This window comes from Barbatula barbatula (assembly GCF_947034865.1).
Source record: "Barbatula barbatula genome assembly, chromosome: 3".
NCBI lineage: Eukaryota > Metazoa > Chordata > Actinopteri > Cypriniformes > Nemacheilidae > Barbatula > Barbatula barbatula.
The window spans coordinates 14,438,355-14,723,967 of record NC_136764.1 but is presented as its reverse complement, the minus strand read 5'-3'; the positions used below and the strand labels follow the sequence as shown (position 1 = coordinate 14,723,967).

The following is a 285,613-nucleotide window of genomic DNA, read 5'->3' as shown; positions in this document are numbered from 1 at the left end:
CCTAAAAACTGCTTGAGTGCCAGGTAAAGTTTGCGAATGCACACAGTCTGTGGTGTTGTTAAAGCCCGACTCCTCCGTGTTAAACACGTAATGTGTGGTTCCAACAAATGAATGATGTAAATAACACCCTTACGAGAAAAACGGTATCTCTCAACAATGACGCTATCGCGCTGCGCTAAATGATCCTGTCTATTCATTCGAAAAGCTCTGCGAATTATACTTGCACCTTCCGCAACAGGTTGCTGTCGTACAAATGGACAAGACATGGCTGCGACAGACTTACCTATCTCCTCCGCTTATAAAGCCGCAATCTAATCCTGTTTACATGAAGTTAGCCTGCTCCCGAGCAGGTTCAAGCTTACGGACCTGTTGCTATGACAGCAAGTCCAGGATGAGCGTCCAAGAACCGAACAATCCAAGATCATGCCAAATCATCAACAATCAAATCCAGCTAACCGAGTTAGCGACGTACGAAGAACGGGCCCCTGGTTGTTTTAGCAGAAATAAGCGCGCAACCGTGTGATCAGGACTAGATGTGACCTTGTTTGCTAAACCCAGGCTGAAGTCTCAAAAACGTATTACAAAATCAAGATCATCAAAGTAGCAATAAGCCATAACACTGTGTCTATACAATTTTAAATTATAATGTTTTGTAATGCGTTATATTGTCTCTTGTCTTATCGCACGGCATTCGTTGTAGACACCTGTGTTAGAAACATGTCTATATAAATAGGCAATTCATGTTTATCACATTAAATAAAGATTTTCTGTTTTAAGGATTCAAATATAAATAGCATTCAAATGTTTATTTATAATACTAAAAAAATGGTTTTATATATTGCAATGATTTTCAATATCTTATTATATTTTCTGTAAACAAATACCAGACGTTGGCTTCCAAAACGTATTTAGATTTTTGACATGGCCCAACTCGATATGAAAGATGTCAAGGTTAAATTTTCATTTAAATTTAAGTCACAAAATAACTTATTTTATAATTAGCATGTTTCCACCATGTGATTGGACATTGCAGAAGTTTCTAAACGAAATTAGGTAAAGGTCTTGAAAAAGAACTTAATAATTAAACAAATCTTTTTTACCTATAGAGTAGTTTTCAATGAACACTAATAATAAACATCACTGCATTGCATGACATAGCATGTTACCCCATTTTTAAGCTAGCAGAGTTGTAGTACTACTCGAACTATGGAAATGTGATTTATTCTGTCTCTTGGCTAAAAGAAAGAGATGATAGAAAGCCCACAGCAATCTCTCAAGAGTAAACCTGTTGCAGATACTGAATTAGAATAGGATAAATATTATGTTCCAATGTGACAATGCACAACACCTCCAGTTTTTCTCCGACAGCTGCTGTTTTCTCTATCCTGCGATTGTCTGACTGTTCCCCAAACATCTGCAATATTAGTTCAATTTGAAGTGTTCCTCGAAACATATTGAACTTTAATGTATCACACTGTCAATCATTTTCTCATTATTTATGTATTTTATTTGTATGTACGAGCAATGGAAGTCAGATATATAAGTTGAATAACATCATACCAAGCCTTTTATTCTTGTATAGTGTGTGGTATGCTCATTGTTTTGTGATGCCAAAAATTATTTCCCTTTGATTTCGCTGTCATCTAAGGCCAGGCTGTTCATCTCATCCATCACTTGTGTAACAGATAATGATGGTGTCATCAGTAAATGTGATGATGCGGTTGTTGTAGTGTGTGGAGATGCATTCATGAGTGAACAGTGAGTATAATTTAGGGCTGAGGCAGCAGCCGTGTGTAATGCTGGATGTTGTGAAAAATTTACCAGCCACTCAGGATGTGCCCATATCGTGTTTACTTGTGCAGAATGTTTTCAGGCTCAAAATGAATTGCACGGCTTACAGGACATATATTTTGCCTGTTTTATTTGTTGAAGGTATTTTGTTCAGTCAAGCAGGTGAAAATAATATTTTACAGACATGTCATTTTGAGCAAGTAATTGCAGTTACAGTAGATTTACTCTGCTCCACGCTTAAACTTAAAGCATTTATGGAGTTAAAGGCAGAACTGTGGGCAATAAATCAATAAATGGATCCCGGTATGTATTACAATGAATGTGTTCAAGGCCGTTTTGCAAGGCTGGTAGAGTGACGTCATGCACGGATTTATTTACACACCTGAGGAGGGTCCAGTGATTCATGGATGATGTCAATACAGGACATAACCAGTTTTTCAAAGCACCTACACACTACAGATGTTACAGAAGTAAGTGTCACTGATCAGGAATCATTTAGCCGTGTTCTCTGTTCTTCTGGAGTGGTATAACACCGGTCCATTTGAAGCTGAAAGATACTCTTTTCAAATGACTGTATCCAGCTGTTTTTTCACAGGTTTTGAGGACACACTTTGGTGAGATACTTTCAGAACTGACTGCAATACCTGCTGAGAACCTTGTAGACCTGCTCAGTGAATTGCAGAAAATTCTCCAATTTCATAAAGAAACATTGAGTAGATGTTGACTGTTGCCCTATGTTGTCAAAGTGAGTTTCTGCTTTTTATACCATTCAACGGGGTGCTCTGCAGTAACAAATTAACACAAGCAGCATTATGTTATAAATAAATAATAATCTAAAACCGTCTATTTCAAGTGTCTGTGCTGTACACCCTTGTGCCTTTGCATCAACTTGAAAATTAAAGCACAGTTTCAATACAGTTTTTCTCCATTGGTTTGGCTCATTTCTTGAAACAGAAATTACATTCTCAAAATTCTAAGATCATTTGGCAAAACAGTCTTACAGTTCAGCACAACACTATAGCTCACTTGCAAAAGCTAACATCTCTCCCAAAACTGTTCACTCATGCTTCAAAACTAAATTCCTTTCCCATATAAACAGTCAGTGCCACGAAAATGGCAAAGATCCTTCTCAATTGCTTTGGCTCATTTCTTGAAACAGACCAGACGTTCTCAAAACTCTTAATGCGTTTGCCAAAATAGTGTGGATGGTTCAGCACAACACCATGGTTTACCTGCAAAAGCTCATATCTCTCCCAAAACAGTTCACTCATGTGTCAAAACTAAATTTCTTTCTCAATTAAACAGCCAGTGCCCCCAAAATGCTTCGTCCCTTTGGCATTGTGTAAGCACTGCAAGTCAGAATGTTTAGATGTTTTGTCACTATGGCAGAGGACCATTGAAACATCCCACATGTCCACCTTTCAGTCTTAGCCCCGTCCTTCATTGACAATGGTTACTGTACTCATATTGTAGGTGAGGCCCTCCAAGACCTCTCTCATTTTCAGGGATCAAATCAAAAAATGAAGACGGTCCAAGAAAAGAAAGAGCTTCTGTGTATTGTATGGGCCAGGACTGGGGATGTGAGTGGCCACACCATTCTCAGACATGGCAGCACACATAGTTGTATTGCCCCACTCGCTAGCCTGGGACATCCGCCGTGGCCCGGTGGCCAATAATATTACGGCCACGTCTTCGCCCTTGGCACTGAGATTCGAACCGGCAACCTTCTGATCACAAGCCCAACGCTCTGACCACCAGTCTGACCTTCGAATCTAAAAAAACTACTTGTAAGTCGATTTGGATAAAAGCGTCAGCCAAGTGAGTAAATGTAATTATTCTCTACAATAGCGTAAAAAAAGAAAACATCAAATCAGTCATACACTACAGTTACAGACAATTACATAGGAATGTTCTATGTTCTCCACTAGATCAATTTACTACTGGCCACTACTCCTGTGGTTCCAAACCTGGGGTACATGTACCCCTATGCAGAGGTACTACAGGGGGTATTTGACAGAAAGGGGAGGGGGGAAATCATCAATGACTAGGCTTACTGAAATGTAAATCAAATATTTTCATACCTGGATACACAAATCACGTAATACTGAAGCGAAAAAAGTTTGGGAACCACTGCTTTGGATCACCAGTAACTGACTTACATGTACATACTGGTACCGCAGCTCTTTCTCTCTATCAGAGTTCCTCTCAAATGGTACCCTGTAAATTTGCTTCATTGTCATCTGATGCTTCTTCAATGTACGGTCTATTGTGGAGATGCTTATAAAGTTGACATTTTGGAATATGGCATTGTCTTGTAGGATTGCAGTGTCTCATTGTGATGGCATTATTTGCCATCACCATGTTACAGATCTCTTGTTCATTGAGAAGTTTTTCTCTGCCACCTGTGCAAGGTTGTCTTGGAAAACTGTGTTTTTCCAATGTTTTTCTTGTCATTTTTAGTATCATAACATACCATTGAGGTAAGATATTACTGTAGGCCTATCACACACAAACACACACACAAACACACACACACACACACACTGTAGAGTGAGGCACATTAGGCTGAACTCGGCGACTAAGGCCATGGTTGATGACATGGTCTATAATTGTGGCCCGAATTTCATCTGGGACAGCATGGTTTCTTCGTGCTCCTCTGCCTCTTCCCCCTATTCCACCACCATGCACCCTTACTACTCCTCTTCCTCCTCTTCTTCCTCCTCCTCTTCCTCAAGCAGGCAGTTGCCCTTGTTCATTTACTTGGCCAGGTGCCTCCATGTTCAGAAATTGTATTGGTTCTGCATGTCAAGCTCTTTATATACATGTTTGGCAGCATTTACAGTCATGGACAGCCCCTGTCAGGTAACTAAACATACATAATTGGTCATCTGAGATGTGTGAATCTCCTCCTTCGTTAGTCAAGTTCTAGTTTCACCTGACTGTCAATTGCTGTAATAAATTTATAAAATGTTCCAAGGGATTCATATATGGTATTCATGGTATTATGGTCTTGACTAATTTTGACAATTGAACAGACTATTTTGCATATGATGACTTATACAATGAAATGACGCTGAAACGTTTTGGAGCGAACAACCATTAGACTGAGAATCGACAATCAGTTTAGATCAACAAGATCAATTCACTTGGAAATTGTCCTAAATGTAGGCTACCTGTACTTAATCATTTGCAAAGATGTAGCGAGACATTGACACATGTATTTAGACATTTGCAATTTGATCAAATGAATGAGAAATTCCATTCTGTTGTAAACAATTGCCAAGTTGTTTGGAGGTTTGTCCATGTTGTTTTGAGAATGTAATTTCTGTTTCAAGAAATGAGCCAAACCAATGGAGAAAAACTGTAATACGTTTTTCCGAAAAAGTGAGATAATCTGTGTTTACATATAAAAACATGAACTGCGTGTTTATAAACATACACTAGATGTCACCAAAATCCAAATCGAAGAGTTTCATCTGTATTTTTTTTTTAAATGTTAAATACTTTAATATTTAATAATTTATAACAAAATTTAACACAAATACATTTATATATATAAATGGATTTTGTATCATTTGAAAATGAAAATATTGAAATATGTATTGAAATATGTACGTCTGTTTACCTGAATAACAAAGTGAAAACACTATTACTAAATATCCTAGTACAATATTGATATTAGAAAATATGTATTTTTAAATAACAGCTGACTATGTGTTTTACACCTGTTGAGATGTCTAACATCAGTTTCATCAGTAATCTCTCTTAGATTGAGGTCTCTAGTGTAGTGGCTCTCAAACTGGGGCTACAGATTTTGTGGTATTTTATGAATTATTGAATTGGATCATACATTTTTCCAACCAGAGAACTGATGTTCCAGCATTATATAACTGAGTATGATTTTTTGGTATAATTAATAGTCTAAGTTTAAGATCATAAGTCTTTATTTGGGCGGCCGCAAAGTGATGCACTCTACACAAAGGGGGCTTTACAACATAAAAATAAAGAACTACTGCTCTAGAGTATATAGCTAGGCCAAGTAATAAATGTAAAATATTAGTATAATATATTCATAAACTGCCAGCAGGAATCAGTGCACTGCTAGGCTTTAAAGAAATTGTGTGTGCTCATTTAACTCTATAACCCATTGGCTACGATAATGCCTTTTGTTATGTTAAATTATGATAATAAGGTCCATTGAACAAAAACCTGAATGCTTGTTATACTAGACCTTGGTCTTGGATCACATGTTTTAAACGGTCCTGGAATGGGAAAATATAATATTGCTGAACATATATGAGATAAAGTTCAGGAGCAAATGTAAAATGGCCATAAAGGAGTATAAATGACCAATATGCAAACACTGTGTTCTTGTAAACTTGTAAACTGGATATCAGTGGTTGACTTTCTCTCATCTACAGTCTGATCTGCAAGATGGCTTTTTTCAGGGCTTGCCTGAGGCCTGGATCCGTTCATTATTCCTCTTTTTGTCCCCTTCACGCTTTAGGATACCAGGAGATAAGTCCACATAGGCTACAGCCAAGAATCAATTTGATTTCCCTTGAACCCAAAGCTTACTTCTATAAGTCTTCTATAAAGATTTTTCAGTGATATGACTCTTTCTTGGCTTGTGGGCTAGTCTTCATCAAATATTATTTATAACACCAGAAACACCCAGTAATTAAACTGTTGTTCGAAAAAGGGGCAAGTCTGTAAGCATGATCTTTTTTTGTCAGAGAAAGCAATAAAAAGATTTGTCCTTTTGACAGTTCTGTCACACAAGAATGTCCACTCCTCGTGTATGTTGCTTGCGTCTTTTTTTTGCTAATCCAAATCTTCAAACTGAAACTATAAGCAATGCTGAGCATTATTTAGTTATAAAGGGTTTGAAAACTTCAGAGAGGGAACTTTCTCTGGCACAGCTGCATTGTTTGAGTCTGTCAGCAGTCAGAGAATTACAGAGCCCAAGAGAGCTCATCATTCAGAATCCATCTCCCAGAACCACACAGTGCCTGAATCAACTCAGAGCCAGAGTTGCATTGTGTTCTGGACTTCAAGACCTTGAATGCTGGGTAACCATGTAGAATCAACCACAATTCTTACTGTTTCATGTTACTGTGACCTAGTTCAGCTTGAGTTAACATTTGCACCTCTCACAAAGACTTCCTTGAAAGAACAATCACACGTGAAATCTCTTTCAATTTGTCAAAAACACATGATCTAAATTATTTTCACCTAAATTTGAACCATTTAGCTTTTTCAGATAAACGCAGATAACATATTCAAAAAATGGATCTTGTGATCATATTAACATGTTGGTGAATATGAAAACAACTTTACTCACTTAGACTACTAACATTCGAATGAATAATGTAATAAATAATAAGAGTAATACATTCATGCATATTTATGTACTTCTGTGTCCAGAAATGTATTCATGAGCATCTGGTTCATCTTTTTGTTTGAAGATGTTTGTACTTATCTGTGTGGCTTCATTGGTGCTGCCAACTGCATACATATTGCAATTTCATAGAACTAGAACATTTCTGTAATTTTTGGACACAATATTTTGTGACGCAATATTTCTTCACAGTTTGTTATTTGTGATAGCTGAGGTATCTCATGTCCCTTCCTCAGATTTTGTCTTCACTTTAGAGAGAGGAACAAGAAAATCTATTATATTCATACAGGCCTACACGCTTTAAATTAAAGGTGCTACACAATGCCAAGAAATAACTGTCTTTAAAAAGAGCCTTTCACATAGGCTATAAAAAGATAAGAAGATTTGTTTTTTTAATGACTAAAGTGTTCTGGGGAACCAAATATAGCTCTGTGCATAACATTTTGTGGCACCTTTATTTTTAAAGAGTGAATACTGTCTGACCGTAATCTTACGTAATAATAATTTAAGCATTAACTTTTAGAACAGTTGTGACATTTCTGCTTAGCCTGACAATTGAACAATGAGGTTAGATCAATATAATATGGTTTAAACTTGTAATCATAGACGTTGAAATTTTAATTAAATATTTGGTCTGGTGTAAAAAGTCTTATTCTGAAAAATAATCAGTAATGAATATTATTTCTGAATCACTAAATCGCTTTTAAAACTTAAAATGAAAAGAAACAATAATCTGAAGTAGGCCCACACTACAGTGCCAACTATTAATAAACAGAATAGGAGACTTGACTCTTTACAAAACACCAAGACTTTAATTTACAAAATATAAAATTCCAGGCCAGCCTTTTTATCTTATTATATAACTTTTGAGTAACCCGTATTTTACAGACTATCAAAGAATAGCCTATAAATATAGTTAAAACAACAATGTATCCTATATGAAGAATATCAAACTATAGTATTTAAAATATTGAAACTTTAATCAAACTGCTGCTATAATTGCTACTAGTACAACAGGATTTCTTTCATGTGGATACTTCAAAAGTAGCCTACATTTCAAAACTAGAATCTCCCAACTACACACATCTCTTTTTAATAAATAGCCTACACAATGAAAGTATCATTTAGCATTTATACTTTATATAATAATGGATAATGATGAAAAAGCTTGATCACAACGGGAAAGTAAATAAGTTAGACTTCATAAAACAGTCCACGCAGAAATGAAAACCACTGCCACGTGATGAAGGGGCGGGGCCGTCGTAGCTCCTCACCAATAGAAGCGGACGTCAACCCGAGCTCTTGAGTCTTTAGACCAGGGACCAGAGCTTGAATAACGGTACTCTACAATATATAACATCACGTTTCACCGACACACTAACGTCGAACATATATGGCGTTTATAAATAAATCAGTAAACAACCAATACTGGCCTTTTCTGTCTGTGCATTGAGACGAGCAGTCCATCATTGCAAGCTTTTATTCAGCCTTTAAAATGGCCTGGGTCTGGAAGGTAAGTCGAGCAGCTGAGTGTTTTTTTCCGCTTTATTCGTAAGCACTGTACGGATGCGCATCAATATGCTGTGTGGATTGAATAAGCAGTAGTATTGTTTTATCTGAAGTGTCGATGAAACGACTCATGAAGGTTTATGCAAATATTTCGACGCTACAATGAATCGCGTGATCTTGCATTGTAACATTGCTCAAGTGCCACACGTGTGTTCAACCAGTTTGCTAACACTTTCCAGTCAGATGTATACGCTTCTCGATATTGGACACGGCTAATATGAGGCTTTCGATATCAAAACTGAAAAAGATGTCTGATTCTGAAAACAACGTTCTTGTTTATTTCATTGCGTTTATTGTATGTTAAGTTATTCTGTGGTAGAACCACTTTATCACAATCAGAGATGTAAACGGGCTGTTATCTTGCCCCTTTTAAGCTTCTCGAGACCACCACTCGTAATCTTTGAGAGACACGTCCTTCTCTGTGGTTTAAGGGGGTCGTTTTGGTTGTTGTCATGATTCGTTTTGTCCATTGGGACGTGAAAAGGGCAGTAAAGACATCCAGACAGATTGCACAAACAAATCAGTCCTCATTATGTTTTTATATAAGAAACCTTAGTGGTGTTGGCTATGTAAATTAGATTATTGATCCGTTGTATTAAGTTGTAGTCTTATTTGTGAGTTTTTTAACCTGAGACTTAAAAGGTAACACTCATTACGTTGATTAGCCAGTGGGTAAGTTGATCCAACATATCTACTGTATCTCAGCTACTGAGCACTTTTGTTGTCACTTGACCACACGATTTGGAATCCCCTGTTATTTTTGCCAGAATGTGAAGCACATGGGAAAGTCGGACAGCATAAATTGACTTTAAAAGGTGTTTTTGGCTTGTCAAAGTAAAACCAGCTGTAAAGGCTGGTTCATAAAAGCAAATGTATCCAGGTTTAAAAACATTTATGATGCATGTTGGTAATTTACCAATATATTTAACCAAAATAATTTGGCTAAATAGTAGCCTGAATTAGCCAGTTTTTTCCAAAGTGGAGAAAAGTGAGCCAAATGCTGTGGGTTAAATTGAGCCAGTGTCATCACTTAAGTTAACTTAAATTTCTAATTTGTAAACCTGTGTAATTTCAAAGAAACTTAAAGGGGTCATATGGCATAAATACGTGCTTTTCTGTGTCTTTGGTGTGTTATAAGTTGCCCATGCATGTATTAGACACGTAAATTTGCAAAAAAAGGTGCCGGCACAAAAGATGCATTCTATCTAAAAAGCGAATGCTCACCAGACCTCCCTGAAACGCCTCTTGTAGCCACACACCCACAAATCTACGTCAGTTCGTGGTATGATTCGACTACGGGGCCATTTACACGAGACAGTTTTCAAGTGAAAGCGCAAAACAATTTATGCGATTTGGCTGTCCGTTTACACGGAAACGGCGTTTTAGGGGACTGATAACGCAAACTTTCGGGTTTCAAAGTGCAAGTTTTTGAAAACCACGGTGTTCTCATTTCCGTGTAAACCCCGAAGGACGCAAAAATGAGAAAACGATATCGTGCGCATGTGTATTAGGTGTGGGGGGTTTGGTATGCGCGTGTACATCCAAACACAACGAAGGAGAAATAAATACATAAATGGCGGATTACATGTTTTTTTTGCACTGCGCAATAGTTTGTTAACGCTTCTCCAACAAAGTGTACATTTACTACACTAATGCTATAACCACCAGCAGAGACAACATTTTATCTACAGCAAAATCTTAACACTCGTTCACGGCGACGAAGGGTTTTTAAACAGCGCTTTTGGATCAGACCCGGGAGGACGAGTAGATGGTGGTACAACTTTGTCGATGGCGTTGTTGACGAGCTTCAATGAAAGGAAACCTTTCACACTTCTCTTCACTATGAATGAGGAGAAATGCAGCGCTCAGTATTGTATGGTCTCTTTAGCGACGGAGGTCCGCCTTTCAATAAACCGTCAATCAATCGTCACGGACTCTGTTATTTTTTCTTTACAAAGTGATGTCGTAATAAAGCGTTTTAGTCATTTTTGCGGATCTGTGTAAACGTGGATTGTTTTAATAGCGTTGTCGCGTGTACGTGAAACTTTTCAAAACCGCTTTTCATAAACGTGTTTGTCATGTTAACGTGGCCTAAGACCGCCCAAATGTATAGGCAAGCAATCACTACGCACTGGTTAACTGGCCAATCATTGAACACCTCGCGGGGCAAAGAGAAGATACAAACATGCACGGTATGTGACAAATACAGTGTTTTTGAACCTTAAATCGTCTATACACATTGCATTACATATAAAACAAATGATAATATTGTCATATTGACCCCCTTAAGTCACTAATGGCCTACAAAATTGTCGAATCAACAAAATCTCTGTTTTTGAAAGGTTACAACTTTGGTGTTTCACAAGACAAGTTATTCAGATATGCTGATATTCAGATAAGCGAAAGATATTAAAGATATTGATATGTTAAGTTTTATTTGGTTATTTGTTGTTTAAGGTAGCTTTTATAAAAAATTACTATTAGTATTTGTAAGGGAAAATGAAGATTTAATTACTTTTTTAGAAGGTACATCTTTTAAAACACGTTCTTTATTCAAATTCAGTTGCATGCTGCGTATATCTCCATATGGTTCAACTCACCCCCTGACTCGGTTCAATTTACCCACAGGAGCACTTTTTTATAAGAAGCCATATTTTTAAAACCATATGTCATAGATGTGTTCTTTGAATTTAGATTGATAGGAAACATCCTGAAATTAGATGAAATACTTTTATTGCATTTATGCCTCATTTTCTTTAATTTTGAGGGCCACATAACTAAAATATGGCTCATCTTACCCCACTCTCCCCCTATGTTTTACGTGTTACAAATTAAAATATTTCACAAACACGCAAGGACATATTTACGAAACTCACTATTTGATCTGTTATACTTCTATTTTAATTTGAATACATCAGAAATAGTTATTATTTAACACCCTCGCAAAATATGTATTCTGTAATTCATTACGGACCATCCATGAGTCACTTTAACCCACAGCATTTGTCTCACTTTTCTCCACTTTGGAAACAACAAGCTAGATTACAAATTCAGGCTACTATTTAGCCAAATTATTTTGGTTAAAGATATTGGTAAATCACCAACATGCATCATAAATCAGTCACTCTTGTCACTAGTGTGTTTAAAGTCTTCAGAGCAAACTGGTTCTCATGAATGGAAATCTGACATTAAAGTGGTACTAGCAAGAGCAAAGCAACAAAACCAGCTGTATGGAAAGAATGAGGTGTTTTATAACCCAGGGGCCCGTTCATACGTTTTGTTAGTCATATTACAAGTCTGTGACCGACCCATGGCCACATCTTCAACAAGTAACAATTGGTGTTTTAAATTACAATGCTTGTGTGCAATTCATTGAAACTGAAGACGTATAATCAGGGGCTTCTTGTAGCTATTAATATCTTCAGCTGGCTGTACTGTGTGATAAAGAGGGACCTATGTCATTACCCTTAATCTACAGTATATGTCTGCATCAGACAGAAATCAGACAGATGACCTACTCGTCTAAAATCTATGGGCCTTTATCGTGTTACTCCTGGACAGTAGTGACGGTTTTGTGATAATGCAACCTTCAGCTGGTCAGATTGTATAGTTTGATTGAAAGCTTTTTTGTAGTCGCTGAGTATTACACCGTGTCCTAACCAAACTGCAGCTGCAGCGTGAGAGGGTGTGTGGACGGACAAAAACTGTTCTGCTTGGCTGTGTTTTGTGATTGATTGACACGTCCCGTGTATGTATACAGAAATGTATACAGGTCTGGATCAACTTATGGGTGAGCAATTCATATTTGGAAGAAGGTTAGCAACTGACATGAAAAAATTAGACTGCAATTTTTTAAAAACTTTTTTAAGTGAAACCTGCCGATTCCGATTTTCTATCCACAAACTATCATTGACCGTAGGTATAAAACTATATTTACTGGGGGCTTCTGGTTTGGGCAAAAACAAGATGGCAGTGACAAAGACAAAAAGGGCCTAAGTGAACATTAATACTGATGGAAGAAGACACTGATGGAGAAATTTCCGTCAAAGAGTGATCGAAGAGGAAGAAGCAAAAAAAGGATGTAACCTTGCGCAACAAGGTATCTTTTCCTTTTTTCTCTCCTCTCTGGTTTTAATGACTTTGACAGATTCAGTGACTGAACTTTTGTAAGATGAATGTGAACTTTAAAAAACTTTAATTATAAAAATACATATTTACTTTTCTTCAATTCACATTGTTTCATAGTAACACATTTTATTTTCATAAGGAAATTATTGAACATTAAAATTTCCCTAAATACAGTTCTCAACGCTTCATTAAATAACAGGATCTTCTTTTACCTAAACAACTCTTATATAGAAGAACTCTGTGTGTGAAAAGAATTAGAGATAATAAATCTAACTAAACAAATGTCACTTAATTGACACATTTCTCTATTGTACTCATCTCACAAAAGTCTTAAGATTTCAAGCCTATGAATGAAATAGTACTTTAACTTTATTCTTTTCGATTCCTGTTCCTGAAATTAACATGGCTTTATTTTCTGAAATGTAAAATAAATTGTCTGGTCTGTAGAATTAAAATAATTGGGTTGGTTCATTTTAGCTGCAACCTGAATAAAATGTAAAAAATCTTATATATTTTTATTTTTTTAATCTTATTATTTATTTTTATTTGAAGTTAAATATTATTTTAAAGTTAGAAAGTTTAGTTTTCTGTATGGTGAAAGAAAAATATACTAAAAATTTTTTAACTGACAGCAGATTTGTGTAACTTGGTGTAATGCCCTCCGAAACGTTTTCAAGACCGATTAAAATCTGATCACACAAGTCACTTGACGAAAATGGACAAGTGTAATTCATCTGATTTGTGTGGCCACATTTGTCAGGGTTTTACTCCTCCAATCAGAGTGCACTGGCAGTCTTGCTCAAGTTCTTTGTTTTAAATGTAGACGCGGGATAATCGTGATCACAATGCGCTGTGACATTCTCTGTCTTCCCGGCGTGTAGGCTCAGCAAAGCTAATAGCGGAGCTACTGCAAGGGAATTTCGGTGCTAGCTATTAATTTATCCTTAACACAAATTCATCTCATGGATGCTTACCATCGGCAGCCCGTTGGAAAGAAGAAAATGGCGCGACTTGTGGTTTCCCTGCCTTCTTTTAGACGTGACATCAAAATACGAATGTGAAATATGAATAAGTAAAATATTTTATTTTTATTTTGGGTGGGTATAGCAGATCGGATTTATATCTGTTTAGCTATGACACATTAATGCCCTCTTTGATATTAATCCTGGCTAGGGGAAAGCAAATTAAACGTGCTTCCCGAGATGTTACCTCTACGTTCCTGGAACATCCGTGCCATCTGAAAGGGATAACGACTGTCAGTTCTCGGTTAGGGAAATTAACCGAAATGAGCATCCCTACTCTAAAGATTTATATGTACCATCACATTTCTTGTGTTAGTCAACCGAATCAGATAATCATAGATACATATAGGTTGATTTGTTCATTTTTTTACAGTTTAGATTTTAAAAACAAGCAGAAGTTTAAATTTAGGTTAAACAGCAAACCCTTTAAACAGCACTGGTGTGCTACGGTCAAACATCAGAGCACACATTTTGCTGTTTAATGAAGTCAAGCTTAAACTGTTGCAGTTAAGAAGGACTAGCAAGTACTTTACACTTAACCCAACAAGATGATGTCTCATTTAATGAGTCCAGTCTGCTTCCCTTTACATCCAGATATCCAGTGGGACCTGATTTCTAGTGTTCGTTTAGATTTTTGTGATGTCAGCTTAGCCTTGTTTGTCCCTAGCCTTGCAATGGAGAAAGATAGATAGGTCTGGATGCGAACGGTATTTATTTCGAATGGTAATCTGGCTTGGAATGGAAGCAGTTTGGCTGTGGGTAAATAGCTTAGCAGGAATGTGAGGAGGCCAGGAAAGATATTGTAGGCATCTGCTTATGTGGCTTTTTGAGGATTTAAGCTGGTGATCCCTGTGTGCTTGAACTTCCACAAGAGATCCAACATAGATTTTAGTTACCTCTTTCTAAAATGTGTTATTTACCATACATTTTGCTGCCCTTATTTTTCTTTTTAACTTGATGCCAACTAAAGATTAATTCAATATCAGTATGCTGATCTCTATCTCTGCTCTCTATATTTTCTATATTGGAGGTCCAGACAATACTTTTTTTAATAAATCATATTTAATCAACTGAGCCCAGGTTGAATATGTATATAAAAAGTTATAAGACCATTTATTTTATTTTCTGATACCCACAGTATATATGAAACATAGAAGGCCTGGTAACTGAGAAAATGTGTTGTTGGCTCTGGTGCTAAAGGGAGGTCCCAGTGGCCTATTTTAATATAAAAAATAAATAAAAAATGTAACAACTGGAATTAATTTATCATGAGCAGAAGTACTTGTAAAGTTACTAAAAAGTAGCCTTTCCATGCCATTCATACTAAATCTGATTCTAACTATTCTTTCAGATTAAAACATGGTTAATTATGAAATGCGCTTAACATTCTGATTATTAATGCTGTCAGGGGCAGGTCGAGCGTCTTTTTTGTACTTCGACTAGAAGCAGGAAAGCAAATGTTGCCATTTCCACCTCCCTTGGCCTGTATCACAAAGCCGGTTTGGGTTTCTACCCAGGTAAGTTCGTGTTTAGTTTGAGCATACAGAGTTTTCGGGGTCAAGAAAGTGGATTGGTTTTGAGCCGGTTTCGTCGTCATGGTTACTAAGGCTACAGGGCAGGTTTTATTCTGGGTCAGAGATCGCAAACCAAAACTGGACCAATCAGCTGTGAAAAAGTGACGTATATCTGACACAGTGAAGCCCCTCCCCGTTTATCTCTAGCTCCAGATTAAAAAAACTTTAAAGTGAAAAGATGTTAGAGAGAAAATCTTTTGCTTCAAAGTGTTCGAGTTTATATGTATATTTATTGATTATAATTCAAAATACATTCATATATTTTTTATACGAGTTGATAATGTCATGATTCTCGAGTGGTGAGACAGCGGGTAAGGGGTTAACATATATTTAATAAATAATAAAACAAAGACCCACGTGGGGGTAACATAACAAAACATGGCAATATAATGACAAGACAGAACAGGACTAAAACTAACTACACATAAACAAGACTTGAATAAACTCTTGACATACAACATCAACTACAAATAACTAACACAACACAGGAACTCACCACACAACCACAATGAACCAGCACAAGACAGAAGACACAAGGGCATTAAATAAGGGCGCAAATCAAGAGGGAAACAGGTGAAGGGCATTATTCAATAACGAGGGTAACGAGAGGATGGGAACAAAGACGAGACAGGAGAGAGAGTATGGAAGGCCATAAGAACAATAATTGCCTCTCTCCACATTGAACATGAGGTTCTGTCATGATCCTGCCACTATACTAAGAGAAACATGACATGATGCAGCAGAATCATGACAGATAATTATTCTAAAACATCTTAAACATAGCATTTAAATTAATAAAACTATATTCCTATAAAAACAAACCTTAATATATAAAGCATTTTAAAGTAATGAAGTATACATATTATCTTTTTATCTTGTGGTAAACCAATATAAATCCTTTAAATTCAGTTGATTCTGTATTGATATAGTCAGTGTCTGCCTTTTCAAACTTTCACTGTAGCAGTGTTTATTCCTACCTTGTTAATGTGTTTGAATTAATTAGATTTTTTTCGTAATGATCTCATCATCTTCAACCGAAAAGTGGGTTGCGCTGATACCTGCGAGAAGTCAATCTAACTGATGACGCTTTCCATGTTCCATGTGATTAGCTGTTTGCCGCACGTGTCACACTTTAAGGTGCATGCACCTCACAAACTCCTGAACAAACCGGAGTTGACAGAGAAAGTTTATACCAGCGTTGTGATCTAAACTGATTGAACTGTAGTCTGATCTAAACCAGGTTGGGTTTGTCTGGTTTTGTCGACTCAAAACTTACTCTGCAACTCGGTGTTTGTTCACCTTGCTTCGTGATGTCACCTGTGTATGTGCGCGCTCGTGTCTGTGTGTGCGCGCATCGGAACTTGACACGGAGCAGAGGAGAATTGTAAACGCGCGACCGTGTAGAGACAGAATTGTCATGCCGCCGTGTAAATAAGATTCTATTTAATTAGTTTAATAAAAAACAAGGTATAGACATGTTCTATAGGAAATGTAACCTTAAATTACTTCTTTGGTGATATGGCGCAATATTGAAAATACAATTATCTTGACCTTTAGGAAGGGGGGGTTATGGGGGCCCCTGGAGGGGCGGGGCGCCCCCTTAATGTAATGGAGGGGAACACTGGTATATCAGCACACTGTGATGACAGTCTTGTGCCTACCACCAAATTTTAGCCACCTGCATGCCTTGTTGTATATGTATGTAATATAAAAATAAATAATAGTGTAAAAAGTGCTTTAATTATAGAATGTTTCAGTCAATGTGAAAATATTTGGTAAATGTGACATTTGTACTCAATTCAAGTAAAATAAATTAAAGCTCTTATTAGTCCCTGTTCAACAATGCAGAACTTTTTTTAACTTCTGTTCATATCCACCTGTACATTAATGTTCATAGTGTTAATGTTCATAGTATATAGTCATCTGTATATATTGTTCATAGTACATACCTACTGTCATATTTTCATAGAACATACCTACTGTAAAATATTTTCATAGTCCATGCCCACTGTTTAATATTTTCTCAATATTGTATCCTGTATTTATTTTAACTGTATATCCTGCACTTGCTAACTGCACTTCTGGTTAGACCTAAACTACATTTCGTTACACTGTACTTGTATATGTGTAATGACAATAAAGTTGAATCTAATCTAAAGGTGAGATTTATTTTATGCTGGCGATGTCATTGAACTAGATCCCATTATATAATGCATAAGGCTATCTTAGTCTTTGTACTACTGTGAGTACTATATAGTGTTACGAATTGAAAGTTTTTCTCAACTTTCTAACCTGACCGGATTTTCTTATCACATGCCTTCTTGTTCCCTAGAATTTTGTGTTTTTGTAATAAGCAGAACCTGTAGTGTCTGGTGCGGAGATCATTGCAGAGAACATATTGCCAGTTCTGGATTAGGATTTATGTGTCACTGTTGCCATTTCCTGAACCAGATGGCCAATGCACGGGTGCCTACCACGAGTACATAACGTCCCAGATCTAAAAATGCCACGATAATTTCACAAGACAGCGACTGAGCTGCTCCACACGGCCGGGCAGTGTTCCAGATCACTGTATAATATGACAAATCTTATGTTAAACAATCAAAGATCATATATAGTGATCCTTTGTGAAAGACAAAAAGTGTTTAATTAGATTTTTACTTAAATAGTGTGTTGTATCACCATTTTCCATTAATACAGCTTCAATTGCTCACAACAATCTATTTTATTGTCATTCAAGGATATTTTTACTCCTTCATAAATGGCTAAAACTGCGTTTGTACTAAGAATTTCTACCTTTTAATAGCGTTTTCATTGATATGAATGTTTAGCGGGTCTGGGTGGACGAGATACATGGTTGTGTTGTAACTGGGATTACATTTTCAGTGACCTGATTTTAAGGAGCTTTTTAAATGCTTTATAGAGAAACTGAATAGACATTAAACATTGAACTAGCTTTAGGAGAAAATGATAACATTTCAGCATTGCTAGTGAATAAAAAATAGTAGCTCAAAAGTCTTGTTAAAGTTGTTTTGTTACTTTCAAACTTTGCTATATTTGTGGAACAAATCAGGCTGAACATGTTAACATTTAATTGTGTTGACAACTTTTTCTTCAACAGCAGACACTTTTTCTTTTTGTTATATGAAGTTCACATTAAAATGCATTTGTTTGTTATACTTTTCAAATGTTGTTCTAGACCCAGATTCCCAATCTTCAAATATAGATATCCATCATAAAACATAAAGCACTTAAATATTTATTGTGCAAAATGTATTGTACTTGTTTACCAAGACAACAAAGACACCGAAGAGTGTGCTCGGTGTAAAATGTAAGACCCTGTGGAGAAAATCATTCGTGTGTCATTTTCTGCAAGATCAAATTTTTCTTATAATATAAGTGTACTATATGAAAATATTATTTAAGGTTTTAGAGATAAAGAGCCACAAATGAAATTGAAACCGAGATATGCATACTAGTTTACCAAAAATGTGTAATTTATATTTTCAATAATCAATATAATTTCAGCTAGAAGGGTATAAGGCAAAAAAAAATGTGTGATGCGATCTGGGAAAACCCATCGCATGTCGCGCTGGGACGTTTTTCAGTAATATCAAAAACTAGATTGAAAGTAAATTTTTTGGTCAAAATAGTTTTTTCATTAAAATATTATTCTATAACGTCTAGTCAATCATCTCTGAAAATAAGGTGGCAAAATGTTTTCCCAGTGTGTTAAATGTTTAAAATTATTCCCAGATTATATCACATATGAGACATGGCATATCATAATGTTTATGGACATATTGAATAATCTAGGAAAAATGTCTAAAAGTATGTCAATTGTATGCACACAAGCCAAATATATGTCCACTAGGTTACATTTCTGTGAAGCTAGTTGCTTAACACAACACTTTGTGTGTTGATGCCTTTTAAATTGCTTGTTCCGTTTAATTGTATTTAACCCCTCTTGATGCTCAACAAAATGATGCAGAAGCAGCCTCCAACATTCCTGACTGTTATGTCGGGTAGAATTAAAAGCAAATGTGTTCACATGGTCTGACAAGAGCCCACAAGTGTCTTTGAGCACGGCTGGTGTTCCAGAACAGGAGATATAGAGAGAAGGGATCCATCTGCTGGTCACTGTTAGTATAGCATTAGGACCTATTGTGTACACATTTTTGGCTACCTAATGAACCCCTGTTGAACATGCATACAAGAACCAAAATGCATTTCTTCACCTTTAATAGTCTAAAGAAGGATTTTAGGATCTGCATCTGTGGCATTTAAGATCCTTAATGCTCTGCTTCTTTTGTATTTTGCTTGTCCACTTACAGATGAACCGGAGTCCGTGTAAACCCACAGTTTAGATGCCTGTCAGGGTCTGTGTTATTGATAGAATATTAACAATATTTGAACGACCTGAGGTTACATTTACAAGTGAGACACTGGCTCTGTTTGAACATCGCCGACCTATTCTTCATCTTCACCTTCCAATCAGCTTAACCTGACAAATGCCCCAAAGAAGATGTAACAAAGTTCTCATTTTGAACCTGACAAATCCATCATATTCAACACATCACTCATTCACACTAATACCCATTCCTTAGATGTCATGGCTTCAACTAGACCCTAGAAGATCAGTTTGGTCGTCTTATTTCTTTTAGGAGCTAATAAAGATCTTTCGGACTAAAGAAGGGGAAAGAGTCAATATTTCTGCAATCCTTTATAAATTAGCATAGGACTTTAATGCCTACCATCGGTGTGGAAACTCTTGGTCATCAGAGCATCGTTGCATTGCAAATGTAACTTCCAAGCCTGCTACTGATGTGAAGAGTATTGAAAATAGATTCTGCGTGAGCTTTCAGCAAATGTGTTATCTAGACATCTTGTGTCAACATTTTAAACCCAGAAATTTAAATTAATTTGCTTATTTGTTTGTCAAAGCCTGTGTGTAGAATTGCACATCCAAGATTGGCACGTATAAATATAGTCCTTTTTCTCACATTCATGATAGAAGTGCATGCACCTCAGCACTGCTCATTGTGTTCCCACATCTGGGAAAAATCCAATTTCTCTCTCTTCACACCAAAACACATACATACTCATCTGACAGGATGATTCTAGTCAGTATGCGGGGTTGCTGTGACGCCTAGTGCTCAGTCTGTGAACAGAGATCAATACTTGGTGAAATTAGTCTGGTTGTGTCTCTAGAAATAGCCCTCAGCAGAGAGACGTTCCACAGAGAAAGCTTTGTTAGCCACAGTGTCCGCTGCAATCTCCAACACTGTAAAACCATCTGTCAGAGCGAGCCGTGAAGAAGATTCATAAAAAGAAACAGAGTTTAGCCAACTGAGTGTCCAACCCTGCGGAGGAACCTTGAATTTGATGTTGTCTTTTTGTACCCTGGGAAGAGATTAGAGATCTGTCGACTCGGAGAATGGATTCTCACAGAGTGTACTGCGCTATACTACTGTAGGTCAGTTCAAGGCCTGCTGTAAATTGAACTCAAGCAACATACAATCATTTTCTCCAAGATCTTAGTCTTTTAACTTTGTAATATACTGCAGAGAAACCTGAATAGAGGAACATTGTGCAAGTGCCACCTGTATACAGTATCTCAATGAAGTGATTACACCCCTCACATTTTTGTACAGTGTTTTGTTAACGGTCCCCTCAAAATAACTCAAAATTATTAATAACTCAAAGTAACTCAATAACTCAAAATAACTGATCTAAAATGAATCAGTTGATCTGTGCAAAAAACTGAACGCTATTATCGCAATAGCACTCATGTTCCCCTATGCACTTAAAAGGGCAGATCCTTAGTAGTGCAAGTTCTGGAGGGTGATAAATAGCTGTTTTCATAAATTTAGCCGTTTAAATCATACATAGATAAAGGGTGTTTTATTACCCGAGACAACCGTCCACGTGGTGCACCCTTCCTGAAGTTACTTTCAAGGGCACAAGACTTGTTGTGGAACGCGACCTATCGCGTGCGCAAACCGACTGCCCGTGGCTGTGGATTACGTTTTCTGCACAGACCAATCAAATCGCTTTATAAGACGTCAGTATTGTTATGAATGTTACTTTTGTATTGAATGTAGCAGTGTTTTGGAGTTCTAATATGTGGCGTCTCAGGGCGTGCATTTCTTAGAGCACACCGCTCTTAAAGTCTCTCCACTTATTTGAAATGTGAAGATGATTAGCGGGCCGCATGTAGCTGACTAGCTCTGACCTAGGCCATAAGAAGATTGCCATGAAACTCAGCTGCAGCACGGTAACAAAGACCATACAGAGGTTTAACAGGACATGTTCCAATCATAACTGGCTCACCATGGTCAACCAAAAATGTTGAGTGCACGTGGGCTGCATGAGTGCTGGTGGCACTGTGGAGCTACAGGTCATTGAGGGAACCATGAATGCCAACATGTACTGTGACATACTGAAGCAGAGCATGATCCCCTCCCTTCGGAGATAACGACCCCAGACAATCCTCCGAGAGGACCACTGCCTTGCTAAAGAAGCTGAGGGTAAAGTTGATGGACTGGTCAAGCATGTCTCCAGACCTAAACCCTATTTGGCATCTGTGGGGCATCCTCAAACAGAAGGTGGAGGAGCGCAAGGTCTCTTACGTCCACCAGCTCTGTGATGTCGTCATGGAAGAGGACTCCGGTGGCAACCTGTGAAGCTCTGGTGAACTCCAACTCCAAGAGGGTTAAGGCGGTGCTGGAAAATAATGGTGGCCACACAAAATTGGGCCCAATTTGAACATTTTCACTCAGGGGTGTACTCACTTTTGTTGCAAATGGTTTAGACATGAATGGCTGTGTGTTGAGTTATTTTGAGGGGACAGCAAATTTACACTGTTATATAAGCTGTACAATCACTACTTTACATTGTAGAAAAGTGTCATTTCCTCAGTGTTGTCATGTGAAAAGATATAATACAATATTTACAAAAATGTGAGGTGTGTACTCACTTCAGTGAGATAATGTATAATAAAATATACAAACCTATAAAACAGACCATGTGCTTCAGAGTTGATATTCAATAGTACTTAATATGCTTCTAAGTATTCTGTTAAGTATATTTGTATATATTGTAATATGATGTCCTATGATGGCGCTGTTGTCCTCTCTCTCTTTCTCCCTAGCACTCTCTCTCTCACCTCTGGCTCTCTCTCTTTGTTTCCAGGCATCTGAATAATTCCTCTCTACTAAAATGGGTGAAATTGTGCAGAACACAAGGCCTGTGCAATGATTATCCTGATGGATGGTACAATGATGAGATGAGTCATATGTTGTTGCTAATAGAAGTCCTTTGACTTCCTCTCTCTCTCCCTCGAGATTTTACTTCACCCCCAAATGTGACACATCACTTTGCCAAGATTTGTGACCACAGACGGAAATCAAGGTGGAGGGATATTTTCTTGTTATTTCTCTTTGCCATGAGAACAGATGAGGCGAACGGTCAAGCAGATGGATGTTTTTACTGCTTTCTATCTCTTGGCTGGGTATTTAAGAGCATTGGGGCTAAATCGAAGTCTCACAGTAGTTACTGTATAACTCAGATACTTGGATGCCTGTCAAAGCAAATTAAATTGTAGTATGTAATCTTATTGGAGTCTTTTTACAAATGCATTCTAGAATATTTTAAAGATATAGCAAAGATTTGGGCCAAATATATAAAACAGTGTTTTCAGTCACTTTAGTAACAGATCGGGTAACATGCTGTTTCATGCATTCTGACTTATTTACTATGTTAAACGCACTGGCTTCTCATGCTTAACATAGTAATCTTGTTAAAAACCAAGTTGGACGCATGACGTAGTATTTCTGTGCTTGATACATTCCACCAGCACTCCAACTTGTTTCTAAAAGTCTTTTGTAAGTCCACGAAACAGGGATCCTATTCCCTTTATTGGGCAATTCTCCCAGAAAGGCAAGGGGAAATAAATAGCCCACCCCTTGTGCCAACCGACGAGCGATTGTTAGACTCGCCTACCATCAAGATCGGCTGTGGGGCTGCAGCACGTTACTCTTGCGATTCTGAGAGAAGTCAGTAGTAGTTTGTTTGTGCCGGGCATTTCAGTGATGGATGTTATATACAGTGGCGGCTGGTGAAAAATATTCTCGGTGGGGCTGTGCCATACTTTTTTGTTTCCGTAACCATCGCAATAAAATTTAACACAAACTGCAGGACAGCAGTGCTCAGTGAAATAGTCAGTAATTATTTAATGCCAATATTAAAAAGTTGAGGCATTCGTACACAAAAACATAAACATCATGATGCACAAACACAAGCCTTTTATTTGCATTTAAACTGAACTTGTAAACAATTGACTATTTCTACATATAAGTAACATCTTTTGGAAAGGCTGTTGGTGCCATTGGTAGTAAATAGGCAACACAATATGCATGCTGTCAGAACAGAGTGGAAAGTGGACAATAACATTAAATTATTATAAAGTTTATAGGAATTCTTACACTGTATAAAGGATGTATAATATAGAAATGGATATCAAGTGGCTGAACTCAAACCTTTGACTGGAAGAATAGCATAAAGTATTTTATGATCAAACTAAATGTAACTAATTGTTAATGTGCTCCAGAACTGCAACAATTAATTGATACAAAACATATATACAGTAATATTAGCAAACACACTATTAACATTTTTTAGAGTACCATATATAACTGAATGATTTTTATGCTAAGGTCAACTATATACAAAGAAACGTGTGTGTGTGTGTGTGTGAAGCTACGGGAGAAGCCGCGCATATACTGCTTCCCTTTTTCGCTAGCCTGCTGTTTGATTGAGAGGTCAGGTTGATCTGGGCCCAGCTCTTTCACCCGAACTTTCTCCGACAAAGTCCTCCTCTCAAACGGATCTTGGAGGAGAGATTTCACCGAGTTAGGGTTGGGTCTTGGAGGAGTAACGTCCGCGATCGCCATTGTCGTTTAGTAAAAATGGCGCCCCTAGAGCCCAGTCCTTATTTTATCAGGGCTTGGGGCGATAAAATGATCGCCCTTCTTGGATTCTATTTAAGAACGCTGATTGGCTAAATTTTATGTCATACATTCATATCTTAAATTAGCAATTGGCTTAACTGCTACATAGACCCGCCTCCTTGGGGCGCTTTCTCTATCGCCCCAGAGCTGATGAAGCGGTCAGACAGGCAGAGGAAAGGTTGCAAATATGATTTTGTATCATATTTTACATGTATTACTGGGTGCATTCCATATTTAAAACACACAAATATTGACATACTGATGTTTTTCTCATTATTATTACTATTTTTGTTTTAATTGTTTTAATTTTTTTTTTTGTGGCTTAAGGGGGGCGGCGCCCTAGCGCCCTCTATTGGCCGGCCGCCACTGGTTATATATGGTGGATGTAACGCTGGATTTGGAGATCGTTTGAAACTGATAGATGATGCGTCACATTGCTAAAAGATGCCGGCCATGCTTTGTTAGCAATTGGCACGTACGTGCATAATGTAAAAAATACGGAAGGGATTAATGGATTGATGTAATGCTCTGTATATGTAATGCTTGTACTATAGTTCCGTCCCCCCTGCTTGCCTCCAGCAGCTCATGTTTTTCCGGAAATAATCGTATAGCTATTTCTCTCTTATAAATGTGATTAAACGAAATACTCTTAGAAGATACAACGTATGCAATACTACTGTATAAATACTCAATATTAATATGAAAATTGGCAGAAAATGCGTGTATTACCCGATCTATAAAAAAAGAAACCTGCCAGAATCATATATCTAAATGCTTAGACTTCATGCATGGTGTATACATTTCTTTAAATCTTCAAAGTTCGTCTCAATGAAATGAAATGCATGTGACACCACCATTCCTACAATAATGATGCAACACAGCTGTAAAATGTGAAATCAAGCCTGAGCTTAAATGGTCACTTATGATATGAACTTCTCATGTTTGATCTCTGTGAAATGTAAACCCAAACCTCCTCTCTGAGATGTTTGATGTGCCAGATTTGAGCTGCACTGGTTCAGACAGATTCGCTGACAGCCCCCTATTATTCCAGACACGATTCCATTTGAGATGGCAAATTTCGGGTCATCAAACTACATCAAAGAACAGAGACATTCACATCTTAGGGGGACGCTGGCTTTTATACTTTACAGTTACGCTAAAATGTGCCTGTAATGTGTTACATTGCTGTGCCCAGAAAGTCTGTTTTCGGCATGATGCATTTACATAAAGCATTTGAGATTTAAATAATCTGATTTAGGTTTTAAAGTGTTAATATCAAACGACATATGAAGCAATTTCTATTCTTATTTTAAAGTTTCTTTGTTTTGAGTTGAATTTCTTGATCTTATATTTTGAGGTTTCAGTGAAAAACAATATACGTATATATTGAAAAAGAAAATGAATGTCCTATAATTTCATTGTGGATTTATATAGACAGATTAAATACAGTACAGACTAAAATATGATTTAGATTTTATAGATGTTGTCGAAGTTGAATTGTTAATCAAAGCCTACTGTGGATGAAACTCAATGGCATTCTGAAGAAAGCATTTATTATTACATTACATTAATGTCTAATTTAGAATGCCCATAACGTTTAAAGTTCTTGTCCATAAACTGTCTGAAACTAATTTGAACACATTTGGTCTTTAATCAAGATGGACATTGATGGAGTCTCATTCTCTTCCTTTCAAACATTTTTATGAATTTGTTGAGTTTTATGAATAAACACATCACTATACAGATATAGCTTTGACAGTCCTCCTATCTTTCACTGTGAAAAAAGAACGGAGACAGTAACAAAGTCCAATTTTAAGTGCATTATTTGTAGACTCAATGGAAAACGTGTCACATCTGATAAATGTGAAGAAGGGGAAGATTCAATTTTAATGAAAAGATGAACTATTCATTGGCTTGAAATGTCCTCTGTGATCAGTTCGGTGCAAAACAGAGCAGAGAGACTCAGTGTCTGTCAGGTTTAATCCTCTGCAAGAGAAGCACAATGACTTGTGCTCCGCTGTGATGTTGAAGGGCTCTTTGACTGCTGACATCATTAGAACAAGTGTTGCTTTTTGTTATTATGATATTATTGTTTCGGTTGATGTATGTGTTTTTATGTTGTTGGCACTTTTAAAATAGGATACACATTGATGTCCTGTTTTTTAAGCATTACAGACATCACTTTTATGCTTTTTGAGATATATACTGTATATATGTTAGATTAACATAGAATTTCTAACATGAAATTAGGCTGATTGGAAATTAAATATGTAAAGACGTCTCTTTTGGCTGTTTCAACACAATAACGTAAAATACATAAATCAATGTCATCATTTTGACATGATATTTAAATCATTGGAATTTCTCAAAAACATGTTTAATGGGCTCCCCCATTGCAACCCTATTACGTACTGCATAATTTTCCCCGTTAAAAATAAATAAATATAACATTTATTTATATTAGCTGGTATTTATTTGAAAATGTCAAATAAATGGCCTCACTTTAATGTAAGATTCATGTTAACCGACGTAGCATCAGTAGTTCAGTGATCAAACTTTCAGTTTCGCTTATGTTCTGGCAGCATTTTGTTGCTGATTCAATGCAAAATTGAGTATAATGAGAAAAGCGAAATGACAGCAAGTTTTGTGTAATTTTTTTCCCGCTCACAGAAGAAGTCGGTGATAGTGAGCAGTCTGATCGTGGTGCTGTGTCTGTTTCTGGTGGTGATGAATTACTCCGAGAAGCCGTACTTCCTGCTGCAGCCGATGTTGGGCCAGAGTTTCAGCAGAACTTGGATGTTCTCCCGGGCACCACACAAAGCCTTCAGACCTCACTACGGATACCTCAGCGTCCCCTCACAGGAGGTGAGACACTTAAAGCACATGCAGTATGCCACTCGGTCATCTCAATGCCAGTAGTAATTTTAAGCATTGCATTTCAAAGATTAACAAATACTTTTACAGAGTGTATAAAGTAGATTGTTTCAAAGCAACAACAAAAAACAAACGTTGTGGTCCAAACTTAACTTCCGGTACACACCTGCAAAGAATAGAGTCCCTGTAGAGTATGAAAACGATCAAAAGAAATAAAAAGTAAATTACATTAGCGAGCTAGTTAAAAGTATTTCTAGGCAGTTTTAACTTGGGGTTACCAGTAGAAGAACCATTACTTGGCTAAACCAGGTGTGCCTCACAGGTCCTGAAAAGTGAAGCTGCCGGCTCTTTGATCATCCCCTGAAGATCTGTACTGCTGTGCAGATCATAAACCCTGTTTGGAGCCAAACTATACAATCCAATTACACTTTAATAAAATTAATGTACAATGAAAATCAACTAATTGTTTAATACAATTATTATACAATAAAATATTAAATAGTTATATTATTAGCCACTAGCCAGATATAAAACATCCTGTAAAGCATATTTTCAGAGCTCAAACTTCCTCACCAGTAGAAAAAGAGAATTTAACGAAACTAAACTGTGCTGTTTAAAGGACGTGATGAATAAGTCATGGCAATATATGTTTTAATATGACTTAAATTCAGTCAAATAATTTAAGCAGCTTTAATTTGTAATGTATGTTATTCAAAATTCAACTAGTTTCAACGAAGTTGTTTTATAATAATAATTACAGCTTTTATTTTCACTTTGTAATTACTTGTAAAGCCAATTAAATTATTCTTAAAAAGTCAAGGCAGCAACTTTTTTACAGTGTGAAAAAATGCTCTGTGCTGCAAATTCAGCAGGTTATGAGATATTTACCTTAGAGATAAGTAGATTATTAAAATGACCCTTTAAAGGGATACATGGAAATTCTGTCATCATTTATGCAAACCTGTATTACTGACTTTCTTCTGCAAAACACAAAAGAAATGTCTCAAAATAGGGGTCGTTGGGGGTGTTGTTGTAGGCTCACCAACATTTGTCAAAATATCTTAGCTTGTGTTCTGCACAAGAAAGTCAAATATGCAGGCTTGGAATGACATGAGGGTGAATAAATGATGAAAATTTCCCCTTTTCCGATAACTAAGAAGTGTTAAGCACATTTAAACAACGTTTTTTATTTAACTCAGTATTAATGAGTTTGTTGTTCATACTGAATTCTAATAGCATAAATAATGTATGAGGGTGTTAACAATAGTTTTTAGCCTATTGTGCCTTCAGATGTTGTGAAAGATGTGAGAATCATGAAAGAATTTGCAGCCCAAATGTTGAAGTGGAGTTTGCCAAGACATTGCTCTCTCATTCAAGGTCATTGGAGAGGCTTCTACATTCAGACGGGGCTTTGACTCATAACTGCCAAGTTAATGCAGTTCAAGCGCTCGGGTGATTTATCTCTACAATTAGTCCAAGGGTGTGCTTGTTTCCCTTCTCACAACGGAACAGAATATTAAAGATTGACCGAAAAAGTTATTAAAATCAGAAGCCTAAACAGATTAAGTATAAATCCTGCAGTTTAACTGCTGTGCTTGAAATGATTCAGGTCAGATGTATTATTTGTTGGTAAGTGTATGTGTGTGTGATATGTTTTGTACAAGTTTGTACATGTTTTTACAAAGAAAAAGTCTTAGTAGTTAAGTAGAGTTGAAAACCTTTGTCAAGGTTACAGCTGTTGTCACAACAGTCATGCTTCAGTTGAAGGTCTTTAAATTGCTGGGCAGCCTATCTAACCTCCAAATAATTTAGTTCTTTCAAAGTCACAAAGCTTCCCTAACCAACAACAGTTTATATTATAGACCAGGGGTATTCAATTAAAATTCCAAAATGTTTTTTTAAATAAAAAAATATACTAATAAATACATTTTGCCCAGTTGGACATACGGTTTAAAAGATATGATCTTTTATCAGGCCAATATTTGTTTATTTTGAAACCCACAGTATGTATGTATTGTAGGCTCTGTGGCTTTAGGGGTATGTCCTCTTAATAGAAGTCTGATAACTAATATTTGTGAATAAAAACATACAAACAGCAAATGTTATGTAACAATTAAAATGCTCTCATCATAAACAGAAAACAAAGTTACTTACTAAATTAGCCTTTCCGTGCCATTCATACCAGAACTACTACTTTCTTTATATAAATTCCCAATTAGAGCGTTCTTCATTACAAAATGTGACCCAGCTTGTGAAAACCCAGCAAAAGTATTTTTACTGTTTTCTGCATAACATCATCCTACAGAATATTCAGTGAAAATATAACAGCAATATCTTCAATATTGACTAAATAATGACATTTTAAAGTTTACAAATTTAGTGAAATTAATAACTGAAATCCATCTTTGATTATCGAATAATTCATTTGATTATGAGACTTCAGCCTGGGTTTTCACAGGGTCATAAATGTTAAAATGCTGATCATTAATGCTAATGCTAATGCTAAATGTAGATAAAAAAAGTTTTGCTTCCTAAAATATCACAAATCTGGTTGAAAGATTGGAGACATATAGCAAACAGTAAACAGACTAACAGATACTTGTTTAGTGTTCTGTGTCCATTTATCTTCTCTGCTGGTTGCGCCACAACCTTTGGCGAGAGAGAAGGGCGTGTGGAGCAGAAACGGTTAAAACGAAGCTCGATTGGCACTAAATAATGATTAGAGGATATAGCGCCAAAAGATCAATTATATAAATGTTCCTTCCTGAGAGCACGTGTGATGTGATTCTTCGTTGTGTAGACGCACGCGCGGCTCAATTTAAACAACCCAAATAGTTAAATGGTTAATTAGACCATAGCCCTGTTTGCACAGGATTGGTATTATCTGAGGACCTCATCTGATTTAGAAATTACCTCCCCACATCTGTATTTCACGTGGTGCATTCTCACGGGATAAGTGAAGCCTGTGATTTTACTCAAATTTACTGATTGATTTACCGGATATGATGGCAAGGCTTTGTGTATAGTTTATATAGTTGTATGGTGTAAAATGGTATATGACCGTACCAGTCAGCATTTGAGATCTGCGATCGCGAACCAGACAGAAGATCACGGAACGCGATCGCAGGTCTCAAATGTTACAACTTTCCATGAGAAATAACACAACGGGAGACTCCTGGCCAAAGCGACAGCGTTGAAAGGTTTGGATATGACCCAGCATCCGAAATAATATCAAAACACTTCAACACAGACTCCATTGTTCGCAAACGGTGGATAAAACCTTGAAAAAGGATATATGAGCCCACCAAATCACAGAGATGCCGTTTCACACGGGACTAATATTATCACAGGACCTCAGTGCTTATCAAAATATGCTAGGTAATTTGCGGGGGGATTTTTACTTTACAAATTACAGACATGGCCGATTCGCATGGGATTAAGATCAATCTCTGCAATTATTTATTACAAAGGAGAATAGAGGTCCCTAGGTAATACTTATCCTGTGTGAGTATGTCTCGTGGTCCGGATGGATGAAGTAAAGGTGCTGATCCGGACTGCGGTCCGCCTATTGAGGATGACTGTTATAGACTATAAACCAGTGGTCTCCAACGTGGTGCCCGTGGGCACCTGGTAGCCCGCATGAACTCTGTAAGGTGCCCGCTTAACACAGGGCTCACCAATAATGCTCAAGACAGTTGACAAATCTGTGACTATACCGATGCTACATCGTCATGAAAGGTTATTATTAGCAAGTGTTATAAGCTTTAATATCTGAAAGAAAACTGAATTTGGTTCTGTGAGCGTAAAAATAAGGCATCGCATGTTTAAAGTTTGAATGTATGTTATCAACAAGTAGCCCTCTAGAGGATTTTAGATATTTTGGTAGCCCTCGCTTACAAAAAGGTTGGAGACCCCTGGACTAAACTGTTTCAACATTTGCATTAAAACCTCTAGTTTAATGGCAATGAATAGGCATAAAATCTGAAATTAATTGGATATGACCTGAAATGTGTTTGAAACTATAACTCTTATTTCACAGTAATACAGTTTCTCAAAAATGGTTCTGAAATGTTGATGTTAAAAAAATTTGATTTCAAAACAACATTTGTAAATTTTTCATATTGGCTTTAGCGGGCCGTTTAAGGAGATATTTTTTAAATTTCACGTTTTTGCTTTGCAAATATCTTATTTTTTCATGTCCTTTCCATTCTTTGCTACATTAAACTACATAAAACCAGCGATTATGATGCTGTATAAACCATCTGATGGGCATGTTTGGCATGCAAAGCTTTACCGTGCCATTACTGTGCGGCTGTTTTGAACAGCTCTAAACACATAGTTATATATATATATAATATATATATTATATTAAATTTCTGTCAATAGATGCTCCAAAAAATTACACATTGTACTTTGAGGTTGTTATACAATGACAGTTATACCTTTTGTAACTTGTGAAGATTGTCAACACTTAATATTGGCTTTATTTTGGACACCAAGCAACTTGGCGCACTCTCCACTTTTTATTTAACTTCAAAATTACAATATCAACGCACACAGATTCAAGGAAAATATATTCATGGTATATGGAAATGAGAATTGAACTAGCATGTCTTTTGTACAGACAAGAAATAATGAATGTTGTCTCAACCCTTCCTTGTTTTGCCCTGTCGGTCAAAGAAATATGGCACAGTCACACATACACAAAAAAGATTTCTGAAATATTGCTTGTTTACATGCTTATTCAGTGCTATTGTGGCTTGACGCAGCGCAAAAGTGGATGCAGCGTACTCTCCCTGTTTTTCTCATCTCAACTTTATTGGAAAAATGCTATGTTATTTTCTCCAGGCTGCTGGACTAATGTGGTGTATCATTTACTTTCTTTCTTGGGTTCCACAATAGCAGTGCCGATGAGTATTAATGTATTCCAACATTCTAACCTTCCAGCTGCCCAAAGCCCAACCATATAATTTGCATTTGAAGCAACTTTACTTTTCTAGCCCTTGAAAACATACATAGATCACAAGTAAATGATCTGAATAGAGACCTTCTACACAATGCCCCGTGTGCCACACAAACAACAAAATCAGTGTTCTAAAAGCAACTCAGACTTTTTTCCACCTGTCACAAAGCCTTTGGGAGTTTACCGAAGGCTTTTAGCTCTGCAGAAAAACATCCAACATCAATAGGTCTCCTGTCGACCTGCAGGTAACATAAGGCAGAGTGTCAGCGAAATTCGTGCAGTGTGTGCCATGAATCATTCAGGGCGTCCCACGAGTTGTGGTCGGAAAGGTTAAGGTTATGGCCTCCTGTCAGGTGACATGTCAGGTGTTTGAGACGGGTTGCTGTGTAAGCTGCCAGTAAAACGTATTGACAAGTTTGGGATTTCTTGTTTATGTGCCTTTACACAAATAACCTCTGAATTTTTATTTTTGGAGGGACTTTTCATTAAAGACCAGCTGAAGTATTTTAAAATGTGCACTTTTGTTCGATGGGTGGATGTGGTTTCACTGGAACAGGAAGTTAGGGTGGCACATGCATTTGTCTCTATTGTCAGAAGTGAAAAAGTTTTGAATGCTTATATCTTCCAAATTTAAATAGTGTAAATGTTTTGGATCACAGTAGATATTAAAAGGAGAGTTCCCCCAAAAATGAAAATCTGTATAAATATCTTTGTTCTGATGCACAGAGAGAAATATATTTGAAAGAATACTTGTAACCAAACAGTTCTTGGCCAACATTGACTGTACCATAGTAGCAACTCAGTCTAAACAATTTCTAGTATTGTTGATTGAATGAACTCCCAAGTTCCATATCAATAATTCCCTCGTACTGCGTAGCGTGCCGCCGCCAGTGATATGGTCTCGTTTGGCGGAAGCGAATTCGGGGTTAACGACAACATGTCGTTAGCGGCTTCAGACACGGAGGAGCTGTCATGCTCATCATTGACCCCGCCCCTCTGCTGTCTACAGCACACAGCGAAGCCAAAATCAAGTATAGATGCCGAGCTCTTTCGGGTACCCACCTGTGGAGGATGTGGGCGTCGAGTGGTCTTCTCTGGAAGAACCCGCTTATGGCCACCTGGATGATTGGTTCCTGCCGGGGCAATGTCAAGCCTTTCGTCAGCGGACTTCACCATTCTTCCTGAAAGTTCATGCTGAACTCACCAGGTCATGGCGCGCCTCCTACTCTGCCCATCTACGAACCTCTTCATCCTCCGCTCTCACGGCGGAGTTGACGGCGGAGAGGATAAAGGCTACAAGAAGCTGCCTCCCCTAGATGAGTCGGTGGGCGCACATCTGTGTCCGCCCACGACCATCGGATGGACGGTGAAAGCGCCTCATCCCTCTAAGCCGTGCAGAACCACCTCGGCAGTAAAAGCCCCTGCTGCTCAGAAGGCTACGGGAGCTGAGACAGGTCAATGCTCCCTCTCAGGGAGACGCATGTGTTTTGGGGCCATGTTGTGAATGCCGGGTCTTTTCTAACACCCACACAACCTACCCCTGTTATAGCGAAAAATTCAATAAAACATAAAGATTGTCAGGAAAAGAGCACCCTTCCTCTTCCACTCTCCATGGGAGTCAAGCCCCCAAAGGCAGCTTACCACCTCATTGCAATTAAACCCTTGTTGCATTTAACCCCTGGCGAGCCATCCCCGGGGTATCGGACTGGGTTCTGAGATGATATCTCTAGGATATTCACTCCAGTTTGCTCTCAGACACCCTCGATTCCGCGGGGTGATCCCTTGGCCGCCCCCAGTGATATCGTCTTGTTTGGTGGAAGCAAATTCGGGGTTAACGACAGCATTTCGTTAGCGGCTTCAGACACGGAGGAGCTGTGAGTTGGGGAGCCATAGAAGTGCATGGACGCAGCTCTATCCCCTCTAGGGCAGACGGGAATCCGCATTCAGAACTACCTCGATGACTGGCTCGTTCTAGCACAGTCGGAGGACAAGCTAAGCACCCACAGGTCCTTCCTCCTCAGCCATCTGGAATGCCTGGGGCTCAGGATCAACCTTGCCAAGAGTGCACTGTCCCCCAGCCAACATATTACGTTCCTGGGGCGGTTTTCGATTCGACTCATATTAAGGCCAGAATCACGCCAGACCGTGCTCTGGCTATTTGGCAGCTCACAGCCTCTTTCAAACCGGGAGTTTCACGCCCCCTCAAGGCGTTTCAGAGAATGCTTGGTCTCATGGCCTCCACATCTCAAGAAGTGAAGTTGGGCGTCCTTCGGAAGCGTCCTCTTCAGAACTGGCTGAAACAAGAGTTCCACCACACGCTTGGCGTCTCGGACGCCTACACGTTTGGGTGGGCCAAGTCTGCATACCCGCCCTAGCCACTTGGAAGGTTCCATTTGACTGGAGCAAGGTGTGCCCCTGGGCATCACATGCAGACGGAAGGTGGTCAACACAGGTTGGGGGGCACTGTGCGATGGAAAGCCGACCTTTGGCCACTGGTCGAATCAGGAAAGAAGCCTTCAAATCAACTGCCTGGATATGTAGGCAGTATGGCTGGCCCTTCGCTACTTCCTGCCGGGCTTACGGGATCGCCACATCTTAGTCTGATCAGACAGCATGACAGTGGTATCCTACATAAATCACCAGGGAGGCCTCTCCTCAAGACACATTTATTTTTTCCCTGGTACTACGCCCAGTGCAATCTGCGGTCACTGAGGGCAATGTTTAGGGCATGTTTAGGGCAGACTGAAACAGGGGCAGATATATTATCTCTGAGAAGTGTCTTTTCAGAGGAATGGATGCCCCAGGTCGGTTCAGCAAATCTTGGAAATCTTCAGCAAGGCAGAGCTCGACGTTTTTTGCCTCAGACGACAATAATCATTGCCCAACCTATTTTTCAAATGGCAGGGACGCCTTGAACATGATATCTCAGCCTAGAGCTCTGTCTACTAGACGGCTCTCTACCCTCAAATGGTCCGTCTTCTCCGCCTGGTGTACAGCCCGTGGCGCAGACCTGTTATCCTGCGACATATCGTTAATAGTGTCCTTCTTACTAGAGTTGCTGGATAAGGGCCGTTTCCCTTCCACGCTCAAGGTCTATGTGGAAGCCATTTCAGCTTCCCATGCCCCCTTTGCGAGCCAAGAAGTTCTCACATGGGATCTGCCCACGGTCTTGAGAGCTCTGTAGAGTTCTTCCTTCAAGCCTCTGCAGGCTGTGGACCTCCGTTCCTTAACACTTAAAACCGCTCTGCTTCCAGCTCTAGCATCAGTAAAGCATGTGGGCGACCTACATACGCTCTCTGTGAGTCCCTCCTGTCTTGAATTTGGGCCTAACACCTCCAAGGCAGTCCTCAAACCAAGGCATTGCTATGTACCTAAGGCGCTCTCTACTCCGTTCAGAGCACAGGTAGTGATGCTCTCTGCGCTCCCCTCCTCCGAGCAGGACCTGGAGCTGAACCTGCTCTTTCCAGTCAGAGTGCTAAAGATCTACATTGAGCGTTCTGCCCCCTGTCAGAACAGCTTTTTGTTTGTTTCGGTGAACGCACCAGAGGGTCCCAGGCCTTCAATGCCCCACGGGAATTAGAACCCATTCTTTTAGAGGTGTCGCCTCTTCATGGGCATGGTCTAGCGGTGTCTCCATAGCGGATATCTGTGCGGCGGCCTGCTGGGCTTCACATTCCACATTTACCAGATTCTACAGTCTGAACATTCCGGCCTTGCAGGCCCGGGTCCTTTCTGCTTAAGACTAGGCTTCTGGACTGCGGTTTCTCTAAACCGCACCGGCACCTAGCATATGTTGGGACAATCAACCGGATTAAGCCACCTATTAGCTTGGCTTTTCTGCCTTCCGCAGGGATTCCCTGTGCCATACCCTATCCCCGAGCCACGGCTTTCCAGACTAACTGGTTTTTTTTTTTGTTCCACTTGTAGCACGGTGCGATTATACGCAGGATGAGTGAAGTATCGATAGGGTATGTACTCGGTTACTAACGTAACCTTGGTTCCCTGAGATACAGGAACGAGTACTGCGTTCCTGGCCGTGCTTACAAGCTGCATATGGTCGTCACTTCAGTTGAAGTAACCTGAGGACCCTACGGCGATTTGTCTGCTTATATAGCTATAAGCCCTGCCCCTTTTGGCGGGTGCCATCACCATAGATCCGTGCAGCTCCATGGCCTCTTCGCTGCCATTGGTTTAAAGTTGTACTCTTCACAAACCAATGGCCGTGCAGTTTTTACTGCGCTATTGAAAGAAGCTTCAGTCATCCGAGAAAAATGAGTTTTCCCCATACCATAGCGTCCTGCTATGCAGTACTCGTTCCCGTATCTCAGGGAACCGAGGTTACGTTAGTAACCGAGTACGTTCATTTATTCAGGCTTTGGAATATTCTGTGTGGAAGCTGCTTTAGTTTGACTCAAAATGTTACCCTTTATTCTGGAGTATTTTTGTCCTTCCTGATGTGTTTGATAGAGTATATCATTAGTATATATTATCAGCACAGGATTATGCTCCAACATGACTTCATTTTATTAGAGACCATAAATGTGCCTTCACTGACATTTATTTTGACAGAAATATGTGACTTGCCCTTTAACAGAGAGTTATGTTTAGACTGATAGTCGTGCCAAGGATACAGCACTATAGGCCTACCTTAACAATGGTTACTTCTCAAAGGAATGCATAATGCTACCCTTCACAAAGTAACATGTATATTAAAGAAATACCTATAAATAAAAAATGTTCCAAACTCTTTTTTTTCATACAAGGTTCTAACAAACTTTGCTTTCACAGACTAAAGATTAGTTATGCACAGACGATTCCCCATTTGCTTCAACTGCCAAATCCTATCCTCTTCGACATGTTTGAACTGATATGTGACATTCACTTACAGTTAACTCAAGCATCAACTTTGTGTGAATGGGTTTGGCCTCTTTGGTGTCAAACCAGGCAAAACATAAGTAGTAGTACAGGGCAAGTGAAGGCACAAAATGCCAAAATAGGTACACTTTATAAAATGTAATATTAATAAATATATAATTCAATAATGTGCTATTTTAGCATTCTCTGTGTATGTATCTTGTCCTGTGTGCTGATTTTTTTATGTTTTCTTCAAGGATTTCATTTCATTTATAAATAAATAAATGAAGTTAAAAATGAAATGAAGGATGTAAAATTACGTTATACCATATGACGGTACTTTCATAAGGTCATTTGTAAAAATACAATCACCAACAGGGTCTACATTTACATTTAGCAGACGCTTTTATCCAAGGCGATACATTGCATTATCCTATACATTTTACATAGGTATCTGCAATCCCCTGCGATTGAACCCACAACCTTGCGATGTTAACACAATGCTCTTACCACTGAGCTACAGGAAAGCTAGACATAGTTTAATAGATACAAAATGGATGAGCACACCCTCATAAAACTAATAAGGAAGATCAGGTTAGAATTCTCTTGAATGACTGCAAGCAGTTATGAGATCAATATGCTTTTGTGAAGTGAGGCTGAAAATCTATCCTAGATTGAAATCATTTTTCCTTAACATTTCTTGTCTCTAGTTTTCAGATGAAATATTTTTGTGCACAATCCTTTTCACAATGCAGTCAAAATTGCACAACAATTATTTTGATTTACATTTTAAAGGTCCAGTGTATAACATTTTGTAGCATTTAGTTGTGAGGTCGCAAAATGCAACCAACAGTTTCTTTGCCAAAGGAGATAACATATTTACAAAACGAAATCTGAAGAGCAGTTTTCCTGTTTAGGGCTACTTTAGAAACAACATGGCCAATTCCATGCAAGGGGACCCACGGTGTATCTTGATAGAAATAGCTTATTCTAAGGTAATAAAAACATAACACTTTTGTAGCGAGTTAGGCGGGACGAGAGCCGGGATTCGGGGCCGGTGCGTGAGTGATAACGAGCGTCAGCTGTACGCGCTGCGGTCTCGTATCGCGGAGGAGATTGTGGAGCATAAAATGGACGAGCGATCGGACTGTCAATGAGAGAGGACAGGGCCCGAATTAGTGTTTATGTTTGGGGCCGGCAGTCAACCGTGAGGTGGCTGCCGGTCTTTTACTTACGTGTTTATTGTTTGTTTTATTTGATTAAAGTTTGTTAAATGTTTGCCGGTTCCCGCCTCCTTCCCTATGTCTACGAACTTTATTACAACTTTATTATGTAACGTTTTTTTTTAGTTAAGTAGGCCTATATTATATTGCATTTCTGTCAAGATCTTCCAAAAATTACAGTACACATTGAACCTATAAACGTGTATGTATACAAGATGTACACATTAATACGGCATCAAAGCAATTTGAAATTAAATGAGCTTTTCCAAGCAGATTAAACGAAAATAATGTATCCCCATATGGCCTTTCGAACATTTTTTATGCAACTGCAGTTTAGGCAAATAAAGTTTTAGCCTGATTTTTAAATCTATGTTTAATCTTTTCAGCACGCTGCCAAAAAGAACCACAGGGTTTGTTTTGACAGTTGAATCAGGAATTATTTTTAGTTTTATGTTTGACTGCTGATTGTTGACTGTAGGGCACATCAGGTTGTTGAAGAAGCTGAAGAAGCAGGCAGCATTAATTCTGTGCTCATCTGTGTGTGCATTAAAAGAAGCTGAAAATTATCGTTTTTTTAGGGGCTACTGCAGTGGTCTGAGCTATTGTATTACATCTATGATTTGAATACCAAATGAATTCTGTCTCTCTCATGCTCTCATCTTTTGTTTGTCAGTGTTTTATGCACTATGAGGGAATTAAATAGTAAGGTAATTATAGTACGTGCCATTTTATTTCAAGCCAAATTAAATAAAAATGTATTTGATTCAAATCCCAAGCTTACACAAAGTGTCCTTTTAAAAAGCCCTTCATTTATTCACAGAATATATTTGTCTATACATCACCAACTGATTAGAATTCTGTAATGCAAAACATTTGTTTATGCAATCACTATTATCTAACACCGTGTCTACACCGGACGCGACCGGCTCGATGCGACATTACGAAAGACAGTAGAAATGCATTAGAACTGTGTATAATTTTACATTTTGTCCACACTGGATGCGGCACGACAAACCCATTAGAACAAGCAGGTTGTCATGTCAAGTCACGCCTGTCTAGTGTAGACACGGTGTAACATGGCACTGAACAAAAAACTAGGACAACTGTGCTTGTTTCTTAAATCACCCGCACCATTAATTTTAATAAATGCATTGGTCTGCTTTGTAACTGGAGTTACCGTAGTCGGTGCTGTTTGTGTTTGGTTCTTTTCTGTCTGTTATGACCTTCTTTCAGTCTGTTTTTACATATCCAAAGGTGGTGAACTCTGCATGGGGCTTTGCATCAAATTAATGCATGAAGCCCAGGCACCATTAAACCGACCCATGAACCGTTAGCATAAACATTAGGCACAAGCTGTGCTGTCTTTTTGTGCTTTTTTATGTTTTACTTCATCCTTTTACAGAGAGAAAATACAAACCTATACAAAAATACAAACCCACTACATTAGTGGTCTTTTTATATATTTTAGTTAATATAATAGTAGTGTCGCATACTTCTGTAAAACAGATCTAGTGTAATGTCTGTTACACTCCCCAAACAGCCCAAAATTTTGTTCGTTTTATGGTCATGTGGACAAGTTGTCTTTGTTATTATGTCAGTATTGGCATGTGAAAACCAGACATAGTCCAGATGCTCCCAAATGCTTTAATAGCTACCGACTCGATAACAGTGTGTTACTTGTCCTGCCAGCCAATCGATTTGTGAAGAATCAGTGTGAAGGCTGCACTGATATGTCTCTCAATCTGAAACTAAAAGATTTGTTGCTGTGCAGGTAGGAAGAATCAGACATTTGAATAATAATGTAGTGTGGTGCACCCGTCAGAATAAAATGAAGGGTATTATTTAAATTCAATTCCAAAAGGAAGTAGAATTAAAATGTAAAGTTTTAGAATTATTAATTTGGTTTTGTATTGATTGTTTCAGCGTCCGGTCTGTGTTTGGCTATCACTCTGGCTAGTGGCTACTACTAATAGTTTTGCAAACCATTTCAATGTAGTCTGTTCCAGTATGCGTTTTGCATCCTCATAGAAGTCAATGGAGGCCTGTGTTGTTTGGTTATCAGCATTCTTCATAAAGGCTTAGTTTGTGTTCTGCAGAAGACAAAAAGTAATATTTAGTTCAACCCCTACAACCACTTCACTTCCATAGAGAAATATCAATATCAACAATCTTCAAGAAGTCAGTGCTCTAGAAATCACTTGCCATCTAGTTGACTTCCAGGTGTCTCTCTCACATCACTGACAATTGTAGCAATGACTCAACAGCTATTCGTGCCCAAAACGAATGTGACTACTGTAACATTTAAAGAGGCGTAACTCAAATTGTTTCCTAATTGTTACTGATCAGCTTGTCAGTCATAAGCTATTGATCGGTTCCCTCTGCCATTATCCAGCCTGGAGCAGGAGTAATTTGTGCTCAGATTTGCAGATCGGCCAAGCAGGGCAAACATGCTTTAATTTGTTAGAGCAATCTCAGCATCCCTTGGTATTCTATGTGAATAAATAGATAGAGCAGGGTGATAGATTTAATGCCAAGGGGCTGATGATTAGTCATTACATTGCCGGTTAGTTGAGGGAAGTGTTTAAGGGTTCTGTGTCTCAGCTCACAGCAACAGCATATATTTCACTCTTATTCTCACAGGTTTGTCACGTTATTTTGTAGGTATAGCTTTGAAGCAGATGAACGGACATGGTGTCTTTTTAAAGATTTAACGAAGGGGCATTTTAAAGGGATCAAATCAAGAGGAGAGAACAGGTGCAGGGTCGGGGACAAAGACAAGACCAGAGAGAGTGCATAACATGTAAAAACAGGCATTGCCATGTCTCTCTACACAAAACACGAGGTTCTTCTATGGCATCGAAGCACCTTTTTCTTTAAGAGGGTAGCTGAGTTTTCATAGGCAGGGCCACAAATTAGCGGTGATACAATAAAATCTCTTTATCCCCGTTGTACATTTCTTACGCAGAAGTTATTATGGATTATTTAAATGCTCTTCTGATGCTCATCAGGAAAAATTATCTTCTCTCCTCCAGCCATTGAAGCTCCATTGTGAGGTTTGCAGTATAGTGTCCAGCTCTGGCCAGATGTTGGGCCGTGAAGCTGGGCCTGACGTTGACCAGTCTTCTTGCATATGGAGGATGAACAACGCACCCACACGTGGCTTCGAGAGGGACGTGGGCCGCAGGACCGACCTCAGGGTGGTGTCGCACACCAGTGTTCCTCTGCTAATCCAAAAGCCCCAGCACTTCTTCGGTCAGGGGAATGAGACCGTCTATGTGGTGTGGGGACCCTTACGCAACATGCGTCAGGATGGCAAGGGAATTGTGTACAACATGCTGAAGCAGGCAGTGGAAAACTACCCGCATGCTCGCATTTATGTCACCACGGAGGAGCGCATGAATTACTGCGACACTGTATTTAAAAAGGAGACTGGGAAAGACAGGTAAGCGCATGTTGGTTATCCTGTAGCATGTTTGTAATGTTATATACTGTAAATATAGAGTCAGAAGTTAATCTGGCTTGGTTTCCGAATGTTATGATGTTATGTGTATGTGTATGTTACTGCATAACATTTAAGCACACACATTTATAGAGAGTGGAAAGCATCTGCCTATATATACGGTGCATTTACGTAAATTCAGACTGTTGATAAATATTACTTACATCGGCAGCTTTGTTTCGTTTAGTTGGTCTCAATCACTCTTGAGGAACAACTTTGAAGCTCATCCTGTTTGTACTGTCCCATGTTGATAAAGCACTCCGGCTTGAATTGATTCACGCAAATAAGCAGGTTTTTACTCATAGTTTCTGATGGATTTCAAATTAAAATAAAATACATCCACTGTCGGAGGTTGAGACTCTGTGCAGTGACTACATTGCATGTTGTATGTTGTCCACGAACTTTAGCCATGGCATCACGTACACCGCTGTCGCTTGGGAAAACAACAATGGCGGCAGCGTGGTGAGTGGAGTAGTGTAGATTAAGGGGCGGTAACTAAATAATAAGATCCTCTTTTTAAGTCACAACAAGAGCAAAAATCTGAACGGCTCGATTGCTCACATGCTTGCAGGGAAAGGCACACCAAAAAAAACTTACTGGGTTCTTTTCACGTTTTCTGGGTTGCTAGATGCACCAGGGACCCTTTAAACACAGAAACATTTGGGGTTTCATCCGATAACTCCTTTAACTATTGATATGTAAGTATTAAGTTAAGTATTGATATGCCATGTTAACTTTATAAGGGAATCAACCTATGAATCAACTCTTTTCATTCCCATAAAAAAGAAAAATCATAAATCTAATCAAATTAAACCAAATCCAGATTATTTTACCAGATTATTATTTTATACATTTCATTTTAAAGACCACTTCGAAGATGTAAACACTGGTCCAGAAGCACCCCTTACGAAAATGTTTTTTTGTGGTAAAAGTATAGTTACCGGGTTTTTTTTGTTAATTTATTACTGCTAGCAAAACCATGGATTTACTATAGAATGTTATATGTCATGGTTTTCGAAAACCATGTTTTTTTTTGTTTTAACTGTAGTAAATCCATGTTTTTGTTTTAAACCATGGTCAATTTGGGGTTTCAGATTTTAATTTAGTTTTTTAATTTAAGATATATCATTAAATCTTAAAGATATTTGTTCATTTTAATTTGTTTAGAAATGTTCTGTTGGTCACTTTTTGTATAAACATTAGGGATGCAATAATACAGCTCACCCACGGTTCAAAACGAACCACGGTTCAATACATTCTCTACCGATACTTCGGACACTATTGGGAAAACGTCTTGGTTACGTCTGTAACCTTCGTTCCCTGATGGAGTAGGGGGACAAATCCAGGTGGGATTACCACCGGCGGGGAGGTCACAGATTCACCAATCGGGAAATCAGGAGTGAGGAATTCAACACACGGGACGACCCAGAGGGGAGTCACTACGTATGGGGCACTAGAGTAGGGATGACTCTACCTATACTGGACCTGGTTCCAACAGACGGCTCCGCTCAGTCTGTTACCAAGTGCCAATGCTTAGTGATGGATAGAATGCCTATACTTCGCTGCGAGAGGGGAAAGTAGGGAGGTTAAAATAGCGCACTAGTCTCACTTGATGAGGGAAGAAGGCGCTTTCGCAGGCGTACGCCCAAACCAGGAGTCTGCCCTAAACGCCGGGGGCATTAAGGACATGGGCTGCAACTGGTTCCACGTGGGGATTTTAAAACTTTCACCTGAAAAACCTGGAGGACCGCCATGGCATGAAGAGCGGAGGCGGCTCGTCCAGCAGCACCCTAAGCGAGTGTCGAAGAAGCTTACATGCTCTGGACGGGAGTCTAGGTCGACCCCTCCAAGTGGCAGCCGTCTGCGGGCAGAAGTGGCCCGCGACTGCACGCTCTACCTGGGGGACGTCAACATAGCCTCTCAACCGCCCCACCATCCAGGGAAGTCACAGCCACCGAGCCCTCCGGCCTGAAACGCGCTGAAAAGGGCGCATTCCAGGACTTTGTGAGCTTGTCATGCACCTCCGGGAAGAATGGTACTGGATCTAGCCGCAAGCGTTTCGGGGAGGGTGGTGCCTCCATGAAACTGCGAGACATGCTCGTAGCCGCTGGAACTTACCTCATAAGGTCTGTAGCTTTCTGCCGAAACGCCCAGGGGAAGTCCACCGAGAAGGAGAAGTCCACTACTCCGCGTCATAAGTCCAGCAGATTCCAGCAAAATTCTCGAAGTCGAGTAGAGTATTTGACAGCATGCCAAACACAGGTTCCGAAGAACAAAGGATGAGTGAATGACCGCCGCCATCTTCCTTTATACCCGTATGTACGGGGCGGAGACTGGCGTGCGCGTGCCATTCGCCAAGCCCATTGGCGTTTTAGAATGAATTATCTCGGAGAAGGTAGGTTCTCAAGATCAAACCCCAGTCAGTCTCTCTACACAACGTCGAGAGACCAACTGAAGGGGAACTTCTTTTTCTCTGATGATTGAAGCTTTTTTCAATAGAGCAGTGAAAACTGCATGGCCATTGGTTTGTGAAAAGTAAAACTTTAAACCAATGGCAGTGAAACTGTTTTTAGATTGATTTATATTTTAAATTAGCTTTGATATTTAGATATTTGTTTTTTATGTGAATTAAGTTTCAGCAATTTTGGTATGCTTTTGTCATTTTATCATTTGTTTATTTTTATGTTGCTATATAAGATATTAATGCATTTTAGTTTGGTTTATTATTATAATTGTAGAGCTTTAAACTTATTTCAGTTTATTTCTAAGATATTAAAATTCTTCATTTAGTCCGTTTTTCCAAAGATTTTTAGGTCAATATTTTATTTGATTTCAATCAACAGAATCATTTTCAAAGTTTCAAAGGTTACGAAAATAACCTTTAGGACTGCACCATATCGCAAGAGCTATGACAGAGCAATCTCTGAGCACTAACATTTCCCTCTAGGTTTGATAATAAAATGTATAACACTTTACAATAAGGTGCTAATTAGTTAATGGATAAGCAAACTTCAACTAAAAATAAACAATACTTCTACAGCATTTATTATTATAAATCCACTTTAACTTCAGCATATACTAAAACATTATTAAAATCAAACATTGTCACTGTAAGCACTGTCAACATTAGTGATTAGTGAACATGAATCACTGTATTGACATTGACTAACATTAACAAGTATTATTAAATACCGAAACACTATGCGTTTACTCATGTTAACTAATAGCACAAAAATTTAACATATCTAACTTTGTATCCACTTATCACAGTACCTTTTAGATGATGCTTCTGTGAATATATAACTCATTAATCATGATCTATTGCGTTAAAGGAACAAAGTGCACACTGGTTTTAGAAGTATAAAAGTATCATTTTTACTTTGATACAGTAGCTCAGAATTCTAAGGAAGGAAGATCAGCCGAAATCGTCTTCGTGTTGTCGTCAACATCCCATCAGTAGCAAAGGTGAGATTTCATCATAGGAAATCAATGGACTCTCAAGGTTATTTGAGTTCTGAAGAGCACTCACTGTGTGCTAATGAGTCTGGCGCAGTGTGCAGTCATAGTGCGGGAATTAATCAGCTGTTGATATTACTCATTACACTCATCAGACCATAACATAAAACCCTCATGAATGTTTCATTTGAAGATGAGCGCTCACCGAGACAGCAGGTTCACTGTTGCTCTCCGAAAATTATCCCCAAAATCTCTTTCATGAAGAGGCTTAGATTACATTAGATCAGTCCGACTGAAGCTCCGCGATGGTTCTGCCTTTCAAGACTAATCCCCAAATGATAGCGCTAATGCTGTTGTGTTATATTACTGATAAAAGATATTCTTAAAGAGGGCTGGAGAGTGGATTATCCTTTATCCAACATCCAACTCCTCTAGAACAAAAGCGAGCTGGTCATGATGTCCTGCCGTTTCTATATCCAGACAAGGCGATGCGAGCATTTACAGCATAGGGAAAATCAGAGTGTGTTTTAGTGTGTGGCCATGAACAGATGTGTGTGTAATATCTGCAATAAATCAGCCTTAATACAGCAGATCTGCATGTCCGGAAACATTTGGCAACAAAACCGTAGTTTTAAATCACATTTTAGAAGCTGCCTCACTTACAGTTAACACCTGGGATAGGACCTCGTAGTTGGGAGGCATTAAATTGATGCTAATGTAGAATAAAATCACAGCTGCAGATTTTTGCACAATGCAAAAGCTTGATGTGGTTGTATGGATGTGATTTTGTGCATTACGTTGTACATTTATTCATTTTCCAGATGCTTGTATCTAAAAGTGACTTACGGGTATAGTTTAATTCAAGTTTGGCCTTAGTGTTTTTGAAAGCCTTAGATATCATATATTCAATCAAACTGAGAAGTTTGCATTGTTTGAGTATGTGAAACTTGTTTATTGTGTGCATCTTGCATTCAACAGAGATGAAGTAAGAGTACTTTTAGCGTATTTCAGCTCAACAGAACTCATTTCCCACTGGCGTTCCGACGTTGCACCAATTTCACGCTTTGGTTGTGTTCAACTTCTGCTGGGGATTCAATGTAGTAATATGTAAATGCATGGTAAAGATTCATTGTTTTTTCCTGTTGCAACATACGTATGAATTAACAGGCCAAGTTTTTTTTTAGGTCTACCCAAATTTGTTATGAGTTTGTGAATGTTTCACAGTAATGTAACAAAAAAAGAGTTTTGCATTTTAGTGTATACATTTCTTTACAGCATCAACTGCAGCATATACGGTCTTATGTTACTCAATTCAGATTCAGTATTATGTTTCAGCCCTAAACAAATTAGTTCCTCTGTAAAAGGTTTGAAAACTGATCAGGCATTGGTGGTGCCCAAATAAAGCCAAAGCCGGACTTTGCATGGAACTTATTACACTTAACAAAATTATAAAAAAATGCAACACTTTTGTTTTTGCCTCCATTTTTCATGTGCAGAACTCAAAGATCTTAGACTTTATGTACACAAAAGGCCTATTTCTCTCAAATATTGTTTATAAATCTGTCTAAATCTGTGTTAGTGAGCACTTCTCCTTTGCCGAGATAATCCATCCCCCTCACAGGTGTGGCGTATCAAGATGCTGATTAGACAGTATGATTATTGCACAGGTGTGCCTTTGGCTGGCCAGAATAAAAGGCCAATCAAAAATGTGCAGAATGTCCACCAGAGCTGTTGCCTTTGAATTGAATGTTCATTTCTCTGCCATAAGCTGTCTCCAAAGGCGTTTCAGAGAATTTGGCAGTACATCCAACCGGCCTTACAACCGCAGACCACGCGTAACCACATCCAGCATCTTCCCCTCATCTGCATGCTCGTAGTCCTCATCGGGGTCTCGACCTGACTGCAATTCTTAACCTACTTGAGTGGGAAAATGCTCACATTCAATGGCGTCTGGCACTTTGGAGAGGTGTTGTCTTCACATACGAATCCCATTTTTTTTCACTGTACAGGGCATATGGGGGTTGGGTGAGCGGTTTGCTGATGTCAACGTTGTCGGTGCATTGTGGCGGTGGGGTTAGGGTATGGGCAGGCGTATGTTATGGACAACGAACACCCGGATTCATTTTATTGATGACATTTTGAATGAACAGGCCCTTTCACGGCCAGCAGACTCACCGTATATGTCACCCATTGAGCATGTTTGGGATGCTCTGGATCGGTCTATACGACAGCGTGATTTTGTTTTTTATAAATTGTGAAAGATTTTTTGCATCGTTTAATGCACTAGTTTTAATAGTTATCAGGGTCACACTTCAGTATAGGTGGCAATTCTCGCTATTAACAAACCCTTAACTACGACTTTTCCCCCAATAAACTCTTAATTTGTTGCTTATTAATAATAGTTATTAAAGTAGTTGTTAGGTTAAGGTATTGGGTAGGATTAGGGATGCATTGCATACAGAATATGTGCTTTATAAGTACTAATAAACAGCCGATACGGAATAATAGGCATGCTAATAACAACTAGATTGAAGTGAGAATTGCCCCATATTGAAGTGCTAGTGTCAGAGTATTGTTGTTCATGAAAATGCAAACACTACTTAACACACCAATCCAGTTTTGATGTCTCATGTCTGTTAAACAAATGGATGTCAAAAAAACGAAACCCTATGAGTACACCCAAATTTCCAATTCTGTCTCATTAGACTGGTGCGATCCATCAATCAGGCAGCGGTGTGAACCAGCAGGGGAAATGAATGAAAGACAGTCCAATATTCTTAGTGTCAGCCTATCAGCCTGCGATCAGCAGTGGTCTTTCACATACTGTATGTATGTACGGCACGTGATGAATTGAAGGTTGAGGATGGTTGTGGTTATGGGATGATATTGTGTTTACTCTTATACACAGTTAACTGAAAATAAGACCCATGCTGAGCTTCATGACAACAAAGCTGCTCTCATACACAACTTGATGTGCAATCAGAGCCTAAAATCTAAACTTAGAACTTTCCTTCAGGAAATGTAAATAGTTTGTTTAGAATAAAGACATCTTTGTTTGTCTTCTGAAGCACAGTGATAAAGGAGGTGCAGCGCAGTATGCAAAGAGTGCTTGTTATTATGAGTTAAAGCTTTAATTATAGCAGACCATACAAGAGCTACATAATTATACTATCTGATTCATTACTCTCATGTTCTGTTCTACCTCTATAAAAAGGACACATGCTCATTTGGTGGCAGGACATCAGACGAGTTTCATTAGCACCACTGCACAATGAGTGCGATGACACAAACCTCTGTACTGATAACTACACAGTCCTCTGACTCACTAATCCAAGCAATTAAATATTCGTTTTTCTCGAATTGTGCTGTGGTTGATAAAGATCTCTTGGTTTTAAATAGAGTGAAAATTAAACATCCTTTATCAGCTTAACTAGAGTTGGAGCTGACCATTTTTGACTCTTCTTTCTTTTTACATTTGGTCTGACCTTTCTCTCTCGCTTCTTTATTTTTGTCTTCATATTTGACTCCCCAGTCTTTCCACATTTCCTTCAAGGTAATACGTTAACACGTTTACAGTCTGTGTGTCTGTACCTATGTATGTAAATCAGTATCGAATCTTGAGAGCATGATTTTAATTTGTGAACTTCTAAAAGTAAGTATTTGTACCTGTACACTCACAGCTCCTATGTGAAAACATGTAAAATAAAAAACTGGAGTTGAATGTTGAGATTTGCACTATTGGACGAAACTCACAAATCTGTCTTCTGAATTTTGAAGTTGCAGAAAAATAGTCACGAATGTGTAAACTGGCATTGGAATTAATGTAAAATACATTGACAGATACAAATCCATAGCACATATTTACACGTTTTCCTAGATTCAGGTTGGAATTGCAACCTTAAATAGGCATCTACAACCTCTCAAACCTGTCACTGCAGTTTAAAATCTTCCCGCCTTCACCTATGCTACTAACTTCGCAATAAACCCGTTGCAAAACTAACTTGTGCATTTGAAAGCTCAGAGGCGAGAGAAGGACACTGACCAGTGTGTGAGGCCCTGCTGAATCTTCCACACTGAGCTCTTTTATCTTAAATGTCGCACCTTTACCGGTTCGCTGTTGTCCTGTGCATGTATTGGGGTAGCCTGGTAAACTATGTGCTGATAACCGGAGACAGGCCTCCTAAATCACACTGTCACATTAGCTTGTTGGTACCACTGCCGTGACCTCTGGGCTGATGCAAACGCACAATGTTAAGTCATTGCAGATACGCTCTTAAAAAATGCTACAAAAGGTATACAGGTATGCCATAGAAGAATGATTTTCAGTTTCCTAAAGAGCCATTCACTCAAAAGTTCTTGCTTTTGTTTATAGTGTAAAGGACCTTTTCCACTACAAAGAATCTTGTGAGACAGTAAGGTTCTTCAGATGTTAAAGGTTTTTTAAGGAACCATTCCAAAATGGTTCTTGTACGGCACAGTGAGGCACCTTCTTGTATGGCATAGTGAAGCACCTTCTTTGACAGTGTATTAATAATCTAAGACTCGACTTTGTGAATTGCACTTTGCTTTTCAACCATAGCAGAATAGAACCATAGAATTTGTTACACTTTTGGGCAAACCTGACATTTTCTGCAGATGTCGCCTCTGTTGTGTGTTATTTTATGCTTAAACATACTATTATAGTTCATAATAAAGTATTAATCTTCTCAGGTATGAAAGATTAAACATTTTCAAAACCCCTATTATTACCCAAATACTTTTTGAATTGACTTTGCTTAAAATACAATAAACTAACAAGACACGAGATAAAATGTACAAGACCCCAATATTTAATACATTTTCATAAAAAAATTATAAAATATCTATTCTATTCCATCAGTAATTGGTCAGTAACCTATACCTGAAAACCTTAACAGGCAAAATAGAACAAATAGAAAACATGAATGTAAGAATCCACAGATGTGCAGTCCCAGTAATACATCTTTTTTGGCTACAATTCCAGATGAGGTTTCATGCAGGCCAATCCTGAGACTATCCATTTAATCATTGTTATTTTACTGTTGGCTTTAAATTGTGCATTCAATTACAATTCAATCAGACTACTCTCAACAGTTGTCAAGTAGTCAAAAGAGCGCCTCAGGAAAGCATTGGTAGTCAGCCTTTCTGTGTGTAATTCAATCAGATCCCTTCGCAACTATATTGCCGGTTGCACCTGCACATCACGTAATATAATGTGACAAATGTCATTAGGGATAATGAGATCTGCTGACTGTTTGATTGGAATTAATTTGACTTAATACACGTTGTGTTTAAATACACCAAGTGGACTTTTTAAAAGCCCAGATAGACAATGTGCCTACTTTTCTCAAAGTTCTCATTCTTGGCTATATTTTATTCATTAACAGTGACAGCTACTAATGATTCATAAGTTTACTTCATAATACGTCTGCTGGAAGCAAAAGCATGGAGGTGTGTTTGAATTACACCTATAAATAGAGAATGAAATGAGAACAGGGCAGTCCTCGCCAGCTGCATTAAATCTCCTGAATTAAAAAACCCATATGGTTTCACTGATGCATTTTTAAATCCAAAGCTTATAAAGAGTAATTGATACAGTAGTTAGACTCATGCGAAGCATGTTCTAGTTTATGATATGTAACCACAGTAAAATGTACAAAGACTTATTTATTAATAGCATGAAAATCTCTGAAATCTGCCCAGGCAATAGCTTTGATCTGTATTTCAACTATAATCCCCTATTTCATAGACTACTTCTAGAGCATACACTTTGCAGTCGGAATGCGCGTGCAGGATTTTTAAGATGTGCTTATCTTTTCGTTTATTTTTGCTTTTGTTATTTTGCTTGTTTGCGCATAAGTCGCTCTGCATAATTTTGCTAAATATATTCTATATTGACTTCCCCAGACCTATCTGCCGTATTACCGGATGCGCACGGGGTTTCGAAAATCCATTTTCTCCTCTTTAGAAGCCATTGTAATTTCAGATCCTTTGGCTGAATGTCAGCAAAATAGCAGAAATGACCTCCCATTATCCACAGACTGCTTCCCGAGGCTCCACCATTTGTGTATTCACCTGAATATTCTGTTGAATCAACCTTGTGTAGGACGGATGGCTTTATAATCCACAAATCCAGGTACTGCCGGAAAGCCATATGAATGGAGCAAGGGAATGAAAGTCTATAATGAATGCGAAAGAACCCATCATTCTTCGCCTATTATCACAGATCCTGTAGCCTTTGAAAGAGACATTACCCAGATGGGATGTGAGCAGAATTCAAATATTGACATTGTTCATTATTTTGCTCGCTCAGATTCCTCCCTGCAGCAAATACAGCTACGCCCTGATTAGATTTGTAGTTCTGCAAAGACAATTTAGCCCTGAAAGATTGATATTTGATCTAAAAATGTAAATTATGTCTGTCTCTGTAGAGTCTTTTTGTTTGTTTGTTTTGATGTGTCAATGATACAAAGAATACACTGTGTCTGCATTTAACAGTAACATTAAAAAAGACAGTTGTCTTTCCATAACACAGGATCAATTTCCCGTGGATAGTCTTTATAATATAAACCAAAAATTAATTGACATGATTATTTGACTGAAAATAAGTGGGATATCATATTAATAAAACTTGATCATGAAAACCTGTAAATATAAAATGTGTTATCCAATTGTTAGTTCACAATATGAATGTTCTGTTAAATAATTAGTATTCATTGATAAAAGCAGTTAGCAGCCAATAGTTTATAAACAGCTGATGATCAGGGCCGATATATCCTGTCAAAAGAGGACAGGAAAATGCAATTTAATTTGTGCTCTGTATATAGAAAACGTTAAGAAACATCAGCAGTTTGATGTTCAATATTAAAAGTATTCAGAACATCACGAAATATTAATTGAATCTTTAGAATCGGCAGATCGTATCAGTGGAGAGATTTTTGCATAAATGTACATCTTTCTATAACTGTTGCACAGATAAACGGCACATAAGATGTTAAGTACAGAAGGCATATAAGAATGTAAACTTTATGTACAGAGAGCATACACGTAAATTCTACATAATATAAATGACATGATATATTATTATATTCTTTGTTTAGATGTGTATAACAGATTACATTTTTGTTTCTTTGTGGCTTAACCCAGTTTTTCATATTCGCGCAACGAGCATCTTTGACTGTTATTGATTTTAGCATGCCTTGATACAAAATTTGCTTAAAATGAATCGGCGTAACTTCACAGTAAATCAAATCAAGATATATTTCTCCTTGCTTTAAATGCACAAGCCATCTTCAGATGAAATGAAGCTGACATTAAAGACATTAGATCTATTTCCAACCATGAAAGAGGGTAAAATCATGCAATTCTGTTTCTCTGGGCTGATACAGATCGGAGTTCTTCATAGATGAATGCGTCTTTCTGCTGATGAAATTTCTTCTGTGAAGTATCCAAAGTGGAAAAAGGCAGTGGGAAGATAAATTAGTTCATGCTTTTTGACTCAGTCGTGTTTAGCATTTGAATTTTCCCATTGCATGGAAATGTGAGACTTCAACTTGTCAAGATTGCGAGTTTGGATAATATTCTCTGAGGTCACTTTATTTCTGCATGGTTCCTTTAAGGTCTGATTCACTGCTGAGATTGAGCAATCATGACTCAGAACGTGGAAGTAAATGATGTGACGTACTTCCTTTTTGTGTTAAGGCTTCCATATTATTAGCCGGCCGGTGGAAAACAATGTAGGTGTGTCGCCGCGGGAGCACGCTCAAAATTCTTTTAAAACAGCTCTGATTCCTGATATCACACCAGCGATATATACACAGTGGGAGGATGAAGTGGCCTGATATATCATATGAAGTTTTATTCAATAACTTCGTATTCTCTCTCGGAGTTGACGGTGCAAAAACATAAAAGCACAGATGTCCCAGTAACGTTACATGCAGTGGTTAAGTCAGTCGAAATGTGTACATGACAGACCATGAATTTGTGTTTTTAAAAGCGGAGGTGAATACCAGTCAAAGTGGAGAAAGCATTCCTGCATCCTTACAACTAATAACCGAAGAATGGAAATGGCTGGTTACTCTTATATCGCAGGTCTCCACCGAGCTGCAGCATCCATCACAACTAAAACAACTCAAAACATCCTAACCAATAGCTGTCTTTTTCTATGTCTCTTAAATAAAGACAATATTTCATGTTGTTCATTCTCTCCTTTGCTTGCTTTAGCTTTAATTATCCTAGTACCATGGCCTGGCAAAGGCTAGCAGTAGCCTACTGTGTGGTGTGTTGACAAAATGTTAAATGTGCCAAATTAATGAAAAGGTAATGTAATGACAGGGCAAGTCCTGTAACTGTTAGTCATGCAACTGCGATCCTCTGGTAGGTAGGTTTGTTTTAGCCTATTAAGTTTTTAACTGCAAAATACATATAAAAATGCTAACAGCAAAATTTGAACTGCTGCTAATATCAATATACCACTATTTGCATACAGTTTTAGTATCTGATATTTTACATTTAGTGTCACTCTCCCCGTAAACTCCTCCCTTTGAACGTTTATTAATATATGTTAGTAATAGTTTATTAGTTATAGTAGGCAAGTAGGTCAGTTGTCCAGTAGAAAGGACATCCAGTAGGCTAAAATAATGAATAATGGATGCAGATCATGCGGTGCGCGACATCCAGATTCAGCTCTTGTGCATGTATTATGGTCAAAGCAAATGTTTTGTAAACATTTTTTGCGTTTGTACCGGCTATTATGGCAACGTCTAAATGCTCACATTAAGCCTGTACCTCTGGGTTCCATAATAAATATTAACTAGCCAGTCAAAAGAAAGCAGTTCTCTCACTCGCAATATGACTGCCACTAGCTATAGTGGCTCACCAGAAGTCTAAACACAAACAACTCAAAGATGGCGGTGCCACCATTATGCCAAAAATAAGTTGGATAGCTCTTAAAAACTTCATAGAGCACTCTCTATGCAATGCACAAACAAAACTAATGCCTGTCTAGATTTCTTAGGAGAATTTGTCACCATGCTAAGACAGACTATGATTTTAAACCTACAGGAATAGCCATTCTTTAGCTTACATTTTATAAATGTACCCCTTGCTTGAAAGCTCTCTTATTGACTAAATAAACTGTTTTTTGGAGTTGTGGTGTAGGTGGTGGGTGAGTGGGGGTTTCAGAACAGTTGTAGGCAGGTGTACCTCTGTTGCAGCATGACCAACTAATCCTAAACTATCAAACCATGTGCCATTTGTAAATCACTAGATTTCATTACTTCAAACAGACAGAAATCAAATAACTCCAGCATTGTTTTACAGTCGTTCTACACAAACATAAGGCTGTACAAGTACGATGTAATGATAGGTTGGTGTGATATTTGTCCCGCCCCTCCTGCACTCTTGATTGGACAGCTGAGTAAATAGTGACAGCACAGGGCACATTGTCTTCCCCCAATTTTTTACATTTACAAGTTTTTTTAAAGCACAACTCTTCCATTGGAATGAACTGAAAAAATATGCTTACCACAGAAAAAAATTATCATCATAAGAACCACTTAAAGCAAACTGAAACATTATTTATCATGTGTTGGCAGCTCAACCAAAAGCATTCAACTCCATATCATAATAAATGGCATGAGTCGATGATACACTTGTAGTTTTTTTGGGTTGCACTATATTGTGCCACTATTCAGAGAAACATTAAACTAACCGAATTCCGATTTCCAGTGTCATTACAAAGTGACAGAATATGCCAAGTAATTCTTACTTTCAAAATTCCCTTGACCCCTACTCCAAAACCTTAGAGTCGCCTTTCTACCATATCCAACAATAAAAAATACACCATAATAAAAATTCATCTTGACAAGAAGACATTTTCTTTCAATCACACTGCAGCATAAAAAAATCAAGCCTTGCCTTTGTATTGATCTCACACAATAAAGCAGCAGTTGAGGTCAGAGTTTATTGCGGCCAGTCAAAGGAAAGATTGACGTGCCGTCTGTATATCGACGTGAAGACAGGAAACATGTACGCCACCATTAGCTGTTTTGTGGATTAATATGGAAGGAGTTGTACTGCTGACCAAGCAAAACCACTTATATAAACAAGAGCTGGTGCACTTACTAAAGGAGCAGCATTTACTAGCAACTGCTGACAGCCTCTGGGTTATTAATAGATCTTGCTGAAATGAAAGTAAACACAACCTTAGCTTCGAGGAGCTGTCTGTCTTCTTTAATGTGTCAGGTAATAATGACCATACTTAGTTCCCTCACAAAGATAAATTGGTGCAGCATAAAAGCACTAGCCAGCTCTACCATTCCCCTCTGGCTATATAAGAACTCGTCCCATGGGAAGAAATTGTTTAAAACATCTTAGGAAAGTAGCGTTTAGCTGTATTAGTCAGCCGAAGTGGACCATTAAACCTTGTTTAATCAATAAAATAAAAAAAATAGCTGTGCATGTCTATTTGGGCCAGGCTGGTAGGCATTAATGCTAGTCTTTTGCTGACATGTATAGTACAATTTTTAGCTTTAGGAAATATTTTATACCAGATTTTTAAATATCTTACTGCTGGTAAAATGTTTTCGTTTATATGTTACATACATATTTCTTTGACCGACCCAAAACATTTGATTTCAAAATAAAAGTCCTTGTTATTCATTTGCTCTCTATGGATAGTTGTATGAAGGGATGCATGATAAATCATCGGCCATATCGGTATCGGCCGATAATAAAAAAAATGAGGCCGATATATTATAGCTTTATTATATATATATATTATACCGATATATTAAAATTCAGTACTATCTGTACTGTCCTGCTATTAGCATTGTCGATGTAGGTACAGTATGTAGATATTTATGAATGTGTAAATTATAGGAACAAAAGCATATTGTTTGCTGTCTGAATGCTTTCTATCTTGTGACCTGTTAGACTTGTGGCTATTCAGAACAAATGTTTTTGTGTTACTCAGGAAGAACAGCCATAATTTGTTTGTTGAATAAGAAAAATAATAATCGTTAGTGTAAAGTAGGCTTGGTACATGATTTTCAGGGGGAAATGAGAACTAACAGTTACCTTGTTTTCATATAAAAGCAGTTGTCCACTTTTGCCTTTTGTTTCAGTCTTAGGAAATGTTATATTATTATCTAGATACTGTATATCAGCCTATATATTATCGGCTTCCAATGTTAAAGAATCATCGGTATCGTCATTGGACAAAATTTACATATTGGTGCATCCCTATTTGTATGCCAATCTCTTTTCCATATAACCAAAGAAAAAGAGCTAAAGAAATGGAAGGGTTCAGAACAATTACAATATTGTTCAAAAGTTGAATGGAATACATTGTTATGCAACTTTGTCATTTTGGCATTTGATAACAAATCAATATGAATGGTCAATGAAATAAAAGAGCTGTGTAACAGAATTACACTTATGATCTGTATGAGATAAGGCAGACACAGTATAAGTTGAGACAGTTTATTGACGAAGCAGTAGACCAGTGACCAACAAGTTAGAAAGCCGCTGGAACCAGCAGAAGAAGGGAACCGGCTAGGGATCGGATGAGGCAGGGGCAGCACAGGGCACACAGTTATTGTAAAGACCCAATGAGTGGTCAGTGAACCAAAAGCTAGACGTTCACAGGCAAATGACCAGTCTCGCTGCCAGGCCCAGGGAACCAGCAGACTGTGATTTAGGTTGCAGGACTGGGTAGCACAACAAGACAGGAGAGAAGGTAAACTCAACTAGAATAAGGCAATGGAGAGAAAAAAGGTTATTGGCAATAAAATATAAAAACCGGTTGCAGAAACCTAAGAACAAAGGGATATATATTTAAGATATTAACCAGAAGCTATCAATCCTAAGTGTAAACCTAGATCCAAAGCATCAAGGAAAAACTGGGGAAATGAACCTAGATCTTAATTTACAAAAGAAATACACGACCACGGCTAAAAGCAAAAATATAGAATGAAAAAAATGCAATAAAAATTTAAACCTATTAGAAATACTCAGAAAGAAACTATCAAAAAACCAACAATAGTCAAAACACTCAAGGACTCTCTGGTGCAACGTGTAGGAACAACCAGACCAAAGAGTCCTACAAGCTACCACGTGTAGCAGCAAGCAACAAACTGGCAAGGAGATTAGAGAAGAGAACACAATAAATAGAGGAAGGTACACCTACAAAACAGGTGAGCGTGATCAGGTAAACGAGGACAATTAAGGAGCTAAACAAGGGGGCGTGATAATGGGAAACAAGCAGTGGCGGCGCCAGGGGGGGTCTCAAGACCCTTCCAAAAAATGCCTTGACCCCCCATTAGACCCCCCACCCCTTCCTGATTAAAAAATATTTGATATATATTAAAATATATATCCGGGATAAAGATTTAAAAATCGTTCTCTTCAAACTACGCAGAACAATAATAATTAATAATTTAATCGACATATAAAAAAATATAAACATCAGAATCAATGCGACGCCCCATGAACGTTGCTGCCGCTGCGTCTTGTGTCATTGCGTTCAAGGCGCTGTCGCGCGACCGCAAGAGCTGCTACGAACTTTTCTTGAAGCTAAAAATGGATCGTTTTGTCATACCTAAAAAAGAGCGGAGGAGACAGGTGAGCAGATGGAAAGAAATGGCGCCTCATCGAGCGCTACAGCGGGCACAGATGGTGGGAATCCTGACGGCGGAGAGGATTTAACTGGGGATTTAATCCATTGCCCAGCCGAGAAACCAAGACAGCCTCAATTTAAATCATACACGCGTAGTTCGTTTGGATTGTAAATATGTTTTCTGTCATGGGTGTGGCCAGCGCCGCCGCTACCACGCGCTGTGCGTAAGGCACCAAGAAATGTGGATGTGCTGCTACTAATTCTGTTTACTGAAGAAAAGTTTGCACTTTCAAATGTGTAATGTGTGTTGGCTATTCTACATATGTTTACAAAGTCAGCAAAGCTGTGAAGATTTTACTTTCTCTATTTAGTGTTCCTAGGTTTTATACTGCGATGCTGCTATTGTGTTATTGGTATTGAGTTATATGTTTGGTAATAAAAAGTTAAACTGGCAAATTTCAGGGTGGGGGAGGCATCATAATGGAATTATGTTTAGGGCACCAATATGACTAGCAGCGGCACTGGGTGTGGATGTGGCAATTAAAGTTCGAGCATATTGTTTGCAAACTACAATTGATTAATTAATTAAAAACAAAGTAGTTGATATGCTGTGTTGTTTTATTTGTTTAGTAGCATTAATATGCAGTTATTACCCGTGTCCACTGTATTTTCTGTTGGTTTTCATGAGACCCCCCTTTAAATGACCAGGACCCACCATTGACCCCCCAATCAAAATTGTCTGGAGCCGCTACTGGAAACAAGGTAGGGCTAGGAAAGCACATGGCCAACAGAAACAAAGACACAACCAAGTGGTCATGCACAAGATAAACATGGAAAAATGTTACTAGTTCAAGACATACAGAACTGGCAAGGCTGAACCTTGATATTTACATTCTCCTCGAAGCCTTTATCCTAAGCGATATGCCAAATTTCTCCTTTTGTGGTTCACCTGAGAATAACAGCATACAAATGTGGAAAAACACAGGTAAGTAAATAATGAGAGAATTTTCTTTTTGATTTCTCCACGTTTCTATAACTATAAAAAGCCATCAAACTGTTGCTGTGTGCCGTCAGACAAGCAAGTCTGCTCTTTCTGATGAAGTGGGTGCTCTTTACAAATCACCTGGGAAATAGATTTTTCCACAGGTGCCAATAGCTTCTCTTAATGGCCACGTGCTCTAATACGTCCTGATGATTGACAGAGTCTAGCGGGGGAGGGTTTTCGTGACCGAAGGTTGCAGGGAATGGAAAGAAATCTGGGCTTAAATCTTGTGAAACAGTTAAAAGGTTTGTGGAGGTATTGAGGCTTTTTTTTAATTCAGGCCAAGTAAACTCTTAGTGTTTTTGAGTCATGATTCGTGGCAAATGAATAGGGTATAATTACTGGCCAAAAATATGTTTAGTATATGTGACCCGGTCTGTGAAAACCGGGCTAAAGTATTTATTTTGTGATTTACAGTTTTCTACATAGCATCATCTTACATAATGTAAAGATAGTGTCTATAATCTTGAGTAAAGCCATGTCAAAGATTGAAATCACAGTGAAATGAATAGTTAAAATCAAACGTTGATGCTTGTAACCTTTAAAATTACATTTCTGGGTCACATATTACTTCCTTACTCCTTCATTTGTGATACATACACACCATTCATGTATAAGCAATTCTTTTTTTAAGACTTACAGTATAGGCAATGAACAGGTGGAAACATTTATTTTTGGCCAGTATCCAACCAAAATGCCTTTAAAACCACCCACAACACCCTAGCATTTTGCACAGTCAAGAACAACTTGTGTTTTTTTACAAAAGGTACAAAGCTAGCATAACAGGGTCTGTTGAGGATGTTACAATACATCAGGTTTTCTGTATTATCAGTATTTTCTGTAATACAGCTGTATAATACATATTTATGCTGCCTTATTTTTCTTTTGAAGTAGAGGTGACTTGTTAGAGGATTATAATACTAATGCTATCATTCAAAGTGCCATTTTTAATAGCCAAAGCATAAATAATAATAATAAACTATTTGTATAGATCATTGCAATTTACACAATAATGCATCTGTGTACCTGTGAAGAATAGTTTTCCAATGTGGTGCTTTGTATTGGCAGGATTCAGTCGGGGTCGTACCTGAGCACCGGTTGGTTTACACTCATTCTGGCAATGGACATGTGCAAAGAGATCAGAGTCTACGGGATGATCAACGACACGTACTGCAAGTAAGACTGGCACTCAATCTACAGCTCCACATTGGCCTGAAAGTAGCTTCACCTGCCTGTTTACTGAGGTTTAAAAGAAAAATTGCAGAAGTAATATAGAGCGGTGATTATTTGTAGTAATTGCCGTGTCAATAGTAGTTTCATTACTTTCATCTACTGCCATAAGTTCTCTTCTCCAGTTTAATGATAGTGTTCTTTAAGTCCAGTCAAGTCAACTTTATTGCGCTTTTTTAAATTTTCAAAGCAGCTGTACAAGAAAACATTGACTAAATGCAAAACATAAAAGGTTATGCAAGTCAAAACAAATATCAGACACACTATAAATTCCTACATGCAGTGTTAATTAAATAAAACTATAAAATTCTAGCAGCCCCCCCAGCCAGGCAAACAGTGCAAAACAGTATGCAATCGGTGGCGAGGAAACCAAAACTCCATTGTAGGAGGAAAAAAACCTCAGAGGGAAACCAATCCTAACCAGGGGATTCCAGTTCCCCTCTGGCAAAAGCTGCAGCCTCTGCACAAGCTCGACAGTGCTGGCACAACAAGGCAAAATAAAAAATTAGATTTAAGATTATCATTAATAATCTAATAGCGACTGACATTTTGTAGCATCGCCACGTCCTTTGTCCAGCACTATCATCACAGCATTTGTCAGGTCTGGGCATGGACTGTGTCCTGCCCCCTCTGTAACCTTAGACTGCTTCTGGCCCGCTCTAGTAACCATGGAACAATGAGACAAGACTTGCTGAGAGTAGACTACTGTTCTGCACTCTTTGATGCAACAAATGCATCAGTTATTATTGGAAGTGTTCCTGGTTCCGGTTGATCTAACTAGTGCAGCTTAAACCAAGATTAAAAGATCTTTTGTCTAGATTTAAACTGACAGCGTGTGTCTGCCTCCCGGACAGTGCGGGGAAGACTGTTCCAAAGTTTTGCCGCTAGATAGGAAAAGGATCTGCCGCCTGCACTTGAACACTCATGTCCCTCCTGCTGTAGATAGACACAATAAGCAAAGCATATGATGATGCGATTAGCCTTCTTGTAAAGTAGCTATTATGGTCTATTTTCATTCATCCCCCTTCAAAACAATGAGCAATTTCCATTTCACAGCATCTCCCAGTCACCTGTAAAGACTGCGAAATTGGAAAACAGTGGCCACAACGAAATCATTTTGATGAAAGGCAGTTCAGCCGGGAAGTGTCTATTTTTTCATAATGCGTAAGCTGTTGTTGCAATTGACCCCACTCTTGTAATTAAAATTTAACAGGTGCTTCAGGGAGAGAAAATTTTAATTCATTTGTAAGAAAATGGTCCTATGGAGTTTTTGCTTAGAAGAATAGGTTTAGAATGATAGAATTATAATTTATTCAACCCTATATTTGCTTCAAAACCAGCATGGCTTACTTTCTTCTGTGGAACACAAAATAAGATATTTTGAGAAATGTCACTGTGGTTCTTTGTTCATTAATGGGGGCCAAAGCTGTATGGTTCCAGCATTCTTCAGAAGAAAGTCTGCAGATTTGGAAAGACGTGACGATGTGTAAACCTGCTAAATAATTTTTTCAAGTTGAACCAACAATTGTTTACAGTGTACTGTATATACGGTGCATAAATATTTCCAATTCTAAAAAATAAATATGAACTATATTTGTGTCTTTTTATTTCACATGGTGTCAGAGGTTAAGGAGTGACAATAGTGTCAAGAATGAGGGTGGGGAAGAACCCAAGCGCAGGCAGCAGTGCACACAACAAAACAATTTAATACAAAATAAAAGCCCACGATGGGAGAGTAACAGCGAGGTAACTATAAAATAAACACGAAACAAAAGACTTCCCATAGTGGGGCACAGCAAGAAAACAGAATAACTAGACTTACTAATAACACAAGACTAAATAATAAAACAATATCCAAAAACCAGGCAAGAAATCCAAGGGTGCTGTTAATCCAACAAGCCAAGGTTGTTCGTGCTACAAAGAAACAATCTTGCGCATCAGTAATAAAAATTTTCACACAGGACAGCAAACACAAGGGCAATATATAGGCAGACTAACAAAGGATCATTAATAAGGCAGGTGTGGGGAATGAAACACTAATGGAAAGCTAACAAGAGAATGAGAGGGGCGAGGCCAAAGACAAAACCGGAGAGAAAGCATATCGTGTTGTGACCGACAATAATGTGTTTCTCTCCACACAAAATACGTGGTACTGTCATGATTCTGCCACTAGACTAGAAAATCAAGACTAAAGGAGGCAGAACCATGATAAATAGACTCAAGGCACGTAGTGCTGCCAACTTATTTCCGATAAAATTTCAGGGTGTGGAAAAGCTTCTGAGTAGTATTCACCCATAGCGAATGTGCTTTACCAGCGCTTGTTTTTGGGGAATTAAAGTGTAATATAGATTAAAAAAGTAATCCTTATCTTTGTTCTTAGTGTGTACTTTTTTGTGTGCAGTTAAAATTTTTGTTGTATGCAGTCTGTGACATGACAATAAAGATATTCTAAAAGTCAAAATGTGATCCATTATGTAAGCTTGTATATAATAACTGATACAAAGAATGTGTCAGGTAAAATGCAAATACAAAAACTATTAAATACGTAATTGAATACGTTAACATTTATTAAAAAACATCAAAGTTTAAGTTCCTGTCATCAACTTAGGGTGAATCATGTAACCCAACCAATTATTAACCGATTCAGTATTTAAACAATATTTATACCTGTTAAAAGCCAAGTGACGTCTGTTTCTTTACAGCGACCCTCCATATAAGAGCCATATTACAGATGTAAAAAATGTGTCCTACCAGGACCTCTGTTATTGATATCTGGTCAGACTCATACAAATTTGTTGTTTAAAGGTAAATGTATTTAAGTGCTGAAAATTGTTGATAAACTCTGTGTAAAGATGATGTCATTCAGTGTTATCAAGCCTTAACGTTACTTATTACATGCTAGCAATATCATCCAAGCTGTCCATGCATTTTTAAACATTTAAGTTAGTTTAAAGTACTCCATTTTACTAGTCGGGAGGCAGCTGACAGTCTCACAATTATGACTAACATCGTTTATTGTAATCCGGCGAACTTTATTTAAGCGAGTACAAATATGAATCTTCTCCTCTGTCATGTTCACAGCTCTAGGTAAAGATAAATGGTTTTCGGTGGGGCAACGGATGTTTTCTCGCACCCCGAGCGTAAACACGGAAGTTGTATTCCCAACATAACGTCTTTTGTTTTTATTTGGTTTCTTTAATCAACAAATATATATATTTTTTTGTTTTGATTAATTTTAATAAATAAGTTTATATACTAAAATCCTCTCTGTTACTTCAGGTCAGAAAGCTACAGGAAGGTGCCGTACCACTACTACGAAGCAGGAAGTCGTGACGAATGTGCCGAGTACCTCTTGCATGAGAGTGCCCCCTACGGCGGACATCGCTTCATCACAGAGAAGGCTGTGTTCGCGAAGTGGGCCAAAACTAATCCCATCAAGTTTTTCAGTCCAGAGTGGCAGCTGTCATGACCTGACCACACACCGAAATGTCTTCAACACACCAAAACTTTGCCACGCTAAGGCTGGAAAAATCTTTCACACTGCAATGTCACAGCACCAGTTGTTAGAGTGCAGTAAGTATCCCATCCTAACCACGAGGAGATGTCTGGAATGCATCTAGTGTTGAATTTCCGTGAGCAACTACTGGATTTTGCATGTTCTCATCGTTTACCCATCTGGACAGTCGAGTAGCAGATGTTTTCCTCGGAGCACATACAAACTCCACAGAATAGATTCACTAATAATGTGATGCTCTGTTTTTTCTTCATCAGAGGTTTCTGGATCTCGCCAACGGCAAAAGGGTTCATGTATTTTGTCTCATAGACAACCATTGGAATGAAATCAACCTTCCAAACCTTTTAGCCCAACACCGAAACATGTTTCAGTGAATTTTAGGTCATTAAGGAACTTTAACATAAACATTTATTTGTAATCTATGTTTAAACATTTTTTAGTATATAGGTATTTGTTAATGTCAAACACGTAGGAATAGTTCAGCCAAAAATGAAAATGCTGTGATTATTTACTCCCACTCATGTCATTCAAACCCAGTGTTTTTCTTTCTGGTCTGTTTGGGAGCTTGACAGATCTGCTCACTATAAACTGTCACTCTATGGAGAATAGTTTCTAGAAGATTCTTCTAATTTCCCTTTTCTGTTCCACAAAAAAAGCACCTGGCGTTGGCATGACATGAGGTAGAGAAAATATAGAATCTGCATTTAAAACAGAAAGCAACAGCGCAAATGTTGCAATAACGCTTTTGAGTTCATGAAGGCGTTCCACAAATAGAAGACATGACTATACGTGTAGGAAAGATTCATTGAAGTTGTCAAGATTGTGTCTGAGAGAAGCGTAGCGTATTTTCCAAAGCATTGCTACCCAATCCATCACTTTCCCTATGCCTTATTTCCTTGTTTTGAATGACGCTCTCTTCCAGAACCCACAGATGTCCTGAATTCTCTGAAGATGAAATTACATTTTCCCTGTATGTCAGAGCAGCAGGTTAATTTGATTAGCTACAGTAGCCGTGTGCTGTTGCATCACATAAACCAGCAGATAATGCAGCGCCCTGGGGGCCCTCCCACCGTGTCGCAGCGCCCCCCCGTGCATGCCGTTGTGTTTTCCTTCATCGGGCGCAGCATGAGACATCTTGCACGTATAACAGGAATATTCATCATCGTCTAAACTGTACGGAACACGTTTTCCTATCAGCGTGTGATTATCATCAGGCAGCTCAGCCAGGACACTGTGAACGTTTGATGTCTTTGTAGCACTCCAACACGGAGTGAGCACTGTTGCAGTGCCACAGCGCCTTTGGAAAGTCTGTTCATTTTAACAATTGACTCAGAGTGGTCAATTTCTCAGAGTGCTGACCCGGGAACATCTTTTGCTGTCGTTTGTATTGATTTCGTTCAGCATGTGATAAAATGCAGACCTGATTAGGAAACAGCACTTTTTTACTTTGTGTTTTTAAATTCTGCTGTTCATGCCTACCTACACACATGCTGTATTTAGGGGAAAGTGGGATAAGCTGTGCCACTTTTTAATTAAATTGGTTTATTAATAGGCATCGAGAAATGAGATTGAAGTCAATAAATAATACCCCAAGTATATTCTAGCACGTCAACTGATTATCGAGTGATTAACTTTACGGTTAGTTTAGTCACGGATACAGCTCACCCGATTCACCTTACACACTTTACCCTACAGCCACAATTTTAGAACGTTGAATATTTCATGTCTAAATGGCTAGCTGAATCATTTATATTTTTCATCATTTCAGCAACATATTTTAAGGCCGTTTCTCAATAGGAGTTCATCAGCGCTCCTGTGTCCTCATGTTCTCACTGTACATCATCAATTACCGTCAAAGTCTGGTTCTTAAGAAAAGAGAATGCATGAAAGTATCCGGATGTGTATCATGGATGCATCATATAAAGCCTTTCGCGCCCACGGAATCCGCTTGAAGTCCCAGAAATGACTGTGGCGCATTCATTCAAGTTCGTTCTTCCGATGCTGCCTCGCAAGACAGGTCTCCAAAAGCTAAAGCTTTGATATGACAACATTAACTTTTTTCATGGTTGCTCAATCGCAGGCAGCTGCAACAGACCCTTTCAGAATATATGGCTGCGACCAAACATTGTGTACGATTTTTTTATATTAAAGTGACAACCTGTGGCACATCTTACCCTACACTCCTCTACTTTGACTTTGAAAGAACTTTCTTATTTTAATATCTGATCACAGTCTATGCTTTTCCATAGATCTTCAGAGCATTTGTGGTTCTGCACAAGCATTTGAATGTTGACTTATCTCCATTTATTTGCCACAAAATTCAGCACATTTTACTGTCCTCAGCTCTTGACTCATTTCTTATAAGTGCTTTAAGCTTTTAAAAGTGTTTTCTCTATTTTGCAGTGCAAAGTGTCCTTTTTGTTGCTTTTATCTTTAATTTAGGTAATTTGTCTTTTATAGCTTTTTTATTTTGCATTGTCTCGTATGTCTTCACACGATTAAAGGAAAAGTTCATCTCAAAATCAAAATTGTGTTATTTTAACTCGCACACATGACGTTTAACATGTTTTAAGTCCTCCCGGCGTCTTCAGAACGCAAATAAAGATATTTTAGGTGACATCCAAGAGATTTCCGGGAATGTCACGAGAGATTTTGCGAAGATCAGCTTATACACAGCATGCGTCTGCAAGTAAACACAGAGTTGCGATTCCCGGTTGTCAGTCAGAACGCTGGTGTCTGCCCTCACCAAATGCACATGCGTCGAAGTGATCTCGTGAACGCGGATCATAATCTGACAAAACAGAGGAGAATATATAGATTAAAGTTGTTATTTTGTTTTGTTTTCGCTCATAAAGCTTTCTCGTCGCTTCAACAAAATTCAACTGAGCTACTATGAGCGGGTGGACCAATTTAACGATATCTTTAGTCCTTTTCTGGATCTTGACAACAACTATAATCATGATGTCTATGTAACCTAAAATATCTTTATTTGTGTTCCGAAGATGCAGGGAGGTCTAAAAACATGTTGAATCAGGTAAAAAATAACACAATTTTAATTTTGAGATGAACTTTTCCTTTAAGGGCAGGAGAGAGGGATCTGTTTTGCCGATATAGATTGTTGCTGAGTGTTTTGCCTTCCATTTTTCTTAACTTTCCAAAGTCATATACAGTGCCTTGCCAAAGGAACAGCTCCATTAACAAAGAGACAATTGCCTTTAATTTGATTTACACATCATAATCTTGGCTTGTCTACTGCTTACAGCGATAGGTTGCACCCTGCGTTTGTCGCTTGATATTTGCATAAAGTTAAGAAGAGCTCAATGTTTTGACGCTCTTGGCCGCTCCCAACGCCTTTTCCACCTGCTGTCGGTCCCATAATCCAACACGTGAGCGTCAAGCGCAGCTGTCCTACAAATTAATTTAAATTAAGTTTTAAAGTTGAAAGCTTTGAAGTTTTGTTGCACAAACCAATCGGTTGTAGCATAAGTATAAAACGTTTAGTATACTATAATGTTTACTACAGTTTGTGTATCGCATGTGTGCTACACTGTGAAATGTATAATTTGCCCATAATTTTGCGATGTATTTTGTTTATCACTTTATCAAGCAGTATCATTGTTTTGAAATCAGCTCTGTATATCGCAGGGTCGGCTCTACACTAACTTCTCCCTCTCCTCACTCCCAATCTCCTCTATGTGCTTGCCGATGCTTCTATGGCCACGAACATCATCATCAGCCACAGAAATTCATAATGGTCAGGCTGCTGTCTAAAACAATTGTGTAGTTTTACTTTGCAGCGTTTGGCTGAAGGGAATTCTCGCAGAGGTCAGGGAGTTTTCATTTAAAAAAGAGACAAAGGGCTGCTGATTGATTTTTTTTTTACAAATACATAACATCACCAGAAAGTTATACGCTGCATATCGCTTTACAAGTGTAGAGACGTATTGGCACAAAAATAAATCGGCCCAACGGAAAAATGCCCGATTACAAATCCAGCGCTGAAAATATCTCAATAACACTACATTCTTTATGTAGAAAATCTGAATGGTGTTTGTTCGTGCAAAACTCATCACCACAGAGTGTGTTTGCTATAGGGTGTTCTGGATCATTGGGTGATTCCTGATTGGTCAAAATCAGAAAAGCCCACCACAGATTTCTGAGATATTTAAATCCTTCGATATTGCATAGATATTAATAACGTTCATAACCGCCTCTAATTATACTAGCCAAAACAGAAGATGGTCAGAATGCAGTAACACGTTACTTTATAAAATAGTAATTCCGTTGTGATTAATTCAAGATGATGCTTTTTCGACCAATGTCCAAAGTATTCTGTCCAAGAGCTGTGTGCTCTCAATGGTGATAGCATATTTGATTTTTGAAAGCAGAGACTTGGCAAGTTGTTAACAATAATGAATGGAATAGATGGAAATCTTTCACCCTGACAGTGATCCTAAACACTAGGTCAATGTAAGAGTGAAAGAGGTGAGTTTCCCACAATGCCCCAGTCAAACCTCTGATTTCAGTCCAATTTGAAAATCATAGTGCACAGGTCACCGACCAACCCGAAATACCAATTTGCCTCGGAAAATGGGCTGGAATTACACCTGAGCAGTGTGCAAAACTAATGCATTTATTCTCCCAAAAACCTAGAGTTATTACTGCTGCAGATGTGACTCTTTAAATCAATTTACCAATTTTATTTTTGTGGAACAAAATATTTTGATTATATTCATTAACATTTAATGAGAAGGTTTTGGAAACCTTTGCAAGGCACTGTATCGTCATTTCTCCAGCATGTTATGAAAGTTGACACGGATGTGTAAAAGCGTAAATGTTGTTTTCACATTTTTTTTGGTGCACACCAAAGATGATTTTTGTTATTTATCTAAAAGGCGATCAGATGGATTCAGACTGTTACAAAATACAATTACATTTTTTTATTTACTTTTGCTGTCTATTGTATTTTCTTGTGTGATTAACTAGAAAGCAGCAGGAACTAAACAGTTAATCATTTCCTTCTCATTTGTAATATATTCTAATAACATGTATTTCTGAAATCATATATTTTTTACATCTAAAGGGTAATTTGTCTACTGAATTCATGTTCTTGTTCTTCTTACTGTCAGATGTTTGAATAGCACCATAAGGCATCACACTGTTAACTTTGCATCCATTCCGTGCATCATTATGGATCACAACCATATTTGAACCTTCTTTACTCACATTACATACATCATTATGTATATTACATATACAGTGGTTATGTTGCTATGCGTAAATTATGTAGCCTGGATGAGCGATCCCATATCCTCTAATCTCTTGGTGTGTGGTGATTATTGAGAAATATCAGATCACTGGTGGGTGTGATTGACCTATCAGAAATGAGTATTTCAGAGTTATGTAATATGTGTAAAAACACAGACTCCGATTGTAGTAATTGTATCTGCTTTCCCAAGCAGAAAATGATTTGCTGGATAATAAAATAAGTTTACACTCATAAAATCTTTCCAGCATGTACGCTTTGATTATTCATTGTCTCAGTAGCTGATGGCTGTTGTTGTCAAATCAGAATAAATGCTCAGTCCCGAGCAGGAAATGATGTTCTAATGATGGTGACATGCATCACTGATGCCTTTGTTGTATTGGTGGGGGGCTCTGTTGTTTTAACATGCGGTTAATAGAGAAGCAAGGGGGAACTCCTCATTTAAGTGAAATTGAACCATCGGACGTTGAGAGTAAATGAGGTTTAATGCCCAATCTAGCACATATTCCATTCCAACACATTTGTGCGGTTTTTCCTGCTTTGTATATCTGCTGTATCTCAAACTATGAAAAATGTATACCTCTGTTGTTAATGCCAGTGGGCAGTGCTGTGTCATAGAGTTACTTTGCAGGGAAGAGTCAGATAACACATCATTTCAGGTTTAAAAAAAATAAAATGTTATCTTTCTGTGCTAATTCCCTTAATTTCACCAATGGCAGTTGTATTGTGCTATTATCTAGACTCTTTGTATGATTCTTAAATACTGTATAGGGGACACCAGTGGAGTATCTCTCTACATCAAGAGAGATCTGCAGAGATCTGTATGTACTGTATACAGTATATTATGATTATTATTTTTTATAGTGGGAAAATCAGAATCTATCATGCCCTTATTATAAAGTTTACATTTTTGCTGTGGTAAAATGTAATTGCTCTTTGTTGGTTTATATTATCACTTCGTCTTTAACATCTGTAACTATGTACTGTATGCTGCTTTTCCTGTTTGTCTGTTACATTAATGTGCTCGGATTCTTCAGAAACAAATGTTACACCTTGACAAAATGGTGGCTTGATGTGATTGTGTCACATTCATTTTTGTACTTGCTGTCTGGCTTTTTGTAATAAATGAAGGAAATGAAAAAAGTCATATGAGGATTTTTATGTTTATAGTGCGTCTTACAGTGTGTCTACATCGGACGCGACAGGCCATCATGACTGCCATGTAAAGGCCTCTGCAATTTTTTTTTTTAGCATTTTACTCCAATTATGTGTTAAAATGCCACATTTGTAACATTTTGCAATAATACTGTAAGTCAAGAAAGAAATGAACTTGAAGGAAAATAGCTCTGTGTGTTGCTTATTTGAACAAATCAATCTCATCTGGGCATTTATATCGATATTGAAAATTTCCACTGTTCACAATATACTCTGTATGAAGAAAGTTCCAAAAAAATAACATCAATGATGTTCAACCAACAGAAACATTCAAATGTAACATATTTAAGGGGCATTTCTTGGTCCCATTCGGTTGACTCCGAAGTCTTGGCTTAGCCTTGTGGGGAGTTTATGAATAATATTACTGGGATTCAAGGTTTTCTTGGCAGGGGTCTTGAATCGCATCAGCTGGCTTATATCTCGCCACAAACCAATTAACTACAGCTCCCTGCCTGCTGCAACAGATTGCATCAAAGATACTCTGAAACACAAAAGCGTGCAACAACATTCTCCTGCAGAATGTTTACAATAAATGAGGTCCTCCCCATTAAACCTGTTATATCTTTTCATTGACTCCAGCCCTAGATAAAAAGCATTTTTGTTTTCTCATTTAAAGATAGAACCTCGTGAGCCAAATGAAGAACTGATAAGTGGACGGAAGAAGAGTGTCTGACAGGTAAAGCCTGTGGGTTCAATGTTGCAGTGGTGGTCTGCTCTGGGTTGATAAACTCTCTGATTTTACCTGCAGTTGGTGGAGTTAAGCCAAACTGCTACAGGCAATGATGACCAAATGATCCTCTGTGAAAGTCTCTTAGTGAGAATGTTTGGATGTTTGCACTATGAGTGGTAATGTGTGTTTTATTCCAAATGTATATATTTTATTGTTTTAGCATTGCACCAAATCAAAATGTATCACAGCAACATAAATTGTGCCACTAATAAATTGCATATAAGTGTCAATAAATAAAAAGGAATAAAACAAACTGATATATTGTAAACAAATCAATATTAATCTTCTACTGTTTTATTAAAACTTACTGTCAAATTTGTTGAACTTAAGTTATCCAATGTCTTGTTGAAAATAAACCAATTTATATTATTTTCAGAACACATTAAAGTATAATTAGCTTGTCAACATTATTAGTATCTTAAGTCCACAGCAATTATTACTTGAAAGTTAATGTTAAAAGTTCATAGATTGTGTTTAGCCCAAGTCGGCGCATAAACAGTCCGATTTACCAAATTTGAGAATATTGACACGGTATGTTTACGTTATAATGGATAATTGATATTTTAATCAGATTTCTCAGTTTAAATGAAATGTTATTAACCTCCCTGTGACAGGAGTTAAACATATTTCTGCATGAATGCCAATTTAAGTGCTGGAGGCCATTAAGTGCTGGAGTTCTAATCACACTAATACCTCCTTTTTACAATCTCAATCAACTCGGCTCTCTCTGAAGTCAAAGACCAAAGCGCCTCCTATCAAATTTTAATGAGGAACATGCTGGCAGACTGAGACTAGCTGAAGAATGGGCAACAGTTCAAAGAAACACTCAGATAACATCATATTTCGTTATGGGCACTTTTCAAGCAACAAGCTGACATGTGTCACTGTTTCTCCAGGAATCTGAGATCTTTGAAATTTTAGAAGTTTATGTTGATGATGAAGAGCGAAATATAATTGGTATAATAAGCTGTCAATAACTGAAAATTTCAGATGTTGGGTACAATACATGTAATATACTTGCTAATGCTAAGGAAAAGTTCGCCCACCAAAATAAAGATATAAAGATAATCATTTATTAATCTCCATGTCATGCAAAACGCGTACATGGATTTTCTCTAGTCAAAAGAATCTTTTCAGAAATGTCAGAAATGTCTGTTTTTTTGTCTAAACAATGGAAGTCGATGTGGTCCAATGTTGTTTGTTTACCACACGTTTTTCAAAGCATCTTCTTTTGTGTCTTGCTGAAGAAAGAACAGTTTAGTAACGGCCGTTATAGGTTTAGAAAGACATGAGGGTAAGTAAATGATGACAGGACCTTTTTCTTGGGTGTATGGCCCTGTGAGCACATAACTTGCCCTGTACCTTCTTTGCTATGAACAAACAAAAACTTGAAATATTTTCCTGGCGGTCAATAAAACATCTTCCAACCAGACGAGCACCATTCACCTTTTCCACAGAAGATGTAAAAATCTAGTTACAATGCATGGTATAATGAAAAACAATGTAAATAATACTGTGTTATATTGTATCTATTTTGTAAATTTGTTTCATAGTCTTACATTGAGTATGATGTATTGGTATTTCTAACACGGTCTGTTGAAATACCGGTTTCTGATTGGCTGGAGGGTGTGCATTAAAACCCTTTAACGCACGGGTAGCTCCAGTCAGTTTGATTACATTTGAAATTACCTTACACAATAACTGTTATTTTCACCTGTTTGATCTAAAATTACACTGCAAACATCAATAAAAGCTTTACGTTGGCAAATGACCATGGTATAAGTGCTTCCGGGCTGTTCCAGGCCTCCACGTCATGCGTTAAAACCCTTTAACGCACGGCTAGCTGTGGATTATCCCTTACTTAGCTGCTACAAGGAGCTGTCGTGTACGGTAATGGTGTCATCTGATTAAGTCAAAAAGGGTCGAATTCATTACGATCAATTTGTAATTCATTAAGATTAATTTGACATGACGATATTAAATTTGGACAGTCAAATAACTGTCTGTGTGTAGTTTTCCCCAGATCGCTATTTATCTGTGCATTAACACGTACAGCAGGTTAGTTATAAGAAGAGAGAAAATAAAACAAGGTCTAGTTACTATGTCCGTTGGTGTCAAATGAATTAGTGCAAAATGTCAACAAGTTCTGGTTTGTAAGTCAACCAGGCATTCAAGCTGTAAGTCTCGCTGCTCTTGTAACGTACTCACCCCTGAAACTAGATTCCAGCCCCATCATGCCTCAAGGAGCAATTTAATTAAAGCTCTGCTGTGAGAATAGGACAATCATCAGCTCTAACTAAACTGAGAGAGTAACAAGTTTTGGTAGGAAAAATATCATGTTGGACATTGCTTTCCCTGTGGATAACTAGTACGACATTCTGTCATTATTAAAAATGGGACATTGTTGAAGTGAATCTTTTTTTACATCCTGGTGAATACAAATATTATAAAATAAAACAATCCCTATCCGTCTTTAAATTCCTTCTAACATAAACCGACTTTCAACCATATAGCAATACCAAGCAATAAACACGTTTTTTATCTGCAGAAATACACGGGCGGCTTGCTCAATGAGCTCATTACACCAGCTGACGAATGAGTACATGTCATTTAGGTCTGACTTTCCACTATAGCGAGATGATTGCATCCCTGATGATAATGAGCAATTTTGTGTTTTCCTTTTTAACACAACGACAGTTTCAAGAGTTCGGTGCATTTTCTATCAGCGACAGTTCTTGTAGCAGTAGCGCTGAGACCTTGACTCTGGGGTTTGGCTGGCTCTTTGTCCTATATATAATTAGCGAGTACATCCAATCCACATCGTTCATTACCCAAACGCTGGTGACAAATGGGAGGGAGGCCTATTTTCGCTCCAATGTCTTTTCCCTGCTGAAATATGGCACTGCTGAAAGCAACACATTGAAGTGATGGACGACACTGTGTCGTCACATATTAGAAAGAATATTTTTATATACAGTATTTAGTTGTTTGGTTATAAAATTTTCTATTAACAAGGTCAATGATTACATGTATCATTGTGATTTTATATTAACATTTCCACCAGTGTAATTTGTACCACTTCTTGGGCTAATAGCATTCTGTGAAATCTTGTATTTGGCATGTATATCCTTGAATTTTCTCTTCATTCATCCAAATATCTTTCTCTGTGTTAAATCAAACAAAGAAATGTATACAGGTTGGGAAAAACTAGAGAGTGAGTCATTTTTGGGTAAACTATCCCTCTAATAAAAATGAACCACTGGGACACAAAAGTACCAAAGGTTGACCATTCAAGACTACTTTATATTGTCTTTGCTTAATGTTCCCTTTAGTTTTTTATTGACGAGCTCCAGTTTGTTATCCCTTGAAGCAGATGTCATGAAAGAGAAATATTCTTATTATTATCATTTTGAATCACAAGTTTTTTTTATATAGACAATTTGCCTTTCCGTGTATTTAGTCCAATTTCATGAGAACCCCAATTAGCTCTATTTCCAATTGTGGCGATCAGTAATGGAGTGTGTGTATTGTGTTTTTAGGTCCAGCAATAACACCTAAAGACAAAATCACATGCAGTTTCACATCATTACATTATTTCACGTGATAAGTCTTGTCCTCATTATTGCTTTTGTACTTACAGTACAAGCAGATACAGGCAGTGATATGGATGGCATAGACTCTACTTATCCCAAGTGTTTTTGTATGATTTTGCAAGCAAAGCTCTTTTCTTCACACATGGTTATTTCAAAGCCTTCCCTTTAATGGACTGTAAAAGGCACATGAATGATTATTTGACATAAATGGTCCATATTATCTGTAATGTAATCCATAATAAAGGAAAAGGGTTGAAGCTTTTAGCTAACCTCTCACAGATGGATGTCAACATGCTTTTTGTTGTAAAGAGGCTGGTGAATCTCACTTTTGTCACGTCTTCTAAGGTCTTATTAAAGATCCTAGCACAGACTGTGCTCACATCCCACTGTTTCTTGGTAACACATTTCTTGATTAAACTTTTCAGGAAAGCTCCTTAGTGATGGCCATTTTGTTAATGAAAAAAATGTGTCATAAATAATGCCTTTCCTTATAATGCCGTACCATATTTCCCTCTTAGATTTTATTGTCTTGCTGCCCTGTATAAAAAATGCCAGACAAGTAAATGAAAATGTTGTTTATTTAAGAAATGCTGGTTTTCAATGTGGCATTGAGATTACAAAACGTGCATAACCAATTTTTGCATTGTAAATCTACTTGAATGCACAAGGGCATATCTGAGTTGTTTATTGACTTGCCTTTTTCTGGACAAGCATGCATTGAAGGTTTGACACTAAAAGTTATGGCTTGTTATTTTTTATCGTTTTTCAAAGGGACTTGAAATATGAAGGAATTATGAAATATGCATGATCTGCAGTGGATGGCATATAGCAAATCAGGCACTGGCCTTCGCTCTCTCTCCTAATGTGGGTGTCATAGCAACATCCACACGTGTGCCTTTTGGCAGCAAATGTAATGAGGTGAGCACTGTGTGCATGGGATGTGCTTTGGCAGATACTCTCAGCACAGCGGTCCTCACAGAAATGAATATCAGCAAAGATCTGTCCGGCACACACCTCTTCATTATAGCATCAGACAGTGTCTCCAGGACCAATCTGACCTTCTTTTCTTTTACAAGCTTTGTAGCACAATCCTTCTATTAATCATCTGCTTGTCTTATAGTGGATGCTTTTAACTAAATCGGTGTGCGGGGCATTCATAAGAGTTGCAGTTGGAACAATATAAGGTTGACCGGTATGCTTACAGGTAAAAAGACTGATAGGCTCATATAAGTAGCACTCTGGATCACATGTAGTCTTGCAGAGGCAGACTTTTGGCTGTCTCCAAAATATCTGAGCCACTTTGCAACTTTGCCTGCAAAAACATCACTGTCTCTCTAGAATTATTGATAACTGATTTCACTGATTTTGGATTACGTGCTATTATAGAATAGACAATTCAGATTGTAAATTCTAATTGGATGAGCACCACTGTACTGTAAAATGCAGATGAATGCACTGCACACCTGCTGTGACCATACTTTATATATTAATGTGCCCAGTTGCTACATTGACTATCAACAGTAAAGAGTTCACATCTGTAGATGGAGAAAACCTACACATGGGTAACAGAATTACCCACAATGCCCCTGACAATTAATAATACATGAATATGTGCATCATACAGGCTTAGTGCCTCAGATAGAAAAATCTGTTTTGAAAGATCCAAAACTATGAACTTGGCAAACCGTGGCAGTTCTTCCTCAACTAGGTGCTCATTGTAGCAGCCTGTCACATTGTAACCACTTTATTTCCAAACAGACAGATAACAAACCTGGGTGGTATTCCAGAAAGCTGGTTATCTGACATACCCAGGTAAAGTTAAGGTTTAGTTAGCTGACAACCTCAACTTTCGAATAAAAAACAGATATTGAATATACATACTGTATATACTTTGAATTGGGTTTATTAAAACATCTTCAAATATCACAGGATTAATATGCACAACTTACAATTTCCAACAGTTAAAGGATGTTAATAGTGAAGTACAGTATATTAACTGCCGAGCAAATGCATAGCATTACTGTTGTCCACTAATTAGGCAATATTTGATGCATTGGGTCAATGATAGTTGTGGCCTAATGGTTAGAGAGCCAGACCTTAAACTCAAAGGTTTCAATTTCGATTCCCAGGCTGGGTTTCCAAGGTTTATTATAGGTGACACCCAATCCTCCAAAATAAAGCTTTTTTACAAAACCAAATACAAGTTTTTAAAGGAACAAATTAGAGGTTCAATATACAGCCTACACAATCAGCAATGTAATTAAATACATGTCAAATATACTGGTATACCATACACATGTAAATATATATCTAAACTATCTTTGTATTTAATAGCGTTTATAGTTTTAGAATTGTAAAAATTCAATTACACAATAATTCCGTTTTTTGCACTTTATACACCGACGCAGATTTATATCTTTTGAGAAAAAAAACCTGATTTATAACGTTGTTTCAGTTCAGTGTTTAGCTGATGGTAAGTTAACCCTGCTTTCTGGAATACACCCCTGTCCTGTCTGGGTCCCAGCATTGTTATGCGGCTAGTCAATGATATGGCATTACCTATGTCAGAGGTGAATAATACGTATAATTCTTACATTGCACTTTTAAATGATCTGCATCCTCCCCTGCTGACGTCAGGTTTAGGGGCGGAGTGAAGCTTCTTTCTTGCTTTTTTAACATAACTTTTTGTATGTAAATAATATGTTTTATAACTTAAACATCATAACACAGGTTCTGTTGTGAGATCAATAATTTGGTATTTTCGGCAAGCTCTTGCTAAGTTTTGTGTGCATTATAGTTTGTCTTTGAATGCACTGTGGATGCTAGCTCTCAGGTTGCCATGTACCTTCAAAAAACAGCAACAGTAGTAAAGCGATTATATATGCAAATTCATGTCAGCAACATACTGTAAATATTTATTTACACTTTGTAAAAGAAAGCACAAAGTATGCTTAATCACAAAACCACATTCTCTTTCTTTTTCATTGTAATTCATTGAGATCAATATAAAATGTTACCTCAATTTGTAAAACTCGCGAGAAAACGCTGAAACCCAACGCTCTTTAGGACCGCGGGCTGTCACATCGCTCTATATCTGCTCGCTGCTCACTGTGTGTGATAAGAATGGGTTCAGACCGAGCGCGCACACACACTGTCATCTCACGCTGCCAGATCGCAACGCGTCAATTTAACCACAATCTGATGAAGTAACAACAACAGGAAAAAAGTGGATCTTTATGCAAACATTCCCGGGAATATAACAGTGGGCTTCACGATGAAGACACCGATGGTAATTGTTGTGAAACTGTTTTAATGGATCCCTTCTTTCTTGTGCAGCATTGTTCCTGAAGTACTGCGGCTCTCTGTACTGCTGTCCTCTCCACATGCTGAATGAAAGAAGATTAGAAGCGTCAAACAAAAGAAAACCTTAATCTCCTTTTCCTGAATAAGTGTTGGGGAATTCATTTCTTGGGTCTTGACATTCTGTTTTTGTGCAATGAGCGTGGCTTTTAAATGTTTTGAACAGTTTCATACGAATATGATGTCTATATGCATTTTGTGGATATGTTCATATTATTGTAGTCTGCTTGTTTTAAACAGTTTTATTTGAAATAAGGGGATTTAATGAAACGTTGCCGTTTCGCTTACCTACTGTACTTAGTTTATTGGTGTTAGTGCAAAATCATTGCACCTAATGCAATAGCCTTCATTTTTTTAATAAGAACACACAAGTTTAATGCGATTCATTATATTTATGGAAATTAGATCACATGCGACTGCACGGAGCAGTTGGTGATGATTTATGACCTTGATCTGTGATGTCCACGATATTAACTTTTGCCCTCGTGTTTTCCAGCGTCACGGAGTAGCCGTGTTTCTCGCGATCACCATGTGCACCAGTCTGTTCTTCTTGTACAGCGTCAGCTATAATAATTACAGTACAGCATCCATCGCATCTAAGGGTGCGTCGGGTGAGAAAACGGAGCCCACCAAAGAGACCGTTAACACGCACCGGACACCTGTACCACTGCAGGGATACAGCGGCATCATTGACCACAAGGTAAAAGCCCTTTATCCTTATTGTAAGGAAGATTGATGTCATTGCAAACGCGTATGCATTACTTTCTTCTGGAGAAAACAAAAGGAGATATTGCGGAGAACGTTGGTAACCGAACAACTCTTTTGGATGGACACCTTAGGCGTAATTTGCGGGTGGGACAGTGGGACATGTCTACACCACTTTTTGCCAAAGTCAATTTTGTTCCCACCACTCATTGTAAGAAATACAAATACGGAGTGTCTATTTATAGTGCAAATAGTCCGCATTACAAGCAAAGGCTATTTATACTAACTAGACAAAAAACCGTTTCAGTGGCATGGAGCGTGAAGTTAGTACTTGCATATCGTCGTGGGTTCGGGTACGGAACTTTTTCCATATCACGCATATCAGATTGTAAAGGCATTTATTTTTACTACAATGATGAAAATTTTTGAAAATGGCTATTCAAGTACAAACATGTACCAAACATTTTGCGCTTAATTTCACTTTGGTTTTTCTTCTTATTGTTCTCGATATGCGGTAACTATTGCAAGATTAATTACATTTTGATCTTTTTTTACATTGGGTAAACACTCATTTCTTTCAGTAGTCTTTACATTACTTATTTAAAATAATGTGTCTTTCTCACTACACCACTGAACCCACTGATAAAGTTGCACAGTTTTATACTTTTATTCTAGGGGAGGAGCCACCAAGATTTTTCGCATATTCTATATTCCCAAAGAGTTATTACAGAAACCATTAATTCAAGTATTGTTTTTGTCTTCTTTGTCCCCACCACTTTTCAAAACAAAATATCTTCTTTTGATGAATCCACAGAATAAAGAGTCATATACGGGCTTTGAAGGATGCAATAATATAATGAGGATGAACATGTTAAGAAGTTAAAAGAAGTGCTATTCAAAAACATGTTTTCTATTGCTGTGGTTTTGATGGTTGGTTTTTAGGACAATGTTGGCATTTTGCCTTTCAATTACAGGATTTCCATGTAACAACATGCCCCAGTACTAGATTATATACAATGAATGACTGTATCTTGTCCCTCAGTAATAACGGTATGGCTATTTGTAACCATAACTTTAAGGTGTGAACCTACTGTATACAGAAATTGACTTTGAAACATAAACTCGCCCTGAGAAATACGTGTAGTCACGTGATATGTTTGACAACTAGCCCCGGGCTTTCTTCTACAGATTCTGCCCTTATTCATTGATGTTATTAAGCTTGTGGATCCATGGGTCATAACATCTGGTGCTATACTTTTTTACCATCTCTCTGTACTTTAACAATAAAGTGTGCGACAATCTTGGAAGGATTGGTGGTTAAAAATGTAACTGCAGCACTTAAAATGTATTACCATGGTCTACAGATAAGTGTCTCCTAGCCTATTTCCAAGCTTTTTGGAGCCAAATTCTGTCAAATCTCCCTAAACCATTCTGAATGATTTAAAGCTAGCTCAGTCCCTGACACTGTTAATCAATAGACTAGATTAATTTTGAAATTATTAACATCAAAGCTGGCGTTCTCTGATCTCATTTTTGGTTTATTGGTACATTTAGCAAAAAACACATTGTTTAATAAATTCATTTTGTGTTCACATAAAGCTTGAGTCGATTTCAAAGATGAGAGCTGACGGAAAGAATCAAATTGCCGGCACTTGCACAGTTCTTTGTGAATCTCCCATTAATCACTATTTACCCCTGGCTGAGACAGACGGGCTGTTCAATACTCACCTGCCTTTAGCAATATCAGCTTCGACTCAAGTGAAATCCCTCACTGGCCTCTTCTACCTCTAATTGATAAACCTAAAGCAATTTTTCAGCAATAAGATTTGACACCACTTGGCTCCCGCCCATGTCAAATGGCGGGCATTGTTGTTCACATGAGAGCTGGTAGAAAAAGTACTGTTATTATAGTCGTGGTGCACTTTAGTCAGAGAAGCTGTTGACAAAGCCAAATGACTCTGTGATCGATCTCCGACTTACTTTGATGGTTCTCTGTATCTTGGTGTTCCAGCACATGGGATTATTGGACACGTCTTATTGTTAGAACTGGCATAGGTGAATGATTTCATGATCACATTATTAAGAATAATCAAATGAATTCACGAAATCCATGTGGGCAGAAACTTGTAATAAAGGAATGAAGTAAGACTATGAGTCACTTGCAAGCACCTTAAACTTTGGCCTTGATGATGCATTAAATGTTCCTATTCATGACCTGTTGAGATCAGCATTTTTGCTGTTTTTGAAGTCAAGTAATCCCTGCTTTTGAACACAAGCTGATCCTACTGAGCTCTGAGCTGAGTTTTGGGATAGAGTCCCTCCTTCAAATTCATTTCTATTAAGTGCAGGGGAACATGTGAAATGATTTGTGATTTCCGTTGGCAGGGACAAAAACACTTGCCAATGCCATTTCGCAGATTTGACCATTCTGCAAATTTCGCTGTCTGACATTGTCGCAACCCCCGGCATTAATTCGCGTCCGTGTGAACTGGCCTTTTTTACTTTCTTGTAACTAGCCGCAACGCTACACAACTTGTACAGGCCTCGAGCCTGGTGGCCCCTACCAAGGCCGAAACACTCACCAGAACCTTGCTGCTCATGTATTTAACATCAAACACAGACAAGGATCAATTGATTGTAGGTGGTATTCAAGACACAGGATATCCACAGATTCCTCTAATTCCACAAGGAAACCTTTAAAAGCCTCCTTCAACAGACAAGGTGAAGAGCATCGTGAAAGTAAAAATACTATGTGTGTGCTTTATATGCTTCTGCTGTGCAGTTCATGCAGAAAATCCATCCACATTTAAATTGTGAATGTTTAGACATCAACTAGCTAAAAAAAGCATATCACTTTTTCATCAATCATGATGTTAACACTAGGTTATTAAAAATTAAATTAGACAATTTTTCTTCTCACCATGCTGTAGAAAGTGTTATTTTCTTGGCAAAAAACAGAAACGTGTGCTGATAAAGCACACAACACTTATCCAAAATTCCCTATAACGTCCTTTTAATGTCAGCCTAGATCATTTATTTAATTGTGCCAAAATTAAAATGATCCTCATGTCATTTCATACCTGTATCTCTACTGCAAAACACAAAAGAAGATATTTTGAAGATTGTTGGGAACAGAAAACTGTTGGTCCCCATTGACTTACGGTACATTGTGTTTTGTCCACACAACAGAAGTGAATGGGGACCAATAGTTTAGCGGTATAACTGATGGTGGCGTGCATATTCATTTAAGCCTTTATGCTGCTGTAAAACCTCGAAATGGGCAGCGGTTTAATCTCTAAAGTAGATGCCAAATTCTGCTCATTGTTTTGTTTGCAACAGGATTATGGGGGTGGATTAGGAAGTCCACCATTACATCAGTGATGTCTGGCTGACAGTATAGAAAGAAAGAATGCATATTAATACGTTGTCCCACATTTAGACCTGCCCGTTTAAAGAAAGCAATTCTCAAGAGCATGTTAGAGAACGTACAGCCTGCTAATGTGGTTTGAACACTCTGCTCACGGTAGGCAAATAAAATCATGAAAGACACTTTCAAATGCTTTTAAACTCTGAATTCGTTGAAATGCTAAGAGACTGTCACAGTTTGACAGAAGGCAATAGTTCACCCGAAACTAAAGTCTGTCATAATTTAACTCACTCTTACTTATTTCTAAAACTTAAAACTATAAGTGTCCACGGCATAAAAATGACAGCTTTCAGTTCACCACTGTTATAATTCCACATTGCAAGCGGGTGCAGTATTGCACAGGGTTGGACCTCCATGTCCTTTGAGTGCCCGGTAATTGCAAGGATTGAAATGGATCTTTTGATTTGAGGTAGACATTTGTATGTTTTAAGAATTCATTTGAACATCTAAGGATCTTTAAAGTGAGCAATAAGCATTTCTGCGCATTAATCTCAGTCTGTGTCTGTGTATGATTGGACAAGCAAGTGTTTGATTTCACATATAAGATGGAGACTATAGGGAGATAATTCACTTAACATTCGTCCCACTTATGTGAGTGGTATTAAGGAAACAAAAATCTGCTCTTTCAAAGCACCCACAATCCAGTTTAAGTGTGTGCGTTGGTGTGGCACTATGACATGGGTATTTAATTATTCTGCTTAATTCTTTTCTTCATGAACACGCCTCCTATGTAAATCAGTCTAAATTTGCTCTATTTAAGTCAGCACATTTTTCCCGCATGTAATGTTTCACCTACTCGGAGCCGTCAGTTAACAGAACTTCGTTTATAGGATTAGTTCACTCAGACATGAAAATTCTCTCACCCTTATGCCATCCCAGATGTACTCTATATGCCTTGCTTTCGTAATTTTTGAGTGTCGTCTTATCTTTTTATATGGGATTCAAAATGGCAAAGCTCCAAAAAGCATACATATACAGTAACATTAAAGTGATTCAAACAACTCGAGTGGGTTCTGTCTTCTGAGGCGAAACAATACTTTTGTTGAGAGAAAACAATCAATATAAATAAATAAATCTGACCAAATCTGCCGATGTGGTGGGACATTACTAACTTCTATCTATGCGAGAACCAAATAAATATTCAGAGAATATGGCTTATTCAGATTAAAATATTAAACATTTTGTCTTACATTTCACTGCATCAGCGGCAACAACATAAACAAATGTTATGTGGCCCAAACCTAACTTAAGGTATACCGCAGCAAAAAAACAAGAACTGTTTAGTAACTTTTATTTAATTTAATACATCTTAAAATAATTGAATATAAATATAAAATAAATATGAAATAAATTGGTGTACAGTATTACTAGCCATACAGATATCCAAACACAAGGCGTGTGTGTCCGATGAAACCGTCTATACATAAAATTGTAAATGTATCATTCTCAGGAGACGATTCAGGTGACTGGAGTGATGGAGAGATTCTGTACACTCAGAACGGCTTGCAAGATGAGGAATTGTAGCATGCATTTGACCATTTTTAGAATTTATTGTTAGGCCTACAGTCATTTCGTTTTTTGGATGTCTTGCTATTCATTCCAACAATATGTCATAACCATAACAAAAACCTTTTTGTCTACAGCAAGTTTTTTCTTTACAGAAGGTACCTTAGCGCATAGGATGTTCTGGGTAGTAAGGTAGCGCTGCCCATTGCAAAATCCCATTTGTTGAAATATCCCTGTACAGCGACCTTCAAATACAATTGGCTGTAATTGACAGCGTTATGCATTCAACGCGGGCCAGACAAATTACTTTTCAATGGAAAAGTTTGACTTTGTTTAACCCAGTGCCTTTGTCGAGCCGTGGTCAAGTAATGTAGCAACAGTGCTGTACATTTTGTGATGTACATGTATAATTACATTTTCTTGGTCACATAGTAATTCAGTACGGTTCTGTCCCGGCCTGAGCAATTAACAGCTTCCGAAAGGTGGAGGGTTGTTCAAATTGGTCCCTGTGCTCTCTGCCGAGCTCTCTCTGCATTTCATTTGCTGGATGACTGCTTTGAATCCTCCCAGTGTGGGGGAGATGAGTGTCAGTTCTTCTGTCGAGGTGGAGAGGCTGAAAGAAGCGATATCCCAAAGCGATATCCCTCTGCTCACCAGACCAGGCTGATGTCTCAAGCGATGCTGGATTTGCACACGCTCCCCTCGCTCTGAATAAAACTCGACCTGTAGACCTAACCAGTAGGTAGGCTTTGAATGTGTACTCATACGTTCTATGGGCTCAGGTACAGATGGTATTTAGAGGGTATTTGAAAGGAAAAGTTGTGAGAGTCTATCCGGACTTTTCCTTTTTTACTTTGTGTGCTGAGAGGAACAGATTTGTTGCTTGGAGGAAGAGATGAGCTCCAAGAACAATCAGTATCTGCCAATACAGACGTGACTGTTGCTAAGTACCTGATAGCTCATTTACATTTGGTGCAAAAATTCTGTTCACAAGGACTGTTTTCCCGTTTTCCTGTCTGACAGTTGATCAGTGTTAAGAGCGTTCTGAATTGAATTTGTATATCAGCACTTTTTAAATAAGTGGGTAAAAATCACTAATATTGCTCATACTGAGGTCATCTGTGCCGTTTTCTAAGTGACTGGATTTGAGATTGTCAATTGGTAAGGAGTGTTATTCTAGTTTTGTTTTTAGTTTTTAGATTTCGTTTTTTTAATTAGCTTTTATTTTTATATTTCAGTCTGTGTTAACATTTTAAGCAACTTTGTTATATGCTTTTATCATTTTATTATTAATTTGAATGTTGATTATATAATATGTTTGACTATATAACATAATTATAATATTTTATATTTTTATATTTTTATATTTATACGAAACTTCAAATGTTGCCTCAGAAATACGTTTTTCCAATACTTTTAGGCTAGTATTTGATTTGATTTTAATAAACAGAAAGATTTAATAAAGGTTAAATTTTAAAACTAAAATAACCTCGCTGTTGGGGAAAAAATCCTTTGCTACATTCACAACAAAAATGAATTAAGCTATTTTTCACTAGTAAATGACAAACAAAGTCAATGCAAAGAAACTAAATAAAAATTTCTCGTAACGAAAACGAAATGTGCACAAAAAGCTCATAGACACCTATTGTTTGAAGATACTCCTGTTTGTGCGACGATTTTCACATCACTCACACAAAAATAACAAACTATTCCCGCGATTAATAAAGAGCGAGGAACGTGATGCTTTGGGGCTGGTGTGAACACAGCATTAGACTGAAATTTACTTAAAAACATCTGTCTAGCATTTTATACATCAAAATAATACTGCTCTCAATGCTGTTTGGCTATTTTAAGTCAGGAAATAGTTCTTTTAACACGTGGCGAGAAAATAAGAAGACATTGGATGCGATTGTCAGTGCAGAATGCCAATTTCATGCTTTTCATGTTTAACCTCTTCTTCTCTGTGATCCATCAGCTTGAGGGAATTGCGTCTGGAAAGACATCTTGCCAACACTTACACAAAAACAGATTCTTGATATAATCTGAGGCAGGATGCACATACATAACAGATGAATTGATCTTCCTCTTCTCATGAGAAATGCAGCGGGGAAAAGCAGCAGATAAATTGCTGTGTATTAATAATTTTTTTCGCCCCATATCGCTCATGAAGCCCGAGGCATTATGCAGCTATTTAGCCGTGATTGATGAGTTCGTTGTTCGCCCTTGGAAGAAGCCGATCAAGCTATTATTTGTGTCTTCAATGTAATCTGGACTTGATAAGTTTGCATGCCGATAAAATTTCCCAGGAAATATGCAACATATTGCGTGAATCGCATTGAGCAATTCATTTTTGCTCTATAAAGTTGAATGATTTCTCAGAAGTTGTTCCAAATTACCTTTATTCTTGAATGAAGAAAGAACGATCGCTCCTAATAATTCACACGCCATTAAAGTATGTTTCTAGATGAAGCGATGATATAAAATATTATGTTTTTCAGAGCCCTGGTGTTGGTTTAATCAAACCAAAATCGATTTCTCGATTCCTATCAAGTTAGTTTCGCTATTCAAAGTGATCCGAGGGGCAGCTGACAGTTTCCATTTGCTTAAACAGAAGTAAAATTCCCAAAAGGGTTCACGACTTTTACCCACAATTCCACACTGCCTAATGGCACAGCTTTTGTGAATACGATGGATGCTGTTGGCAGCTCTCATCAGCGTTCGTGACATGACAGAATAAAATGTTACACAATACTTTTGTCCCGAACACTCTTGACAGCCCATTGTGGGAGACTTCACGATCGCTATTGTGCACAAAGAGCATTATCTCCCATTTTGATGCATATCGAAATTCCCACCGGGAGTAATTCAGGATCTGTCTTTGTTGCAAGAATGCGGGAGATGAATTGAGAATGTTTGTGACCGCATCTTCTTGATCAGGGTTGGTAAATTACTCATTTTAATATCTGTCAGCTACTAAAGATATTAACGCATTTCAGTTGCAGCTATTAAGGAGGTCAGGGGTTTGAGAGGTTTGGGTGGTAAATTTAGAGCTATGATTAACCCTATAGAGGGACAATACACAGCATTATTTGTATAATCATTTTACATGAATAAATCTAAATAAAATCTTGTCTTGTGTCTTCGGGGTTAATTATAATATGTTACTTAATGGTAACTCGTCGTATTTGACTCTTCTGTAATGGAATCTGGTGACTCGCAGATTTCAAGGTCAAATTTTATTATACGTCCTCTTCTTAAACGGTCAACATGGAAACAAAGCTGAACTGTGAAATTTTTCTGCGGTTATAAGTTACATGTTATTTGCAGATCAGGTGATGGGCTCAAAAAGTTTTGTGGGCTCATTTGCAAAGCTGGCACATTTTCAATCACACACTCCCAGAGGCGTCCTGCACCAGCTGAGCAGATGCCGTAGAGATGCAAGGCAATGCTTACAGAGCTTTCTCCAGATATTATAGACCTCCTTGAGATATACACAGATAATACAGCGGTTTACGATAACGACAGCCTATGGTAATGTTTGCATGAGGAGTATGATGCCTTTGGGGTCTTTCTCAGGTGGTAAAGGAGTGCACCGGTGATGAAAAGTCTATCCATTCAAGAGTCCGTGGAGAAAAGAGCTATTATCAAATGTTATCCATGCAAGGTTAGGTCTCCGAGCTCAGCAGAAGCCTGAGATCATTACTGTTATCTGATAAAGAGCTGAGAAGTTAATTACAGGCAGAGCCTGTTTGTGTTTTATGTGGTGATGATAGGAGGTCTCTCATGAATAATGCTTCTGGGAAATTTGCATGTGCCTTCTGGGCTATGTGTTTGTGAAATTGTTACACATGTTTGCAGGTTCTATTGGGTGCTGACATAAATACACACACATACAAGTATGTATACAAACTGTCAAAATCATCCTGAACACAGTCCCACCTGTTTTGTGTACATGATTGAAGCTTTGACATTTATTAACTTGTTATCAAGGTCTGCACAATATATCGGAAGGATATAAATATTGCAAATGCATATTGCAGTTTGAAATAACGAAAAGTTATGTATAACTAAAAGCTCATCCGTTTCAAAATTTGTTTTTTAATAGATTCCCACATGAAACCAACAGTATTGCAATTTAAAATATGAATAAGTCTAATTTTTTTACTCACTTTTACTCACTTTTTCCTACTACCCAGCATTTTATTAAATATTGTGCCCCAATGTTATCTTACATAAGAAATTTATGTGACACAATATTTGCGAATTGAGAAAACTTATCAAAATCACTTCTGATCAGAAAAAGAGATGTTTAACTCAAAAAGTGAATTCATTACCCTTACTTAATTTAACCTAAAGTTTATACACACACTTGATTTATTTCATTTAAATGAAATCCGTTTTAAATATCAGTTGGTTAATGTCACAATTAATCACTAGTGTTTTACGTTTTTGTAGTGTTTTAACTGCTAGCACATTTAGAAAACAAAACTTTTGTTGTTTGCACTTAATTTAATACAGCTTGATTTAAAAGGTCAACGTTGTCTTGTAGAAGCAACAACTGATCATAGCACTAACACGAGTGTATGTGTTCCTTGGAAATCTAACTTTTGCGCTACTGACGTCAAGTTCAACCAAGTGAGCTCCAGGAACACAGTAAGGGTGTTTATCCTGTGCTACATTACAGCTGGAATTGTTAGTTCTTTGTTGTGTGATTTGTGTTTTTCTTGTTTTTTATTTCTATTCTGGAAATACATTTGATTTAAATTCTAGAAACAATCACACTTTCGTGGTGCTTTTTCCGGAACCTGTTTATCAGTACATGATAGAGAAAGGCAAAACCAAACTGACAGGATTTTCATTAAAGCACAATATGAACTAAGCAAGCATTTTGAGAGGCGTTTGACTATTCATAGACGCCATACAAAGAGTGCCGCAAATTTCGGACTGTACATGCAAAGACCTTAAGACCGTAAGACCGTGAGGTGTTTGAATATTATATTAGTTCATATATGTTTTCACTGAATCCATAGTAGCTTGTCACGTATTGCCTTTGTTGCCAGTGTAGAGTAAAACATACAAAAAATACCTTTTCTAATGTGTTGTGGCATCACGTCATCATGCCGCGTCTGGTGTGGACACGGTGTCAGGGGTATTTAAGCAGGTTCCTGTCTTAGTGTATATCCCGCAGGGAAATGGACTGTTTTAGTTTAACTTTACACCAGCAATATGACTAATATAATTAATGTTGTCTATTTGAAGTTATTTCTCTAATGATAAAGGGAATATATTTGAAGCATGTCTCTGGCATGTGATATACCATTCTGGGTGTTTCTAGGTCAGTAAGACCTGTATATTAATAAAAATGTTATCATCTACTTCATGGTACTTTAGATCCCCCTCTCCCCCTCCAAGCACTTGCAATCCTGGAAACACCTACCCTCACTTGTCTTTGATTGCTTCATCTCTGTCTCTCCTCTCCATACCCCTGTCATCACTCTCCTTGAGAGGAGCTTTTTAGCATTGCAGCCCATCTCTGGTTTATATGCCCAGGGATGGATGCTAATTCCTCCCCGAGGGCTTGTTTTAAAGAATCGCGAGTGTCTGTGGCCAGACCTTATCTGTGCTTGCAAACAACACATACTGTTGGCAGGGGAGCACCTTTTGTATTCAGGGCAAGACAATCATCTCAGCGGGGAGCATCTTCATCTCATCTTCACTCTGACAGTGACTTTTCTCTCCATTGTATATTTGTTCAGATTTTTCTCATTCCCATCATTCACAGCAAGTAAAGAGGGAAAAAGACATGGGGTGCTTCTCAATATGCCCCCTCGTTTCCTTGCTCCTCCGTCCTATGACCCGGAAACCGATCGAGCTCAGACATCTTTAAGGACATCTCAATTCTCCGATTGCACCGTGAGGAGGCTTTCTGAGGAGTCATGAGCAAGGATACACAGTTGTTTCCTTTGCTGAAGTCTTTTATCGATTAAACCTGAGGCGCGTATACATTTTCCTCCCCCTGCACATCGTCACATGCATAAATGTGATAAATAAGCATTATACTATTGTTAATGTAGACCTATTTCAGACATAGTTAATATTCATTGTAGTGGGGATTATGACATCTGCCTAAAATATGTATTTAACTTTATTTTTTATATTAGCAATGCGTAGTGTCATCATTAATTGACAACGCTTTGAAGTGACACTAGAGAGAGCAAGGATATGCTATTTCACTTATTTTAATTCCTCCGTCCTTGCGTCTTTTCAATGGTCCCTTCCCTCGCATTCTGAAGGGGTGGAGCTAAGACTCAAGGAAAGGAAACGAGTAAAGGAAACTGGGATGCACAAATAAGAATTGAGAAATTTCAATTCTGCCATCATTTACTCAACCTCTTGTCATTTCAAACCTGTATGACTTTTTTTCTCTTTCTTTTTAAATGTTGATGACCGAACAGCGATGGCAGCCATTCACAATGGGTGCCACCGCTGTTTCGGTTAGCATTCTTCAAAATATCTTATTTTGTATTCTGCGGAAGAAAGGAAGTCATATAGATTTGAAATGACAAGAGCGTGAATAAATAATAACAGAATTAAAAAATTTTTGAATATCACTTCAACATTTTATTAAGAAGGTCTTTTCTTGTTTCAAAAATGATGGATAGAACCAAATCATAGATTTTATTGTGCCTTTATTTTATATGGTTTATATATTTAAAAAATGTACCCAAAACCATTTTTAATAAAGAAAATTATTATTATCCATTGAGAATCTCTGCAGAGCCAAAAATATAAATTATTATGTTAAAGCGATAGTTCACCTTCAAACATTATTTACAATTTGTCATTTCAAACCTGTATGACTTTCTTTCTTCGGCAGAAATGTTGCCATTGACATGCATTGATTTTGAGTCCATACAATAGAACTGAATGGGGATCAATGAACATTTTCCAAAATATTTTCTTTTGTGTTTTGCAAAAGAAAGAAAATCACAAAAAATGACTACAGGGCGAGTAAGTGATGTCAGATTTTTCATTTTGAAGGTGAACTAATCCTTTAAATCGGTTGTAGTCTATTACCAATAACCAGTATAAACAATAACAACATTCAGTAGAAAATATTTGTGTACCATTTTAAACAATCTTTTAATCAAATATCATGCGAAGAACTTTGTGGAAGGAGTACACCTTAGGTTGCTCATCATGTGGAGATTAATCTAATACAGTACTCCACTACCAGCCTGTGATATTCATCAAAATAAATCACCGCTGTCAACTCATCATGTTTGAATTTATCTGCTACTTTACATACTTAACTGTGAAGGATACTGTATAAAGATTTTCACCGTACCGTAACTCAATGCACAGTAGCCTACTGTATATTGAAGTTTAAATCACTACATAGGAAGCCTAAAGGACCCTCCCGTTTAAACTAAGCCAAAATCAGGAAGGATATTTGATCCCAATGTAATTTGATTTTATCTAAAAGGCACAAGGCACAAAAATAACTAAGTATTTACTAAAAACTGTGATATTTCAAGCCCATGTAGTATTGTTTGGTATTGATTCTTCACACCTGCGTCCCTAACTTTTTTCTCTAGGTCACCAGGTCTGTTTGAAAACACGTTGTACCCGACAGCTCAAATTATAAATGATTTGTATAATCTTACGCTGACATATCAGGGTTTAATAACTGGATTATTTTTTACAAAAACAGGATTGTTGCTTCAATAATTCAGTCTTCATTTATGAAATACAATTTATTGGAACATTGTTTCTCAAACTGTGATACGCACACCAGTGGTACTCGAAGAGACCTCTGTGGAAAGCGACAGGACAGAAAAACTTGATTTATTAACTTGCATTTCATGTTTTAAAAACAATTTCAAATGTAAATACGGAATACATCTCAGCCTATGTGCAATTTTAAAATAGTTTTAATTATTGTTTATTCATCATTGGTCGATGAGTCCCTCACTCTCTATCTTTCGATGAGCTGAGTGCAAATGTATTTTTGCACTTGAACCGCTGTTTAAAGCCGTTGTCAAGCACTAATTCAATGCGCATCTGCATCTACTCGAGGTTAAATGAATGAAGCGTGTGTTGGGATTTAATTTTGACGTCCCGCTTTGACAAGAGCTGCTGCAGTGAAGTTCAATTCTGTTATATCAGACATTTATATACAGCTGTTCCATTGATGTTTAAGTAAACGTATATTTATTTATCTTCTGTGTTAAATATTACTTCCACATTGTTTGTCTTTAATATAAGTTTGTAGTCTCTCTGAAAGTCCTCACCTTGTTTATAAATCAACCATAAAAGTAATTTATAAAGTGTTTTCTGTCCACTATTACTGCTGTCTAACTTGGAAAAACATGGGAAACATTTTTTCTTTAGTTTGAAAGCTGGTAAATAAAGTGTTTGTATTATTAATAATACTTTCAAATTGAAGGACGTATATTCATTTAAAGGTTTATTCATGTGATTTTCTATGGTTGTTATTTTATTAAAGGTGGTACTTGTTCTGAACAGTTTAAGAACCACTATATTAGCAGATCTTGGAAAACACTAAACGGCATAGCCATATATTATAACTCCATAATGAAATGGCTTGAAGTGAATTAGAAGAACAGAGTTCTCCATTTATTGAGTCTCTAGATAGTAGTTGTTTGTTAACTATTTTGACAAGTTTTGGGTTGCTGGTTGGAAAGGTAGTAATGTGTCATCAGTATCAATACTATTAAGAATTAATGGACCGGTCATTTTTGTATTGGAGCATTATTATTGGCCAAATATGCGATGGTTTTTTTGTTGGTTTGAGCAGTATTTTTAACATATCATCCTCCCCAAAGTTCCTCATCTACATCAACTGTTTTCAGTCCTGTTTAAAATAGCCCAGCACCTAATAACACTCTCCTGTCTTCTGTTTCCTTCCCATCTGCCCTCAAAAGAATTCACAGACCCTCTAGATTACTCCTAATCAAGCCTCTGTAGGTCATGCGCTGTTATTAGAAGCTCTGAATAATTGGGACGCACTTCTTTTTTGTGTCCGTGTGGCAAAAAATAAAAGCTTCTTGTCTAATTAAGAGCTTGCAGGCACACGCAGCCTGGACCATCAGCAGGGGATGATGGGAGGCCGATGGGATTTAGCTAATTGCCGCCTGTTCCGTTATGGCTGGCACGCCCGATCGCGTCTCCTTTGTTAGCCCACTATATCATGTGCACCGTTGGCCGCTCCGGTCAGCAGAGCGATTTGCAGGGAGTCAGCGATCTCCGTTGGGCCTTTAATCGACAGCGCCCCGGAGCCACTTCCTCCCACAATGCAAATGCGATCTCATTTCCTCCCTCTGCACTTATTTGAAAGCGATATCTATTTTTTAATTCATGTCCGATTGGCCTGCAGCACTAAAACGAATTGCTCGGTCTTGAATCTCGATTGCATTCCACGGAGTGCTTAATAAACGTTACTGAATGTGGAAATTTATGTCTAATGTCTAAATAAATGTTCTTTTGGGGCGTTAAAGTTGCCATTAAATTAAAATTGACTATAATTATTTCCTTAATGCATGTTGCTGGTCTTACTTTGCATGATTTCTCACTGCACGATATTCAAAAAAGGGAAAAAAGATTGTTATCTGTGATCAAAATGTGAAACAAATTGTTTTGTGCTTTACAAAAAATGTGGCCATACAAGGTTTCAGAAGGACAGCGACGAAATGTAGATCGATTCGAAACGAAGCTCAACTTGGCAATATGACGACATGCTTTTGAAGGTGAACTTGACCTTCAGCCTCCACATATTTAAAAAAATTTATATAATTCACTGCTAACTTGCTTTCGGATCGGCCTTTATTCTGCCAACTTCAATCCATTCCTGATGTCTTACATCACTCTTATTTAATCTATATCTCATTTTGAGTCTTCCCTCAAATAAGCCATTTTAGCTGACCTTTTTTGGAAGCGCTTCAAAACGCTTCGATTCAAGCAGTCAATACCATGGTAGCAATCATGTGTCATATCATAAGATTACTCTTCATCTTGTCATCTCAGAGAGATGTCAGTTCGATGATGTCTCCTCGTGACATTTCCTCAAGCTGATGGATAGAGTCTTGGTCTCTCTTCAATATGTTATTCATTGTGTGAAACGCAAGCTTAACTTCCAGTTAGCAGCCTGAATCTGCCTCCTCCACTTCTGCCCGCTCAGGACACAGAAACTGATTCTGCTTTCAGGCATTTTTAGCGAGAACTCCTGCAGCCTGTGGGTGTTTATTCAGACAGGTCCCAGAACAGATAACGTTGCCCACAGCTAAGGTATGGTGGACAATGACTGATCCTAGTAATTAGGGGAATCCTATTGTTTGCATTACAGTAATGCCTTAAAACTGTTTGGCCATCAGATTGAGACTGTGAACATGATCATCAAATTTTACCCTGTTGTCATACAAAATTAGAATGTAGCGCAGAAGAAGATATTTTTGAGACATTTCTCAATGGTTTTGTTTTCATACAATAGAAGTCAATGGGGGCCGATGTTGTTTGGTTCTTCAGAACGTTCTTCAGAATTTCTTCTTTTGTGTTCTGGAGAAGATAGAAAGTCTTAAGAATTTAGAATTGTTGAGTAAATGATGAAAGAATTCAAATTTTGTGATGAATTATCCCTTTAAACAATCAATAATCTCATTTGTGAATGGTATAAAATAGAATCCTATGGCCAGTATCTCTAATAATCCACAGTCTTTCTTCTTTAAAATATATCAGTTGTGGTAATTTTGTCCACTTTTCCCATTTATTGTACCAAGACAACCCTGTTGTTTTCCTCATTTTACCTGCACTTACTCTAGAGATCCATTCCATTCTGGTGTGCTGTGTGTTTCTTCGCGCAGCTGTCAACAATACCAAAGTGTTTTTCAAAGCTTAAACGAAGGGTTTGGGGCTATGCAGGAAGCTCATGTGGTCCGTAAGGACCTGGAAAGCTCCTGGCCTCATTAAACATTATGTCAGTGGAGCAGCACCTGTGTCTTCTATGACCTGCGGTGGAGTGCCATTGCCAAGAGTGAGCAACGGACGGCAATAGGAGATGCATGCAAATGCCACAGCGCTACTTGCGGAATACAGTTCACATTTGTTATTGTTATTTCTCTCAGAGTGGATGCTTTCATCAGGGACAAATATGCAATGCTGGCTGCACTTTTTGCATAATATTGATTTAAAGAGCGTAACCGAAGACGGAGAAGAGTGAAAATGTAACACTTCCTTTAAAAAGCAGAGAGGCCTTTTTCCCAAAACACATCATCCCCTATGGAGGAGGTGAAGGGGATGTGCCCTTATCACTGTAGAAATGCCAATGGGGTTTTTATGTTGAGTTGGAATAATTCATGAAAAACATAGACTAGAGAAGGGAAAGACACGCAGTGGAATACTGTTTGGTATGTATGTGCAGATATGTGGGAGAAGACGGATGGATTCTGAAGACTACCAGATATTCAAGATCAGCCAGTGACCCCTGAATAACTAACCACTGCAATTATATATATATATATATATATATATATATATATATATATACATAACAAAAGAAAATCCTTGAGAAAAAAATGCCTTATCCCTTTTATAAGAGTATGCCATATTCCTCATCATCAATCATTATTTCTACCGTCAAGTTCTTATAAGCCTTGTGCACTTAGAAACACACAGCTTACTGTTCAATAATTGAATAAGTGAATAACCGTTGTTCATGAAGTAAAAATTTTTCTTTGTTTGTGTACATGCATCACATCTCGATAATGCTCTTTAATAAAACCATTGTTGCTTGTGTAACCAAGTACACAAATATAAAAAAATATTAGGGCAAATATTATTTGTCTTTATGCCACAATTGTTGTAACTTGTGTTAAACACAAATGAATATTCTTAACACAACTTGTTCATGAAGGCCCCAAACGAAGGACCTGGAGCTTTCCAGGTCCTTACGGACCACATGAGCTTCCTGCATAGCCCCAAACCCTTCGTTTAAGCTTTGAAAAAACACTTTGGTATTGTTGACAGCTGCGCGAAGAAACACACAGCACACCAGAATGGAATGGATCTCAAGAGTAAGTGCAGGTAAAATGAGGAAAACAACAGGGTTGTCTTGGTACAATAAATGGGAAAAGTGGACAAAATGACCACAACTGATATATTTTAAAGAAGAAAGACTGTGGATTATTAGAGATACTGGCCATAGGATTCTATTTTATACCATTCACAAATGAGATTATTGATTGTTTAAAGGGATAATTCATCACAAAATTTGAATTCTTTCATCATTTACTCAACAATTCTAATCTCAGTGCCAGCAGGTCATGACTGAAGGGCCCTTGAGCAAGGCACCTTACCCCTGATTGCTCTGCAGTAATGTGCCACTGTATAAAACTACTTGTAAGTCGCTTTGGATAAAAGCGTCTGCCAAATGAATAAATGTAAATGTAAATGTAAACTTGTGTAAGATGAATATATTTTTAACAGAAGGATCTACTTTTTTTATTCTTTGTTTATATTTGCATTATTTAACTGAAATAAAAAAGACAGTTTTAAATTTTTCAATAATACAGTTTTTGTCTGGAACAAGGGATCAATAAATCATAATTGATAAATAAATAATAATCTTTGAAATGTTAAAAGTTGTCTTGATTTGCTCATAATTGAAAAATCCTTAAGGTAATGAGTGTTATAGTCCCAGTAAACCAGAAATTGCGATTGTTTTTACTTCCGTATTCTGAAGCAGTGTAACTGAATCTTAGAATGAGGAAAATTAGTTTTCATTGGGATTTAAAAATGAAATGGAACTGGCAGCAGACTAGAGGGAGGGGTTGACGGATGCTCCCCTTAAGACGTATAACTAACGTCATTTCTAATGGATAGTCACGAAAGGACTGAAGTGCATTATCAGATTTTCATTTAAGATTATGAGAGCACACACATTTTCAAGAGAATTCTTTTTATTTCACTGGGACTTTAAGGGAAAGTCAGTTTGTTTTCTAATGTTACACTGGGGGTTATGACACTGCATCTTTGACATGATTTTGCATGAAATATCGACGGCTTTAGGGTGGTAGATAATCTTGATCCTTCCTCTCTGTTCCACGCAGCCTCTGAAGATGCACTGCAGTAGTTGCACGCTGGTCACCAGCTCAGGTCATCTGACCGGCGGCGGGCGTGGAAAAGAGATCGATCAGGCCGAGTGCGTCATCCGGATGAATGATGCGCCGACCGCCCGCGGTTACGGGGTGGACGTGGGTCAGCGCACCAGCCTGAGGGTCATCGCTCATTCCAGCATGCAACGAGTACTGCGCAGCCGTCAGGAACTCCTCAACTCCAGCCAGGACACAGTCTTTATCTTCTGGGGACCCAGCAGTTACATGCGGCGTGACGGGAAAGGTCTGGTTTACAACAACCTGCGGCTTATGAACCAAGTGCTGCCCAAACTCAAGGTCTACATCATCTCCTGGCAGAAAATGCTGCAGTTTGATGACCTTTTCAAAAGAGAGACGGGCAAAGACAGGTAATGGAAACTTTTTTTTACAGAATTTCCAATTTGAAATTGGATTATTTGATAAGAGGCCAATTTTGTGTGTCTGTAATGATTCTGTCCAGAAACAAAAGCTAAATGTGATGATTCACTACTCTAATAATACCTTGTCTAAAGGCTAGCAGATAGATTTTCATACCCAGTTCAGAATTTAAATGGGTCTGCAGAATGCGATAAAGCGAGCTTGTGCATTGACATGATTGAGAAACCAGACATGTTCATCAGAATGTGTGTGCAGCTCGCTCTAATGACTTGACACCTATTTATATTTTAAAAAAAGATGTTATGAGGGAAAGACGATAGAATGTGTAGAGAGGCCGCTATTATTCCCGATTTGCTGTTATGTGAGAACGCCAACGTCTTTTTTACCTATTCAGCATCGGAATCACGGGGGAAATCAGTTTGTGAGGCATTCTAGATTTGAACATTAAGCTCAGATCTCCACTTAATCTAAGAGAAAAGCTAGTGTGTATGTGTGGTGAGGAAGGCGGGACGTGAGGCGGGGCTGGTGGCGTGAGTGACAGTTGCAATCAGCTGTGCGCGCACCGGGCCCGAATATCTTATGGAGGAGATCGGGAGCTAAAAGGACGACCGGCAGGACTGTTGACGAGAGAGGACCGGGCCCGGGCATATGTTTAGTTGGTGTTTATGTTCTCTATGGCTGGCAGTCGTCCGTTAGGGCGCTGCCGGCATTTTACTTCCGTGTTTATTTGATTTAATTAAAGTTGTTAAATGTTCGCCGGTTCCCGCCTCCTTCCTTCCCTTCTATGGAACTTTGTTACAGTATGATAAGAAAATGAACTAGATATACTGTATATTTATTTACTTAAATGCCCTGGATGAATTGAAAATGCAGATAAATTCATAACTGCAAATAATAACTACACATATTTACAGTTAGGAAGCAAAGGTGATAGTCCGCCATCTGATGTCTGATATTAATCGGTTGTACTTATGCCCAGTCAAACTGTATTGGTGCAAATAGCCCAAAAACGTTTAAATGTCAACATAGACAGGTTGCAAAACTAGTTGAGAATGTCAGATAAAGGTTATGTAGTAACAATGACATGTTTTAAATCTGTATTTTTACACCTTTCATTTTTTCACCCCAGTCCAGCAAATTCGACAATTCCGGGAAATGGCAGCATTATGATGATTTTGTAGCTCTCATTAGTTTATTTATGCATGCCATTGCTCATTTTCACAGATGTAGGTCTCCTGAAAACTCTTTGGAGACTCATTAGTTTGAAATTCAAACATTCGTACTGATGAATTAGCTCAGAATGATACAAGTGTTTTGTAGCCGCACTCGCTCATTATCACAGCAGCCTTTTTTCCATCTTGTATCTGTTTCTCTGCTTTCATTCTTTGACGTGGCAAATTAAATGGAAAGTTAAAAGGAAAGAGCTTAGAAACATGGTCTTGTGAGATGTCAGTTAGACTGGGGACGGATGCCTGCTGCTGTTTTTCCTCGGTTTGATCGATGTTTTCGCGTCTTTGTTTGTAAATACAGATTTGTTGGTCTGTCAAAAGTTACTGTTGGAAACTTTTTAAGATATTTGCTTACAGGTACATGGTTTAGCTCTTGCATTGTCATGTGGGAGCTGAGGGGAAAAACTTGAAATGGTAAAAGAAGAACAAACAAACTAGAATTCTTTGCCTTCTGACCCAATTAAGTGTTAAAGGAAAAGCGTCCTCCTAGAACTAGAAAGTACAAATTGTACTAAGCCCAAGGCTCATGAATATTAATTTAATCACAAAAGCAATATTTTTTAGATGAATGTTTCATTTATTTACTCTCATGTCATTCCAAACTGTACGCCTTTTTTCTTATGCAGAGTACAGAAGAATAATTATCTTGCATACAGGCAAACAATATTTGAAATTGTCTCCATTTATATAGAAAAGCTTGTTAAATGTCAAACTATACCCGTGAAAATGTTGTTTTGATCTTTTTACTGTAATGCGACAAATCGTTGTACTGTAGCTGCCTAGTCCAATACAGCCCCCCGCACACACACACGAGCACACATTACAAGTTATAGACATCAGAGGGTATGTCGAAGATAAAGTGCAACTGACTGAACTGGGTCATCGTCTCTCTTGGATCAGCGAATCGAAATGATGGAACAGGTTGCAAATGTTGCTCTTTTGAATACAATGAAAGTGAATGGTGACCAGTGATGTCACATTCAGAAGCATGTCACGTGACTACTGTTTGATTTGTGTCTGAGAACCTTCACAATGTTGAATTAGAAGTTTAAGCTCATTTTTGGTTGCCATGGCTCACAAACTGTACTGGAACATTTTAGGAGAGATAATAAAGACGGCAGTGTTGATAGATGCAATAAATGTGAAGGATACAGGCCTGTTTACTGATTATTACCCAGAGCGTTTTTAAAATGAAATAACAATCTACAAAATGATCCAATCATTTGACAACAGGCGTTTGAAGGCAGCAGGCGCAATATAAATAGCTTTATATTGCCCATTCGTTCCCCCTAAAATTTCTAATTTATAAAGAAACCAGATTCCGTTTCTCTGTGATGTAGAACTTTCCCTTTTAGCCGGCAAATATTTGAAGCTTTAGTTGGACTCCATAAAGTGATTCACGCTGAGGGTGCAAGTTGTTTATTGTAGGTCATGTAAATAGTCATTCGAGTTAAAGAACACTTGACAGTCAGTATGTAGTGCATTTGCTCTGTGGCCTGGCACTGATAGTGTGACTGACAGCCCTGCGGCAACAGCACACACCAATGATCTGCCGTATTGTTTTTCCACAACTTAGAAGCTCTGTTCTGTTTTTCAGTCCTTCCACTCAAAGTTATTTGTTTTGCCTTATGAGAAACGCTTTTTCAAAGAATGCTCAAAATTGTCAAACTGTGCATTCAAATGGTTTGAAGTAAATACAAAATTTGCTGGGTTGTTACAAACGTTGCATTTGTTTGTATGGTTAAGTCCCATGTTATGACTTTGATGACTAAAATAAAACCTCACTCTTGAAATCTCTGGATGACTAAAATTCAGTGGCTATGGTCGTAAACATATACGATACTGTACAATACACACACACACACACACACTTGTCTAAGAGCTTTCTTTATTCATTTAACATTCTCAGACTGCCAGTATATCGGTATATCGGCTTCCAGGAATCTTTAGTTTTTTGTGAAAAAGCTTTCTCCTCTGTGCTTCTTTAAGAGGTAAAGTGTTGAGAGTCATTCCACAGCGAATAGCAACCCCAGGCTTTTTTCTTTCTCGAATGATGCAATAAGTTTATGCCTTTGGGAGCATGTTTATCCTTGGATGGTTTTTGAGACTAAAAGCTAAATTAACTGTCAGCCCTGCGAAGTTAGTAACAGTGAGGTAAACAATCTGTTTGTTCTCAAAGTATAGCTTTAAAGGGACAGTTCACCCAAAAATAAAAATTCTGTCATCATTTACCCCCCCCCCTCCAAATCTGTGTACATTTATTTGTTCTGATGAAGACAGAGAAAGATATTTGGAAGCATGTTTGTATCCAAATCTTGGCCAATCTTGGCCACCATTGACTGTTTGCTTTTCTACATTCTTTCAAATGTCTACTTTTGTAGAACAGAACAGAGACTTTTATAAAGCCGTTTTTCCTAGTATGGTAGTCAATGATTTCCAAACCTGTTTGGTTATGAGCAATCCTCCAAACATCTTTCTCTTTGTTCAGCAGAACAAAAAAAGTATACAGAATTGGAACTTACTCTTGAGGGAGAGTAAGTGAAGACAGAATTTCCTTTAATTTCACAAACATGTCCTTTAAATACAATATAAAGATTTGTATTTGATGTGGTTGTGATTTGTTGTGCCAGTCTTTGTAATGGTTTGTCGGAAATCTTGGTCGAGAATACAGTTCTAGGTCTACAATAATACATTTATGAATGAAAAAATGTGCTGTTGTCATAAATAACGGTGCGTTCGAACACTTTTCAGCTAATCGGATTGGTGGCCAGACCTTGCTGTTGTATAAACCTAATTAACAATGGTAAATGCCAAACTGATAAACGACCAGAGTACACGCTGTAATAATTCACCGTGTTTGTACACTGAGGTTATAGTTTTGATGTTGATTAATTCCATTCATATATTCCACCACATGCACGAGAACATTGACGCGGCAGCAGGCAGAGAGTAGATGCTTGTTGTCAGAGGTAATTTAACAGTAATAAGAGGCTTCTAATCAATCACTTCCGAGCCTGTTGTTCGCTAATGGTGTTTGTTTTCCTCTATCAATGTGTTATTTGTCAGAGAATCACCAGGGCTTTCATGTCAAATGGGCGGTTGGCAGAACTGATGAGTGGTTGATGAGAACGTTCAGTTGTAAAAATGATCCTAACAGCTGGACTGAATTCTAAACGCAACGAAATCTTGTGATTGCATGTGCTGAATTTCTATAGGAAGACTTGTTTGTTTGTTAACAATTGTGTTTTTTATGTATTTCTTTTTCAGGAGAATCTCCAATTCGTGGTTAAGCACAGGCTGGTTCACAATGACTATTGCCTTAGAGCTTTGTGACAGAATCAATGTTTATGGCATGGTGCCTCCAGATTTTTGTAGGTAAGTCAAAATTGTCATTTATATTTTATTACGATTTGTGCTTTTCTTTAGGCATAAACTGTAACATAAACGTGAAAATGCTTCGGGTTGAATATTCTTTTCGTTACAAATTGTTTTATCTGCATAACAGTTTGGGTAACAGCCTGAACTTGAGCTGGCAGGAACTCTGCTAAACTTGATGATCTGTGAGAACGTTCCAACATTCATTTTATTACATTTAATAAGAAATTTGTACATTTTGTACAATGTAGCATGGATGTTGTGTCACCAATTTGTTTATTTCTAGTCGGCAACTGGATATTCTAGTGACCTAGAAAGAATAAAAAATGTATCATAATGTGTCTTTAGGGTAATTTTATTTAACATTTGGAATCGGATTTCGGACCTTACCCTATGGGCTTGTTAAATCCCACCATATATGGAAGGTCGTATACTGTTTCAGTGTCCAAACGCTCAATAAGATGCGGTAGGCAAAACAAAATTAAGTGTCAAATTTGAGCACACTCTAAAGATAAGATCTATTTAAAGTTTTATACATGATCTCTCTCTGTATGATTGTTTTGTATTTCCTACTGTGGCCCATATCCTGTTAGACCTTGCCATAAAAGTGATAAATGAAAAATAACTGAGAGCTGAAAATTAAGTGATTCATTGTGATTCGGGGCTGAGGCATGACCTTTCCACCTAGCCATTTTGCAACCTTAATGTATTACATGAAATCAATTCATTTCCCTTTAAAGCAAGTTATTCTGTAAAACCAAATCAGGTTAATTGCCTTGAAAATGAATATCTATCTGAGGATTAATTTGGGAATCAGGGAATTTTGTTCGCGTTATGTTAATAAAACACAGTCCCCATTTTAATCTCTACTCTTGTTCTCTACAGGGAGTCACAGCACCCCTCTGTACCATATCACTACTATGAACCGACGGGTCCAGACGAATGTGCCATGTACATCTCCCACGAGCGGGGCCGTCGAGGCAGCCACCATCGCTTTATCACAGAGAAGCGGGTTTTCGCTAACTGGGCTCGGACATACAACATCCATTTCTACCAGCCGGACTGGAGCCCTCCACCGTTACCCAGAAACAGCACGGAGACCACAGGCTCGCCCCGAACGCAGAATACGTGACTCTGACTAGAGCCGTTGTGAAACTCAAACTGCATCGGATAGATCACTGGCTATTTGCCACGTGGAAGGAGCTTTACATGTTTTTACTGTGAGAGGGCAAATTCAAAGTCAGACTCAAATGCTCATTTATAGTTTATGTATAAAAGGCATTGCAATGGCCTGTATGCATCTGTCCGAGACCATATCTTTTAGATCATCAATGAATAGCAACCCTTATGAAAACAACCAGCTGAAGTTCGCTGGATGTTCTTAGTTTTATGCTGTGTAAGGAATTGTGGTAGGGCTTGAATAAAAAAAAGTTAACAAGTAGGGTTTGATGCCAAATGCTATGGAATGATGGAACAGGTGTTAAAGTTGACACAAAATGTAAGGTGACAGTTTTCTGTGTGAAACAGGACTGAGGTATTATTAGAGGGTAAATGAATGGGCTCTATGCATGCGTGACCCTAGGCAGTTTCCCGTTGGGGAGATAAAGCATAAAAAAATGGAAACATTACATTTTTTAGCAAATGTTGTACATTGTGTCACACAGCAGTGGCATATAGAAGTGCTGTTCTACCGTATTTGAAATTATACTTTCAGAAGTTAACATTTAGTTATAGCATTAAATTATGGTAGAACGCCACTTCTATATACCACTGGTGTTTGCTGCAATATACAGGATCTGCTAAATTGAAATATTTTCCATTTCTCTCTGCTTTAAGTAAGGTGTTTCCTATGAAACACAGAAGTCACACATCCATAGAGCCCATTGGCCCAGTAATGTCCAGTGGGGTATACCGAAAGTGTATTGCAGTAAAACAGCTGCGAAAAAAACTATACTAATCGAAATATATAGTGAAGAAAAAAAATATCCTTTGCCAATTATCTGTTTTCTAGCCCCTACTGGATTGATTATATTTTAGAAATCTTTATTTATTTATTTATATTTTACAATATTCTTTTGAATGTTTTTGGTATCAGTTACTGTATGTTTCCACCTTATAAATTGTTTAACAGAACATAAAAGGCACAAACGGTTGTATTTGATTGAAAGTCTGATTTTAAGTGGTTTAACGGGAACAATAAATACATTGTTTGTTAAAAGTGAAAAATAAATGATTCTTGTATATGTATTGACTGACAGTAATACATTATTCAATTGTTGGTCTTGTGCTGCGCGCCAGACACCTTGGATTTAGGATAGTATTTCCCACAACTCGGATATCACGCCTGGATTAACATTTAAACAGGTTGTTAAAACATTAATGTTACTATCGGTTCAACATTAAAACAAAAGAAGTATTTTATAAATATCCAAAATCCACTTTTCATTTTCGAGTGCACTGCTGTTATGCCAAAAATAACCCTAGAACCTCCACAATAATAAAGCAGAAGGTATTCAAATGAAGTAGAAGCTGAACGTGCAGCAATATCATTTATTGTTGTGGTCAGTCTTGTGTGGGAATATGTTGGAGTTGTTGAGAGCGCATGTATGTATGCCCGTCACAGCAGGAGTCGCATCATTGACCATGACCACGCTGCACCCGTCCGTCATGCAAATGTGCACGAGTGCAGAGACTGCAAAAGCAGCTGAGGCTTTAATGCGGGTGCGCTCCATATGACTGACAAGTTGGCATTACTGTTGAATGCACAAATGCGTTCAGATACAAAGCGTAGCTGTGAGTGATGAGTCGGCCTATTATAGCGAGAATTATTGCGAGGTACTGTTTATTATATCAATTCTGATATATACCTGTCAAACTTCAGCTGAAGCGCAAGTCTTCTGCAAGATTTATTTAGAGCCTATAAAATCTGGGGTAATCGTGTGTCACTCTGAAAATCATCATTTGTTTCACAAATAAATGATGAGATATTATAGGAGATTTACCTTCATTGATAAGCCGTCATTGTTCCTTTAATTTGGCAATCGTACAAACACGAACACTGATATGACTGAGCAAAAATGAGAGTGTGCACACTTGGTTTTGCTTTCTCTAGGCAGTAATAAACACAAAAGCCATTTCTCATTTTGGTTTGAGCCACACAGAAAAATTGTGACAATCCATGGGAACAAGTTCCTAGACAGAAAAACAATGAGTCAAGTGTGCCACTGTGGTATGATATAAAAAGAAAAATAGGTTGGAAATGGAGAAATAAGGAGACACAGGCTACTGCAGCAAGACCTACTACGCAAGAGGTATTTCTCTTGGTGGTGTATTGATCCATGGTGGCCTAGCTATTTTCCAACAGCAAGTCTGACTATGAGACAAACTGTATTTTGCGCTGAGAACGTCAGAGCAAATCCGTCAAAATATATAGCTGAGCTTAACTGATAGTGAACCAACGAAAATTGGTTTGAGTAACATATAATGTAATATTATTATTAACAACTGCTTTTCTCCTGTACATGCCAAAACTTGAAATAGTACAGCTGCATAAAATGTTTGTAGAATAGACTCATTTGCCAGGCAACATATCTTGATAAAACCATTAAAAAAAACAGTATATATTTTTCATGATAAAATAGCCTATGTTATTATATTATATAAATGGGAGCAAGTTATTACAAAATGATGCTGTTATAGCTCACTGATTAAACTGTTACATTGTGAAAAACGAAAGCCTCTTTAATGGGCAGTAATGAAACGGCTTCAACTGGTCTGCATGATCTAAGAAATCAAATTAACATAATTAAAATGTATAATGTGAGGTGAGAGAGCTGCGTTTCACAGACCAATTGAAATTTACAATATCTTAATCAACCAGTAACCAACAAAGGGGTATTTTTAACATACATTTCTCATAACTTTCTCATATCTCAACATCTTATTACTGTGTTTCATTCCTATAATGCTTCTTCATTGTAAACAGAGTTCTTTGTTCACCATTTCCACTATTTGTCTTGTACTCTGCCTTATTAGTCTAAGTTTGAGAGGAAAAAAACAACATAAAAGCTTTTAGAGTTACTTAAGGGTAGGCTTTATTCAGAATGCCACCTTCAACCAGTTTTACAGTTAAAAAGATACAGGAAAATACAAGACAACAAACGAAAAAGACTGGTATAAACTGGTATTTAAATAAGGGATTCATATACAAGGCATAAGCACGAATGCCAGTGAATATTCTGATGCTTCTAAACAATGATGGATGTCTGACCTACCCAACATGATGCATTAGACAGACAGAGGAAATAAAGAATTTAGGGATTCAATCGCATTCACACTCGACCCCTTTTAAACGTGGAGTGGAGATGCTAATGAGAAGATACAGGAAACAGTCAAAGGCAAATGGAGCCATTTGGTTGCTATATATGGAAATTCTGTGATTGATGTCTGTGTGTCTCTCAAACATAAATCTCATAAAAAGGCCTAGGTCATATTTCACCCCAAAACCTGAAGAAAAAATGTATTAAATTATATTTTCACAACAAAACTGAAGCATATTTGAGAAGCCATAGTAGTGATGTTGTGTGAAGAACACATACAAATCTAATTGGTCCTAAAAATAGGCCTTATTTTCTTAACGCACCATAAGATTTCTTGTATTTTTTCAGTTGATTATGGGGTTCCCAGGGCATTCTTTTTGTAAGCTTCCATTTACTGTTGTGGATTTAAAAAAAAACACTTCTGTTGTGCCTTTAACATTCATCCTGTGCCACATGTACAACAATACAGTCCTTAAACAAAAATAGTGCAAATAATAAAGCACATTTAAATGAATGCAGCGAGTCAACAATTGCATATACAGGTTTCGTATATTTGCACAAACACAAATAAGACTTCCAATTTATCACACTGTGAAAAAAAATGAAGACACCTGAAGTCTATAAAAGAATGCCAGTTTGATATAATAAGTGTTAGGAAATAATTTAACTACGCTCTGGGCTGAAAGTAGATGAAACTATAACTGGAAATAAAAGAACAAAAAAACAAACAACAAAATCTCCCTGCGAGCTGCCTGTGTATGCTCAGTTCAAAAGAAACCCCCTTGTGAAATTCAAAATCATTCGAATGCTGACTTCTAAGAACAAAAAAGAACGTTTCAAAGTAAAAAGTCAGTGCATGTCACTTTCAAAAAGGATACAAAGCAAAACCCAAAGACAACAAAACCTGCATCAGTACGATGAAGATAAACCTATTCCTGACCAAATCAAGCATGAACAAAGCCAGGGTGGGGCTCTTTCAAGAAAGAGAAGACACCGGGCCTCAGATACTGCATGGCGGTAGGTTTCTTGACTCCTGTGGTGTTGGGGAGAGTCGCTACCTCAGAAGATGTGTTTGAGGTGTTTGATGCCATAGGTCTTAAAGAACACCAGTATGATAAGAGTCCAGAGGCCCAGAATGAAACCATCTGGAGGGTGCCAGTTTTTCTGCTTGGGTTTCTGTGAAGACATGAGAAGAATTTTAAGAACATTAAAAGGACCACATGAAAAAGCAAAAGATATTTAGAGTTTGATGTACTACACATTTACATGATGTATTATACTATACATTACAGAAGTGCAAACATCACCATAAAGCCCAAATGTGCTTTGTGAACACGTTTTACAATGGTTTCACAATGAGGCTGTTGTTTCAGGATGGGTTGAGGCAACTATATTAAAACCCACAACCCTTTAGAAAGCATTAACAGGAAAGCAGTGTGCAACTAGGCTACGTTTTCATAGAAATCACAATCATGTACCATTCATAACCTATTTTACTCCTGAAAAAGAACACGCATTTATATAGCGAAAATGTACTTGACTTTATACATCAGAATGGTAAAAGCAGCCATTTATTACAAAAATGGAGCCTAACATGATAGCTTTGAAAGTTTGCAGTTGATTGCAGAGGGCTACTTTCCTGGTAGCCACTTTTGACCAAGAATTGGAAACTGAAGGTCAAGTTCAACTTCGAGAGCATCTCTGCGTTTCAGAATAAAAATACCTCTTTTTCAAATCCGTACAATTTGGGGTATTACAACCATAATCTTTATCACATTAACATTAACCAGCTTTTGATTTTAGATAGCGTTTTACAGCTTCAGAACCTTAAATACAATGGCTAAATAGCTTTTTGCAAAGAGTTAAAGTTTTTAGAAAAAATGTAAGACGCCAAACAACTGCCCATCTTAATTTAAGGTCAGAAAACGTAGGAAAGACTTGATGAAAGGTTTGATGAATTTAAACTCATTATTGTACAAATCCTTGACAAACATAAGAAATAAAAATTAATGAAAGGAAGGAAAGAAAGCAATGAATGAATGAAGGGAGGAATAAAGAAAGAAAGAAATGTGTACAAATCGTTTAGTATCAAGTCTCATTTCTCCCCACCCCACTTACAGCTACATCATCACTTTGTGTATTAATATTATACATTTAAATGAAACATGCATCACCAGACGTGCATTTATATGCTAATGAGGCTTGAATATTCGACTGAGAAGCAAGATTGAACCTCTAAAGAGAAAATGGTCATAACTTTTCCAATTAAATTGCAGGGATGCGTGAGAGGCCGCGCTCTCAAAGGGTCTTGCGTACACCACGTGACCACAACCTCATGTTTAACAGCAGACCTTTGCTATCAACTGACGCCCTGAACCCCATCTCAACAGTGACCCCCAAAAAAAACACTCAAATAATCGGACTCGCAGATACCACAGACTGCAGAAACCGGGAAAAGGGTTCAATGTAAAACACAGAACTCGGAGGACGGGTACTTGCTTTTAAAAGCCTTTCATATCTACGCAGAAGAGAATTTATTCACATAGGTGATGACTTTTGCTCCAGCAGAGTAAAAACAGCAGTAATGAGCAGCCTTCATCTGCATAATTTATCACAGCAGAGGGTGGAGGAAAGCGAAGGGGATGTACGCAGTTCTGAAGTAGTTAACCTCCACAGATAAGAAGAGCCTGGGAGGGTGCAGACTGTACATAAGGGGCCTTCTCACATGAATGAACAGGGACTGATGGATCGGGTCTGACAGACAGTTCGTTCTACCTCAGGGAGCAGCCGAGGAATGGGAGTTAACTAGAGCCATGATACAGAGGGGGATAGGGGGGCTTAGCTGGTTCACGTGCAGCAGCGGGACATTAACGTAAATAGCGCTCTCAATATGGATATTTCTCTTAAACAAAAGCACCGAATCGCTTCATAAGACCTTTAATAAGACCACAGAGACGTGTCGAGCAGTTCTTTGATCGATGAATGCACTTTTTGCAGCATCAAAAAAACTGCCCCCCATTCTCTCGAAATCTACCTCTTGGAAGTAAAATGATACGTGGTTTTATAACCGCGACAGCATTATTCTTCAAGAAGAAAGTCATATTCGGTTAGAATGCCTTGAGGGTGAGCAAAACATGAGGAAAATGTCTTGCCTGAAATATCCCTTTAAAGGAGAGTCATTTGAAACCTTGATGACTTTCTATCTTCTGCCTAACACAAAAGAAGATATTTTGAAGAATGTCTGTACACGTTGACTTAAATTATTTTTGTGTCTATACAATAGAAATCAATGGGTACCAACATTGTTCGGCAACCCACATTCTTTAACCGGTTTTTAATGACGATTTTATGGCTGTAGATAAAAACCACATGCAAGTTACAACGTTCTATAATTCTTCCTTTTTCGTTTTGAAGTAAGTGCAGAACAATTCACATTGATGTCAAGTAGAAAGATCAACAGTAGTAACAGATAACCTTGACTTGTTAGGGAACATGTATACCATACCGTATTAGTTTCCATGGTAATTATGAACACTCACTATGTAATGCTTGTGTAAATAGAAACTAGGACACATACCTGTAAAGCTAGAGCGTGAACTTACATTATTTCACACTTTAAAAGATTTAAAAGGAGCCATAACATAGAAAACTGTATTCTGGAAGATGGCTGCAGGGATTTATTCCCATTCAGACACTAGAGCATCAATGGGGTCAGACATTGATGGTTGGGAGATGCGGTCTGCCTCACATTCTAAATCATCCTAAGGGTGTTCAATGGGGTTTAGGTCTGGGCTTTGTGAAAGTCGGTTTTTCTAAACCAGACTCAGTAAATCATTTCTTTATGGACCTCGCTTTGTGCACAGGGGAATTATCATACTGTAACAGAAAAGATACGACCCATTCTTCTAAAAATGTTTGTCTAAGCCGTAAAGGATTGCTGTATGCCTGATTATATGCACCTGTTAGTATTGGGTGGGTCTGGAAAAGCCAAGCTCGCAAATTAGGAGAGTGGCGGGGTTCAGATACTTCTAGATATGTAGCGTATTAATGTCTTTTAAAGTGATAGTTCACCCAAAAAGGAATTCTGTCATCATAAACTCTCTTGTCATTCATTGTTGATAACCAAACATAGGTAATATACCCATTCACATCTATTGTATGGACACAAAACCAATTCAAGTCAATAGGTACCACCGTTGTTCAGTAACCAACATTCTTCAAAATATCTTCTTTTCTTCTTTTGTGTTCTGCAGGAGAAAGTCATACAGTTTTGACATGACAAGAGGATGAGTAAATGATGGCAGATTTTTCTTTTTGGGTGATCTATCCCTTTAAAGGAATAGTTCACTTTCAACATACATTTTCATGATAATTTACTCACTCCTGTTGTCATCCAAGATGTAGTTACATATTACGTGAAGTCGTGAGCTTGTTTGCTGAACCGAGCAGGGCGAGCATTTGTGTTTACAAAGCATATACATTTTTCTTTTTTTTTGTTGAAAATTACAGATCGTTTCACTAGATAAGACCCTTATTCATAGTCTGGTATCGTTTGAAGCCCTTAGAAGCTGCACTGAAACTGTAATTTTGACCTTTGACCGTTTGGAGTCCATTGAAGTCCACTAAATGGAGAATAATCCTGGAATGTTTTCATCAAAAACCTTCATTTCTTTTCGACTAAAGAAAAAAATATATACATCTTGGATGACATGGATGATGAGTAATTTATCATGAAAATATATGTTGAAAGTGAACAATTCCTTTAAGCAACTTGTCGTGAACAAAAACATCATTATATTGATAAAGACATCCTAAAGACACAATAGTCACATACATATCGAATGTTTTCTGTGCAAGCAAAACACCTAAAATAAAATTTTATGTGGTACATAGGACTAAATAAAATGCCCCATAGGTATAAAATATGACCAATTTAATATACCAAAATATATGATTTATGGTGAGCATCCTAATACATAAAATTGCTAAATTACCATTTTGTTAAATATTTTATTAATAAAAAATAACATCTGATGGTTCTGTATGTACACAAAATATTGTCTTTTTACAAGACCACTGCATTTAAACAAATCTCATTTTAAATGTTCCATGTAAAAAACAAACTTAGTAAACTTACTGTATTTTCGGAGTAAAAATGTAATCAGTTTCGACCAAAATAGTAATTTACAATACCATTGTTACCAACCATGTAATTTGTAATCACAAAACACCCAAACCTTTTCCCAAAACTGTGGTAACGTGACGCCATTCTTCCAGAATGTACACTCAGCCTTGATCTCATCCTATTGCGCGAGGAAATTATTTTCAGTTTGACTGGTTCACAACCCAGCCAGAAAAGGACAAAAGGAAGGAACAAAAGCATGCCTCCTCCTTCAGCTCTGATTCCCTAAAGCCATGAGGCTGAAGCATCAATATGTCAAATGAACAAATAACTATTCAAAGCTGAAGACAAGCCTTCTCAGAGCAAAATCATCACAACAAGCCAAGTAATTGAGTTTGGAGAAAAGCATCTTCAGCTGGGTACACCATGATTAGTCTATGACATTTAAGCTGGATTAACAGTTAACGAACAGTGTAGAAAGGGGAAAACCTCATCTGGAGATAGATGCTTTGACGCAGGAGACATCAAGAATTCTTGGAAGATGGGGGTTATAGTAGTGCGTTGTCACTGTCGTGACCCCACACTGACTATGCCCATCTCAACAACATTTTCGTTTTTTGGAACGAGTGAAGGTCTCATTTTGGGTACTTTGGTTAATTTACATATTTTGGACTCTTTTAGTGTGTCTGTCCAAAAATACACCAATTTAACACAACTTTGATCATGACATAATCTGAATGCAACAAGGAACGCCCAAAACCACAAAAGACCACAAAACTTTAAAGGTCATTCATTAGAAGCAAACATATATTAAAGGCTTTCACACAACGTCAGACATTAACTTGCCTGCAGCTACATTACAAATCGAACATGTAAGTGGCCTCTGAATGGAAATGGATGAACAAAGCCATGCATTTTCAGTCTACACAACGTCTGATGAATATCTGACCGAATGTGACTGCAGGGGAAGAAACTGAAAGGGTCTCCATGGAACTGAAGATGATAGAGGTGTAAAAATTGAACTCTTTACCTAGCAGAAGTGAAAGTGAAGTGAAAGTGAAAAAGTGAAAGTGACCTATTTGTCAGTTATGGTGAACCATACCTGAAATGTGACCTCTGCACTTAACCCATCCAGAGAGTAGTGAACGCACGCACAGCAAGTCGTGAACACACGTACACCCGGAGCAGTGGGCAGCTATCACTGCAGCGCCCGGGGAGCAAGTAGGGGTAAGGTGCCTTGCTCAAGGGCACCTCAGTCGTTACCTGCCGGCCCTGAGGATCAAACTAGCAACTTTCTGGTCACGAGTCCGACTATCTAACCATTAGGCCACGACTGCCTAATGGCCACGACTGCCTAATGGTCTGCCAGAAGGTGTGATTATAAATCACATTTCAATTCTAAACACATAATCCAACACCAGTGTTAAATATAAGTATTACATCATTTGTACATGCAAATCAATAAACTGTCATGCTAAACACAGCCGTAGAAAACAGACACTTGCACTTCTGATTCTCTGGGCTCATCTCAATCGTATATACTTTTCTTTTGCAAACTCTTTTCTGAATAAATGTTATTTAACTGCTGTGTACATTTTAATTGGTAAGAAATGCTCAAGAAAAGTTTTTATGGTCAATTCAAATATTATTCTAATATTGTGACCTAGACAACATAGCATTCAAAATCTTGCATTAGTGGTTGACTCAGATCTAAAGAGCCCTTTTAAAGTCTCTCTCTCGACCCCATGAAGCAAGATGAGTAAATCACAGGCTTGGTGAAACACACGTCCAGTCAGTATGAGTGCAAACTGCATCAGGAGGCTGAATGTGTCTGCAGTCCTCTGCTATTCCGAATCGCTGCTATGCCACGTCGCTACTATTCAATTGCAAAATTTCAGTGACAGTGACCGTCTGCAACCTTCAATCAACAACTTTCTTGAATAAAAATGACTTCTGCTCGCACTGCAAGTCGATCACACCGTGAGTGCCCCATACTTGCCATTTTGTGATATAAACCCTCTTTGCTACAGTTTTGTAACAATAATAATGCAAAAGAGCAGAAATGGCCATGAACAGGCTTTCGTGCTATTTTTGGGAACTCATAATGCACTGTGTCTTCCTGCTTCAATCCAAAAATCTGTGGCACTTGAAAACAGTGCTTCATAATCACCATTGTACCAAAGCTATTGTGCCTGGAAGAATAAAACTAAATTATACTTGAACAACACTGTATAAATCATTTTGTTTACCAGAAAAAAAAGTATATAGACTTTGGATATAGTGTAAACCACTAACGAAATTAGTTTCCGTTGACTTCAAGAATTTAATGAAACATTTTTTAACGTTGTGTCCAAAAGTAATATGTTTGTGAAAGACTCAAGCCAGCCAGATTTCATTTATGACCCTCCTCAAAATACCAGGAACTAGCAATAATAGGAATAGACGCAGAAAGATAAAGCGAACGCAAGAGTATAAGGATGGCAAGACAGAGAGAGATGAAAGGTTGTGATGCAGTCAGCATGAGGCCGGTAACACTGTGGGAGGGAACGTCCAATCACCAGATTCCTGAACGGCTGCTGGAGGATCAGCTCATCACAGCCCTCAATCTCCCACTGTTCCCTTAATTTCCCTGTGCTGTCTGCATTACTCTGCGGCTTTTTTCCTGAATACAACATTCACGTGTGTATGTCATTTCCAAAGCTTGTTGTGGCAGTTTGATATCCCGATAATACAAGCAACGCCCATGAATCCTTAGCAAAATGCCGTAGTCAATTTCTTTAACCTAGTGGGAACTGTACAGCGACATCCACTGCATCAAAATGAATGAGGTGACCCGTCATCCACAATTCAATATGGCAATCGCTTTCCTCTATCTTTGAACATTTCCTGAAGTAGCATGCACTCAAAAAGAATACTGAAATGTGTTTTCAGATGTTTGGTTCTGCCTCTAACATTTGGTCGGTTTCTATAAAGATGGTTTGCTTATAATGCACATTTACATATTTGTTAAAATAAACTTGGAACCAGCTATAATTGTTTTATATTAATATCCAAAGTTAATAGAATAAGACAAAACGTTATTCTACATATAACCTATGCTGAAGGAAATTTGTTAAAACATTTGATTTTAGATGGACCAGAAAAATTGTTGTACAGTACCATAAAAACAGGAGAATCCTTTACCTAAAATCCATTACGCCTCACCCAGCTCCAATTTCTTTGCTGGTTATAATGGGAGCCAGCTTTCACATCAGTCTAGCCAACTTTGTGAAAACTTAATGTGCTGAGGACATTATCCTGTTCCCCATCCATTAACGTTAATGCTTTAAGGACCTGGTGCGGAGCTAATTTTCCATCCCTGATGGATACCACCATCCCTTTGATAGAAACACATGGAACTGGGCCAGCGCCATCAGTGGAAAAGGAGTCTGTGTGAACGTGAAGAAAACCTGAGGTCAAGCACACACTACGTCTCAAACTACTTCATTTATGTATCATCTATACAACTAATCACAGACTTGGTGCGTTAACTGCAAGATCCTCTGCACGCTAAAAGACAGCTGCCAGCAGGCAAGTGCAATCTGCTTCTTGTCACGGTTTCTGATGCTGAATAAAAACGGTGAAGATGACAGGCTTGAGACTTGTAGTGTGTACTTACTTGGATTTCCAGAGAAGCAGACAAAGCTTCTTTTATCATGACAAATTGGTCATTTTAATACATACTGTGTAGCATGTTCATATTTAACAATAGCGTATGGGAAGGTGTGCCATACTGGGAATTTAAAATATGTATTTTTAGGCATGTCATGACACCATATTCAAAACATGGCATAGCCTTGAGTGCTTTATTGCTGTTATAAAATAGTAACCACATAATATCAATTTTTAAACGGATTAAGTAACAAGTAAGTAAAAGTGAGTAAAAGTAAAAGCTATGTCACCATTTTACACATCCTCTTGTCATCTCTAACCTGTATGACTAATTCTGTAGAACACAAAAGAAGATATTTTGAAGGATGTTGGTAACCAAACCACGGCGGTACCCATTCACTTCTATTGTATGGAGACAAAACCAATGCAAGTCAAAGGCCACTGCAGTGGTTCTGTTACCAACATTCTTTAAAATATCTTCTTTTGTGTTCTGCAGAAAGTCATACAGGCTAGAAATGACAAACAAATCGCATCAATTCCTTTTTCTAAATTAGATTATCAACATCTACCAGCAATGTACATACAGTACAACAGCTAGATACTACACAACATATTTAAAGACCTTATTCCTTAATTATAGCAAACGTTCGCAACGTTAAACAAATATCATCACATTTAACTAACTGCATGACGCCATAATTGCAACAATTACCACAGTTGCTTTGATTTCAACATATAATTTAGTATAAACATTTTTGTCAAACCCTCTCCTGCTGTTATCCACTTCAGAACCATGAATCATATTCATAAGAACTATGTCCTCATACTGAACAGATTTAACTACAGACTTACCTGATGAATTATTTGAGAAACCGGAAGCTGGTCCACATACGTCAATGATTCAACCTGTAGAGCGGCATTCCCAGATCTGAAACAGATTAAAAAACGACGTAATCCTTCTTCAAACTAAATGTTTTCAAATGCCCTCTGTGGTAAATCCACCACAACAGCATCTGCAAATTCAACAAACAACTTATTTAGTTAAAACAAGTGTTTTGTTTTGTCAAAACAAGTCATTTGTTTTGACTAGAAAAAAATCTGGGAAATTTAAAGATCCGTCTACTCTAGTCACATTACTATGCATGGGCTGAGAATGCAAAGACCTTGCCAACGGACAACCTTGCCCTCAGCAATTGCCCACAGTCTGTTCATTTGAGTGGTAGGATGATGTTTCGGGCCTGATCGCGGGCCAGCAAAGCTCTGAGAGACGAGACAAAACCCCTCAGAGTCAACTTCAGCCCGTATGTCTGTGGCTTCATACATGAGTGGCTGCTGGAATTAAATTCAGGAGGCAGCTCTCAATTCCACACAACAACTGACTGAGACCGGGTGTGATCTGGAGTGGAAGGGCAGCAAAACAAACACAGAGACTCAATAATGAATGGGAAAGAAGTTGAGAAAAGCAGAGAAAGTGCACTTTGGGCCTTGACATAACCTTGCACAATTTCCCCTCCCCGCAGTTTCTCTCTGTATAATATGTATCAGTATATTTTTCTCGAGAAAATATGCATCCGGATTTGGCTCGAGCAACGCTATTATACGGTTAGAAGGAAAATAAAACGATTTGGGGGGAAAAAAGAAGGCTTTTCAGATATACTTGGGGTGATGTGTGGGCAGTGATTGACAGGTAATTTCAGAGGTGTCTGTGCTATTCACTGAACAAACAGCAAACAAACTGAAAAGTGTGTTTGCATGACGAATGAGGATCGGAGGTTAACAAAAAGAGTACGGAGCAGCTATATATCGGAGAGTGGGGGCGATTGGTAATATATTGGTGGCCTTGGCATTTCAGTCAACAAATCACTTCTGTATTTCAATGAGAAGCCGGGGATCAAATTCATGGCCCACCGGGGATGAAGCTTTTTCTATTAGCTGACAAAATAGCCTGTCAATCTAGCCGTGTGTATGGTATAGCCACATTGAACCAGATTTGGTCTCAGTTCAAATGGCTAAACTTGAATTACAGCAAACAGAAAGCAGAGTATAGATCACATACGGTGTAAGAACGTAATGGTGCAAAAAAAATTCACAGCCCAAATACTCAGCATTTTAAAAAAAAGTACACAAAAGAAGATACATATTTTGAAGAGTGCTGGTAACCGAACAACGATGGTACCTATTGGTTTTGTGTCCATGCAATAGAAGTCAACGGGTACCGCCATTCTTTACTTACCCACATTTTTCAAAATATCTTTTGTGTTCTGCAGATAAAATGAAAGGCATGCAGGTTTGAAATGACAAGAAGGTGAGTTAATGATGACCGAATTTAAATGTTTGGGTAAACTAGCACTTTGAGTAACCGCCCTTGTGGTTTCCAAAGTAGATATGACACAAATACATCGAAATCAATTAAAAAAAGAAAAGAGCACACCTCTCTTCAACACGCCAACAAATCTGAGGTATCACACTTGCCTGTAGGACAAACGGTAGAGACATCAAAGTTTAATACAAGCCTTGTTCACAATGACATCAATTAAATGGCCGGAGGTCACTGAGTCTATGTGCTTTTGATTGCCGGTGGACGTTTCAGAGGAAATCCGTTTTGTTATCACCTCCTGCACTCGGCTCAACTTTGTTACATCACCAGCAGTCACTGCCATTAAAATAAACTCAAATTGAAAATAAACGACTTCTGGTTCTTTTGTCAAAGCAAATCGCTTTACATGTTTAAGCCTCTTGGGGCTTTGTTTAAATCCATAACACCCAAGTATAAACAATAATAATAACGATTCTTGCCTTCGCAATTACCTAGCATTTCCATGAATTTAGAAAACACACTGTAGCAAATGAATCGTTTAAATAGAGTGAAAATTATTCACACATCTGTCCTGGCAATTTCGCAACTATTTTACACAATAAACTTTTAAGCAGAGTTCATACATTTATGGGAAAAACAATCTGAAGGTGTCTCGGGAGAGGCCAATGTGTACCAGAGTGCGCACTCTCATTTCTTTTATGCCCGCGCCGCACCTTCTGATTTATTTTTCATTTCGAAACATCACCTGACATTTAATTACTTTGAGACTTGAGACCCGCGTTAGGCAGTCAACATCATCACCCTGGGCAAACCTGAATTACAATACACTCTCGTAAAGACTGGGCACGTATCATAAAGAGGAGATGGGAGTCTATTAAACCGTCCTCCTTTGTAAAACTTAATTTACCTAATGGAAGCCCCCCCCCCCCCCGATACAGCGACCGGGACTGCGGAGGCGAAAAACAACTACGGAATGCTTTAGTATTGTCACGCTTTCACTGTCATACTAGAGACATCTCATAGGGGGAGATATTTGAGATGGGATTCTTTTGAACACACTGGGGAAGCCAGTGTTCTTCGAAGTACATATGCTAACATTTAACAAATCGCATTCCAATCTCAAAGATGGATTTGAGCCGGGAGTCATAAAGTGAAGACTATATTTCCACTTGAATATGTAAATAAAAGTATGATTGATGGCTACCTTGATTCCACTGCTTCCGTTTTACATACACGCTTCTCCAGATGTGACAAAACCACTCCCTATTGTCACAGGTCACGATAGAGCTCAAAGGAGCAGGCATTAGACAAGGGCCAGTGGAGTAAAAATCAGACACGCGTCCTTGACAAGGCAGCCTGATGGCGGATGAAAGTGGAATGAGCTAGCCAAGCATGACAGCTGTAAGACCCACCCTCAGGTGCATATGCTCCTGCTTCAGCCACAGATGTGCTCGTGTAGAGTGAGCTCTTTGGAAATGCATCACGACAGCCGGTGACGGTGGGATAATTGACAGAAGATAAGAGGTGGAAGTTTACGGAAGCAGATTAAAGTAGGCCTGACCTGAAAGATTTAGATAAACTCTCATCTTGTATGCTATTTAGCTGTAAATTATTTTCAAGATTAGAATGAGGTATAATGATGTTTATATGAACAGCTGTTTAGAGTCAAAAAGCAGATTTGCAGAGGTTTTGCTACATATAGGCCTAATCATTATCCGTTAACCTGCCCGACTGAGTAACAAAACTTTCATGCTTTAATTTCATGTCAGGTTTGTTTTGACATCCCCATAATAATTTTATAATGACACCATTACTTTGTAAAGCAAGTAGAGTGTGCAGTGAAACAAGGCTAAACCGTCATCTGGCTTTAACGTTCTCTCAATCTCTCTCTCTTTCAGTAACAAACTAATGCTGGAACTACGAGAATGTTTTAAAATGTATGTATCAAAATAGATTTCCAAACATTCTTTTCGATTATCTCTAATGAAATAAGATTTTTGTACGAACAAGGATTCCTACAACAGACGTTATGGCTCACACAGAGACCTGACCTCACTATCATCGAGTTTCATCCATAAGAACAAGATGCTTTTCATTTCATTTAGCAAATTAACGTTGATTAAGAAATAAAATCAATTTAGACATTCTTTTTGAAAACATACTGTACATCTTTTTTATATAATATGCTGCTACAACCTTTTACAGTATTGTAGTTTCCAAGTCGAAGAAATCTCATTTGATTAATACAGTTGATGGCAGAGAACGTTTGTAAATGTGTATTGATATTTTCAACTCGCACACTAAAGCAAAAATAAACGTATAAATTAAAAACATATAAATAAAATTCAAAACATTTTTGGGGGTGACGCATCTAATATGCCTAACATTTGAGCACTGTTGTATGACAGAAACTGTAGGTTCGGATAAATCAGGATTCACGTTTATTTGATTTTAATAGTGCGCTGAATTGTGTGCTAAAAAGTCAAACAGACCATAGATTAGATGGAAATACTAAAGTATAAACTCTCCTTTATGACACTATTGAATCTAATAAGTCTACTAAGTCTGATTTATCCAGTAAGGTCCATTTACTGGCTGTATTACTGTCAGTATATGGATTACTTGTCAAACATGACATACTAGTGCCATCTTGTGGCCTTCATAATCGAAACACGATTGTTTACTCAAAAGCATAGTCTGTCAAAATGTGTATTTCTTATCACGTGTTATAAATGTTTTAAGGCTCTATTTAATAATATAATGTTATCATGGAAAGTAACAAAGTGTTAAACAGTCCTACGTGTATACTGGAACCCACGTGACCTGATTAGCTTATTACACAGTAATCATGGTCCCTGCAGTATGCAACATCATAATCAGGTCATTAGGGGAGTCAATGTGACTAATCAGATTTTAATAGTAAACAGGCACAATGTCTTTAATGCATCAGTACATGAGAGTGTTTGGTGTGGAACATTAAGAAATTGTTTCATTAGGACTGGCAACTACACAGTTAATTAAAACACTTTCATTATGCAGGACCAATGAAAATAAATCATTATTAATGCAGAATGCAATTTCTTCAATAGTTCAATAGGAGCAAATTTGTAAAATCCTTTATTCCAAATAGCCCTTTGAAGTGTCCAGCTATTGCACTTAGGTTTGGAACCACTCCTAAATACAGCCATTTTTTTCACAATTCTTTTTCTTAAACAAACAGTTTTTACAAAAGCATTACAAAAATCCATTAATGGTTAAGTAAACTGTTTGAGCGTACAGCATTTCCTAATGTTACCTTTGATGTAATGAAGGTTCAAACTGAATAGGCTTATTTACGACCCCAGAGCACTTTTGCAAGAAAATGTAGGTAAAATGACTGTAATGCTTACCTCTCAATTGGCTGCTCTATAGGGGAATCAAGATTTATGGTTTCCTTGGTGATCTCCACTTTGCGCACACTACCGAAAAAGTCTGTGATGAGGACGCTTCCGGGATCCCTCTGAAACAGGTCAGTGCGGTGGCCTGGTGTGGATACACACTGACTTTGTGGGCACACCTTAAACTGAAAGAAAAACGTGTCACACGTTGTCTTTCAAATAGATGATAGAAACAAGCAAAGAGATAATACTGTAGGTCATTTTGGGTTGCCAAAAAATATGAGCACACTCATTCTTGAGCTTACTGCAAGCTTCCAAAAAAACAGACAACATCATTTGCATTTTAATAACATCTGTCAATGCAGATCCAACGATGGCAAGCATGGACGGGGTATTAATATGTGGTCTTGCGAAGTCTTAGGAGTGATGATAAAATTGATTGAAAATGGGTTTAGAAAAGACAAACATGTGCTTAAGGAACCAGTAGCAAAAGAAAATTTTACTGAAAACGGGTTTAGAAAAGACAAACATGTGCTTAAGGAACCAGTAGCAAAAGAAAATTTTACTGAAAACGGGTTTAGAAAAGACAAACATGTGCTTAAGGAACCAGTAGCAAAAGAAAATTTTACTGAAAACGAGTTGTTCATAATGTTTTTTAAAATCAACTTAGATGTTAAAATCAAATCTATTTTATCCGCCTTTTTTGTACACTGATTTAACATTTGTAGAGGTTTAGGCCATTATCAAAACATCTAAATTTAGTAATGTGTTCTCTTTAATCCACTCTAAACTCTGAAATAATCCTTTCTATAAGACCACAGGATCACATATTTTAAGACCCGATCTTGTCCACCTAGAATTATGTGCATTTTTAAGTCAACATGAAATTATTTTTGCACATATGAATAAAACAAAATGCAATGTGAAAAATATTCCACTGTATCCCTCAAGAACTGATTGGGTCATAATTGGACATTTCATAACAGAACACAGAGCCACCCCTGAATGAGTTTGCATGGACAGGATGAAAATGTTGTCACAGGAATCAGGCTCTACATTTTTTAAAACTATAATATCAATGTTTGCTATTATTAATGTTAACTAGATCAACCAATGGCAAGTTATTACAAAGGAGCTACAGTAACAACAATAACCGACATGTTTAACCAACATGCTTTACACATAAATGTAAATATGAAACCGTTTACAAAAAAAAGGTAATTAACAAATCATCACTACACCCTTAAAGTCCCCAAACAAGATGATTCAAAATATTTATCACAAAAATATAAAAAAAAACAATGATATAAGGAACATTCTTTCTAACGCAGTACGGTCATCCACATATCTCACAACATTGTAAATACTTGACAGACAAATAAAAAAAACCTAACCCTCTCTCTTTCTCTCAACAGGTATTTGTCTGGCTTTTGTTGAAACTAGTAACTTTGTATTAGCACTAATGTATTATTGCTCCGGTATGACATATCTCTTATTGCTCCCTGAACTCTCTGTAATAGGGTTGTCACGGTACCATAAACAGGTCTTACGATACTATACTAGCTGAAGTACCAATCTCGATACAAAGGTACCACACGATGCTGTGCCAGGTTCCTAATTCGAATCTATACATAAAACACAGATTTAGATGAAACATTTTGTATTTACTAAAGTAAACTGTATTATACTTTGCAGAAGAATATTTTTTGTTTTAGTAGTTTACTGTAGTAAATACTAAAGTACACTAGATCATTTTTCAAATGTGGGACACATTTCATTGGTACAGCAGTCTTTATAATGGGAAATATAAGGCTTACTTTAAATGCAGAACTAAGGCGGTCAGTAGATGGCGTACATTTTCACTGAGTTAGTGAATCATTTAACCACATCGTAAACGCTAATTTGACTCATTATCTCGTCCGCAAAAAGGCAGATGTAGGTGTTCAAATGAATATTAATGTGCAACATTAACTATGGTACTACGATACTACTGTTTCAAAAATTGAGAGGCAAGTTTTTGCATCGCGATGCTACCGTAGCCGTGCAAACCTATAAGTCGCTTTGGATAAAAGCTCCTGCTAAATGCCCAAATGTAAACTCTGCAGCATTTAAACTGACACCACTGATTAAAAAACGTATTGTATGTAAGTCGCTTTGGAGAAAAGAGTCTGCCAAATGCATAAATGTAAATGTTAAGAGCTCAGCCTGAGGCAAATTGAAAGCAAGAGTAGAATATTTTCTTAAGAGCATACTTGACGCATGCTAAGCAATTTCCAAATGAGGAGAAATGAACCTTTGGCTGGAAAATGGCATTATATTCCAGCACAACTAACACGTTAACTGACAGGCAAAAATGAATGCAATCATCCTGATGAGAGTGAGTGGGATCACTGAGGAGAGAGAGATCAAGTGGCCATTTTTCAATTCAAGATTAAAACCTCTCCCACTGGAAATCCATAATATCACTGCTAATCCAAGAGAAAAGAGACACGGGAACAAAAAGCAGCAGAAAAAAATGCTTTTTGTTGGACCTGTTTGATCTGGGAAGGACGTGGATGACAGGGAAGATCAAAATGGGTTGTGGGAGTTGGTGGGACTCCAACCAGTCAGATGAATAGAAGAGAAACTGCAGTTCAGCCAAGCCTTCAGAGAAAAGGTCTGCCTCCTGACTGTTTCAAAGCTGTCTGACCTACACCTATATTAACCACTCTGTTTAAAGTGGCATGTTAAGAGAGATGCAGTCCTTTCATCTGAAGTGATGGGATGTCTGACCTCAGCTTTCTAAATCTAGACCAGGTTTTACTGTATATCAGTCTGTGCACTTCCTAGAAATCAAACCTACAGTATGAACCTGACGTTACGAGCACCATGCTGATACTACAGGGCTTATCTGAATATAACATTTCCTTTAATTTCGAATGGGTAGTTGACAATTATGCCGTACACCTGGTCTATGGTGTGACAGCAGATATACAGTTAACAAAATGTTAAAATTATTTATATTTAAAATTAAACTTATTTATATATACAATTGTCAACTACCCATACATGAGCAAACGCTATAAAACATAAATTGGTAGTTGACAAATAAACGTGTAAATGTGTCCTATAGTGTAAAATACTAACAATGAAGAGAAATAACTCTTATGGTTTTTTTTTTTTTTAATATAAATATTAACAACATAAAAATGTAATCCTATTACTAACCTTTTATTTTCCAAAAATGTTGCTATGTCACACCATTGGACACATGTACCGTATATTTGTCAACTACCCACATACAGACGCATACAGTAAACTTACCAGGTCATTCATGTTGGCCTGGCTGGCAGGATGCACTTCCTCCAAGAACTCCAGTAAGTAGAAGGTGTACTTGTCCATCAAATGGACTCCTATAGCCAAGTCTGGCTGGTGCTGTGTACACAAAATATTGATGAAGAAATGTATATAAACTTCCTTAATACAATAAAAAAAAGAAAACATGTGGAAAACAAAACCAACGAAATAAGAAACAATGCAGCGGATAAAATTAAATGAGTGTCTGAAGGCTGTTCACACAAAGTCTGATGTGGCGAAACTAAATAACAAATTGCTTTTTTGCACAATATTCAAAATATTCAAAGCAAGTCAAGTCAAACTTTTTGTTTTGCCTTCTGGAAAAATATTTTAATGCCGAAATTAAACTGTTTTCCAAAGAAACAATAAATAAATAAGTCTTATGAATGGCATCTGAATTATTCATTGATGCATAAAACTTAGGGTTGTTTGCTCATTTGTAAATTGCTTTGAACATCTGCTACATGAATAAATATGTCAAATGTTGTCCTTAATCGTTCTACAACACTTCATATTAAAACCTTTAGACTGCTCCAGATATAAAAAACTAATGCAAATTAAAAAAACTAATGCAGAACTACACTAGTATTCAACAGCCGCATGGTTTAATCTGTACAAGGGGATTACAGATGTGCAAGAGATCAAGTGCGTCTGGTTAGACTTACTGAGAGTGAGTCCTCTCCAACCTGGCTGCTGGCCAGGGCCATGATGTTGGGTGAGTAAAACCTCTCATACATAGAGGCTCCCTGGCAGGTGTCTATGATGAACAGCAACTCATTATACCTGCAGGGAAAGGAGTTTGGTTTTATCAGCACTTCTTTTTTTCTTTGTGTACTAATGCAATCTATGTAATTAAAGTCAGTTCTGGTGTAATGAGAGGCGGTTCAGGCCGTCTCAAGGCTGTTTTCGCTACACAAAATAACACGGCACTCCTCTGCAAGTTGTTGCCACAGTAACCGAAAACCTGGCTTCCATTAAAGCTTCATTCACCAACAAATATAATAAATATTAGACACCACTTCTAGCCCATTCAGCCGAGCTGGAGAGAGAGAGTGTTTGGATCACATGAAGCCAAGATCTAATGGGGGAGCAATGTTGCACAAAAGGGGCTTCACTCATTTATTGGATCAAACCAGCAATTAACACATTGATGGCACAAAACATCCTGTGCAGTAGTAGCTGAAGAGTGTGGTTGTACAGGCAGAGAGGAAGTTCTCATTGTACTTCACACCAGCCTTCCACAATATTGACACAGCGCTGGATCCTAAACATGCTATTAGAGCATTTAACAGCACATAATTCACTACACTGTTGCAGGGGTTCAGGCCTGTGCATTAACACAGTGTTATGTAAAGTGCAGGAGTCACATAGAGCAGAATAAGTTGCTGCATGTTGAACTTGTCAGCAAGAAACATGCGTTTCAAAGCTGAGAAAGAATTGGTTGTGTGTTAATAGGAATAACTAAACAATGAATAAACTGAACATGCTTATTAGCTAAAACAGTCAAATACATATAATTGAATACAATTATCAGTATTACAATTGCACATTATTATTAGCATGTATATTTTCTGAAGAAAATGCAAGTGGAGTGAACGACAAAAATGCTTGCAAATGCAATCGTTTTTTATAACGTGCAAGGAAAAATTTCACAGAGTTGCATTGGTGCAAGTGCGTAATGCGAACTTATATTATATATTATGCAAAATATTATTTTAACATTAATGGGATTTATGAGTGGTGAATGACGCGCTTGTGATAAGTGCAGGAAAGAGCAAGAGAGCTTGTGCACTCCCTGAGTCTAGAGCCCTGGATAGGGCTAAGGTGGTTGCCAGGGTGTTGCTATGCAGTTGCTAAGCTGTCCAATTTATAATATGCACTTTATAGCAATACAAGATGCCTGTCGAAGCAAACACCACTAATATGTTAGATATCGCTGATGTCCTTCTGATCCCTCGTATCTCTATTTTTATGTTTTTGCCATATATCATTATTATTAGTCACCCTTTATGTTTGTCACAAGGTTTAGCAAAAAAATAATCAAAAAGTATTCAAAAGTGATTGTCAACTTTGACAACACAGTGTTTAAAAAGTACAGCGTTTTCAAATTTGGACATACAAAGTTTCGGAAGGACAGCAACATTGTTCTATAAAAATTTCAGAGGGTCATGAGTTGTGCCTATTTGAGCACTGTGTCTAGTTACCTCCGCTTTTGCCACATCTGCTCAAAGGCATCGGCCAGCTCAGTGTTGCTGATCTCTTCAGAATCCTGGAACTTCAGGAAGCCATTTCCACCATGACCTTTAAAAACACAGATTTATAGGTATTCAGGCAAAGGGAGAAATAAGAATGAGAAAGATATTAGAAATCCAGGAACCTCACCTGTCAGATAGATGAGAATATTGCTGCGGTCATCTGACAGCAGCCTTTTGGATCGAGGGGTGCTGGGAGGGAGTCGACCTGTCAGGACTCGCAGGAAATTCTCCACCGTGACCTGCACAGTCAAAGAAAAGTCTGAATTCGGTTCTTATTTACTGAATTTAAATGAGAAATTATGATTAAACAGAACACATGTGACCTGTCTGACACAGCTAAAAAGAATAGACCAGCTTGGGTGGCATTATTGTAAAATAAGGCCGGGCAATAGCAGCGTCACCTCGTAGCCACGGTAATCCACTTCCACGTCATCTCCATACACATTGAGCTCCATGTTCTTGTGGCTGAACACGGTGGCTGGTTTGGGGTTTCTATAGTTACAGGCCATATCATCGGCCAGCATCAGCACGATGTGACTGGGGAAAGCAAAGCAAACACATCTAATTAGAGCAGACGGGAAGATGGCTTGAGGTTCCGGTGTGGTTAGAGACACCAGCACGATCTGGACACAAATATCATCGCCACTGGAGAACACAAAGTAACTAACAGCAAAACAGTGTGTAAAATACTATTAAGATAACATGTCAATATAATGAGAATCCCAGGAGGTATAAATAGTTAAATAATTGTATCCCAGGAGGTAAAATAGTTAAATAATTGTATACGAGCAGACGGGTCCAATTATACTGGTTCAATAGGACAGTTTGGGCCAATTAAACTGTGCTGTTATAGTTTCCTAGAGTCTACAGACATGAGAATAATTGACTGTGTAAAAAGTACCTGTCTGGAATACCCAGTCTTTTCACACTCCTGTACACTGAAAGACTGTTTGCCACATGGCGATAATTGAACCAGAACCTAGATGTGCAGACCTAAACATAAACATGATTACGGGGTTAAAAATATTATGAGAAAAAAAAGGCCATGTTATCCTCAAAAAGTGTGTGTGGGGGGGGGGGAGTACAATAATGACATTTTATTTTCATTTTTTTTATTCATTTGAAGCACAACAGTGTCATAAGCATAATGACTTTCTGACTTTAAACGATATTCCTTACATAGTGTAATAACATGTTCACATCATAAATATTCCTAATAATTTAACTTACCAGGACTGCCCAGTTGTTGGTATGGCCACTGCTGAAAAACTCACTAGCTTTGGTCTAGAAAACAATCACAATGAAACTGCACTATTAGCAATGTACTACTAATAAATGAACAGGACTTAACATTCAAAGTAAATTTAAACTTACTAAAGCCTTACAAAAAATGTACTTTTTATTGTCACGTTGTTTTTTAAGTTAATCAAACTCTTAAAAGGCAAACAAAATTATTTTTTTTCCAAGTGATTCTGAAAAGAAGAGAAATCTATCTTTAATCTTGTGATTTATTTCAGAGTAAAACGGAAAAATGAATGAGACGATAGAGAGAGGCTTGGGTTTTCTACTAAGAATCGATTGGCTCTAGAAAAGTAGGAATTTCATTCAGAAAGGAAACTGGCAGCAGATTGAGAGATGGAGAGGAGGGGTTAACAGATGTTCTGCTCAGGCAGTCAAACTGACATCATCAGAAAAAGATAGTCACTCAATAGTAGTGCATTTTCAGATTAGAATTAAAGATTTTTTAACAAGTTTACGTAAATTTAGTGTTAGTAAATGGCTCATGATGGTATATTGTTAAATGATTACTCCACAGACACAACGTCTAAAGTAAACTGAAGGATAAGAGAGACAAAAATTACATGGAAGATAATCCCATATTGTTGTGTGTCACATGAATAAAAATGGTAAATATGGTATACAGGAATATGTTATAATTATCATGAATTACAAAAACAGTTTGAAAAGCTTCAGTGTTGTCCTTTTTTGACAACAGACCTTTACAGTTTGGGAAACAAAAACATTAGATTTTTTAAAATAAACAAATCTTCATAATTACAACAAACAATTGCAAAATACAAAAGAACATTACTGTAAAGAATAATAATGACAAACAATCAGAACATTCGACCAGTATTTTATGACCTGTTTTAACAGAAATATGTTAAAGTGTCGGGAGCTACTGGAAAACCAATTCCATGCTTTTATTATGCTCAAGTTACTGGCGTTTTTTAACGTCTGTTGCATTCATACTAACGTTACTGGAAAACAGAGGCACGTAAAATAAGCTAATCCTCGATATATACTCATAGTTATTCACGGTATTTTAAACTGTACACAATATTGTTCATTATTACGATATGTTGCATTACTTAACACCAACAAGCTAGTCCACGAGCTGGGACTGACCCTGCTCTACGCTTCTTCACGTACAATGAATCACAAATACTCTTTACAGCAGACATAAATGAAGACACTTACTTCAACATAATTACTGTGTGCCCGGGTCATGGAACTAAGCAAATATGTAAGTGTACATATTGCCATTAAATAGTAATTATCCATTTTGGTTGTCACTGTTTAAGTGACGGGTAATGTTTGCAGGCAGGAACCGCAAAACTTCCGGTTTGCAGAACATCTCATCTTTCAAAATAAAAGTCACAGTTCTACAAGGCAAACACTTTACGTGACTTAACATGAAAATGTATCAACGCTGAAAAGAAATAGTAAATATTAGAAACGTTTACATATATAATGTACAACATTTTAATAATTGATGTATTATTTAGTAATTAGCATAAACAACATGAATCTGTCTTTATAAGTTTCAGTTAAATGCTTTACTTATAATTTAATATTTTGGTCAGGTCACCACTAATGTCCTCTTATAAAAAGTCTCACTGGTCATAACCTTTAGGCCCGGTTTATAAGTATCTCTTTTTAGTTTTTTTTAAATAACACAAGCATCACACAAAATGACAAACATTTGCAATATGTAAGCCGTCGTCACCTTTAAACCAGCCAGATGCATTTCCGGAACATGGAAAAAAGGATTATTACTAAAAATAAAATCTGTCTGTTTGTTCATAACCAAGACACTGCATCCATCACTGCCCGCTCAGACAGCAGCAGCTGGCAAAACTCATCTCACATGACAGATATTTAAACATATGAAACATTTTCTTCTGAGAAAACTTGTTTGATTTACGTAATAATGTGTTTTAGAGCATGTGCAGGCACTGATTTGAAGACATGGAAAAATGTAATTCCACTGGGCTTAGATTTGGAACAAAGTTCATAAATATTTCCATTAATCTTAGTAAAAAATAGGCTAATGATGGTGGGGGTGTATTTTGATTAGGGGGATCTTTGATCCTATTACTCTTGGAGTCTATGCCACTATCAAAATCCAGGAACATTTGGTGTGTGTGACCCTGTCTGACTGCTGTAATAGTCTGATGAAATCAGGAACACGTCATCATGTCCTTATAAGACCTAGCAATACATTTTCTGAATTGTTCATGTTACTAAAACAGATTGTATATACCACAGTTTTACAGGTGCCTTCCTAAAATACCAAATGTCTAGAGGTCAAGCATTAGCCCTAATAATAATAATACATGCTATAAACAATCACATAATAGTAATGACGCAAAATAGCATAGTATGACAGTGATGAAATGATAACATATTTAGTTTCAATTTGTTTAATTGTTTTCTCTTCGTTTTGTCTTCAATAAAATGATAAATCTTGTAGTGTTTTGTATTGGTATTTGCACTACAAGACTGTGGCTTCAGTCGTAAGGACGCGCAACATCAGCTGCTCAAATACTCGGACTTGAATCACTCCATCACTCCGTGAACTGGCAGCATGCAGGTGTATCGTGTCGGCGTGTTTCAAAGACTGAAGTGAGAGACTAAACCAAGACTAAGGGAGAGGTTGTAAAGAGGATGTTACATGCACAGCGATTTACTGGGAGTGTTGCTATCTTTACCCGTTCTGTTTTATAGACACTTGGAGAATGCGTTAAGATCGGAGCAACAACACGGATTCGTGAACCTCAACCTGCTCCGTTTTTTATAGAGAAGAGACGATTTCAAGGCAACAGGGTTGATAGTTTTCTCAAAACGGTTATGAACACCAACGAGGCGAAGGAATATCTCTCCCGAAGAGATATACCACAACTGTTTGAGGTGAGCATTTGTGTGGGAACTTTTGCATTGATGAACAATGGAAAGAATTTGTTTTTATATCACGTGCTTACAAAATATAATTTATAAGTTTCTTGTCTAGAAAAAAATACTGCTAATTCTTTGATATTAAGGAAAGTCACTCTAGCCAATTCCTTAAATAGGAGAATCGACATGGTTTTGATTTGACGTTATAGCAAGATTTAAAATGATTAGTTGGTGATTAATAATTTAATCGTAATGATTAATAGAAACATTTATCTAAGCTATTGAATCATCTAATGAATTGAAGTAAAGCTTTGACAGTAATGTTACATTGCATTAGGATATATATATATGTATGTATGTATGTATGTATGTATGTATGTATGTATGTATGTATGTATGTATGTATGTATGTATGTATGTATGTATGTATGTATGTATGTATGTATGTATGTGTATATATATGTGTGTATGTATGTATGTGTATATATATATATATATATATATATATATATATATATATGTGTATATGATATTACATGGTACATGGTTATGCTATGGTGTTTATATTCGTCGGGTGTGCGTAAAGATACATCATGTGTGAAACTATGTGAGTCAACATCACTGATCGCTGTTTAATTTGTGAGGCTTAATGTCAGAAATGGTTATGCTTGTTGATGTCCTATAGGAAATAACGATGTACAACAGCTTATTAATTGTATTAATAAAATGACCAATTACCGTAGAATGTTGCTGTAAGTTATTATTATTGTATTACTACTGCCGTTTTGTTAAAAGTATAACACAGTAGTTAAAACCTCTGTGATGTTGTTCTATTAAAGCATTTATCAAGTAAGCAAAACATACCTTTTTAGAGAGTTTGGTCTTATTGATTATTCTGTTACTAAACTGTATAAAGATTTACATTGATTGTACTGTATATCACCAAACAGTTATTTATACAATAATAATTATATTAATTACTTGTCAAATAAGACATCCTTTAGTTTATCCTTACTGTATATACGGTACAAAGTGGATTCATAGTGTGTCCAAAAACAATACAAGCAGCCCACAAAATAAGTTTTTTTAATTTGGGTCATCTTCCCTGATGTTCTTGTTATTTTTTTTCCTAGAGTCTGCTTACTGGTTTGATGTACTACCGACCAGATGACCCCATCGATTATCTTGAGACCTGTCTTAAGAAAGTGAGGGAGCTGGGTGGAACTGATAAAGTTCGATGGGATACATTCGTTGGGCAGGAGAAGAAGTCTTTACCACCACTCAACGGTGGGCAATCACGACGATCATTTTTCCGAAACGGTGAGTTGAGAAAACAATAGGAATGAGGTGTGGTCATCAGTCAATGGAACTTGGAGCAAATTGAAGGCAACAATAAAATGAATGCAAAACAGAAATGCAACAAGCTTGCGTTTTGTTGTATAATACACAGCAGGCTCATTATTCATAATTCTTTTCTTGTTAGACCATGACAGTCATCTACTTATAAATAATTAGAATCAGAGATAAAATGACAATTCACCCAAATATCTGCTGCTACAAAGGTGTGTGATTTAGATTCAAATGTGATTAATAAAGTAAACCTTGCTAGACATTGTTAAAATTCTGCTACGGTATAAACAACACATTTTGTGATCTTTTAGAGATACCTGTCAAAGGTGGTCAAAGATGATTATCAGCTGCTCTCATGACTAACTCAAGTATTTGCATTCATTCAGTAATCCCAGACAGCCCCAACTTCCCATATCGGAGATACGAGCGGCTCCCACCCATTAACCAGTTCTCCATTGAGAGTGACTCGGACCTATCTGAGACAGCAGAGCTCATAGAGGAGTATGAAGTGTTTGACCCCTCTAGACCAAGACCCAAAGTCATCCTCATCATAGGTAAGCCCCGTCTGAGATCTTTTCTCACAGATCTGAGTTCACAGCCGTTTGTGTTAGAAAGAACAGGACTGTTTTTTATGTGCTAGTTTAAATGTTTTGTGATTCAATCATCCATCTCTGATTTTTGTATTTTTGTGGTCAGGTAGTATTGGTAGATGTTTGTATGTATGTACAGTTAATGTATGTCTCACAGATACAAAGGTTCAAAAAGTTAAAGCCACCTTCTTCCCAAACAGGCGGTCCAGGCAGCGGTAAAGGTACACAGTGTCTGAAGATCGCTGAGCGCTATGGCTTTGAATACGTGTCAGTGGGAGAGCTCCTGAGGAGGAAGATGATCCATAATGCCACCAGTAACAGGAAGTGGAGTCTGATTGCCAGAATCATCACCAATGGGGAACTGGCACCACAGGTATGTAGTTCAGTGTAATTTAAAGGTTTAATCTGCAGCATGCATGTAACTGAATATGTAAATTGATAGTGCTGTATGTTACATGTAACAGTATAAAAATGTTATGTCTGCGGTCAATAGTTGGTCAATTCTTAAAGAAGTCTAGCGGTGAGATTCAGAATTGCAACCAACGGCTCACTCTCACCACCTTTCAAAGCACAGAGGACAAAGATGTCGTTACGTTTTCCCTTTTTTGGTGACGGAGATAACTTATTTACAAAACACGCTCTGTAGAGCAGTTTGTCCGTTTAGGGCTACTGTAGAAACAACATAGCGAATTCCAAGTTAGGGGACCCACTGTGAATGTAGATAGAAATAGCTCATCTACGGCGATGAAAGCATAATACTTCATTATGTAAGGTCTTTATACACCTCTGAAGACAGTTTTGTATATTAAATAGCATTTTTGTCAGTAGATCCTCCAAAAATGTACACACTGAACCTTTAACACCAATGTTACAAACACATATGTTAAACTGTTGCATGAATGTTAAAATACAAATTTAAAAGTGCGTAAGCAGGTGTGATGAATCTCAGTTTGTTGATAAACCCCAATATTTTTCTTTTAAAAATTACTCATTTTGGTTTCTCAAATCTAAAGTTCTGCATGTGAACACTGTTCTAATAGTCACACAAAAGACTAAACATTTTTTATGTTGTCAAAAAGTCCAGAAATTGCTCTTAATTTCATACTTTGAGAATAAAGTAGCTGCGATTGAAGTGACAGGCTATGTTTTAAAAAAAATTTTAAGTCTGTTTCAACACTTCACAATAATTAAAGATACTAATACTCTGCTAAGAACAAGAACGCCGGCCAACAAGAACTCTGCAAACTGCCTGTTTGTATAAAAGATGTTTTATTGTGTATGAACTGAATTTGAGGACTGCGCACATGGAGTTACATGCGAGAGCACGTCTGTAGACAGCGCCACATGGGGTGGCCGGGAGTAGCTTTGACTTAAGTGGCGACAGGTTTGGCGGAAAGCCCTAATAAGGAGATGGACTGAGTGTGTTTTATGCAAATGACTAAACTCGTGCACACGGCCGCTGCTTTAAAGAATACTCCAAATTCACAAACATAAGGACAAGGTAAAGAACAAATTAATGTGCATGCGGACGTGTTGTGAATTAGGCAGAAAGTTTTCGTAGGGGGTTCAAATATGCGTAAAAATAAGAAAAATCTACGCAATTATAAGTGAACGAGACTCGATGTGCTTACATACCCCTTTCCTGCATATTAGCTTTCCGATTTGAGAGCTGAGCGAAGAAGCGTGGGGTTGGAAATGAGGGCATCATAGTTAAGGCAGGAGATTTTAATTATAAGCAGAAGATAAGACCTCCTGCTGGGTGTTGCTTTCCTAATGCACTTCTGAAATGTGTTGTAAGTTTTGAAAGGAGGCCATCTACCTGCAAAGATTATTGACTAGAGGGTAAAATGACCACCCAAGTCATTTAATCCTTAGCTGCATTAAATGTCCCTCTGTACAGAGACGTGGGTCAAGTTCAGCCTCCTGATACTGCCAGAGAAATCAAAGACACTTTCTTCGAACGATTTACTGGATTAGGGAGACAAAGGAGACATTAAGGGAAAATATGAGTCAAGAAGTCTTGGTGTTGTAAAACCAAGATTCATCTAATTGGGGTTATGCACTGCGAAAATGAAGAACAAAATTACTGAGTATTTTTGTCTTCCAGGATCAATATCTAAAGATTTTGTCTTATTATCAAAATTAATAAAACAATTAATGAAATTAAGTGGTGAGGTTGGCTGCGGTGGCAATATGGTGGCTGACACACTGGAGGATATAACGCATTTACATTTAGTCATTTAGCAGACGCTTTATACGACTTACAGAGAGTTCAGGGAGCAATAAGAGATATGTCATACAGGAGAAATAATACAATAGGTGCTAACACAAAGTTACTAGTTTCAACAAATGCCAGACCAATACCTGTGAAGAGAAAGTTAGTGTTTTAAAAAAACCCTCAAATTTATGAAATGCACTCTGTTTCAAAAAAGCAGTTTGTCTGTTTATGGCAATTTTTTTGTAGAAACAAACACGGCCAATTCCATGTAAGGGGACCCACAATGTATGTATCTCATTCTAAGGTTAACGCCTAATTATGTACCGTCTTTATAAACCTCTGAAGACACAGTTATTTATATTATAGGCTATTACATTTATGTCAATAGAGTCTCCAAAACATTACACATGGACCTTTAAAGGACTGTTCACCCAACAATAAAAAGATATTGCTTTATAAATGTCTTTGTTCTGTTGAACACAAAAGAAGATATTTTGAAGAATGTAGATAAGCAAAACGCTCTCGGGAACTTTTTTACTACCGTTGTAATATTTCCTTCTATGGTAGTCATTAGAACTGTTTGGTTACTAGCATTTTTCCAAATATATTTCTCTGTGTTCATCAGATTTTTCATTTTTTTTTACAGATTTGGAATAACATGAGGGGGAGTAAAATATGACAGAATTGTTTAGGGGGGTGAACTGTCCCTTCTTAATGTATGTTTATTTTGGAAAAGTAAGAAATTCTGATTTCTTTTGCAGTGCGAGAAATGTTCCTTGCTCTTGAACTGAAAGTTTCTCTTTAGTCCAAAAATATATATTTATTTATTATTTGAAAATAGGCTGCATAAATGACTTAGTCCAAAATTCAATGATTTTTTCTTTGTCAGACAGACACACACTTGAACATATGACTTCCCTTTGCCTTACAGTGTTTGCAACTGTGTTTCATATAAATCTGTACAGCCTTGCTAATAAGGACGACTGGTAGTTGGATCCAGATATGGTGCAAACATTTTTTTGGAATGGGAAGTTTTGCATGTGGAACAAGCATAATAGTATTATGTGTTTGCGAGGAGGGTCTTCATCATAAACGTGTACTCTGCCCTTGAACATTGCCATGGTCGCTTCAGCTAGTGGTAAAATTGAAAAGAAGCATTTGTAAAAAATACATTCCAAACCATGCAACAATGATGACTGATGTAGTTAAAAAAGAGTTATTTTTAAAGTGTATTTTTATTTGAACAGACTTGTACTGTCTGTTAAATTATCCTGCATTCCTTAATTACAGTAAAAAATCCCAGGAAAAACATAATATTTTTGGGATTATAATTTTTTATTTAAATTCATATGTAATTCTGCAAATATGCATATTTTTAATACATAAAAAGATGGATTGTTGTGAATGTATCCTTTACATTGAATGATTGCCTTAAAGCTCAGCTAATCTAAAACACAATTTCATCCAAACTAATTTAATGGGATTCAACATACAGTGCAGCCCAGAATCACAAAGGACATGTGCTGTTTACTGTAGAAACTCAACATATGAGAAGCAAACTGCAAACCGAAACGGGCATATTTAGAAGGGGGCTCATTCATCTGAAATTAAGTAATCTGAATGTCTAAGATAAGTATTCCTGAATTTGTGAATAGAGTACATGATTTTCACCTGTGTGTATTCATTCATCCCCATTAGGAAACAACCATCACTGAAATCAAGCAGAAGATCATGAAGATTCCAGAAGCTAGTGGTATAGTCATAGATGGCTTCCCTCGAGATGTGGGACAGGCACTTTCTTTTGAGGACCAGGTGAGTGATTTTATTATTGCCGTTGCTATTTCAGACTCTATTATTACTGCTCGCACTTTAGGTTAGGGATTTGACCTGAAGTATTATTAAACTTTGGTCATATCTAAAAATCTGAAAATTATAAAAATTGAGCGTTGCCTCTATTGACTTTCACCTACTGTAGAAAACGCTCAGAGCACCATAACAACTGCATAGCAACATGCTCAGAATCATTCAGAACACCATAGCAACATGTAAAACGCATAATTTTACAAACTTAATTTTAGAACTTAAATGGTCCTGTTTAGGTGACCATAATCATTCTTATTCCTACTGTAGAGAGACAATGGGGGTTTTTCTTTGGATGAACTATTGCTTTAAAACGTGGTCTCTCAAATCGTGTGTATAATTAAGTGTGAATGGCAGGCTAGAACTTATGAATATAAGTTGCTAAAGACCTGTCAATTCTGTCCAGACTGCAACTTACAATTGCTATGTGATCACGGAAGCATTAACTAACAAGTGAACTTTTGTGTTTGGGCTCGGCTGTAAGTACGTTTAAAACCAAGACAGGGCTGAAAATGCAATATAAAATGTCAGATTTGGCATAGCTAATGGACCACATTATAACGGCTGAGTGGATATTTACAGTACGTAAGTGGATAGTACAGTTGTCAAGGCAGGGCTGTCGATACTGTGTTTACACTAATAAAGTGTTCATCAAAGGCGAGTTGGGGAAGGCGTTTGAAAAAATGCTTGATGGTCTTTGAAGTTTAACTTATTTTTTATTGTCTAGTGTGCATTAAAGGTCTTTTTCAGGCGTTATCCTTCTTTGACAAAACCGTAAGACTATTCTGCAAACCTGCAACGGGAGAATTTAAGTCGGGAACAAAGATTACCTTCGTTGATTTTCCTTTGCCAACCTTGTTGATTCAGACCTGCATGAACGGCCTGACCAGAAAGCTCAAGTCACGATTCAAACCAATACATGAAACTTTTAAACAGAAAACTCTTGACAGCCCTCTTGTGAAATATACTTCAACCATTGCCTCTGACAGGTCTATATTAATGTCTGTAAAGAATAAAGTACACACCGGGACGATAATCGCACGTGATGAGCCGAGTGAACGTGCAAATTCACTCCCTGACATAGATGGCGCTTAATGAAAAACAGAAATACCCGGTACACAAGGTGGCGCTGTGTAACTTTATGCTTCTGACACGTGATGGTCACACAGAAGAAGAATTAATCTTGCTTCCTCTTCATCAATAGCTGTGGCTCATTTCGTAAGCCTACCGTCTTGTGTCCTCCAGAGGTATCATCCTCTAAAGGATGTAGCATATGGAGGATTCTCAACTTAGAATTAAATGAGAAGTCCTTCGTAGGACATACTGGCAGAAAAGGAAACAGGAAGTGCTACGTTGCTATGACAATACTTTGCACTCGCACACCTGTCAAATAAATGTAAACGATTTCTACATGATTTTAAGAGGTAAAAAGTTATGATACGAAACAGCCTCGATGACGCAACAGGCTTCAAATGAGACCGCCGGAGGATGCAGCCTTCCGAAACAAGACACAGCTAATGTGTGCTCGGCAAGACCGTTTTGTTCTTCGGCGCCACGAAATTGTGTTTTACTGTCACTTCAGCAGCTCCAGGCACGTGAACAAAAGCGGCAATCTCATTGGTTGGCAAGTTTTTAACACTCCCATTAGCTCCCTTTGTTTAGCCACTTGACGTTAAATGTCGACTATAAATATGTGAAATTATCGTCCCAGTGTGGACAAGCCTTTAGGCTGTCAAATATGAGTTAATTTGCTGTCTCTTAAATATGAGTTAATTTGCTGTCTCTTTCTTCTGTTAGATAGCAGATCCTCAGTACGTTTATTATCATGTCTACCTCAAACCTCATCCCTAGCTCTTCCAAATGAACCTTTACGTTTGACATAAACGTAAGATTAAGCTTTTAAAATGACAGAAGTGTGCAACTCTAAATGTCACATATTGCATACTCCATCTCCATCTGTGTACACGAGGGGTAAATTGTGAAGAGAAGCGAGACACAGATACGCCTCCATCTTTCCTCGGATGTGTTTGTCCCTCCCTAACGCTTCTTCTGTGCCTTCTATTTCACACCAATTATCTAAGAGGTGCTTTAACGTAGGCAGACAGCTGTGAGGATCACGCTTTTTGCGGCCAGAAAACATTCAATTGCGCGTGTGTTATGAGCCACCCTTATATGGCTGTCATTGTATTATCGGTGTTTACCACATTACAAAAGACTGACGCTTTAGTAGCCTGCCAAACATTATTTCTTACATAATTCTTTATTTTGTTGTTTGTAACCTTTCGCCAGTGATGATGAGTGACTTCAATTCAGTTTAACAGACAGTTGCCAATGTGTCATACATGGATAACCAAATATCAAAGCAAGTGTGATCTGCAAATGATGCCCTACCTTTTCTCAGAACTGCTTTTTAGGGATACTGCATGTAGTGAGTTTCTTATATACAAAAAAAAGCATCTGAGGAGCTGATAAAATCAGGCAGTCACCAGCTACCATGGCCAGTGTACCAATAAGTGAATTTTCCACCTTGTTAACAAGATGCGAGCTTGGATATGGCATGTTCTGTATATGAAGCCCGGCTTTACTGTTAGAATAATTAGTTTACTTTCCGTCTGCTGCCTGTGGCAGTTTAATAGGCACCCAGAATCAGGAGCAGCATCCCTTGTGCACAATTGTTTGTCGTTCCGGGGTGCTGGGACAATCAGTGAGTGGATGTGTGAGTGAAGAACTGCCAAAAATACAGATTGTTTTGTGACGCTACTGGAAGAGCCTATAGCACTCATGCAGCACAGCTAAAGTAGAGCGTTCAAGTCTGTCTGTCTTTGTGCTTTTCATATAGCATGTGCTTTGCTGTTTTTAACTCCCACAGGGAGATCATTTTCAATGGATAATTTTCGCTTCATTAACCTTATTATTTTGCTGCACATTTATTAAACAAACACAAAGGTTTAGTGTAGTTTTTCTCTCCATAGTTCAAATCCAAAATCTTTTGCATATTTTAACATACTTTATCATAAATTGTTATGTTATTGTCAAACGGGAAGTTAATGCATCAGATAAATGGTCTATACCATAAAATATGGCATAATATTTTTTTATAAAATGTTACATCCGTGCTATTCCAATGTACTGTAATAATTTTTCAGATCGGGTAGAAAATCTTTTTAGGGTTAGAGCTGCCCATATTCACATATGGTGCACCGAAATACATCACAATAGAAATTGGCATTGTTTTTCAAAGAAAGTAATACACAAAGCACACTTCCCTAAGCACATTCAAGAGAAAAGAAAACCTTTTTCATTACTTCCTTTTACGGCACTGGAACCGATATGGAACAGTTGCAATGGAGGCCGAGAGATTAGTTCAAAATGAATGAAGCCACTGGATATAATAAAGCCAGATTAAAGAAGGAGACAACTCATTTATCAATACAGGCGATGATATGAATAACAATGCCCATGTGTATGTGTGTGTGTGGAATGAAAAAGGTTTGAACAGGTCTTAGACTGTTGTTTGACAGCCTTTATGGAGTGACCAGGCAACCGATAATAGTGCCACCATAGCCAACGTCACTAACCAAATTAGCTTTGACTCTCACAGAATAGTAATGAGCAGCATTGAGGGGATTTAAAACCCAATTATGTGTGGGGATCAGACCACCGCTTTAACAGCGATCGTTATAGGATTACAAAAAACCTCCAGTGTGATTACACCGTCTCCCCAGCTTGTTCAAATGTCAACTAAATATTGTTCCAGAATGTCATGGTGAAGAAAGTCTGACTCTGTGAAATCTATATGTGTGTTGAGTTGGTATAGGAGAGTGACTGGAGGAGGAACGAGGATCTCTAGAGATCATAGACAGAGTTTTACACTATACACTACTCATAAAAGCTGGTATCTGTTACATCAAACCTCCCAAACCAACTGTTCACCTGCTGCATGTGAGATTTTAACCGATTTCAGTCGGAATGGAAAGCAGGCATGCTAACAATGAGGCTAGGCCATTCATTTTACAGGTATAGTTTATCAAAAAATGAAATCATTTAGTTCTCTTCTTGTCATTTCAAATGTATATGACTTCTTTCTTTTGCAGAACACAGAAGAAGATACTTTAAATAATCTATAACCAAACAGCAGCTGGACCCATTGACTTGCACTGGTTTTGTGTCCACACAATAGAAGTGAATGGGTACTGCCATTGTTCGGTTACCAGCATTATTCAAAATATCTCCTTTTGGGTTCTGCATACAGGTTTGAAATGACAAGAGGGGGAGTAAATTATGATTTATTTTTGGGTAAACATTTAATATCGGTCTCCAGATCGAACACTGAGCTACGAGATAACACTGACCCAATGAATTGACTAACACAGTGATATTGGACAGAAGGGCCTTTCTGTTGATAAAATAATTATTTTTCGGTGAACTATCCTTTTTAAGGAGCAATGTGGATTTTAGCAGCATCTAATGGTTGTGAATTGCAACCAACACCTCACTTCATGCTCACCCCTCCCTTTCAAAACACTACGGTGGCTGACACAGGACTTAGATGTTAGATGTTAGACGTTTTCACTTTCTTTGCGAAAGGAGATAATGTATTTACGAAAGAGCAGTTTGTCCGTTCAGGGCTACTGTAGAAACTACTGTAGATGGTGACTTCCATGAAGGGGACCCGCTGTGTATGTAAATAGAAATAGTTCATTCTAAGGTTATAAAAACAAAACGCTTCATCATGTAAGGTCTACATACATAATATATATGTGTACATATAGCATATTTGTAGAGTGACTCTAACAGGAAAAAGGAGATGGAGTTCACAGAAGCATGGATTTAATGGAATGAAGAACCAGAACACATGGAAATGTCAATGAAATAAGAGAAAAACAGAGCACTATTAATAGATTTCAAAGATTAGCAAATGGCTAATACCGTAGAGAGGTTAGTGAAAGAACAGAGGACAGGAGTGTTTCTCAGAGGTTCCCATTATGCTCCTGTAGATTGGCAGCTTGTCTCATGCAATACACATCTGGAGGTATAACTGGCAGTGGTTCTCCTGGGTCTTTTAGGAGTAATTTCCTTTAAAACAACATGCCAGACATTTTTCCAACAATCATTTGAGGCAAACACAATTTTATCATTAATTGACGGCATTCCATGGGGGGCCACGAAGCTTCTCCCCCGATGTGCCATCATTTGACAGTGTGAATAATGCCGTTTAGTTTGGGCTTTATGCTGCTGGTTTATGAATTTATTCATAACTAAGTATGTGTGCGTGCGTGCATGAGTGTGTGTGTGGTTCAGGGCTGAATCTACTGCTTACATATGTAAATGTTTGCTTTGGAATCATAATACATTTCAGTGGCGTAGGAAGACAGGTCATTGTTAAACAGCTAAATGTTTAGCCGGGCCCATATGCAAAAACTTTTAACGGGCCATCTCCGTCTGTTTGCGACTGCCTTGCGCATTACTGGACATCGGTTGTTTACTGAGGTTTGTTTACTGAGGTCCCCAAGGGAGCACAAACTCCCAAGCACCAGAAAGAGGGAAAAAGCCAGCGTTTTGCACATGTATTTACACGCGACATGTGAACGGCCATTTATATATACAATTGTCAAACATTAAACATTTAGCTACTTACATCTGGCTCTTTCACTCTTCCTACCTAGTAATTTTCGACAGTATTAGACAGCCATGACTAAAACTTGGATACCAGCCTTCAATCCCCCAGGCCCTTATGCACCTAACCTGCACACCCAGACGCTACGCCATTGATACTGTTTTTAGGAGTTACATTTCTTACAAATTTGTTATGTTTATTTTTTATAGTATTGTTTTATTTCATTTATAAGGTGCTACAGGGTCATGGGTTATATTCCCGTACTGATAAAAATAAAGCATACCTCAGATGCACTGCAGGTTGTGTCGGAAAGCTTTTAACAAAGACATACAAAAGCGGATGTCCTAACAGCGTTTTTCAAAAAACAAACAAAAAACACATCTTAGTCTTCTGAAGTAATATTCTATGTCTAAATACAAAACCGAAGGGAAACACAAAAGCATTTGTGCTGCTTGGCATATCACTGGGTATAAATCTAAACAGAAGAAATGAGTTTATGACAGAATATTTCATCCTGAATGTATCTCACTAACAGATAGCTTACATGACAAGCAAGCTTGTCAGAGATAAAGCTAATGAGATACATTTGGAGTGAATAACAGAAACAGATTCCAGTTCAAAAATGGCAGAATTTCATGTCAGTATCGTAACTTACGCTGACATTTCGCCTGCCAAGCTTTCTTTGAGATAATCAGCATGCTTTTCTGATTTGTGGCAGGCTTTCAGGCTGTTTAGAACTGACATTTGTAGGTTTTTTCTTCTCCAGCAGATGACTGATTAATTACATATTTCCCAAATGTTTCCCAGCAAACTAGTTACAAAGATGGCATCGCATTTATGGTGAATATCTGCTCTTTGAGGTTGCATTGTTCACAACACGTACTTAAAATCAATGTAGCTCTGTGGCCACTTTGTCCCATAGACTAGATCAAATCCTAGATGTTCATTTAAGCTTTCGAGGGCATTGATTTTTTTATTATCCCAATACAATCCTTGTCAGCCCGCTGAACGACAAAGAAACCTGCAGTTAACACAAGGCTTGACGTGCTGTTTGGCCGAATACAATGAAGCTCTTTAACATATTGGACTTGATAAGGATGCAGAAAGTACATGAATGCTCTTTCAGCCAACCTTTACATGCAAACTGCGGGTGTATTTGTCGATCAGGTCTAGCTTACATTGTTCAGGGATAGAAAAAATGATCTCAGAATAAAAACAAGTCAATGGAAAATAGAAGTCAATGGAAAATCACTGAATAATAATAATTCATTGAAATACAAACGTGTTTGTCTTTCTCTGTGTGTGCTTGTGCGTTTAAATGGCTGATACTGCAGGCCGACTACAGTAGATATGTTATCAGAAGTCCTTGACGTTTCTTTTTGTTAGTCTTTGACAAATGTTTAGTTAATTGTGGAATCGTGACCATAGCAACTGTTTTTACTTTGGGCTGTGTTCACACTTCACTTATTTTTGAAGCTGCTAGCATCTGTTTTACAATATAATCCTATGGAATTAACCATATTTGAATAAAAGGTCCTGAGCGCGTTTTAAAACACCAGCGTTTTCTGCAGTTCAGACTCACAGCGTCTTTTGAGGTTGAAAAATATTCAACTGTTCTGAAAAAATCGTCCTACATCAAGCACATTTTCAAAGCTAACCAACGTCAGAGACCTGTCGTTTCCTTAACAACATGCGAGGAACGTGATTGGTCGAGAAGGCTCAAGCTTTTTTTTTTAACTCGTTGGAGCATAGTCTTCAATACATGTACGTTTAATTTTCACTTTCAATAGCTTCTGATTGCATTTCTAGCGAGAAATTAGTATTGTAGTTTTTAAATATGTGACTGGTTATTGTTAAAACGCTCTCTGTTTATGTATCTTCCGTTATGCTACCCATGAAGTCTGTCTGCCTTCATGCACAAATGCTATATATGAACATTGCTGGCTGCTATTTGTGACCACGACACTGAAAGCGTTTTTTTTTTGTCAACTATTGTCAACTTTTTCTTGTCAAAAAAGAAGTCAAGTGTGAACCGTTGCAATTGAGTTAGTATGAGTTCAAACTCATAGCAAAGTTAAGGTAAATATGTTTAAAGGGATAGTTCACCCCCAAAAAAATCTGTCATCATTTACTCACTCTCTGTTGATTTCTAACCTGTATGACTTTCTTTTTCCGTAGAACACAAAACAAGATATTTTGAAAAAGTTGGTAACCGAACTCATTCACTTCTATTGTAGGGACCCAAAACCAATGCAAGTTAATGGGTGCCGGTTACTAATATTCTTCAAAATATATATTTTAGTGTGATCTGTGGAAGATTTTTTAGTGAATTATCACTTCTTAAATCCTCAATTATTAAAATGATTTCCTATGGTTTCATGGATGTTTTAAATATGACACTTTGGTTATGTTGGTTATATTCCTCTCATCAACATATGGAGTTTCATTATAATGTGAAGGGCCACAATAGATCCTGTGAATTATTCTTAAAGATGCATTGATCTCTGATTGTCATTTAATAAGAACATCCATACAGATCGCTTATAAAGTCACTTTGAACTTGACATTGGGAAGTTGACTGTATTAAATAGAAATGAGACATAAGTGTTAGTGCATGCTGTTCATTTACAAGGAGACACTCACTTCCTCTCCATCCCGGCAGATCTGCACTCCAGACCTTGTGATGTTTCTGGCCTGCTCTAACCAGCGTCTGAAGGAGCGTCTGGAGAAGCGTGCCGAGCAGCAGGGTCGCCCGGATGACAACCCTAAAGCCATCGATCGACGCTTGACTAATTTCAAACAGAATGCCATCCCTCTGGTCAAATACTTTCAGGAGAAAGGCCTCATCGTCACAGTAAGTAATACTTTTGGATATGTTACGTAACTTAGTGAAACATAAGAAAAGTTAAATATTTAGAAATTGCCACGAGATTTTGTAAAACAAACGTCACCTGTGACGTTTCCGCATTTGTAACTTGCACCAAACCATTTAACACATTTGGCAGTGACGTACGGACAAAACGTTAGCAATAAATAAACCCACACATTATCTAGGCACTTTATAAATGCATTCATTAAAAGTGCATTAGTCCAAGCTATGCAGTACTCAGTTTAGTGGCAAGAATAAGAGGCATGCATAATTCCTTTTGCAAATCAAACAGGTATCAATTTGATGCCAAAGTGCTTAAAAGTTAAGAGACGGAATAAACCTTCGCACATTTCAGGAATGAAAATCCAATGCTGCCGTATTTAATTGCACTGACCAGGTCCACATCCACCACGAAGTCCCACCGCTGTCAGTATCATTGAGACACGCTCTTTATCACTCTGAATAATTAATACATGTGATCCGAGAGCATGTGTCTCCCGTGAGCTTCTTTCAGTTAATAAACAAAGATAATGAGGATGTGATGTTGAACGCTGATTACATCCTTTTGTTCTAAAGACCTGAGTCACGTAATAGATAAGATTGAGTAGAAAGATTTGAAGCAGGGGAATGTAGGAAGTGGAAATGCAATGGATGTCAAATCAAAGTTACGTCTGAAGGTTCATATGGGAAATACCGGGAGTAGTGCTTTGGTGGTTATTTTCATTTGCCTTTAAATAGCTGCAGGGGATATGCTCCCACTCAGAATGAGATTTAAGCTAAAACAAAAACCAAACTGCTCGATTTGAACAGACATTTGGATGTATAATATAAAACATTTGAAAGGTGATAATGGAGTTCTGTGTTGTTTCTTCTGTTCTTACACTTCACCCAAAAACATTTAGTCACTCTTATGTCATTACAAAAGACTAAAAGTCATACAGCTTTGGAACAACATATGACAGAACAGGAGTAAATAACGACAGAAGCTTTATATTGGGGTGAACTAATCCTTTAATTATAAAAACAAACTAATCCGTGGCTAAAGGTATTTGAGTTTATGAGCTGGTGATAAACTGAATCCATGTGTTTTCTTCCTCTGCACACATTCTGAGTCTTTTGTGTTTATATGCCCAATCACGAGGCAGGCGGTTGCTAATAGCCCACATTTCACCTGCTCCTGTGCCAAGGACTGCTATTATTCAGCAATAGACAAAATTACCTCTAAACCAGAAAATGGGACAGTAAAAGAATAAAGCGTTTATACCTATAATAGATTGTTTTGTCTAGTTTCTGGGAATATGCCAGCATGAACAGGTTTGGGGGATGCAGGTGTGTGATCAGGGATGGAGAAAGATAAACTACAACTTTCCACTCTTTCGAGCCGCACATTCTGCAGATCATTTAGTTCAAACTGTAAATTCTGTCATCCAGTAACTTGATGCATCTTGCACTGTAATACAAAAACATGTTTATAATGAAGCTGGCCTTGTGAAGCCCATCGGAGCCGGAGGATGGGAAAGCAAAGCATGTAGTTATTCTTCACATCAATTGTTTATTCATCCTGTCGACCAGACTAATGAACTGGCAGGAGACTGATGGCTCTAGTGTTGTATGTACTCTACACAAAGTGTAAATAAAGTTCGGCTCCGACAGAGTAGCTATCAATGCAGAAGCTATTATTCTTTACTCTTTGCTGTACTGCACTCACTGGTTCTGATGCTAGGAAACACGAGGACACATGAGAATTGGGCATTAACTTTATTCCATCATTAATAGGTGTGATCATTTGATTAGTGTTGTAGGCGGAGAAAGTTTTTTTAATGAAAGGTTTTTATCTGGTATAAAACGAGGAGGTTTGTGTTAAATCTGTTGGCATTTCAGATGGTTGAATGAGATTCAGACACAGCTCAGGCGAGATGACTTAATTAATATCTTCCATCTGTGGCACAGAGTCTGATATCTACCCAAGTACACTGCAATAATCAGCTGTTAGATGACATTAATGTAATTCCTTATTAATCTTGATTTATTTCCTCAATGTCACAGGAAAGACCAGCCGAATATTACTTGAACTGTTCTACTTTTTTGCCTTCTTTAGAAATAAATGTTGATAAACAACAAACCGTACAAATCTGTTGAGGGATGGATGTTTAGCAAGGTCCTTTTTAAGGACTGATGTGTTTAAGATGAGAGATGTTCTGCTCACAGTGCAGTACTGGAAATGAGAATGTGTTTGTATCTGCTGAGAGGGATTGAACTTTCTTTATGGTTAAAGTGCTTCGTACTGTAAACACTCAAAAAAATCGGTACAAATAGGAATATACTGTATTAATTTGAAGGAATCCGTATTATTTTTACAGTTATTTTACCTTTGTTTTTACCATTTTGCACTCCATGTAAGGAAAAGTTCAACTCAAAATCAAAATTGTGTAATTGTTTACTCGCCAACATGACGTTCAACATGTTTTAAGACCTCCTGGCATCTTCGGAACAGAAATTACGATATTTTAGGCGACATCCGAGAGATTTCCAGGCCTCCTCATAGACATCATGGTTATAGTTGTTGCCAAGTACTAAAGACATTGTTAAATTGGTCCATCCACTCATATTGGCTCAATTTTTTTTTTTTGAAGAGACGTGAATACTTTATGTGCGAAAAACAAACCAAAATAACAACTTAATTTCAATATATTCTCACCTGTGTTGTCAGTCTATGGTGCGCATTCACAGGATCACATCGATGCATGTGCATTCAGTGGGGGCAGACACAGGAGTTCTGACTGACAACCCGGAAGCACCACTCTGTGTTTACAAGCAGACGCACGATTTATATAAGCTGATCTTCGCAACATGTATGAGGAAGACTTGCACTTTTTTCCCAGCCGAATGTGCATGCATTCTTAGCATTTCATAATTAACTATGGTTTTAATATTTTGTAGCACCTTACTCCACCCCCACCCTAAACCTAACCACTTTTCAACCATATAAAACATAACACGCAAACAAAAGTAGTCACAGATATTTATTGCACAATCTGACCAAAAGCTAATGCATGCATTAACACATTTTGCTATAGCTTCCTCTTCCGTATTGTTCTCATTCCAAGAGAAATGAACCCGCCGAGCTTGGAGAGCTTCCATCTGCTGAATTTATTTGCAACGAATTGGTTTAGCAGCCTACCATCTTAGTTGCAAACACTGTCAGTGATGCAACATCGCCAGAGAATTATGAGAGACTTATAATGTCTATTATGTCTTATAAGAGATATATGGGTACCCCTGAGATAAATGAAATGTGCCATTAATGCCAGCTGAATGCAGGATGGTTTGTGTGCTGGCTGTCAAATTGTCATTGTCACTTTGTCAGCGCTGCTTGAAACTTTGCTAGTTTGCTGGAATACAGGAATGTCTCATTCTGCCCGCAGGCGCTGTATAACCAGTTTCAAAACTGCAAAACTTTGTCAACTTAAAGTACCATGGTATGGAACTTTACCATTCATTTAATCTAACCTGAACGGTTAAATAAAAAAAGAAGCCGATTTTATTAACCAAGCACAACAGGAAATAAAACAGGGGCGATTCTAGTTTTTCAGCTTAATAGTAATAGTTAAAGTAACAGTCCACCATCACTTCTTTCTTAAACAGTATCACTTTTGTGAAATACTGTGAGAATATAAAGTGAATAGTGCATGAGACGGTGAAGATCGGACCGCACGTCTGAAAGTTATGTGGGGGCACCAAAAACATTGGCACAAAATGTAATATCGTCTCTGTCCTTCCAAACCAAATAAAAAAACATTGCATATTTTTAAACGATTAAATACTGTGTTGTCAAAGTTTTAATACTTTTTATTTTGTTGAACATTTGCAAACTGTGACAAACAAAGGGTGACTAATAATAATGATTTATCAGGAGATAAAAGGTTTCGGAAGGACAGCAGCGGCGTGCAGTGTCTTTCACATATGTACCAAACATTAAAGCAATTTAATGAGGAAAAAGTGGAGGTTTTAAATCAAATCAATCTCAGTCTCAAATATTAAATATACAAAGGAGTCACCATCTGTTCTCAACTAGGTCTTGGGTGCTTTTGGATTTCTCCTGGACATAAAATTTGTCAATTTGTACAACATCTGCTACTGTATTAGTCATAGATTTAAAGAGGCCAAATTTTAGCTTTAGTCTTATCAGCACAGGCAACTGTTTTTGCCTGTCTTGAGATTTTTTTTATTTAGTATTGATTTAGTCATTAACATGTAGATTCACATGCTTTTTAAAACAAAGATAACATTATTTTTATTGAAATATTTATTCATGGCAGAACTACAGCAATGTAATCTTCCCCTCACCACCAATCTTTAGCCCTACATGTTTCATTCAGTTGTAGACAAACATTTTATATTAACTATGGAGCTCCACAGCTATATTTGTTTGCCAAATATAATGTTCTGTACATAGCAGCTGTCACAGAACGCACGACAACGCCTCCTCCTGGTGTCATTAGGTCCCTCTCTCCTGCATACTAGGACTGCCTATCCCATTATCCATGGTGCACGGCATTCCCTGATCACTTCATTATAGTTTCATCAGTCTCACCTGTGCACCCTCAACTACCCTTTATCTGGACTGCTCTGTTCTGTTCCATTTCGTGAAGTATTGTTTTACCAAACCTCTGTCTCAGTTTGTATCTCTTGTTACGCAGTGCTTTGTCTTTATATCGTGGATTTGAACTTGGATTTTGAACTCGTTTTTGGGAACCTTTGCTGCGAACCTTTGCTGCGAACCTTTGCTGCCTGCCTCTGTCTATTGCTTGATCGATTTTGATTCTGGATTACCCTTGACATCTTTTGAGCTATCCTCATCTTGTTCTCAGTTTGTCATCACCTTTAATAAACATCTGCATTTGACCGTCTCCGCTTCTACGTCACAGCAGCACAGCAGAGACCAAGACAAGGGTTTATTACTATAGATGAAGGATGTTCACAGTCAACGCAGAACTAATGCAATTTCTCAAGAGCTCATCCCCTTTGCGCTATAAATAGTTTTCATGACTGTTATGTTAATTGCATGTATAAAAGCAATGTGAAAATAGGATTTGTTTGCTGTATCAAGCAGAAATATTAAATGTTTACAGTTTCAAAAGTCAAACATTTTCCTTTCTCTGATTTAACCTTATCAATTTTCTAATGACACTTAATTACATTTGCTCAAAATGATACCTGGGGTACAAATGATGCGTGTAGTAAGAGATGCAGATGAATGCATTCCTTTTAATGAATCGCCTGGAAATTGAAGTTAAAACTGTGTGAGCTCTGTACTGCGGCCCTCTCGCAGACAGATAAACTTATAATTAAGCCCAAATTGCATGTCTAAGTCATTCTCAGTTAGACTGCAATGATATACATCGCAAGAGTTGTCACGAAGAGCCAGATAATTCTGCATACACTGCCTGTGTTTGGCTTATGAAAGAAGCTCATCTCATGTCAATGTGCGTCAAATGCTAGACAGCGTTATGTGGATGTATTTTATGGTAATTCGGCCCTGTAATGAATATAGAAGGAACCTGACTACCAGCAGGTGCTTGCCAATTCAAAGCCAAAAAGATGCAGTAGCAGCCACATCGACTTTAAGCGTGGTCCATCTAGTGCAGGAGGAAAGTTAAGAAATCTGCCACAGAACTCTTAAATGGGTCGATACCTCTATCACAGCACCACCTGTCTAACACTTTCCAGTGAATAAAGGTGTCTAGTCGATGGGGCGAATGATTCTGCTAGCGTTTCGATAACGTGAGAGGAGAGCGTGCCAGAACCAATCACAGTCTCTGCAGGAGCCACAAATGCAGGCTACCCAGCTCCGGGTTGGGGTGCCGAATTTTGCCTCCCACCTGAGTCAGCAGATCTGCTCTTAGGGGGAACCGCAGCGGCAGGGCAATTGGCATCTCCTGCAAAACTGGGAACCAGGGCTGATTCGGCCAATACAGGGCGATGAGGATCCCTAACGCTCTCTCTCTCCTGATTTTCCAAAGAGTCAGAGGCAAAATCTTCACCGGAGGAAAGGCATACAGTCTGCCGCTCGGCAGTCAGGAAAGAGGTCTGTCTAAAAGAGTTTCAGAGGTTGCTGGGTCTCATGGCCTCAGTGTCTTCAGTTCGCCACCTCGGTCTTTTTCAAATGAGACCGTTACAGCTGTGGCTGAACAGCCTGGATCACCGGTCGGCTATGTATTCTGGTCACACACACATATTTCAGCATATTTCTAAAAATATCACACTCATTTCCAGACAGTTTATATGCCACTCACTCTCCGCCCGTGTCCATTGGCCTGAGACCGGTATTCCGTCGTACACTGCCTCCCAGCCCGAAGTGGAGGCGTCCGTTGCAACTACAGTGCGGGAGGTCACCATGCTCAAGGGGACTCCCCTGCTGAAATATGGGTGTGTGACCAGAATACACAGCCGATCGGTGATCCAGTCTGTTATGGGGACTCGAGCGTTCAGCCACAGCTATAACGGTCTCATTTGAAAAAGACAGAGGTGGCAAACTGAAGACACTGAGGCCAGAGGGAAAGATTACAGCGTGGAGAAGCGCCCTCCTGTCTGCATCCTTGAGGTCAGCTAGGGTTAACCATAGGTGCTTTTCGAGGACGACCAAAAATCTATTGAATGTCCGATGACCTGTGCAGATAAGAGAAAGCACAACATCCATGTTGTCACACTGGAAGTTTTGATGATAAGAGTTGTCACTTGACAACTCTTGCAGTCGTGCCGGAGTTTCTTGTTGATTAGCGTCTTCAGATGTTTCTTCGCCAGACTATATATATATTATGTTCTAGATAAATCGAATTTCAGCTGGACCTAATGTTCCAGTCACACTAGATTTTAAGCATGTAAATATGATTAGAATACATGGAAATGGAAATGATGTCATGCTGCAGGGCCTCGGTTGTGAATAAGTAATCATTTATGAATAAATAATGTCAAAAATACGGCTTAAAATAACTTTTGCACTTTGAGACCAGTTTTCAAAAGCTTGCGTTTTCAGTCCCCCAAAATGCTGTTTTTGTGTAAATGAACTGCCAAAGCGCATACAAATGTTTCTGTTTTTAGTTGAAAACAGTCTGGTATAAACTGTCAAGGTGGAAATAATGATGTAACGAGAACAATGACTAAGGAGGAAATGATTTTAGTTTGGGATCCATTCATAATTTATTTAGCTTGTTACTATGGTGAAGTGACCTTCAGAGAGATTGAGTGATACAGTATTTAGTATTTCTTGACCCTTTGAGAGGAAAAGATAATTTACACAAAAATAATATTTGTAATTTTTGATGAAGTAGAGGAGGGATATGAGACTTTTTAATGTTCAGACTTGTATTGACAGCCTTTTTCATTTTTAAATACACATCTAATACATCAATACAGGTCATTAACGTAGGCCATGATGTGTTTATTTATTAAATTATTATTAGGACAAATGTGTTCATTTTGTACACAGACTACTATCACAGTAACATAATCCATGGTCACAAAACAGACTACTTGTGTTTTTTATTACATTCCCAAAGATGTGGAGCCTTAAAAATTGATTTAATATAGTTGATTGAAAATTCCCTCTGCCAACTTTCTCAGTACATTTTCTTTGTCCTGCAGATTTATGTTACTGGTCATTTGAGGTCAATTACCCTCACACACATTACAGGTTATAATAAACTATAAAAACACACAACTGAAGATTCAACCAGCCGCAAAATAACTATATTTCTTTGCTTTGCATCTTGCATGTCAGTGATTTCAACAGGGCACTCTGATATTAGACTCTGCTCTAACCCTTTTAAGTGTAACTACACTGGAGTTGTAGGAATCCATTAAAAAATGTCCTGATGTAGTTCCAATCAAAAAGAGATATTTAAGTTACTGCAGAGAGAGAGAGAGAGAGAGAGAGAGAGAGTGAGTAATATTTAATTTTGAAGCTTATTTGAAGTTGGACCCTTTTAATAGATTGAATTAACGCTTTGGTGGCAAGTTCTTTTACTGGCACCACAGAGGCCTGGATGTCATTTCCTGAATAATTCAGAGTCTTTAAAATATGTTCTGAAATTACCCCTAATGAAAGGGGAGTGGACTTGCGTCTTGGGTCTCAGTAGATGTGTTTTTTGTAAATTTATGCCAAGCTTTTATTCTATGGAAGATCATAAACACTGTATGTTGATACTTTTGCAATATAGAAGACAATCAATATATATATATATATATATATATATATATATATATATATATATATTATGTTTTAGTTAAAACAAATTTCAGCTGGACCTAATGTTCCAGTCACACTTGATTTTAAGCATGTAAATATAATTGGAAACTAGAATACATGGAAATGGAAATGATGTCATGCTGCAGGGTCTCGGTTGTGAATAAGTATTCATTTATGAATAAAAATATTAAAAATACACCCTAATATAACTTTTGTAACATTGCATTTGTGTAGCTGTTCTTCTATATTTAATATTAAACATTTATTTTTGTTGAATTCAGATCAATCATCACAAGCCTTGGAGAAAGCCTAATTTGGAGCCGTTACTGAGATATGCAAGTTGCTAGTATGCAACGTTATGAATTTTATATACGTCTGAGACAGAAATCGCATAAAAAGAATGAGAATAACATTCACAATGGAAATGAATACCATGCATCACTTTAGCATGGATCTACTTTTTCTCTTTACGCAGTAGATGTGTTTGAACATTTTGGGCGTTTTAGCTCAGAAAAAACTTAGTGGCTACTTTTTCCATTAGGCTGACTTATATGAAGGACAATTGTGAGCTGCAAAGTTGTTTGGAGAGCACTACATTACATGTAGGTTCATACAATGCTCCAATTGCAGATGCAAAAATATTCACTGACAAGTCGCTTTCTATTCTAGGCTTTTTCTTTCTACTCTATAATGTTCATCTTCTTCAGTAAATGCAATTATACATAAATATGGCCATCGTTAACTACCATGATATATATCAATGTACAATGATATGTTTTACTGTGAGACTGCCAGCACACTTTTTTATGAGTGAATGAATATCATTAGCATCGTAATAAAAACAGAAAGACGGCTTCAGTCAGTAATCCAATGTGTTCATTTCTAATATTCGACACCTTACTCTGTATCTAATAATAATACAACAGGTACATCGTCTTCTGAAGCTCAAGGGACACTCCCACGCACTTCCTGCTACACTGTGGCCCGTTTTAGTCTGTTGTCATGGAAACATTCAGAGAGACAGGATTGGGTTGTTGCTCTTCCTGCCTGTTTCTCAACAATTATTTCGCCCAATGCACTGTTATGCGAGATCCTTTTGAAACGTCTTACGAAGGTTTTCTGTTCTGTGTGACAAGGTTTATGTCTAGCACTTATCCTTTTTAGTGATTCCTATAGTTATGATGGGAGTTATAGGAAAGTGATGAAGTCTGCTTTCATTGATGAATCACAGCATGGCTCTAACTAGATGGGTTTCTAGCCGAGCCTGAGATCGATACAGTAATCTTGTTTACGCAGACGTGTTGAACCACCTATAGGAAGCATTCATTAGTAGAGATCGCTGAAACATGATTCAGAAAGTAACAATCTATTGTTTGGCTTCATCCTTAATGGCCTCATTATATGTGTTGTCGTACATACCTGTGTGAGCTCTTTGTAAGTAACTCCGTGTACTAAACTCTTTTTATGTTTTTTACAGCTTGATGCAGATCGAGATGAGGAGGAAGTGTTTAATGACATAAGCATGACAGTCGACAACAAGGTGTACCCCACCAAAGAGCCTGTGGCAGGTAAGAATACATCATCAATGTAAACCAGGATTGTTGACAATTAACAGTATATACTGTATTTACACTAAAGCCTATTAGCTATTTGAATAAAGTTATTATTTGTATATATCCTGTTAAAATATTATTTGTATATATCCTGGGAAATAAAATAGTGGAAACAATTTAAAAGGGGCAGAAAAGAAAAAAGTGGAAGAAAGAATATATAAATAAATATATTTATATAAATATATATATACAGTATGTGTATGTATGTGTATATGAAGATATGGCTATGTATTGCAAAAAAACTTTAACTGGCAACATTAAACTTCAATTTTAGGCTTTTTTTTAGGTTGAAAGAAGTCAACAGTCAAAATCTAAAAACATTCTTCTTTGATAATCCACCAAATAGCAGAAACTCAAATTGTCCATATAAAAAAGTCAAAACAGTCACTGAACCCATTTTTTCAGAGCCACGAAAAAGTCTTCGCACAAACGAAAATGTTCCAGATACTGGATTTTATTCATCAGCTTGTCATGATTACCTCAGCCTTGGCAGGAAGAACACATCAGAGAACTCTTGATCTCCAGACACCAAACAGCAGCAAAGCAACCGGCGTGAATTTGATCTCCTTACAAAGGTCCCTGGAAAGTCACAGCCAAAGATTTGCGTAAGAGATTGATGCAGACTTTCCGCATCCCAACGTGTTATGCTGTCAACCGTCGTCCATGTCAGTCAGCCTTGATGATTATTTACTTGCGCTGGTACCACAGAATGAGAGATTAGTGGATGGTGGCGTGAAAAGGAACTTAGTGATATTTGGTTAGGTCTCTGTGGGTCCTGTGACCTTGAGGAGAGCTGGGGAGTTGAGGAAGTGGCAGACTGCCACGTCGAGGTGAAATGTTCCTCGGTGCAGCAGCAACACAAATACACGGGGGTGTTGAATAATCTGGCCCAAATGGAGATGATGTATACAGAGGATAAAAGGCCGTCTGAGGCCTTTTAATATTATTAGCCTTCTGTATGTAAGTGTACCCCGCTTACAATTGGCATTGGACATTTATGTATATTTTTATAAATCTGACCGGCCCACATTTTAAAAAATGGTCCACGGCCCCTCTTGCATTTGCCAGAATTGCTAGATGGCCAATCCGCTTATGCACTTCTGCAATGTACACTTGACATCATACTGTCAGTGCATCATTACAGTGCTAGTGCCAGCGCTGTCTTTATCTGTTTTGTGCTGTCAGGCTTCAGTCAAACAAACAGTCAACTTTACTGTTTTATTGCTTGTCTTCAATTACTGTCATTTAACAGAGATATTCCCCTGAAATAGAACAATACTGCAGATATTTTCCACTGTGCAACCGGGGATTGTGCTGGAAAGCCAAGGATTTGTTGTGCTAAATGCCGTTACTGATCTGTGAGCTGAATGGAAATCGCTGAATGAATCACTTGATGTTTTTGCATGTTAGATGAATCATTCCTACTGTGCAGAAGTATTTCATTTCCCCAACATTATCATTTTTGATGATATATTACAAACAAGAAACTTCTTATATAGAAATATTTTTTTGAATTTCAATATAAGCAAGACATTTCAAAGTGACGTAGTAGTCCTGGATAAAAGGAAACGACCCATGCCCACTTTTTTTGGCAAAAAAGCCACGTCTGCATCAGCAAATGCATTCCTGTGACGCATAATCCTACCAGGGAAAGAAATGTTCCATTACTTCCAGAGGACTCGGTGGCGAAACCAACAATTGAATACGTAATATGTAATCCTACAACACATTTTTTATACTGCCAGAAAGCTCTTTCATCTCTGTCAAATGGCTTCACTGGATAAAGGCTGGCCAAGATACAAGACACACTACGAAAAGACTAGAAAGATAGAGCAGACCAATGATTTCGGTAAGACAACGTGTGACACTATTTCAAATTGCTGTCACTTCTGCTTTAGTGCCGAAGGACAGAGACTGGAAGTGTCAGCGAATGCTACAATGTACTAGTCTATAAAAGAGGCAGCCAATGTCACATAGCATCAGCCTCTGGCATAGTGTAGCAGTGTGCTGAATCAGAACTTACAACAGATGCTTTTATGGGAAACTGAAACCATATTTGTGTGTGTGTTTGTTTACGTGTGACCTCATGGCTGAGGCCAAACCCCTGTGATGCTGGGTTTTATGTTCAACTCAGTGAGCTGTCAGAATCTTTGAAAAACATTTCTTGCAGTTGAAACCCGTTTTCCTCTTGCCAAATGCGTTTTGTCAGAGAATCTGTGACCTCATTGTTGTAAGGGACTGCATGTTCCTGGAGCTCAGATAGAAGAGCACTGTATTAGCTCAAAAAGGGCACATAGTCTGTCTCAACACACATACTGCTCAAATGTAACTGGTTCTTTCAGATAGAAAAATACAATTGAAATACAATTTCTCATTAAAAGATTTAGCTTCAAATGATATGTTACTAAGCATAATGTATAATAAAACCAAAAGTGGACTGTTCCAAGTATTTGCTTAAAGGTATACACCACCCAAAAACCCCATCGTTTACTCCTCCTCAGATTGTTTCAAACCTTTATACATTTCTTTGTTCTGCTGAACACAGAGAAAGATATTCGGATAAAGGTAAGCAATTTTCAGTTCTGGAACATCATACACAAACATAGCAGGAACATTTTTATTATATTTTTCTTTGTTCTGGTGAACAAAGTCATTTATACACGTATGAAATTACAAGAGGGTGAGTAAATTATGACCGAATTTTCATTTTGGGTGAACTATCCCTTTAATTATTAATGAAATATAGAACGAAATATAGTGCTTTTCTCAGTAATGCACATAGAATAGATCTATCACAAGCAACTACCTGTTTACTGTTTACTAGACATTATACAACAATATCTGACACTGAACTGTCAGTATTAAAATATTGTAGATGTCACTTAATATAATAAGTTCTAAGACATGATATTAAAATCTCAACGATTGGACATGTTTAGTAAGGCTCGATAAACAAAAGATTATTTCAAAAACTCTCTTTTTTAGGGCAGTGAATCATACCTAAAGAGAGAGTTGGTTACCATCTTGGCTCTTAATGTGAAATGTTGCTGCTATGTTGTAGTGTCCACCAGATACTGGTGCTATATTTTCGATACTACCATATGTGGGGTGTTAACATTATATCACTAAGGATAATTATCAATATAACAGTTATTATCAATATCAGTATATTGTGACAGCCCTACTCAGAAATAAAATACCATGATTTATGTCAGTCTGAACAGCTTAAAAGTGCTCTTATTACTGTAGGTTTTGGCAGGATTTGCACAAGTGTATCACTGCATTTGTGTAAACTGCATGATATCGGGTGCTATAGGCTTTGGTTACAGAAAACAAATAAATTGATTTGTTAGGATGAACTATTGCAGTTGCCCAAAGAGGCCAACATAGTGCTGCTTTAGAAAAGCAATACACCACAAAGACCTTGTGTTACAGTGTTTAACTTTGTGTTTAGAACCTTACTATAATCCATCACTTACATTTGTTTGACTGTAATTCAGACTGTTCTAAATGTTCACCCATTTCTGCTTGATGTTATTCTAGTCTTACTAAATCAAACAAGTTTTTATAAAGCATCCTATTAATAGAATCCGTACCGATAAATAACCATCTGGAGCATAAAACATCTATGCATCTGTTTAAGTCAATGCAATAGTCAGTTCCGAAAGCTAATCTTCTCTCTGTGAAACGTCTACTTATGCCACTAATGAACACATCAAAAACCTTTCTAACATGGAAACCTTTGTGATCGTTGCCTGCGCTACAGAAAGAACCGCAGGGTTCCTCTTGCAATCGTTGCTACTGAACAATAAAGAAATATTAGAGCTACTGCACTCCATTTCAATAACAAGCAGTAGGTTTGAGGTAAATAAGTGTCTCTATTATTATACGAGGCTTCAGTGTAAAGACTGCATATAAAGATCCTTCTTTGTACAGTATGACTCTAAAACCTCTGTTTTCGTCGGTTTACATGAATGGTTTTTTCTTTCAATACGATTGTATCTTTTGCTTTCTCTCTCTATGCAGGACCCAGTGAGCTTGACCTCAGTTTACTAGCAGACAGCAGCAGTCTGGCAGATGTACCCATCAAATTCGATGAACAGGTACATTCTCCACTATGTGTAAACTCACTACTTGTAAACTAATCTCTAATAATCAACAACTGGTCAAATACATAACAATTGATCTTAGAACTACAATCAAATAATGACATATATTACATATACACAAACATGTCATGTCTGAGGTTCCCATATAAGTTATACCATCAACTCATTTTTTATCAATTTTAGTCAAGCCCATCATTTTGCTCTTTCTTCTTTTTGGAGGCTAGTGTTAATTCTTAATCCGGTAATATGACAATGGTTTGATGTTATCGCCATCATTGTGACATCACAATAGCATTCAGAGCATCATTAGCATGTCAAACAGTGGCTCATCTGTCTCATCACTTTAATTTATGATGAAGTTATCGGAATCTCATATTAGCCTCAGATGAAACTGCTGAATGGTTATTAGAAGCGGGCCGAACACTAAACACTGTGTTAAATGGAAATGGCTGCTGAGTGACAGGCCTGTATTAGCGATTGGCCATACGAATGATCGTATATCTTGCAGTAGCCCCTAAAGCCAAATAATATACCATCCTTGCTATTTTAGAAGTACATTTTAAGTGCATGTTCTTTGACCTTCAATGTGGAAAATGTGATCAATGTTCCTGAATAATTGAGTGTGTACAGATGGTCTATAATGAGACGCTATATAGCTCTCTGCAGTAAACTAGGGGGTTGCGGGATATCGTTGCAATATAGCATTGCATGGTCAGGAGGAATTTGCTGTTGAGTGGAGATATATGTAATCTACACTGTAATGTTCAGATTGTGTAAAGAGAGGTTGTTTTACAACATAGTATAAGCATGCATGTTTTGTAATGAAAGACATTGATTTAAGTGTTCGTTCAGTATTTATCTTTAGATTACATGGCTTCAGTTGAAGGTCCAGTGTGTCATTTTTAATAGGATCTATTGACAGAAATGCAATATAATATACATGACTATGTCTTCAGAGGTGTATGAAGCTTTAAGTTTTTATTACCTTAGAATGAGCTATTTCCATGTACATACACGGCGGGTCCCCTTACATGAAACTCACCATGTTGTTTTTCTACAGTAGCCCTAAATGGACAAACTGCTGTACAGAGCACGTGAGCTAAAATGGGACAACATCTCAGTTCTGTATCAGCCACCGTAGTAATTCAAAAGAAAGGGGCAAGCGGTGGAGTCAGCCGTTGGTTGCAATTAGCAATCTCACCACTTGATGTCGCTAAATCTCAATGACTAGTCCTTTTTAGGAAATAGTTCATTCTGAAATAAAAAATACTTCCAATAACAACATCAAAGAACCATAAATGTATTTATATGACTTCCATGTCATCCGTTTATACTGAAAGTAAAGATTTTCTGCTTTACAGTATAATCTGAGGAACATAACACTGTATTAAGTTTATTCTGATCTGAAGATAAATCGGTCATTGATTGTTTTCATTATGTTTGTTCTCTTCCTCTAGCATCTTGTTCCCTTCCCTTGCTTTTCCATTCTCCCTGTCTCTCTCACACACACGCAAACTCGCTGTCATACAGAGACACATATTATCTTCTTATTCACAGAATTCGTGTTATCTGCCGATGAAATCCTGCTGCTGTACACAAAGCCGACAACCAATTAGTCTAGATCTCTGTGAAACCAAATTCTGTTTGCACCGAAAGACATTCATGCATTTTGCATTGTATTTGTTTTATGTGACGGTCGCATGAGACATTCTGTGAGGTTCTTTAATGGAGGATGGATGGTGTGAAACTTTCCACATTCACAGCGCGACCCTTTCATCTGTGTCCATCAGCTGTGCTGCTCACAGTAAACTCTCAGTGCCATTGGCAGCAATATTCTTCTCTAGATGAGAGCTGATCTCAGAACAGTTTTCATCTCAGTGTGAAGCTTGTTCTGTGGTTTCTTGACTCCGCTCACACCGGCTTTGTCCATCAGAAATGCTTCGGTCCAGATTAAAACCTTAATGTTCTCAGCAGTCTTTAAATTTAAAAGGAACCAAAGCCCTATAGAGATTTAATGCGAGGTTTATTTCGGGAATGTTTACATTGTATGTGTCATTCAGTGTTCACTCCCAGAGGATTATTTTTTTAAGAGAAATTACTATCGTAATTTTGTGGTAGTCCTTTGAGTATAGGAACACCATGAAAATACTATGGCTGTATAAACTTCATTTTTAAGGGGGTTTACATTCTCTTAAGTAAAACAGGACTTTTTATAAAAAAAATCATTGTCACTATTAAGATGCAGAACAAGAGTGTGAGTGTTTCATCCATCTGAAGCGCCGTGAAGCACCCACGGCTCTGCCACGCATAAAAACATGGCAAACGACTCCAGGCCGACCTTACACTGCACAGCTAATGAATGAGAGTTAGACTGTGATATTTATGAGAAAACCTCATCCATAGCATGAGAGGGAGAGAGAGACATGTGAAAGAACGCAAAGAAAACATCTGATGAGTGAGCGATTCATCAGAACATACTTTCTTACTTCTTACCGAGTGTTCTTGTTTTACTGTTCAAATATCTAAACATGTATAGAAAAGCAACGGACACAATTGTAACAGCACAACTGCACTTGTGAGATTTTTATGTGGGTGTGTGCAGGCCTTAGATGTAACCAAAATATTCACTTGTTGAGTTTGTACTGATAGAGTCACAGTTGCAATGCAAAGGCTGTAAGATTAAAGCTCTAAATTGATAAAAAGAAGTATAGGCCTACCTTAAATGCACTGCAAGTCACTTTTGATATAACTGTCTGCCAAATGCATTCATTTAAATAGAATTTTAGATTGACGGTAATGAAATGTAAAATGTTATCCATACGGATTGTTAATTTGGCTAGCGGTTGATGTTCTGTGGGCTTTCAGTTCTGATCGTGTGTGTGTGCGTGTGGATTTGTTTCACTCTCTCTGTCATGACTCATCGGACCGGCTGTCCTGCCCACATCACAAGTTCATCAGAGTCACCCTGCACTCCTCCCCCTCACACACACACGTCTGGTTTATCATCTCCGCGGGGACAGTCCATATGCGTAATGATTTTTATACTGTACAAACTGTATAGTTCAACCCCTGAACCTAAAGATCATAGAAAACTTTTTGCATTTTCATATTTTCGATATGTACGATTTATACGATTTTTTGCCCATGGGGACCTCAATTCTGGCCGCCACAGTGACGCGAGTCTCCATGAGTTTGCGAGTTCAGGTCTAGGTCCCACAGCTTAAACTATAAATACAAGACCATACATACACACACACACATTTATACACTCTCACCTTCAAAAATATGTTTTTCTCTCCAACAACCCAGAACTCTTGTAATTATTGTAATCATCAGAAAGTGTCCATTTCTCCATTACTTTTCTCATGTTTTGAGAAAAGTAATGGTGCTTTTTTATTTATTTGTTTATTTATGAGTGTAAATTACAGCGTTAAGGACCCAAGCTGATTGATGATTGTTAAGGGGTCAGTTCACCCAAAAATGAATATTCATTCATCATTTGTTTACCCTCATGTGGTTCAAAACCTGTATATGACTCTGTGAAACAAAAAAGATTTCTCAGTGGTTTTGTCCAGACAACGGAAGGCAATGGGAGACAATGCTGCTTGGTTACTAACGTTCTTCAAAATATCTTCTTTTGTGTTCTCGATGAAAAACAATGAAATAATGTTCATATATTTTGAGGAAACTCTAGAAAAGTACATTTTCTGTTTCTGTTAGATAAACATGTTCAGATCATATAGTTCTTCGGTTTATGATGGTATGCAGTATATCTGAGTGCGTTCGGTTGTACAAAGCTGTAATGTATTTGTACTTTCTCACGTATCTTTCTCTATCACAGACAGATGAAGAGGTTCCAGGATACGCAGAGGCAATTGCAGATAGTGAGTGCAGTATCACCCTTACTATATATTTTGTATGTTTTTCAGAAAAAAACACACAAGCTTTTTCAATGATTAAATATCGTGTTGTTAAAGTTAACAAGCTCTTTTTAAAACATTTTATTTGCAAAACCTAGTGACAGATATAAAGAATGTATGAGTGTGACCTATATGTACACAGTGCCAGATATTAGTCAACTAAAGTCGGTATGATTGTAAAAAATATTTTTGTGAGTTCAGCCTTGTAGGTTGCAATCAGGGGTAGGTTGCAGTATTTAAAAGAAACCCAATTGGAAAATGTGTGTTTCTGGCGTTCCCACATATCTCCTTCCACTTGTGCAACGTTTGTATTGCACCTGAAATCTACTCCTAAAATCTGCTGCTCAAATATTTTAGTTCTAAGGCTGTAACTTCACCCAAAAATGCCAAAACAAAAATATTTTATGGTGAATTTAAGTTAATAAAAAATACTGTCATCATTTACTCACCTTCGAGTTGTTCCAAATCTGTATACTTAAATATTTTCTGTTGAACATATATATATATATTTGGAAGAATGCTTATAACCAAACAGATCTCTTCTTTTGTGATGATTCAGTAGAAACCTTTGGTTTTAGGTTTAGTGCTCAAAATGACTAAATGGCAACATCTTGTTTTGCAATTTTTACTTTCCATCTCATTTAATGTCATAATCAATCTCCTTCCAATATGCCACCAGGTTTTCCAGCGGAGACCAAGAAACCAAAGGTCATCTTTGTGATCGGTACGTTCAACGCTACAGCAGCAGCAGTCGCACATTTTTCAAGCATTGTTCACACAGAAAGCCACATGCGTTTGTTTCTGCATTTCACCCTCAAAGAACGTACATGACAGGTTATCCAAACATGACCAGAACTTATGATAAATACCAGACACACACTCGCAACACAATGAAGTGTGAAATTGGGGGCAGTTGAAAGCATCTCGGGTGTCCTAAAACGCTTCCTAATTGGAACTGGTGACAGTCGACATCTGAGCTCCATTCATGTTTTTGATAAATGGAAGACAAGCTGGTCTGAGTCTTTGTTTGAGGCATTTCTCTCCTCATGGTGGTTCAGAAGCTTTACGTACTCCACTGGGACGTAGTAAAGTTGAACTAAAAGCCAAGCTTTAGATCTATTTGTGGTGAAAGGGAGGCTCAAAGAAATCAATTTGGCGGATCTTTGAATGGAACCTGATGGATATGGTTTGAGTTCATGGTGTTGGATCAACAGAGGTAATGAAAGGAACCATACAGCGTTTATTCGCTCAGTATCACTGTGAATATGCTTTTATCAGTCTAACGGATGGACAGATGTGAGATTAATGGTATGGATAAATGACACTAAAAGTGCACTCCAACCACCTTAACCCAGACATTAAAGACTTGTGGAAAGATTTATTAGCTATGTACCTGCACGGTGGTAACTGTCAAAGAAATAAAATGGCTCATGATTAGAGCTAATAGCCGGCTCAGGGCTCCTCTGAGGGAAGTTTTCTCGCAGTTAAACTTTTAAGTTTAATCTTAGAATAGATAGATTGAGAATAAGGCTTTGTACAATGATTGGCAGGCTAAAAGTAGCCCACATCCTTGACAGATTTATAGATTCACATGAAAGTTTATTAAAAGCTGCTGTCTGCCATGAAACAAATGGAACAGGCTAAAAGCATTTGAGGGGCGATAGGAAAAGTTGAGGTTTGCCAGAAGAATGTTTTAAGGAATGAAGTGATCTACAGTATATTTAGCCAGAGGATTGTTTGGCTCAGAGGTTGGTTTTCCTATGCTGTGTTCTTGCTCCATGTTCCCTCAGTGTGAAGTTTTAGTAAGATTCTTCAAACTCCATAAAAGTCTCCCATGTGGTCTCCACAGGCTTTCCACAAATATGTTAAAAAGATTTGTGATTTTTCTTTCTCATGGGTGGATGTACATATAAACCAAACCAAATGCTCTGGTTGCTCACTGAAGTCTGCAACAGAACATTTCAGGCAGAATTTCCTAAATTTGAAGAAAACATTTCTGTCACTTTTTTTGTGTATTGTTCATGAAACCACCCACTCACTGTTTGATACGTCAGTCAGTATCTTCTGTCAGAAAAAAACAAGTAAATGTTGGAGTGAAAGAAATATTTCAGAACATGTCTTCCTACTGGAATTAACACTAACTAACACTAACACTAACAGAACACTAACAGAAACTAACTCAGTTTCTGTCTCTTGACTGGGTATAAAATTGAGAGAGTTTGTCGTGTCTCGCTCAACCTTGGAGTTAGAGTTCCAAATACATATCTATTATTCATAATATGACAACACTACATTGACATAAAATGCATCACTTGTGCAGTAAATTATTTATTCCCTTCGTCTCAGCCCACTGCTTGGATGTTTGAGGACCTTACTGTGTCTGCGAAAGGGCGACATGAAGGCCTAATCATTCATGTGGCATTACTGAAATGTAGTTTTAAATGGAAATTTTTCCAAAAATGGAAATTCTGTCATCATTCACTCACCCTTGCGTTGTTCCAAATCTGTATAAATGTCTTTGTTCTGAGGAACACGGAGAAAGATATTTAGAAGAATGCTTGTAACCAAACAGTTCTTAGCCACCATTGACTACCATAGTGGGAACATTTTCTTTGTTCCGTTGAACACGAAAGAATGTAGGAAACCTTGTAGGAAATTAATATGCTTGAGAACTAAACTTGAAGTAAAATAATACTTTAATAAAATTCAGTAAAAATCTTGAAAAAGAAGTTTGACACTTTCCCTCCATCCAATATCCCAGAAATAGGCATTGGAAATGATTCCTTAAAGATTTGAAATATTGTTGACACATCCCTGTAAGCGGTCAAACGGTAATAGTCAACATGTGCAATCTGTGGAAGATGCTTTAGCCTTTGGGAAGATTTGTTGTAGGCTGTATAGACAGATAAGGGTTGCTCTGAGATGTGTGAGGAATCTTAATGAAAGCGTATGGGAGTTAGGTCACACGGTGGGTTATCAGATAGTCTGAGGTGCAGTCCATAAGATATTTGCTGATAATCTCCCAAGACAGGCAATTACCTCGCAGTATCTTTCCGTTTTTCTCTCTCGCTGTAGATCTGTTTCTGCCGTTCTCATCATTCATTGACGGTTGTTGCCATGTGTGGGTGGTGTTTGTCTAGGTGGGCCCGGATCAGGAAAAGCTCTTCAGTCTGAGAAGATAGAGGAACGATACAGTTTGAAACGCCTGTGTCCTGGAGACATCCTGTGCAGTGAGTTACAGTCCCACAGCGAGAGAGGACGGTTTCTCCGAGACCTCCTGGAGAGAGGAGAACAACTTCCAGAGGTGCATAATCACATTGATGTCCATTCGGGGGAAATGATCATCATTCATTTATGCTGCTGACAGACATTTTTTATGCATTCAGGGTTTGAACGATTCTAGAAATGAGCCTTAAGAGTGTCTAGGCTGCCTTTCAAAAAGCACTGCTTATTTAGGTCAATCAGTTTAGTTCCAGCTAGTCAAGGAAAATCGTTCTTTATCGCTGGAAGTGTTAAAGAAGTTCAACTCTTCGATAGAATTAACTCAACATGGCTTTCATTGCTCTAGTGCTTAATGTTTGAGGTCAGTTCAGTACTGTGCTATATGCGATCTGTCCAAATCCGAAAGGATGTTTCTCTGCTCTGGAAAACATGAAATATTCTACCATCAGATTTTTTTAAACACTGTTAATGAAGCAGAAGTTCGACTGTCTTTGAAAAGCAGGTCTGATACAGTCAGCTGACTTGTTTTTCATCTATGCTCACTCATCACTTATCTTGTTGTGTTATATTCGTTGATCAAGTCCCCTGCGAGTAAGCATGTGGCTTAGAGATATACAGACTTAATCAGATGATTTATGTTACAGTGGTGTTGCCTAGCAACATGACTGTCATTAACATTTGCTGTGAACTACTTTTTGTTTTCCCAGACTTCTTACTTTCGATCCGTTGAGTATATTTTACTTTCCAGGTATATGTGACCCTTATGGGTAAATTCTTATACATCAACTGAAAGCTGAATAGTTAAGCTTTTTATTGATATGGGATGTTAAGATGGGACAATATCTGGTGGCGATACAAGAGTGTAAAATTCTGGAAGTAAAGGGTGCATAAAATCTAAATATTGAGAAAATCGCCTTTGAAGTTGTTAATCCGAGGGACTGTAGCAGGCCATCCACTCACAAAAATAAGGTTTTTATATATTTTGGGCTGAAAATTTACAAAATATCTTTATGGAACATGATCTTTACTTAATATCCTAATGATTTTTGGCATAAAAGAAAAATCTACAATTTTGACCCACACAAAGTATTTTTTGGCTTTTACTAAAAATGTTGCCGTGCTACTCAAGACTGGTTTTGTGATCCAGGGTCACATATGTTAGTCTTATGAACATTTCACATGCGTGTCTTTTAAAGGAGACCGTGCTGGATCTGCTGTGTGAGTCCATGGTGTCATCCATACGTCAAAGGAAGGGTTTCCTGGTCACTGGCTTTCCAAAGAACCTAAAGCAGGCGCAGGAGTATGAAGCCCAGGTCAGTGGTCTTCAGGGAAGATGCCAAGACTGTACCTTTACATTTTAGCAGAGTTGCTTCATAATGTTGGACACAAAAAATAACCTTGTCTTATAGGGACACTTGACACAAAAAATAAAAATCTCTCTTCTGTTAACCAACACAAAAGATATTTTGAGAAATGTCTCAGTGGTTTTTTTGTCCATACATTGGCAACAGGGTTCAGTGTTGTTTGGTTACCAATGCTCTTTACAAATTAAAGTCATACAGGTTTGTAATGCTTCTTCCATGCAGAAAGAAGGAGATTTTTTAAAGTATGCATATGCAAATATAGCTGCAAGCAGCAATTACAGGGTGAAGCCCACCAAGGGTACAAAGGAAAATACACAAAGTCTGATCATTCGTTCTGAAAATTAGATTTGAAATCATAGATAAAAGTACTAGAAACACAAGGAAATCGCCACTAGGTGTGCTGCCGTTAAAGTAATATGAGGTGAAAAAGATGTTGTACTGATGTTGTATACAAAGTTTCGTATGAATATGTCAAAGTCTCTTCACATTCATTGACGATGTATACGAGAACTGTTCGATCAATCAGAAAGCTTTCAATTACTTTGTCAGGAGTGTCTGTAGATGCTAATGGGTACAAGAGTAACTTAACTACAGTAAGTTGCTGCAGGTATGACAGGTGCATACGTGTGTTACAGATGGGACTGCCCGACATAGTGCTGTTACTGGAATGTTCTGCAGACATCATGAGCAGACGGCTGCAGCAGAGGGCCAGCTGCAGTCTGCACACTAAAGAAGCTCGTGACAGAGACACTTGCCGCAGGGTGGACGGATTCTGCAGTCTGATCAATCCAATGGTCAATCACTACGAAAACACAGAAAAGCTACACAAGGTGAGTGTCTGAATTTGGCTGGATTCCGCAGGCTCAGAGACCAATACATGAATCAGATTTGGGAAATTTAGAGCATTTTAAATGGTTGAAAGTTTTCATTACTACATGGCCACAAATAAACATCCCCATTGGAAGTTATTGACTATTTAGGACCAACTGCCTGATCTTAAGCTGGGTTTAATTAATCAAAGCACATTTATATTCGCCAGATTTGGGTTGGTCATGTCAGGACGTTTCAATTCTGTGAAATCAATGAAAGTGGATTAAGCAACTAACCAACTGGAGTAAATCCGATTTGTATTTGAAAGATCCTCTGATCTCTATGATAGGGAAAGAGTCTTTTAAGTCGAAGTGGATGAAGATAAAGCCAAAAGCAAGCAGGATCAATCTCAACATATACCAGCTACAAAACATTGACATAAAAAGGCATTTAGTCATTGGGTCTCATTCACTAATAATTGCGTAGATTGTTCCTATTTATACACACATTTGAACCTCCCCACGAAAGCTTTGCAAGGTAACTTTCCACGAAAATTGCATCTTTTATGAGAATATACTTATAAACACAATAATAAGATGCTTGCGGTTTGGTTATTTATTCTGTATTAGAGCACACGTGAATATTAGCCCCCTCAGCTAAGACAAGGGAGAGAAGACAATAACGTTAGGCTATTGATATAGAAGTGCTAGTAGCAGCCTTACACTAGCACTTAGTGCTACAACGCATTAAGCCATACATCTCTCTATACACCGGGTTCCCTTTAAATGTACCTTATGTATTCTGCAGAAGAAAGTCATACAGATTTAACATGACATGAGAGTAAATAAATGATAGGATTTTCATCTTAGGTTGAACTTGTCCTTTAAAGTCACGAAAATGGCTCAAAAGATGTGGGGTCTTTTTTGATGTGTTTTATGCAAGTCTGCTTGTTGTAAGTGCGAGTGTGATCCTTGTGTGATTCCAATGAAAAACTTTCCCACAAAGGCAGCTATTGCTTACATTTATTTCTTAATATCTGTAGCAAAGCAAGATTCATTTTCATTTGTCATGTTAATTTTCTTTATCTTATTTTTGTAATTAATCTTTTTATCAGACGTTTTCCTTGTAGCCGAATGCCCTTTATGAAAAGCCTTTCATTCAAACTAAATGGATTTGATGAAACAAACGTATCTGATCCAGTGATGGTGATAATACAAATACGAAAGGCAGACACGTGTTTATTTTGGTTTCTGCTCCACTGTTTTCCTATATGTCGTCGTTGTCTCTCTATGCATTCAGCGCATCTTCATGTTTTTAATGTTTATGTTTTTTTAAAACTATATGACAGGTCTCCTGTGAGATAATGCCCTAGTTTTCAGATTTTTCACAGCCGTGTGTATGTGTGTAGATTGATGCTGAGCGGCCCCCGGAGGACGTCTTTGAGCAGATCTGTCTGGTCTTGGATTCCTGCTAGAGACCTTGGAATCACACTGCCCTCATGAGGACACAACCCTCAAATACAGCTCTACTGCAGACTGACTCACATACAACATTTATACTCTCCCGTTTCCTCACATGCACACTTCATTCAGAAAACTAACAGCCAGCGATCGATTTCACATCTCACGCAAACCACATTCACTGTATATACCAGAGTTTATCTCATGGTATTAAATGGTTATGCTATATGCTTACGCGAGCTTTTTACATTCAGTGATTCAGTGGTATAAACATAAATTTGCAGCAAAGTTACTGTGTCTTTGGATCATGTCACTCAAACATTTTAACCTTGAGAACAGGAATCTGCACAAGGACAGGCTGATGGAGAGCATTTTTGGTAGATTTCATTTCATGCTTTATATTGTGCTAAGCATGCTGGAATAGTAATTTATTGGCATTGTATAGTTAATTAAAAGCAGAAATGGATGAGCTGAAGGGGAAACACATTGAATAACAGGCCGTGGGCATAATGAATTAATTTCACAATGAGGTCTGATAAGTGTATTCTTTCTTTATCAAGCAGAGTGAAATAAAAGCATTTCATAAGTTTAAGTGTTTTAGTGTTTCTTTAGACATCAAAGCTGAGCTAAAAGAAATATTTATGATGGAAGGGTTTTAGCTACTTACAGAGATTTTAGACACCTAAGACGTAACCATTTACATATGTGTGGTAATGTTATCCCCCAAAAAACTAATTTTATGATTTAATTACTTTGTTAAAGCTTTGAACACGCAAAGTGTAACTTTATAACACTTAAAATAAAAACATTGTTGAGCACCAGGTGACGCAAATGGGCTACAATGTATACATAAAACGTTTTGAGCAATTCCATGTAAATGTCAAACATGATGAAAAAGGTTGTTACCAAAATGTTTTCACCATACCGATAAGTCCGATGTGAATGTTTGGTGGTTACAATACCCATGTGAATTTTGTGTTTTTAAAGGAACAATATGGGGGTTTTTAGGAGGATCTAATGACAGAAATGTAATATAATACACAAAACTTTTTCTTCAGAGGTTTATAAAGACCTTGCGTAGAATTAGCTATTTATATCTACATAAAGAGCGGCCTACATAAATTGAACTCGCCGCCATAGTAGCGAAATGATCGCTGAGGATCCGTACGGATCGTGCCCTACGGTTCAGAACGCATGTGACCCGCGGATTAACCAAGTTTATTCATCATTGAGTAAACCGCGCTTTCACTCTCTCCCAATATATGGACGAGTACAATATTAAAACATATTAACAACATATAATGGTTATAACAAACAGAAAAAATAATGTTACTCACATACTGATCCGAATCAAAGCAACCTCCTTTGTGGTGATTGTTAGACGATCTTTCTCTCCAACGTCTGCTGGAAAGTATCTCCATCAATATCTATGAGTTAGATTTACATTATATCTAAATGAGTATCTCTGCTAAAAGCTGCAGTACGACGCAGGTCCTAACGCTACTTTGCTGGAAAGTCTTTGTAATATTAACGCAGGTCCTTGCTCCTGCCTGACTTATATCCTTTTTTTATACTTCTACTTGTGCTTTGAGCGTTGTGCTTGTTGTACTCTTTTCTGCGTCAACATGAGAAAACCCGCTGTCGTGGCAGACAACATTTTTTGTACCGCGTTGACCACTGTCGTGAGATTCGTCGCAAATCTAAAATGCAACACTTGTGGCCGCTGTAAATCAAAAACCGCACCTTTAAAGCATAGTTTTCCATAGTCGGGTGTAATTATCACATCCATAACCATATTCCTCATATATAAGGCGGGGCGCTTGATTTTATGTTCTATAAAGAGGCATCACTTTTTGTTACCGATTTGTTGGGTATTTTGCTTCTGTTTTTTTCAATTTCTTTTTTTCTCTCAAATGCATGCATCTTTTTTTGTCACATCCGTAACGCATTAAGTTTTCCCTCTTTTAAAATAAAAAGACTTATGTCTGGATAGATGTTTTTCATTAGGGGTTTAGTAAAATAAAGATGGTTCAATATATTTGCAAAAAAAAACATTCTCAGATAATTTAGAAATGTCACATCCATAATGCATATGGTGGTCCTTTAGCTGTTGGATATACGACCATAAAAAGCACTCCAACAAGCTACCATCCTCTGCGAGGTAACATCAAGCAAATGAATGACTATCGACCCCAGCCAATAAAATGGAGTTAAACCGTCCTCCGCAGGAAGGTAAATCATAATACCAGAGTCATGTGGTGTAGAAAGACTTTTCACATACTTTTATTTCCACAGTTCTCCTCTAACATTTTTTACATTATTTAAGAACAGACTGTTATACACATACTGAAGCAGGTCAAGGTAGGGGGGGTGAACATAACCGAACCCAATACAAAATGGTCTACTCAAAGCACAACAAAATTTATGTGTATAAAATAACGCGAGAGCACCATGTGCAGTGCCCTCCACCGACTTGATTTCTTCCGTTATGTCCTTCTTTAAATAGATTAATAAAAATACAATCTTTTCATGGACCGTGAGGAAAATTAGAGGGATCTAAAGGCGTGAATATGGTCAGGCAGTTTTTCAACAGACTGTGCCACCAGTTCTTTATTTTCTTCTTCTAAAACAAGTGGCCGAGTTTGAATCAACTGGGCAGGAAAACAAATGGCACACAGCAACTACCACTGGCTACTTTTCACCATATATTTGTATACTCCACATGGTCAACAACAGTACACATTGAGAAAAAAGAAAACTCTCTACGACCGTAGAGAGCGCAATAACGCCTTCCAAATCTCAGCTGGTCTTCTCCGTGCTGTAGTGCTTTTAGGTTTGGGAACCTATTGGGTTAAGTGGAGTGGGTTTTTATTCAGCGTTTTAAAAAAACGAAGTTAACAGAAATAAAGTGACAACATCATGTAACGGTTGTAAGAGGAAACAAAGAGCAGCTTCTAGTGAAATTGGTAGCCCATGGCAAGAAACATTGCAAGAGAATTGTGAGTGAACCTCGCAATTTTTTTAAAACCTGGTATGAATCAAAGACAACAGTCTCAGCACCAAGTTCCTTTCCTTCTACACCCAACTCACAAAAAGAGAGCTCACCAACAAAGCTTCACTTATAAATATTTCAACTACAGACGACACTTTGCACTTTAACGCAAGCCTCAACCCCCACCCTCCCACCAACAATTCCGCCGCTTTCAAAGTTTGACGGCTCGTTCAGCCGCTCGTCTGAGTGATCTGACATCTGTCACTCAAACCGCGGAACAAAGGGTGAAGTCGGGTTGCCTTTTAAATGTCCTGGGATGCGGAATGTCGGTGTGCCTTTTCTTTCCTCTTTTCTTTGACATTGTGTGTTACTTGAGGAGACCCGGTAAGGTGTGACAACCGCGGCAGGGTGCTGCCCCCTCCCTCCCACGAACCCCCCCATCAACCCATCCCCCCCTCCAGCAGTCGGTCGGAGGCGGTGAGGTGTGGCCCCTCTACGGTACCCTCCTGCCCAGACTTAAGCATTTCTTTGACTTGGATGATGGAGCCATGCACAGAATGCCCTGGGAACTGTGGCCCAGCCCTTGATTTTAGCGCCGGAGCTCGTCCCTGTCATCTGTTGGCAGGGAAGTAGTTGGGGTCCAGGTAGTTGTAGCCTGTGTTCTGCTGTAAGCAGTAGTCCTTATCCAGAAACGTTTCAACCTGGTAGACCGGCTCCAGCCTGTGTGTGGGCTTGTGGGTCTCAGTTTTAAACGCACTGATGGGGCAAACAAAAATTGCATTGTTACTAAAACATACTATTTTAGATGAGACATTTTACTCTCATTCTATGGCTTTGAAAAGCTATATTATTCAGTTGTCACTGCAAACATAAAGATCAAGCAAGTAATTGCACTTTAAACTCATATTCATGTTTTTATCCTTCGGTTATTCATTTTCATAAAAAACAGCAGTGAAGTTAAACAATCCTGCATCGATCCACACAAGTCTGCAATTCAATATTATGTTTCTAGTAAAACACACATATAACAAAACAGCAATTCGGATGAAAGTGTCATGCAAACTAAAACAATCCATCATTACGCAAAAGACATTTTGAAAACAAAGTAAAATTCCAGAGTCCTCATAAATGCATTTTCTCCAGAATTACAACTTCAGGAAAAATGGACAGATCCTTCTTGCACACAAAACAAAACAAGACCTGCACTGATTGACATTTCACAGTTTGAAGCGGCTTTGATGTGGCATTCTATTTACACAAAGTGAGTGAGTCACCTCTTACACCACGTCATTAGACAATCCTTTTTAGGGCAGACAAAACATTCAATCTTTTTATGTGGCATCTTCACAAAGGATTTTGAGACTGTACAAAGCAACTTAAGCCACTGTTGATGAAAAACAAAGATGCCTCAATGGAACTGTGTGAATTTATATTAATTGTTACGTCCTAAAAATCCTGCTCCAACTGTTAATAATGTAATAAAACTGAGCAGGTGCGACTCACCAGTCTGAGCAGGTACTGCAGAAGTCCACAGCGTTGTCCTGCAGGCAGTCCTGGCAGTGCCACCGCACACCCTGGATGGGCTCCATGCCACACATGTCACACTGAGTGAGAATGACATGTAAACATGAACGAAATAAAAAAAGGCCTGACCTTAACCAAGACACCTTACACAACACCAACATCTAAAAAACTTAAAGGTGCCACACTCATATGTTTAATACATCTGAGAACCAACTGTATTGATAAGCATCACAGGTAAATGCTTCGGTGCACATGCAGGTCTAAGTGTGTGTACCTTATAACCAATGTGTTGTGTGAGAGCGCTCTCAGCCTGGATCTCTTGTAGTTTCTGTTTCTTCAGTTTCTTCAGTTCCAGAAGCTCCTTGTACTCTGGCAGATGTCTCAGCTCCACAGGAACCCCCTCCTCATCCTGAGATATCACAGCAGAGTCAACATTATACATAAAATAGATTTACTCTTTTCAGCCAGAACTAAAACAATTTGATCTTTATCTGAAGCTTATTCACAGCAAAAGTAAACTTTCAGCATGTAAAAGTATTGCAGGTTGTTCAGAAGTACAGTCTGAGAAAATCTCACATCTAATTCAAACGTCATATATAAATAAAAGCTGCAGTGAAATGTAAAAAAAACGATTAATTGCGATAATTGACATCCAGAATAAAAGTGCGTACATTATATATGTCTGTGTACTGTGCATTTCATTTTGTTATGCAGTTTTAAAATACAACAAATGAACATTGAATGTAGAAAAATCTGCTTGGGCGTCTTACAATGCACCAGTATTGTTGGTGTACAGTTTAAAAGTAAAAAATACAACATACGGTCTCCCATATTTAGGGCCCTATGATTTAATCACGTAATCCAGGCATAAAACAGATTTTGCTGTATTACGCAGAATGGCACAGAATCTCTCAAATGTATAAACAAAATTCTAATTGTGCATTAATAACTTTAGAAATATTCAGATGGTGTTTAAATATGTAACCTGCTATTGTTTTGCGTGTGCTCGTGGACTTTTCAGAGAACGCGTGCACATGAACTGTTTCTGTTTCACAGTCTGTCAAACACCCTTTGCGACGACCCATCAAAATAAAGTCTGGTTAACTTGAACGAGTTCTAACACCCACATTTTACCACACCATCCATCTTGATATTTCACAGATGACACACAAAGACCGTCACACGTGCACAACAATTGCAAATGTGTGCCACAATGTGCACTAAACATAAAGCTGCGGGTATACTTGACTTTCTGTGTCCGTCTCGCACACAAACGCGTCCGCACAGATTCTTGAGCATACTCATCACGAATGACTTAAGCTAGAATATTCAAAATACTATGGGCTTCATGAGTACAGATGTTTTCTTCTGCTATAAAGGTTCACTGATGCATGTTCGAAGCAGGGTTCACTGACCCAAAGTCTTCTAAACGTCACATATGAGAGGAAAAGAGAGAAAATGTTAACCCTACACTGAGCAAGTTCAGTCAAATAACTCACAGCCCTTTCAGAAAAAAAGAGAAACTTCAGTCAAGTCATCTCTTATCGCTCAAAAGGCATGTCAAAAGGCAGATCGTCATTATCAAATGATCAAACATCAAACAAATCTCAACAGTTGAAGTGCCAGTTTGCGGACTTTAATGGATTTCCTGTTTGAGCACGACCATCAAATGTTTGCCGATGGGGAGGGCAAATTAGCTACTACGATGAAACTTAATGGTTTTAAAACGCAGTGAAAATTTGCCATTCATCTATTTATTCTCATCAAATACAGCTGGAATTTACATGTTCATGAGGACTTACAGATTCATCTGCACCGTTATCCTGTAGGCTGTTGTAGTAGTATAAACGTTCATCCTCATCATCCATGTAGACGGGCGGCTCGTACGAGGTGAGAAACGTTGATGGCCTGTACAAATGTTTATTGAGGTGGTGTTGTCGCTTACTGGAGGCCTAAGACAACACACACAAACGCACATAATGGCACCCATAATAAAAGAATCAAGAGGAATACAACATTCTCACATCTAAGAATGTGTGTTTACCTTTTTGCTGTACATGCACACATTGGGCGTTCTTCCTGGTACTGGAATACCAGCTTTAGTCAGTTTAATGAAGTACTTCTGTACCCTGCTGGCAACCTGAAAAGAAAAGAAAGAGGCTCCAAAGGTGTTAAGAAAACTCAAAAAGCTTCAGTTGAATTAATTGGCATGTAAAAGCAATGGCAAGAAAACGTAGTAAAGGAAAACACATCTTTTTAAATGAAAAATCTAAATTTAACTGGGGACTTAAAGTAAATTAAGTTTAATGAATTATAACATCAGTTTAATTTGTTTACAGAGGAAGGGAGAAGATCCGAGGAAGCGTCTGATAACATACCTGTTTGGCAGTTCTGTTGCCAAGTTCATCTGCAATCTTCTGCCAGCGTTTAGACTCGACCTCCTCCGGTGGGAACTTTAAAAGCAGCTGCTCCAATTTTTTCTAAACGTTTCACAACAAAAACTTTAAACAAATAGCCAAACCTTCTCGCACAAGACACACATGAACAATTTGAGTTCACACATTAACCATTACATTTGAACAGTTCCATGTGTAGTATGTGTTCAGCTCCACACACAACTACAGAACACTCATACAAAAACTTTGAAAAATTAACATTCAGTCTTTATTTAAATATATCATCCAAGTTGGACATCACTTTTGGACACTATAGTACTGCATATGTTTAAGGCTGTGAAATGATGTTGGTTTTATACCTGCTCCTCAACAGTCCACAGCTGGTTAAAGGTGTCAGGTTTGTTCTGGTGGCACAGTCTCCCTCTGATCATCTGTGCACACAAACCATGAGTCGGAAAATATTAGTAAAAATATTACTCCCATCAAACCCACAACATTGTTGGTGCCCTGTTCTAACTGTTAAGCTCAGAAAACGTATATGTACAGGAAAAGCTATAATGGTGTGTTCACACCAAACGTGAAGGATTACCTTCCTCGCGGGAATAGTTCGTTATCTTTGCACAAATTGAATATTTTCAACTTGGGCCGGTAGACATGATTGACATCGCCCGACACGAGATTGCGTCTATTCGTGTCTTTGTGTTGAGGTTGTATGCAATTTACTTACGCAGATTGCTTAATTCGGGTTTGGTGTAAACGTGACAGAGTTTCTTTTCATCATTTTTAGACATCTTAGATTTTTACAGATTCTGCAAAACGGTTCAGCAGAGTGACAGAAATGTTTAAAAGAAGAATTCTCATGCATCCTAAAAACGTTATGTGTGCTAACTAAACAATAGTTCAAAACCGCTGTTTAGTCTCACTATAGGACAATGTTGTGCAGGGCTCTAGCCTGCGACCAAATAGTTGCATTTTGCTACTATTTTTAATATATATATAATAAATGTAATGGTTGCCCAGGTGCGACTGCCAAACTGATCATCAAATAATTTTTGCGTATAATAAATGGAATATGCAGAATTTTTATATTGCGCATTCAGTCACTCATTTTCGTCTCCCCTCCTTCAATCCTTCACTAATCTATCAGTGCCCCCGCACCCAAAGACATAGCCTAATGAAGCGGAAGGACCGACAGAGCAAACGAGAGAAGTGCTTAGTCTTGCAACCCAGGGCACATCAAAGTCATAATCCGTCCCTGGGTCTCACGGGTTATTTGAGATATGCGCGAGCCCGGGGAGTCAAAGCACAAAACAGAGTTCTCTTTCACGCCTTCTTACTCTGAAAGGGACATATACACATCAAAACTCCCATATTCACAAGAATCCTTGTTAAGGTAGTCAGTTTCATGAACAAACAGTTGGGAAACAAGACTCATGTGTGTTACAGTAAGGTAAAGTAAAGGTGCAGTAGCATAATAAAGGTATTTGTTTATAATGTTCATCAAACAACAAGGACAGGCCCAAAAACACTCACTGCTATTAAAAGAATTGTGTTCTCTTATATGAGTTAGTCACAACAAATAAAGGAGGAAAGTAACTTTATGAAACATGTGTTTTCAATATGAGAGTGTTGAAAGAGAGTATACATATACAATTAAAATAATTACATCATAAACAATGCTCTGTATATTTTGTATACATGTATAGTGAACATGCAGTAAGACACTTGACCGGTGACTGGCGTATGAACCTGCAGGCAGAAACCTAGTTTATGTGGGCAAGAACAGCACCTCTTTCGTGTACAAAATACATTTGGGGCCATTTACACTGTCAGTGCAACATGAGTGACCCAATTCCGTTTTTTCCTCCTATCAGATGTGTTAAATGTCTGTGTAAACAGGAAAAAAGTGCATGCGTTCAGATATTTCGAGATCGGTTTCAGGCCTCATTCATATGTGGAAATAAATCTGATATACATCAGATATGTGCCAATGTGACTCATGTAAACAGACAGATCGGATATTCAACCGCGAGTCGCACATCATTGACGCCTTTCACACAGAGATGATCCCGGAAAATTGCCATGTCACTGTCAGAAAACAAGGGTTGAGCGAGTTCACCATTTACTCAAAAACTAAAAAAAGGTTTGTATTTACCTAAATAATGCATGCATGCATTATACATCCTAATTACCAAACTGAAACTTAAGACGAGAAAAAAGCGCTGTCTGCTTAAATGCAGTTTGAAATTACTCTAAATGATCAACATACAAATACCGACCTAGGTGTTTATTTATGGTCTTTGTAATATGATGAGCAGTCTGCTTTATTGACAAGTTTTTATATTCGGTCTGCAAGAGCTTGTTCAAATAATCGAAATAATAAAAAAACATTCTTTAACTTTGTTTAAGAAAATATCACTTTTGAGCTCACATGTTTTATTGTAGTTGCAAAAATATAGACTTATTTTTACTTTGTCAGAACTCCGCTGCGTTTGGTTTTAATTTGCACTACAGACGCATTAACAATTTGCTTTTATTTATTTTTATGTTTCACTTATATGTAGCATAAGCTGGCTGAACGTAGGCTAATCCTTCTCTCATTAAAGTAGAAAAGAAGCCAACCTTTTGTTCTTATTACTGGTCGTTGTTCTGCATTTACAAATAGCTAAATCAAAATTATTTATTTAATTAAACATTTAATAAACAACAAATGCTACATAATACTTACCCATTAACAGAGCTTATTTAGATATATTTGGCACTAATAATAGAAAAACGTTGTAATCAAATCAAACCAAACTGCACTTTTGAGCCACCAAAAAACTTTGCAGGGGAAATTCCTTTACAGTCACAGCTACGTTCATGATAAAAAATATAAAAGTACAATACAGCAGCCTAACGTCACGTCTTTTTGTGTATTATGCACAAAGAGGAACAAATCCTGGAATACATTAAGCCTGCATTTTCCAAAATCTCTGTATGAAAAGGTTCCGGTAATCTCTTGTGCATGTTGAAATATGCAAACCATTACCACATTATATTTGGACATATTGCTGGTACAACATATTTATTTACTAAAAAGAACAATTTGACAAACAACATTTTAATAATGTTTAATACAAATTTGAATTTCATTCATTTCATTAACTGAGTCTATTTAAAAAAAATAAGTGACGGTGGCAAATGATGTTTCTTCTTTTTCTGGTCAGTATTTCTAACTTGGGTTGTTTCGCTGAGTATAATGTAAATGCAGATATCGGATACGGGTCAATTTTTAAATAAGGTGTAAACGGGTCGTCAAAAAAATTTGATCAAGAACTGCGGTGTAAACGGGGATACAGCGTGCAATGGGGTGCAATTATAGTTTTTGTTAACAGCATGCTCGGAGCATATTCTGTCAAAATGTTACAGCAAAAAGACTGTAATAAAAAGAAACATATTGCACTCTCAGGCAATGTATGCCATGCACATTCACTTTTACATCCTACAGCTCCACGGCGCAACAAGAAACGAACCACAAATAAAATGTTATGTCTTGCTCGTATAACATATCAGATTCAGTGAAGCATGATGAAATATGTAGAAATTGTAGGTCACGCGAGAAAATGAACACAGTATAATGAGAAGCTCATGCTTCTCTAGAAAACCAACAGAATAAAATGTCATAGCGGCTGTAAATGATGGAAGCAAGCAAGCGCTCATTGTAAATACATCTTGGTCCAGCAAAGCTGTGTGATGATGGGACGGTTTACCTGAGCTCTGCTACTGGACAGGCTGTGTTCCGGACCGTCACTTGACGGTAGAGAGGATGAGTATATGGATGGAGAATCACCTTCCTTCTTGGAATCCACAGGACTTTGTGGTCGAGCAGGCAGGCCCACTACAAAAAGAGGCCCACATTTTCTTCAGACTTACTTATCCCTCTAAAAATCTCATCAGCTGTTATCAAACGATACCTACCATTATCGAAGATTAACTTCAATTGCCGTGTTTTGCGATTCTTGTCGCAGAACTCTCTTTCAAAGTCCCCGCAGCCTGAGGTGTATTGGTCCCATGCAATTTCTGGGAGCTGTACCACTCTCTGCGGACGGGGCAGTCCCATCTCCACCTGTGATCAGAACGGGTGATATAGATTGTTGTCTGGTATGCAAAGTTTGTTGTTTAAGGAAAAGGTTTAACCTGGAAGCACTATAAGTACTGTAACTGCCAAGCTCAGCACACGATTTAGTAACATGCATATCATATAGCAGTGGTGACATCAGCAAGTGTACAACTGTTGTACCTGTTTCTGTAGCTGGTCCACAAAGGTGATTGGGTCAGCCAGGGCCTCCTTCTGATGCCGTCCCAGAGTTTCTAGGTCCATGATGGCTTGAGTTCGCTGGGCCTCTAAGACGCTTATGGTCTGGAGCAACCTCTGATAACTAATGTGTAGGAGAGATGCAGTGATGCTTTGTACATTATGAACACGTAACACTCCCTATGCATCTAGCCATTAAACATCAACCCTCGTTGATTCAATTCACTCAATTATACAATCAGTGTTACACATTTACTCAAAACAGAAAGTGTTACCCATGTAAATATTTCTAGCTTGCTAGTAGGTGGGTTGGCAATGGCTGGGAGCTTCATGCACATTATACAACACCAATTCTCATATCAATTCAAAATAAACTCACATTTTTACAAACTATTCATAAAGAGGATCCTAAAAGTAAATGTTAAGTGTGAATCTCAAGTTTCATTTAATGTTATTGTGAAACATTTGACGGTACTTTTTTACCATTTAAATTAATAAAACCAGATTAGTGCAATTTCATTTAATAAATATGTCTTATATTTAAACAAAGACCATTTACGGAGGTCGTGCCACTCGGTGGCCTTGTTTGCAACACCTCTTGGCAGCTATTTACGTCATAGCAAGTTCACAGTCCTATCTACTTAAAAGGGAAGAAGCAAACATTTATAAAATCGCTGCCAAAAATCACAATTAAACAGCATATTTCCGATCAATAATAAACCCTGACATTAACTCAATCATCACTTTGGTTTGCTCAGCTTACATTGCGGTAAAAATCAGGTTTTTCGATGTCGCCTAATATACAGCCCCTGCGCACTAACTGGCAAGCACCTCACGAGAGCCACGCCCCAGTCTTTACAGCGTGATGATAGGCTCATTTTACAGGAAGGCGGGACTTCCTGTGCTAGAGTGGGTATATTGAGTGTTGCATTCCTTACCATTCATTGTTACGGCAGAGGCACATCTTATTAATACTTATACATTTTATAATATCATTTAATTCATATTATAAATGTATAATAACCATTTTTATGATGTAAAAACTTGCAAGTAGCAGGTTTGCAAATGTACTCTAAATTACTCTGAAAACATGTTGAATGTTTTTCCTTCTAATAACATGTGCAAATAGGTCGAATCACTGAACTTTACAAATTATGCTAACACTGCCTAAAAAAATGTAACCAGCTCACATTCAAAAGTGCTTTTCGAGATTCATCTTCTTGCTTGCACATATATGCCATTGCCTCAGCAATAAAGAGCTTTGACCTTTTCCCTGCACACCCTCAGGAAAATAAGATCCACAAATAGGAACTACAAAAAGGGGGCAGGGCAAGAAAAAAAGAAGCAAGTTCAACAAAGATGCTCTTCTAAGCAAGAGATTCAGCCTACTGCTAATCTCATTCAGAAGCTCAGCAGACCTTGTCAACTCAATCTAGCCTAACGTGCCATGAATGAAAATCAATTGATGACAGCAATCTCTACAAGAATTTATTTAGAGGACTTGCTTCATTTGATGTGCCTTACTCCAGGGCAACGGACTAGTTTTGCTTCAATTTACTTGCTGTCTAATAACTTAGGCCGCAGAGCAGCTGTTAACAGCCTCTCCTTTCAGATGCACAATGAAGATAGGCATACAACACTGCAGGTTGGGGAAAGTAGCCAACGATGGTAAGGAGCCCAAAACTGACATATGGCTGGCAGTGCACTCCCACCTATGGGTCAAGCTTCTGAAAGGCATACTAGATCACAGAGAACTGATAGAAAAACATATTAAATAAAGATGCAGCGATATGGGTTTCAGGCAGAGATCCAATTCAATCAATACCACACAATGAGACACCACAATTTCAACCCATAATAAAACTCCAGTTATTTGGAGCTCAGTAAACAATGCGAGCAGAAAAGTTAATGCATTGTGCCTTTTTTCTTAATAGCGCAAGCATCTTTATTATTAATGCTTATAATTAAAGATCACCAACATACATACATTTTTGCTGAATGTATGCTTTAAATGTGTATGACCTCAAAGCAGACAGTTTAGTAGCCTCCTGCCATTAATTTTCGATGCGATCCAAAAACCCTATTCAGAAAACAAAATACAAGAAAATCTAGGGTGAGTTCATAATGCAAACAACCCAGAAGATTCTTGAAACCACATCGCAAGACCCTAGCAAACACAACTGCCCTACATTAAAATAAGAACAATTTGATCTAACCTCAAAAGATTTCTAATTCACACCACAAACCAACACGACTGCATTGTCTCTTTGTTCCTATTAACCCACAAGCCAATCCAGTTGGCCGCTCCTGATCCCCGCTGGGCTTTTGGGGAGATGAGCCGAGCACTCACACTGTGAGATGGGCACCACCCAGGACAACCTGTCCACCAGCAGCAGGCTTTCCCCTCACTTATTACCCACCACCATCCTGGAGATTACAGCAGCTGTTACTTAGTTCATGTTAGCACTGTTGTATATTACACTAGAGAAACTAAACATGTAATTATTCAATCTGAAGTACAAACACTTTGACACTAAAAGACACAAGATGAAAAACGAGCTGCACAGACGGAAAAAAAATAGAAGAGTTGTATTTTGACAAACATATCAATTAAGCACTGCAGGATCTTAGTATTTCTATAAAACTCTTTTTCGTTTAATCCAGAATCTATGAAAATTGAGAAATGGGAATCTTAACAGGACATATTAAAAAGGACTTTTACAGAAAACGTAAGCGACGAGGGCCTCATTTACATTTATGCTTGCATCAGCAAAAACTGTGATTTGACCGAATATGCGACACCACTTGATACACAACACCAAAAACCTGAACATACTCTTTGTTGTGTTTGAGCGCCAAGTGATCAGACTCAAAATAGTAGACATCTGGATCCTCCTCTTCCTCCTCGTCCTCCTCAGCCTGACTGGCCAACAGCTCTTTGGTGGATCTGGATGCTGTACTATCCGAAACGCCCACTTCTCCACTGACCCCTGCTTTCTCTGACAGTTCTTTGTCTGCCTCGCTAGAAAGTCCCAGTGCATCATGGGAAGGACCTTTATGGCTGACGTCCTCTAAGGAAAGAGGAACCATTGTGGCCTCCTCCTTCAGCAAACCATTGTCTATGTGTGGGGAACTGGGTTTGGGGGAGCTGGCTTTGAGCCCACTACCACAGGCAGCGCGGCGTGGTGAAGTCCTCAGTGTGTATCTGTGTTCTTGAGGTTCTGTGAAGTAGGGGGGCTCAGCAGGCGGCTGGGAGGAATTCACAGCCACCGTTTCTCCTGAGATATTCGAGCAGTCGTCAGAAGGGTCCTGCGGCTCGGCCTGAAAGCTGCCATTGGTGCTCTCATCCTGGGCCTGGCTGGTGTCCCCCACAACATCCACCTCCACCTCCATCTCGGGTTCTCGGGATAACACAGCCTCAGCAGCTTCTGCCGCCGTGCTGTTCCGTTCACAGTCAATCTGAGGGCTGTCTGATTCATTGGCTTGCTTGGGATGAGGGGATCTACAAGGCACAGTAGGGTCAGGGGATGAGGGCAAAGCCTGGCTGCCATTTAACAGTGACGAACTGTTGTTGAGCGTGGCAGAGGAGGCACAGAGCTCCGCAGGTAAGGCTGCAACTTCAGAGTTCTCTTTGTGGAGTTCAGCGAGGCCATTCGTAGCCTTGACGTTCTCACTGACCTGCAGTGGAGGAACAACATCCTCTGCAGGGCCGTCGTCTTTCTGCTCCTCTTTGTCGAAGCCAGGTGGAGGAATCGAGAGTGCGTTCGATTTGGGTTCCTCGTCATTGTCCTTTGATGCAGCAGGATCAGGGCTGTCCGGTTTGAGAAGAACTTCTTCCTCTACTCCGTGCGATTCACCTGAGCGAGGGCACCGTTTGGCCCTCTTCAGGGCGGGGGAGGCTTCCGGCCCACCCCCAGCCCTCGACCGTTCGCAGTTGTCCGATTTCTCTGACTCGTCTTTCTCAGAACTTGGCAAGCCCCGTTTTCCATAGACGGACAGGGGCTCACTTTCCGCGTTGCTTTCGCCTACCTTTCCTACCTGCACCCCGGACTGCTGGTGCTGCTGACAGTCCTGTTTCTTCTTGGGTGAACGGGCTCTAGGCGCAGGAGGCGGAGAGCTCTCTTCCGGCTGGGCGATGCTGCGATTCCTGAGGGTTCGACCGCAAAAATTCACATCCAATCCATTTATCCCCACTGATGATCTTGTGACGCGTGAAGAGCGGGATGCGGCCATACTATGATGGGTGCCTACTGTCTCTTCATCATGGTGCTCTCTCCTCAGCAGCAGAATGTGAGCACCTGAGGGACACAGGAAGAGACTAATTAAATCCCATTCATACTTTAAGTTAAACGGGTCAGAATGTAACCTAACCATGACCAGTCTATAATAACGTTCAATATTAAATATGAAGGTCAAAAACACATGAAGGTCCAAAAGGCCAAATAAGGAAAAATTAGATATGCTGCTAGCTAAAGATGCTAAATCTGTTTGCTTAATGTTCCACAGAGTGGATCAATGGATTGAGACTGAGCAGGAAGAACATAACTGATGTCCAGTGTAACTAAGTATCTGACAGAGATCCTTTCCTTTCGTATAGTGAAAGAAAACAACTATTTTACATACACACACCTAAGATGAGAATAATGATACACTCACGGCAAATATTCTGTGTTGCACCTCATATTTTGGTCAATTTAAGCCGCCACTATTTAGAATAAGACTGTTAGAAGACTTGGTGTCAAATTTGGTCACCTCAACACCTTTTATCCAATTTTTGTTTAAAGGGGGGGGGGGGGGTGGATTTAACACAGTTTCATGCATTCTGACTTCACATTGTTAAACGTGCTGGCTTCATGCTTAACATTGTCAACTTGTTAAAGCGGAGGTATCATGCTATTTCATGCATTCTGACTACTTTACACTGTTGAACGGGCTGGCTTCTCATGCTTAACATGGTCAAATTGTTAAAAAACGAGTTGGACGTATGATGTAGTATTTCTGTGGTTGATACACTCCACCAGCACTCCAACTTATTTCGGAAAGGTTTTTATAAGTCTGAATCCCTGTATCGTAACTAGGGATGGGCAATCGTTTGCGATATACCGTCGAAAATTCTCCTCGCAGGAAAGATTGGTCTCCTTGCGATAATAAATGATAAGTCTAGTTGATGACGTAGTTTCGTGCGCGACTGAATCACTGTTCACATGCGGAGTGAAAACAGGCATAGCGGAAGGCGGACGTGAGGTTGAGGAGGAGCTTGTTGTTAAGCGAAGAGCTGCCTCTAAATTTTGGAACTGGTTTGGTTATAGAAAATCAGATGCGAAGCGAACTACTGTATTATGCAAGGTTTGCAGAAAAACGGTGGTTACAAAGAGTGGAAACCTGTAGAATTTGTTCCACCATCTAAAACACAAACCCGAGTATGAAGAAAGTTTGAAGCTACATAATGCAACAACTACACGTGGACCTAGGGGTAATAAAATTTCCAACCAAACGAAAATTGCCAGCGCGTTGCTTATCATAAGAGACACAATTAGCAAAAGTAAACGATGGATTGCACTATTTTTGCCACGATTGCACCATGTGAGTATAAAGAAATACAGAAACTTTATTTACATTTTAAACTTGTAATTGATTTTAATTATTATTGTATAATTGTTTGTGTGTGATGTTTTCTGAACACAATTTAAACATAACATAATCTGCAATTTTACAGAAGAAAATAATGTATTATAATAATATATATAAATGTATATATATTATCGTCGTTGGTATCTCAGTTGTAAGAGCATTGCGTTAACAACACAAGGTTGTGGGTTCGATCCCAGGGGATCGCACATACCTATGTAAAATGTATAGGATAATGCAATGTAAGTCGCTTTGGATAAAAGTGTTATTTGAAATGCGGAGCCAGGCGTGAGTTGACACAGGGTGCGCGGGTGAGTCATGCCTCGTTTTTTTTACAACTTTTAGTATTATTTATGGCAGCGTTTAGTACTTTAGTAACGTTGACATCTGGAGATTCATCAGTTGTGAAAAACAAAAAGTGAATGTGATAGGACTCGTGCGAAAACAAGAATGAATATTGGCAAGGAATTTCAAAGGTGGCGTGAACTCTGTGATCTGAAAGGATTTAAAACTGATCCAAGCATGACTTTATTTCTTCTGAACAGGCAAGACATTTCAATATATAACACCAAAAACCGTATAGCTGTCTTGTTGTGTTATACAAACGGGTACTGTTTAATCTTATTTTCTTTCTCTCTTCATTTTCATTTTGATAAATGTAACTTAAGATTTATTCACACGGGATTAGTATTATATGTGGACCTTGAATGATTTAGAAATGAGTCCCCACATCTGTATTTAATGTGCCACGAAGTTAGCACAGAAAAGTGAAGCCTGTGATTTTACAGACTTATATCCGAGATATGATGGCAGGGCTTTGCATATAGTATATATAGTTGTATGATGTACAATGATTTATGACCGTACTTGTCAGCATTTAAAACTTGTGTTCTGGGATCTTCTGTCTGGTTGGCATTACAGGAGATTCCATGAGAGATAACAAAATTGGAGACTCCGAGCCAAAACGCCAGGTTTGGAAATGACCCAGCACCCGAGAAAATATCAAAACACTTCAACACAGCTGCCATTTGGGTCTATTTATGATCTTATTTGTTTCGTGTCATATAATCTGCCATGTTATCGGTGTTTATTATGCACTGATGTACAGTGAAGATTCTCACCGGTGCATTCACAGGGCACGACTCAAAATATCAAGACTCATCCGCGCAGTTGAGCAGTGCCGAATCACAACTCGCGTAAATACCTCCACATATCACCTGCAGTAACAATTACAAACTGAGATGGCGACAAAGAGGCCAATCCTACATAGTGCCGCTTTATGTCAACGAAAATGCGATTATTAAGTGTGAAGTAAACCATTAATTTGGCCAATATTGAGATCCCGATTATTTTACACGATTACTCATTAACCTTTAAAAGAACATAGAAAATAAAAAACGTGGCTTTTAAACTCTGAATTTAACTGAAAAATAAATTTAAGATATAGCACTGCTGAACCACTGTAAAGGAAAGGGTGCGCTGTGGATTTATACTACAAGAAAAGAGAGGATCCTTGCAAAATGGAATGTGGCACAATATTCGTTTACCTCGATTCTTTTGTTAGTGTAATTGATGAAGGCCAAACTTGATGATTACAATTAATTTTCAATTTATTGCACAGCCCTAGCCATAGCCTAATATGGTATTTTAGCTGTAAATCAGATTACTGTTTGCTGTATACATTTGTGACAGATTATAAACCATAACTTCTTGTATCTACATTAAGCATTAATTATATTAATAGCATAGCATTAATAATCAGCATGTTAAGTGCAATTCGCATCTTGTTAGATTGTTCAGAATCACTTCTAGTATGAATGGCATGAAAAGGCTTGTTAGTAGCTTTGCAAGTATCAATTGTAGTTGTTACCTTTTGGTGTCTGTAGTTTTTTTTATTAAAATACTAACTAAATATTTTTATTAAAAAAGGACTGTCCGGACCTCCATCGCAAAGAAAATATTCAAGTCAATCCGTCAAAAATATGCAAGGAAAACCAGTGAAATTAAACCCATTCCCAGCCCAATGACATCAAAATATTGATTATCAATAAAAAAGATGCCAACGTACAGTTTCGTTCAGTTTTCATTTAATTGACCGTAAGAAATATTTATGGCTGTTAATACTTTCGATTCATTTGCTATTAACAAAACATTTCAGACGGTGCTCGTAAAAACCTATAATTCAAAACCGAGGCTCACATAACATGCTTATATTATGATTGCTTTCATAATCTCACTGTAAAACACACAAAATCTATGAGACAACAGCTAAAAACTCAACACCTTTTAGAGAACCACACAGGAGACTGGTAGAAGCGCTGGCTAGCACTGCTGTTTGCAGTGCTCAATAATTAGTGTTTGGTACTAAAGTCAAACAGAAGATTTGAGTTTGACAAATTACATTAAACCGCATTAAATTTCTCAATTGCCTCCATTCCACTATGACCATGCAAGAGGATACGTCTAGGACGAATGGGAGAAAGATAGGGATCATTTTAGTTTTATTACATAGCCAGTTGACTTTCAAACACAACAAACATAAATCAGCCCTGTTAAACACTTGCTGATCCATATCTGAAGAACATTTCCACACAAGTGGGTATTACATGTAGTCATTAACAGCACAAAGAAAAAACCAATCACTGCCATGTTTCATTACGGCGATCTAAATGACAAACAGTGAATCAAGATTTTGCCCTCCTCACATTTGTTTTGTCTCAAAAACAAGAGGCACCTGAGGAGAGTCGTACATGCATCCCTCCTTCACACTCCACTGAAGCCTCCCACTGAGCGTTTAATGTGATTTGACCATGCATATAAAAGACAAGACAGAAAACAGGCAGAACTGGTGGTGTCAGGTCTGAATACTAAAACTAAAATGGTTTGAAAACAAGATTTCGCATTACTACCCATGTCGATTTAGCTATTATATTCTATTTTCCTCTCTCCACAATATAAAAGCCCTGTTTTTCCACACAGCAAATCCAAACCCGTGGTTTGAGCTGGCACCCACACATAGGCTGGTATATTTTTATATTTGAAGTCCCTGTATACTTTGAGCGGTTCACATATTTTCTTGCAATTCTCAAACGTTCAAAGAAAAATATCCAGTGTTTGCAGTAATCTAAATGATGTCGGACCAGTGTTCCTGTTCAGGACAATCAGTCATCATAATTATCATAAATGATCAGAGATAAAAACTCAGCTTTGCCATGATCTCTTCGCTAAGAGTCACCGCTAATATCATCACACGTGGCTACTTCCTTTCTGCTTGACTCATTTGTGTATAATGCGCATCTGTGAAACTCAAATGACCCAATTGCAGGTTAGATTGCACCTCTTGAGAGCCTTGATAAAGGAGCAAAACGCTAAATAACAAAGTATGCTGAGGGATGTAACTGTATTTACTTCAATGACTTTGGAGCACGTTTTATGTTCCATGCAAGAAAAGTGGTGATGAAGTGTGATGGGGTCTGGGCTTCCTGAAACCTTCATATCACTACGTCGCTCTTAAGAATATATCGCTACCACTCTTAAGGTCTAATTTAAGAATGAAGTAGCATTAAGAAGTTTCATAAAACCAAGCTCCGAGCAACATGAGGGTGGATCAATTATTGACCTTTTTTCTTCCTTAAAATAGCACTCGTAAAACAAAACTTCCATTGACCAAAAACCCTCGTGTGACCACAACGGGCTCATAAATGAAAAATGTCTAATAAAATCATCCATCTGTTAGAGAACATGTTGAGACACGTAATTCTCACTTGAAGTGTTCTTGGTCCAATCGTTGCTCGGTTTTAGCATCACAAAAACTGAAATCTCAGTATTGCAGGCTGCCTTGAATATAGACACTAGAGAAAATGACTCCGACCCCATCAGGCCATCTGTGCAGTGGCACTTATTGTTCTTAAGACAACCAATAGCAAAGCTTTATGTCATCTGGCATTGTGAAAATGCGGCGTTAATAGAAGAGTTCACCAAAAAACCTCTATGTTATTAGCATTCTGCAATTCCAATACAACTTGTGTTATATCCCGTGTCTTCTGAAGCCATGCTATTCACTTATATTGTTTTAGTGCAACTGCATAGACATAATAGTAACGTTTGGAGCATTTCTAATGAGTTATACATGACAACTACATGAGGGTGCATACAAGAGTGTGGGTGGGGTAACTATTCCTAAAATCTTGAGTCCGCACACGTGTATATGTCCTACCTTACACAGGTGATGAATCAACAACGATATTCACACACTTCTTTGTATTAGCACCTATTGTACTATTGCTCTTTGTATGACATATCGCTTATTGCTCCCCGAACTCTTTGTAAATCGCTTTGGATAAAAGCGTCTGCTAAATGACTATACATTTACACTTTTGATTACGTTAGACGATGCAATCGTCTGTTTATCCACCAATGACGGTAACAACCAAACACATGGATCTACACCGATGCAGGTGTAGATAACGACAAACTCTCTTCAAACGGACCCACGGTTTACATTTACAGCCGTTAATCTGACGGTTTAATCATTTTGTTGCGCACGTCAAGAATTTTCAACTTCCTGGATGACTGAGCAACTAGCGCGCGTGGTGTAAACTTTAAATTGACACGTGTTCGCCAATGGAGGAACACAATACACCACAAGTCTGTCCAAATAACAGCACGTGTCCCGCCGAACGTTAAATAAAACAAAGTCAACTGTTGTTTTCAGGGGACTCGGAGAACCAAGTGCAACGCTTTAACTACAAACCATAACCCTCGTTTTAACACACGGATGACATGTTTTCCTTGGAACTGGTTTGCCTCTTTTAACGTGACAGAACAGCAAACAGACCGTGCGTCTCGAAAAAGACTGCAGATTATTAACTCACCGTTATCTATCTAGGACGCAATTTCGCTTTAAGAAGTAACATCTTCTCATTCAGCTGCGGGTTAACGGGCCTCTCCGGCATCACCTCATCCGCGGCTTGGCATGGTGTGCAAACCGGCTGCAAGCGCATCGCGCTACGCCCGTGTGCACGTTTCTCAAGCCCTGGGGACTTCTGATCGAACTTGAATACCGAAAGAGTTTCTAATGCAACACATTTGTTTCACGCAGCTAACAAATCAAGTATAAACATACATTTAAGTACCAGTTGCATAGCTGACCATTAGCAAAGTCGCTACTGACTCTAAATGAACAAAACAAATGTGTGTCTGCATAGTTTATTAGCTCACCTGCTAACTACTGCATTTAAAGGATGCGCAAAAGCACTTTTATTTTGCGTCACATATAATAAAACACGCGTTATTAGTTTATCGCCACGCAATATGAAGTAAACGGGTTCTTTTCCACAACTCACCCACTAATTAGCACCACGGCTAAGAGCGCTCGCGATTTCTAATAAAAACGGTACTCATAGTAGCATGCTAAATGCTAATGGATTTGGCGCACCCATTGCAGCACTTCCACGGAATTATAGACCACTTGTTAACTAGAAAACGTGGCATTTTTTCATGGCACGCAAACAAAACCGGCACAAGCAGCGATCAGAGAACTTTAAAAATGAAAGGGCCTAAATGTCGAAGCTAACAGGCTAGCGTTTAACACCACAGAGGAGCGGGGGCAGCGTGCACATTCAACTGATAGCCGCAACAACTTTGCCCATCAAATCCACTCGAACTGCTACATTTGGAGCGGTTTGTAAGTCATACTCTGCTTCAACTCGGAGATAAAAGTAAGGGAATTGGACTTGAGTGACAGATAATTCAATGTAAAAGGGTTTATGAAGCTACAGAATTACACTTACCTCACTTCCGCAAATCGTTTGCTGCACATTCGGCAGCCGCCATGTTTTTTCTCTCTCGGCACTGCTGCTGAATGTGATCCCACAATCCCGCTCACTGCGCTACTGTACAGGACAGCAGCCGCGGCCCACACGCTTGCTTTCATAATGACCGCCCGGCCCTCCAGAGCACTACTGTCACCACTCATCTGGCTGACCAGTTAAGCTTTGTCTTATATAGAACAATACTTTGATGAATAGTCTTATTGATTTTTTTCTATGAAAGGATACGATGGGCTTTCTAGGTCTCTTTATCCATTAAAGCCTGAAGTGAAAACAAAAACCAGGGCTGTACGACTAGGCTAAATCTTCAGTGCTGCTGTATTTTACTCTATGGGTGATTCTCAAGCAACCTGTCAATAACATCTACTGGGCATAGATTAACTGTTACTCCAAGAATAAATTGTACTACAGTAACGAGAATTATGCTAATGTGAATAAAACCAAAACCAACTGAAGTACAATTGTACAGTAGTAAGAATTCGGTGGAGAGTCTGTTTTTTAATATCACCCGTGAAAATAGGATTAGAAAATGCTAAACTCAATTTATGAGGTTGAAATACCTTAAAATTGGTTTATCAGCACACAAAGAGTTAAATTAAGGTAAAAACGATTGATTTCCACAATATAAGTCTTGGGTTTAATATTAGCCACTGAGTTACAGCTTGCATCTTTGTGGACAATATTGAAAAACAACATCACATCCTTCTATACATTAAATAATGCCTTGACTGTACACATCTTATGCACCAGGATTTAATTGAGCCACTTTCTTTCTTCACAGAACATTTGAAACAAGACAGTCATTGATTTTCTCCAACATGTGCCTTATTGTTGCATCTACATGCAATGGAGTAGTACAGCTATGAAACACAAAAACGAATCGATCTTCTTGCCAGCATAATGTCCCACATCATTCCTATTAGCGTGCATTTGCTCAAAAGGAGTTTGGAAATGCCTATGAGTTCTGTAATAAACATACCCCTCTGGAATAAATAATATTTAGTGCAGGAAAGTGTGTTTCTTAAGCACTTTTACATTCAAATACACATCGAACATCAGAGCTGAAGCATGCACGCTTTTGAATCAACAGTACAGTGCAAAACAAAAAAAAATGCTTCTTTCCTGAGACTACGTAGCATTTTGTATCTCTTCATACCCTCGTACAAAACACAAAGACTTTATCTACTAAGACGACATATTTAATTTCCTTAAATGAGGTGTTACCCTGACAATATTTACAGAAAGATGCACTGGAATTTTTCACTTCTTCCAATTGACACATATATTGGACTATTTGGTTTTAGGGAAAGGAAAAAGGCAGTCACACATAAAAAATAAACGCATTAACGTGCCGTGACCGTGTGCCAATGTGTGGATATGCACAGTATATACAACGCACAAAAGTATCTGCTATAAAGAACAGTCAAAATAGGTAAAGAAAGCGTGGAAGGTATGTTTGTACGTGTGTATCGAGGTGAAGCTGCAAGGTCCTTTGCTCCAACGCTTGGAAACAAACGTGAAGTGCAAAATAAGAGTTTCTCGGTCCCTTTGCAGTGCGGATGCAACTACACGGAGCGTGTCTCCACTTCAATTTTCTCTTCAGCTTGAGAGTTCTCTGTTTCCAGATGGCTGACGCTGGGCCGCACAGTCACCACTGGCCCTCCTCCGTGGATGGAATAAAGAAAGTTCCAGGTTTCCTCGGATATTTGGCCTGAATCGGCACCTGTTAAATCAATAAACCAACAGAAAGGTTTTATGATTAGAAGTTTATGTTGGGAATTCGATAAACTAAACATGCTCCTCGAATATAATGTCAATATTCTATGCATTTACTTTTCTAATACATATTTTAATTGAGATTTCATCAGTGCACTTTATTGCGATTGTCCTCAGAAAAATATATACAGAACACTTTACAATCTAATCTGTGCCTCATTTGTTTTAAAATTGAATATTCTGTTTCACTAGTATTAATATTAGTAATATATTATATATATATTAATTATAAATGCTGTTTCATGATGACATTACAGATGAAACAACTTTTATGATGATAAACTTTACCTGGCTTTAATGTGATGTGTCCATTTTTATTTACAGCGATTTTTGAGTTATCAATTGGCCCTGGTGGGTCTGAAAAACACAAGATCAATAGGTCATCAAAACACCCCAATACAATACCTCAACCAATAGTTATAAAGTAATACTTTGAGGAGGAATTTACCAATATCTGCAAAACATTATACCCTAATAGTCCATTTAAAACTTTCGAATATTTCAGAAACATAATCACCAAAGGAAATGACTTACCAATGTCCTTGCCTTTGACAAAGCCCTCCCATTCCCGAAACCACTGCATGCTGATACAGTATATCACTACAGGAGACTCCTCCTCCTGAAACGCCTTATTAAACTAGATGAAGGACAGAAGAGAGATAGAGAGGAAACAGAACACATAAGATGATGGAGAGAGGAAGTTTTGAGAAACTCTGAGCTGATCATTACTTCATAAAACATCTCGCCGCACCACTGGAGAAAAAACAGAGAATCTCTGTCTAAATGGTGCTGGGTGTATATCCGTGTATAGCAGTCCAGCATGAAAAGACAGAAATGGTCTATATCATTGTTCTTAACGATTTCCAGAATTGCAGCTCTTACCCGCACAAACATGTCCAGTTCGTTCTTGCGTCGTTTTTCCAGCTTCTCGACCTCTGTCTGACACGTGTGGCAGACGTATAAATGATTGACAGCTGGGCCACCTCCATACCTACGCAACAGCGAGTCAACAATGAGCATGTAATAACAACCAAAGATTTAAGAATCCCTATTCGAGCATCAAACTCATACCTGCTATACAGATGATCCCATACGTTCTGCGGAAGCATCACAACGAGATCATCAATGGACGTTGCTTTATTTGGTGGAATACCTGTCAAGATGCACGTTGACTTTAAAACAACACACATCGTTTGAATGGAATTACACATTTTGAGCTAAATCATAATGAAGAGCTGCTTCAATAGTTGATCGTCTATCAGATCTTTTACTTTCAATTCAGCACACATCAACCAGTTCAAACGATTCAGATCAAGGGAAGGAAAATGTATTTGAAATGCTTTCTGAAAACATTTACTAAAAAAATCTAACTTGCTAAATGTTCTCCCTATAAAGATAAATAAGTAAATATTATTTTGTTGACTGGACTTTGTTTTGTAAGTTGTTAGTACATTTTGCCAAAATGTACAAACAACTTGCAAAACAGTGTATTAATTTGATAAACTAATGACTTGAACATATTATTTTAAGTTGGGTGGACTTCCGTCTCTGTTTGTTGAGTTTACTCAAAAACGTTCTTTGATAGGTTCCATTATTATTTTCTGTTGACTCAACAGTTTTAGTTCACATTTACTTTGTAGAATAAGAGAGAAAGGAAGAGAGAAAAACAAACATAATCAGAGAAAAGGATGTGCCACCCTGCCACCTGACCTCTGATGCTGGTTTAATCCACAACTGTATCTGATCTGTCTGTGGCTTTCAAAATTTGTTATAATGGTTACATGGTTAAGTGACGACTAGGTCTTATGAGAGTGATCCTCACCTCCGTGAGGACACAGGAAGTCATGGTTGGAGATCGGTCCTGGCTCTGCGAAAGTTTTAAACTTGTTGAGCCACTGGCGTGAGATGTAAAACTGCAAAAGGGTGGGTTCCATCATGTTGAGCAGACCGGTCACCTTCCGCCTTTCCTTCTGTGCCTCGTCATTACTCTTCCTGTTATACACATACACACAAAAAACATCAGCGACATTCAACAACTGTCCCAACACACACACTTCAGCACAGAATTGAGATTCATAGTAAGACTCGAGGCCGTTTGTTCTGCCCCCCAGAACCTTGAGCTGCTATTCAAAAACATCCTTGATGTCTAACCACTAAACCAGGCTACAAAGATAACATGCTTAAGTATCTGCTGAATACAATATACGTCCTTCAAGCGAGCCTGATTTAAAAATTGTCAAGAATAGCACAAAAATGCCAAACATCTGTGATGCATATGTGGATTTTCCTACTTGTAAAACAGCACATATGCCTCAGCGTTTTGAACACAGGACTCCGATACTTCAGTGACGCTCTGGTCGTCAAACTCGTACCACAGCTGGTTCAGTTCATTCCGGCAATAAGCGATATAGTGACCACCTAAAAAAATAAAACCACAAAAAATAAAACATTAGTGGTTGATCAACATGTTTTGTTCTCATTGAATGCCAATATATACACAGGGTGGCCATCAACCATTGCAACAAACCTTATTCAGTTGCACTTTCTTTTACAGTTTGTGAATTTACAGTGTACATATTCAGCAATACACTAGTAACTACATTTACAAAATAAGTTCAAGAACACAAAAAATAAGATATTTTGGAGAATGTTGCTAACCGAACAACCCATTTACATCCATAGTATGGACACAAAACCAATGTTGGTCCAATAGGTACTGCCGTTCGGTTACAAACATTCTTCAAAATATCTTATTTTGTGTTCTGCAGAAGAAAGAAAGGCATACAGATCATGGTCTACGGGTTTATTCACATGCAACACTTTTGGCTAGCTTTTAGGTTCAAACATGCATGCAAAAGTTCGAATCTGGTTCTTGACACATCCTATTCCTGTTGTTCCCAATTCTATACATCATTTACTAAACATCGCTTTACTGTTGCTTTACTAAACAGCCATGCCCATCTATGCAAGTCCCGCCTCTGAAAGCTGCCACTTACTGCTGGCAGTGCCATGGTGACAGATGACTGAGAGCAGGTTGTAGGTGGTGGTCTGGGCGGAGCTGTCCTTGGCCAGAAAAGGCTGCATTTCTAGGCCTTCCAAGGGGAAGGACACATGAGTGCTGATTTTAGTGGAGAACATGAGTTCATGTCTGAAGCGCTTGAGGTGAATGCACAAAATCTGTTGGGAAACAGCAGGGAGCATTTTAACACAACAGGAGATGGTTGGAATATTTCCAAAAATAACTGCAAGAGCTTATCAGGACAAATAATTATTGGAACGTTTTCTGAGGGAAATGCGAGTACTGCTTGCCTCGTTCTTCTGAACTGGTTCTTTTCAGTGAACCTGTCGATCCGGTTCACCAAATCATACGAAATCGTTCTTAACAGTATAATACAAATATCTGTGTCACGTCACTGTCTCTGTAACAAACTAAATTTTTGTGCACTACAATTTACTAACAGTTCGTCCAGACGTCTTGTTTTTAAGAACTTCACCAGCAAACAAGTAAGGGCACTCATGTCATTGCATTGAGAACAAAATAAAGATGACTAGTGGCTGTGTGAGGTATTCACATTGAAATGCAGAACAACATTCTAGTCTGAATGAGGTAAAAAAAAAATGAAGAGGAAAAATTTATGAAAACAGACTTTGGGGTTTGCACATTGAGTGCGGAATTTGCGATCGAAATTTAAAGTTAAAAAATAAATACGACCTCATGTTGTGTCCATCACATTTACACAGCCTCCGATACTTTTCTTAGTCCCATATGGGACAATTATCCTGGAAAAGCTATTTATTGTGTGCTCATGCTGTAGTCTAAAGGTAGATCTACTTTGCACTTTAGAACTTCAGTTCAATGTTTTTTATATGTCGTGATGATGGATATATACAAAAATAAAACACATCTGAAATCATCCTGTTATTACGACTGAGATTTTCTATAGCGGGGGAATAGATGTATTATTATCCTGAAAGACTTCATGAAAGCACAGCAACGGTGGCACACGATCCAGCAAGATGGCCTCATATTTTCTGGCCATTCTACAAATGTGCTGAGCAATCATCGGATCAAATGACTCCCATACCAAATGAAATCTATGTCATTACAGATCTCTCATCATTTAACAGTTGGCAGCAGGTATTGTTGAAGCGTCCTTAGGCTCTCTCCAAACATAAATCCACTTGAGTAGAAAACACATAACCCACCAGACTCTATAGCCCATTATATTATTATCATTATTACCCAAGGGTCCATGGTTTTGTGTGATTTACAGGCAGCCTTGCTACAAGGCTTCAGCATGACGTGTTTTATTACGCCAGTTTCGAGACTTGTAAAGCTCACAATGATCAGAATTTGATAACACTGGGCCAAAGCTGTACACATTCATTTCAGGAGGAATTTTTGCAAAAACTATCCTCAACTCTACCTATTAAAGTGCAATACTTCCTTTGTCCATTGAAAGTAAAGTCAAACCTTTTAAAGTAAAGATGGTCCACACAATAAATAACAATAAAGCTCCAGGATATTTTAAATCTTATTTCTCACAGGTTAATTTAAGCCATTCTTATAGCACTAGAATGAGCATATTGGATCAGGAACAAAAACTTGTACGGTAAAAGAGACTTTCAATATGCTGGTGCTCTTAAATGGAATAAACTTCCTTTGAATATTAAGTGTATTAAGGATTACAACTGTCTGAATACAAAATCTAGATTTAAATAATCAATTCAGAGTATGATATAAACCCTGATCAAACACACAAGGTCTTTAAGATTAAGAAAGATGCCTGAAAACCTTATAGCGGTCTGTCTAAAGAGTATTTGAATAAATAATCGCTCTTACCTCTGGCAAACTCTGAACTTTGCAGAATTTGACACCATTCCGTAACCTAAAACAATAAGAAGAATCAAAGTTTACCTTTTAGTTTATGTAACCATCACCTAAGAGCACATTTTTAGATCTAAAACAAGGTCTTACTCACTTCTTGCATTTTTCACAGCTGTACATGTTGTCTCCTGTAAAAACAAACACATGGTATGAACTGCGCCACTGATGGGCTAAATATTGTACACAGCATTTCTGCATTTCATTAGCAACTAGTTAAGTTGGCTGGTTCATTTCCATACTAACCTTTAAGCTCGTCTCTTGCAAAAAAGGCAGCCAGACAATCCTGCAGTGTGACCACAGGGCCCCAGAACCAGCTACAAAAATTTCAATAAAAAAAAACAGCTGTCATTCACGCACAAGAAACATGCAACCCTTCTTGTAGCTATTTTTAGGGCAAACATTCTTGGTCTACAAAGATTACAAATGTCCAAATGTTATTGTGTATAGAAAAACTGCATGCTCAATACCTCTTGATATATTCCATGACAAATGCGATCCATCCTTGAGGGGCGTAGGCTTCTCCACAAGAACCAGCCTTTACCAAAGCCGTCTGGTGGGAGGAAGAGTGCAGCTTGGCAAGGTCCTCTTTACCCGGGATGGGCAGAGAGATGTCCTGGAAGTTCTCCAAAGTCACTGAAACCTGACACAGGAAGGAAAGGTAACATTACAGAAATGCCATATTTAAAATCTAACTGCATTGGTCAGGAACAATAACGAAACCACATATAATGATAATGACAATGCAGTGACTACATCATCATGTTTGAACACAAAATATGGTTCGTATATCTGATAGTTAAAATAAAAATTAGCTTAGAAACTAAACACTACTTGCTATTCTATTCTGACAAAGGAACCCAACACTACTGGTTTCTTCTTATCAGAGTCAATGGAACACAAGTGATTGGGTTCAGGTGAAGAACATGGAGGTCACTCACCCTGTCACAGGTCAGGCACTGAACAGAGCTGACAATAGTGCCATCAAACACCTCAGAGATGATACTGCGATATTTCCTCTGCCGTTTACTCTTTGGAGGGGTGAATGAGGGCACTGATAACATGACACACAATACTATGTGTGAACTTTCTTTCAGTTTAAAACACAAAAAATTACAAGACAGTTGCCCGGTTTAAAACTAGTCCCAGACCAAAATGTAAGTCTGAGCTGCCAATAAATTGCCCAAACACATCTTAAAACCTGTCGTTGCCATTGTTTTGTTTTAAGATGCACACCAGTAATGTTTTTATCGAAGTCATTTTATCTAAAGCGACTCAAATATCCAAAATTCTGGCTTAAGCTAAGCCTTTGTCTGTGAAACCAGGCCAATATTGCATATCTTTATTACTGCATTTATCTATGTACAGAAAAAAAGACTTCGGCAGTGATTCTTGTACATTTTTTGTGAGCAGAGCTTAGGTTCGGCCACATGGAGGACTTCGGGGGGCTGCTGGCCAGTCTGGATGAGATCCCTTCATTTGAGTCTAAACACAGAAAACACAGACATCACTAATTCTGTTCTACAGCCCACTGAGCCACACTGCTGTCTAACATCCTAACCAAACTTCACATTCACATATGACATCATCGAGCAATGCATTCTAGGATTGCCTTGTCCACCAAAGACACATGTAGTTTTGCTTTTAATCTGGGGTGAAACATGTGATCGCAGAAGAAAGCTGTGTACAAAAAGTAAAGTGTTCACCTGTATTTCGGCCCTGAGCTTTAATGGCTCCTTGGCTGCTGATTATTGGCCTCGTCTCATTGGCCGTATCCACATCTTTATCCAGGTCGGCATGGGAACTGGCACGATAAAGGTTGTTGATGAGGTTCTTTTCTTTCCGCCAATCTTTGTTGTTCTGGTTTTGCTCTGAGATCAGCATATCTGCTTCGTTGATGTCTTCTGGAACTCTGGGGCCTTCGCTATCAGCCCGATCGCTGCTGCCGCACGATTCGCAAGACTGAAAGTCGTCCGACTGGCTGTGGTTATCCTCATCGGGACTGTCATCCATGGCCACAGGCTGGTTTGGGTCCTCGGGTTCAGGAATGGGCTCTTTTAGCTCCTCGTGGAGTTGGTCCATCAGACAGCGCAGAAACTCTTGAGAGTCCTAGTGACAGATAATTACATAAGTTAGGAAACAAAATGTCTCCGGTTACTGTCGTAACCTCAGTTTCTTGAGAAGCGGGAACAAGACATTGCGGAGCTCCGCTATAGGAATTCTTCTGAGTTTACGACAGTAACTGGAGACGTTCCCTTTCGAGAGCGGTCTCTCAACATTGCGGAGCTCAGCTATGGAAACGGTATACAATGCCGCCGTGAGAGTAGCAAGATCAGCCTGACCAATTGGGCTAAAACACACCAAGAACGGGGTAATGCACACAGATTCAATCAAACACAAAGTCGCCCTGAGCACCCACAACTGATAGGCTGAAACACACGAATGAACTTCCGGTTCGGGTCCATGCTAAATGTGCATATCCAAGCCAAAGTAATGAGTGGGCCATGACTGGGCAGACACCACAACAGTAAGAGTCAGCACGGAATCCCAGGCAACATAACAGTGAACATAAAAGTACACCAAAGCACAGAGTCAACAGCAATGCGGTAACAACTGTGCAGCATAAGCGATCAACAGCGAGGAGAAAAAAGGCGAACTTGAGATGCCAAAGAGGACACATCCAACCTGTAGAACCTGGCCGAAGTGTTCTGTTAAGACCAGCCAGCTGAACAGCATATGTCCTGAATACATGTGCCCTTAGACTAGGCACATGAAGAGGCGATAGCCCTAGTAAAAATGAGCTGTGATACTGAAAGTGCAGTCCTGTCACTGACTTTCATACGCCATGGTAATAGCATACACCACTCAGTGAGAGAGCCTCTGTTTAGAGAGAGCCAGTCCTTTAGACCCCCTGTCATAGCAAACGAAGAGCTGGTCAGACTGACGGGCCGTACAATCAATGTAAGCCCGCAAAGCCCTTACTGGGCAGACCACTCTCTGAGTGTCAATTCAAAGCAGGCAAGGAATTCAAAGCAATTCAAAGCACCTGCGCTCTAAACAGGGAAGGGACTTTGCCACATTACACGCTACACACTACACAGATCCGCTGCTCGATACAGGGGGCTTAGTGCTGCCTATGCAGGAGCATTGAAAACCCAATGTGTATCAAGCATACAACAGGACCCTGCTGTACCGGGAGTGGGAGGCAAAGAACACTAGGTAGTGAGGCTGCGCATATAACTAAGCAAATTGAACAGCACCAAACAACAACCTCCATAAGTGTGCCCCGCGGCCACACATCGCTCAGCGCTGTCTCCTGGAGTCCGAAATGAGGCTGGGATACAAGAGTTACAGCAGCACATAAGCGACAACAAGCTCCGGGTTGGAGGTCTGTGCAAAAGCGCACTGCATACAAACAGTCACATGGGCAGCGTTGCGACTATGGCAGTATAGCAAGTCACTTGATGAAGAGCCTGTACGCTTTAGCAAAAAAATTATTATACAGGTGTTACAGGTGTTAATATAAGCTAAACCACAAATGTAAAACAGATTACGGCTTATTATGGCCATAGGAAATGATGGTCGAGAAGGGAATCTCCCACGCGCCTCACATTTAAACAACACCAATGTGAAAGAATAATCACAACATGCACTTACAACCCATGCTGCCATTATAATGGGTGCCTACTCACATGTGAAAATTAAGCACAGGGTTTGCTCTGGTTCAAGAAGCAGCTCATAGTGTCAGAAACAGCTGAATTACACAACATATATACAAGGCAAATCCTACAGAAAAGGGTCAGCTCACTGTGTGAGAACTAGCCGAAATATGCTTAATTACATAGCAGGCTGCGGCACATGTAAGGGTTAAGATAAGCTACGAGGGTTTTCTCGACGGGGGGCAAGCACACGTATTCGTGGGCCTCAGTCCAGTCCACGTGGGCGAACATGACCTGCATAGCAGCGTGAACCCATGCCGACTGAGGGCCATGTGTTTGGAGACATTGGGAAAAAATGGCATACTCCTTGACAGCAGCCCGCTTGGAAGTACCAGGAGTCAAGCTTACTTTTAGCTGGCTTCTCCGGAGAGCTCCAGTTGAGGTCGAGCTCCTTAACGGCCTTCTCGAGGGCCCATCACAAACTCCTCATGGAGGTCCGGGGTGTTCTTAGAGTCGACTCATCCCAGTCCTTATCCGTGACGGACATGGAGTCGTCAGCGACCGGGGAGGGGGGGGGGGGGGGCGCGAAGGCTCTCCTCAACATAAAGGACTGGGGAATGAGGCGACGGTAGAGGATGGCGGCCCAGGGCGTCGATGCTATCTCGTGTAATGGGTGGGCCAACCAGCGGCTCGGTGGCCTGAAAGGGCTTGCTTCCCTGAAACTGAACTAGGACCTTTAGGAAAACCAGTAGCTTCATGCCAATTGTCAAAGGTCTGCATGTTCACTAGCACAAATCCACAAATTATGTTTAACATTTTCGAAAGAATGCCACAAGTACGAAGACTGACTCTGCATAACACGGATTAGCATGCAACCCACAGGACCCCCATCGCCCTAGGAACAGCTGAAGCTTATGAGAGTATTAATCATTACTCATGCTCATCTACACTGCGACACGGCCAACTGGCTTTATAACATCCTGCCAAGAAGTATCCTAGCAAGCAAACAAGTTCCTAAAAATAAGATGTGGTACATTAGAACACAAAGCAATGTATTTTCTGCAGCTATGTAAATGCAGTACAACAATGAAACTTTCACAACTGGATTTATATTACGGTTTCTAATAATGGCGATTTCACTCAATACATTGTAAAGGGAAGAGCATTAACACAGACACTCATTGACTTTCACTGAATGTCCCCTTAACAGAAGACCACCATCTATGTGAGCTTCATGAAAGCAAGCCTAAACAATTAGATTTATGCTTCCCACTGTCTCTGAACAGCCTGTGATACCACATTCATGCCAATACTAATGTTACAGACGGCCTTCCTCTCCAGCCAGGCATGACAATGGATGCACAAAGCACATGAGGTGACACACTAAATCAGATAGCGCTTGCTTTTAGAACACTTCTAGAATCCAATAATACAAATACTCGCAAGAATAAGTCCAAGAATAAAAGTGGGTCTTTTAATTTGTATGCAAAGTACAAAGCAGTAACCACTCGGTTACACTATGATGTGTAAAGCATACCTGTTGGGAATAACCACGGAACATTGGGTTTACAGCCTTGATGCCCTGGAAAAGATTTGTGGGGACAACATAGGAGTTCCTGTAACCACACAAAAGAACAAAAATGAGGCATTGAATTCAAATTTCATTGAATTAGAAAAACCGAGTGAAGTGGAAAGAAAGAAATGAGACAGAAATAGGAAATGACAGGACAGGAGCGGAGCGGAGCTGACCTGTTTTTGTGCCACAGGTCTGTGATGAGTTTTTGATAGCTCTTGCATAGCGCCGGCTTCTTGTCTGTCTTCACCAGACCACCACACTCCAGGAAAAACTGAGTCAAGGGAGGACTAAAAAAAAAAGGGAGATCAAATTCCCACTGAAGCGATGTGATTAAAAGAGAGCGTTTAGGATGCTGAAAAACACACTAAATGTTAAACCTTATATTGTATTTAATGTTTATTACAGATATCAGACAATAGGATTCTTACCAGTTGGAGAGCGCCTGAAGCGCAGCGTTCATGTAGCACGTATTACCAATGTTCTTCAATCCAGTGAGACCTGCAGGGAGAAACAGAGGCTGAAACGCAACATCAACAGCATCTGACCAAACAGGGTTCTCAATCTAGAAAGAATGCAGAGAATTCTCGATAATAAAGATGAAGGACCTCTGGTCCTCAGTTCATCCTCCTCTTCAGTTTCCATGTCCAGGTCATCACAGGCTCCTGCTGGAGAAACTCTCAGAGAGGTGGGGCTGCCCAGAGCTTTGGGGTCCTGAGAAACCAAAGGGAGAGACTGAACTTTACCCTTCACAGATGAGATGAGAGTGAAACGTGGTCTCAGCACCAACTTCGTAAACAGACAGTATGTTAAGTATTATAGTTTCCACAGAGGAACTTTTGTAAACTGATTGCAAGCCTATTTGTAGTTTTTGCATCCTAAACAGAGCTGTATAGATATTCCTCAAACACTATGGCTATAGGGATTTGTGCCAAATCCCAAATTCCTATGGATTTGTGGAATGAAATAAGCTTGAGCCACTGAACCATTTACAGACCATTCAAATTTCAAGCTGTTTGAGGTATTTGTGAAATTTATCTTAAGAAAATTTAATGGAAACCATTGATTTACACACAACAAATTGTTTAAAATTCAAAATGTAACCAACAGCAAAATCATCAACAACATTTGCCTACAGACTTGGGAATTGCCTTTTCTTTCTTGCATATATTTAAACTGCTCACAGTTTTAGCTTAAAAATAAAGAAAAATCAGTTACTGAGCAAATTACACCATGTCTACACCGGACACAGCGAAGTGTGACAATAGACCGCAATGGAACGCATTCGAATTTTATTTTTTGTACACACTGGATGCAGCACGATAATCCCATTAGAAAAAGCTGTGTGTCGTGACGTGCAGGTGTAGACACGGTGTTAGTGTTGTTTACTAATCCTGATCGCAAAGGTAATGACGGTGCGACAATACAATACAATCCATTATAAAAAAAAACAATTCCACACTGGATGTGGCGCAATGAGACATGACATTTTTTTGCATTGCTCGTGTGTTGACAGGTTTTAAAATGATCTGATTTGAAATTAGGACAATAAAGAAGCAAACGTTACGAATTGCATCTTTAACATTTTTTGTGTTAACAATGTAAAAATCATGTTCAATCTCATGTATAGTTAACTGGAAAATAAATTGTATACACGTCCAGTTCAAAAACTACATTTACCTAACCCTTCAACAAAATGTATTTACTTCAGCAAATGTGAAACTAGTTTCTTTTGCATTATGTAAAAAATAATTACTACAACAACTAAAACAGGAGTTCTGACCTGAATGGGGCTCCGTACTGGAGAGATGGGTTTGGCAGTGCTGTGCAGCTGTGCTTGGGGACCCAGTTTCCTTTCCAGGAAAACCTCTTTGGTGCAGGCGTAGCACCACACTCTCAGGGTGGTTAGATTCACAGTCAAGTTGTGCTGTGTCTCCTGCAAAAAGAAGCCACTAAGCTTAAAATAATGCCAATGCTATGCAAGTTCAGGACATTTTTAAGCAACAAGGTGATGTTTAAAACTGCTATAATAACAAAACTACTATGTGCTACTATATGAAAAGAACTTTGGTATTTGATAATAAAATAGCACTTGCTTTTTTCTTTTATTCCTGATCGACCTAAATTAGTTGGAAAATAAAAATCAGTATTATAATAATCACTAAACTATTAAACAGTTATCCATCTTTTCTACTGGACATGATTGATTTCTTAAGGTCTGTTTTCACTTAAATTTCTTAAAGCAACTCACCAAAAAGCATATATTTAAAACACTGACCACAACAAAATATCACCATCTGCCTGAATTTCTATTAATGCATCTAACAACATTTTGAACCATACAATGCAGAGAAAATACCTAATTTACTAAATTTAGCATCATGGGTAAGGGATGTTTTTACACTTATCCTTACAGAAATCCCCAGGTGGTGCACAGCATGTTGTATTTCTAGCTCTACTTTATTTATTAAAGTATTGCAGTATATCGCAAATGTGTATCGTATGTAAAAACATAGCAATATATTGTAACGTGACCCATCTATCGTGATATGTATCGTATTGGGAGGCACTTGTCAATACACAGCCCTAGAAGTGCATGTGCACGCACGCACGCACGCACGCACGCACGCACGCACTCAAACACACACACACACACACACACACACACAGACAGAGCGAGCGTTGGCTAAGAAGTATCTGCATTATTCATGATCCTGGATTGGCTTTCACTGCAGTACTCGCTCACAGTGGCGCAACCTCTGCCAGACAGGGGCAGTTAAAACATTTATGAGGGATGAACCAAAATACAAACCCTACCAGAGTCTGGCACTCTGACCATTTTTTATGTCAAAAAACCTTCACTTATATCCATTTTAGCTCACCGTCAAGAATTAAAAACGCCTGGTATTGTTTTATTATATATTGCATGTTCTCTGTTTTACAAGGTTATGCTTGGTTGCTGAAGGCACTGAGATTCAATAAATGATCTACACATCACTGAATATATGCGCATAATCATGCCTTCCATTCATTTCCACTGTGGTTCTTTCATGTCCTGTGAGCCAATCGAGCATGCACGCACACACACTCAAAAGAGTGAAATCACTCATTAAAATGTATTTATTTATCCGTTCTAAAATAACATTCAGCTGGATTTACACAGCTGTGTTTGGCCACGATATATCAGTCAGACGTAAACAGAGATCTCACAACTTTATTCACTGTTCCTAGTCATTCACTAGTAGTCATTAGTATAAACTTTTTATATTCTCAATTGCATCATTTCATTGAAAGACCGATACTGACCACTAATATGAATATCTGCTATAAACATGCCGTCTGGTCTGACAACAGCCTGTCTCAATCTGTACATACAGCTGTTCTCCAGGCACTTGCATTAGGCTCTTTCAAAACAAACATTCCTCATTAATATCCAAAAGGTGATCTGCAGAAAAACTGAGGGGGTTCATTTTGTTTATGCAAGAAATGTAGTTTATCTTCCTGTATTAATTGCTGATGGCCCTTGATTATTTCTCTCGCTTTGACACACACGGGGTGTTTTGGAGTGGTGAGTTATGAGGTTTGGGTAATGAGTAATCAGAGGGGGGTTAGGTGGATTGGGAGACCCCCGCTGGAACCGTCATTAATAATGAATGAGTTCACCCACAGGCCAGGCGGAAACTCAAACAGTAGACTCCACCTGCTTAAGTCAATATATACATACAAATCTAATAATTAATCTACATTTAATCACAAGACTAAATCATATAAATGCAGATGAAGCCTTTGGAAGTTTGTAGCAAAAGGCAACAGGGCCAGTAAAATAACAGTATTTTCAAAACAAAAATCCACACAATTATTGTACAACATGAAGGAGTTGAAATAAAGAAAATGATGACTAACCTGTGAGTGGATGGTGCTGTGGTCTGCATGTGACTCCCCACAGCCAACATAAGAACAGCCATTCTAAAAAAGTTTGGATAAATACAGTTATTCCCCTTTGCAGGTCACTACTGTGAATACGTGTTGATTTATCACCATGCATAAAAGGTTTTCATTTATTCAGACAAACTTTTTTTTAGACGTAAAAGCAAAATGTGAATCGCCCCCTAAGACTTCATTTGTCCCAATGGACATGTCACTGACATCTGTATCATTGCGTTTGGTTCCCTGTTTCGTTAAGCCCCTGTCATATGAGCCATTACGATACCTGAAGGGGGCAACGACCAACCTCGCAACGACCGTGTATACAGCAGGCTTGTTTGACTTCATGCAGTGCTGCACACACGAATCGAGCAGGTGCCATTACAGCACCACAAGAGAGAATCAAGTGCCATGTGACATGTGTTTTCAGTATTTTTCCTGAAGTGCATGTGGAAACGGTAGTAAAAAAACAAGGATTGTTTTGTTTTTAAAACACCATTTTCATATGACCATGTAGAACCTAATAAATGTGTGAAGTTAACAAGTGGTTGATATGACACATTGCTTCAGCGGCTTTAATTGTGAAGAAGGTAGGACTCTTTGGATTCAAAAATGAAAAAAGAACTTTGACACAAGGCTGAAGTGTAGAATGATATCATGGAATTTCAAAATTGTTTTGAGTGCACGTTCCAGATTTGAACACTTATATCTTCTAAATGCAGATGTTGTCGGTGCTTAGAAGCATTTCAGTTCATTGATGTCATTAAGGCTAACATATTTTTAATAAAGAAGATATCAGTTCTCTCTCTCTCAAAGTTTTAGGGGCGGTTTGCCGGACAGGGCTTAAGACTAGTCCCAGTCTAAGTTCAATGTTAGAGGCGTCTTGATTGAAAACAATTAGTACTCACATATTTAAAAATATACCAGTGCGATTGTTTTGTCTCAAGATGCACATCGCAATATTTTTGAAAAAAAAACGTTAATATCCTAATTTAACTAAGGCCTAGTCCTGGTTTAAGCTTATCCCTGTCCGAAAAACCACCCCATAATGTTTAGCAGTCAGAGAAATAGTAAATAAAAGCAGTGAGTGGTTTTCTATTTTTACCAACACGTACTGATCCTTTATTTAGGATAAAACTTGTCTGCATGTTTACAATAAAACTGACTGTGTTTAAATTAACACCTGACCAGCAGAACACAAGCATGAAATCTCTACACAGAGCAATAAAACAAACACTAATCTAAATTAGTCCTACAAATGCTGAATACCAGTGCTTTGTTTGTTAGCTACTTTTTTATTTTTACATTAAGTTCTGAACTTTTAATATCCTCAGAGGATACATTTATTTTATCGATCCCACAGGGGAAGTTCAAGTGCAAAACAGCAGACAACATCAAAAGTATTAACAGCAGACACGTCATAGTAAAACATGAGCTGATATAGAAATGTTTAAGATCTTACCTCTAGACAGGCCCAAAGGTTTGGTCCTCCAACTTTACAGTCCCGACACTGACCCTGAAAGTGTACATATTCATTTTGTTAAATCTAGAATTGAGAACGTAACAGGACTTAAGTTAACAATCTGTTTTTCTTATTAATGGCAGACGGATTTTGTAAACCATTATTATTTTAACTGCTTGGTGGGGTGTACAGGGAAATGAGCGTAAGAGAAAGGGTGTGGAATTGGGACATGACCCAGGTCCCTGTGAGCCAACAGCTCTTGTATTTGTGTCTGAAGCACTAACTGGGCTACCGATCTGACAAAATGTCTTCTTTTAAAGGAACAACAGTTATTATTACATGTTATTGTGGAAATGCATCTTCACATTCTGTGCAAAGGACCCATAATGTATAACATTTAAGGCCCGTGGTTATCAACACCTATCAATGTTTATAACTAAGAGTTTGTTTCTATGCTGATGCAGTGCATCATTACTGATTAAGAGCAAAACACTTAGAATCACTACCAATTTTAGCTCTCAGAAACAAACATTGATATGATGAATATGTGATGAGACTGGAGACTCACGTGAGACTTCTGGATGAGCTCCTCTTTGGTGATCTCGCCCACACACTCCAAGTGTGGGCAGTCATTGCTCGACTCTCCTAGCATCACTCTTATGTAAAGAGAGAGACAAAAAAATAACACATTAGTACGTTTTAAGTTCAGTTTTAACTGGCTTACACTTTGGACAAATCTGAATGATACGAATCAAAATAATAACTGAAACAACAGCAGAAGATTCAAACAGCATTTCCGAATATCCAAAAAAGGCCAAGTATGACACTCCCAATCTTGAGGTCACAAAAATGATTTATCGTATTTTTGTCCATGACAATAATGTAAAATTGTAACAGATCACTCTAAAATAAGTTTTCCTAATACTGAAGACGTCTTTTGTGTTACGGAAGCGTTCTTATACACATTAAAGCAAACCTAGATTGTTCACCAACAATATCAAATAAAAACATCATCGAGTATTTGCAAGGTCAAATAACAAAAACACACTCTAACATTGGCTTGGTCATGACAATATGTGAAGTTTTGTTACAATCAGGCTTACTATGGTTACTTATAATAATGTAAGAACGACAAGTACTTTTATTGGTTAGATATATGCAAAACCCAGTGACAAACATAAAATTGTGACTAATAAAGATTTATGGCAAAAATAATGAATATGGAAATACAAGGTTGCAAAAGGAATGCATTGATATGCTATCTTTGGTTTGATAGACAGATGGATAACACTTCCTATTGAAAATGAATAGTTTGGACTGAATCTTGTCCAAACTAAACACACTACTAAAATCAGAAGACTGAATGTGCAGCGAATCTACACAAACAAACGAATTCAAATTGTTATTTTAATATGAACCTCTAGTCCTATTGTACTCTTCATAAGTACGTAGAAAATTACATAAAGTACCTAAAACTGTAACTTTACCATTTATTTTCCTGGTCTTGTAGAACTACGTGTTGCCAAACAAACCACAAAATGGTCTCAAACCCTAAACAAAAGAAACTCGGGAGGTTACTGAGTGTAAAGCGAAAGCAAAATCATGGTTTGCAAAAAAGATCTTACCGATATCCCAACTGATTTAAATCTACACTGTGTGACTGAGTTAAAAATGTAACGTTAAATAACATTTACTTAAAAGGGAAATGATGCGCTTGTAAAATCTTTAAGGTTTACATCTCGACCGTGCCACACCACTTCAATCTCATCTCATGTGAAAGTAATAATATCATAATAGTCTGTCATTGAAGTTCTGCTGACTGAACATTGACAGCAACAACAGTTTCAGTTTCATGTAGTTTAACAAAGATAAGGAATATGCCATTTAAATATGGAAAGTCATTTATATGAACGCACATTATAATCACAGTCATGTACAGAAACAGTCAGTCATGTACAGCTGTGGGAGCGCGTGACGTCACTTGACCAAGCGTCAGCACAAGCCAGAATCTTCGCTAGGCTAACGTTAGTTAGCAGCTAGCTGCTGCCTGTCACGCATACACTCGCCAACAATTTCTCCAGCCATTATAAACCTTTCGATCACTGCTACCACGAGAACAGCTCAAATCTCACAGACTGTCAATGATTGATGCGTTCACTGTGAAAGAACAGCAGACTGTAAGCGTTGTGAATATGGCTAAAGCTAAAGTCACATCATCTGACAGCTCCGCCGCTGCATCAACTCATTTTACAACACCGCTGTTAAAAAGGCACAGAGCTAACGCAAAGATTAGTAATATAATCTATAAAAAGCACACCGCTTCATAGATTTTACACATTAGGACGCACATAACGTAGCCGCTGATTTAATACTAGCTCACCTCTATGGAAATGCACGACGACGATGTAAATACAACTCAATTCTCAATTCGGATGTGTTGATGATGTTTAAAGATGTATTTAATCCTGTTAGCTACATACTAGTGACATCCTTCTGTTCATCTTAAACGGCTGGCATAGGACACAGCAACTTCAAAGTGGAGCGACATGATATATGACACATTAAAACAGCCTCTTCCGGTTGTGCAATGCTGAAAGCGAATGAGGGAATCGGACCGCGGTGATGCCTCCTAGTGTGGACACACGGAACGACTCGTACAGAGAGGGATCTACCCCAGCCCAGACGCCCCAGTGTGGACACTGAATGAATTACCACGCATCCTTGCTTTTGGTATGGGATCTAAAAAGCAGCTGGATTTTCTAGTGATGCCACATTTATGAGGTTTGGCTGAAAAAGTACTCCATTTAAAAAGTTTAAATAAACAACTTTGCTGTAACATGTTTCTTTTAACCACTATTTTCATTATATATATATATATATATAAAATGAGTTGTGTTATCATGTTTTTATTGTTGTATAGCTGTATATTTTTGTTATTATGGCTTAAATCAAAAGTTTGATTGATATTAATTGGAATGCACAATAACAAAAGTGATTTTTGAAAAAATATAAAGACAGAGTTATCTCAGAATAAACAGTTGGGCCTATTTTGGTTTCATTAAGTTGAAATAAGTTGATAAATACGTCCCAGCACTGATAACACATTCGCATGCAAGCAAAGTTTTCCATAACATGTCTTTAACATGCCATCTGGAGTTCAAGGAATTGACATGTCTTTCAGCACGGTGACAAAAGTTTATTTAAAGAGACAGTTTAATTAAAAACTCAAAATTCTTTCTTAATTTCATTCGGCTTCATGTTGTTGCCAACTTGTATGCTCATTATCTTCCTTGTGTACTGTAAACACGAAAGTGATAGGAATGATAGCCCACAGCACCATTTCTGACACTTTATGGATAAGTGTACAGTAGCAGTGAATGGTAACCAGGGTCGTCAGTTGCTATTTCTGCATATCTTATTGCTCTTTTTGTCGTGCGAGTTTGGAAAATCATTCGGCTAAAAATAATAATAAATGATTACAGGATAGATTGTATTTATTTGATTGATTACATTTACATATATATATTTATTAACCTAATTTATCCATCTTTTTGTGACTGTCAGGAAAGTTTTGACAGTAAAATACATTTTGTTGTCATTTTGTTGTTTATGTGTCAGAAATGGTTCACACCTAAATGCAAATTGTATTTGTATTCATTTACCATCATGGAATTCCAAGCCTGTACAAAAGAGATATTTTGCTAAATGTATATCTTCTATAAGCTTTACAGGACTTTTCCATATTTTAACGCGTGCTCGTAAATTGGCATCATTGGCATAATTCTTTAGCTGACTAAAATCTCTTTTTCTTGCTTTTATTTTGAAATGTGGCACCGGACGTTTGTTCTAGATTCGCGTGGGTTGCGCAATAGAGGACAGATTGCGTGTCAAAGAGCCGAAGAATAAATGTAGGTATCATAATCACTTTGTCTCATTCTGTAACTAGACTACAGTATCATCTCTGTCGACGTTTGTGAAAATTTTATTAATTGGTTTAAAAACTGCCAACCGTTGAGTGACATACAAAATAACAAACGTAGATGTTTTCACAGTTGTTGATAATCAAGAGTGGGTCGTCCGTTTAACATCACCTTTTATCTCTAATGATTTAAATGATTGAAGCTTGTGGATATTATATTTTGGATTACCAATAATAAGACGATTGCATATTGATGTGTATAATTCTGAGATTTTAGGGTTATGTGATCACGAAAGACAAAGAATGTTTCTGTCTCAGACTGTAAATCCCTAATATGATATTATGAATGGATGCTTTTGGCATTTTTCCACGTGGGTCTTTCTACGCAATTGAATCTATAACGTGATGTTTACTTCCTCAGGCTGTACTGGTGATTTGATGAGAATGAACTGTAGTTGATATTCATCCAGAGGGATTATGGCATCATGATGGAGGACATGGCACACATGTCCATGAAGGTGGCTGCCTTACGTTTTGTGGACCTACCTCTGTCTGTCTATTGCTCTCTCCCACAGGTATGTCGTTAATATATCGATAAAATGCATGGTTGTTAAAGTCTAGAAAGCTGTCTGTGAAGAGATATTACAATATAAATTACTAAGAAACATTGCATTTTATTCTATAATACATGCACGTCAGTATAGCTCTTTGGAAATCATGTACATTAATAAAGAAGGTAATAATGTTAAGGTTATGTTGTTATAACATTCTTTTGGCCGTTTCGGAACATTTACACAATAAATCTATTCTGTTCTTTTGTTGGATACATCATCCATGCCCTCATGAAACTGTTAGAGTAATCTGTGTTAGATGTGGTGTCATCTGTGTTTCGGATAAACCGAGTATTAACACGATACACATTCCTTTTGACACAACACACATTCCAGTGCCAGCCTTAGAAAAGCTGTGCCACTTGTGGATAGCCATGATTTGTACCACAGCCAGCATGCCTTATTAAGCTGCTAATAATAGACATAGATACGTGTGCTACACTGTGTTGTTTTGAAAGTTCCTTTAGTGGTTGTATTGGAATAGTGTATTTTTGTCTATTAAGGAGGTCATATCACATCACATATTAAACATTTTGTTTAAATCTGCAGTTCTTATGCGACATTAAAAATTAAAGCAATGGTTCACCTTCAAAAGGAAAATTCTGTCATTATTTACTCGCCCACTTCAAACCTATGACTTTCTTCTGCAGAACGCAGAAGAATATATTTAAAACAATGTTTGTAGCAGAAAACCATTGGTCCCCATTGACTTGCATTGGTTTTGTGTGCATGCAATGGAAGTCAATGGGGACCAACATTCTTCAAAATATCATCTTTTGTGTTTTGCAGAAGAAAGAAAATCACACAGGTTTAAAAAAGAATGAGGACAGAATTTTGAAGATGAACTATTACTTTAATGTTTATGGAGCATCATTGATCCCTAACTTGATTTTTACTCTTGGTGTGAAGAGGCCTTTAACCCCCATCGTGGGTTTTCAGAAGTCCTTGATTTGCCTTTGGTAGTTTGAGCCTAATCGGTAGATCAAATCGCTCAAGCCACTCCCCACACTTCCAGGCAAATGCCAACCAGTCCTCTTCAGTCATCTAATCCTTGCTGTCACTCTGTCTGACTCTCTCACTCGCTGCCTGTCTCACACTGATCTATGTGTGTGGCTACAGCTGAATGTTGATCCTGAGTTTAGCGTTGCCTTATGTCTCTGCATTCCCTCTCATATCAGGTGAGTCTAAGCGCCGGCACCAAGAAGCTGTTTGCGGCCACTGCGTTTGGTGCCGTCTCTCTTATCTTCCTCGCCCGGCGCTTCAGAAGGAGAAAGGGCAGAAAAAGAGCCGGTTTGCCTGTAGAACAAGAGAAGTTTGAGATCATCACCATCCCCCTGGCAAGAGGTAATAAAAACACAATATAAATGTGATGTAATCTGCTGCTTCCACCACTGTTTGCCTGTTTTTGTGACGGCAACAGCTGGTGTTCTTATCATTATGTATTGCTCTTTGTGTGCGCGAATGTACAAATCACTACTACACAATCAGTTGAAAATATAATAAATACACACAGCCACAGAAAAAATTAAGAGACCATTTCAAATATTCATTTAATCAGCATTTGTAGATGAATTGTGGCCATTCCAGTCTCTGTTGAATTTTGACAAAAAACTCAAACCTCAATAGTGACAAAGTCACAGCAATGTGAAAGACTGACAGCATGACAAGAAACAGGAAAACTGTGTTATTACATCATTTTTGTTTTACTTTTTATAAGTATAGGTACAAATATTATTGTTGTTTAGCTCAAAAGTGTCTTCTATCTTTGCATTTGAGGTCTGAAACATACAGACAATCTTTTCTGTTATTTTGACCTGTTTCACCAGTTTTCATTTTCTGCAAATACATTTTATTTTAAATTGTGGAAAATATTGTTTGTATTTCACAGAACAATTTTTTACCTTAACACTACCTATAAATAGTAAATACCAAAAAGCTGAAAATGGTCTTTGAAATTGTCTTGGTATATACAAGCGAAGAAAGAAATTCAAGAAAATGTAATGATAAATGATGTTATGGTTACATAGAAATAATGCTTAAAAATATGAGACCGCATACTTTTCCAGAGCTTTGTAATACACTGATGTGTCTGTCTTCCACCTTTTCTTGTAGAGATTGGCAGCAGAGGTCAAAATCTGCCTTTTAACTCGGAACACTGTTCCTCTTGTAATGTTGAGCCCAATGACAGTCTGTACAGCAAGTTCTCGGGCTCCCTGCACAGTCTGCCCTCAGTAAGCCACTTTTTATTGTCTTCTACTTTGGTCGAGGGGTGTAATGTCTCTATGACTAATGCAGATGTGCTGGTTTGGTATTAGTGAACCACTGAGGTGTTGAATTGTCACATTTTCTTTCAGGTGAGGAGCAGACATTCCTCCGGCAGCTGCACCTGTGCAAACAGCCTCAGCTGCTGGGACGAGACAGGAGATGATGGTGACGTCTGCAACCTGCTCAGCATCCCCGTCACCACTCCAGAGAATCTCTACCTGATGGGTAAGAACAAGTACATAGTAAAATTCACCCCATATGCAAATGTTTTTGGTTCAGATGAAAATATGGCAATGTTTAAAGTCAAGAAGAGTGTCCTGTGCCATGCTAAGTTGGGCATGTTGCTAGGCAATTCCACTGGTAAAATACATTTATTTCAATTTTTTCTGAACATTTTATGAGCATATTAAATTCTGAAAAAAAACATCTTCCGTATTAAATGTACACATTGAAAAGATGTTCAATTAGGGAGCTGTTAACCCATGTGACGCTGGTTCTGGTGGCACAGGTATGGAGCTCTTCGAGGAGGCCCTGCAGCGCTGGGAGCAGGCGTTAACCTTCCGCAGCAGACAAGGGGAGGATGAGGCGACCTTTGTGGCGGTCAAACTGGGTGCTGGAGATGCCATTGCAGAAGAAAGCATGGAGGTATTATGCTCCTCAAACTAAGTTTGTGCGAACAACCTCACAGCTATAGGTTCCATAAAGCACCCAAACTGATTAAATGTATACGTTGAATGCACCAAAATGTATAAATGTATTACTCGCTAAGCTTTGAGCAGCTAGATGTATGTAGAATATTATTGTGGCTCTTTAGCTCCTCCAGGATATTTGCCAGTTTTTGGATCATTTACAGAGCAAATAATTCATAATCATAGAAATGTGAATGCTAATGCAGTTGCAAGAGCCGTCTAGGTCTCAGGATGGGCTCGACAGATAATAAACTGTGAAGTAATCTCTGAAGCATTTGACAGGTTTTGAGTTACACATCACTTATCGCTTCCGTCTCTTAAATGGATCACATTGAAAATAAATTAGGGCCAGGTAAATGAGCAAAGGACACTGCGTCTCCATGAACCACTACAACCAATTTTCTGCTTTCCTGTAGCTCAGTGGTAAGAGCATTGTGTTAACAATGCAAGGTTGTGGGTTTGATCCCAGGGGATTGTAAAATGTATAGAATAATGCAATGTAAGTCGCTTTGGATAAAAGCGTCTGCCAAATGCCTAAATGTAAATGTAAATTTGATACGGTGTTGAGACACTGTCAAGCAAAGATCTTTTTTATGTAAAAATCTGATACAACACACATCACACTACAATGTGAATTTCTGTAAAGAAAAAATGACTGAATATTTTTGTTACTTTTTATTAGAACATCATTGGTACAGATTTCGTTCATAAGCTGGAGTCCCTGCTACAGAGAGCCTATCGGCTGCAGGAGGAGTTCGGGGGAACACTGGGATTGACTGAACCCTCAACACATCTCAGTAATGGTGAGTTAACTGACTTCTTTCTGTTTAATTCAGCTAAAGATAACAATGATAACAGTTTCATATGATGATAGTGGTGCACGTTGCACATCTAAATAAAGTCACTTAAGAATCAAGACTCTGCTCATGTTCTGTATCTAAATAAAGATGCTGGTAATGGCCCAAAGTTCTTTCCATTTTACATGTTGACCTCTTATCCACTCTCCGGCTCACATTGCTTTTCCACATTTTATTTATACCAATATTACACAATACAGACACATACTATTATTACTCTTGAATTAGGGCTGTGCAATATGGACAAAAGGAATATTGCAATTGCGATTTTATTTGCGATTTTGGTAATTGTTTTACTGTTTCAAGCATGTACCATTCTAAATGTACCAGAAGTGCATAACAAAACATTCCACAATGGAATATCATAGTATACAGGAATACAATTTTTAATAAATGTCTTTAAAACAGACAACATAAAATAAATTCTGGTTAACTTACCTAAATTCCTAAAATAAACTTGTCACAAAAGTGTGATCTTCTGGAAAGTATGCTGTTTGCAAGCATCGACTTTTCATTTCAAAGTTGTCTTTAATATAAAGCACCGTTAAGCTCATATACGGCTCCATCGTTCTGTTGAACCACATATCTGTGGTCTTGGCGTATTTACCTGCTTAAGTTCGCATTCAATGCCTGCCTATGCAGTTCTCATACATTTCGGGAATAACAACTTGTGTGAAATGAGTGCGCGAGTGCAGCTGGTATATTTCGTCGAGTGTTTTTTATTAATCTTCGTAAACCGTCTTTTCTGACGCTGTATGCAGGCATCACGTCTTTGCAAATGTGATAAATGATCGCTTTGGTAATTTCTTTGTGGTGTTTTGATCCTTTCTCATAAGGCGTTACGCCTCCAAGTGCTTGAACGATGGATACTTGTTCCGCCTGGCTTTGTTGTGTGCTTTTGTTAGGCTCGACAGACTTTGTTGACATGCATTGATCATATAGTTTTTAATGCCGCTGTTTTAAGTGTTGAAACAGGTTTGTTGTATTGCCCCGTTTCGTTGCAATAATCATTTCACAGATCTTGCAGATTACCTTGCTCTCTGACACATCTTCTCTCCTAAATCCAAAAGACTCCCATACGACTGATGTTGAATTTCTTTTTGGCAGCAAATCATTTTTATTCTGACCTGTATCCATATTTTATATCGATTCCTCCCGTTCGCCTATTCTGTTCTTGTCCCTCTCAGCTTTTTTCGTATTTTGCACAGTTCGCAGAGTGAGCTCTGATAGGTTAACATCTTAAACATGCGCACAACACAGTTTTGGTATTCTGAGATATAAATGAATTAATAAAATCGCAGCTTTGTGCGCTTTAGAAATTGCATGTGCTCAAATCGCAATTCTTTTGCGATTAATTGCACAGCCCTATCTTGAATGTGTCTGTTACTTTCTTGTGTACAATGTCAGTGTTTTTTGTCGGTTGCTCACTCATATAAGACCAGACACAAAGGTTCATTCTAATCTTCTATTTCCTCTGGCAGACAAACACACAGATCTGTCTGTGAGAGAGAACCTGGAAGACATATGTCTTAGAGACTCGATCAGTATCGCCTCTACGGATTCCTTCGTGTCTGCTGCAGAGGTGAGAGAGAAAGGAACTCTTTTGTCACAGTCAGTTTGAGTAGTGTGTGACGCAAGCCAAATATTCCCAAGGCTCTTGGAGACACTTGATAGGTTGAACCTTTCGAAGCCAAGTGCACACCATAAGACTGAAGTCACTGACACTCTGTTTACTGCGCACACTAGCAAGATAGCCTATATCAGCTATTTGCCATGTAAAAGTAAAATCTTTACACAGTACATTTTCCTGTCCTTAGCTTTTTTCTCATTGGTTGTAGACAGACATGTGCATAAGGGTGAGATTGGCTGTGGCTCAGGGCTGAACGGAAGCAGTCTGCTTCAATCACTCTCGGCACTTAAAACTTACGGGAAAGAGCAGATTTTATCTGACATCTCTTCAACGTGAGAAAATAGTTGTGCGGAAGAAGTAGGTCAGGACTAAAAACAAACCCCATGATAACTTCTAATAATAGTTTGGACCTCTCAGTCAGGGGGTGTAGCTCTCAGGAGAACAAGTGAGGATGCGTCTCCTTATTTTAAAACTTATTTAGGACAGCATCACGTTATCTGTATTAACATTCTGTATTTAAAAAGCATTTTCCTTTGGTTTCCTTTACTGCTATTATAACAGTAATCTTTCCATGTGCCAGATCATGTTGACATTTCTCTGTATTTGTAAGGGGGTAAATCTTACAAGGTGACCCGAAAAACCTCGTGATTTTATGAGAAAGAACGTTTATGTAGCAAGTAACTTTGTTTCCGTAAACACCCAAATTCATAATCTTACTGCACTTGTAAGAAAATCGTCTAAAAATAAATAGTATTTATATAAATAGTATCTATTTATAAAAAGCTTTTATTGTATCTGGCTTGTAATTTACACTGAATCATAATAGAAAAATGTAGTTTCTAATGTTTGGCTCTTCACCTTCTTTGTTTGTTGCTGTGTTACAGTTATCTGAGCACAGAGAGATGAGGAGTGCTCACGCGCTGGTTTCACTGTGTCATTACCCCCTCTATGAGGAGGCTCTTCAGATGGCTGAAGAGGGGAGGATCTCCTGTCGAGTGCTGCGGTGAGTCAAGGATGTTAGGTTTGGAAACATGCTTTGATCGGTGCCATTACATATTGATGCTTTTAAAATTAATAGTTGCTCAATTGTACAGAATGGTCATTACAAATACAGCAAATGTATAAATAATGTCACAAAGATCATTTTGCCAGGTATTTTTTGCCTAGGGGGCAATGTACACCAAGGATGAACCCTTTCAAATGGAACGCAGCTTTCAAGTTTTGGATTGAAAAAGTACTTCCAAGTACACAATATATCGTTCCAGCCCTAAAAATGGTCGCTTAATGATTGTTTTCTTCAAAAACAGAACTGAGATGCTTGAATGTCTTGGGGACACTGACTTCCTGGCAAAGCTGCATTGTGTACGGCAGGCGTGTCAGGTAATGGCACTCCTTCAAAAGGCCTACATTTAGCATTTTTAATCAAATTCACATTTGTGTAGATTTGTTTTTTTTCTTCAAAAAAACAGTTTTGGATTTAAAGTCGGCATGAAACTGAAAAAGCGGTTGTCTTTTTTTTTGGTATCGTGACATATATCCGAGTGAAACGACTTCTGAAATGAGGAAAAAAAATGTAGGGCAGGACTTGATTTCATCCACCAACAAATGAGTGAATCGTTAAAAGGTGAAAGAATTGAACGGCAGTTTGCAATCTGTCAGTCATCTCAGCCCCACCCTCGCACCATTCCTTGTGACCAGAAATGAGGGGAGGAGCAGGGCTTAATTTGTGCCGGAACAAGCCAGATCCGGCACCTCATTTGGCAGATACCTATCCTCCTCAAGCTCTAATGGAAAATGTGATTGAAAGATGATTAAATATTAAACGTTATACATGGAAACCTCCACCTGCACCCACAGGTGTAATTTAAGTTTATCGTTAAACTTTTAAATTCTACATGTGTTAAGGGTGGTGTTGTTTTTGTTTACATGCACAAATAATCACAACATCATCATTTTGATAAACTGTTTCCATCACTTTAACGCATATTTGAACTAAGTCATGCAAATTCAAGATAAAATCCCCTTACAATTCTTTAATTATTCTGAGATTATCTTTGTATGTCTGTTTCCATTTAAGGCTTTTTTTGTGCACATTTTCTAAACAGCCTAATATTTAGATAGGAAACCCCCCAGGGATTGCATATTCCGTTTCTTCTCCCCACCCCACTAATTTGCTGGATCCGCCCCCTTATTCCGGCACCTCGGAATTGCAAATTAAACTCTGGGAAGGAGGTTCACGATTTATTGAAGATTGCAAGCGTATATTAAAGGTGGGGTATCCGATATCTCTTAGCCGTTGTTGATGTTCAAATCACCCAAAAAAAGTACCCCTACCCCATCTTTCGCTTTCGTCAGCGCTGATTACCATACTGTGCACCTTACTGCTGATTGGCTACAGGGTTATTTTAGTACTCGGCCCGACTTTGTCTAAACAATCGTAATTCGGAAATCGAACACCACACCTTTAATTTAAAAAAAACTATAATGATGGATAAATAATTTATAAAACAAATACCACTGTGTATTTAATTTCATGCCAACTTTAATCTTGCCTAAAGCTGCATATGTGTAGTTCACAAATATAAAAAAGTTACAACACCATATATTATTTTATATGATTAATATTGATATTTATAATATAATAGAGATTTATCTTCATTGTCTTCACCATAAGACACTTCTACACATTTATTTGTGAACTACCCACATAAACATTTAAGTTTATTGTATTCAGTTCTTTCTGAATATTCATTATAGTTTGCTGGCTAATGCTATTTGCTCATGGTTTTCACGTCTTATTGATTACAATTAAATTGGGGTGTGTTGAAAACAGTTTGGTGCTTACCCTGCACTTTGTTTCTCAATGTAGGTCATTTTATGCGAACGGGCAACTAGAGCATTTCTGGCTGACACAGGAAAGAAGATATTGTCTTCAATAATAGTCAAAGCAAGGAAGGTTAGTGATCTGTTTTCTGTCAAAATGTTTTTGTAGAGATCGCCCGAGTTGTCAATTATATGATGTTTTATTAACAAAGTTCGGGAGGAACCTAAGCATATAAATCAGCCGGATGTTCCATCAGCAGCAATCACCTATCAGCCGAGCACGCAATCTCTACTTAATTATCTAGGCTGGTTCACCATCAGCAATCACCGTATCTACCCTATCAGCTCCAGCAAGCTCTATCATAAATAGACAAACAATCTTACCTGATGCATCTTGCCAGATAAGCATCGTTAAGTTTCGCCACTATGTCAGAGTCTCCCGTGGTCTCCAAAGTAGCAAACGTTCCAGATCCTTCGGTGCCATCATGCGCACCCCAGCTTTCCAGCTCCGGGTCGGATTATAAGGACTATTCCCAAGCTTCGCCGCTCTGAGCGGCGTGCATCTAAGAGGAAGGGTTCGTAATCGCTCCCACCGGCACGATCTCCACCTCATTCACCGGCGTCATCATACGCCTCTGCGCTCCCCAAGATATCTGCATGCAGCAAGTGGACGATCCAGAGCCTTCGTCTGGCCCTTGCCAACGCGGACGTCCCATTCGGCAGGCGGATGTCGAAACTAGAGCTCTACACCCTCTACGTGTCGTCCCAGGTCGACGTCCCCTCGATGAGGTTGGCACGATCGGCTGCCAATAACAAGCCAGGCTCGGCTCGGGGTCCCGTCCTTTCCAGGCTCGGGCAATCTACCTCCGCGGCTCGGCATGGCCTCCCTCACCATGGATAGATCCGGCGAGCTCGGAGCCCACTCCCTGCACAACACGCCAAATACGCATAACCTTCATTTCCATGCTTTACCATCTATCCCAATAAGGAGCTGTTTATCGACGAGGCCGAACTCGTGAAATGACATGTGTTGTGTGGTTTGCAGAGCCCAAACAGATTTGAGGAGGTGTTTGAAGAAATGATCTGCTTTCTGGAGCAAACTGATCACTGGGAGAACACAGAATTTGAGCTTTCTGCAAGAGGGGTGAGAGAATGTTTTGCATCATGTCTGGGAAAACTATTATAAACCGAAATACATTCTGCTGTGCACAGTGATGTTTATGATTATTACAACGTGTGATTGTCACACTCTGTATTTGTCAGGTAAAGCATCTGAACTTTTATGACATGGTTCTTGACTTCATCCTCATGGATTCATTTGAAGATCTTGAGAATCCACCAATATCTATACAGAATGTGGTTCACAATCGTTGGCTCAACAGCTCTTTCAAAGAAACAGTATGTACTGAATCCATAACCGTTAGTTTGGCAATTTATTTCAGTTGATTTGAGACACAAATATTAAAGGCTTTATGCTGTATTCAGGCAGTTGCGTCAAGTTGCTGGTCTGTTCTGAAGCAGAAGAGACAACATATGAAGGTATTGCATGCAGGATGTCAGTTTGGCTTGAAGTGTGTTTAACATACATGCATCCTCTTATGAATTATTTCAGATCATGTGTGAATCCAGACTAAAAATATTTGAGATCTTTTCAAATGCCAAATGTTATGTATTTTATATATATATGTATTTTGTGTTTAGGTGAAAGATGGCTTTATTGCACATTTCTATGCAGTCTGTGAACACATTAGTCCAGTCTTGGCTTGGGGGTTCCTGGGCCCTAAAAGTTCCCTACATGATTTCTGCTGTTTCTTTAAGGTAACACATCACCTGTTTTTCCAAAATCTCAGATGACATGCATACATTCAGAACTAACTGATGCATTTTGTACAGTAAAATAAGAGATGCTGGCAAAAACACTAAATTCACATCATCTGCATGCAAATTGTGGTAGTACACTTCACAAGACATCAAATCAGGACTACGGGAAGTCTCGCTTTGGGTGATTCTCACGAAATTGTGGTTTCATGATGTTAAACAATTTTTAACAAGGTACGGCATGTTTAAAGGCATTCATTTAAAAACTTTCACTGACAGAGTAACAAAAAAATAGTACAGAAAAAGGCCTTAACTCTCATTACCGTAACCATTTAAAACTGTCGTGGCATGTTTTGCTAAAACAAAGCTAGCTATGATGCCTTATTATGGCATGTTTAATAAACACTTGATACAACAATCAATTATATTTTAATAGAATATTTTGTGTAAAATGTGGAAAACTGTCTGTATCAGTAATGAAAGGAAAAACCATGTACACAGGGTGATAAGAGAAAATGAAATTAACTCCATAAATGTGTGTTTAATCTTTAATAAATCTTATTGAGGAAAATAACAATATCAGTCCTGGGTACTTCTTTCTTCCACTATTTCTTAATGTTAATTAAACATGAATATTCTGTCAGTAATTTAAGAACTTCTATTAGAACACCAATATTGTTTTTGCAATGCTTTGTCCTTAAAAATAGTCACTTACCAAAATTATCCTTTTTTCCTATAGGAGCAGGTGCTGTTCTTCCTGAAGGACATCTTTGACCTGGAGAAAGTACGTTACTCCAGTTTGGAGACCTTGTCTGAGGATATCCTGCACTTGTTACACAGACGCTCTGAGCTGCTTCTCGCTTACCTGGGTACCGAGTCACTCTGTCACCCCAACAGTTGTGTCAACACACCTCTGCACCTGGTCCCCAGTGCTATGCTAGAGGCTCAGGTCCAGTGAGCCATTGCCCGTCTTCCAAACCCTCCATGTGTTGTAACTTATGTGGATATTCATTGTATTCCACCTCTGGATTCAGCGGATTACTGAGTCTTTGAAAGTTTCTGGGTGTAGATCACAGTGTCCTTCATTAGTGCCATATTTAAAATGTTGGAAAAGGGGAAAGTGTGATTTTTTTTTATACACCTCTTGAGGTATAGATAGCTAGTTTAAATTTTGACCTTGTTTTAAATTATTTGGAGCCTGTGAAGGTTTTGAGATTTGAAAGCTTTATAAGATTTTGTCACAAGTAGACGGTTTTTGAGAGATTTCACACTGTAGGCCACTTGCTAGTCTCCATCTGATAAAAGCTTTTCCTGAACAAACTGACCGCTACAATAATGGCCATGAAAGGATTTTTGTGTTTATATTATATCACATTGGAATGCCATGTACACTGGTTGCTTCCCAAAAATGAAAGAGTTTGTCTTTCTCAAGTTGCCCCAAATCTGTATAAATGTCTGATATTTGGAAGAATGTTAGCAATTTTCAGTTCTGGGACCCTTGTACAATTAATGTTCTCTTTCTCAGTTGGAGACAAAATTAGATATTTTGAATTTAGGAGGGCAATGTAATTTTTCCTGCTATGGTTAAAAATGTCCCAGAATTGCCAGTATTTTCTTCCAAATATCAGATATATTCAGCATTACACAGTAAAAACCGTGAATCTTAATTTTATTTTTGGGTGAGGTGTTTCTTTAATGTCATTACATATCAAGACATTCATATTTTGTTGTCCAAAACTATACAAAATATTTTTTTATCGCCATTACTGTTGATTTTACCACTGACAATGTTGTAACAAAATATCTATCTAAAAAAATAAAGATTACATTTTCAGTGATTACAATTTTATTGGTGACAACCTTCAACATTTCAGACCAACAGTTCTCAGCAAAAAAAGCACAAGTAGATTCAACACCTTTAACAGTTCATGATAGCATTTGTGTTTTACCTCAAAGGCATGCTCCAAATTTCTCAGCTAGCCTCCGATTTTCTCTTCGTTTTTAAGACCCCCACGAATTCTGTTGTGAACAATTTGCTCAAAAGGAAAGCACATCTTGCATGCATACAAGATATGCAGCAATGGACAAACTAGGTTCAAAGAAACTCTCCGATTAAGCGCCAAACTGGCAGAAAAAAGTACTCAAAAGAAAAGAAAAACAATTCCTGGTCATGGTCCAACTGTATAGCATTGATGCACATAAAGTCCCTACACTTATCAACAAAAGGCAAAGCATGTACTAAGAGAACATTTCAGAGAACCAATCATATATTTCAACAGGTCATCAGAACAGCATCGGGCTAAACTCACAGAAACATTTGACTTGCAATTGACAGATTCCTCATGATATCATTTTATTTTACCTTATAATTGGAGCCCTCGAACAGTCTACGTTCAGCGGAGGGACAGACTCAAAGGAATCCTCCTTACGGACAAACTAGCTCGGGACCTGATTCTACGAACTACCCCTGCAGCGTCTTCAACACTGTGAGTGAGAATGAAGGCAGCAATGTGGGACAAACATTAGCACTACAGAGGGGCAGCAATACAGCTTCAAGACCATTGAAACATGAGCATACATACAGTATACGTCAGTTTTATCAGATCATTCATAAGGCGGGACTATAGATTGCATCTGCATGCAGTGTTTTAACAATAAGGCAGATGAAACGATTACTATAGAATAGCACTCTAAACACAATGTTTTAACCTCGAGCAGACAATTAACATATTCACAGTTCATGTATAAAATACATAAAGATGCTAATCTGCATTATGTAGTCATCAGGAGAGGAAAAACATTGTTTTATGCCATGCAATTCATTTGTACAGAAGCAGCATACTTCCAGACTTAAATGCTAAATTTCATGACATTCCTGTTTACTACAAGAAAAACGACTGAGGTCATTTGCTGCTTTTCATCGGGTAAATGCATTAAACTATGTCACAGGTTCAATCGCTTTGATTTCTTAGGATACTCTTACCTGTGTTATTGCTGCAGAACCTAAGGTGCAAGGTCAGGGATGACACTGCAAAATTAAACATCACGCTGCTCATTGTGCCACTAATGAACATATCAAATCACTTGCATTGAATCTGACAGCCTTAAAACCACATTAATACTAACATGAGCCCATTTGCTGAAGGTCAAGCGCTATGCAGTAGAAAAACACTTAGCAAATCACAATTTTAACGTCCTGACTTTTGCCCTGACTTTAACACACAGTGGTATATTTCAGTTTAGCATGGAAAAAGTCTTAAGAGACTAAAACAGTGACAACATGGCAATATCTCCATATGCAAATATATCACAAACAGCTGTTATGGTACAAATAACAGTCCAATGTGAAAAAGGGTCAAGTCAAAGGCTCAAGAGAGAAATGCAAATCAAAAATGACAACCCTCACATACTTACCCAAAAAGGGCAACATTGAGATTTTTTAAAAACAGTGTTTCAGTTGGTCAAAGACAATGCATTGACAGCAAAACAGAAACTGGGCCATACAAGTCATGTACATGTTGTACTTACAAGCGGAGAGCTCTTTTCACTGGTGTGGAAGGCCAAAGTCTCCAAAAACCTACAGGGCCTATACTGGAGGAATGCTAACAGACAATTTGCAGACAAAAAAAAGTCCTTTAGCATTTAAGCTTTTTAATCGTATCAAAACGTTTCGAAATGCCAGCAGTTATATAAATATATACACAAATTATGGATTTAAAACATTTCAAATGTGGGATGGGGACAAGTCGTTTTGCAAAGCATGACTTAAACAGAACACTTGGCTTGCCCTGTAAAAAAGCAGCAAACTTGGAGAACACAAACTACAATACTTGCAACATGTTTGCAGTCACAATATCAAAGAACAGTTTGGAAAAACGCATACTTTCTTACCGCTTTCCTAACTTGCCTGTGAGGGAGGAAATGGCGCTCATTAACAGTGCACACTACCTCAAACCAGATGAAATACAGCACAATAATAATGAGCAACACTACAGCACTCCAGAGTTATTGCATGTGTCACATACCTTGCCAACACCAAGTCACCTTGCCTTAGATAACCTGTCTATTCCTACATTCACAGCAATGACCAGTAAAAATGCAGTATAAAAACAAAAGCATCCATTTTTCAAGCAAATTATGAAATCAAGTTCATGATTTAAAATAGACCAGGAATCAAAATAAAAACCAGCATAGACAGTTGAAGAGAGACTAATAAAAAAAACAACAGGAGAGCAAAATATCCATTCAGTAAATATGGTCGGAGAGATATTCATGCCTTTAAGCATACTGCAACCCCCACCCTCCCCAAAACAGGAAATAAATTCACAAAATGTTCCCCACCTTTGCACCCACTTACCAACACAGGAGGTTTCATTTTGTTTTATTGCAAAACACAACAGGCATATCATATTAAAACTGAGATGATTTACATGGAAATGACTATAGTTTAGTCTACATAATGATACAAGAGGTACAGGAGCTGGAATGACCAATATTACCTGACTAAAAACAAACCGTTCATTTACAAGAGTGGCAAAACAAAAAGGAAAATATATACTTGACTGTGGAGCCGGTCTGCGATCTAGTTTAAACACTCAAACCAATGAAATTAAGATCTTCATCATGGCGTCTGCATCCAAACATTTAACAAAGGTTTTTTCTGACAATGTAGCATTTACTTTATGTCCACTTCACATTACTGGCCCTGTGCAGAAGAAATACATAAGAAATACACAACACGTTAAGAGCAGAAACATTTATGCCACACCCTCCCAAAATAAAAAAAATAGATAAAAGGCTGTTTGAGGAGGAAAGAGCTTGGTTAAATGTTGCTGTGATGACTCTGCGGGAAACCTGCTAAACCTGTGGAAGCAAATGTTACAACAAAAATGGAGGGTACATGCACATCTATAAAAAAGGAGAGAAAAAAAAGAGATGGATTTTTTAATGGCCGTGTACCTGCTGAGCCTGGGGTGCAGCTCCAGGGGCCCCTTGGCCATAGTATGCTGCCTGCTGTCGGTAGTACTCTGCCCATGCTGCACTGTAATCTGGCTGACCTCCCGGCTGGGACGCCGCTGGTGTTGCAGCCGCCTGAGGAGCCGCTTGACCTGAGATGAAACGCAAAATCATTAAGAAACTGATCTTTTTGTTTCTGCTTAAAGCTACGATTGTAAGTAGGGGAACGACCCCGACCATTCTGCCTCAGGATGGCAGGGCAGAAACCCACTGCTTTACTCTAGGGCAGCAAAGTATACAGCAGCTCTACTGCAGAGGACTGTGAAGGTAGTGTGCTTGCCCAAAATATACATTAAACTCAATTTCAATCTCTCACCTTGTTTCTTATAGTATTCTTCCCATGCCTTTGTGTAGTCCTGCTGAGGCTGTCCTTGACCTGAACAAACAATATTAAACAGTTTTAATAAAACATGCTACTGAACCACTTTGTGACAACTGTGTTAAGAAAATGCAACTAAACTTAATCTACCACTCACATTCATTAAAACCCAAATTTAACCATTAACTTGCAAAAACATAAGTTTATACTGTCATATATTATTATTATACTATATTTTAATATGCAATTAGCATAGAAATAGACAATTATAAAAAAGCATATATTTATCCATTAAGAAAACATGTATTTGCAACCAAATGAGAAGTACGATCTTATTAGTTTTGTTTCACTTGTGTTCAACCTATTCTGCCTGTTAAAACACTAAAGCTCTAAACACCAGGGTTTTACACCACAAAGCCTCACAAGTCTCCAGATATCAGGTATTCAAACCCTGCTGCTATATGAACCCTGACAAAATAAGCTGATGCTACATTTTGCAAAATCTTTATACCCATTTTTTTGTAATATTCCTCCCAGGCCTCGGTGTAATCTGCCTGTCCACTTTGACCTGGAGCTTGCGGGTCACCTGTTAAAAATTGTACAATTTGAGAAATTGAGAAAAATTCTTTCAAAAGCTTCAGAAAGTCCTCCACCTGGCTAGGTGGTGCACTTTACACAAACTGGTTGAGCGTCTCAAATCTACACTGTCCTTGAATGCTTGTTGAATAGGGCTATCTGCGATCATCCGATAAAGCTTATTAGAAAAGCAACATTGTCATGGCTACACTGAGAGGCTACTAGGTCTACACTGAAGGTTGTGGGACACTTCTGTGGATTGCAGGCGCAAATGTACCTTGTCCGTTGGTTTGGGTTGTGCCTGGGGCACCTGTGGTGGGTGTCATGGGGCCCTGAGGCTGCTGCTGGTACTGAGAATAATAGGCTGCCCATGCAGCGGCATTAGCGTCAGCCGCTGCTTTGTCTGCAGAACAAACAGCAGGTTTAGCCCGTTCAGTGTTTCCTTCACATGACAGAACTTGAAATTAATGTACTAGCCATAGTTAAGGCAGGGCTGTACAGTGCGACATATGTCGCATGTGCTACAAATAAATCAGTCTGTGCGAAGAATACATTTCCCAGTGTAGCACGTGTGTGTTACAGTTTGGCAAGTGCATTAGACAGAGCTGCGTATTTGTGTGAAGTGCGTTTGTCATTGTGCTTGTCTGTGTGTGATGTTAATCAATGGCTCACAGCTATTTTACATCATTTTAGTCTATTTTGCATTTGAAACTTGTTTTCCGGCTGCATTGAGTCCATATAACTACTGCAGATGCGGACACGGAATCCTGCTGTTTACATATGTCATCTGGATGTTCTTCATGTCTGAGCTGAACTTTGAACATACTACACGGGTGACAGTAGACATGTCTGCAGCTAACTGTATTAGGACATGAACTTCGTCTCTAGAGTTTCTTTCAAGGTTATTTTACAAGCATAACGCATTTCACAGTTTGAGTAGAGCTACAGTCAAAGTAAAAGCCCTGTTAACCTGAACAATTAAAAATAATCTGTAGTATTTGCTATATGCTATAGATGTAGTGACTTTGTAGTAAATTGATAAACTGTTGTATACTAAGATTTAAAAGTATAGTATCTAGGACTTTTACTGCAGTTTACTACAATAAATACTATAGTATTGTATACTACAGTATTTTTAAGTGGACAAATATACTGGTACAGTACAGAGCTTAGAAAAATTTACCAAATTCACATACAGATAGATTAATTAGTTTACATAAATGAATGTCATTTGTCAGCTACCGGTCTGTTAGTAAGATAAACGGCACTTGTTTTTTCTTAAAGATGACAACAGAGTTGTTTACTTATGCCACAACTATTTTACGTGAGCTAAAAATTTTAAACATCTGTGCAAAGAAACTAACGTACAATCCTGAAAGGAAAGAGCACTTACTGGGATCTGGCTGTCCTTGTTGCCAGTGGGGGTATCCATTGCCCCAGCCTTGAGGCTGGTATGGTGCTGGAGGACCACTGAGGATAAGAAAAATGACATTGTTTTGATGAAAAGAGACATTTTAAAACAATTATACGAATAGAATGTTGGAAGAATCTTCTTACTGTGGTCCAGGAGGGCCCTGGCCATAAGGTCCAGGGTTGTAGGGGCCCATGGGTGCAGGAGGTCCAGGTGGCCCAGGTGGACCATGAGAAGGACCTCCATGTGGCCCATGAGGGCCTCCCATAGGGCTAACAGGACCCTATGAAAAAAACAATTAGCAATTTTACTTCAATGTCTCATAACTAGAGAACACGAGGAGGATTTCACACCTACGGTGTTTTAACAAGGTAAAATTCAGCACTCACCCCAATTTTCTCCTCAACCAGCTGCCTGGCGTAATCGATCTGTTGAGGTGAGCCCCGAACTGTGAACATCTTTATATTTGGGTCTGCATTAGGTGGAGAGTTTCTTTGGAGCTCTATTCTGGCGCCTGACTGCTGACTAATGCTTTTAATGGTTTCACCCCCTAGAGAAAAAAACATTTGGATGGCCCAAAATAAATTGACTGTTTCTATTTCACAAAGAAACGTGTTTTTGAACGTTAAATTATCAACAACTTACCTTTGCCGATAATTAGCCCTGTCTTCACAGTAGGGACCGTGAAGTTGAATTCCTGCAGGCCTCCAGGGGGACCCATGTTCCAGTTTCCCTGTCCACGGCCTCGTCCTCTGCCTCCGTGTCCTGGAGGCCCTCCAGTCTGCACACTCCTCAGCAGATCAGTTATGATGTCTGCTGCGTGCTGTGCTCTATCTTGAGGCCCCATGATCTGAGCTATTCTCTCTGGCGTGGTGCCATCATCTGAAATAAAGATCACATATTACTATTAGTGGTGCAAAACCAAACTGACCTTTTATATGAACAAATGCATCGATTCCATTTAGCTTGTATACATAGAGCATATTATATACCTGGTTTGAACTGAATCCTCACACCGGTGTCGTTTTGAATCTTCTTGATCATTTCACCATTCCTGCCAATCACAATTCCTACTGCAAACCTTGGTACAGGGACCTAAAGTAACAGAAAGAACTATCATGTTCAACCATTTCCGTTCAAAACTATTGACATGAATAATTTCAAAAAATGATATTTACTTTATGAACTTCGTATACTTACATCCAGACTGTCTCCTCCACCAGCTCTAGAACCATACTCTCCCCGCTGATCCCGGAAACCTTGATCTCTGATCAGGTCCATCACCATCTCTTTAGCTTGCTGAAAACACATGTGCAAGTTTAATACATTTAAATATATTAATTCAACCGAAATGTAAAGTGACTGTAGCTTTAATGCACTCACCTGAACTTTAAAAGGATCTCCAGAGATCCGGAGCGGTTTATCAGCACCTGTGTTTTGAGGCCCGTCTTGAATCATGACCATTTTGACTCCAGCGCGTTCCTATTTAAAAATTGTATTTGGAGGTTAATTACACTTAAAGAATTTGAATGAAATGCAAGATTATTCATTACAATCTCACCTGCAACTGTTTGATTGTTTCTCCTCCCTTTCCGATGACAAGGCCTGCTTTGGAAGAGGGGATCATTATCTCCTGAACGGACATCCCTGGTCCATCATTGTGGTGGAATGCCGGGGATGGTCTGCCTTTGTCTACAATCTCTGACAGTAAACTCTTTGCAGCTCTGTTAGGGTAAACAAAAGCTTTTTACATTTCTTATAACACTACACTCATCTCAACCATGCAACACTTTGGAGCACTTTTAATAGGACGGTGTGTTGAGATACTCACTGGATAGCATCAGGTGAGCCTGTTAACATCACTGACCTCTCCGGCATGCCACCACTGTCTGTTGATTGAAAGAAAATAGGGCATTTTTTAATACATATTGATGCTCTAAACAGCCAAGAAACCCTGTCACATATGGGGATGGTGCTTTAATTTTGACTTACCTGGAGCAATCTGTATTTTACACCCAGAGTCCTGTTGAATTCTTGATATCTGTTCTCCTCCTCTTCCAATGACTAAGAAATGTTGCAAGATATTTTAGTGAGTTTTGTGCAAGTCATCCAAAACACTTAAATTAAATGAATCACTTAACAACATCAAAGGGATACTTCACCCAAAAATTCTGTCATTTACTCACCTTCCTATTCGTTTCAAATTCTGTTTCTTCAAAATGTATTTTGTGTTTAACAGAACAAAAAGTATCAAGTAATTTTTCCTACTCGAAGGTGAGTAAATGACAGAAGTATCACTTAGTTATTAGTTAACTTACTGAAGCCAACCATGCCATCAGGAACCTTATAGTCTTCTGATAGAGTCCTGGACATAGACATGCTATGTTAATTAGAAGAAAGCACAAATCAGGGTGTCAACAGATATAAGCAAGTAAATTAAAGACATTTTAATGCCACTTTATATTAAATTAAAGACCAAACATACACATTCTAAAACATATTTCATATATACAGCCGCTGAAAATTTAGAACACAGATTCCTTTCAGTTTTTCTGCATAGTTTTTTTCACTGTGAACGAAGGAAAATAAACAGATTCATCATTTCTAAAAAACAAACAAAAAATCTAGTAATTTTGCCATTTTTATTGTAACAAAACTATTAAATGTTTGTTTTTCTTTTATTTCACCTCATTTATTTACTCAGCCAAGGCCATCTGAGATGAGACATGTTTTCTTGAGTGGAACCAAAAAGAAGATTGTTTGGCAAGTTTTCAACCCTCTTTGCTTCATATAATGCTTCAGACTGTAGTTTCTGCCAGAGTCACTCAACACTCCCTTTCTGCAGGTGGCGCTAAACGCACCAAACAATGGTATGCAATCCACCACCAAACAAGAGGATTGTGATTGGGACTGGTACAGAGGCTGTACAATATGGCAAATATGATTTAAAATGACGTTTTTTTTTTGGAATTTTGTGCTTTAGGAACTGAGACAGGTGGAGTCCATAGACTCCCATTATATGAGGCAAAGAGGGCTGCGGATTTACCAAAAAATCTTTATGGTTATTTTTCGGATTAACAGACACAATGAAAAAATACAAAAGCACAGAAAGAATATAAAATAATAAGTGAAAGGACAAACATTTTAAGCACGCTCTTTTAAACTTTTTATAAATAGTTATATAAAAATATATCTTGAATAGATTTTTAATTGAATCGTGACCCCAAGAACCGATATGAATAGAATCGTGAGGTACCAAAAGATTCCCAACACTAACGATGTATATGTGACCTAGTCTAAGAAAACCAGGCTTAAGTCTCTTAAACCAATTATGAATCCAATTTTATTTCAAGAATTAATTTCACTATTTCAATCATTGATTTGGCCTAACTCAGTCAATATTAAGACACACATACATATATACATATATGTAACGTAAAGAACATTTTCTAAAAATATATCCTTGAATATATAAGATGATTTTATGCAGAAAACATCAAATCACAAAAAATACTTTAGATGGGTTTTCACAGACTGGGTGTTTTACTCTGCAATATCAAGCGGCTGTACACTTTCCATTACTTCCTATCTAAACAAAGTGGAAAAGAAAGTGTAATCTGCTGGAGGCCTTTCGCATGCTTATTGCTTCCCTCCTCGCCTGTGCGATTCCACCAGCTCGATGCTTAAAACATCTCTGACAAACAGCACAGTTGCATCGGTGACATTTCTTGGCAAAGGTTTTAACTACCACGAGAACTCGCCATTTTTATGAAACTTGCATTTAAACTAGCTAGGATGTTGTAAACTATCTGTAATCCACCCTGTGTTCCGTGAACTCAGTTCTCTTTTATGATGCAATAACTATCACTGGGATAACAAAAAATCTGTTCAATGGTTTTAATCAGGCATTTGGTCAGTCTGAGATTTTTCTTTTGGCCGAAATGTGACAAAAATATTTAAGACCCATAGAACATGAATTTAATACTTTTAAAGGCCTTATATTAGGAAAACTTTAGTTAAGACGTTTAGGACTTTAAGGACCCGCGTCACCCTGACAAATGAACACATGCTTAATTATAAAAGGTGATTTTTACCTTGGTGGACCACCCATTCCTCCCATCACAGCAGAAAAAGCTGAAATAAAAATTAAAGACATATTTGCTGTTTAAATAAAAACTGCAACAGTAGTTTCTCAGGTTTTTAGTACTGTCTGTAAATCGGAGACAATGCTTACGGTCACTTGGTGGAACTTTTTTTGTTTCTGGTTGATCTAAAGAAAGGATACACATTTTTTAAACTATTTTCAACCAAGCCTACAAAATGATAGAATTTTTTCCAAACGTAATCTCGTTTCAAAAATAAAAGTGTCCTTACCATGGTACTCACCAGCATCCTCAAGGGGTCTCTTCTGTCCCCCATATCCAAACTCATTTGTAGCTGTAGGGGTAGTTTCACCTCCTATTTTTGCCGCTATCTAAAAGTATACAAAGAAACCGTTGAAAGGCTTTACGGCCGTTAAAAGGCCCGAAATAGCATTTGTGTTGTCCGCAAAACTAGGTCACCAGTACCCGTGTAGTCTTTAAAAGAAATATATTTAGTTGCCCTTCAGATATTTCTAGCTAATGTTATGCGTTATGTGGGCTAATAGTTTCACGCATTTGTTGAGGATTCGGTAAATGATATTAACGGCGCTTGTGAGCGAGTTATCTGCTAGATTAGTAACGTTATTCTCTTAAAGTGCAGTTTATATTACATATTTCTTCAAATGAGTGTTACACGAGTAATGAGTACAAACTATATTTCATATACCAGCCAGCATGTTGTAATAAAACAGAAAAAAACAGCCACAGCAGAAACCTCTTTGTTGAGACGCGTCGAGGCCTCAAATTAGCACGTTAGCTAAACGGGCTCGTTACGGCTTACATATACTTTGCCGTTCAAAAATTCGAAAAGCGAAACATTATGGGACTCATTCGGCATACTTACTTGTCTGGCCCTCTGAAGGGCGTCTTTAAAAGCATCGTTCATCCCTCCGCCAGCGTTAGATGACGGTGGAGCCACGCTGGAGTAGTCAGCCATATCTGTAAATCAGTCGTCTTGAACAAGGAAGATGGCCGTTACCCGCGAGAGTGATGAAGAGAACTGACTGCCCCCGTGTCTCGAGCCTGATCCCTTTTCCGCCCTTACGCTTAGAGCGGAAATGAGATAAAAGCTCCCCCCCTCCCCTTAATCAACAAGATTAATCAAACCGTAGTAAAAAAAAGCGGCGTTCGTTATAAAAACAATTCTTACAAATAACATTGCCTGACACAAATAACAATTTTATATTAGCATATTTTTGTAACGTTTGCAAGGGGAACAGTAAAGCGATTGGTCTGTTTTTATTTTTGGGGCTCGTATAACTTCACATGAATACAGATTTTTCACAAATGTAAAACGCTCATTTGATTGAACAGAACTGTTTGCACTGAAAAAAATCAGTGGAAACTCACAGAACAAAAATGCCTAAATTGTTTCATCACCATTAAATGTGCATTTGAGGCAACGTTACTGTATTATAATAACTATGCAGTTATATCCTGACATTTGCAAGTTTTTATTGTGGTTGTTTTTAATATATTATGTTAAACAAATAAAAAATCTAATATTTTAAGGTATGGTAACAAGTTTGTCAAACCATATAATCTGAGCACAGGCAACATGGTGAACAGATGGCTGTTGGCCAGGGGAGGCTGCTCCTCTCAAGCTCTTTCCCATTCTACTGATTACAAATATGTGCAAAAGAAAGCCCACTTGAAAACATGTGGTACTGTTTACTAAACTGCAGTTTGCAATAGTATCGGCTCACTACTGTCTGCTATAGTAATTATGAATGTATTGCACAGTATTTCATGTTAGGGGCTAGAGCTGAAAGAGCTGTATTACCTGGACTTAATTGTTGTAAGCCAGTAGCCTAGCAACCTTAACACCTACTTAACCTGCTGTTCTCCGGGGTATAAAGTATCACTGGTGTCTTGTTAGTTTATATCATGACAGAAAGAAGTATGAGTGCGTATTGCCAATTTCCATACTGACTGTAGGCATATGCATCCTTGAAATGAGGGGACTTCATACTAACCAGGCTGCTCTATCATCTTGAAATCTGGTAAGCAGTTATATTTATGATGATTAATATTGTTGGATAATATTCATAAAATCAACTTACAGTACAGATAAACATTTTATCAGTATGTAGTTCCTAGAATGAAACACTGGTGTTGTAAGCACCATGCTCCACAAGTTGTGCTAGGAGTGCTGGTGATTTGTTATGTGACATATTTACATGAGCACTGTAGGCTATGTGTGCAAGTACTTGTCATTCGTTGTTCTGTTTTGTTTCTAAATGTAGAGCATGCTTGTCTAACGGTTATGGCTTATAGTGACAAATATTATGTTCACACCTTTATCTGAAAACTCTGACACCGTCAGCCAAGTTGAATGAAAGAACACATGAATAATTTCTATGGCAGTCACAGTTTTGCTGATAGTTGAATTGTTATGTAGAACGTGTGTTCTATTATCCATCACACACTGCTTATCAGTACTTTTAACATTACGTTTATTTATACATTTACTGCCAGTTCATAGAAAGCACATTGAAGGTGTAATGTGTGTATAATGTAATGATATCTTGCTATTGTGTTTTAATACAAAAGAGCAGTAGTATCCAGTCGACATGTTTGTGCAAGGTGAGTGACACATACTTAACAAATTAATGAATACACCTGAAATATTGAAACATTCATTAAGAACATCAGTGCAGACCTGAAATAATCATACAAAATATTGCAGCATGCAATTGAACATCCAGAATTTAGTATTCCAGAGTGGCTTATAATAAAAATAATATAAGTTTAAGCTTATATATTTTAATCCTTTTAACAATGACTGTTGCAATATTTGTTCAAAAATACGTTGTCTGCCGCCACAGTCACGTTATTATGTTCAATGCGCTACTCTACTGCACCCTAGTGAGCAAATTATGTATTGCATTGTTTCTCTATTTCAATAAGGCTTAGTATTTGAATTTCGTCATTGGTTAAAGAGCAAACGCATAAGAATAAAGTCTTTTCAATTTGTAGAAGTCGCTATGATGCATGTCCATAAATCAAACGATTTATACAGATTTCCTCAAAATCAACTGTTTTCTTTTCTTAAATGTAGGTCAGACAGGAGGTGCAAATGTGCCACCTGTCAATACGCCTGTGACACCGGGTGAGTGTTAAATTGTCCTCTTCCACACTGATTATACTCGATTATACCAAAAACATTTCCCGGCTAAATTAACACACACTTCCTGGGTAGCCTGATGACACAAATGGCATGCTTTAGCAAATAAGGTTAAGTATGTACCTTATTCTTGGTCACAGGTGCAGCCAGAGAAAACCACAGAGTAAAGAAATCAAAAGCAGTGTGTAAAACTTTGTGAGGAAAGGGAAACCATAACCATTTCATAAATGCAAATTGTACTTTCTTTTATTTCAATTAGGCCTAATTTTGTTAGAGTTAGCGGTCAATATTGTGGGGTGTTCAATCAGTCACTATATTGCATGTTTCAAATAGGAAGTTGTTGCTATATTATGATGTATTTTACTTGTTTTCTGAAAGAAGTCCATGTTGGTTTCCAGTCGTACTTCCTCTATCCATATTTCAATGGGGTTAAGTTTCCACCTCCTGTGTAAAAAATTTCAAATAAAACTATGACAGTTTCATTTGTGACTTTTTTCAAACGGGTTGCTTCCAATATCAAAACAACAGGCCAGTTTCAACCTAAAGAGAAGAGCTTTGTCTTTCTTCTTTTCTACATTTGACAATGTTTCCCTTATAGTATATACCATTGGCTGTCATCCAAACAGTGATGTTTACACCACACCACCTGGTAAACACATATATATATATAAGCAAAACATTGATTAAAAGTTTTTTTATTGTTAAGTTGATAATGTTTCCATGTTCTCTGTTTTTCTTGTCTGCTCAAGGTTATATACCACATCAGGTACCAATGACAATGCCAGTCATACAAAGACCTCCTGGTTGCCCACCAGGGCTGGAGTACCTGACCCAGGTATGACTCGTGATTAGTCAACTCATGCTGTCATTAGGACCAGTAAGCAGATGCTACTGAGGGCGTCCATAATTGAGCTCATCTGTCCCCTCACAATCTGACATAAATCTTACGAAACATACTTATTATATATTAACTGTATTTTTGAATGGGGAAAACCCATTTCTGCAATGCTGTTCCTAATACAGGTGGACCAGCTTCTGGTACAACAAAAAATGGAAATAATGGAAGGTAACATTTATCCATTGATAACATTAGATTTATGGGCCTCTGAACACAAATTATTTCTCTTTCTCTCTGACAGTTCTTACGGGATGGGAGACCAAAAATCAATATGTGGTAAAAAACAGTTTAGGGCAACAGGTGTTCTTAGCTGCAGAGGATAGCAACTTTTGTACACGCATGTTGTGTGGACCAATGCGCTCCTTCATGCTTCATATTCAAGATAACATGGGACAGGAAGTCATGACTTTGTCACGTCCCCTTAACTGCAGTAGCTGTTTCTGTCCTTGTTGTCTGCAAGAGGTAAAAACATGATGTAAATATCATACCAAAATATGAACTGTTTTGCATTTTTCCTGTTTAAATTAGATAAAAAGATATTAGAAATATCAAAATATTATGTTTTACTGTGGTTGCATTATGCAGTGTTACCAGTGTTATTTAACCTGTATGAATTTCAAAGGCAGATAGTATATTTGGAAGAAGGTCAGTAACCAATTGACTCCCATAGTATTTATTTTTCCTACTATGGCAGAAAATTGGGCATGAGATCTGTTTGGTTTGACATTCTTCCAAATTTCATCCTTTGTGTTCGGCAGAACAAATAAATGTATAAAATTTTTCAAGGGTCATTTTTGGGTGAACTATCCCATTAATGTCAATAGCATTTTATGATTTTATAAATCCTCACATTCTGATGATATTGGATTACTATTACCATAGTATACAGATATTATAGAATTTTTTTAAATACATTTTTAACGTAACACTTATTATAAGTAGCTTTTGGTTCTTTAAGACCCTAAACAGAACATAAGAGTTGACTGATAAATGTGTTGAAATTATATTAATATCTGTTCTACCCTTCAGCTTGAGGTTCAGAGCCCTCCTGGCAGCCCTATTGGTTATGTAACCCAAATCTGGCATCCTTACCTGCCAAAGTTTCTCATTCAGAACGAGAGAAAAGAACCAGTTCTGAGGATTGTTGGGCCATTCTGTGACTGCAAGTGTTGTTCTGATGTTAATTTTGAGGTAAATGATGCCTTACATTGTCCTGTCACATTTAAAAGGTACTTACTTGAGGTGCATGAAGTGCTTAGAAATTGACCTTTTTATGTTCTCAGCTGCTTATTAATATAACATCACTTGTTTTTTATTTTAGGTGATGTCACTGGATGAGTCCTCAGTTATTGGTCGAATTAGCAAACAGTGGACGGGGTTTGAGGCAGAAGCATTTACTGATGCAGACAACTTTGGCCTTCAATTTCCAATGGATTTGGATGTGAAAATAAAGGCAGTTATATTAGGGGCCTGCTTTCTTATTGTAAGTGCTAAAATGTATACTGTATTATTAAAGTCACTAGAGATTTTTCAGATAAGGATGATAAAATAATGAGATTTAAGATCATTCATTTGAATTTGATTGTTGTTTTCACAACAAATTTTGAGAAGGTGTGCCTATGTTGGGTTAATACATTTTCTAAATATTTCATAACCTCGATCAATCAAACGTGCAACAAAACGCCCATTTAGATCTTTGTATTCACTGAAACCTATCTTGATGTGATATTTAAGGATCGGATTAGGGTAACAATATATGAGATATAACACTGTTGTCTTATTTTTAACTTACAGGATTTCATGTTTTTTGAGCACACCCAAAGGCAAGAATAAAATCATCCAGGAGCCTGCTATATTTCTTAGTGTTAAAACTAAGTGTTAAGTATCATATCTGAAAACGGAGAAAAGCATACAGACATGATGTTTCTGCATCTTCCGTCCTTATTCCCATCATTTGCATTTATTTACACAACTATTTATCATAGTTAAGTATCTTGTAAACTTTTTCTGTATGATTTTTTTCCGCCACCACCAGTTTTGCGTCATTGGGGTGTGTCATTATAAACAATCTCTGTACTGAATATCTATTTGTTTTTGTTTCAATTCAAAAAAATGTATTTACACAGTCCCGCTGCATGACCTCCAGTCCTTCGCCTACACTAAACTAGACACGTGGGGCTGGCACCAAATTTCACTGTATAGCCTAGTGATGTTGAACTTGTATGAAAAAGTGACTGTTACATTGCAAGTTTGTGAATAACAATTTACTCATTTATGACTATTTGTCTGGAAGGTCTGTTGTGGAAAATTATGTTTAACCTATTAGAGGTGAGGCTGATATGAAAATCCAACAAAAACATTGTCTTAGATCTTTTAGTTTTGCAAGAAGGTCATACAGAGAGTTCTGCAGTGATGCAGCCGGATGCTGCACGAGTCTACTAACCAATTCTAACAAAAGAAAAAGTAGACTTAATGTCAAATGTAGACCATCATGCACAGGTCTCATCCCACAAGCAAACCTGTGCACAACTTCCTGTCATCCACCACAAAGCGCTTTCTTATACATTGCATAAACAATGTTAAGAGATAGAGGGAATTAAGGTAAAAAAAACAGGAGAAAAAAAGGATAAATCACATGTCAGATGCATATTTGTTTCCATATTTCTGAGAAATAATTTTCTGTGTAAGAAAACATTTTTTACACAACAAGCCAGCACATTAAGATTAAGACATTTTTGGTGTTCATGCTAATTCTGTATTCAATAGCATCCGTATTTGGTTATAGGATTTTGAAGTGCCTATATATTGATGATGAAGTAAGAAGCAAATAATATCACAATCTTTCTGAGACTATTGATGTTGCCTTTATTGAAATATACAGTGAATCAAGTCCTTACAGAACCAACAAGGAACTCCGATAGAAACAATTGTTAATGTGTGCCATTCGCCTATGGATTAGCTATTTTGTAAGTGTTTTAATGATCCCACATTATTAACAGAAAAACAAAATATCTACATGAAACATTGGGTTGTAAATGTTAAATATTTAGTTGAGATGATTTCTTACATTCCGTTCGATATAATAATGACCTGGCGCTTTGACTTCATAGTCGTTTGTGAAAGATCTAGAAACAGAGCGATTCGGACGCACAGAGTTTCAGCGACACTGTGAAATCTCAAATAGTTTCAATAGCGCCTCCTCCATTTCGAAATCATTGCCGTAGGCTACAGCGCGTTGACGATTTCCATAGATATACACCGCATGGTCGTCAGAGAAAACATTAACAATCTTCACTTTCTTTCCATATTTCGACTTTCTTTCCTGCGTAAGCGGCGTGAACTCCAAAATCTGAAGTTTTTTGTCCATTTGAAGGGAACTCGTGAAACATTCACGCCCTCAGTGGCTGACAGGAACTAAGACAAGCGTTCCTTTGTGTGAGTAACTTCTTTTTTCTTTTCATTTAATATCTAACTAAATAAAACTTGAAAACAGACCAAACACTTTCTTCGACAGTTATAGTTTATTTTCTTAAACATTTCTAAAATAAAAGCTGTTGACGTAATAGTGACTTTTTTTTTAGAACAACCAATATGGTAGAAAAGCTATAGATAGAGGGAGTCATCACAGTCAATTGTCAGTATTAGTATTTGTAACAAGAATAGCAAAACTAAGTGTTATTATTAGTAAGTTATTATTTATCAGTAATCATATCACTAATATGTGTAAAAATAACAAAACATGCAATTGTTACTTTAATAGTTTATTTTACCTGACCATTGCTAAATTTGAGTCAGTCACATTCATTCAAATCTCAAATTGGTTTGCAATGGGCAACAATGTCTGGGAAAGATATTTTCAGAGGCTTCTCTTTGGTATCTTCATCTGAAAGTAACATGGCATACGTTGAGATGCCATGACCACGGCCATGATAAATGCATATCTTTTACATGTTATTTACATGTGATTTTAGTTTAGTTCCTGGGGTCATGCTTGCATTATTACTTAGGGCATGTTGTATTCATTTCCTCCTTGCTGTTTGGAAAATGGCTATTTTGGTCTAAGGGCATACCCCTCCTGAAAAAGCATGCCAAAGAAAACAGAGGAACACATTTGTTTAACTTGCTTGTCTGGTTTATTCTGGCAGGGAATGAGATACAGCCATCCACTATGGCAGCAAATAATGGTGAGTGTGTCAAATCCTTATCATCAGCAACCTGATCCTGGCAATTCTGTGTTATTTACAGCTGTATGGTGTCTCTCAAAGAGACACTTAGGCTACTGTGTGCATTCACGGCAAACAAAACTGTATTTTTTTAACTCCCAAGCTAAGTAAATGTCAGACCAGTTACACCCATAGTGAATGAAAAGAAAGTAGAAATAATAACTTTATTGACCTACTGTATAAACATGAAAGTATATCCTGCCCTACCCCTACCAGGACAAAGGGGAGCTCAAGGAAGTAATGAAAAATGTTAACTCCCGTTAAAAGTGATAATTTACTGTCATTGTTCACAAAAGAGAAACATAGATACGTCAAACGCCTTTTTTGCGTTTCATTGAAGAAAAGTATAAAGGTTTCAAAGAACACGAGGATTCGTAAATTATGACAGAATTTCTATTATTGGTCAAATATCTTTAATATTTCCTTTAATTCCCCTCCTGCTTAAGTTCCCATGCCCAATCAGATTCAAATGATGCCAGTTCCAGAAAGACCCGTTGGCTGCCCCCCAGGACTGGAGTACCTGACCCAGGTAGAGCTTTTCAGCCAATATAGACGCTAACGGAAACATTGGCGAATAAGCATGTGTTGCACTATACATTATTAAATTATTAAATAAATATCCTGCTTCTTAAATGGATGTTGATACATGTTATGCACTTTTTAGAAATAACAGTATGGGCTATATTAAAGTACTTTAATATAGAATATGTTGCCATTGAGTGCCTTAAATATGATTGAGTTCCTCTTCAATTATTCATAACACAGATTGATCAACTCCTTGTTCATCAGCACGTCGAGCTAGTTGAAGGTAATGTCATGATCACTTATTTTCACTGATATTAATAGATTTTTCTTCCATGCAGAGTCAAATAATATATAGGTGATAGGTGAAACACCCTGGCCACACTTTTGTGGTGAAAAGGCGTTCTAGCTGACATGGTTTCTAGCGAACTAAAGCTTTTCTCATCATTTAAAAACACCATTCATGTTAAAATTCAGCTTTAATGTTTTTTTAACAAAGCAGCTGATATTGCCATCGCGACAGCAAAAAGCAGAGTTGCTTTAACCCCAAAAATAACGGAAATCACAGGGCGCTGGTGTTACAATTGAAAGCTCTATTGAGTTTCACCTCTGATCTACATAATAATAACAATTCCTTGATAAGTTAGAATATAGTTTGTTCATTGATAAGAGGCATTTTAGACCGATACGGTATATCTAGTGTGATTTACTGTGAATTAGTAAATATGCAGCGCCTATACTCTTTCCTTGGAAAACGTGTTTGCATTGTGCCATTTCTCACAGTTATATTGGGCTGGGAGACGAATAATAAATATTGGGTGAAGAACAGCATTGGCCAGCAGGTGTTCTATGTAACTGAGGAGAACAACTGCTGTAACAGGCAGTTCTGTGGACCGATGCGCTCCTTCGTCCTCCATATTCAGGATAACATGGGACAGGAAATAATGACGCTCTCACGCCCTCTGAAGTGTGCAAGCTGCTGTTGCCCCTGTTGCCTGCAAGAGGTAATAGGCCTACATATTTCTGTTTGGGAAATCTATACGTGCAGTTCTGTAACCCTTACTAGATCTCGTAGTTGTTTGACGAACCTTGGGCTCAGTTTTATTGCCTGAAGAGAACTGGCAAAAATAATGCTATTGTAAAGGACATTTATTATTAGCAGCCTAATTGTCACTTTCGAGTTGTAAACATTTTTTTAAGGTTTGCTAAATTCTTATAGTGTTATTATTATTAGTTGATTTAGATTTTGTCTGAATGCGTCATGGCATTTGTGTCTACCTCACAGCTCGAAATCCAGTGTCCACCAGGCACCCCCATTGGATATGTGATCCAGGACTGGCATCCCTTCCTTCCCAAATTCACAATACAGAACGAGAAGAGAGAAGGAGTTCTTAAGATTGTGGGACCGTTCTGTTCTTTCAAATGTTGCGCTGATGTGAAATTTGAGGTAATCATTTTATGCCGTGTCAACATTTTAATCTGTTTCAAAAGTTTGATGTTTTTACCACAACTGTTCAAGCCCTTGGTCATTGCAACATTCAATACAAATGCATATTGTTCATGATTAAATTTTGTGCATTTGGTTTATAAAACAGGTGCTGTCTATGGATGAGTCAACCAAGGTGGGAAGAATCTCCAAACAGTGGACTGGTCTGATGAGAGAAGCTTTCACTGATGCAGACAATTTCGGAATCTGCTTTCCTTTGGATCTGGACGTGAAGATCAAAGCTGCTCTTTTTGGAGCATGCTTTCTCATAGTAAGCAAAAATGAGCCATTGCTCTCATATGTCATCATATTTCTGGTTGGCCGTGCAGTGTAACAAACACTTGTATGTTCTCTTTCAGGATTTCATGTTCTTTGAACATAAACGATAATTCATATACTGCTGGATTTCATGGACTGTAAGTTTTTAATAAGAAAAGAAAATTACATTCCGAATTTTACTGCATGCTTTGTTTACACATATATCTACATTATTTTCTTACAGTTACTTTCTTACTCATTGCAGGTACTTCCTTGTAATACTCTATTTTGAATTCTGCACTTCTAGATGTTAATCATTGAATGAAATCATAAACAACATATGCACATGTGATATCAAACATGTTTTGTTAGGGCAACATTATATTGTGAATTGTACAGTATTGTAACACTGCCACTAGGTGACAGCAGTTACTTTTGCAGTTACACTGATAGTTCTTAGTACCAAAACTTCATCTGTGAATTACTTACTTGTCGAGGTTTATAATTTGATACTATTTTAGATACTGCTAAAGCACTGCAAATGTGTTATTCTTCATTAGCCAGTTTGCGTTTTGATCATGTCTTATCAAGATTTTCATTCATTCTATTATAGATATTTTTGCTAACACCACCTGCTGTCAACGTTTTATTCCTTTTAAAAATGTTTTATAAAATGATTGCTTGCAAGTAAAAAGGTGATGATTGTTAGATTAAGCGGTTACCATAAACATAAAAATGAAATAGATACGTTATTCTCATTATTCCCAATAATATCTGCAGTTTCTCGTAGCACCTTCTGTCGGGTATTCTCAAAGTGCTCATTTCCTCTTTTTAATGCCTTTTTAGTCGGTTAAGCAGACATTTTATAATGATGATATATCCCTTTTACCTTTAATTTATTGTTTTTGAGGTTGTATGGTCTCAGCAACAGCACTTTCGTCGCAACAGTGTCAGAAAGTTGTTTGCTCTATCTATAAAACATTCAAAATTATGCTTAAAAATAGTTGTGTGACATCATAGTTTTAGAATACTGCATACAGTACATTACAATACCGTTTTTTGCAATGTGCAATATGCATGTGTAATATGATCAGTTTATAAAAACAAACAAAAATATTTTTTTTTACTGCACATACATTACATTGCATGGTTAAAACACATTTAAAAATACAGTATATTTGCAGTTATTGCCATCTTTTTTATTTTGCACACTCATTTGACTTGATTTGTATACTTCTTTTTAAATGTAATGAATGTATTTTCATCCAAGTGCATCATGCACATACAACTTTGAAACAAGGAAGAATTCCTCTTGCCCCACTGAAACCTGATGGAAACTTCCTATCTGGGAGAAGCCCCCGTATGAGGGCAGCTGGATGTATTTAGTTTGATCAATAATGGAGAGCTCATCTGCAGATGGAGGCGCTGAGAGACCTCGACAGTCTCTAATGAAAGGGCTTGATTGATGCTGTACTCTGATGTGTCTGTGACAGCAGCCAAAAGCCTCACCTCTGCTCCACCCACACCTCGCACACATATGCATGAACATACAGCCACAATCCACTGCTCATCACGATGAATAGACATAAGAAACTTGCCTCTGACCTCCACAAGCTGCGAGCCTCTGGTCCCATGAAACTTGATTATTAATAAAGCATGGAGTTGGTGTAATATGCTGTTTCTCATCATTTCTTATCTTTAAAAGATGCAATCATAGATTAATTGTGAGTTCAGGTTGATTTATTTATTTCCATTAATTATTTTATTTTAAAATAGTTTTATTTATAATCATATATGTTTTATAATAAAATATAAAACATTTTCCATTATTTGACATTTTCATGATTTCATTTATTGTTGAATTTCAATGTTTTTTTGTGTAACCAACATTTGACACAAAAGGTCTATACATTTTTATTAACCTCAATGGCTGCTACTTTTGGTTATACAGATTTCTTTCACCGATCACCTGCTACAAGTCTTGTGACTAAATATTATCTAACATTCTAAAGCTGATTGACTAGTAAAACAGCACAGTCTCAAGTCCTGTAGACGGTTTCAAAGCATCAAAATAAACAAATGTTGCTGAGCATGTTGGCTTTTGTGGCCCAAACTTAATTTAGTAATCATTTGCAGAGAATAGAATTATATTATTAAATATATCAGTGTTGGGTGAATTACTCTGAAAAAGTAATTAATTGCTAGTTACTAATTCAGATTACTGTAAAAATTACCCTCTCCAAACATTATTTAATTACTTATTACTAATTACTTTCTATATCAACATTGAGTTAGTTGATTCAAGGATAGACATGAAACGACTCTTAGCAAATTCAAATAAATAATATAAAACTGCATAAAGTACTGTTATAAGTGTTAAATGTGAGAAAGAAACATTAATGCATTTTCAAGTTAGACTATGAATTTTAATGTCAGTTCCACTATTATACACAAAAGTGATCCCTTACTTTACTTTTATAAGGAAAAGTAATTCAATTACAATAACGAATTACCTATAGCTAGTTATACCCAACACTGACTACTATCTTATTAAATACTATTATAAAATAGTTATATTATTAGCCACCAGCCAGACCGATCAACAAACACAGACGAAGTTAACTTCGGGCCAGGCCCACAAGTGTCTGATGAAACCATCTATAGATCACAAAACTTCATTTATCATTTGATGATTCTGAAGGATGACCATTCCCTTATCGAGGGCTGCATCCCCTCAATATGCAAGTGTGGAGAACTGCAAAAGCTAGCTTTTGGGACATGTCTAGAACTTTTGAAAGACCATCGATTAGGGAATCTTAAATCAATTCCAATTGGAATAGGAATCGAAAGGCTATAATCGGATCGAACAATATGAATCGTATAGGCCTACTTTAGGTTAACATTTGAATTGTTCTTATCAATTCCTTCATAAAAGTACACTCGTTGCATGATCTGCAGATATCTCATTAAAAGTGTCATGATTCTGCCGCATCATGTCATGTTTCTCTTGGTCTAGTGGCAGGATCATGACAGAACCTCATGTTTAATGTGGAGAGAGGAGACTATTATTTATTTGGCTTGCCATATGCTCTCTCCGGTCTCGTCTCTGTTCCCATCCTCCCGTCTCCTCGTTATTGATTCATACCCTACACCTGTTCCCCTCTTGATTTGGTCCCTTCTTTAATGCCCTTCTGTCTTGTGCTGGTTCATTGTTGTTGTGAGTTCCTGTGTCTTGTTAGTTTAGTTAAGTCTAGTTGTGATGTTCTTGTTAATAGTTAATTTTAGTCTTGGTTAAGTGTAGTTAATATTAGTCCTGTCTTGTTATTGTTTCCCTCTGTTTTGTTATGTTACCCCCTCGTGGGGGTTTGTTTAGTCATTTATTAAAGTCTTCTGTTCTGCTGTCTGCACCTGGGTCCTCTGTCCTTGTCTCACCCCCGTGATCATGACAAAAAGCCCTAATGAAAATTAACAATATTTTTGTCATGGTAAGCATAGTTTAACTATAGTATTTGCATTAAAAAGCACAGGAACCACAAATTAACCATAGTTTCAATATAGTTACTACAGTTTAACCATGATGTAGTTCAATACCAATTGTTATAAATCAGAAAAAACATGTTTTTGTGTGTATATATATATACACAAAACGGTGCTCATAAATATATATCTATATGAAGAGTTTGCATCCAAAATGAGATTACAATTTGTCTAAAATCATGGTTTTTATTGTGCATTCCAAAATGCAGTTTGTTTGTTTTGATTTAAGCCACAATGAAAAACCATAAAAACATGGAATCAATCAAATACAAACTATTCCCAATACTGTCAATGGAGAAACAGCTTTAGACTTCTGCCTGCTGAAAAGTGCAGTTACAGCATCTAGCTGTGAATAACTACAAGCTAACCAACCGAACAACAGCATGATTAATCCTCAGTGGACCCAATAGAGCACATAGCTTTTTTCACGGGTCTTTGCTGGTAAAACACTACGATTTTTTTAAATAAATACCTCGACACTTGAGCCTTGTTAAATGTAATGCACTCTAAAGATAAAGCTCTTTCACGATTCTTTAACTATTTCTGAGTTTTCCCTATTTGTCTGTATTTCTCAGAACAGTTTTGGAACTTTATATTCCGCAAGATGAATTGCTTATAGTATGTTTTCTTCATCATTTATATATCATTTTGGTCTGAACATTTATCCTTATTATTATTTATCCTTGTGTCTGAACATAATGTCATGAGGGCGAGTAAATTATTACAGAATTTTAATTTTTGGGTGAACTATCACTTTGACATTCAGATAAACTTTTTGTTCTACAAAAGGTTCTTTACAGCCAAAGAGGTTTTTTAGATTTAAAAAAAGTATGAAAGATTATTTAAAATTTCCTTTAAAATGTTTTTTATTAAAATGTAATTTTACACATTATAATTATTGTCTTATTCAGCATATTATATTTGGTTGAGAGGATCAGGTTAAAATGCTCTGTAGCAGGATTCCAGCACTCAGGCAAGAAGACAAAATAACAAATGAGCATCTAAAACTCACGTTGAGCCGGTTATTTTGCTTCCTGTTCCCAATTGAGGAGCAAAAAAATCCTTCCCGCAAAGATCAAATTCATGAACAGGAGACAAGCATAAAATGACAACTTTAATGGTTTTTTCGAAGTTTTGTGCCAGATATTTAGCTTCGCTCCATAAATACTGACATAAACAATTGATCTCCTTTAGGTACACGCACACACATGCGCACGCACACACACACACACACACACACACACACACACACACACACACACACACACACACACACACACAGATGAACTTTCCTGCAGAAATTGTTCAGCAGACATGACAACAAGACTGATGTACAAGCCTTCAAAGACATGAGTGTATATAGATACGCAGAGAGTGGGCTGTACAGGACATGCGTCTGTTGTGAAAGCAAATTTCCCAGAGTAATTTAGATGTTCTGTGTCTTTGTGCTTTGACATGGGAATTTATCAACCAGTTCATAAAGCCTCATAATACCCTTCACAATACCCTACTCAGAAGGTAAAGGAGGACATTTTTACATAGTGACAAAGAGAAATGCAGTGACATTTACAAAGAGTGTGTGGTAGTTTCTTACCTACTGTATATTCTGTGTAAATGGTAGCATCTGTCACAAGAAATGGGTCACCTTGCCTTATCTCATTTTAAAAACTGAAAGGATTTCAGACAGAGCAAATCTTTATTCCTCTATTCATTCAAGTAACTTGAAGACAGTGATCACAACGACGCCATTAATAACGAAACATTGAATTAAACCAATAATAAAAATACATAATTGGTCTTGAATGTGTCTTTCAGTCCATAATTATATCATGGCTATTTCAAGTGTCATCAAACCAATGACATTTTCAATTTATAACATATGTTTATAATTGCCATCTGTACTGAAATGCCTCTCTCTTGATCCTTATGTCCCCATTAGCCCAAAACTCTTGGGTTTTCTTTTGCTCTAGAAAAGGTTGCTTGCCGTTCATTTATTAATTGCCTTGCAAAATACAAAGCAGTCAGGCTTCAGTTTGCTGCCCATTTTAGACATGCCTACGGCATGGATCTGAGCCAAATCAAATATGTATAAGCATTCAAACTGAGACCTGCTCTGACAGTCTACCAGCAAACTAGGGCCCATCTCCACAAACCAAACACCCACACACAGCTGTCTGTCAAACAGCTGAGCCTGTCATCAGTTCTGTGGAGTATATGCAGAGTGAGGAATGACCATCATGAATGAATGCCACCTGTCAAACAGAGAGCATGTAACTCTGCAGTTTACCCTTTTCACCGAGGTTGGAGAAACGCTCTGGGGCAAATAGACAGGGTCAGTGCTTTTCCACATGTAAAACAGAACCAACCAAATGAAAACAGCTTGTTTTTCATTGACATCAAGTATTAATGCTGAAATAAAGTGTTTATGCTTGCCTACATATTATTTGAGGAGCATCAAGCCTCTGTGGGAAATGTTTAACACAGCACATGCATTTTAACCAAGGCCTGTCATTGTAACACAATGTGATGAGTTGCAAATAATAGTGATGTTATAGTGACCCAGGTGGACACAGGGAGAGTAAAACTGAGACAGACACGAGAAAACGTAACAGTTGAAAAGCTTGTTGAAAAGAGGCATGCATTTTTTTCTAAAAATGTGATTTATTGAACTACTTTAACACAAACTGCTACAGAAAGACTATGGATTTCTGTTTCTGTTCTAATTGTATTGTTGTAGATTTAGATTTTGGTTAAATTGTAATGAGTAAAGGGCGAAGCCATTTGGCCCTACAATTTATTTACATTAGCAATGACAAATGATCAGTCTAGCTTCATATGTATTTACCACACATAAAATAAATGTGTGAATAAAACAGGCCCAAAGAAATTAAGCGGGCCAAAATTGGCAAATTAATAAAAAGTGGTTGAATTTAGATTTGATTCAGAGTAATAAATCACAAAGTTATAGGCTTAATGCTTGTGTGGTGTATATGAAATAAGGAATTGCTCGATTTATAGCTGATGAGGATGGTGCTAATGAAAAGCTCCAGCCTCCTCCATATCTAAGCTACATAAAGCTGGCAACACAGCTCATCCTGTTAACAGTCCAATTTCCCATGAAGGTCCCTGAAGGACATACAGACTGACTGACTTTATTCATCAGTGCCATTTTTCCATTAGCATGCCTGGTGATCTGACATCCACTCTCATTTTCTATTTTTTGTGTCTTTTACCTGCATTAATCCCATTTTCAGGAGGATTGGTGTTTTGGGCTCTCACCAGATGTCTCTCCCACTCTAGATTGCTTGGCCCGTTTGATCCCACGTGAGTGCGAGAATCCAATGGGAAAATATGAAAGGCACAGATGCTATGTTTGAAATATCAAAGTGTAAATATTATTCATGATCTACTGTTAATGCCATTGCGTGTTTGGTTAAATCTTTGCAGCAATAACTCATGAAGCAGTTTTTCATTTCAAATTCTTCTCAAAAAACAGATGACCACATAAATTCATAAACGTTTTTAATTAAATAAAGTACTGCAATTCTGCAAAGTAGTGCAGAAGCAATAAAAACGATTTTATTGTTTTTAATTAAACAAGAAAAAGTATAAATGCTCATGATTACTAAAACATGAAAAAGCATTTACAGCGTTTACATCTTACGTTGGAAGTGAACCATAATCACATAGACAAAGTAATCTTAACAACATAAACAAACGTTACCAACTGAACTTCCCGTAAACACTCATAAAATAATAGAGTGCCTCTAGATTATTTCTGATAACAATCAAAAGAAACCGCGAAGAACCTCTACTTTACTAAACTTGTCTCGCCAATATTTTGAATTTAGTCTCCGATACCAAGCTCCACCGCTAGATGTCAGTGTACTATACGGTTTCTTAAAATGCGTGGAAACTGCATTTAAATGCGAAACTTAAGAGTGATATAAAGAATACACAAAACAGGTTAAGGCTGAGCTGTCACAAAACACGGATTTGTGAGAATTAGCGAAACGGACATGCAACCTGATCGCTGTGTGGCTCATAGTTATGTCATGTCTCACGCCGAGCAAGGTAAGTTACCTTGTCTTGAACCAAAAACATAATTACACATTTTCAAATCACTTTTTATGAATACCGATTTTCATATCCGGTTCTCGTATGCCATGCGAACAACAATGCAAGTTTAGTTTAAGAGAAGTTAAACAGAAGGTTACTTGATTTGTAAATCTGTGTCACTCATGCATGCTCACAATGGGGCTGTTGATAATGCATTGGTGTCGGATGAGTAGGAATTCTGTCACGGCTGCATTAAAAACACAGTATTGACCTTGACTGTATGCAAGGTGCTTCCGACAGCACGACACCTGTGTAGACATTTGTGCAGAGCTGTATCATGTAACCTCATCATTTACTAACACAGATGGTATTCAAAGCAGAGACAACGTTTGTCAAGCTCGGCGATTGCTTGCATTTGTATGCATCTGATATTTACAATCTAAAGAGAATATGCATTGCAACAGTAACACGTGGTTTTTCTCATGATGATAGACAGAAGCAGTGGTCGGGGGCATCAAGGTGGCCTTTCAGGTCCACACCATCATCACAGTTTAAATGTTAAACTAGGTATTCTGGTGTATCATTCATTACTTCTGTGTTAAAGCATTTCATGTTTTATGAATGAATGCTGTGAATTTACATATCCCGAAAGGCATTGAATAGGCCTTGAATATGCCATGTCATGCGTGTTAAGCAGCACAGAATAAATAATAAAGTCCTGGTCAACATGCAAAGATGCTGGATCCTTAGAAACAATGATTTGTAGATCATGTTTATTTGAAAGATTAAATACATTGCTAAATTGATATTAATTTAGTTTTCCAACATATAACATGAACACACATTTGTTTTTGTATCATAGTGGAGATTCCACTGATGTCTATTGTGTTATATCGTGCTGTTACATACCACTTAACTTAGTCTTTACAGAAAGCATTTCTGCATTTGAAATGTCGATTAAAACATTGCATAACGTGTTAATTGAAGCCGTTCATTATGTGGTACATTGCCTGGTTCAATTGTTATTGTGGGGAGAATTGGTCCCATTTCTGTAGGTGAAACTTAACCCACAAATTCATCCATCCTTCCCTTCATACTCAATTTTATATCAGATAGGACACGTACGTCCTTCCTCAAATAGCCGCACACACAGTTATCATTATGTGAGGGATCAACCGTTTTGAACAACCGTTTTGAACCTGGTACATATCGCACAACCCGTATGAAAGTCAATGAGAGTCAGAGAGCTGAAGAATTGGAATAGAAACAGTGTTTTCAAATCGGTCATGAATTACAATGGACAGCATGTCTCCCGAAGCATCAATAGCTCTTAGAATGCTGTTTATATGCAAATTAACAATAAAGCTCACGACAGCAGAACTGCACAGTTGCTGGGTCCTTTCTCAAAAAAACAACAGGACGAAATAAAGTCACAGTATATCTAAATGTATCAACCGCCCAGACATGTAAACACGGACACTTACTACGTACTCTTCTACATTAATCTTTTTTTTACTAAAATAAAAAGAATGAAAAATAAGAAGGAGGAAAACACAATGAGATACAATTGTTAATGTTGAGCATGCTGAGAGAATACAGAATGCAAAATAGGTAACCTTCAGTTTACCAGTCTTCCATTTTTATCAATTGATTAAAACATCAAAAATGATGTTTGAATGTTGTGTATCGCTAAAAGCTAATTTGTTTTGCATTAACTACAAGAAATGATGGGGGACCAGTAGAGTCACGTGTAAAGTAAGAAAGCATTTCATTGTTTAATAACTAAACTTCTACAGTAAATATAGTCATTAAAACATTTGTTTACAATTTCGTTTATTTATCCAAAAATAAATAGGCGAAATTACAAACTCATTCATCATTTTATGTTTTAATGTGCAATAAAAAGCGTGATTATAAAATAATAAGTATTATAAGTAAATTATAAGTAAATAAATATGAATCCATCAATAAATACTTCAAATTAAAAAGGGGATTTAAAAAAAAAACATTTGTAAAACACTCAATAAATACATAATTTTAAAGTGCATTAATGAATTCCTAAATAAATCATGGAATTTCAAAATGTATTAGAAAATGCGATTTTAAAAAGAATAAATTATTTATTTTTTGGATCAATTAATGAAATTGTAAATAAATATATTGATTGCCTATTTTTATTGTAGAATTAGTTATTAAACAATGAAATGCTTTATTACTTTACACACAACTCTATCGGTCCTACATACGAAATAAGTCAAGCTTTAAAGAGTAAACATTACACGTCGTCCTCCCGAGGAAGAGAACCATCTCAAGGCTTGTGAAAGTAATGGTGAGGAAAATTAGTCCCTCTCAACCCCATCAGAAAAGATGTACTGCACATACACCTTAAGTCAATAGACTTTATGAGAGCGAGTGTGTAAACATCATTACATTAAGGCACTACATTAATTACAAATTTAATTCATTAAATCTAATTACCAAAGCGACTAGTCTCCCTGAGGTTAACAGCCATGACCATGTCCCTTGTTACTGTTATTTCTCTGCAAAGCATATTTACATAAATCTCAAGTCATTTAATAATTTTAATTGTACGTACTGATTTCATACAGAAACAACTTGTTTTCGTTGTTTTGTTGTTGTTATGTTTTAGTGCACATTAAATATATCAGTCTTGTTAAAGGGATAGTTCCCCCCATTGACTCCCCTAGTATTTATTCTCCATACTATGGCAGTAAAGGGGGATGAGATCTGTTTGGTTACTGACATTCTTTCAAATATCTTCCTTTGAGTTCATCAGCACAAAGAAATGTATACAGGTTTGGAACAACCAGAGGGTGAGTAAACGATGACAGAATTAAGAATTTTTGGGTGAACTATACCTTTAACGTGATATTCAAATACTACTGCTAATGATAATAGTATAGTACTAGTAGTATCATATATCTAGTGCATAATTTATGCATCATACTGAACTTTGTAGATTCTGTTTTGTCTTTGGGAGTGGCACCAATATTCAATTTGTTCCTCACACCATAAATTGAGTACAAAACAATTTAACCAGGCAACTGGATAGAGGAAACACAAATGGTCACTATAATTTTCCCAAAGCCATTTCACACTTGGTTAGCTGAAATAAGCTTGCCTTAAGAGTCGTTGATGTATGTTTGAAATCATTGTAATTTGGCAGTATTTTTCTGCATTTGCACAAAACAATTTTTCCTTTCTACTTTAACAAGATGCCGACTCTCTGCTTTTGAAAGGAAGCAGCCCCACAATACCTCACGGTATATGGGGCTGTTAAATTGAGGGCAGTGGCAGTCTTGCATTTTTTACACTTTTAATGGGGTATGTGCATACGGATTGATGACATACTTCCGCTAAAATCTCAGCCAGGCTGTTACATCCGGCACCATAGGGAACAACGGCGTTTCGCTTCAGGATGCACCTAGGATTGCGATCAACGCAAGTCTTATTAAAACACTTCGCAATACGTCGACAACCAAAAAGGAGAAGCACTTCAGGTCAACCGTTGCAAGGTGCATCAAGTGAACTTTTGCACTAACTAGAGCAGTGGTCCTCCAATTCTAATGTATTTTTAATAACACAAACACTTTATTTACCAGGTGTTTTCAAACTAAAGAACATGTTTTTTCCATGTTTTCAAGTTAGTCAGCAGTAATAGTGAACACAAAAACTTTCTGTAGCGCACTGTAAACAGGGCTCTGTAAACTCTTTTAGGGGATTTATTAACTATGTTGGGACTTGCAGAAAGCCTACAAACTTATATTAAAGACAAACAATGTGGAAAGAATATTTAACACAGAAGAAATATAAATACACTCTTGTCAAAGTGAGGCGTCAAAAATAAATCGCAACGTGCGCTTCATTGATTTAACCTCGAGTAGATGGAACCATCACTTTAAAGCTATAACAACAGCTTTAAACTGCGGCTCAAGTGCAGAAATACATAAGAAACTTTGCACGCAGCTCTTCGGATGAGAGTGAGCGAGGGACTCAGAGGTGCCTGTCTGCTCTGTGTTTGAGCTGCCCGTCACGCGCCCGAGTTACATCGACCAATAATAAATAAACAACAATAGTTCATATAACTATTTTAAAACCGTAACAAGGCTCACCCGTAGTGCTGTCGGTTTGCTGAAATGTAAATGTTTTCTTACTGAACACATTGATATTAGTTTGTGAAAAATCCCCTTAGTGGTATTAGAGAACAAGTGACCTAGCTGGTGGAGATTTTAAGCAGAAGTACGTCACCGTCCCCGGGTGTATATACCCCATTGTGAATACAAAGTCTGATATTGACCTCAACTGGCCATTATGTTCTATCCAATCAACCAATCAAATTTCTTTTCACAAACTCTTCTGTAATTGCTTCTTTTATGGCACCTCCCTTATGGGCCTGTGATGTATGCAGAACTTTTCAAAGGAAGGTATGGTTCACCTTTACTCTCTGAAGTCTGCAGCTCCTTTAAAGCGATCATGGCATCTCTCTGACTTCTTTCAAAGTCTCGATCCCCTTACATCTTCAGAGATTTTGGGCAATCGTCCTTTTTAAGCATTGAGGTTTGATGTGAGTTTCAATTTCTGATAATAACCAAAAGTATTGTATTTATACTGGAAATAATGGAATATTATTTTGTGTTCTTTCAATTTATGCACATTTGCTTCCACTTATCCTCTCCTGCCCCTTATTAGCTTAAGCTTAAGATTCACAGCCCAAATAATGATCTCCTGGGGTTGTTTTATCCTTTTATGTGGAAGTCATTTTAATGATTTGCTGGTAAAGCCAATTGTAAGGCAATTGTGTTCTCATTAGGTCTTCTTTCAAACAACCAAGTTTTATTGTAAGAATTTTAATATAGTAAATTTGAGATTTGGTTCGATTGTGGGTTGGTTCAATCCCCCAAAAAGCATTGCTATTTGAATTCATCACATAATACATCGATGATAATAAAGAAATCATCAAATGTGGGATTTATAAAGGACTCTTAATATCTGAAGGATGCATAATCATTCTTCATATTTATAGCTGTTTAGATTTCTCATGTGTTAAGTAATTTAGATCAATAGGTAAGAAACTGAAGTGAATGTAAATTAATTTGTCAGCATGGTTGAATCAGTTAGTAGGCATAATTATTTGCAGTGTGTTTGAAAATGACAGCATAAAACCATTGAACTGAAGGCTGTAAAAGCTTCCATTTGAGATATTTTCTTCCACCCAACTGCACAGGGTCTTGATGATGTACTTTTACGTGCAAGATACTTTACGGTGAAACATAAAGGATCTTCTGAGCCGGTGGTGCATGAAATAGAGTATGCTTGGCTAACACTTTATCCCAAGTTGAAGAGAAATTCAATTTGACTGTTGGGATGGGGCTAGTATAGATTTTATGCCTGTTTGCCTTTTATTTTAGGACTTTGACTGCAAGGTGTTAAAGAAAGAGGCTATTGTGATTGTTGGGTGAATTTTCTTGTCTTGCACTCTGATGGTGTCTGTATCTAATTTCACACTTCTGGTCAATCTCTTTCAATGCACTTCTATAATTCTTACAATTTGATAATACTCATTTCACATGAATATTGAAACCATAGTGATTTATCAATGATCATTGTTATTGTTGCATGGCTCTCTGAAATAATATTCGTTTTCGATTGGTATAATTTAGTGGTCAGATATTTTTAAAATATGTCTATTGCATGTGGTAATTTAGCCTTTTTGGAATACAAAAATTTAAACTCAATTCAGTCTCCTCTCTTTTTTTTTAATTTTTAACGTTTCAAACAGAGATGGCAATAGATAAGCAAAAATGTGCAGCTTTAAAGGGGTAGTTCACCCAAAAATGTTATTCTGTCATGTCAGACTCAACCTCAAGATGTTACAAACCTGCATACATTTCTTTGTTCTGTTAAACACAAATGAAGATATTTGGAAGATTGTCAGTAACCGAACAGAACCAGTTTTCATCCCCATTGACTCCCATAGTAGAAATTCTTTTAATGGTAGTTATAGGTGCCCCAGAACAGCTTTTTTCCTTAATTCTTGAATGGTTTTGTGTTCAACAGAACAAAAAAAAGCTATATTATTTTTACTATTGTAGTCAATGATGCGCCAGATAGCTAACAGTTGCTAATATTCTTATATATTTATTTGTGTTAAACCAAAGATGTGGCCTAGGGGTCAGATGTGTTCCAGTGGTAAGAGCGTTGGGCTTGTGATTAGAAGGTTGCAGGTTCACATCTCAGTGCCAGCAGGTCATGACTGAAGGGCCCTTGAGCAAGGCACCTTACCCCTGATTGCTCTGCAGTATTGTGCCACTGTAAAAACTACTTGTAAGTCGCTTTGGATAAAAGCGTCTGCCAAATGAATAAATGTAAATAAAACCTTTAGGGTGAGTCATTCTTGACAGAATCTACATTTTTGGGTAAACTATCACTTTTATATAAACATAATTATTGACGTTTTAATAATAATAATATCCAAATTTTTTAACAACCGTCGATGTGCCTGTACCTTCTACCTCTCTGTCAGGATTCATTTTGTGCTAATGACCATCCGACTATATCCTATCCCATACTGCCCTTCTTTCTTTCTCAAATGACACCCAATCATTGTTCTCCACGCTCTGTTTTTTCCAAGGTTAGACCTGTGTTTTTTTATATCCCCACATGATAAGCTAGTCTCCCCCAGTGATAGCATAGCTTTGTAAGTGACAGAACCAATTTAGCAAAGCTTGGCTGGTGAGGAAGGAACGTCTGCATTAGAGTGTTGTTTGTCCTTGGCCAAACCTCAACTGTTGTTTCTCTTGTGGGTTTCAGATCATTTCACAGTTTGGGAGCAACATAACACTTTTCTACTTTTGTCACAGCAGCCCCCAGTACTGCATTTGACAATGTGTTAGAAACATGACAGCTATGTGGAACTACATGCTCCGATACGCCAACTATGATTGAGTTAATATACGATAAGACCGTGTTACATGAACCAGTTATCCATCACTATTACATGCATGTCCCAAGAGGACACACGTCAGCCAGAGCAAAGCCAGGTGCTTAAGTGAGCATGATATATGGTGTGGCCATGGGTCAAAATGACAAAAAGTAATTGTTGTAATACATTTGCACCATATTACAATAAAACATTAAATTTCACACAGGATAAAATGAGCTAGTATATTTTACATTGCATTTGTACATTTGGCAGGCAAGTTCATCCAAAGCAAAACTGCATTCAACGTAAGTAAGGAAGTATATATTTTATCAATAAAGAAAACCTTTAACAGGAGATGAATTAAATGAGTTAGTTTTTTTCTTGAAAGTGACATCTACATTTGCAAGTCTTTTACAGCTCATTAGTAAAACGTTAATATCTTCTCATTGTGATCTTAAGCTCCAGTCAACACTCATGTATTTTGATCTTAGCATATGAGATCTGTCTGGATAGGGAAACTATGATTTGCACACATTTTTACAATATAAAACACAAACCTACAATTTAAGGTTGAACTTGACCAGTCAACTTGACCATGTTGACTGGTTTGTTCATAAAGCACAAACCCAGAACCCCATTGTGTTCAGAAACCCAAACCCCATTGTTCTCTAAAAAGACATTGAATGTGCCATATCAGAACTGAAGCCGGTGAGGGGATATTTTTTTTGGAGAGGAAAAAATATAATCGTGTTTTAACATTCCTTAAAAAGAGTTTGCAAAGGAATTCCCTCATTTGACTTTTAAGCGGGGAATTACTTCAAGGTCTGCAAACCAGACCTGTTCCTACATTCTTTTTCAATCTTCCGGTGACTTTTTGATGATTGTGTGTTGAATTTTATTACATTTTTGAATATACATTTACAGGTTTCTGGTTTAGTATTTTGAATAGGGGTGCTGCTGGTATATGGTCAATTACCTATACTGAAGGAAGTTATGTTATTATTATTTCACCCCCATGTCATTACAAACCTGTACACCTTGCTGTCCTCTGCAGAATATTCTGAAGAATGTTGGTATCCAAACAACATTGGCCCCCATTGACTTCCATTGTATGGACTGAACCACTGAGATATTTCCAAGCAGTTATTTAAAGTAACTTCTAAAAATAGTCCAACTTAAATAGTGTGACAATCAAACAGTGAACAGGTGTGCCGAATGTGTAATCAAAGATGGCGGGTGAAGTGCGTGGTGCCTGATGGATAATGTAGTCTTCAAAAGTCCGGGATTGAGAACGGAGATAAACAGAAAGGGGTGACGATCTCGGGGGTGTGGTCGGATGAGGTGGCGTGCTTACACTGCAATTATAAAGACGTAAGTTTGGCCAAACTTTGACTTCTATGATAACCACAAATGGCTAACTTTTGTTTGCAACTTTTTCTGCATACAAACCACTAAGACCACATTTCTCAGGCATGGAGTTTGCTATGCCTGGCTAAAGACGAATATAAATTAATGTGTAACTGGAGAGAACCTTTATTGACTGTGATATTTCCCCTGGCATTCGCCAGTGAACTAGATATAATATCTTTGATAAGAACAGTGCTGTATGGATAAGTATAGTCGCTGTGAAACACGGTCTATTTCCAGACGCTCAGTCATGTTTGCATAATACATGCAATTACACATAATTACTTATAAGATTATTTTGTCATGCAGCAGAGGAGTGTACACTAATTGTAGGGATTTCCTCTGAGGCACCTAGGGTTTAAGCACCTTGCTTGAGATCTTGGTAGTGATCAAGTTTTAACATCTCCCCAGTACCTAGACATAAATGTTGGAGATTAGACTCTATCACATAAGAGTCTGATCCACTGAAATTAATGCACTTTAAAACAATGTTTTGTTTAAGAAATGGGAACAGTTCAGAAAGATATTTGGAAGAATGGTTGTAAGAAAAAATATTTTAAATAATCAGAAGATATTTTGAAGAATGTCGAAAAGCAAATGGTTCTGGGGCACTATTGACTTCAATTACAAAAATTTTAATTTTTCCTACTATTGTAGTAAATGGTGCCCCAGAACTGTTTGGTTACAAGCAATCTTCCAAATAGCTTTCTCTTTATTCATCAGAACAAAAACAAATTTTAAGATTTGGAAAACCTTGAGGGTGAGTCAGTGGCATTTCTAGATCTAAAGCTCTACTTGTCATGATTCTCGTGGTGAGACACGGAGAGAGGACCCAGGTGCAGACAGCGGTTAACAAATAATTTAATAAATAATCAAACAAAGACCCACGAAGGGGTAACAGAACAAAACATGGATACATAACATGACAGGACTAAGACTAACTACACTGAAACAAAACTTAAATTAACTCTTTGACATAAACTACACATGACTAAACTATCATAACACAGGAACTCACCACACAAACCACAATGAACCAGCACAAGACAGAAGACACAAGGGCATTAAATAAGGGAGCAAATCAAGAGGGAAACAGGTGTAGGCATTAATCAATAACGAGGTAACAAGAGGATGGGAACAATGACGAGACCGGAGAGAGTATGGAAGGCCATAAGAACAATAATGTCTCTCTCCACATTTAACATGAGGTTCTGTCATGATCCTGCCACTAAATCAAGAGAAACATGACATGATGCAGCAGAATCATGACATAAGCCTCTCCTAAAGGAGCAGCAACCTGATGCTCCTCAAGGCACAAACAAGACAAGACAGACTGTGACAATGGCAACATAATACAACATGACAATACAATAAATCAAAACGGGCAAGCACAAGAGTCCAAGGGAAGGGGCACACAAGAGTCCAAAGGGAAGTCCAAACATGGGCAGACACGGACTGGGTAGCTCCGGCAGACATGAAAACACTAGCCGGCAGACATGAACACGATAGCCGGCAGACACGAACAGGAGAGCCGGCAGACACGAACAGGATGCACTGGGCTGGAATGGCCGCATACACCGGGCTGGAATGGCCGCATGCACCGGGCTGGAATGCCTGGCTCCGCCAAGCAGGAAAGCCCGGCTCAACCAGGCGGGAATGCCTGGTTCCGCCGGGCGGGAGTGCCCAGCTCCACCGGGCGGAAATGCCCGGCTGCACCGACCTGGATGCCCGGCTGCACCGACCTGGAATGCCCGGCGGGGGATCTTTGGTGGCCACAGGATTCCTGCGGCTTCGACCCTGGAGGGAAGACCGGCGGTCTCAACCCTGTAAGGCAGTCCGGCGGTCTCGGCCCTGAGCAGGAATCCGGCAGTCTCAACCCTGGTAGGGAGTCCGGCGGCCCCGACTCAGGAGGGAGTCCGGCGTTCTCGACCCAGGAAGGGAGTCCGGCAACCTCTAACCCTGGAGGGGAATCCGGCAGCCTCAACTGCTGCCACAACGATCCCTCTGTCTGCTGGGTCCGATTATGGCTGGTTCATTCTGTCATGATTCTCGTGGTGAGACACGGAGAGAGGACCCAGGTGCAGACAGCGGTTAAGGGGTTAACAAATAATTTAATAAATAATCAAACAAAGACCCACGAAGGGGTAACAGAACAAAACATGGATACATAACATGACAGGACTAAGACTAACTACACTGAAACAAAACTTAAATTAACTCTTTGACATAAACTACACATGACTAAACTATCATAACACAGGAACTCACCACACAAACCACAATGAACCAGCACAAGACAGAAGACACAAGGGCATTAAATAAGGGAGCAAATCAAGAGGGAAACAGGTGTAGGCATTAATCAATAACGAGGTAACAAGAGGATGGGAACAATGACGAGACCGGAGAGAGTATGGAAGGCCATAAGAACAATAATGTCTCTCTCCACATTTAACATGAGGTTCTGTCATGATCCTGCCACTAAATCAAGAGAAACATGACATGATGCAGCAGAATCATGACACTACTGGGGCACCGGCCCCAATTACTTTTCTTGAAAGCCTGCTAAAAATATAAACATGCATAACATGAACATTATTAACATGGTTTAAGGCATACATGCAGTATACACTGCATGGAAATAATAAAAGCAGAGATGATTTTTTCTTGCATATTTTCATTATGATAACAATTAATAAATTACATCTTTTCAAGAATTAACAATTTCAAGAATCAGTCATGGCTGCAAATTAAATAAAGACCATATTTAATCTAAAAATATAAGTTATTTCCAAGTTTTCCCAATACTTTTCCCTCCAATGTCTTAGACCTGACTGGCTGTGGTTGTACAGTAGTTTGTTTATCCAGTCTTGATAATCTATATTATTTAGAAACATACTTTAGTTTCGTCATGTTTTCATGATAACAGAATCATTGTTTTTTGGTGAACTGTCCCTTTAAATGCTCTTATCCGATCTTATACATACTCCTTGTACTTTAAGATCTGCTCATAAACACATTGTTGATAATTTAGTTATGATGAGCGATGAACATCCAGAACCAATAAGCTCTCAGAATACCCCCCAGAGCATTTGACAGCTTTACTATACTGTAATTCCTGACTCAGTGTCTCATTAAGGTTCCGGATCAAGATGAATATAAAGAAACTGCAGGGATTATCAGAATCTGCCTAGCCTGTCCATCTGCCCATTGTGGCGAGGGAAATGGAAGCTCTTCCCTCTCTATATTGCTTGTTCTCTAATGAGTCCCCAGGGGCTTCTGAGTGAGTCCTGAGTCAAACGTCAGAGAAAAGAGAAGTCACTCAAGATACTCATAACCCTTGGACTAGATGGAAAGCAGTCGGACAGATGTCCCAGTGGGACCGAGCATGCAGGTGAAAGACCCAATCCATATGTAAATTAAACACTTGAGGCAAAGGTTCTCCATTATTTCTCCCTGCTTAAAATTCATGCAGTTTTTTATGACCAAATGATGTCCTCTCAAAAGGCAGGTGGGCAGGTCGGTTGAGGAGAAATCTCACTGGAATTTTGGCAAGCATTTCCACAAATGTTCAAACCACTGACAGAAGTGCCATTAAAAGGAAACTCACCTTTGTGATGGCAGTTTATGGATAGAAGTCTCCAGGAAAAATCTGCTCAGATCAACATTATGTTGACATTAAGAAGATTTGGTCTTACAATTTTATAATTACTGAGTATTTTAAGTGTCTCTTTTTTCTCCATGTTCAAAATCTTCCTAAAGTCACGGACCAACGAGCCAAGCCAACGTGTCACTTGTGCAGCTCCTTCTCAAGGTAACACCAGATTCTAACACAAGTAATTGGAATAAACCCTTTGAACAGGGATATTTGCTATATAACGTCTAGAAAAGGTCTGTCTTTTGATCTGTGTATAGGAAATGAAAGAGTGTCCAGAAAATGGTCTCTATACTTTTAGCTTGATCAATTTTGTGAGACCATTGGACAAATAGTCACGCTAATATGGCTGTGGCAAAAACTGGCTTTATGTTTTTGGGTGGTTCTGTTTTTTTAACAAGCATGGATGAGCCAGATCAGCACCCTGGATGAGCCCTGCTAGGCTCTGATGGCAGCTTAAGGCTTTCAAATTAGGTGCACGATGCGGTTCTGATGCTAAGCCTTTAATCTGTAATACATCTGTCTCTTTCTCTTGTGCGTTCAATGATTGTGCAAGGGATTTAGGTAAGATCCTTTTCCATCGAACATGAAGTGTCGATGTATTATTTGAGCCCACGTGGACGCTGTTGAAGAGAAAAGCACTCTGGAATTAACTGGGAACTTGCATAATTTAAAGTGGACAACTGGGAATTGTTTAGCAATAAGGTGATTGACAATTGTCAATTAAGATTTGCCATAGAAAACATATAAAAATATTCCAAATATAAAAATGTCTTGAAAATGAAACATTCATGTTAAAAATGTTCATGATAATTTATGATAATGTACAGGTTGCAGTTGTCCATCTGAGACATTGTATTTCCTTTTTTTGTGATTTGTATTTTTTGCCATTAATTATTATTATTTTATTACCCTTTATGTTTCTCACTGGGTTTTGCAAATATTTAACCAATAAAACGTAGTAAAAAGTGCCTATCAACTTTAACAACACTATGTAATCCTTGAAAAAGTAAAGTGGAAAACAGCGAATTTGGACATCCAAGGTTTCAGAAGGAAAGCGACGAGATGACAGTTCTTTATAAAGAAATGTCATCACAATTTCTATAATCCAATATAATCCAATTTTTGTATCCCATTAAATCTATAGGCCCCACAAATCAACCCTATATATGGCAACTTTTTATTTACAATGAATTCACACCTACCCCCAGAGACTTTAACACATTCAGTGGACATTTAAATAATTGACTGTAACTTCGTTTCAAATGCTGTTTAAGCGTATTATAGCCTTTCTGTAGTGTCTGCACTAAGGCTCGTACATAATTACACAGTCATGCCCTAAAGGTGTGAGGTGTAATTGGAAATCATGCCTCCCCCTCAGGTGAAGCCATACATTATAAATGACACCTGTCGCCCACCCACTTTGCCAGCGGTGCGTGGGCGATGGAGTTGTCACTGATTAATCTGACCGACTGCAGTTGGAGAAGGAAAGCAGAACACGGTGGAGAGCACACCGAGGCGCTCATTTATTCATATTAGAGTGCGCTGAGAAATCCTTGTGCAACATTTCAAAATATGATGTTTCTGGATGAAGTTGTACTGTAAGCAGAATGAACAAGTGACAGTTGAGACCTGCTGTTTAAAAATACTGTCATCCTCATTTATTCTCCCTTACATCATTCAAAACCTGTATACGAGTCTTTCTTGTGTTGAACACAAAGTAGATATTTTGAGAAATGTCTCAGTAACAATGGAAGTCAATGTAGGCGAAGGAATTTTGTTACCAACGTTCTTCAAAGAAGAAAGAAAGTCATACAGATGTGTAAAGACATAAGGGTTAATAAATGATGAACAAAATATTCATTTTAGGTGAACTATTTCTTTAACGCACAAATCACATCTGGGCTTTATTATCTCCCGAAATTAATTCAGCGCGTGAGTGTCAACACATTTGTCATCTTAGATTTCCTCAGAGATCCATCTCAAATCAGATGTAACAAGACAGAGGATTTTTTCTTTGCTTCTGTGTATGATTCAGAGCTCACGAAGGGTAAAGTGATTTCCACTTTAGCCGATAATACACCCCCCCAAACACAGTGTGCGCTCCTAAAGGGAGGACCGCTTTTGGTATGAAAAACAATTCCCCGCTTTAAAATCCATCAGCTGTGTACACAAATCCATACCCTACGTGTCTGCAGAAGATCATGCCGACCCATGTTAATGTGTTGTGAGATGCTCATTAATGTTTCTGGATGAAGGAGAGGAAATGCTCACTAAATTATTAAATTGTCTCACACTCTTCCAGATGAGCGATATCGCATGACTTTAGAGAATTGGACTATTTCAGGGGTCTGCTGAACCTCGTATTAGTTGCGGCTACTGAACACACGCAGGATTCTGAGAGCACCGCAGCGGCTGTGGGCACGGGTGGGTCAGATTATTGTCACACTAATGCACTGGTACATTAATGAACACAATTTACTCTAATTGCTTCTTAACGCTTAAGTTTGCAGTGGGAAATGCTTGGAGTGTTAAATAAAACATAACATTACTTGTAGTGGAAGGAATAGATGCTGTCACCAAACAGCATGATTTTCTTATAACGCGAACGGCCTCATGGAGGATTAGGACTGTAAGAAATTTGAAGCATTGGTTATTGAATCACAATTTTATTTACTTTCATCAGACGCGATGGTGTCATACTAAAAACGATGAGTGTCATGGGGAGTAATACATTTTACAGGGTTATAATAGTTTTTAAGCATTGTTTAATAAACACATTAAAGGGATAGTTCACCCAAAGATGAAAATGATGTCAACATTTACTCACCATCTTTTCATTTCGAACCTGTATTGCTTTCTTTCTTCTACAGAAAACAAAATAAGATAATCCGAAGAATGTTGGTAACCGAACAACAGCGGTAGTCTACCCATTGACTTTCATTGGTTTTGTATCCATACAGTGGAAGTGAATGGGAACCAACAATTTATTTTGTGTTCTGCAGAGGAAAGATATATGTTTCATATAACATGAGGGTAAGTAAATGCTGACAGAATTTTTATTTTTGGGTGAACTATAACTTGAATAGGGGGGCTACACAAACTTCATCAGTTTTTCTTCAGATCTCTTCAAGATCCTTATACAGGCATTTCTGGCAACCTTTTTATTCTACGTGCATCATAGACCTGAAGGATCCTTTGTGGCTTAGGAGGTACGTTCAAAAATATCTCCAAATCATTTACTTTGATAGGGAAATGTGAAAATTTGCATTCCTCATGCTTTCTCCTGCTAAACTAAATGTGGTGCCATTTCAACGATGTCCCATGGGCAGAACTTCTTGTTGATGTGTAATGCATTCCTGCTGCGTTACATTGGTAGGGTTTCTGTTCCTGCAATTTTATGCCATTATGGCAGCTCCTATTTGGATGTTTAATTTCATCATTTTTCCAGGGACCTTTTGTTCTGTTCCTATTACTTAGAAGCACAACTTCATTTCAGCCTATTCGTCTTCCCTCTATGATGTTCTATATTCGAAATTTGCCTATTCATAATGACCCTGTTTCTAAATGGCTTCAAAATAATCAACTGTAAAAGCAAGAGCAGATGCTCTCCACAGTACACAATGCTCTAAATAGACTCATTTTACACACTTTAATGGTTTCTTTTCATTCATATGTTCTAATAAAGGCAAAGATCTTTTTGAAATATAAATTGTATTGTAGATCTACAGGTAGCATTGTATTCTAGCAAAGCAGGTCATATTAGCACCATTCTTGACTTTCTCTTTGAATGCTAATTGACATTGTTGAATTCACCAGAAAGGCTTTTCAACTATGTTTTTATGTCATTATGACAATGTGTCTGTCCTTCCATTCTTCAATATTATGTTCTTTTGAAAACATGCGCACAAGCTCTTACTGCATAATAAATATCACACCAATTTTTAATAAAATAAGTAAAATGGGTTGTTCGAGAAGAGAGAGCTATTCTCTGATCAAAGAGACATTTTAAATGGCAACAAGCACAGCAGGGATTATCTGCCTGTAAGGCTCATTTGAAAGTTGTTTTGACTTTGAACACAGCTATAACTTTAACTTTTCCATAACTGTCAAGCACCTCCCATCTCTTTTCCACTTCCACTTCTAAACTTTGGCCATGGTAATTTATGTGGGGCACATGGGGCACAAGGTCTATTTATGATTCATTCTGCAGTTTTGTAAGATAAATTACAGTCATGTTGCTCTTTTGGGAAGCAGGCTTGTTGCAAGCTTGGGAAAACAACAGCTACCAATGTATCATTAGTATGTACAATGGACTAGCCACAACATCCTCCTGCATGCCCTTCTTCATGAGACCACTTGTGGATGCAATCTGAAAATGAATTATTGATGCTCATTTACTTGCAGTCTCTAAATAAGTGCAGCACTGTTGATGCAAGGATGCGTGTGTTTTTGTCAACAGATACACATGTATACAGTACGTCTTTCACTATGCTATGTGAAAACCCTACACAAGATCGGGAGGATACCACAGGGGAAGTCACTGATGCCAAAAACAACAGTATACTGCATTCCTGAAGTTCTCAAAATGCTCCTGAATGTCCCACAATGTCAACATTTTTTAAACCAAAGTTGGTTTGGAAGAAAACCACGCAATGCCATATGTGGAAAAACATCATAGTACACCAACATCAAAGCCTCATCCTGGCTGTAAAGTACTGTATAGTGGACGAGCCATCTTGGATCGGGTTGCTGCTTGCCGCCTCAGGCCAGAACTGCATGCTAACATTGACAGAAAGGTGAACTTCCATGTTGGTTTAGCCAGTGGAAGCTCAGTAGTAGCGCGAGGGAACAGGACAACATCGTAGAAGCACAGGAGTACATCAACAAGTATACACAAATACACCTTTCGGAGTTGACCAATCAGAGCCCTTATCTCTACTCTGTTGATTGCTTTTCTAAGAGAGCAATTCCCTGCAAATGTCTTGAGAGTTTAGTGAAATGGCATAAGTTTTATAAAGAGATATGTTGCAAAATTCATCATTGGACTGGTTCACAGAGCTAGATGAACAAACTCAAAATCGGATAAATCCGAACCGGGTTAATTTGGTATAATATGTTCATGATACTCTCTCAACTTTCTTGATCCAGGTTTAACCCTGTAGCGATGCTTACGTATCGTTCATGTGCACATAAAAATTGTATGTGTTTGGTGAATAGCAGAACGTGTTTAACCCTTTACAATAACATAAAAATGATAAGAAAAATAGTGGTTGTAATATTGTGTATTTGTGTCCATATTTGCACAGTACCACCTTATATATACACTTAAAAATAGGTTGCTTGACCATGCCATAGAAGAACCTTTTTTGTGTAAATGACAAAAATACGACACTTGGAAAGTAAGCCAATTATAGTGGCTCTGCATTGGACTCCCTGTGCTGAAAAGAGACATAAATTATAGCATTTTTTGCGTGACCGGCCATAGGTTTTTCTGTCAGTGAGAAGAATAAGCCGTGCCATGTTGAAGTAGCCAGGTGATTTGAGTGTTGTGCTACTTGGCACTTAATTTAGTCGGCTCATCTTCTCCCTGAATAATCAAAGATGGGACCCTGAGGGAATATAACCAACACCAATTATTTTCCATATGCTGCAAATGGACTTCCTGTCCCCATTTCTACAACTAATTACAAGGATTGTGAGAGAGTGAACTGCAGAAGACCAAACGTGGGTTGGTTTGTTGTCACAAAGCGTGCTGTGTTGAATTTAATATATTTCTTCAGAGCACAGGGACAATTTAAGGCAACGTTTCACAAGATATGCAAATTATTGAGGGAACTGGCAGATCCTGAGAAACCGAGGTTGATCTTCGAATAATAAAGGTTTAACTTTAAAGAATGTACTTTAAAGTGTCAAACGGAGATTTGTAAAGTATCCATACATTATGTACAGACAGATTTATCTGCACTGTCATGCTGTAATGCCCGGGAGCATCTCCGCCGTTTACATTTCATTCCTTTGTATTTTTTTTGCTTTGGCCTTGATCCAAAGACATTCTATATTATTTTGAAGAGGCGCCTCAAGTCCCCAGATAGGACTTCAAAAAGAAAAGGTCTACACTAATAAGACAGCCTGGCTGAGAGCCTGTTTAACCTCCAGTGCTTTTAAACATGTGCTTTTGTCATTGTTTACAGCGAGAAACAGGATGTTGCATTTCAAGTCTGCGATGTAAACAGACTTTGCTGTCATCAGTGGAAATATAGATAGAGGAACGGACCTTGCATTGAATTTAAGCTAATGTAACACTCAGGGAAATGTATTGTTGTTGTGCAATAACATTCCAGCACCGATGCTTATTGACAGCATCTTTTGTGTCATTGTTTGCGTGCTTGGAACGTTTTAATTACAGATTTTGCTTTTAATTAAATTTAAAGAGCTGGGAAACATCGATTATTTGTAAATATGGAACACTGTAACAAGTGAGGTGGTCTTAAAGCAGCAGGAAAAGAGGTCTTACCTTTGTGATTTAATGGAATCTATCTGTTTGAGAAGTCATGGCTTTTTTACTGCAGTGAATGAAAGTCTGCAATATGTACATTTGATATCAAGGGAAATATTGTCACTGGAATCTCTCCTAGTGTTGGAGTTCAACAATCTTTTCTTCCTAGCCAATTTAAAAACTGCAGGGGACAGAGAAAATCTTCTTTGTCATTTTTACAGTTTAATTGCAGAATGGAATGTGATATTCACATTTTTAAAGCTCTGAGATCCCCTGATGCAAAACACAAAAGTCTGTCATAAAACACAAGATATTCTCTTTAATAAGTGCCCCTATTTTTGATCATTTTATTGGTTGCAAAAACAAGTTCAAAACATTAATGTCAAGTGTTTTGGCTTTCAAATGATGCATAGCTTGTGATTGTTGATTGAACAATAATGTAAAAAAAGTTAAAACATGCAGACATGATTAAATTGCCTTTTCCATCCTGTGCATGTATAGGGGATATAGGGTACATAAAATGTGCCCCACCACAACAAGATTCACAGGGGATAATTTTAGTGTATTGATTGAATATTGTATTTACCAGTGATTAAAATTTGTTTATTAATTTTCATTTGGCAGGTATTTCTCATGATTTACATTAGTATACAGTAGGCCTACATGGCCTATGACCCTGTGAAATTCTATGCAAACTAAGCAGCCTGAACAAGAAGACAATGTAAATAAACAGAAAGTTAACAGAAATCATAATCACACCGTTAAAAAACAGTAAAACCCTGCCTGTGAAAACCCAGATTAAGTTATTTTTGGGTGATGTTTTCTACATAAAATCACCCTACTTAATGTATAAAGCGTTTTGTGAAAATATAATCTTGATATTATTAATATTGAGTAAGGCCATATCAAAAATTGAAATCATATCGAAATTGGTTGTGAAAAATGGTTGAACATTTTTAAACATCTTTTTTTAGAACTAGATTTTGAGACTTTTGCCTGGTTTTCACAGGTAGGGTCACACATGCAGTTTATTACCCTTTAAGGAGCTAGTTCTTCTTGACCCTTAAATTATACAAACCTAATTTCGTCAAATTAGTGTTTAATAACATTTAAGTTGAATACGCAGTTAAATTAGAAGTGACCATGTGAATGGCAAAGCTACAAATGCAGTGCATGTATTTGACAGATCATAATAGTGGGTTACTCAAATTTTGGTCACAGCAAAAGTATTTCAGACTGTATTGCATTACCAGTTTCTATGTAAACAAAACAGTCAAACCTCTGATTACATAAACGTATAATTTTCAGGACATTTTCAGGATGCACAAAGGTGCATTTGCAATGTGTGCTATGAAGTCTTATAAGTGTTTATTGCTACTCATACTGTACTTGACTTCATTTGCAAAAAAGATAACTCACTCTTATAAAAAACCATTTGCATTCTAAGGAATATCAAACTGCAGTTAGGTTGTTTTTGATGAAGTAATAGTAACTCAAAAACATATGTGTATGAAACACATAAAAACATGATAACATAATAAAAAACATGATTTTAAAAGACATTAAAAATAAAAAAGATTAAAATAGCAAATTAACTCTCCACTTTTTTATATTCAGATGGAGAGTAATATACTGTATGTGACACATTGATTATGAGCCTCAAGTGTTTTGTTATTCTCCATATTTTCCACTATTTGAGCTTCTTTAGGACTGTCCAAGGAAACCACATATTCCTGTTATTTGTTTAGTTTTTAGCACATTCATTTAAAGATTAAGGCCAATAGAGACCAGCTGGGAAACTAGCTGATGTCTTCTGGGACCAGATTAGTTAGTTGCAGTCCAACACAGCATACCGATTCAGCTTTTTCACTTCTAACCATCCATGTCTCTCCTAACAGTTTCCTGGCTGACTGTTATTTATTCAATAACCCCATTGCTTTATACAGGGCTGTGGTCATAGAGCTGTGGTGGTAAATACTGCAAGATGATTCCTGCTGATTCTATCAACAGCTGAAACAAAAGACATGACATTATCCTACAGTATGATGACCATCACTTATTAAATATAGACATTTTCGAGGATTTTTGATGTATTTGATGTGGAATTCCGTTTCAACTTAGTCTGAAATGCTTTGTAAATTATGAGTTTACATTCATTCTTAGTTTATGAAAACGTTTGCATGTCCACAAATGAGTTTGGGATGCTATGTAGCCAAATCACTACATCTGATCGCAACCATGAGTCTGAAATATCCACAAGACATTTAGATTAAGTATTAAAAACTCTAATCCTATTCTTTTTCTTACATTTCATTCTTTACCGAGACAAGCTCCTTAGCTCAAACATGCTCCACCTCCCAGATTACTATTGAGCGGATTAAGTTTAGAAGTCCATTTCATAATGTGTCTTGTGTTTCTATTCAACAGCACAATGCAAACGGCTGGGAATACACTTATAGACCATATTATGGTATAGTAGTACATAGAAATACTGGTCTCCTCTACAATATTATCAAAATGCAGAAAGCATTAAACCTTTTTTTTGTTTGAGTTCTCTACAACCTAGAGTCACAAGGACATTTGGTACCCAAGAGTTAGGACGTTGTAAAGAAAGCTTCGAGGGTCTGATGAAGTGCTCATGGGTATTTTATGGAAAACGCAATTATCGTGTCCTATTGACTCCTCTACTCTGGTCCTCTGCTCAGTTTTGTTGTTAATTTCTCAATAGTTTGTTTGAATGACTGAGTTAGTTGTTGCAGTTAAACAGTTAACTATCGTGGACCTGATTATCTGTTTTTATCGGTTATCTGTGTAATTCCTGTTATTCTTTCAAAGCATTTTAATAATTTGCATTCAGAGACGCAGGTAGCTATGGCTGCGTCCTTCAAGACAAGGTTTTTTCATGTCAGCTGTGTTTTCATGAATAGTTATGGGAAGTGATTCAGATGGGAGAGGTTTAGTAATGAGAGCAATACACGGGAAACACACGTATTTTATCATGCTGTGTTGTTGACGCTGTACAAGTAAGTCCTCCTGTGATTTAAATCTTCTGTTCGAGATGAGCCTGATCATACGTTCCTGTCAATCATTTTCCGAGCATCTTTAAGCAACCGTCCATCATTCCTTTATGACAGCTCTGCTGGCATCCCTTCACCAACCCGGCCCCTCCAATGTTTTAAATTATTCCATTATATCCAATTCAGAGTCTTGGGACCAAGCTCCTCTGAAAGGGACAGTTCGCCCAAAAATTTAAATCTTGTCATCACTCACACTCTTGTCATTAGGGTTCGAGCCCGTAGGGCTAGAAACCTATTGTATTTGTGGGTTTTATTCTTCTTCGTTATTATTCTTCCCTAAAACTACATGGGCAGCCTAAACCGTAAGGCCGACAGAGCTGAGACTTGGTCAGATGGTAGTAGTCCTTGTCGCTACTCAGATACATGGACCCAGCCAAATCAGCCCATAGGTGGCGCTACAGCGATGAAAAGCGCGTTTGCACTCTTTACTCCTAAACCGTTTGTCGCACACCCAAGTGTTTTATATCATTGTAATCATTGGCTCAAAACTTAAAAAACGTATATCTCCGATTTCATTTCCGGTATGCAAATTTTTCCGCTAATTTGCATTTTATGAAAAAAAAAAAAAATGAACTAGTCCCTGGATTTTTGCCCGATCGGAACCAAACCAACGCTGATGAATTCTGTGGAGAGTGAATGTGAATAATTATCAAAAAAACGTTGAAATTTCGATTCACCGTTGCTAGGGGGCGCCAAAACGTCTGAACTGGAAGTGCCATGGTTGACTAAAATGGCCATAACTTATGAACCGTTCGAGCAATCTTCATGGGGCTTGTACCCTATGTGTAGACTCTCAGTCCGGGGCCACAATAAAAAGGAGTTGGCGCTTGGCCACTAGGTGGCGCTATAATATACATGAACTCGAAAAGGGCTATAACTACCCAACCGTTTGCCCGATCGACTTATTATTTGGTATGGTGTGTCTTTGTGTCATGCACGGTGATTGTATAAAAGGACAGTGGCGTATCTAATGAAACATGGCGGTCATCGGCCAATGAAGTTTGAGCACTCATTAGACCGGGTTAACGGAGGCCGATCGAAACGACACTCGCTGGGCTTGTTCGACTCATGGTCCAGAAGGTCTGTAAGAAATATTAACTCATTCGGCCACCGGGGGGCGAAGTAACGGTTTTAGAGTGCATAAACAATTGTATATCACATGACATTTGACTTATACTCAAACTATTGTTATCATATGATAGCTCTTCACATTCTGAACAACTTTGCCTCTGGACACGCTTCTGTCGATCGAACGGTTCGTGAGTTATCGTTGACGATGTCAAAAACCTACTTTCGCGAACTAGTCCTAGGTTTTTCGACCGATCGGATCCAAACCAATGCAGATAAAATCTCTGGAGTGTGAATGTAAATAATTATCAAAAAAAAGTTTAAATTTCCTTTCACAGTTGCTTAGGGGCGTAAACATTTTAAATAGGTGGAGCCAATTACATTAAAATGCCTATAACTCGAGCACTATTAGAGATATCATCATGGGGCTTGGAACATATGTGTAGACCATCACTCCGCGATGACTTACAAAATACCGCTGCGTTTGGACACTAGGTGGCGCTATAACAGTAAAAATGGCAAAATTGACACATCTTTGGTTGCCTTAACAATTGTGTAACATGTGACATTTGACATTTACACAAACTATCGATGTCTTATGAAAGCTCTCATAATTCCAAACAAATTTGGCTCTTGAACCATTGATGTTGATCAAACAGTTTGTGAGTTATCTGTGATGATGTCAAGAAGCTGCTTTTGCGAACTTGTCCTTGGTTTTTCAAGCGATTTCAAAATTTCCACCACAGTACAATTCTCTGGACTCTCTAGATCAATAACTATCAAAAACATGTTAAACTTTTTCATTTCTGTGACCCTTACAGGGTCCTTTATTATTTTCAAGTGAACGGTGTACCTGAAAGCTCGCTACTCCTTAACAAATAATCCAATTGACTTGCCATTAAGTACAATCATACATCTTATTACACTAAACACGCGTGCAAAATATGATGGCGATCGGACAAAAGATACGTTTCCTGTCTCACAGGAACAAGGTGTTAGACATATAAAGCACTACACATTAAACGTTGCTCCATATTCAAACATCTATAAATATAGAACATGTCTGGCTGCTTGTAAGATGCTGTTTTGGTAAACTTAACACACACCTTTATTATATACACCAGTTTAATTGCATGTAAACCCAAATTGTTACTCAGCCAGTCACATTGCAGCAACTCAATGCATTTATCTCAATGCAAGATCATTTCTTAAATGGATGTGACCAAATGAACCTGAAAAGATGATTCCCCTCAAGTGTACTATATGTGCATATGTGTGTAATCATGCGTAGTGTCTATGCACCGTTGCTGACCGTATCTATGATTTTTCAGGCGTTGGGAGTATCGTCCACTTGGGTGTTTTACTATAAGAGTCCTCGGCCTACTTGATGAAGGCAAAGATGCTTTAGATGCCTTAAAAGTGCTCGAACCCGCTAAATGCTGCTTGCAGCTTTTTTTAAACCTGTATTTCTTATGCAGAACACAAAAAAGAAGATATTTAGCATTATATATGCAATGTAAAAAGTAACTTTATTATGTGACAATACAGAACACGAAAACATAAAGTAGACTTTATTCTCAAATATGCATTTGACCAAATCTACGGGGTCTCAATCAACAGCATACGCAACAAAACCAGTTTATTCTAGACAACAAGCAATGCAGCCACAGGTGGAATTGATCCAGAGAAAGGGACACCGACATCGCATTGAAAAGCAATTGATGCATTTTTCATTCACTCCACGGTTATATTTGTATGGATTTGGCTTCAGTCTCGCAGGGTTTGTCCATCACGGTTAGCCTTGAGTCATCTAGAGAGCAGACGAGTGCTGAGCCATCTCATTCAGTGTCGGCGTCGGGGTGAATTGCATGCTGGGCCTAGGAGGTTTGAAAACAAGCTGCTTCTGCACATTTACTCTAATTTTATATCTCTGCACACAAACTTTTCCAATGGCACCTCATTTTATGATGAAACTTTGAAGGTCAGTTTATGAAAATGGGGCTACTTTGGAAATAAACAAAACTATATGACCCGTGTGGTTGGATGGTAAACGAAGAGAAACGCTACATTTTTATAGCAATTTATATTGCCTGAATAAACACTCCGGAAGGGCTTATTTATATCATTAGAGACTCTGGATTTTAGGTATTAAGATTGCTTTTAGTGTCTCTTTCATTCCTCTCAGCATTATTTTATTAAGCAAGCGTTTTTAACAGGAAGACAAAAAAGGTTTATGGTTTTATTAGTTGAGGATAGAACTAATTCTTTGCCTTAAATTGTCTGATTTCCCTAAAACAAAAGGCAATTTCTACAAATATGACTCTTTTACAAAACTTTTGACAGTGCTATAGTATAAAATGTGACTTTTCCCTTAAGCTAAGATCAAAGGCTTAGAAAAGGCCTTTTATACAGTTGTTTTTTTTCTACATTCTTCTGATATGCATTTTAATTTTCATGTCTTTTGCATCACCATCCGTCAGACAGATAATAAAAGTAATTTAATTCTTGTGAGAATTGTTTCAACAGGTCTGACTCTCTCCTCCTATTTATTTAATGAGTGCCGAATTGTAGAACACAGATATACTCTGTGTGTTTTATAAATACCAGAATTCCAAATGTTATATTTATAAAAGCTGAATTCATGAAACCCACTCTCAGTAGAGATGGGGAGATTTACCAACATGTAAACAATGTTTAATTTAGAACACCATGAAAAGTTCTCAAGCAGACCTGCTGCTGTCAGCAGCCTGGAGAGCATACCTGTCTGTCAGGAGCTTAGAATGAGGCAGTAACTGGAAGCTTTTTTGCCTCCTGAGACCTTCACAAGATGTAAGACCAACACCTATTTTACTGTATTTCAGTGTGCATGTTGACCTTATGTGTGTTTGAGAAAAATGTTGAATATCAAGAATGTAAACTGGGTAAACATTGTGTTCACCTTTGAAGTGGCTAACCAGAGGAAACTTTGTGTATCCTCAGCTTTAGCCCCTGAGACATAGAAATCTCAGATTCATTACAGCGGGAATCTAGCTTTTGCCTTTCTGCTGTCGTCTTTGTTGGAAACATAAAATTGCAGGCTACTTTATGCATTTACCTTGGATAAAGCAGAGACCGTTTAGGAAAGTTGTGCCACTTGGCGGCCATCTTTGCACGCCTCTGGGCAGTTAGGGCAAAAATTACATATACTGGTCCGTACTGTTTCTTTCCTATGATCAAATTGCGCTTAAAAAATCATTACTTTTCATGTTGCTTTAGATACTACTGATGCGCAAAGCTTAGCTAGGGCGGCCATATTGAGCGTTGCGTTCCACCCAGTGCCGCTGCTAGCCATTTTGGTGCCCTAAGCATAATGCCATTATGATGCCCCCTTCAGACAGATCACAGCAAAGACAAGGCATCGATTATATCCACCCACCCAAAACAGTCAATAGAGACGGAGCTACCGTCTATAGTCCCGGGACTAGAAGGACAAAGTCAATGATAATTCCCATGGCAGGGTAGCAAATGCGTTGATTAGAGAATCCAACCAGGAAGTAGCGTCTAGAATAGTAATCCTCAAAGGCATAAGTACTCGGTGAAAACTCCTCCAGGACTTCTCCGGCGAACAGGAAGAGAAACTGCCAGGCTCGGTATATTCCGAACCAAAGATTCCTCCGGAATGGACGCACCCACGATTTGTCTAGGGCAGAAAACATCTCCTGGGTAACAGTGGTGAGAAACCCACACCCGGAAGTGTTCTAGATACTGGAGTCAAGACACGACAGAAGACGGTGAACACAATTTAACAATGCTAGAACTGGATATGCCCGAAGGCAAATAACTGGGAATAAACTACCCGACACGACCCAACACGACACGACCCAACAGCGCCACGTGCTCGACACGACAATGACGGGCGGTTGTTCATACTCTAAAATATGAGTAAAAGTAATAATGATGATTGCTTTTGCAACACGATCAATCTCTTTTCCAGTTATGGAAAAAGAAAGTAACATGCTCAGAATTGCCAGTACAGGTGTGATAACAAGCGTTCGGCTGAACATCTCAGCAACTCAACCTGTTTTACAGTCTTTCTGAGTATACCAATTACTTTTCTGTAACGTGAGGCTCAAGGCTTAATTGTTCTCATCCATCTTTTTCAAGAGCTGACTACACCTGGAGAAAGCTCTTTATCATACCTACATAAGGTGTCATCAATTTCCACATGTAGTTTTAAGTTTTAAATTGTTGGTTTTGCACCAAAGAACCACATACGACTGACAGCCAGGGGCGTTTTTTGTCGTTAAGGCAATTATTAGCGAAGCCGTTCCTCGGTTTTGACAAGTCTGTGCTTTCTTTTTACTGGCTCTCTTGACGAAATCCTGAAATGGCCTTTGCAGAGGTTGGCGTAAGGCGTACATCAGTGCAGTTTTGTGAGAGCAAAGATTTAGATTAATTAGCTCCGATATCATCAGCATATCCCCTCGTCTCTTTCAGACTTTCCATTATGTTTTCGCCGGTGCGCATGTTAATACATCACCTCAGTGATAACTGTCCTTTCAATGGAGAGTTTTCATTTAGCAGTGTTGATCCTTCTCCAGACGGTTTCAATCGCTTCTCTATTGACGGTGTTCACTCATGTTTATTCAGCTGCGGCACATCCTGAACACTGATAGACACCCAATGACACGAACAGTCTGGCTTTTAGCCCAGCCGTCTATTGTGCAGTTGCTTATGTTTGAATAGCAGAATGACTTGAGGAAAATGTTGGTTCGCTTTGACACCAAGCTTAGTGATGAATTTAAAGATTATTGGAGAAAGTATGGCATTGTAGTCAATAGTCATCAACTCTGAATTTTTAATTTTTATTGGTAGAGGTAGTGTTGTGGTAGGAACCTCTATGCTCTTAAAGTTCCTTTAATACTGAACTAACCAAACATTACCCATACAAACAGAAATAGATTGAGTTTTATAATCTTTTTGTTCCCTGCACTGGTCTAATAGCAGATCCCAGTCACGAATACTTCAAAAAGATTAAACATTTTTGCATTGTGACTGCTAATCACCTTGTAACAGTATATGGAAGTCAAGGACAAAAATAAAATAGATTTTCCTTATAGACCACATATAATACATATAGCATACTAAATATATATTTAGTTTTCAATTACGAGGCTCTTACTTATCTGTTTTCCTCTTCAGTCCTTTGATACCCTCTCTCTGTCAATGGTGATCAAATACAGATCCTCTGTCAGGTTCCTCAGGTCTTTGCTGCAGTCAGTAATAGGGGCCTGATTACGTATGAGAATGAAAGACTGAGAAAAAATGAATTTCTCTCTTTTCTGTTTTTCTTTTTGATGTTGGATTCTGTTTCAGGTTTTTCCAGTATGTGACTTACATAAGAAAGATGGGTCAACCAAGCTATAATGAAGCACAACTACATCAAACAATTCCATACAGCTATACGATCTATTCACCTGAAGAGGTACACCTGAAAACATTATACAAGGTTGAGGAACGTATTGGGAAAAATTCTGAAAAAGATGCCAAACTTTTTAGAGGGATGTAGCCAAATATTATTTAGCAAAGAATGATGGTAATTGGCTGTTGTTAAATTAATATTCTGCACATCCAGTGAAGCTGTCTAATGTCTTGTAGTGCTCCTGGCCAAACAGCCGTTGTCATTTCTTGGATTAAATCAGCTTTGTAAAAATCTTTAACCATAAACAATGCTGTCATTTCTACTGCAAGCTCAATCAATCAAATACAGCGACTCTGACAGCATGTATTCACTGATGAATAGTAAATCCCTTCCCAATATTAAAGCACCTGGAAGAATATTTGTGTCTTGATGTCAACCTGGTGCATGTTATTTCATTTAAAGAAATAACGTTTTGTTCTATAAGTTTTAAACAGGAAAGACTGACTCTGCCTGCGGTTGCATCAAGTTCACAGTTTCATAATGTATTTGTATAGAATCAAACATTATTGTGCAAACCATCTCCTCCTCACTTAATTCGTTTTCTTTACGATCAATACATCTCTTCCCACGTTACATCAAAACCCAACCATTAGAAAAACTAAATGAATACAAAATTGAAACCACAAATGTAATTGAGACATTTGCAGGCATCTTTAACTCATTAACACTGGACACAGTCATTATTAGCCGACAGCCTCATTATAGAGAGGTTTAATCTCCTTTAAATGATGTGGTATTGGCAGCTAAATTAACCTCTGCTTATACCTTTGTAGTGGATCTAAGCAACAGGAAGGACTGTGAGCGCAGCACAGTCCCATTAACTTTGCATTGACTGCTGGACCCTGTGATGCAAGTAATGTGAAATAGAAGAGATCAAGTTCATTAGCAAACATTAACTCTCAGTTATCAGTATCTACTGTATAATTGCAAGAGCATTTGTGACCCAGTAAATGTGTTTATAAGAAACCATTTTTTTTAATACTTAAGATTATCGACCAAACAAAAATTCTGAAAAATCTTATAGAAACTAAACTAATCTTTCTTACAATAAGACTGTATTTGTTACATTAGTAACTGCATTAGCAAACACAAAATAACACTGAACAATTCTTAGTTCATCCTTACTTTACAATTTTTAAAATCCAAACTTGTATCTGTTAACATTAGCTTATGCATATTGAATAAAACAAGCATTTGTATTGATATTAACCAACATTAACAAAGCAAAAAAGTCTTTTTTTAAGTTAGATAGTAGATAATGTATGTACTAATGTAAAAACAGACAAGCGCTGACCGTTTCGTAAATATGTTATCTCCTCCTTTAAATACGCGACAACATCTTTGTCTTATGTCAGCCGCAGTAGTGCTTCGAAAGGGAGGGGGAGTAAACCGTTGGTTGCAATTCACAACCTCACCGCTATATGTCGCTAAAACTCTACATTACTCCTGTAGCCTAATTTATTTTCTTTATGATCAAACTCTTCCAGTATCAATTGCTTTTAATCAATCAATTGTTTTTATCAATGTGCTACTTTTTTTAGAAGGTTTATGGTTCTTAATCGACTAATTTAAATCCAATGTCTATTAAAGTTGGTGATTTGATTCAATCCTGTTTTAAAGATACAGTTTGGAACCTTTTTGCTGTAAAAATGCTCTTCAAACGTTTTACATTAGTTTAACTATTGTATTATTTACGGTTATAGTTACCACCTTTTCACCTGTTAAAATCATGTAGAAATAATTTGAATGAATTAGACAGGTGTGTCAACGTGGTACTTCCTGTTTCCTTTTCTGCCAGTATGTCCTATGAAGGACGTCTCGTTTATTTCTAAGTTGAGGATCCTCTGTATTCCGCATCTTTTTGAGGACACAAAGAAACGAGACACAGTTAAAAAATTGTGGAATGCGGAAGCAAACAAGAGGCTGTTATATGATTGGCTGAGGTGCCTCAGATGATTCAGGTAAGCCGTTAAGCTTTCTCAAGACCTTGCATCTCCCTAATAACCCTTGGTTTCCGTAGAAACCATGACGACACAGTCTCATGGACAAATGTGAAAGTATTAGTTTGTAGTGTCTATCAAGCAACTATCTTGTTTTGTCTAGTTGTTATGGAGCACAATTATCTTTACTGCTTACAGCTGGTTCTGTCAACAAAGACATTTTTACTAGACAGAGATCTTGCATGTGTTTTAGTAGACAGTTGAGCAACTGTTTAGATGTCTTGACTGACAGAAAACTTATGATTATTATATCGATCAACAAGGTTAGTCTTATTGTTTGAATGTATTTTTCTTAATTTAGCACGAGTGCCACTGCCAGATATTCATTTACTGAACAAGCAGTAATCGGTTTTAGATCGTCGGTCTTAATAGTAATAAATTAACCAAATTAATTACATCCTATTCATTATAATGAAATAAAATCACGTCATGAAACGCAACATTTATAAAACTTTATTACTTTACATCATCCATAAGCATGATTTCTCATTCACGTCTGATCGATTATTAGTGATGGAGTTGAAGACGACAGTTATTCCACGCTCCTTCACGGCTTTACCAAGCTACGCCGTTGTTGTTTTGAACATATCTGTTTTGAATGTGCGCCATCTAGCGCTGGAATTTGCAAACTGCACCTTTTATGATCCCTTGCTCTACATTTACTATAACATTTACATTTATTCATTAAGCAGACGCTTTTATCCAAGGCGACTTACAAAGAGTTCAGGGAACAATAAGCGATATGTCATACAGGAGCAATAATACAATAGGTGCTAAAATCAAGTTACTTCTTTCAACAAAAGCTAGAACAATACCTATTGAGAGGTGGGGGGGGGGGGGGTGCCGGAAATATGAGTAGTTCTGCCTTGGCAGGATTCAAATGGAGGTGATGCTCTTGCATCCAAGCAGAGATGTCTTCTAGGCAGGCTGTAATGCGAGCTGCTACACCCTGCACATGTCTGGGTGAAATGAGATGTAAATCTGGGTGTCGTCAGCATAACAGTGATAGGACAAGCCGTGTGCTTGTATGATGGGGGCCAAGGATGTTGTGTAGATGGAGAAAAGGAGCGGTCCAAGCACCGATCTCTGTGGGACCCCACTGGTGAGCAGTGGACAGTGAGCCCCTCCATGACACCCTGAAGGATCTACCAGAGAGGTAGGATATGATCCAGCGTAGAGGAGTGCCTGAGAGGACATGGCTGCTAGCAGTATCTGGTGATTGACAGTATCAAATGCTGCAGATAAGTCTGGCAGAATCAGGACCTCGGATTAAGATTCCGTCTTGGCTAGCCACAGTACTTCTGTGACTGATAGCAGTGCAGTCACAGTGGATTTTTAAGCCCTACTGCTTGTCATCCAGTAGTTTTTTCTGGGATAGGTAGGAAGACACCTCGTTGAAAACTGCAAAAATGGGAATGGGAGGAGAGAGATAGATCTGTGACTGTGTGTTTTAGAGGGGTCCAATGTGGGTTTCTTAAGTAGGGGCGTGACCTGGGCCTGCTTGAATGTGGATGGAGGTGCCGGTGAGTAGGGAGGTGTTGATGATGTGTGTGAGTGCTGGTGTGAGTGGGCTTACAGTGCAATTATTTTCTTCTTGCGTTAGAGATAGCCTCCTGTTTTAAAAATACCTCCTATCCTGACAGTCCATTAGTTATTCTTCAAGTCTTTAAATCTTTTTACCTTGGACTATCCTTCTTTCTGTCTCCCTGTCTAAACACAGCATGTCTGAAAGAGGTCATTTACATGCAGCGGAGAGACTTTTAATGTTCTGCATTCTCATCAAACTGTCTATCTAAAGCTAGCAGCTCTAATTAGATATGGATTGT

General features: G+C 38.0%; 10 protein-coding genes and 1 long non-coding RNA gene across 34 annotated transcripts; 6 read left to right on the top strand and 5 right to left on the bottom strand.

Moving 5' to 3' along the window:
- Positions 1–8,496: 8,496 nt before the first annotated feature.
- st6galnac3 (ST6 (alpha-N-acetyl-neuraminyl-2,3-beta-galactosyl-1,3)-N-acetylgalactosaminide alpha-2,6-sialyltransferase 3) lies at positions 8,497–66,306 on the top strand. Its single transcript, XM_079453446.1, has 5 exons — positions 8,497–8,705; positions 27,167–27,361; positions 41,443–41,852; positions 60,113–60,220; positions 63,554–66,306. Exons 1-5 carry the CDS (start codon positions 8,688–8,690, stop codon positions 63,741–63,743), a joined length of 921 nt encoding a protein of 306 aa, XP_079309572.1. The 5' UTR covers positions 8,497–8,687; the 3' UTR covers positions 63,744–66,306.
- Positions 66,307–77,706: 11,400 nt separating this feature from the next.
- Positions 77,707–103,987, top strand: st6galnac5a (ST6 (alpha-N-acetyl-neuraminyl-2,3-beta-galactosyl-1,3)-N-acetylgalactosaminide alpha-2,6-sialyltransferase 5a). Its single transcript, XM_079451705.1, has 5 exons — positions 77,707–77,881; positions 78,449–78,652; positions 96,715–97,127; positions 101,634–101,741; positions 102,627–103,987. The coding sequence occupies exons 1-5, from the start codon at positions 77,867–77,869 to the stop codon at positions 102,871–102,873; spliced, it is 987 nt and encodes a 328-aa protein (XP_079307831.1). The 5' UTR covers positions 77,707–77,866; the 3' UTR covers positions 102,874–103,987.
- A 1,827-nt stretch (positions 103,988–105,814) lies between these two features.
- Positions 105,815–128,781, bottom strand: pigk (phosphatidylinositol glycan anchor biosynthesis, class K). The gene is made up of 11 exons (XM_079453509.1): positions 128,600–128,781; positions 127,349–127,402; positions 127,020–127,111; positions 126,520–126,655; positions 126,246–126,357; positions 126,068–126,164; positions 124,529–124,646; positions 123,831–123,941; positions 120,540–120,712; positions 115,686–115,761; positions 105,815–107,236 (listed from the first exon to the last, which is right to left on the bottom strand). The coding sequence occupies exons 1-11, from the start codon at positions 128,681–128,683 to the stop codon at positions 107,120–107,122; spliced, it is 1,170 nt and encodes a 389-aa protein (XP_079309635.1). The 5' UTR covers positions 128,684–128,781; the 3' UTR covers positions 105,815–107,119.
- A 1,112-nt stretch (positions 128,782–129,893) lies between these two features.
- Positions 129,894–170,137, top strand: ak5 (adenylate kinase 5). The gene is made up of 14 exons (XM_079453851.1): positions 129,894–130,312; positions 131,431–131,617; positions 132,034–132,201; positions 132,438–132,610; positions 136,154–136,267; positions 144,595–144,786; positions 154,527–154,617; positions 158,689–158,765; positions 162,613–162,655; positions 163,371–163,415; positions 165,832–165,995; positions 167,110–167,226; positions 167,913–168,107; positions 169,496–170,137. Exons 1-14 carry the CDS (start codon positions 130,253–130,255, stop codon positions 169,559–169,561), a joined length of 1,692 nt encoding a protein of 563 aa, XP_079309977.1. The 5' UTR covers positions 129,894–130,252; the 3' UTR covers positions 169,562–170,137.
- Positions 170,138–171,548: 1,411 nt separating this feature from the next.
- Positions 171,549–192,359, bottom strand: zzz3 (zinc finger, ZZ-type containing 3). Of its 3 annotated transcripts, none has more exons than XM_079452969.1 (12): positions 192,177–192,359; positions 183,593–185,054; positions 180,742–180,880; positions 180,420–180,567; positions 180,212–180,339; positions 176,819–176,890; positions 176,442–176,543; positions 176,108–176,203; positions 175,866–176,015; positions 174,338–174,472; positions 174,043–174,143; positions 171,549–173,295 (listed from the first exon to the last, which is right to left on the bottom strand). In XM_079452969.1, exons 2-12 carry the CDS (start codon positions 184,987–184,989, stop codon positions 173,151–173,153), a joined length of 2,613 nt encoding a protein of 870 aa, XP_079309095.1. In that variant the 5' UTR covers positions 184,990–185,054; positions 192,177–192,359; the 3' UTR covers positions 171,549–173,150. The 3 variants fall into 3 exon arrangements, with proteins under 3 accessions (XP_079309095.1, XP_079309096.1, XP_079309097.1); XM_079452970.1 differs by lacking the exon at positions 192,177–192,359 and adding an exon at positions 191,259–192,148 and having other exon boundaries at positions 171,803–173,295; XM_079452971.1 differs by lacking the exon at positions 192,177–192,359 and adding an exon at positions 191,730–191,860 and having other exon boundaries at positions 171,803–173,295.
- Positions 192,360–192,762: 403 nt separating this feature from the next.
- On the bottom strand, positions 192,763–212,092 carry usp33 (ubiquitin specific peptidase 33). Its single transcript, XM_079452953.1, has 24 exons — positions 211,875–212,092; positions 210,063–210,150; positions 209,495–209,548; positions 208,012–208,074; positions 205,892–206,044; positions 204,717–204,822; positions 204,540–204,609; positions 204,285–204,398; positions 204,073–204,151; positions 200,583–200,985; positions 200,275–200,361; positions 199,818–199,930; positions 199,347–199,519; positions 199,123–199,193; positions 198,974–199,007; positions 198,835–198,880; positions 196,988–197,168; positions 196,283–196,409; positions 195,814–195,983; positions 195,063–195,144; positions 194,874–194,982; positions 194,526–194,628; positions 194,280–194,348; positions 192,763–193,938 (listed from the first exon to the last, which is right to left on the bottom strand). Exons 2-24 carry the CDS (start codon positions 210,144–210,146, stop codon positions 193,781–193,783), a joined length of 2,649 nt encoding a protein of 882 aa, XP_079309079.1. The 5' UTR covers positions 210,147–210,150; positions 211,875–212,092; the 3' UTR covers positions 192,763–193,780.
- A 1,234-nt stretch (positions 212,093–213,326) lies between these two features.
- On the top strand, positions 213,327–225,950 carry miga1 (mitoguardin 1). Of its 2 annotated transcripts, none has more exons than XM_079453156.1 (16): positions 213,327–213,402; positions 213,835–213,988; positions 215,203–215,368; positions 216,137–216,255; positions 216,379–216,514; positions 216,798–216,934; positions 217,661–217,781; positions 219,317–219,417; positions 220,350–220,468; positions 220,773–220,845; positions 222,335–222,421; positions 223,334–223,432; positions 223,552–223,686; positions 223,774–223,827; positions 223,990–224,106; positions 224,846–225,950. In XM_079453156.1, the coding sequence occupies exons 2-16, from the start codon at positions 213,899–213,901 to the stop codon at positions 225,062–225,064; spliced, it is 1,773 nt and encodes a 590-aa protein (XP_079309282.1). In that variant the 5' UTR covers positions 213,327–213,402; positions 213,835–213,898; the 3' UTR covers positions 225,065–225,950. The 2 variants fall into 2 exon arrangements, with proteins under 2 accessions (XP_079309282.1, XP_079309283.1); XM_079453157.1 differs by lacking the exon at positions 224,846–225,950 and adding an exon at positions 224,182–224,673.
- Positions 223,287–225,094, bottom strand: LOC306892225. The gene is made up of 3 exons (XR_013786443.1): positions 224,972–225,094; positions 224,822–224,881; positions 223,287–223,421 (listed from the first exon to the last, which is right to left on the bottom strand). It is a non-coding gene; the product is annotated as an uncharacterized lncRNA (long non-coding RNA).
- Positions 225,951–227,736: 1,786 nt separating the features above from the next.
- Positions 227,737–236,648, bottom strand: fubp1 (far upstream element (FUSE) binding protein 1). Of its 21 annotated transcripts, none has more exons than XM_079453142.1 (20): positions 236,415–236,647; positions 235,803–235,902; positions 235,663–235,698; positions 235,523–235,562; positions 233,747–233,808; positions 233,421–233,492; positions 233,260–233,317; positions 232,990–233,152; positions 232,812–232,910; positions 232,629–232,727; positions 232,421–232,523; positions 232,074–232,310; positions 231,818–231,978; positions 231,575–231,711; positions 231,411–231,487; positions 230,295–230,420; positions 229,953–230,027; positions 229,439–229,498; positions 229,066–229,214; positions 227,737–228,811 (listed from the first exon to the last, which is right to left on the bottom strand). In XM_079453142.1, the coding sequence occupies exons 1-20, from the start codon at positions 236,505–236,507 to the stop codon at positions 228,803–228,805; spliced, it is 1,956 nt and encodes a 651-aa protein (XP_079309268.1). In that variant the 5' UTR covers positions 236,508–236,647; the 3' UTR covers positions 227,737–228,802. The 21 variants fall into 21 exon arrangements, with proteins under 21 accessions (XP_079309268.1, XP_079309274.1, XP_079309273.1 ...); XM_079453148.1 differs by having other exon boundaries at positions 233,747–233,793; XM_079453147.1 differs by having other exon boundaries at positions 235,815–235,902; positions 236,415–236,611.
- A 537-nt stretch (positions 236,649–237,185) lies between these two features.
- Positions 237,186–242,443, top strand: LOC306892043 (phospholipid scramblase 1-like). The gene is made up of 10 exons (XM_079452772.1): positions 237,186–237,573; positions 238,124–238,156; positions 238,632–238,682; positions 239,296–239,346; positions 239,447–239,532; positions 239,721–239,763; positions 239,837–240,057; positions 240,625–240,786; positions 240,917–241,078; positions 241,390–242,443. Exons 2-10 carry the CDS (start codon positions 238,144–238,146, stop codon positions 241,426–241,428), a joined length of 828 nt encoding a protein of 275 aa, XP_079308898.1. The 5' UTR covers positions 237,186–237,573; positions 238,124–238,143; the 3' UTR covers positions 241,429–242,443.
- Positions 242,444–242,765: 322 nt separating this feature from the next.
- LOC306892044 (phospholipid scramblase 1-like) lies at positions 242,766–247,753 on the top strand. Its single transcript, XM_079452773.1, has 9 exons — positions 242,766–243,030; positions 243,741–243,779; positions 244,265–244,347; positions 244,584–244,626; positions 245,124–245,344; positions 245,626–245,787; positions 245,936–246,097; positions 246,186–246,242; positions 246,350–247,753. The coding sequence occupies exons 2-8, from the start codon at positions 243,764–243,766 to the stop codon at positions 246,213–246,215; spliced, it is 717 nt and encodes a 238-aa protein (XP_079308899.1). The 5' UTR covers positions 242,766–243,030; positions 243,741–243,763; the 3' UTR covers positions 246,216–246,242; positions 246,350–247,753.
- The last annotated feature ends 37,860 nt before the right edge of the window (positions 247,754–285,613 follow it).

Excerpts from the sequence above, each read along its gene's own strand:
- miga1 (XM_079453156.1), top strand. The coding sequence starts at position 213,899 with ATGATGGAGGACATGGCACACATGTCCATGAAGGTGGCTGCCTTACGT. Across the intron at positions 216,935-217,660 it reads TTGCAGAAGAAAGCATGGAG|AACATCATTGGTACAGATTT; the intron begins GTATTATGCTCC and ends ACTTTTTATTAG. Across the intron at positions 223,433-223,551 it reads TTGAGCTTTCTGCAAGAGGG|GTAAAGCATCTGAACTTTTA; the intron begins GTGAGAGAATGT and ends TGTATTTGTCAG.
- pigk (XM_079453509.1), bottom strand. The coding sequence starts at position 128,683 with ATGGATAATTACTATTTAATGGCAATATGTACACTTACATATTTGCTT. Across the intron at positions 126,656-127,019 it reads AGACTGGGTATTCCAGACAG|TCACATCGTGCTGATGCTGG; the intron begins GTACTTTTTACA and ends TGCTTTCCCCAG. Across the intron at positions 124,647-126,067 it reads CAGATGTGGCAAAAGCGGAG|GTATAATGAGTTGCTGTTCA; the intron begins GTAACTAGACAC and ends CTTTCCCTGCAG.
- st6galnac3 (XM_079453446.1), top strand. Across the intron at positions 27,362-41,442 it reads TCAGCGTCCCCTCACAGGAG|CCATTGAAGCTCCATTGTGA; the intron begins GTGAGACACTTA and ends TCTCTCCTCCAG. Across the intron at positions 60,221-63,553 it reads ATCAACGACACGTACTGCAA|GTCAGAAAGCTACAGGAAGG; the intron begins GTAAGACTGGCA and ends CTGTTACTTCAG.
- LOC306892044 (XM_079452773.1), top strand. Across the intron at positions 244,627-245,123 it reads GCACGTCGAGCTAGTTGAAG|TTATATTGGGCTGGGAGACG; the intron begins GTAATGTCATGA and ends CATTTCTCACAG. Across the intron at positions 245,788-245,935 it reads GCGCTGATGTGAAATTTGAG|GTGCTGTCTATGGATGAGTC; the intron begins GTAATCATTTTA and ends TTTATAAAACAG.
- ak5 (XM_079453851.1), top strand. The coding sequence starts at position 130,253 with ATGAACACCAACGAGGCGAAGGAATATCTCTCCCGAAGAGATATACCA. Across the intron at positions 132,202-132,437 it reads CAAAGTCATCCTCATCATAG|GCGGTCCAGGCAGCGGTAAA; the intron begins GTAAGCCCCGTC and ends CTTCCCAAACAG. Across the intron at positions 136,268-144,594 it reads CACTTTCTTTTGAGGACCAG|ATCTGCACTCCAGACCTTGT; the intron begins GTGAGTGATTTT and ends CCATCCCGGCAG.
- zzz3 (XM_079452969.1), bottom strand. The coding sequence starts at position 184,989 with ATGGCCGCATCCCGCTCTTCACGCGTCACAAGATCATCAGTGGGGATA. Across the intron at positions 180,881-183,592 it reads GCGCTCAAACACAACAAAGA|TTATCAGAGGTTGCTCCAGA; the intron begins GTATGTTCAGGT and ends CCTACACATTAG. Across the intron at positions 174,144-174,337 it reads CACAACACATTGGTTATAAG|TGTGACATGTGTGGCATGGA; the intron begins GTACACACACTT and ends ATTCTCACTCAG.
- st6galnac5a (XM_079451705.1), top strand. Across the intron at positions 78,653-96,714 it reads GCGGCATCATTGACCACAAG|CCTCTGAAGATGCACTGCAG; the intron begins GTAAAAGCCCTT and ends TGTTCCACGCAG. Across the intron at positions 101,742-102,626 it reads GTGCCTCCAGATTTTTGTAG|GGAGTCACAGCACCCCTCTG; the intron begins GTAAGTCAAAAT and ends TGTTCTCTACAG.
- LOC306892043 (XM_079452772.1), top strand. Across the intron at positions 239,533-239,720 it reads GGCTGGAGTACCTGACCCAG|GTGGACCAGCTTCTGGTACA; the intron begins GTATGACTCGTG and ends TTCCTAATACAG. Across the intron at positions 240,058-240,624 it reads GTCCTTGTTGTCTGCAAGAG|CTTGAGGTTCAGAGCCCTCC; the intron begins GTAAAAACATGA and ends TCTACCCTTCAG.
- usp33 (XM_079452953.1), bottom strand. The coding sequence starts at position 210,146 with ATGCTAGGAGAGTCGAGCAATGACTGCCCACACTTGGAGTGTGTGGGC. Across the intron at positions 199,008-199,122 it reads TGCAAGAGACGAGCTTAAAG|GAGACAACATGTACAGCTGT; the intron begins GTTAGTATGGAA and ends TTGTTTTTACAG. Across the intron at positions 193,939-194,279 it reads ACACATCACATTAAAGCCAG|GTGCCGATTCAGGCCAAATA; the intron begins GTAAAGTTTATC and ends TTGATTTAACAG.
- fubp1 (XM_079453131.1), bottom strand. The coding sequence starts at position 236,507 with ATGGCTGACTACTCCAGCGTGGCTCCACCGTCATCTAACGCTGGCGGA. Across the intron at positions 232,911-232,989 it reads AAACAATCAAACAGTTGCAG|GAACGCGCTGGAGTCAAAAT; the intron begins GTGAGATTGTAA and ends ATTTTTAAATAG. Across the intron at positions 230,421-231,410 it reads ACAAGGACAGCCAGATCCCA|ACAAAGCAGCGGCTGACGCT; the intron begins GTAAGTGCTCTT and ends TTTGTTCTGCAG.